The sequence below is a fragment of the Mirounga angustirostris genome, unplaced genomic scaffold, assembly GCF_029215605.1.
Source record: "Mirounga angustirostris isolate CCGP_5_RB_7025 unplaced genomic scaffold, mMirAng1.0.hap1 SCAF_17, whole genome shotgun sequence".
NCBI classification, from domain to species: domain Eukaryota; kingdom Metazoa; phylum Chordata; class Mammalia; order Carnivora; family Phocidae; genus Mirounga; species Mirounga angustirostris.
This window is the reverse complement of record NW_026991725.1, coordinates 33,248,394-33,492,186: the sequence shown is the minus strand read 5'-3', so window position 1 is coordinate 33,492,186 and position 243,793 is coordinate 33,248,394. Positions and strand designations below refer to the sequence as shown.

General features: G+C 47.3%; 5 protein-coding genes and 1 long non-coding RNA gene across 22 annotated transcripts; 3 read left to right on the top strand and 3 right to left on the bottom strand.

The window, feature by feature from the left end:
* The first annotated feature begins 7,663 nt into the window (after window positions 1–7,663).
* Window positions 7,664–40,610, top strand: WIPI1 (WD repeat domain, phosphoinositide interacting 1). The gene is made up of 13 exons (XM_045888583.3): window positions 7,664–7,843; window positions 13,372–13,454; window positions 14,804–14,973; window positions 20,166–20,262; window positions 28,426–28,523; window positions 28,871–28,963; window positions 29,860–29,930; window positions 30,500–30,607; window positions 34,760–34,924; window positions 35,696–35,803; window positions 36,474–36,592; window positions 37,099–37,199; window positions 40,086–40,610. The coding sequence occupies exons 1-13, from the start codon at window positions 7,764–7,766 to the stop codon at window positions 40,131–40,133; spliced, it is 1,341 nt and encodes a 446-aa protein (XP_045744539.1). The 5' UTR covers window positions 7,664–7,763; the 3' UTR covers window positions 40,134–40,610.
* Window positions 40,611–40,739: 129 nt separating this feature from the next.
* On the bottom strand, window positions 40,740–142,393 carry ARSG (arylsulfatase G). Its single transcript, XM_045888580.3, has 12 exons — window positions 142,276–142,393; window positions 103,426–104,129; window positions 84,242–84,429; window positions 81,401–81,448; window positions 79,402–79,513; window positions 76,464–76,601; window positions 68,793–68,989; window positions 67,787–67,867; window positions 56,399–56,507; window positions 49,069–49,189; window positions 44,524–44,614; window positions 40,740–41,586 (listed from the first exon to the last, which is right to left on the bottom strand). Exons 2-12 carry the CDS (start codon window positions 103,641–103,643, stop codon window positions 41,312–41,314), a joined length of 1,578 nt encoding a protein of 525 aa, XP_045744536.1. The 5' UTR covers window positions 103,644–104,129; window positions 142,276–142,393; the 3' UTR covers window positions 40,740–41,311.
* SLC16A6 (solute carrier family 16 member 6) lies at window positions 119,629–137,992 on the top strand. The gene is made up of 6 exons (XM_045888581.2): window positions 119,629–119,814; window positions 126,583–126,821; window positions 129,431–129,574; window positions 131,143–131,271; window positions 133,831–134,646; window positions 135,762–137,992. The coding sequence occupies exons 2-6, from the start codon at window positions 126,590–126,592 to the stop codon at window positions 136,010–136,012; spliced, it is 1,572 nt and encodes a 523-aa protein (XP_045744537.1). The 5' UTR covers window positions 119,629–119,814; window positions 126,583–126,589; the 3' UTR covers window positions 136,013–137,992.
* Window positions 142,394–144,702: 2,309 nt separating the features above from the next.
* Window positions 144,703–154,313, bottom strand: AMZ2 (archaelysin family metallopeptidase 2). 16 transcript variants are annotated; one of them, XM_064583596.1, is made up of 10 exons: window positions 153,979–154,308; window positions 153,071–153,162; window positions 152,667–152,756; window positions 152,271–152,321; window positions 151,847–152,129; window positions 151,147–151,320; window positions 150,899–151,027; window positions 147,649–147,812; window positions 145,841–146,017; window positions 144,703–144,902 (listed from the first exon to the last, which is right to left on the bottom strand). In XM_064583596.1, exons 4-10 carry the CDS (start codon window positions 152,292–152,294, stop codon window positions 144,747–144,749), a joined length of 1,107 nt encoding a protein of 368 aa, XP_064439666.1. In that variant the 5' UTR covers window positions 152,295–152,321; window positions 152,667–152,756; window positions 153,071–153,162; window positions 153,979–154,308; the 3' UTR covers window positions 144,703–144,746. The 16 variants fall into 16 exon arrangements, with proteins under 16 accessions (XP_064439666.1, XP_064439665.1, XP_064439667.1 ...); XM_064583595.1 differs by lacking the exon at window positions 153,979–154,308 and adding an exon at window positions 153,637–153,747; XM_064583597.1 differs by lacking the exon at window positions 153,979–154,308 and adding an exon at window positions 153,350–153,495.
* A 24,250-nt stretch (window positions 154,314–178,563) lies between these two features.
* Window positions 178,564–220,606, bottom strand: GNA13 (G protein subunit alpha 13). Of its 2 annotated transcripts, none has more exons than XM_045888584.3 (4): window positions 220,136–220,606; window positions 216,776–217,002; window positions 189,367–189,417; window positions 178,564–184,161 (listed from the first exon to the last, which is right to left on the bottom strand). In XM_045888584.3, the coding sequence occupies exons 1-4, from the start codon at window positions 220,416–220,418 to the stop codon at window positions 183,589–183,591; spliced, it is 1,134 nt and encodes a 377-aa protein (XP_045744540.1). In that variant the 5' UTR covers window positions 220,419–220,606; the 3' UTR covers window positions 178,564–183,588. The 2 variants fall into 2 exon arrangements, with proteins under 2 accessions (XP_045744540.1, XP_064439175.1); XM_064583105.1 differs by lacking the exon at window positions 220,136–220,606 and adding an exon at window positions 219,587–219,731.
* LOC135363003 (uncharacterized) lies at window positions 220,444–221,856 on the top strand. The gene is made up of 2 exons (XR_010408663.1): window positions 220,444–220,569; window positions 220,893–221,856. It is a non-coding gene; the product is annotated as an uncharacterized LOC135363003 (long non-coding RNA).
* The last annotated feature ends 21,937 nt before the right edge of the window (window positions 221,857–243,793 follow it).

Here is a 243,793-nt window from a genome sequence, read left to right as displayed (position 1 = left end):
ATCGGGCTCCCTGCTCCGCGGGAAGCCTGCTTCTCCCTCTCTCACTTCCCCTGCTTGTGTTCCCTCTCTCACTGTGTCTCTCTCTGTCAAATAAATAAAATCTTTAAAAAAAAAAAAAAATCTCAAAAAAAAAAAGTTAAACATGGAATTACCATGTAATCCAGGAATTCCACTCTGAGATATATACATACCCAAGACAACTGGCAACAGATACTCAAATAATCACCTGTACATGCAGGTGATTCGGTAGCACTCTTCACAATAGCCAAGAGGTAGAAACAACTCAAATGTCCATCAACTGACAAATGGACAAATAAGGTGTGGTATATACATTTAATGGAATATGATTCAGCCATAAAAAGAAATGAAATCCTGACTGACACAGGCTATAACATCCGTGTAGGATGAGCCTTGAAAGCGTTATGCTGCAGAAAAGAAGCCAGACACAAAAGTTCACATATTGTATTGCCTCATGCATAGGAACTATCCAGAACATTTTTTAAAAATATTTGACAAGATAGTCCTCAGTGCTTTTGTTGATCATACACAAGCCATGTCAGGCAGGGTGCAACATCTCAGCTTTAGATTCACAGAATGCTAGAGTGGGAAGTAATTATTTTGTCCAACTTTTCTTAAACTTTGGGTTCTCCAAAATACTGGGGGTGGATAAAGTTGTAGGTAGAGACCACCAAGTTCACCCAGTTGATGCTGATTTTCTTAACTTGTTGCAGCAAGGGAAAGCGTACACACCAGTGAACCATAGGGTATCTCAGTAAGAGGCTCCAGAAAGGGGCTTTTTGTAGGGTTTGGGTTTGCACTAAATGATTCTAAGGTGAGAAGGCTGGGGAAGAGACATCAGGCCAGAGTTGGAGGTGGTCATGAAGTGGGGTGGTTTAATAATTGGGCTCACAAATCTCTGTTCAGCAGGTGGGAGGGATGGAGCAAGTCAGCGGAAGGCATTGGTAAGAAAGACTTAATCACTCAATGTTAGTCCCTTTTTTTTTTTAAGATTTTATTTATTTATTTGAGAGAGAGAGAATGAGAGAGAACACATGAGAGGGGGGAGGGTCAGAGGGAGAAGCAGGCTCCCCGCCGAGCAGGGAGCCCGATGCGGGACTCGATCCCAGGACCCTGGGATCATGACCTGAGCCGAAGGCAGTCACTTAACCAACTGAGCCACCCAGGCGCCCAATGTTAGTCCCTTTGCGGCCTTGGGAAAGACACTGTTTTCTGTTGGCTTTTTACTGGCCTCATTTATGACTGTTGGGAACATCACAGTCTGCTTATCAGGGCTGACTTTCACTTTCTCGGGTCCCACAAGAAGTTACTGGCTGTTCCTAGAAGAATGAGATCTATATAAGCCTAAAAAGAACTTGTTAAACAATGTTAAATGATACACTGGGCTTCCTGGAGTTTTTAAACGTCGTAAAGGGAATGGTGAATCTACCAAGACACCTCTTGTTTATCTTCAGCACGGCTCCCTGAGCGATTCTGTTCAAATATAAGTCAAAATGTCCAGTGGTTTTTCGTCCCACATGCCCAAGCATTATCGTTCTGACCTCTTTTCCTCTTTATCCACCCCTCCTCTCTCTCCCCCTCTTGTCATCCTCACCTCCTCCATCCTCCTCCTGGCCAGAATGCTTTTCCCCACACGTTCCCTTCTCTCCTTCAGGTCTTTGTTCAAACGGAACCTTCCAGTGACACCTTCCCTGCCCACTCTTCATCAAACCCTCCCCCCCACACACACACCACCAAATGCTTTATTTTTCTTCTTCGTACTCATGGCCATCTGAGATACTCTCCACTCTATTTTTCTTGCCTGTGGTCTCTCTGCCCATTTAAGCAGGGATTTTTATTTATTTTTTACCCATGTTGCATCCCCAGGACCTAGAACCCTGGCAGGCACATAACAGGCACTGAATAAAAATGTGTCAAATGAATGAATGGGCCAACCTCTTCCAAACTCCTTCTGCAAGAGAGTGGTGAGTGAGGCCTCTGTATTTTCCGTGTACAGAAGATAAAGAAGTTTTGGAAGAACACATGGGAAGTCTGAGACTCTTCAGGGTTTCACGATTAGCTCCCCATATCTTCTCACTCAAGCCAGTCAGTCTCTCCTTCAAGGTCCACCCACCAGGCTGGAACTGAACACCACGGGTCACTAGATGGCACTGTTCACCAAGAATCATGGGATTCTCGGCCCTCTCTCTGGCTCCCCTGAGGCCTTTGAAATCACTTTCCCCCCAGAGATGAAAAATTCTAAGGAATGGTTACCGTTCTTCACACCAGCTCTCTAGACCAGGAAGAAACCCAGAGTCCTAGAGCACCACTTATTAGCTAGCCACCCTCGCCCATGAGCACAAGTTAACCCTTTACCTGGGAGCAAAAGATGTTTCTAGGTATGTCTAGTATAGTACCCGTGGCAAATCTAAGCAAAGCTTTGGCCCCCTTTGAAAAGCTCCAGGCTTCATGCCCTGCCGCTTGCACTTGGCCTGTGGCCCTCTTGGCGTAATCCTGCCTCCGTGTCTCCACCCTTGCCTCTCTGTCCCTTTAGTGAATGGAGTACAGGTTAAGATGCCAATTCTGTCGCGGGCTTTGAGGCACCGCATTCTGAGAGGAAGCATGGAATGAGAGGGGACCTGGAAATGTGGTGGAAAGGTGATTGCAAACCGTATCTCCATCACAGACTGCCCCAGGACCTTGAGCAACTTAATGCCACATCTCTCAACCTTGGTTTACGCAACTGGGTGATGGGGATAAAAATCTCCGGGACACGACATGTAGTAAGCATTAAATGAGAAGATGTATGAGGCTTCAGGCCAAGCTTTCTATAAAGCTTTGCTTTCCATTTCCAGATGTCACCTACATTCATACTCTCAAACTTAAGTCGGGGGGGAATGGGTTGACCTGACGAACACTTCTCTAGAATCCTGGCTGGTCTTAAGATGGCCCAGGGAACAAAAGTTCCGTGATCCAACCTCTCTACGTTGCCTTGACTAATAGACCGTTAGCTCAAGGTATGTCTGCAAATGCACGCATAGAAAGCTACTGTCTTCGTGAATGTTAGCCGATGAGCAAGTATTTATGGAGAACCTGCGATTGCCTCAGCATTTTAAGATTCTTCTGGGGGGCGCCTGGGGGGCTCAGTCATTAAGCGTCTGCCTTCGGCTCAGGTCATGATCCCAGGGTCCTGGGATCGAGCCCCGCATCGGGCTCCCTGCTCAGTGGGAAGCCTGCTTCTCCCTCTCCCATTCTCCCTGCTTGTGTTCCCTCTCTCACTATCTCTCTCTCTCTGTCAAATAAATAAAATCTTAAAAAAAAAAAAAAAGATTCTTCTGGAAGCAAAAATAAGACAGATGGCGGAGAGAATGTAGACAAGGACACCAGTCCGCTCTTTAATGAAATACCATTGTTTCTTGCTCTTGAGAGGAAATATATAAGTCAAGAATACTAGAATGGTTGTTGGTTTTTGCCCCCCATCCACCCTTTTTTGACTGATAAAGCCAGATATAGTGCTTCCATTTGGGGAGCAAAGGCACATGTTAGGGACTGTTTATCCATTGCAGCCTGCTGTTTAGCCATACCTCTGGCTGGGTACTTCCTGTTTGCCAATCTGATGGATCACCTCCTTTCCCAGAAATCACCCTACGTTCCAAGCCCTTACCTCCTACCCTAGAATAGTAAGGTAGGGCTGACTCCTTGAGTCTGTGACACATCACCCTTCCCTCTCCCCTCCCCCAAGTCTTACCTATTTTGCATTGTCCCCAGGCCCTTCCTCCTTCATCCTTTTCTCAAAGTACTACCATTCACTCGTCCATTCCGGTTCTACTCTTTCTCAGCTCACGTTCTGAGTGCTGAAATGTATCAGAAAAGGAAAAGGAGCTTATTTCCTATGACTTGATTTTATAAAAATAGAACGGGTTTTATACAAAGAAGGGGACAGGAGTGGTATTTGCTCACCTCGTAGTTACTCTAATTATAGACAGTTGGGTGTTGTGGGCAACCATACTGGGTGACATGAGGGTTGCATCAGACAGGATGTGTCATTTCCAACTTCCCCTGTCATTGCCCTGTGCACTCCCTAATCAGCATTTTAAAATTACAACCTGATTGTTGCACAAATAGGAAGGCTTCCCATTAGCTGAATTGTGGCCTGCAATTTTGTATTACCAAGGATACTTAATTCCCAAGCTCAGCTTTACGCTTCCAGATTTTGCTGATTTACCATTTCCCTAGAAATAATAGACATTTTGTCTGAGAAAAGATAGACACTTAAGCATTTCAATTGGAAGAAGGACAAAAAGCTGAAATCTTGTTTTCCTTGTGGTAAAGTGTTGTATTCCCCTCCTCCAGAGAGTTTCTGCTTCTGTTATTTGGTGTTGAAATTTCTGTTCCAAGAATGTGGAAGGATTAGGATGCCATCAACCCAACATTTAAATCAGGAGTTTCCGGGCGCCTGGGTGGCTCAGTTGGTTAAGTGACTGCCTTCGGCTCAGGTCATGATCCTGGAGTCCCGGGAACGAGTCCCATATCGGGCTCCCTGCTCAGCAGGGAGTCTGCTTCTCCCTCTGACCCTCCCCCCTCTCATGTGCTCTCTCTCATTCTCTCTCTCTCAAATAAATAAATAAAATCTTTAAAAAAAAAAAATCAGGAGTTTCCTCTCCCACAGAACCTAGAACTAGAACTTAGAAAAAGAAAAATCAGCCTGACATTACATGAATCCAACACCTCTGAATTTATTTGTAGCATTTTCTTTGGATTTTTTTTTTTTTTTGAGGGTGGAGCCTCTCAAAGAGACTGCTTCTGCCTTGAACAGAGGTCACACACTGGACCTCCACAAACCAGATCCAGCCAGCTGGTATATTTAATTTGGCCCACACAGTGTTTTTTAAAAATAAGAATTGGTCATCAACATTTTAAATTTTTATGTAAAAATATAGGTTTATGTAAAATAAATATTTATTTAAAATTTATTTATATAAAAATACAGATTTCTGTATTATCTTAGGAAAAATAAAACCAGATGAGGCAGCTCTGGGATGTTATTTCCACATGCGTGGTGGTGGATGGTGAACCACTAACTCAGTGGGAAACATCCAAGGGGAATCATTCATAGGAAAGATGGGGCTGGGAAGATGATCAGTTTTTACCTATATCTCTAGGCCTGAACCGTAATCCCAATCAGCATTCAGTTCTGCTATGTCAACATGTAACTAATTGCATCTTCCTGAATACCTGCCCAAGCATCTAGTTTCTGAAAGCAGTGCCATGAGCTTCCACCTTCCTAACCACGGAATCCAATTTGACTCTTCCCTGCCACACCACCCCTCCTCCATCAGCCACCGAGTTCTGTGGTTTATTCTCCCCAAACTTCACTGAGCAATGCGATAGCTACCAGCCACATTGGTACTTAAAATGTGGCTAGCGTAAATTGAGATATGTTCTAAGTGAAAGGGATACATTGGATTTTAAATAATTATGCTAAAAAATAATCTAAACCAGCCGATGAATACTTTTGCATTGATTACCAATTAAAATGAGACTTTTGACATATTGTGTTCAATATATTATTAAAGTTCATTTACTCATTTCTTTTTACCTTTTTTAAGGTGGCTTCTAGAAAATTTAAAATTACAAATGGGGTTCACATCTGTGGCTGACATTTTCTTTCTTTGGCTCATTATCTTTCTTTTGGAAAGCATTGCTGCAAAATATCTCTTCATGTGACATGTTAGTGGTGCTAATTATAGCTACAGTGGCAATCATATTACAATATATAAGTATGAAATCAACATGCTATACACCTTAAATTTATGCAATGTTATATATCAAATGTATGTCAAATATATTTCAGTAGAAAAAAATTTCTCTTGGGTTTGTCCTAACCTTTCTAGCCTGTATCTCACGTCCCTTCACTCCTAGAATTTCACATTAGTCTAGACTTTTCCCCCTTCTAATCTATTCTGCACACCCTGGCCAAGTTTATCTGCCTAAAACACTGCTTTTATCATGAAACACTCCTGCTCAAAAACTAACACCAGCTCCCAACTCTAGCCCATGAAGTCTAAACTACTGAGAATAACAGCTTCCACTATAAAAACCTTATTCCACACTTTATTTAATTCTCCAAACAGCCCAGCACCTAGCCTACCAGACTCCTGGTTTTCTAAATGGCTGAGCTGGGAGTGGTAAGGAGAAGCACCTTTGATCCAAGAGGTAACAAAAATGATGCAGTTAAAGCATCCAAACAGAAGCTGTTTTCACTTAGGATGGTTTATACAACACCTCACAATCAACTAAAGAGCAACCAACATCTGTGGATCTATGAGCTGAACTATTTTTACATCAGTTGAGAGAAAGGATAATAGCACTGAGTGAAGAAACTGTTATATTTGCACTTCAGAAAACCCAAACCAGAAATACAACCAGAAAAGTTCATATGAAATAGTGCTCTTCACTCATCCATTATAGGTTTGTTTCCAAAGTATGTGTGTATACACACATATGTATACATAGCTTTGTCACAAAATAGATAAATTTTAATTATGCCAATTTGAAATACTGTGGCATAACAATTAAAATGTCATCTCATCTCAACTTGAAAAGTATGAGTTAAAAATTCATCAGGAATTATATAAATCCAAAGCCAGCAGAGCTACTGATTTATAAGCTGTGTTGGGTATTCTACATGGCAACATGAATTTAACCTGGGAAGAGAGACTCTTGTCAGGATTCATGTCAAATTTGTGAATTTTGAATTGTGCCATCTTCGAGATCTCATCCCTTTCATCAAATACACCAGCTAACACACATTTTCTTTCTTTTTTTTTTTCAACTACAGATCAAATGGATTTTGCCAAATTTTCCAACAGAGTGGTTGGGTGCACCGGTCTTGATACCAGACAAATCCACCTTCTACCATTCGCTGTCTTACTTTAGACAGGTTATTTAGCTGTTCAGTTGACTCTTTATAAAAAAATTGGGTATAAAACATATTTTCCTGTTTTATAGGAATTCAACGAGATCATCTACACAGTTAAGACAGTTCTTGGCATGTAGGAAGAGCTCTCCACGGCAGGGAAATCGGTAAGATAACTTCAGATCTGTCCGGCTTTAGCGTCTCATTTTAGAAACTTTTCTCTAAGCAGCTTGAAGACTCTACAGAAGGGCGGGGCTTTGGCGTCTCACGCTCTCTACTAACCTCTGTAAGTTTAATAGAGAGCTACTCGTGACCGGGGTTTGGGCGGGGTGGGACCGAGCGCGTCCGCCCGCCGCCCCCGCCGCCCCCGCCGCCCCCGCCGCAGCCCCACCGCAGATGCCCGGAGGCCAACAGGTCGCGCCTGAGCTGCACTCCTTCTCGCCATCTCCCGCTTCGCAGCGTCTGGCAATGACAACACCACCACGTGGCCTGCAGCCTTGCGTCACGCGCCTTCGCCCAATGGCGAGCCGTCTCGCCGAACTGGGGGCGGGGCGCCACCGGGGCAGTTCCTCCCGCAGCTGTCGTCAATTGGCCCAGGGGGCGCCGTGGGCGTGGACTCGTAGCCAATGGCGGCCGGGGGTGGGGCCCCCGCCCCCTCAGGGGCTTAGGTTTGGCTAGGACCCGCAGGAGGGGCCCGGCCGGGCCTGGGCGGGCGGAGCGAAGCAGGGACGGGGCGGGGCCAGGAGCGAAAGGGGGCCGGCGACCCGGCCCGCCGAGCCGGCGCCAGCGGGCTGCTGAGGTGGCTGTCGCCGGCTCGGAGCTGCGGCTTCCCCGGGTCGAGTCCCCGATGGAGGCCGAGGCGGCGGATGGCCCCCCGGGCGGGGTCGAGGCGGCGCTCAGCTGCTTCTCTTTCAACCAGGACTGCACGTAAGCAGCTGGGTTGGGGGGGGAGGGAAGTCGCGACCAGGGGTCTTGTCGGGTCGGCAACCTGTAGCCGGACAGGCATGGGCCTACGCCCCAAGAGGGCGTCGGCGGCCCGGCCCGGGCGGCCCCGGACAGGCTCGGTCTGGGGGGCGGGGGGCTCCCCCTCCCCCGGTGGGTGTTCGAGCGCCCCCACCCCCGCCGCGGGCCGAGGGCCAGGAGCGGCCGGCCGAGCAAGAAGGGCGGGAGTTCGCGGGCGCAGCGGGGCGGGAGAAGGCGACGGAATCCAGTGGGGGCAGAGGTTAGCGACCGGAGTGGGGGTCTGGGGAGGGAGGAGGAGAAGCCAAAACAAAGGAGAGGGGAGGGGAGGGGGGAAGTTGCGAGTTGACCCAAGGCGCGGTTGTTGGGGCCCAGGAAGATGGGAATCCAGGAAAAACTTTCCCATTTGTCCTTGAGCATCTCAACGTGGCATCTGGGCAGGGCCTGGGACAAAGAGGCAGCCTATCCCTGTGGCCAGGCCAGGCCCTGTCCGAGCCCAGCCCAGGGCATCTCGCCTGCCGGCTCGGGGTGTCAGAAACCTTTCCACCCCTCTCAGTTTTCCCGTAGCCCCCCTCGGCCAGGCAGCATCTCCTTCTCCGAGTCCGAGAGCCCTTTCCCGGGCCCAGGCTGCCTTCTCTGAGAAGCACGAGCTCCAGTTGCTTTTTGAGCGGATTTTTAATGTTTCACTTCGATGTGCACATTTGGACTTTGGCCAGAGAGTGAGTTGCAGAACTGTATTGCAGACATCTCAAGGATTCAGTCCCTTCGAAGCAAACGCCTGTTTCCTTCCCTCTTTTCATAGAGTTGTTAGACGCCAGTCCTGGGGACCATATGGAATAATCTCTTTGGAATGTGCACCCAGAGCATCAAGCAGCGATGACCGCTTTCCAGTTTCCCACTTCCTGCTGTACCAGTTTCTGTTGTGTTCCTTGTTTGGAGCCTGCTTCAGGCTTGTGCTTTGGCTGCCTGTGACGAGGCTGTGCTAATATTGAACATTCAGTGGTGTAATTAAGGCCATGCTGTACCATAAGTAACTCTGGCTTTCATTCCCTTTGTATTTCTGTTTAAAAACACCCTATGCCGAACAATATGCCTTTGTTCGAAAAAACTGTGTAATCGGGTAATCGGATAGCTGGACAGCTTGGTTAGATGAGTGACTTTGAAGCTTTTTTTTTTTTTTTTTAACCACAATCGACAATAAGAAATACATATTACAACATCCCGTAATACCCACATACATAGAATATCCCTGGAAAGTGATTCATTAAATAGTGTTTACCCCTGCTATGTGTGATCCCTTCTTTTAAAGGTGTTTGTAACTCACTGAACTGTTTTTAAGATCAGCTGATTGGTTGAGACCTGCAGTTTATAGAAATGATGGTGTAAATAAAATTCTGACGTTTTGTAAGTAGCATTTTGCAAGAGAGAATGGCTGTTGAAATAAATGCCAGAAGGTTTTCTTTCCCAACTGAACACAGGACAAGGAGGGGAGTCAGTTTGCTTACTGGAAGTAAATGTTCTAAATTCTGCTTTGTAACATTGTTTATTAGATTTTTTTTAAAGAGTTGGTGATTTTTTACTCTAGCTGAGTCCCAGCTTTCTATAGCACTTGGGTAAGAATGTTATTTTCAAAGCTGTTGGGTGCCTGGAAAGTTAATTTCCTTGTCTCTACTGTCAGTTCTGTTTTCTTGGATGAAGGTTCTGCTGGACAGCTCTGTCTCACCTATAAATAAAAGTTTTTGTCACAGTCAGTTGCTTTGAGCCAGAGAGGGTATGACATTGGATTTTAAAATAAGTCAAGACCCTTACGAATGCATTTAGGGGTATCAGTGTGTCTTTTTCTCTAAGTGCAGGCTGAGTTTGGAATCCAGTATTACAACTAAACTTCTTCGATCAGACTTCCCGTTCGGCACTGTGCTAGACACTTTGGGTACATGTTTTCATTTGATTGGCAGTATGTATTTGTCCCAAGCCCTATTCCTGTGAGAGGTGATGAGAGGTTTTTTTTTCCTGCAGGAAGGCCCTATGAATAAAATAAGGTTGTAGTTTGAATTCCTTGATTCGGCATCTTTTGTGGCCATTGATCAATCATTTAAAACATGATAGTAATCACACTGCCATTTTCTCATGTACAAAATTCTTCCATTCTAGGAGCAGGGCTTATGTTTGAAAATTATTTTAAATTGCCAAAAATCTTTTGGTTCATATCACAAGACCCTAGTTACCTTTTTTCCCCTTACTTGCAAGCTTTAGAAACCTCAGTTTGCTACTAAATGCATCTGTATTTATGTGAAAAAGTCCATGTGAAGAACGTTTAAAACCAGCAATCTCTATGGAGTGTATTTTAAAACACTTTTTTTGAATCATAGGAATAAAAAGGAGGTTTTTAAAGTTGAGGTATAACTGACATACAGTATTATATTAGTTTCACGTGTATGACCTATTGTGATTCAACATTTGTATACACTGGGAAATGGTCACCACAATCAGTCTACTAAACATCTGTTAACTTACAAAATTAATGCAGTATTAGCTACTGTATTTCCCATGCTATACATTAGCCCCCATGATATATTTATTTTATAACTGGAAGTTTGTACTTCCTGATCTCCTTCACCAATTTTGTCCCCCCCCCCCCCCCCCCCCCGCCAATACCCTTCCCATCTGGCAACCACCAATCTATTCTCTGTAACTATGAGTCTGGGTTTTGTTTTCTTCTGTCCATTTTGTTTTTCTTAGATTCCACATATAAGTGAAATCATGTGGTATTTGTCTTTCTCTGTCTGACTTATTTAGCATAATGCTCTCATCCATGTTGCTGCAAATGGCATGATTTCATTCTTTTTATGGCTGAGAAGTATGTGTGTGTGGGCGCACGTGCGCGTGTCTTTATCCAATCATCCATTGATGGACACTTAGGTTGTTTCCATATCTCGGCTATGTAAATAATGCGGCAATGAACATAGGGGTGCATATATCTCTTTGAATTAGTATTTTGATTTTTCCTTCAGAAAGATACCCAGAAGTGGAATTGCTGGATCATAGGGTAGTTATATTTTTAAGTTTGAGGAACCTCCATACTGTTTTCCAGAGTGGCTGCACCAGCTTGCATTCCCACCAACAGTGTAAGAGGGTTCCCCTTTCTCCACATCCTCGCCAACACTTGTTATTTCTTATCTTTTTGGTAATAGCCATTCTTACAGGTATAAGGTAATATCTCATTGTGGTTTTGGTCTCCATTTCCCTGATGATTAGTGATGTTGAGCGTCTTTTCATGCGCCTGTTGGTTATCTGTATGTCTTCTTTGGAAAAATGTCAATTCAGATACTCTTCCATTTTTTAATCAGGTTGGGGCTTTTTTTGTTGTTAAATGAACTTATATATTTTGGATATTAACCCTTTGTTGCGGATATTTTCTCCCATTCAGTGGGTTGTTTTTTCATTTTCCTGATGGTTTCCTTTGCTGTGCAGAAGCTTTTTAGTTTGATGTAATCCTATTTGTTTATTTTTGCTTTTGTTTCCCTTGCCTTTGGAGTCACATCCAAAAAACATCTCTGAGACCCATGTCAAGGAGCTTATGGCCTGTGTTTTCTTCTAGGAGTTTTATGGCTTCGGGTCTTACACTGAAGTCTTTAATCCATTTTGAGTTTACACTTGTATTTGAGTATCAGATAGTAGTCCAGTTTCATTCTTTTGCCTGTAGCTGTTTTTTGAAGTTTTAAGATGCTGCTGGCTTGCCTCTCCAGTTGCTGTTTGTCACCATTAATGCTGAGGTTCTGGGTGCCAGACCCCAGTTCTGGGCACGCTGCTGCTCTCGTGCAAATGTCTAGCACACCACTTTGCCCCCCGCCCCCCGCAGGTTGGAGGGCTGGGAAACAAAAGCATCTCCCTCCTGGTTAAAAGTTGACCAAAGTCTCCTATCCCTATGTCCCAGGGAAGAACAAATGTTTGGGTAGGAAAAAAACAATTCCAGGGAAAATCATGTGACATCCTCTTTTTTATTTTTAGGCTAATGAAACAAGAGCCTTGGCCATCCAGGCTTGCCCCAGTAAACTGCTAATATTCGTATATGCTTACCTGTGAAGAACAAATATCATCTTTGCCAATATTTGCTTTAAATGAGGAAGCTGGGCTAATTTTTAGGTCCACTTAGGACTTTTTTTTTTTTTTTTAGATTTTATTTATTTATCTGACAGAGAGAGACAAACAAGAGAAGGAACACAAGCAGGGGGAGTGGGAGAGGGAGAAGCAGGCTTCCTGCCGAGCAGGGAGCCCGATGCAGGGCTCGATCCCAGGACCCTGGGATCATGACCTGAGCCTAAGGCAGACGCTTAAGGACTGAGCCACCCAGGCGCCCCCACTTAGGACTATTTTAAGGTCCACTTCAGTTCTGACATCCCAATTTCCTAGGGTGGAAGTGCTCAAGGTCAGACTGCTTATTCTGAGTGTGCTCTGGGTGAGATTTTGCTCATCACTGAAGTATTGAGGGCAAAGCAGGAGAGAGCTGGATGGGGATCCCAGCTGCTGAACAAAATTGACTCCTTTGCTTTCATCCTAAAGCCAAGGAAGCCTGGGTTTACACTCTGTCTTTATCTATTGGTTGAAAGTGAAAAAATAAGAAAACAAGTTTTTTTGTTTTGTTTTGTTTTTTAGCCCATATTGTTCCAGATGAGTGTTTAGTTTTTGTTTTGTTGGTTGGTTGTGATACTAGCTTTGTGGAACATGGTATAAAGCAGAGTTCTCAACCCTGACTGCACATGGGAGTACTTGAACTAAAAAAAGAAAAAGAAAAATAGAGGAAGAGAAAGAGAGAGAGATGGGGGTGGGAGAGAAAGAAAAAGAAAGAAAGAAAGAAGGAAAGAAAGCATCTGATTAAAAAGCTCAGGGTTGGAGGAGGAGGAGTAAATAATCATCAGTATTTTTTAAAAGCTTCCCAAGTAAATTTAATGTACATCTGGGGATGAGAGCTACTGGTATAAAGTATCTGGGATGTTTTCATGGAAAGCGATAAAAGGATGCATCCATAAATTGTACTTACTAATGACTATGCCTACTATGATAGTGTATTTATTTTTTAAGCGAAACAAAACAAAACCAGGAAATAGAAAATTTACCTCTTGGTAAAGTACCTCTCAAACAACCAGAAGACCCCTCATTGTGTTGGGAGTAGCTCCAGGATGAATACTCTTAAGCATTCCATTTTTCCTATTTCTGCCCAGTTGGGAAAGCAGAGTCGCTGGTAGGTTTGACACTTCTTTTGATGAGTTTCAGATCTCTTACCCATCTGAGTCTGTGGTTGTCTTTGCCCTTTTCCCTTTTAATGTACCTGCTCACCTGACAACTATTTAGATAGTTATCAAATACCGAAATACCTGAGGATGGATGTTTGTCTGTCCCCTATGAGCCTGGGAGGAAAGGGAATGTCTGTCTTGGGCCGCTCTGTGGCTGGAGTACAGTATCTCTTGTCATTCCCATGCTGTCATTATCTTCCACAGATCCCTAGCAATTGGAACCAAAGCCGGTTATAAGCTGTTTTCTTTGAGTTCTGTGGAGCAACTGGACCAAGTCCATGGAAGCAGTAAGTGTGTGTGTGAGATCTCAGGGACACCAAATCCTCCCTCTAGACTTTAATCTGTGGTGCTCCTGAGCTGTCTGCATTTTTCTCCCTTAACTGTCAAACTGAAGGAGTCAGTATTTTTCAGGTTTAAATATAAATCATTGCCTCCACTTGGTTTAAAAAAAAACAACCCACAAGTAAGCCCTTAGATTTGGCAATATCTTAGGTAACATTTTCTTTTTATATTAAGAAATCCTTGGTTTGAAACTGTATTGTTGGCACTTGTTCATATACTTTTATGCCCAGCGATCAGTTTTTATAATTGTCAAAGAAGGTCACTTATGACTTTTTTTTTCGCCATTATATTGGCACTGTAGAATATTGCTAACATTCATTCAGTCATGGAAGTATTTTCCTTGTTTTAATAAAGCAATATGATCCCATTTGCATGGTTCATACTGAAGATGTTGAACTACTTCTGGTGAATATCACAAAAAAAAATGCAGCTTAGAAATGTGACTCTCTTATTTTCTCAGGGTAAGTAATAATTTATGCCATCGTAATAGTGAGGAATACACAATCTTTAGATTTCCTGGGAAGAACGTGGTTTGGTAAATAAATACCTTGGGTCCCTAATATATTTGTAAGATATTATTTTTATTACACCATTTTCGTGAATACTTCGCTCTGTATCTGTCCTATGTCACTCCCTATGGGACCTGCCTACACACAAGGAAGGCACGCATACAAAAAGAATGTTCTCAGAAAAACACTGAGGTGTCTACCTATGGGCGCTCGGGAGGCTTACTTATTTACCTTCTTCCTGAGTACGGAAGTACTTCCCTGGTCATGACACAGATGTCCAGATTGTCTTCCACAAGAAAGGGATTGCAGAGAGGGCGAGGGAGCACAAAATGAGGAGGGGTTACAATTTAATTAGGTTGCTGCCCCCCCCCCCCCATGGCCATACCCATAGTACCTCTCGGCAACAGGGACCAGAATTCTGAAAGCAGAGGTTCTCCAGAGTAGACACACCTTTGAAACCTCTCATGGAAAAAGGGTAGATTGAGATTGTCTAAACCTCCCAAAAATGTTTCCCCGAGCAAACAGTGGTGCCCAAGGGCTGATCTACTTCACAGAGGGCATCCGGGGAAGCTCTGGGAAGACCTGACTTTGGGTTCTGGTCTCTGACATTTTCTTTAGGTGTTGGAAAGGGCTTTGGAATTGTTACCTTGGGAGGCATATAAAGCTTCATGGTGGGAGGAAGGAAATCGTTGTAACGGAGGGTGTCCAGTAGCTAGACCCCGAGGCCGTTGGCTAACTGCAGGGGGGCTGAAATCTGTGTGGCCTCGGGCTGCTTCCCTTCCCAGCCGAGATCCCAGATGTCTACATCGTGGAGCGCCTTTTCTCCAGCAGCCTGGTAGTGGTGGTCAGTCACACGAAGCCACGGCAGATGAACGTCTATCACTTCAAGAAAGGCACGGAGATCTGTAATTACAGCTATTCCAGCAACATCTTGTCCATAAGGCTGAACCGGCAGGTACGTGGGGGAGATCTCTCGGGTTGCAAGGCTTCTGCTCTATGGGCAAGATAAAGAAGATGAGTATCTTTAGAGATGAATGTTTCTAAACCACACATCCGATTCTAAAAGGGATTTTAAGACTCGGTTGGGCCTACTATCACAGGGACATGGTGAGCTTACTCCGGCCACCAGTTTCAGTGATGTGTCCTCCCTGGTCCTTCTGCCTCGCGTCCCTTCTTGAGCATTGGCCCCTGGTGCAGTGAACCCTCTTCCACTGGACACAGGCTGCGTGGAAATCTGGCTCTGACACCGTCCCGTGAGCTACTTCGTGGGCACTGAACGCAGAAGAACATCTCTCTCTGGTTTGGGCCCTGGATGGTGGCATCCACTGCAGACAGGCAGTAACGCTTCTCAGAATGAAGCCCCTGAGGATGAGTGTGCCCCCCCCCCGCCCCAGGCTAGCTCTGAAGGCAGTTGTAAAACTGCCCTTCTCTTGCTCTGTCTTTGAGCTTTCCCAGTGATCCAGGTGCCCAGGATCTTGCTCCCACCTTTCTTTCCCCCAGCTCACTGTTATAGATCTTACTTGTAGTGGTTGGTTGGTTGGTTTGAAGATCTATCTTTCTTTCTTTCTTTCTTTCTTTCTTTCTTTCTTTCTTTCTTTCTTTCTTTCTTTCTTTCTTTCATTCTTTCTTTCTTTCTTTCTTTCTTTCGTTCTTTCTTTCGTTCTTTCTTTCGTTCTTTCTTTTCCTTCCGTCCTTCCACAGAGAGAGAGCCCAAGCAAGGGGAGCGGCAGGGAGAGGGAGCCCAATGCAGGGCTCAATCCCAGGGTCCTGGGATCATGACCTGGGCCAAAGGCAGACACTTAACCAACCGAGCCACCCAGGCGCCCCAGGAAGGATTACTCTTATCTCAAATACACAATATATTCTCTTTAAAAATAGAAATTCTCCTTAAATAGGGGCGCCTGGGTGGCTCAGTCCTTAAGCGTCTGCCTTCGGCTCAGGTCATGGTCCCAGGGTCCTGGGATCGAGCCCTGCATCGGGCTCCCTGCTCGGTGGGAAGCCTGCTTCTCCCTCTCCCACTCCCCCTGCTTGTGTTCCCTCTCTCGCTGTGTCTCTCTCCATCAAATAAATAAATTCTTTAAAAAAAAAATTCTCCTTAAATAAATATTTGGGGATATTAGCAGAGTTCCCCTTAAATCATTAGATTTTAAATCCTATAAGGGCAGGCACCGTATCTGTTGTGTTCACTACTGTGGCCTGGTAGGAAAGGCAGTGCCTGGGGGAAAAAGTGCTCAGTGAATATCTGTTTCCCGAGTGCCTGTTAAATAAGTAAACAAACAGATAGATTCTTTATATGACCGTGCAGGTCTTTCTTTTTTTTTTTTTTTAAGATTTTATTTATTTATTTGAGAGAGAGCACATGAGAGTGAGGAGGGTCAGAGGGAGAAGCAGACTCCACCGAGCAGGGAGCCCGATGCGGGACTCGATCCCGGGACCCCAGGATCATGACCTGAGCCGAAGGCAGTGGCTTAACCAACTGAGCCACCCAGGCGCCCCCGTGCAGGTCTTTCTATTCAATTAAAATTCCCAGGATGGTGGAGGTCATTGCATTCATCAAGGACAATGTTTTCTATCTTCTTACCTAAACTATTAAATGCGAATAATTTTTTTAACAAATGAGACAAAGTGCTCCTTCAGTTTATGAGAAGGAAGAGATTGTTTCTTTGAGCTGGTCGACTACTTTGATTGGATACCCACTTACGTCTATATAAAGCAGTGTGGTAGAAAAGAGCCTGAGAAGTAGGATGTAGGGATATTTAAGTAAGGAGCAGGAGTAAAGAAGGAAATAAATCCAGGCTCTTAGCCAGGGAGGGAAAGGCATTTGAGAGTTTTTGACTTGAAGGTTTTTAAGCCCAATTCTTGGCTCAAGGGCTCTCTCTGAAATCTGTTGGTAGCACGTTAAATTTCATTGCAAAACTTTTTATTTTTGCGTCCAGTGATAGCCGATATATGAAAATTGAATCTCTGTTTTTGGCACGTGATTATCTTTTTAAGATTGTTCTAGCCAGGGGCGCCTGGATGGCTCAGTTGGTTAAGTGTCTGACTTCTGCTCAGGTCATGATCTCAGGATCCTGGGATCCAGCCCCACGACAGGCTCCCTGCTCAGTGAGGAGTCTGCTTCTCCCTCTCTCCTCCCTCTGCCCTTCCCCCTGCTCATGTGCTCTCTCTCTCTATCTCTCTCTCTCTCAAATAAATAAAATTTAAAAAATCTTTTGAGGAAAAAGATTGTTTAGGCCAAAGTCCTATAAAAATCAGAACCCTCAAATAGTGTCTAAAGAATTTATTTCTCTCATTTCTCTCTTTCTTGCTCTCTGACATTTTCATTACCAAAGGGGACAAAGGATTACTCAAGGGTCTGAGTCTGCTAGCCTTTCCATGCCACCCTGTCCTCAGTATAACATCCATGACTTTTGCAGTTCTCCTCCCCCAGCTCCTTAGAACATCAGTGCTCCTAGCGCTACTCAGCTGCCAATGGCCAAGTTCATTGGAACCTGTTCAGACACCTCTCTCCTCCTTAGCGTTTCTTCTCCTAAGAAGATGATTTGAAACAGGTCTGGAACGTGTTTGGGGTTTGCTTTTCTTAGAACGTCCAAGGCTCGGGCCTTGGCAGCTTTGGGGTTGGGCACCTGCTGCAGCCCCCCTGCCGCGCCGGGGTCCCTGATGCCCGGGCTCTGCCGCCCCCTGCAGGAAATGAATGGGAGTGAGAGCCGCGCGTCCTGCCCGCTGTGGGGTTCCTTTTTTAAAAACAACAGGAAACCATCAAAGACTTGTGTAGGGCGTTTTGAGGAGAGAGCATCCCTATTTTCTTCTAAATATATAGAAAGGAAGACATTTAGTAATTATGGTATTTTTCACTCTCAGTTAATGTTATGCCCCTTGTCCTTAATTGAGGAAATGTATTGAGGAATGAAGACGACACACCAGATATATTTCCATATGTAAACTTTGACAGTGCTCCGACCATCTGATCTGAGGGGTCCTGGTTATCCAGATGAACATTCACTGGATTGAAGCCTCTGGAGCTACAGCTAAATCTGGGGTGCTCGAGGGCAGATGCTATCCGTATTTTTATAATCACTAAAAGGAGTTATTACTTCTAAATCCTAGCGGAGTTGATGAGGACCAAGGTGACCAGGACCGAGCGGAGTTGAAGGCCCACCCAGGGTTCTGCTAGGATTGAAAACTGGTTGCTAAAGAGCAGTTTCCAGGGTCATGCTGGCCCTAGAAGCGTGCTTGCACGTGAACTTGAGACATGGTGTCTCCTCGCTCCCCCTCTCTGTATTCTCTGTTTCCCTCCTAGTTAAGTCTTGTCCATGGCCAGCAGGGGTGACCTGAAATTCACCGACCGGGCCGTACGGCAGCTGGTGCTGTAACAGCTGGTGGGACAGAGGCAGACAGATGGGGTGAGCTGGTGTAGAGGCTGTTCCTACAGGAGGCATACGCTGAGGACCCAGTGTCCTGGGGATTGGGTGTGGGGACATAGGAGGATATCAGAAACCTAAGAACGTAAGCATAGAGTACTAGAGTCCAAACCATAAAAAGTGCTAGCAAAAGACAAAGTGATCAGATAAAACGGGGAATATGTTTCACAGAAAAACGCTAATGTTTGCCATCAATCTTGAGACCCTATTAGAATTTTTTTTTTTACCCCTCGGCAGCCAGACCTGTGACCACAGAGCCTTAATTAACATTGAGGAAGGCATTTACATTTTCTTTTTCTGCTCGGTAAAAGTGATGGTCTCCATTTTTCTGAGCTATGAGAAGTCATCCTGGGAAAACAGTAGGGCAGGCTTTTCCCTGGAGGAGAGCCTACCAGGGTTTTTGTAGCATTTTTAGGTGCCTTCCTTTCCGAGTGTTGTCTTTTGGGATAAAAGGTTCTGGCCTGAGAACAGAGGCCCTCAAACTCAGGTGTATAATGACCTGGGGTACTTGTTTCAAACCTCCCAAACCAGAATTTCCAGGGAGAGGCTAGGCCTTGCCCCTCAGGTGCTCGGCTGGCTCATCAAAGCCTGAGAACCACTAACTTAGAGGAAGCCGAGTCAGGCTTGTGCAGGGGCTGTGGGCAGCTGCTCGGGGTGAGGAAAGAGCCGCCCAACCAAAAAGTCCTTCCTGACAGCCCCTCCCCGGCACCCAGCATCCGCACTTGTACTGAGCTATGCGTTCCGTTCATTTGCACACCCAACATCCACTCCGTGGGCTGTTTCCACTTGGTAGAGAGCATGGCCATTGGGAAGCAGCTCTGCACCTGGCAAGCCTCATTTGAAAAGGAAGAGAAGGGCCTCCCTGCACTGGAGAGGGAAAGAAGCTGGGCCTGGTGTGGGGTGGGGGTGGGGGGGTCACTGGGAAGATCACAGGGGAGGGGGGAGGGTGCCCTGGGGCTGGGGGTGCACATGAGGGCAGAAGGGCTTTCCAATTCCCTTTACCAGGGCTGGAGAGAGTATGCGGAAGTGGGTCTGGAGAGTTGAGTGGAAGGAAGGTAAAGTTGGCAATTCTTGGGAGGGAGTAGAACCTAAGATTGGTGGTACGGAGGGAGTAAAGAAACCCATGTCTGTGTAAGACAGAGACATCATTATGAACATTGAAAGGGAGCCTGTCTGATGGAAATAGGAACCAAAGAGGTTACCCAAAATTGTCCTAAATGGCAAAGGGAGTCTGATCAGGAAGTGTTCAGGAGTCCCTGTTCTAAAGAGGGGAAAGTACCACACACACACAAAATCTCAATTTCTTTTTTTTTTTTAAGGTCTCATTTATCCATTTGAGAGAAAGCGCAGGGGCATGCGTGCGCACGAGTGGGGACGGGGAGGGGCAGAGGAAGAGGGAGGAGGAGACTCCCCACTGAGCAGGGAGTCCAACACCAGGCTCGATCCCAGGAACCCCGGATCATGACCTGAGCCGAAGGCAGATGCTTAACCAACTGAGCCACCCAGGAGCGCCCCCCCCCCCCCGCCCCGCCAAAAATCTCAATTTCTAAATGAAAATTTTTAAGATCTTGTATTTTATGCTTCTACTCAGGTGGCTGACGTGTGTGTACGTGCGCACTTGTGCATACCTGAACGTAATCTTCAACTCAAATCACCAGAATTCTTCCACCTTTAGGCTTGGAAGCAAGTTAGGGCTCACGGGACAGATGAGTGATTTCTATTACAGAGGCTGCTGGTGTGCCTGGAGGAGGCCATTTACATTCACAACATCAAAGACATGAAGCTGCTGAAGACCATCCTGGATACTCCTGCAAACCCAACAGGTGAGCTTCAAAGTCAGGGGACATGCCCCCCACCCCCAAATCTCATACCCAGCTGCTCCTTTCGCAGGCTGGGCTCCCCCCTCGACCGAAAACCCGAAGCAGTATTTGTATGGGTTTTGCGTCTCAGTGGTGCTTACCTTGGAGGTTTGTCCTTATGGCGTCAGATGCCACTTCTGTTGGGCTGTGCATCCTTCAGGACTGCAGCCTTCGAGAAACCCCTTTCTTCGGGGACCCATTGTCTGCAGATGTGTCGAGGTGCTGAAGGTAGGCGTAGGCAACTTCGTGCATCTGATATCAAAAGGTGTTTACCCCTAATTATTTTTGGTGGTGGTTCAGTACAGAGTAGGTGTAATAATTAGAAGCAGGTTTTGACTTGGTGTGTCGGCAGAGTAGGAGAAAGGCTCCGAAGAATGTGTTTTTTGAAGTTACAAAGAAACCTCTCTCCTTGGGTGATGTGCCAGGATACTGGTCTTCACTAAATCCCTCGGATGCAACACTATTGAACCAGTCCCGCGTGTGAGAATGGGAACAGATCGGATTTGGTAGATTGAAAGAGCAGATGATGGGTATGAGCTCACTAAGCGAGCAGTAAATGAGGAAGAAGCTTGGTTGTGTGGGAGGGTGGGGGGTCATCACAGTATAGAGCGATTGCTGTGTCCAGGGATTCGGGTTAATAGCTGTGAATCGAATTCCAGTTCAGTATCGGTAAGTGACTGCTTCCATTTATGGCAGTTTCCTAATTCTTTGACTTTCATTGAATTTCAAGGTCTGTATGGCCCAACCCAAGTCACCGAGGCTCTTTGGGCCTCAGATTTTTTTACCTGTAAAATGGGGTGGGAATACCCGTCTCGCAGGATCAGCTGCGAATTACAAGAGCTTGTGTTTGTGAAAGTGGCCAGCCCGCCATGCAGTAAAATCTCCTATTCCTGCTTTCCTCCCCTCTTCTCTCTTATGTCTGTATAATAAATCGCAATTATATAGAGACCCTCTTTGGTGTCGACCTCAGTGCTTTACAATTTCAGCCACGAAATAATATATTTTCAAAGATCAAAGCCATTGAGGCCATTAGAAAATTCTCTGAGATGACTTTAAAGCGTATTTCATGAAATGGAGGATGGTAAGTGAAGGAGCTGCGGATGGTCAGGTTTTTGTTCTAGGAATGAGGTTGAACTGGTTTGCAAAGGTGCGGTTCTGAAGATGCACTATGTGCCCCGGCCGACAGAGGGCGCTGTCGGGTGCAGCTAGGGAGTGCAGCCCGCAGGGACCCAGGATCTGGCCACACCAGTCCCCGGAGACAGGCACTTTGCAGGGCCAGGACCCAGGGTGGGACTGTGGGGTGCAGACAGCTGAAAGGAAGATGTGGTCTTCTGCTAGGGCAGGCAGGAGAGGTGCTGCCCACTCGAAGCGGAACTCACAGCAGGTGTGGACCTGAGCTGGGCCTTGATGGATTTGGGCAAGGGACCATCCAGGTGGCCAGGAAGCTGGAAGCTCTCTCGGTTCTCCAGTTCTCTGGGAAGATAGGAGTCGGCATAGTCAGGACCCTGTCCAGTGGAGGGGCCTGTGTGTTAGCGCTGCGGTCGTCTTCCCTTGCTTCTGCCGCCACATGATCACCCCACGAGACAGCTCTGCCTACCTGCGGGACTGGGCCCCTTCCTCCCGTGAAAAGCCGTTTCTCCCCATCTACTCTTAATTTCTAGCAAATGGAGCTGTTTTCCTTAGCTCAGAAGAGTCACTGGTTGCCTCTTTCTTTGCAGTTTAAACAGGGAGAAAAAAAGGTTTGAAAGGGTGGGCCTTTGTATTTTAGAGAGAACGGGTATTATTTGTAAAGGAATAATTTTATCTCGAGAAAAATTAGAAACGGTGGGAGGTGTTTTCTCCGTCTCAGATAAACGTTTGAATGGATTCAAGGACAGAGCTAGCATTTCCTTCTGAAAGACCACAGGTGGGCTGAAAGACCAAAATATGTCTCTGACACCTTTGATGTTGTTTGGAGAGATAGCCGAGACTTTTTCGAATCCTGAAATTTATAATTATCATCTCAACGTCCACTGAGCTCCCTTTGTTCTCCAGTAAAAGAGAGATGATAATGGTCATCCCACAGAGTTACTTTGGGGAGGATTAACTGAAGGCAGGCAGCGAGCAGCCCCGGGAGAGCAAAGGTTAGGCTCACTCCCTAGCCCAGCCCCTGCCTGGAGGGCAGCCTGACCGTGGTTAAAGTTACACTTGCCGGGACATGACCAGTTCCTCGCTCAGCGGACTCGGAGCTGTCAAACCCAGGAATGTAAAATTTTCAGAGACCAAGAGTCTCCTTTATTTGTTCCCATCCTCTCATTTTCTTTCTAAACAAAAACATAAGACAGAAACTTGGGCTCTTGATTTGATCAGGGCTTCATGGGTACACAAGGGGAACAGAGTCCCCTTGTCCAACTGGCTGGAGCACATTGATGCTGAGCGGATTGTAACCTAGTGAATTATAAATAAATGATACACACAGAGCTCTACCACGACTTCGCACCCGGTATCTACTGCGGTTGTACATTTCCTTCCTTGTGTCTGGGTCGCGGCCATTCCCGCTGTTTCCTTTAAAGGGTTTGGCCGGACGGGCCTCGAAGTTAATTTCCTGCGAGCACAGCAGTCTGCGTGCTGAGCAGTGAGGGTGAGATCTCCACACAAGTTCAGCCAACTGCAGACCTCGGCTGTGCCATAATCTCGCGACCTTCTGCAGAATACCGAGGGAGCCGTCTATACCACCCAGCAGTGCGTGTAACAGAACGAAGTAGCAGTTCATTCCCCAGCCAGGGCTCTCTCTGAAAAGGGCAGTACAGGTGGGCTAAATGGCTCTCGTTTGCAGTCGCCTAGAACACTTGCAAATACAGAGATTTCTTTCTGTTTTTGAAAATTGGAAAGCATCTTCCGAGACGTTAATCAACCCAGGGGGAACTGCAATGTATAAATCACTGTTAACTCGCTTTAAGTTTGTCAAGTCACACTATAAATACCAACGTGGGGATGATTTAAAATCATAGGACTTCCTTCTGATTCCAGCCGGTGCTCCCGTTGGTTCTTGCACTGATAACAGGCACTTCTGTTCCAACTGCAGAAGAATTACAGCCAAACAATTTCAGGGAAGTTACAGCTGGCAGTGATTTATGAGAATGTGTGTCAACTCTAAAATCCAAAAGCCATTTCAAAAACCTGATTCCTCTATAGAAAAAAGACTGGAAGAAAATATGCTCAAATATTGAGAACAGTGAAGAGCCTCTGGATTTTAGAATAACGAGTGCTTTTTTTTTCCTCTTACTTTATATTTTTTGGACTCTGCAAATCTTTTACACTATGACTTTTCTGTTATAAAATGATATCAGAGACAAAGGCTTATTTCCTTCCTGAGGAAGGCTTTGTGTGACACCTGTCATGGAAACAGAAGACGGGTAGAATCGTAATATCCAAGCCTGAAGCAAGCTCTTGATGCTTTTCTCGGGGGCTTCCAGAAGGAACAAAAATGCATTCTTGTAGCTGGTTGGATTTGTCTGAGAATTGGACCATAGGAAATCGAAGGAACTCATTATGTCATTTCTGGGGACCTTCATTAAGTCCGAGAAGGTTGGTGTGCAGGATCCCTTGGCTAAATTCAGGTGGATTGGCCGAAGTGCAAGCCTGGAGGTGAAGCTCTCAGGTAAGTGGTTACGTGCCAGAGTCCGCCTGCGCTGCATCATCCTTTCCCTGTTAGAGTCTAGTATCATCCCCCTCTCTGTTAGACACTGCAGAAGGTTCGAAAAGTTTAAGCTTTTCTTCCCTTCTGGGATATCTACACTCTAACAAAAAAAACTTGGAAGATCACCTCACACGTGTCAGATTGGCTATTATCAAGAAGACAGAGATCCATGGAAAACAGTATGGAGGTTCCTCAAAAAGTTGAAAATAGAGCTACCCTATGACCCAGCAATTGCACTACTGGGTATTTACCCCAAAGATACAAATATAGGGATCCAAAGGGGTACGTGCACCCCAACGTTTATAGCAGCAATGTCCACAATAGCCAAACTGTGGAAAGAGCCAAGATGTCCATCGACAGATGAATGGATAAAGAAGATGTGGTATATATATACAATGGAATATTATGCAGCCATCAAAAGGAATGAGATCTTGCCATTTGCAACGACGTGGATGGAACTGGAGGGTGTTATGCTGAGCAAAATAAGTCAATCAGAGAAAGACATGTATCATATGTATCATATGACCTCACTGATATGAGGAATTCTTAATCTCAGGAAACAAACTGAGGGTTGCTGGAGTGGTGGGGGGTGGGCGGGATGGGGTGGCTGGGTGATAGACACTGGGGAGAGTATGTGCTATGGTGAGCGCTGTGAATTGTGCAAGACTGTTGAATCTCAGATCTGTACCTCTGAAACAAATAATGCAATACATGTTAAGAAAAAAAAAAAGATAGCAGGAGGGGAAGAATGAAGGAGGGGAATCGGAGGGGGAGACGAACCATGAGAGACGATGGACTCTGAAAAACAAACTGAGGGTTCTAGAGGGGAAGGGGGTGGGAGGATGGGTTAGCCTGGTGATGGGTATTAAAGAGGACATGTTCTGCACGGAGCACTGGGTGTTATGCACAAACAATGAATCATTGAACACTACATCAAAAACTAATGATGTAATGTCTGGTGATTAACATAACAATAAAAAACTTAAAAAAAAGAAGACAGAGATCCAAAGTGCCGGCGAGGACGTGGAGGAAAGAGAACGCTCGTGCGCTGTGGGTGAGAATGCAAACTGGTGCAGCCACTGCAGAAAACAGGACGGAGGTTCCTCAAAAAATTAAGAACAGAACTACCGCGTGACCCAGCAATTCCACTTCTGGATGTTTATCCAAAGGAAATGAAAACAGTACCCCGGAAAGATAACCTGTGCCCCCATGTTCGTGGCAGCACTATTTAGAACAGCCAAGACATGGAAGGACCCTGTCCACTGGATGAATGGGTAAAGAAAATGTGGCATATACGTATGTACAGTGGAATGTTATGCAGGCATTTAAAAAAAAAAAAAGGAAATCTTGCCATTTGGGACCTTGAGGGCATTATGCTAAGTGGGGTAAGTCAGACAAAGAAAGACAAATGCCGCAAATACTGGATAATTTCACTTAAATGTGGAATCTTTAAAAAAAAAGGGTACAAAGAACAGACTGGTGGTTGCCAGGGGTGGGGAGTTGGGTGGGGGGGATGTGAAATGGATGAAGAGGGTCCAAAGTTACAAACTTCCAGTTATAAAATAAATAAGTCATGTGGATGTAATGCCCAGCATGGTGGCTATAGTTAATAATACTGTATTGCATATTTGAAAGTTGATAAGGGAATAAGTCTTGAAGAGCTTTCATCACGAGAACAAAAATTTCATGACTGTGTATGGTGATGGATGTTACTTAGACTCACTAGACTGTCACTCCCTCGAGATACAGTATAGACAAATACCCGATCATTATGTCATGCATCGGAAACTAATATCGTGTTGTCTGTGTCAGTTAAATTAAAACAAACAAACTACAGGGCAACTGGAAGTTAGTAAAGATCTCCTAGTTCTCCCTGCCCCAAAGATGGGCCTTGATATTTTCAGAAGGAGGATGTAAGTAAATGAAGATTTGGCATCTTAGAATGTTAAAGCTGGAAAGATCACTGTAGGTAGCCCCCTCATGTCATGGATAATAAACAGGTGAGCCTCAAAAGGCCACAAATAACCCAGCCAGAGTCCTACAGTGGATGGCAGACCTGGATCTTGACTCTGTGTCCTCAGCCCAACTCTGCCAAGGAGATATTCTTAAAACCCTTTTTTTTTTTTTTCTTAACAGCTTTGTTGAGCTATAATTCACATGCCATATGATCTGTCCACCATTCAATAGCTTTTAGTATATTCATAGAGTTGTGTAACCATTACCACAATCAATTTAGAACCTTTTCATCACCCCAAAAAGAAACCCCATAGCTCTTAACCACCCCCCACCCCGTGTCCCCAGCCCCAGGTAACTCTAATCTACTTTACATCTCTCTAGATTGACCTATTCTGGATATTACATATAAGGGAATCATATAATATGTAGTCTTTTGTATCAGGCTTCTTTCACTTCCATGTTAGAGCATGTATTCTATGTCTAATAGTATTCCATCATAAGGACATTATTTACCCATATTCATCAGCTGATAGATGTTTAGGTTGTTTCTACTTTTTGACTCTTATGAATGATACTGCTTTTTATGTGGCTGGTGTTTTAATTTCTCCTGGGTATATATAGAAGTAGAATTTGGGGCTTATATGATACCTCTGTGTTTAACCTTTTCAGGAACTGCCAGACTGCTTTCCAAAGCACTGCCCCGTGTTACATTCCCAGCAGCAGCGTAGGAGGGTTCCAATTATCTGTCTTTTTGATTATCGCCATCCTAGTGGGTGTGAAGTGGTACCTCATTGTGGTTTTGATTAACACTGCTTTTTTTAAACCTACCTGCTCAGAAACCTCCAGCGCGTACCCACTGCATTTGTAAGGTCTTAACTCTTTGGTGTGGTCCTCAAGTCCTTCCCCAGTTGCCACGTCCAGTCTCGCCATCTCTTCTGCTATGCAGCCCTATGGGAACCCACCAGGCAAGCCAACCCAACCTCCCCTGCTCTTCCCTTCTGTTTCACAAGACCAGAATGCCTTCCGCCTGCTAGCTGCTCTTGAAATTGCACTTGGATTGCAAGGAGCCCAGATGAGATGGGGAATTGAGGTTCCCAGAGCAAAACTGGGAAGATGTGAGATTCTTGACTCTCTCCCTAAGGCTGGGGCTGAGAGGGATCCTGTGCAGGCAGGGGTTACAGGATGCCAGAGCATGCAGGTGAGGGCTCTGTGCTTAGTCACTTTCCTCCCATAGTTCCGTGTGGCAGGTTGTAAGAGCACAGCCCTGGCTTTGTCCTCATCAAAGCCAGGGAGTGGGAAGGAGGACCTTGGTTTCAGTTCTCAATGTTGGATTTTCTTCTCTGCTCCTCCCGCTGGCAGATTAGGTTGGGTACATTTTAGCCTGATGTCAAGTTTTTCTTATACTTGCATAAGAAACCCGTTTAATAGACTAACTTGTGGGGCGCCTGGGTGGCTCAGTCAGCTAAGTGTCCGACTCTTGGTTTCCGCTCAGATCTTGATCTCAGGGTCGTGAGTTCAAGCCCCGAATTAGGCTGTACACTGGGCACGGAGCCTACTTTAAAAACGGGTGTGTGTGTGTGTGTGTGTGTACATATACACTAACTTGTAACAAAGATGTCAATTGCTTTTTTCATTTAAGAAGATGTCTCTCTTGCCTAATCTCAAAGTTCTTATTCTGATAATGCTTTTCGTTCTAACAATTCCTTGAATGCACTTCTGTCTCTCACACACACATCTCTACTATTAATCCAGACCATTGCTGTGAAAATCCTTTACTTAAATACTTTTAGAACTCCTCCCCCCCCCACTTGAGTCTCCTTATAAACAAAAATGATTTATGTCGGTTCAGTGGTGTGATTGGCTGTTTACTCTTCCAGAATATTGTCAAAGCACCTTAAATCCAAAATGTCCTCTTTCTTTAGTTTGTTTCAATGGCAGACCTTATCCATCTTAACTGAAGATCCAGCCCTCAAATGAACTTCTGTCTCTAGAGCTGCCCATTTCCCTTATCAAGGCAGACATTTGGCTTAGAAATGGACAGTTTCTAAATACGTCTTTCCCCCCACCCTCCACCTCCTGGGTTCTCAACTTGGTATTACTGGCCAGCCGCGGGTAGTCACCTGCAGGAAGGCTAAGTTCACAGTAGGAAGATTTATTAACAAGAAGAGTAAATTCTCTCATAGCCTTAGAGAGTAATGAAAGAGAAATAGATGTTGTTTCAGAGTCCTGTGGTAAAACGTGAGGAAGAGCATGTCCGTATTCCGAGTTCTGACTGCTTTGCTGCGGAGAAGACCCGGCCAGTGTCAAGTGTGAATTTACTTTATGGGATTCCCTTGATCACGAGAATAATCCACCGAAAGATGGGCTAAGCCGTTCCTCCCCTCGCCAGTAGGTGGCGCTGGAGCCGCGCTGTTTTCTGATGCCCTTTCCAGGAACAGTGTCCCGATCTCTCCAGGGACACTGCTTTTCATCTGCCGTCCATTCTTTGCCAGGTCTGTGTGCCCTCTCAATCAACCATTCCAATTCGTACGTGGCCTATCCTGGAAGCCTGACTACAGGCGAGATCGTGCTTTACGATGGACACTCCCTGGTGAGTTGGCAGCTCACCCGGCCGGCTTCACAGAGCAGGGCGGGATTGCTGCGGGAAGTCCCGCGAGCCGTGTGCAAGGGGAGCCGAGGCAGCATCACTCGGCATTGGGCGTGCAGCTGGCTGTCACCTTCCCGAGGGCAGGAAGAGGGATAGAAACGGAGGCAGAATCTAGATAGACCAGAAAAGGACATACAGCTTATATGGCCTGGTGGAGAGAGAGAGAGAGAGACATGGGGAGCCCAGCAGATGAAGGAGGGCATCTCGGAAGAAAAGAGGAAGGGGAGGGAGAGGAAATGTATCTTCCCGCTTCCCCAGCATCAGTATCCATCTTCCCTTGTCACCAACAGAAAACAGTCTGCACGATTGCTGCCCACGAGGGGACGCTGGCCGCCATCACCTTCAATGCCTCAGGCTCCAAACTCGCGAGCGCCTCTGAAAAAGTGAGTGCACTCACCTTGCCTTCACCAGGCTCTGTGTCGGGGCTCTGCTGTCGGGGCTCCCCTGTTGGGGCTCCGCTGTCGGGGCTCCGCTGTCGGGGCTCTCCTGTCGGGGCTCCCCTGTCGGGGCTCCGCTGTCGGGGCTCCGCTGTCGGGGCTCTCCTGTCGGGGCTCCGCTGTCGGGACTCCGCTGTCGGGGCTCCGCTGTCGGGGCTCTCCTGTCAGGGCTCCACTGGGTGGCTCCCTTGGGGCCCAAGATCTGATGAGCTGGGACTGGGGACAAGGACTGGCTAGTCCCTGACCTACTTGGAATCCATTTCCGAGGGGAACCTCTGCCCTGTGCATGCTGTGTATATGGATATGTATTAACTCAACGGACAAAAAGGCCTAGGCTATGCGAGATACAAGATATGTGACAGGGAAACTTGCGGTGTTATTGAGAAGAGTGCTCGTGCTCGCACAGCCTCCCGAGATACACCCTGAGGCTGCATTTCATAAACCGTGTAAACAAAATGTTGTGCTATTTATTTAGCAGGAGAGATTGATCTCTTCCGACTGGAATGGCCAGGGAAGGTGATCGAGTTGAATTTCAAATGCCGTGAAAAATGTGTATTTTGAGAGGCTGAGACTGAATATTCTAGGAAGCACAAGCATTGTGAGCATCCACACACACAGAGCCTTGGGCTGGGGCGGGGAGGGAAAAGGGAAACCGTGTTTCACACACGGTCCAAGAATTACTTCTGTGGCAATGTACACACAAAAAAGCCTCTGTGCCCAACACTCGGTGTTTCCCCATCAGAGACAGATGTTCTGAACCAATAAAACAAGCGCCTTTCGGAAGGGACATCTGTGTCTGAAGCCATTAATGGTATGAAATGTCCCCCTGCTCTCTTTTCCAGGGCACCGTCATCCGGGTGTTCTCTGTACCTGACGGGCAAAAGCTCTACGAGTTTCGGAGAGGCATGAAAAGGTCTGCGTTCACCGTGAAACCCGTTTACGGTAGCCGCCCAAGTCCCGCAGGGGACGGCTGGTGGCCGTCGGGGGGGGGGCAGGGAGGAGCTTAACTCCCTGAGACGCCGTGCGGGGTGCTTAGTAGACCTGAGAACACGGCCGCTCTCCTAGCACAGGACCTCAGCACGGGAGCCCCCTGCTGATGTGCGAGGGCAGCAGCTAGCAAAGGAGAAGAGAGAGAGAGAGAGCGAGCAAGTCACCATCCAAAAGCAATTCGGCAGGCGTGACGGGCCGGGACCCTAGCAGCTGTAGCGTTGGCCGCAGGACGGGTGCACAGAGCTGCTGGAGAGCGTCCAAGATGACAGGAAGGGGCCGTGCCTTGTTTCTTCCCCGCCCGAGACTGTGACCCTTTACGCATCTTCCCAGCGTGAATTTCTAAATATGAATGACACAGTGTCGGGGGGATTTGAGAAGACCTAGACTCTCCAGGACACACTGAGTTTTCTTACACAGCTGGTTTTGAACCGGAGAGCAGTCACCCTCACCTTCCTGGCTCACGAGTCTGTCTCTGCGTCGCTGCGCTCCTAGGTACGTGACGATCAGCTCGCTCGTGTTCAGCATGGACTCGCAGTTCCTCTGTGCCTCCAGCAACACCGAGACCGTGCACATCTTCAAGCTGGAGCACCTCACTAACAGGTCAGACGTCAAATCCGCGCGGGCCGGACTGGCCGGCCTAAGTGATTTCTGCTCTCGGAAATGCCATGCACTCGGCCTTCCTGGCTAGGTCTTCCCCGAAGGGGTGGTGTCATGCCCGGAAGCACATAACCCGGCGCCACCCCCCCCCCGAGTTCACACCCTGCCTCTGCCCCCGGCTGCCCCGCGCTAGGAGACCCAGGCAGGTAACTCAGTGTTTCTGCACCTCAGCACGAAATGATCAGCGATGCATCTTGGGCTGGGCGTGAGGACTGAGTGAGTTCCTTGAGCTAAAGTGCTCAGCGGGGTGCCGGGCACCCAGGGGACAGTAAGAATCGGGCAGCGAAGCGCTGGGACAGTGATCTGCGAATCCCCGCCGCCCCGCCCACCACCGAGTGCGGTGCCTGGGGCCGGAGCGCGGCGTGCCTTCCGCTGTGGGTATTCCTTTCCTCTTGCTGCCACACCGAGTGGCCACGGGCTTCATGGCTGAAGGCAGCACACGTTCATTATGTCACAGTTGGCTAGTCCAGGACGGCTCGGCCGAGTTCTCTGCCCAGGGTGGCACGGGGCTGAAATCCAGGTGCCAGGCAGCCCCGCCTGATCTGGAGCTTAGAGCCCTCTTCCCAACTCAGTCCTGTCCCTGGTGGGAATTCTGGTCCTCGCCCCGGTGAGGACCCCGCATCCGGGGTGGCCCTCAGCTCGAGAGGCCACCCGCTTCCCTGCTCACGAAGCCTGCAGTCCAGCAATGCTGCACTGATCCCTTCCTGTGCTTTGGATCGCTCCAGCTTTGCCTTCTGCCTTCCTGGTCTGCGGCCAGTTGGAGAGACCGCTCTGCTTTCCCTGGCCCCTGTGATTAGGTCAAGCCCCGCTGGATAATCTCGCTGCCTCCGGTGATCGGAGCCATAGAACATGATGCAGACCCCAGATGGCTCCTTCGTCACCGTCACGTTTTAGGGACCAGGGCATGGAGTCCTGGGGCCATTCCTAGGAAATCCACGGTAGCGTGTGAGCACTCGAACCCAGTGGTAACTACCTGCTGTGCGCATGCCCACGCCTACCCTTGGAGAGATCTCACACTGGAAAGGATCCCCCTTCCCCCCCCCACCGTCATTGTCTGTGGAAGTGTCACCTTGGCCAGCCCTCTTCCCAAGGTCAAGGTCCTGCTTCTGGTAGCATAGCAAATGCTTCGGACGCCCCATGTCTCCTGACTCTTTAGTGCCATGATGGGAAATTGAAACATGAGGGGTTAGCGATGAGCTCAGGGATACACGGAAGGCAGGTGGTGGAGTTGGCGATGACAGTGACTCTCGTACATTGATAGAGCATTGTGTAGTTTAGAGTCTTTTCACACACTGCTTCCTTCCGCTCCCCACAAGAGCCCTGGAAGGCAGGAGTAGAAGTTTCATCCCTGAGGCAGCTGGGCTTCAGAGCAGTTCCACCTGTTGCTCAAAGCCCGTCCCCATCTGCAAGTCCCAGGGTCCACATGGAAGTGCCACGTTTTTACACCCTGCCAAGCTTCTAGAGCTGCTCCAGAGCAGAAACTCCAGGGGCATCTAGGAAATGTCCCAAGGACTTAACTTCCACACTGGGTTTCACAATTGTGCCAAGAGAGGCCCCTCTTCTGTGACTGAAAGAATTCTCCTCCTAACGTGGTAGAATATCTATGAGAAAGAAACTTTTTCCACCTCATTTCAAGATATGGTGCCCAGCCTCTGTTCTGTGTTCGGTACAGCAGGTCGGTCCGACATGTACCCCACTACTGTTATGTATGTATTAGTGTGTGTCTGTCTGACACCCACACCTGGCTTCTGTCCCCCTTCCTCGGAAACTCCATCCAAGGGCACCAGCAACCAAGTCAGTAAGTGCCAAGGATTTTTCAGGCCTGGTTCCGTCTTCCCTCCACAGGCCAGTGCAATGCTCTTTCTTGGGAAACCTCATCCCCCCACTGGTGTCCAAAACCCCAGGGGCTGCTTCCTCCCTCAGTCTTCCTGGAACCCCGTGAATGTCCACCCTTGTTCATGGGCATCCCAGAGCTCAGTGTTTGTCCTGTAGTTCTTCTAACCCTGCATGGTTTCCCTAGAGCTTTGATCTGTTTTCTGGACTTTTCTTTCACTTTTCAGACAGCTTGTAAAACGTAAGCCCAGATCTCTTCGGGAGCTGTTGTGATAGTTGGGAGCACAGGAGGGCAGCTGGGCTGCTAGGACGCCCTTCAATCCCAAGGCGCCGTGACAGAGGGACCCCAAGCCACTGCTTTAGCCCTGTCTTCATCTGAGTTCATTATTAGGGCTTCAGACCGGAAGTTGACATTTGAACTCGTTTCCCTGCCCAGGCTCTCCGGTTTCCGTCAGTGATCTCAGAGAGCTGGGAACAACCCCTTCCTCCCCCGAGTGGCTCTTGACCTTCCCCTCGGCCGTCCATGAGGTATAAGCCACCACGATGGCTCACACTGGCCTCTGCAGCCCCATTCCTCTGGCCGCTGCCCCGAACCAAGTCTTGAACGTCTCCTGTCTGCTCGGTCATGTCTCACTCCTTCTGGGCTCTTCTTACCAGTCCGTCCTGTATCTTCTCAGTGGGCTAGTTTTCTGGAAGTGTTCCTTTAAACCTGACCCTCCCTCCTCCGAAACTGTTACCCGCTGCCCCTCAGCTCTGGGAATAAAGTCCCAGCTCCACCAGCCTGGCATTCAAGGCCCCTTCTTGGTGCACCTTACCCGCTGTGCGGCCTTCCCGCCTTGGGCACCTGAGCCAGACTGGCTTGGCCGTGGCTCCCAGAGGCCTTGCTCACCTGCCTCTGCCTCCGCGGGGCCCTCCTGCCATCCTATCCCACCACACCCCACAGCTGAGCTGGACCTGCCTCCAGAGCCCAGCCCCGCGGCCACCACCCCCAGAACACCCCCAATCAGCGCAGACACCGTCATATCAAATAGCGTCTGCCATGGGCCAGGCACGATGTGAGCCCTTCGGCTGGGGGTCACCTGTTTGGTGCTCATGGCAGCCCTGCCAGGTGATGTGTTCGCTGACTGAGGTTATCCCAGTTTCCCAGAGAGGAAGATGGGAACTGGGAGGTGAAGGAACTCCATCCACCTCTCCCTCCTCCGTGGCCCTGGAGTAGCTCCTACCTTCACCCTCCACATGGCACCTTACATTTTATATCCCTGTGCCGTGTCTGCCCCAGGAACGCAGACCTAGGCAGTATGCATCTTTGTAAGTGCCACCCCCTGGCACAGAGCTCCAGGGCAAGCAGGACAGGTATGCTTCGTGATGCTCAGGATCACAGATAATGGCGGAACCCCTAAAAGGGGCCCTGGGTTTCAGATGGGAACATCAAGGCCCAGAGGGGTTTGTCCAGAGACCACCTAGCCGGTTGGTAAACAGAGTGAGAAATAAACCCGTGCTTCTGAGCTGCAGCGTGCGTTCCCCACCAGCCTTGGGCCCTGTAGACAAGTGGCCTGTCAGCAGGTGCTCCCAGGAGCGCGTGTGGCCACCCTGGTCCCTGATGCGCCCCCGGTGTGCCCAGCATGAAGGCGGGGGTGTGCTCCCACCCGTTCCCACCTCTCAATGACAGAGCAGCCAGCCCCCTGCGTCCGGCAGACACCCTGCGATGGAGTCTGATGGCTGCAGGGGCGCACCAGGTCCCTCTGAATTATCTCCACCACTGGGAATCACTGGGGACCCGGATGGCTTCAGGGCTGTAATCAAACACCGCCCAAAGCACTTTGCCCGGAGGTTTGCTTCCCACTCAGTCTGGCTAGGGAGGCCTTGACCCTGAGATCGCTCTGTTCTTCCGCGCGCCCGGCGCAGGCTTGAGCTTCGTTCTCAGAGTCCAGATAGCCATCCCATCTCCCTGGCCCCCTTCTTAGAAATCGGGAAATCAGACTAATCATCGCATGCAACTTCTTTAATGTGGGGAAGCGGTAGCATGGGGAGCCTCTTAACAGCTGTGCAATGGCCCTTCCGAAGGACAAACAAGCCCTCGATGCCCTTCTGGCTCTGCCAGCACAGTACGTCCCGAGCTGTTGCAGGTGGGCGGAACGTGACCCCGAGGCCCAGTTCCTTCCTGTTGCAGGGAGCGCAGCTCCGAGCTTGGGCCTGCGGAGAGTTGGCCCGATGCCCAGGCCTGCGGGGCGTCTCACCTCCACCTGTGCCTTGCTCCCCCAGCCGACCAGAAGAGCCTTCGACCTGGACTGGCTACATGGGAAAAATGTTCATGGCTGCTTCCAACTACCTCCCCACCCAGGTGTCAGACATGATGAACCAGGACAGGGCCTTCGCCACCGGACGTTTGAATTTCTCTGGGCAGAGGAACATCTGCGCCCTCTCCACGTACGTACAGCCCCGCCCACCCCCCCTACCGGCAAAAACCTTTTCCGGTCTGTTTGCCCCCAGCGCAAAATCCCCAAACACGTGCGGGGAGCCAAAGGACAGATGGCCAAGAGGAAGGGCGAGCAGACTCGATGCCTGCCGTGTAAAGTCAGTTGCTTTTCCTCCCCGGTGGTCATGCGTGTTCTGGGGGCGGGGGGGGCACGGCAGGAAGTTGGCATGGGAACCCCAACTTTCCGGTGATAATGACACTGTCTTGAAAGCAATTCCCATTCTTAGATAATTCTGTAACAAGGCTCTAGTTCCACGGTCCGGCTTCAGACACCTCTGGGCTTGGCAGATACTTTATCTAAGTGGTTTAAAGGAGTTTGTTAAAGAAGCTAATAAATGTTTTTTTTTAATTTGATAAAACTAGCCAGCAACGCGGTGAGCCAATTTTGTCCTTTGTCCTGTCACTGTTAAAGGCGGGAACCCACGTAAGCCAGGGGCTGTGTCCCGCTCAGGTCAGCGGATGCTTTTGTTGGCAGTGGCTTTTCACGGAGGAATAGCATGCATGCACCTCCTTTTGTCTCACTCCCACAAGTATTTTCAAAGACAAGAAATAATCCTCGAGGTAAATCACCAGGGTCAGAATGCCGAGAAATAGCCAGACACCCAGAACCGGGGGCCCGCGGGCTGGGTACGGGTCTCTGATGGCAGGAGAAGCGGCAGGGGGAAGCTGCTCCGTTCCCCGGCTCTGTTGTCATCACGGCGCATGTTTCCCTTGGCTCTTAGGATCCAGAAACTGCCGAGGCTGCTGGTCGCATCGTCCGATGGACACCTTTACATCTACAATTTGGACCCTCAGGACGGAGGAGAATGTGTCTTAATCAAGACCCACAGGTGAAGAGACTGGTTTTCACAAAAGCCTTTGAAGAGCGGGTTGCAGTGGGTTGTCGCGGGGCCAGGAACGACGAGCTTCAGGGCGCTCGCTTATCTTCCTCACTGGCCTTCTCAGGGGGCAAACCTCGAGCGGGCACCCGCTTTGTGCTGGGCTCCATGTCAGGCGCCCTCACCACCCAGGACGCTTCTGGAAAAGCGCTCGAAGAAAGGGAATGTCTCCCTGCAGCCTTTTCTCCTCATACGTAATGGGTGCTCAAAAATGGTGCCCAAACTGAATTGAGAAGTTCTCTTGACGTCTGTGACCGAGAGCAAGGTGACCTCTACCTGCTGTGACAGGACAGAACCAGCTGCCCCTGCCCCCTCGGCCTCGGAGCCCCCCCTCGCGAGCCTGGCTTAGCGTCCTTGCAGGTGCATCAGGAAGAGCCGAGGGCCGATCTTCGCTCAGTAAATATTAGAGAAAGGGGTCATTGTGAAGTTGCATGATTGACCCCCGGCCGTTGAAGGTCACTGGCAGGTCACGTGACCCAGCAGTGTCCGGCTAGCTCTATAAGCTCGAGTGGGCAAGCCTGAGCTTCCTAGTGCTTTTCCTTCTGGCCATAGCCTGGATATGTGATGATCTCTCTTCTCTCCTCCCTCCCCTCGCACCCCCCCCCCAAACTGCTGCAATTAGCTTGCTCAGCTCAGGAACAACAGAAGAAAATAAAGAAAATGACCTCAGACCTTCATTACCTCAGTCCTACGCAGCAACTGTAGCCAGACCGAGCACCTCGGCCGCCTCCACGATGCCAGGTGAGTGGCTGTGGGGGCCTGGCCGGGGGTGCCGCGGGGGCGCGTTTCTCACAGCGCTGTCTTCTCCGTCACCTGCGGACGACACTCTCCCTAAGCCACTTACCTCCTCCCAGGGGCGGCCACGAGAGCAGCCTTTTAAAGTCAGGTCCCTAAACCTGGCAGGCAGAGCCCAAAGTTGTTGCCTGCCCCACAAGCAGTGTCAACCATTGCTCTCTCTGAGAACTGGCAACAGGTGGAGAGTTGGAGGTGCCTGGGGTAGAGGGTGGGTCAGGACAGCCCCTCCGGGGGCTCAGAGGCCACACCCGGTAGGGATTTTGACTCATCTGAAGCTGTCTCTCCGTTCAAAAAGGCAAAGGCCTCCCATCCAAGTACTAACCAGGCCCGACCCCGCTTAGCTTCCGAGCAAAGGCAGCTTCCCGTGGGTTCCCTGGAGGTCCCGCCCCGGGGTCATGGCATAAGAAGGGCAGACCGTGGGGCTTCTCTCATGTCTCATTCTTGGTTTCCAGGTTATTCTGAGGACGGCGGAGCCCTCCGAGGAGAGGTTATTCCTGAACATGAGTTTGCGACGGGACCAGTGTGTCTTGATGATGAGAATGAATTCCCCCCTGTGAGCAATAGGAATCCCTAAAAGAGTGGCTCAGTCTGTGTGCTTAGAAGGAAACGTTCACCTCGGGCAGGAGGCGAAGTCACTTTCCCTGTTCTCTGGCGCTGCAAGAGCTAACCTCCCCTCTAACAGTCAGAAAGCCATAGCGGGTGCTCTATGCTGCAGGCCCCACGCACGAGCCGGCAGGTGTCAGGCTAAAGCTGGCAGCATTCGAATAACCGAATACTAATCCAGAGAGTCGCAGCGGCCTCACGGCATTCGGGGGCCTGGAATCCCGAATTAACTTGGCTTCCCTGGCAGTCTCTGTGCGGCTCACAGGAGGAATTCGTGCCTGCGTAAACTCCCGTTTTCCTGAGGCTCCTTTAAGGATGTCCTTGCAGAATACTGCCGCCTTGTTGCTAAAGACGATGATCTAACAGGGCTGGGTCCGCTGTGCTCAGCAAGGGAGCTAGACCCCCACCCTCCTCCGGCTCTCACGGCCCCCTGGGCTGACCCCAGGCTCCCTGCGGCCGTGTGGAGGGTGGGAGGCTCAGTGGAGCGCTCCCCTGCCTTTCCCTGCATCCTGCTTCAGCCGTTCTGGCAGCGAGCGCCCTCCGGCTTGGCCGGGTGCAAGGTTTGGCTTCTTCCAGCATCCCCGGCCAAAGAGGATTCTCGCCCTGGGGGGCTGCCAGGGCCTCCTTAGCTTCTGACTCTTCAAGCTTCCATTTTGAGCAACACGCAGACGGCTCTCGGGAGCTGAGGTTAGAGAGTGGCACAGATAAACCAAAAATCGTTTAAACTTGGAAGCCGTGTCGGGGCCCAGACTTAGCCAGAGTCACCCTCCTGGAGCCAGACTGGGCACTGCCTCAGGGCCCGTTAGGTCCTGGTCTGTGGTGTTTTCTCCTGAGCGTTATTTCACGTCAGTTGAAATTCCATTTGCAAAAGGATGGGGTGCAGGCGTAGTTTCTTTCTTGTATAAGTCCTGGAACAATCTGGTAAGCCCAGTCAGCTTTAAAAAAAAAAAGGCTGTTTTGGGGCCCTCCGTGCATGACGAGAGGGCTGGGTTTGGGATTGCCCGTAAAGGCTCTGTGGATTGCAGCTTGAGATTTACATATCTGGCTTTTAACAGATTGCCAAACCCAGTGCCAACAAGTCCAGTTTATATTTTAGGGGTGGAGAACAGTGGTTCTTTAAAATACTCATTATAAATATAAAAACAGCTGTTGGCTTGCTGCCTCCTGATAAACCAGTTGTTTGGCCTTTGGGTTCTCATGCCCCGACTAGCCATAAGGGGAGTTCTTCCGTCCCCCCCAAAAGTTGGCGGTCATTTACCTGATGTTGTGTCTTCTAGGAACCAGAGCAGAGCAGATGCAGTGGGGATAAATGTGTCCCACTCTGTCCGGATTTAGAGTCTTCACCCACTAGGTTCCGTTTCAGTAATTTTGGTGAAAGTCTGTGACTGCTACAAAAGACTATTAGGTTATTAATTAGATCCTTAAGGGTCATCAAAGTAAACCCTACAGCCTCTGTACTCACACAATTGGAGTACTTCAGATACCGGCTTTCAGGAGGTGGTCCCCTGCCAAAGAACACCTGTATAAAATAATAGGTACACTGTGTAGATCATTTGTTTGGAGATAAAAAAAAAAAAAATGGAGATGCTTAAAATCTAGTGGTAGAACTTGTCGAGAGGCCTGTTCACCTAAACACTGCCAGGAAGCTGGGTCTGAGCCACTTGTCCTGTCTCTCTCTTAAGGACCAAATGTGTGAAAGTTGGTTTAACTTGCATCCGGGATTTTTATTTAGACACAAGGAAGGCTTCCTGCCAGTGAGAGCAGTGATCACTGAATGAGATCCCTGTTAGACCCTAGAGCCGGTGGTTGGGGTCATGGGGGGCCGTCAGGCCCCAGCCCTGCCCTCTAGCCTGCAGGCAGACGGGGAGGACAGGACCGAGCTTCTGCACGCTCCCGATGTCGTGGCAGACAGCCTTCTCCATCTCACTACATGGGGGTCAGAGGCGTGAGGGCCACGGGGATGTCCCCTCGACATGGACCATCTCACGCCCTTGTTGGCAACAATGTCCAACGGGAGAGGAGGTGCTGTACAGCTCCTCTCCCTGCCTTATTCTGCATCGGTATGCCTATTATGGGTACCCGGCCAGAATTCACACCTCTACCCACATCCCTTCAAAACTTCCGGGATTGTGAAAGGGTCTTGGAGTCTCAGCTTGGTTTAAATCCCTTCTCTTTCGGTTCAGATCATGGCCTTGCCCAGCTAATCTCGAGGGGCTTCCCGGGCCTTTGCCTTCAGAACACAGGCATTGCGAGTGGGTCTTTTTTTTTTTTTTTTTTTAATATACTCACACTTCCCTGGATATGATCACTCTTATCTCCTCGAGATTTACTTTGCTCCATAAACAATGAGAGAAGAGAACTGATCATTTCTGGTACCTTAGAAAGGTGCCATATTCAGGAAGCAGTTTTTGTTGCAAGAACACGCCAACCTTTACAAGTCTGCGTATCCTCTGACACTAGTCTTATTCTCTTGAGCAAGAGTAAGGGAATTGGGACCAAGGGTATTTACTGACTTTTTAATAGTGATTTAGCAGTCTGTGTTTACAAGTAAGATGAGCCTTTAAAAAAAAAAAAAGCATATGCATATAAATACACATACACACGTATTTTATACAGAGTATTTTTTGAAACTGTGCCATACCTGTTTACACCTAAGTAAGATGGGTGGATTTTCTGTGGCCATTGAGTGAGGGTCAGTCTGTGGACATATGGAAAACCTCTGCAGTGCCCGGCCTCCCCCTGCTGACCCCGCATGGGCACAGATCTGTTGATAATGCAGCCTGCCTAACCGCCTCTTCCTGGAAAGAGTAAGGCCATTCTGTTTTGATTTTGGTAGATAATCTTGTGCCGTGGAAGTCAGAAGGGCAAAACGAAGCAGTCATGATGAGAAGCGCACCTCAGAAATCAGGACACCCCCTATCAGGTGGTTTTGGAGAAAACAAGGAAGGTGGAAGAATGGAGTACAATTGTGTGTGCGCAAAGGGGGGCAGGTGCCACCGCTTAAGCCACGGGACGTGGTTCACGGCTCTCCAAGCTCTCCTCTGCCCTGGTTGCCAGTGGGTACGGGAGACACCATGTACACATCCTGCTATTCGAAATACGTTACAGCCACAGTGTCAATGCTAACTAACCATATTGGTCTATAACCGGAACTTCATATGTTAAAGGGCATCCTTTTTAAATGTATGCCATGTAAAAATGTACTTATAGGAAAATCTCTTTGAATTGTATTTCTTGTATATTACATACATATAGAGAGACTGTTTTCAGCCAGGCAAAGTATTTTTGCAGTGATTGCAATAAATCATTTATTACCTTTGAGTCCCATTTAGGATGCTAATAATAAAATCATGGCGATGCATTTTTGAGGTTTTAAATTTTTATTTCTTACTGGTTTTAGGAAGCAGGAAGGATGCCTAAAATCTTTAGAATACAGTCGTTTGATCTTTAACAGGGGAGGAAGGAGGCGGGCAGGGCCGTGGATTTATCTGTGGGCTCTTCTGCGCTGAGACCCGGAAACATCTAACTCTGTCCTAAGTCTGCATCCATGCTGCTCAGGGCACCCCCCAGCAGCCGCCCAGAAATGGAGCATCTCAGGCCCCACCCCAGACCTACTGAGTCAGAGCCTGCCCTTCCACGAGCTCTCAGCTGAGAGGTATGCATATTAAAGATGGAGAAGCAGTGCCCTAGATCCCAGCTGGGATGAACCTATCCTAAAGCAACCAGCCAAACTGGGTACAGAAAAAGGAAACTAAAATGCATTCAGTGCCTGTGCCGTGGCAGGTCATGTGGCAGGCATTTTCGTAAATCGCCTTCTTTCGTCCCCAAAATCAGCTCGCGAGCTAGGTTAAATAATCACCCATGTTCAAAAGCCAGGGTCTTGAACCAGGGCTAACCCCAAAGCCTGGGTGCTCTCCGCCCGAGCTCCGCACGCAGGAGGGACTGCAGGGGGCGCAACGCGGGGGCTGCGGGACAAAATTCTGAGACTTGGCTTTTACAGCATCTGGAGCTGGAACTTGCCCGCTCTTCCTGACATCTTCTGCCTGGGGGAAAATCGGTCCGTCAGATGCTCTGGCAACGGCAAGCGACGTGGTGGGGATTGCAGCAGGGGGTCACGGAAGGATTGCGAGTATAATCCGCTCTGGAGGTGGTGTCACGAGCAACGTCTAGGAGAACATCTGCAAGAACCTCTCTGACCTTGGGCACTAGGCCCTGGTATTCGGCACTACCTCTGTCTAGAGGCACAGCTTCTGCAACATCGTCTTCTAGGTTAAAAATCAGGGGAGGCTCATGATGCTGCTCAGGCCCCACGTCCCCATCACAGGCTCTGGCTCCGCCTAGAGAGAGCGTGACAACAAATACCCCGTCAGACCCAGCTTTGGCCTTATACTGGAAAGAGGAGCGCTGTGATTGATTATACACTAACCCAACCATCCCAGGACTTGAATATTCAAATGATTGTTCTGCCTGTCAAAGAAACCACCTTGAGATTTTAGGTGCTCATTCCAGTGATGCTCCCACCGGCCAGAATGACTTCGAACTTCTCCCGGACTTGCCTTCAGAGCCCTTTTGACAGCCAGTCAGGGATTTCTCGTCTCCACCCTTTGCGAGGAAGTAAGATTTTTTTTTTCTTCCGAACATTGATTTCTTGAACACCAAAATCCTCAATTTGGTGGACTGGGCAGGAAGGCAAGGTGAGTCATTTCACTTTGGGTTGCAGTTGAGATTCGTGTATGAATTCGAATCTGGCTGTGAAGGCAGCCTCGGAAGAGGAGTAACAAAAAGGAGTCATGGCTGCATCCTTAGCTGTTGATGATTCAGGTGACTTTTTTTTTTTTTTTTTTTTTTGCCTTTTCCATACAAAAAGCAGTTAAGGTATCTGGCAGAAGTTAATATAATACAATCGAATAAACAAAAGGAATCCAGGCAAAGGACAGCCATCAGAAAGACAGCAGTTCCTGAAGCCTACTTTGCCTCTGAGCTTCCTAGCAGCCCAACAATAGGGTAGAAACTTATCAGTTACTCAGGGGAAGCCAAGGTTTTGCAGGACCTGAGGTGTGAGAGAAACTTCTCCAGGAGCTCCTCCTCCAGGGAGAGAAGAATGGGGAAATCACACAGCCTTTAGGCAGCCCTCCTTAGTGGTCTTCCTCCTACGGTTGACATTCATTCAGGTCGTTCAGCAGAACGTAAGAGTCCCTGTCTTTGCCTAGAATTTGGAGTCCAATTTGGCTCCTCTTCACTGCCAGGAAAGGGCAGCGAATGAGGTTTGCAATCAGTCGAGCAAGGGCTAGGACAGACGCCTCTTATGAAAATGTAAGACTTCCACTTAGAGGATCATGGAAGAGCTTGCATGGAACCAGCCCTCCTATGGATAACACTTCTAAATTCTAGGCAACATATTGAGGGAAAAAAAAAAATTGAAGGCACCAGCAAATGACCAAGGGAGGCAGAAACCGAAAAGAAGTTGATCATTGAAAGACAGAGGCCGCAGGGAGTTGGGTCTGCATTTTAAGAGTTTCCCACCCCGCCTAGAGACACCCCTCAGCCTGTGCAGCAGGGAGCAGCTAGAGCCCAGGGAGAAAGGTGTCGTCTCTTTGGCTTGAGGTGTCCAGGGACAGAGCTCAGGGCTGCCAGAACGGGAGAAAATGGATGAGTAGAAATCTCAGGAAGGAGGAGGGAAACAGAGAGGAAAAGCCTCAAAATCCGTGGATAAACCCCCTCCACATCATTCTCTAATCTAAGGCAATAGATGTCAAGACATGTCATTTATCTGAAATAGTTTTAAGTAATAAGGATGTGGATTTTCAAAGAGAAGGGGAAGGGAGAGATCAGAACATGTCCCACTCTTCCTCCCCAACACACATCCAGCTGTTGAGAGGTCCGTCCTCCCCATCCTCGTGCTCACGCTCCTGGGACTTCGGTGACTCCTCAGAAGAAGAGACCTCCCCTCCCCTGGGTATCATAATTCCTGTCCGATTGAGATCGTTTTAAACAGTCCAGTTACTTCATAGTAACATTCAGGATTCCGATCCTGTGGTGCCAAGGGCTTTCTGGCAGGGCTGTGACTTCTGAAATTAACTCAGCCTGGAGAAGCCATACCTCTGAGATAATGTAATGTAAGGACTGTAATCTAGAAACTTTCCATCTGAAAGCATAACAAATATCTGACAAACCAGTATTTTAGGTTTTGGAGAATCAATAATTCTTGTGGCATTTTTTAATATCCCTCAAGTTATGAACTCAAAGAACTTGTTTTGTTTTAATGCCACATTTTCTTCGGGATCACGTATTTATACTCAGGGAAAATCATTTCTTTATTATATAATTCTTTGGAACGCTCTAACACGAAACAACTGAATCAAATTGGAATCTGCACCAGGTCCCGGATTTTGTTTTGTTGTTTTGTTTTGTTTTTCATTCACTAAAAGAAAAATGTTAGGGTCCCTACGAGGTATGAGATGCTGTGCTCAGCACTTAAAGACAACAAAAACAAAGTATCTTACAAAGCTCAAAACTAGTAAGGGAAATACAACATGGACCCCCTCCAAACCCCTCCAAAAAACCCAAACAAACATGTACCCAAATGACTGGCATATATGGCAGAACGTGATCATTATCAGAGTTTTTCCAAATTGTACGCAGCCGGGAGGATGAGAGAGAGTTTTATGACCGGGGTACTAGAATTTGATGTGAGGCCCTTGCAGCTGAGAGAGGTTTTGATATGAGGCCAAGGAAGAAGGTCGTTGCTCTTGGAGAACTGACCCTGGAAAAGTGTGGAGACCCAGGCTGGAAGGACCCTGAACTCAGTGGGCAGCAAGAAGCCACTGGAAGATTCTGAGAACCATCCTGACCCAGTATCACACTTCTACAATATACATTTAAGATGGTCAGCGAGGGAACCAAGATGCAGAGAGACTTCTGTCAGTTTGCTAACTCGACCTCTCAAGTCTATTTTCTGAAACAGTCTATTGTCCAGTAAATTACACTTTCAAATATCTCTGAGCTCCCATTTCATGTTCAGCCAAACTGGCATTTAAAGCGTAACAATGGAATGAAACATTCTTCGGGTGGAAAGGAACTGTGTTAAGTGTGCTGACCAGCTCCGAGCTTGCTGGAAATGTCAGCCAACGGTAGAAAGCCCTTGTTTCCCTATTTGTGGGGGCAGATGACCTGTGCTGGGGGTCCCTAGGTGCTGAGAGCTCCCTGAAGGAGGGCAGCCCACACTCACTCCTGGAGGCCTCAGGGGGGGTCCGGGCAGGGGACACCAGACTCACCGCTGATGTAGAAGGCCTTGTAGTGCCCCAGGCGGACTGTCTGAAGGGCTCCGTACTCTCCAGCCGCCCCACTGTTGGGGTGGAACAGCACCTGGGAAAGAGGAACAGAGCTTCCTAACCAGACAGCCATGCTGGATACTCCCTGGAAAGCATTCCTTTCTCTGTCATGGTGTCTGGCCCACCAGCCCCACCCCACCCTGGCCCGAAACACTGACCAACACGGGCCTGTGGGCCACACCGGCCAACCCCCTGGGGGGCCTCCACGAAGTAGCTATTTGGCCAGTTAATCAGAGTGGGCTGCCGCTGTGGTCAGATTCCTAGGCCTGGTACCAGCTACAGAATGCACAGGGTCCAGGGCAAAATCAAAGTGAGAGAAAGCTTGTTCAACCTTGAAGAATTTCAAGATGGCACAGCACCTGCTCTTGAAACCAGCTGCAGGGCTGTCCTAAGTGCGGGGGGCGGGGGGGATGTGACCGCGCCGGGTCACACACCTGCTGGGGCCCCAGCCCTCAGGTTCAAGATAGGGCCTGGGGACCTGCCTGTCTTACAGATCTTCCCAGGGATTCTGACGCAGGTGTTCCTCAGATCTCCTTGGAAAAACGGCTTCTTCAGCATCCAGTTGATTTTCTCGCTCTCCCTGGAGCAAGGGGGGCATAAGAAGGCATCCTCGAGAGGACAGCTCCGCATGATTTCTCCAGAACTGGGCACAGCCAAACATGGATGTCCTCACCTTTGACTCAATCCCACCCCACTCAGACTGAGGAAATCCTCCCTCATCAGGCCACTGATGAAAGAATCACCCTACAGAGTGGAAACACCTAATTCGGGCTTTGCCAAGGGTGGGATCTGGTAGAAAATAAATGACCGGTGTCCTTGGTCAGTTGGTGGGTTTGGGCTGCAAGCGGGAGACCGCCCTGGTATGAATCATGACCAATATATATCACTGGAAAGGCGCTTACGTGATTCAAAGTTTCCATGGGGCTTAAAAAAAAAATGAGAAACATCTGTTGGAGCAGTAAATAGCCGTCCCCCCAAGTTTCCCGGCTGCGAGAGGATGCCGAGGGCGGGGCTCCTCCCACACCTGCAGCTTCCGTGCTCTGCTCTCGTGACAGTCCCCGCAAGGCCCCCAGCCAGCGTGATGACAGCAGGCTCCTTCCAAACAGGAAAAGAAGTCATAACTCAAAACCCACTCTTCTGCCAGGCCTGCAGGAAGCCAAGCCCGTCACTGCAGGAGGCCATTCGGTTTCCTTCTGGAGAAGGCAGGAAGTGGGGGACTTGGAAAATCATCTTGTCCACCGACCTAAGACGCACTCAGACATCCAGGAAGTGGGAGTCGCGCTCCGCTGGTTCAAGTCATGGACACGATTTGAGTCTCAGTCACAGACACTCCATCAGGGTGGGCTGCCACGTCCAGGATATTTATGCAGCGTTACCAGAGGCAACTTGCAAAATCCAAGAGGAAAAGGAAGCAAAACTTCAGGTTGGCTCCGGCTCGGAAACCAGGATGGGTTTTGTTTTCCTTCGTGCAGACTGGCCAGGGCGGTCTTGTTTCTATCAACAGAGGAAGAAGGCTGGCAAATTTACACATGAATCACCGCTGAAGATGGGTCCTCTCCCAGGGAGGGGGGGGGACACCCCGCCCGAATTTCAAAGATGACTTTATCTTCTGCAACCACGGTGCACCTTCTTCCTTGCCTTTCCTACCTGTTTGCTTTGTTTCATTTTTGTTTTGTTGTTTTAAGCAGGAGAGCATGTCCTCGGGCCCTGGAGGCTGGTGTATATCACACACACACACACAGACACACACACACACACACACGTGCGCACACAGGTGGAGCTGCAGAGCTCTGTCTCCAAACGTGGCCAGCCACTCCGCATGGCGGCTTTCACCGCTAGGGGCCTCCCTAAGAGAAGTGATGGAACTTCCAGAGCCTGCAACCCAGCTCCCATCTCCTCAATGTATGGCCTCCAGGGAGGTGCCACGTCTTTCAGGACCCCCAGCTGTCCCAGACCGGTTTGGACCGGCAGATGCAGAGCCATTAAAGAAGCCTTCCCTTTGTTGACAATCTGTGGATTTGGTTGCCACCTGGAGCTGCAGTAGGACTCGACCCGTGGGGATGTGACAACATCCAGCTTCCATCCGGGACTCAGGCAAAAGTGCGATACCTGAGGCAGCCTCCTTTCCCCCTGCTCGTGGTTACCCTCAGTGCCCAGATGCAGACCCAGGAGCAAGACCACGGCAGGCTGGGGGTGGATGCTACCGGTTTTAAACACCACCCGACGTCCCAGGGGACCTCAAAGGAGATAATGAGAAGATCGTTCTGTAGGAAAACCCAGTAGCCCATGATCTGCCTTTAAGTAAACCCTCCACATCGGGCCTGAGTAGGTTGCCAGTGGGCCTGTGGCTCTAGGTGGCTTGAGCTCTTCATCTTGTGGTTACTTCATTTGCAAAACAGGGAAGAACCCCATTGCTGAGCCGTATTTGCATACTGTTTTTGAGATATCATCTAGGAGTTACTTTGAGCTTCTTGAAACTGGAGTGGTTTTCTAAACCACGCCCTGTGAGAGCCCTTGGAAGCCCAGGACCCATCTGAGTGTGAACACAATTAAAGCGTGCTGCTTAAAACTTCCCTGGGGAGCTGCGAAGGCGTGCAAACCCATACGCATATGAATGCATAGCTGTATGATCACTCACTCTACCTCCTGGCCTCTCTTCAGCAAATTCAAGGCGATTTACTCTAGCCTTTTCAGCAGGTGACCAGAAAAGACCGGACTGGGGGCCAACAATTACCTGTGCTGCCCTCAAACTCCAAATAAACTTATCTCAAGCGTCTTCACAAACACTGTGGGAATCTAGTGCTCTGGGAGGCTGGGTGGGCCAGAAGGTGCCAGCAGCCGAGCGCTTTTGCTCTAGAAGGTACCATCAGCGGCTTCCGGTAAGCAGTGCGGGCGGCTGTTTCCTCCTGGGCCCCGGGGTGCGGTCAGGGAGCCGACCAGCAGCCGCACTCTAGCTGCGTCCCCACACATCATGGGTCCCCCCGAAAACCCCCAACAGTGCTGTGGCTGTGTCTCGCCTTCCTGCCGGGCGTCCCGGGCCCACGCCCGTCGGGCACTAGGCCAGTAACTGTGGCCCCGAGCCTGGGCCTCGGTGACTCTGCACAAGGCAGCCACCCGCGAGGGAGTGAGCGTTCGCGCGGCTGAGAACGGAAGTGAGCGCCAAGGAGCTGGCTTCCACAGGCACACCGGCCACGTCAGGGAGCTCGGAGTCCTTGAAGCGCTTCCTGGTGACCCCAAGTATTCTATTAGTAGCTGTGGTAATAAACACTCGGGAGCACCTCTCCACTGACGTCTCCCATAACCCCCCAGGGTCACATACTGCAAGCCTCCAGCCCAAAGGCGGAAGCCATCTTCCTGCTGCTTTGCTGCCGCCAGCCGTAGAGCCCAGCCTGGAAGGGTCTGCAGCTCTAGAAGGTTCCGTATTGCAGGAGAAGCCGTGCTTCTGCAGAGGGCATTTCAGGCACGTCTGACAAGCCCCAGAAACGGCATGAACGCTCACAGAAGCATGGGGGGCCCTCTCGGGGCCAGAGTGCTGGCCTGCCCCCAGCCGGCTGAGGGCCGGGGGCAGCTTCGGTGACGGCCACCGTACATCTGAGCAGCATTTGAGTCACTTCCATGTGACCCTCGGTAAAGACACAAATAGACCCTTTGATGTGTGGGTCCCAAACTGAGAAGCCATGTGCTCGCTAGGCCCTACAAAGGGGTTTGGGGTTCCCTCCGCCCACTTCCTCTTCCTTTGGGTGAAAGGAAAACACATGGAAATGACATGGAAAGGCCATCAGGCCCGACACATCCTGGCTGTCACTGCCCCCGAGCGCCTCAGCACACACGAGGAGGGGACCCTGCGGTGCAGGCGCTGCAAAGTCACAGGCCGGGCCCTCCGGGAGCCGGGGCGGGGGGGTGGGGAAGGTCAGGGGCATAAAGCCCTTGTTGGCCCTGCCATTCAAGAGCTGTTTCGTTTATGTGTCTGTTCATTCATTTGTTCATCAGATCCACGTTGACTGCATGCTGGCTGGGTGCCAGGGACTGTGAAGTGCACTGAGAATTCTTGGTGAGATCCTTGCCTTCTGGAAAGTTCCATTCTAGTCGGGGAGCCCCACGATACACAAGTCACTCACACTACTCAGCCATCTCATCCAACAAAAACATGCCAGGTGCCTACGATGTGTCAGAAAACTCAATAATTATGAAAAAAAAATCCTGTGTTATGGGAAATCAGCACGCCTGTATACCCGCTCTAAGCCAAATTGTAAAACGTAAGTCTGGATTGGCAAACTGGATTGATCGTAGGGGAAGAGGGGGAGAGGAGTGGAAAGAGAGGTTTGTCTCAAAGAGGTCGTCCATCAGGCCTTCTCAAACTAGGCCTGGAGCAGCCACCTCTATGCATCGTCCAAGGATGGTTCTCTTTGCACAAAGGTGGCCCTGGATGAGAGGCAGCAGGCCAATCTCCTGAAGAGCCTGAGCAGAGCACACACCTCCTCCACTTACCCTGTGCCCAGTCTGCGACCAGCCAAAGAGCACCTCAGACGCATCCAAACCGTCAAAGTGCCGGTCCTGGGGCAGGCTGGCCCCGGCCAGAGCCACCACAGTGGGGAAGATGTCCAGCACACTGCGGGAAGAACAAGACAGCGTCAGCCCCAACTATTCCCAGACTCTCCCTGGCCACGCTGTGGTCCAGGCCCACCCAAACCAGCCCAGACTGAGCACCTACATCCTCCTTCGTGGCCCGTCCCCCTCTGCTTGCCTCTCCTTTCTTCGGGTTCCACCTGGGTTTCTGCTCCCGGAAGAGGCAGAATGGCACAGTGGTTGTGCCCCCAGACCCTGTGGCTGAGAGTTACCTGGCCTCCAATCCCAGGGTTGCATCTCTCTGGCTTCTCAATGCCTCAGTATTCTATTCTCTAAAATGGGCATGATGATAATAGTGCCCACCTCATGGGGTACTGTGTGGATGAGACACACAGAGAAGGCATGTAGAAGACCTCTGAACGGACTCACTGAGTGTTTGTGTTATAATTATTCACAAGAAGGGCACCTGAGTGGCTCGGTCAGTTACACATCTGCCTTCGGCTCAGGTCATGACCCTAGGGTCCTGGGATCAAGCCCCTCGTCAGGCTCCCTGCTCAGCGGGGAGTCAGCTTCTCCCTCTCCCTCTGCCCCTCCTCCCTCTTGTGCTCTCTCTCTCTCTCAACTAAATAAATAAAATCTTTTTAAAAATCAAAATAAAAAATAATCATTCACAAGAGCCTCCCTATGGACCTAAGAATGAAGGGGTTCTACCTGTCACCAGTTAAGCCACAGCCACTAGCTGAGAGGGGACAGAGTGTGACAGGTACCTGCTGGAGAATGCCCACTTCATTATTCCTTCCCTGGGTCTCCATGTCACAAATATTTAGTCTTTGTTTAAAATGCCACGGTACGTGAAACATTGCACCCCTTTATCTCAGTTGCTTTTCCCCCATTACAAAATAGTAAATGTTTACAGTAGGGGAAAAAAAAATAGAACATCCAGAAACATAAAAGAGGGAACAACGCACGAATAGTGCATTATCCAAAGCTACCATTTTGTTATCATTTTGGTGGATTTTGTTCATGCGATTTTTTTTTAAGTCATGTGGTACAATTTTACTCTATTCTAGGGCACATCTCCTGCCAGCCTGCTGTGCTTTCTCAGAAAAAAGCTCTCTAGCATAAACCAATGGACTGTCCTTTCAACAAAGCTGTTTAGATCCAAGGGCCAGGCCAACTGAGGCAGTGGGCTGCGATGCAGTCAGGAAGGCAGGGCCAAGGCGAGGGGTACTCCCCGGGAGAGAGGCCCTGGTTTGCCTGAGGCTGGGCACAGCACTGAGCTTCAGGCACACTTTTAGGGAGGCCTCAGAGGCCACACCTCCCACTGTCACCACCCAGAGGTTCCGGGAGGGGTTCTCTGCCCAGCAAGAGGGGCTGTGGGGAGGGACTAAGCTTCTGCCCACCGTGTGGCCCTGCCTACAACCCCGGGGCAGAATCTCTCCCTGGACGATGGCACAGAGTGTTTCTGGTTCGCCTTCAGCTTTCACGGGCCACACAGCTGGTGGCTTATCTCTGGAGATACGCGTTCCAGGAGGTGGCATCCCACATGGGCCAAGTCAGGAGTGCTGAGTAAGCACTAACAGAGTCCAGCACAGTCCAGAAACCTGTCCAGAGTCCAAGGATCCTGGGACAAACTGGGCAGCACAGAGCACTGCAGTGCAGTCTGAGAAGGCCATGGTGGCCAGGGGCTGTTGGTTCGAGCTTTCTCTAAATTGCACCCCGAAGAGAGACCAGCATCACAAATGGGTCACATCAATGAGCGAGAAAAACAGGATCTGTGTTCGAATGGAACCTATGGCATACTTTCTCTTTCCATCTTACGTTTTCTCCCTGGTATCAGGAGGCTTCACATCCTCTAATGGAAGAAAGCATGAAGTCTAATGTGCTTGGGACCCTAGCATCTCAGAATTGGTCAGGATGCTCAGAGGTACCTTGCCCACCCAGAGCATAAAGAAAACCTTGGCCCACGAGAAAATCTTCAACATCTCCAATGACTTGCCAATCCAGCACTGATTGTCAAGCCCAGGCTGTCACCCAGTCTTTCCTTCTGTGCTGGGGGAAGCCAAGCCCCTGAAGTTAGCCCTGGAAGAGGGCGAGGTTCCTGGGCACTCACGGTCCCAGTGCCATCCCAGGACTGGGCCCCCAGCTGAGGCGTGAGCTTAGAGAAAATGTTGGTCTTACAGAGGCCACCAAAGGAAGCCCAGCTGCTCCCAACCTCAAAACCCATCCAAGATATTTACCCCAAAGATACAAATGTAGGGATCCGAAGGGGTACGTGCACCCCGATGTTTATAGCAGCAATGTCCACAATAGCCAAACTGTGGAAAGAGCCAAGATGTCCATCGACAGATGAATGGATAAAGAAGATGTGGTATATATATACAATGGAATATTATGCAGCCATCAAAAGGAATGAGATCTTGCCATTTGCAACAACGTGGATGGAACTGGAGGGTATTATGCTGAGTGAAATAAGTCAATCAGAGAAAGACATGTATCATATGACCTCACTGATATGAGGAATTCTTAATCTCAGGAAACAAACTGAGGGTTGCTGGGTGGGGGGTGGGGTGGGAGGGATGGGGTGACTGGGTGATAGACATTGGGGAGGGTATGTGCTATGGTGAGTGCTGTGAATTGTGCAAGACTGTTGAATCACAGATCTGTACCTCTGAAACAAATAATGCAATATATGTTAAGAAAAAAAAAAAAGAAGAAGATAGCAGGAGGGGAAGAATGAAGGGGGGGAAATCAGAGGGGGAGACGAACCATGAGAGACGATGGACTCTGAAAAACAAACAGGGTTCTCGGGGGGAGAGGGGTGGGAGGATGGGTTAGCCTGGTGATGGGTATCAAAGAGGGCACGTTCTGCATGGAGCACGGGGTGTTATGCACAAACAATGAATCATGGAACACTACATCAAAAACTAATGATGTAATGTATGGTGATTAACATAACAATAAAAAATTAAAGAAAAAAAAACCCCACCCAAGAAACCGGTCCTGAGAGTCTTTAAAGAGACGCAAAAAAAACCCAGAACCTACATTTTCAAGTTTCTGCGGCTGATGCTACTTGGGATGGAGGCTTTGGGCAGGGCCACATTCTGACTTTCGATGGCTCTTTGTGGGCCCTGTCTTCCATACAAAATATTAAAAATTCGAGTTCACAACTGTGTTGACAGAAAGATGCATAGGGAAACAGTATATATTAAACCATTTTCTTCAACCTAAAAGTTCTTTTTTCTCCTTCTGATTTTAGAAGAAATTAAAAATCTCCTGCATCCCTAAAAATCTCGTGGGCCTGGCCCTGCCCCCCACCCCTGCCCCGGCCTAAGGGACAAGTCGGCCCTGGCTTCCGGAGGGAGGAAACCCCACTTCCCTGGGCCTGTGCTTTCTCTGCACAGTGACCCAAAATGCTGCCATCAGAGTGGGCAGGGGGCCACCTTTGCAGGTTCTGCTGCCCGTATGAAAATAGCTTCTTTCTTTCTTAATATGGCCTCAGCCAGCCCGCGCACTGAAAGTTGTCCAGAGGGAGTGCGCGTGCTTGTGTTCCTCTCCGAGGTGTTGCCACAGGAATCTGGGCGCGGAGAGCCGGCGATGGGGACGACGCCGCGGGGTCCGGCCAGCCGAGCACAAGGGCTGCCAGGAGCTCGCCCAGGTGGCCCAGCAGCAGCAAAGGACAGGTGTGGATGGGAACTAGGGCTGGGCCATGCTGGGCCATGCCGGGGAGGGAGCATCCCAGGGCAGACGGAAGAGCTGGGAAGGGAAGAGTTTCCTAGAAGCTGGGGACATTGTATCTGGGGTAAGGCGGTGTGATCTGAAGACAGGAAGTGCGAAGGGCAAGGGGGCTGCCAAGGGAAGGATTGGGGGTGCATGGGCCTGAACGCAGAGGGAGGGAACCGCAGAACTTCCTCCAGGTGGCAGGAGAGTGGGAACCGTCCCTAGGACGTGGGGGCAGCTCCTTGAAGCATTTAGTTGCAAGTTTCTTCCTGTTGTAATTCCCTCTTGTGAGCCCTGGGAAAAGTAGGAACACACCCCTTCCTGGCCTGAGTCACTTGGCGAATGGTGGAGAGGCTGCAGCTTCCCCCAGGGCCCTGTCCCAGGTCCCTCTTAGAGGCAAGCAGACCCCACAGCACTGTTTCCAGACAACACGGGGGTCCCAGAGTGTCAGGAGCCCCCACCACAGAGCATGCACATCCATTACCTAGCAGAGCACAGCTAGGAGCAGGGGTGGGTGTGAGACCCCTCCCCATCTCCCGCTCCACCACCCACTGCCCACGGGAAAGAGTGGGGGACTTTGAAAGGAGGTGTGTGGCCAGACCTTGCCCTCGTGGTGACACCTAAACCACAGGACGCTGATGTAAGCATGATGTTCTTGTAGCTTTGACTTCCGGGACTGGGCCTCAGGACAGGACAGAAGCAGGCGAATCACCCTCCCACACAACTGACAGCACTTCGGGTATCCCAAGAGAGCCACCAGGCACCCCAGGGGACTATCTGCTCTCCCCACTAAATGGAACCTCTAACTGTTTTTCCAAATGAGATCTGGTCACCTTGTACTTGGCCTAGGAATCTCTGAGGCTCTGTTCTGAACAGAGATGGCAGGCTCCCAGCTCAGAGATGCAGAACACAAGCTTCACCTCTTTTCACCAGAAATCACATTAAAACTGTGGTTCTCAACCAGCACGAGTCTGTCCTTCCCGGGCATACCTGGTGCTGCCTGGAGGCCCTTTGGTTGTCACGACTGGTGGTGGAGGGGCCGTTGGCATCTAGTGGGTAGAGGCCAGGGACATGACTCGACATCCTACAATGCCCAGGATAGTCCCCCACAGCAGAGAATGATCAACATTGCCAGGGTTGAGCTGTCCTGCCTTAAGAGCCTGAGGTTCAAACCACCAGGCCCTTTGACGGACGCTGCCAAAGCCCTGCCCTCCTGAGGGTGGGTTAGCTCCTAACCGTCAGGATCTTTCTGTCTGGTTTGCTCACTACTCCATCCCCAGTCCCTAGAGCAATGCTTGACCCACAGCTGGACACAACCATAAATATTTGTTGAATAAAGGAATTCCCCTCACTCTGTTATTGTGTCCCTGGGCTTTAGGGTTCGGGACACGTGTGAGACCTTTCTTTGACCTCGTTTCGTCACATGGGTGTGCAATGGAACATTCACAGTGTCTCTGAAAGGGAACCAATGGAATTAGTCTGCACCCCTCATCCCTCGTGCCCCGCCCCCAACGCACGCTTTACTCTTCTGTATTCATGTGAGTATTTAGATCAACCTGTCTCTTCTCATCATGGCTCAGGGCCACCAGAACTGAGGTGTAAGGAACTCTGGCCTTAGCTCTGAATGGCTCAGGGGAGTTATCTCTGTTCTGGAAGAAGATCTATATCCCCCCCGAGGAATCAAGTACTAGCCGAGGTGCTAAGCACTCTGGGTGCTAGTTCCTGGCTGGGCACCCGAGGACATGAAGTATTCTCATCAGTTTCTTGAAAACGGATCATAAGTCTCTTCTCCTTAGAACGGACCCTGAAGGAGTCATGGAAGAGGCACATGATGGCCCTGTGTCTCTGGCAGGAAGGACACTCCATCCAAGTTAGCTTTACGTGGATGGACTCATGGAGGAAAAGAGCAAGGGGGTGAATCCTATGGAGACAAACTTTCCTGCTACAACTAGGTCAACTTTAACACCCAAGAAAATATCCTATGGGGAGCTGATGGGGTGTTATCAGTCTTGTCCTGGTAAAACTCCAGGGGCCCCCAAACAAATGTTATCTTGTACCAAGACTTGCTTTTTTCAGTCTCCAAACTATTACCTAAGTCAGTTGTCCCCTCTGAGGCCCTGAATCGTTAACGCGATGGTGCACTGTTTTTGCGGCGCTGTGGCTGACTGTAGGTGCAAAAACCCTTCTCAGAGGAGAAGCACGTGCTTGGTTTTCGGTGATGGAACTTGAGAGACTGCCCAGTAATTCGTGCATGTGCAGCCCAGCCTGTGAACACTTGGCCCGACTGCACCAAGTCAGCCCCATAAAAAGCAGCCCGTCTGGCCCTCTTCCCGGCCAGCCTGACATCAGACTCCAGCCCACGCTGTTGTCACACCTGCTGGCATCCCCCCACCCCTGACAGCAGGGTGCCCCCTCCTGATTGTATTGTACAGGGCTGAGCTGGAGTCTTGGGGGCCCCCAGGCTGCCAGGGATGGCGCCTACCCCCCTCTCCCCCACCCCGGCCATCAGAGCTGTTTACCCTTGCTTTCCCCTGGGCTTCGGTCTTTCTCACTGCTCCCCACCAGGTCCGGGGATGCTGGAAGGAGCCCAGGAAACTTGTTTTCCTCTGTGAGGCTGTGTTCCTTAGGCCAGAACCCATTCGGCTATTGGAAGAGCCTAGCAATTCCGTCTCTAACCAGACCAAAAGCTCTGAGCACATGAGCAGCACCCAGGCCCCCTTGTCAGTGAACACAGAGCAGAACCACGGAGAGGGAGTCCCCATCCGAAGGAGTGGCAAGTTCCCGTTGTAAGCCTCGGTTACAGACAGCTGCAAGCAACTCCTCTCAGAATGGCACAGCACGGCCACGGGCCATGCCAAGGAGACTCAGGCTCTGGGATCTGCCTTCATAAGGAGATAAGGGCGAGGGAGGGAGACGATCTTATTTACAGTCATCCTTCTATTTAAGGGAGCAGCCCGTGAACTCACCTCACTGGAGAAGCTTCCCTGCCAGAGGTAGGAATGGCCTCACCTACAGTTCATTCTTTCCTTGCCAGCCTGGTGGGGCCACCTCCTTCTCCCTCCCCCTCCAGGGCAGGTGGACACCTAGATTCCGTGATGGCTGGTGACACGCTGGCTTCACACGGGCGCCCTGCGGCCACCTGCCCTACCCCCGAGGATGGAATGGCTTCAGTGGTCTATTCCCTCCCTTCAGCTGAGCCCAGACCCAAAGGGGAGATGCGGCTGTGACCCTCTCTGCCCCCGCAGTGTCGGCACACACCGCCCTGGCTCGGCATCAAGACCACGAAACCCACCGAGTCCCCTCTTCACTCCAACATGATCCCCAGAGGACGGCCTGAAAAGAGCCACTGCAGCTTTAACTAGCACCGGGAGATCGGAGCTGTGGCACTCAGAGCTCTGGGGGTACCTGGGAGCACCCGGCCAAGGCAGGTGGCCGGGGAGGCCGCTCTTCTCGAGGTATCTACCACTGAGGCGTCTGTCCATGATTTTCTTGCTCTGCATCCCAACGTGTCAAGAGAGTTTGGGTCTCCTACCTTAACAGGGCGGTGCTGGTGACATTGACAGGAACTCTGCCGGGCCAGTAAGCCAGAGCGGGGACCCGGTGCCCTGCTTCCCACGTGGTCTGCTTGGCCGGACTTCCCCCTGTGACGGGACACATACAGTCGGTTCTCCGGAACCACGGTCCTTTCCTAAAGGCATCCTGAGAGTCTCGGATCACTCCCACAAAGGAAGGACTTCTTTTATAACCAGCTCTTTTTACCGCTCTAGCTCACATCTCGCATTCCATGCTCTTATTTTCCTGGATTCAACATAGGTAAACAGTTGCTCCTGTCACTCTCTATTGAACCATGTCACTTTATTTTCTTCATGACAATTCTAATACTTTGAATTGTCTGGTTTGTTCATTGACTTGCTGATGGTATAGCTCCACACCATGAGACTCCATCAGTCTCATACACCCAGGACATAGTACATATTTAACAAACAGGTTGAATAAAAATGACTTTTCTTCCTACTGATCATAATGTGACTGTTTAGAATTAAAAAAAAAAAAAAAAAAAAAGACAATTATTTGAAAAGAGAGAAAGGCTGAAACTCCCCCAGCTATTTGATCTGCTCAACGCCCAACAACTGATCTGGCACGGACTTTATTGTTGTATTTTGGTTTTTGCTTCACTTCGTTTTGTTTTTCTTTTGAGTTAATGAGTCATTCTTGTGTTGTGGAGACAGCATTAGTAATAGCTCGGACCTCTTGCCTCTTGGCGGGGGGGGGCTCCTGGGTCGGGTAAGAACAATCTATGTGCAATCTATGAATTTCCACTTTGGTAATTAAAGGAATTATTTTCGTAACCACGAAGTCAAAAGTGACCACCAATAAAACGATGACCAGCGGGCTGGAGGAGATGAGGTCATGTTTTATGGAAACATCCTGAATTCATGCAGCACTGAATTAACCATGACCATCCCCACCACTCCCACACACACCCCACCCTCATCCTAGATGAGCCAAGGATTCCACAAAGTTAGCGTGTAGAAAGCCCTTCCAAGGCAAACGCTGTATGTGGCTCACACATATCGCGGTCATGCAACTTCCCCATGTTTGGCTGGCGCGAATAGGAAAGCAGTGATGACGGGCGGGAGGGGGGCTACAAGACCCGGGCGTCTGTCGCTCTGTACTCACACAGCTGCAAACAGAACCTTTGATGTCCCTGGCCCAGCACACCCCACCGGAAATGCTCGGCATTCTTAGGATTTTCTCATAACCAGTTTGGAGTCCCCCAAGTGTTGAAGTAAGAAACAAAACATAAAACAACTCACGTCTATGGACTGTTTATGCTCTGGGGTGTGGGACTCTCAAAACCAAGTGGAGTTGGGCAGGCTGAATGGGAAGCGCTTGGCTCTCTGTCGAGAGCCGCCCTTCCCATAAAGACGTACAGAGCCCACTTTCAATTTTTCACGCACATGGAACAGGGAATCCAGAGCTGCAGCAAGCCTGAACCGCACTCCCACGTGGCTTTGGAATGCATAACTCACGCTGCAGCTCAAGGCCAAAGAGCAGAGAGGAAGCATCCCCGATTGCACGTGCTAGAGCCCTGCAGATAATTCTACCACCCCCACACCCAGAGATGGGCATCTGTATGGAAGCTGGGCGGGGGGATAGATGGGTGAAAATAGGGAGCCTGTTTTTTACATATCTACGCTGCACAAAATTCAAACAGACTCTCTTCATCTCTGAGGCCAGATGCGAAGGACAAGTGAAGCCTCCAGTTGGAAGAAGCAAGCCCAGAGTTCCAAGGACAGTCATGTGGGAGGCAGGATCGAGGGAAGGCACAGTGGGGGGGGGAGGGGGGGGGGGCTGGGGCACCAGGGCTGGGTCTCTGCCTCCAGCATGTTTCCAGAAGAACACACTAGCGCCTCCTTAATACTTTTGCTAATTGACCTTCACCACTAGGGGTTCTGTTGTGTGCCATGACCTCTTGTGTTGCTCTTTTTCAGGCAACTGATTTTCCTAATTCGGTTTTCAGAGAAAAAAAATTGTTCGATACGTTTGCCTTATTTCAGCAGCGGGTTGAAAGCTGGAGGGATTAGAAGGAATCCAGCCAGCTATAAAAAGTGTGTGTGTCAACAGAGTGGACAGTCCACATGGAAAGATTCTGGAGTTAAGAGAAAGAGGATGGCTGTGTATGGCCACTTGAGGAGCGAGTCCCCTCTGGGTCATCAGGACTGGCCAGCCAGTGATGTCTGCACTGTGACTTCTGGCTTTAACAGGAAGACGCAACTACATATTCCAGCTGGGCCCACAGACCTCCTCCTATAGCAGAATTTTATCTTAAAGGAGTCCAGAGTGTGAGTAAGCAATTATAAAAAAGATCCACCTTGTTGAATCATGACATTGTACACCTGAGACTAATAGAACACGGTATGTGAATTACACTTCAATTAAAACCATTTTTTTCTTAAATCCCCCTCATTGTGGAATTGTCTTGCTCTAAATCCAAGTATCTCACTGGCCCTGCCAGGTGGACAAACTTTAAAAAGATTCCACTAGCATCCTCGGTGGGTCCCCAGAGTTGTGGCATCTGATTATCAGAAACATCTAACAGTGTTTGTTTCGGTTTATCTGCACTATCTAAGGCTGAGTCCCAGGATAGCTGCCCCTGGTCCCCCAGTACTCTGCAGTGATACCTGCTCCCACTAATGGAAACTCATTCTGAGTGAAACAGAGTAATTACAGTAACAATAATATCTCCCATTTATTGAGCCCTCCCTAAGTACCAAGTTAAAGTACCTCTAAGCGTAATGCTAAGTGCGTCCCTGCATTATCTCATTTAATCCTAATGACAACCTTGCAAGCTAGGCACGATTATCCCCATTTTTTAGATGTAGAAACCGAAGCTCAGAGAGGTTAAGTCATTTGCCAAAGGTCACACAGCTAGCAAATGCCAGAGCCAGGATTTGAATCCAGGTCTAACGACAGAGCCAGCCCCTGACCCATTATGCTAGGACAGTGGCTCCCACCCATCCCTGAATGCATATTAGGACCCCTAGGGGGGCTTCTAAAAAATACCCAGGCCAAGTTTCCTTTGCCAGAAATTATGACTTAATTTGCCTGGGATGGTACCTAGACATTAATATCTTCTAAAGCTCTCCTGGTGACTTAATGTGGAGAGAGCCCATCTAGGACAAGGGCAAGGAGGGTAAGGGGCAAAATCAGGAAGTGGACAGAGTGCGTTTCAAAATTAGATGTGGCTTATCTCCTTTCAAGCATAAGTTTTTGGGTTTTTTAAAAAAGATTTTATTTATCTATTTGAGATAGAGCACGAGCAGGGGGAGGGGCAGAGGGAGAGGGAGAAGTAGACTCCCCACAGAGCGGGGAGCCTGATGTGGAGCTCCATCCCAGGACTCTGGGATCATGACCTGAGCCAAAAGCAGACACTTAACCGCTTAACCGACTGAGCCAGCCAGGCGCCCCTAAGTGTAAGTTTTATATTGCCCACACCTTTATACCTTTATGCTGTAGGATCATAAATGTAAGCCTATTAGTTACAGAAGTAAGAATAATAGCTAAGTCCATAAATTGAACTTCTATGCACGTTTTGATTTCAAATTAAACTTCTGCGCACTTTTTGATTTCAAAAGCGATTCGTCACTTCAGATAAACCTTAATACTTTGATCAGTGGCAGGGGCACATTACAAGTGTTCGTGACATTTGGCTTTCTACGGAGAAATGCATGTCTTATGGGCGTGAGAACACATTCTAGTGCACTTGTGGTTAGTTATGACTCTAATTAAGGCAGAACCTCTTACTTAAAGCAATAAATATTTAGCCTCAGCAACCAAAACATAAACAGAACCATGATTCATGAATTTGCTTTCTTCTTCTTCCCTGGCTGCGGAAGTGAGGTGGCATTCCATGATGCACTGAGGACAGGGAAGGCCGAGGAAGACTCACCCCCACTCCCACCCCCCCACCCCCGCCCCGTGCACTGCAGAGTAGAGGTCTTTCCCAGGAAGGACACCCTGCCATGCTTCACTGAGTCACGAAGGCAGCCTGGCAAATAAGGAGGTTCACAAAGTTCTCAGTACAAAAGAAGCACCGGAAGGGCCCCCAGAGATTCTAACTTAATAAGTCTAGGGTGGGGCTCTGATTCTAGGTGATTCTGATGCCAGTGGTCTGAGGACCGGAGTTTGCGAAATATTAGCGAGGGAAGTAGGAAGATGAGGATGCCTTTGGAGTCAGGCAGGTCTGGGTGCCCTTCCCTTCTCAACGTGTGGCCTTGGGCAGAATTCTTAACCTCCCTCAGACTCGATCTCCTCAGCTGTGAAGGGGAAAAATGACTGCATCTATCTCATGGGGTGGTGGGTTACATAAGATAATGCATATAGGGCGCCTGGGTGGCTCAGGCGGTTAAGCGGCTGCCTTCGGCTCAGGTCATGATTCCAGGGCCCCAGGATCCAGTTCCCCATGGAGCTCCCTGCTCAGCGGGGAGCCTGCTTCTCCCTCTGCCCTCCCCCCTGCTCATGCACTCTCTCTCTCTCTCTCACGTGCTCTCTCTCTCAAATAAATAAAATCTTAAAAAAAAGATAATGTATATAAAGTCCTGAGCCAGCTCCATTGGCATAGTGCCTGCCAGAAGTGCCCAACAAATGCCATCCAAAAAAGCTCAAAAAACCAAAAACAAGCAAACAAACAAAACTACCTAGAGAGAGAAAAACAGCAGAAGTTGCAAGTTGGCAGATCACACACTAAATCCGGCCCTCTGACAGTTGGGTTTGGCACGAACAGTGTTTTCTGAACTAATTTTGAATAGACAGGGCCCTCTCTCCAGTTTACTGAATCCCTAACACTGCCCACAGCTTAGGAAAACAAACATGCATTCGTTTATATTACCTGCCTGGCATTTGTATTTGTGACTTGGGTAGAAGGACAGGCCTGTCCTGAGCAGAGTGCATTCTATAACCTTCTAAAGAAGCAGGCTCCGTTTCTAAATATAAATACATGTCCTTGCCAAGGATACTCACAGCATACTAGTTTTCTAGAAACACAGGGCAGACCAGCCCCTGTTTGGAGCGAGGACTCTGGCTGGCCTGGGGTGGCCTTGAGCGCAGTGATGGGGACATTCCAAGCCGGGTGGCCAATGTCCCAGAAGGAGACACAATTTGACTTCTACTGGGTCCCCACCAGCTGGCCCTGCCCACCCCCTTCCCCTCCGCCAGGGCCAAGAGCCAACTTCCCGTGTCTCTCTCTCCCTCACCCAGCCCCGCCTCTGACCTCTCTCCACCCACCCCCTGCCCCAAGCAGAACAGAAGGCCCAGGACGCGGAGCCTGCTTCCCAGTGGGAAAGCTCAAGCAACAAGCTGATAGCATCAAGTTACAAACAACCAAGGTCTCCCAGAAGCCGAGGATGCCAAATTCAACAGAACGTTTCCTCATCACCAAGGGGGAGGAAGGAACAGTTCTGCTCTTCAAATAAAACAAGAAAAGATTTTCCAGACAGAGGAGCAGTCAGTTAGGGGACAAACAAGGTGCTGGTTCTGTCCCGGGTAGGAAATAGGTCTGGAGTGGGAGAGGGAGGGACGGCTGCTTTGAGCCAGGGCTGCCCTGGGGCCCCAGGCAGCTCCACGTCGGCTGTGCGCGTGCCCCTCACGGCCCTCTTGGTTTGGGAGGAAGTAGGGGCACTCTGTTCTGTCCCCAGCCCCCTGGTTAAGTTTCTCCTCAACCCTGCAGGGCGCAGGCCAAGCCCAGAGGAGCATCCTCACTCCTGCACAGGGTGAAGGGATGGCTCCAGGAGACACTGCCTCATCCCATCAGCTGAGCAAGGCGGCTCGGCCAGGAAAGGAAAGGGAAGACGAGGAGGGGGGCCTGGGGCCCCGGGAACAGGGGAAGGCAGCGCGTGGCCTGACGTAGCAGGCTGGCTACGGGGAGAAAGAAGCAGGGCTCTGGGTACTGTTTGTCCTACTCCGTTGCGAAAACATTGACTGCCTTCTCCCTTTCATCTGCTCTCAAGACCGGCCCCTTACAGCAGGATATGCAGGCATCCCACTGAAGAGGAACCTGGATGAGGAGGAGCAGGTGGTCCAGAGGGACCCCCAGCCTCCCTCCTGTGACCTGAGCACCCTTGCCTCGCCCCTTCCACCACAGGGCTCTCTACCCCAAGCTGGGAGGAGGAGGAGGGCTGTGGAGGAGCCGGAGGGGAAGCTGGTTTGGAGAATGAGGAAGGGGAAGTGTTTACCCCCAGGCAAAGTTCACCTTCAGGCTTTCCTGAGAAAAGAAGAGAATGGCATCCGGCCCCCTCCCCACTGAGAATTCAGTGCTGTGCCCCACCCCCCTACACATTAAGCTGCACGTGTTCATGCCTCGCCCCCCAAAAGAGTGGTCTGTCTTTTTTTAAATTTATTAATATTATAATGTTATTTGCTACAAATAGGTTAGCTCTGTTGGATCAGAGGAAACACACACACGATTTAGCTGTGAAAATTTCCATTTTCTGGTCCTATGTAAAAGCAACATCTAGAGCAGCAGAGAGAGGAGGAAAAGTTATATTTTCAAAAATAGTTAAGCCAGACTGTTTCCTGGAGATATTTCATTCATTTTTCATCCTCAGATGCTACTGGCTATTTCTGGTAGGGTCAGACATTAATACTGACCAGTTTAGCTTTCCTGACTGTTAACCAACTATCCCACAAGGAACCGGACTTGGGCTGAAGACACTGTGATGACCCTTGGCACACACATATTCCAAAACATATGCTCCATGTAAAAAGATCCACATTCACCAGAGCACGAAATGAGAAGACTGCAATCCAGCTTCAGAGCAAAGCTTCCCAAGACGGAGGCTCAGAACACTTGGAAAGGCATCCATATGTTATTTAAGTTGCCCACGGCCTTCTGTGGGGCTAGACATTAACACTGACTGGTTTAGCTTAATGAACACTGACCGGTCTGGGAATGAAGCTGGGAATGAAGACATGGAGAATCATGGGGGTTAGGAGAGGACATACACAGGGCCGGGTGCCTCGTGGGCAGTATCCCAGTTGATTCTCCCAGCCGTCCTGCGAGCGGGGTCTACAGCCCCACCTTACAGGGGAGGAAACTGGGCTGTCCAGGGGAGGGGCCCGGTGGGCACGGATTCTTAAGCTGAGTCAAGATTCTAGCCCCATCAGGGCTTCCAAAGCCCTTAGCTCCCTCCACCTCTCCATTCTGCCTCCTGCAGATTCAGAAAGATTCACATTGTTCCATGGGCCAAAGACATTTTCTTTGATGACCATGGGGTCCAAAGAAGCAACACAGGATTTTCCAGATGGCTGAGCAGTTAGCCGGGTAAAACACAGCGTGAGTAACAACCATCATGCAGGCTGAGTAATGAGCTGGTGGAGGTCAAATGACATGGCCCCCTTGACCAATGGCTGGCCTCGGAAAGCCCTCCGCCCTGCTCCACCTAGGTTTCCTTGTGTGGCCGACAGGGTGGTTGGAATAAAGATTGCTGAGGAATCCCCTATATTGCTGGGGATTCTGTCACCTGCTGTTCTCATTTATCATCCAGGGCTTGGTGGAAATGAGTCTAGTCTTGCCCCTCTCCCTGCCCTCAGCCCTGCTGACGTAAGAGGGGTCTTTAAAACCTGAACAAGAGGCCGGGAAGAGTTGGAGATGGGGGGGATGGGCAAGCGTTGAAGGTGCATACAGTTTTCACTGGGGGGGAGGTGGGGGGAGGGGGGAATGTCTGGGGACTCAGCAGAGGTGATGGCTGCACCACGCAGTGAACGTGCTCAGTGCCACTGAATTGTACACATCAACAGGGTTAATCTCATGTTATAGAATCTCACTTCAAATAAAATGGAATCATGTCACCTTTACTCATAAAACCTTTCCAAGATTCCACATTTCTTTAGAATTAAGGCCAAAATGGTCCGAACGAAAACAGAAGACCCCTGACCCCCAGCCCCGGCTCTCCCTTTGGCCTTGCCTCCCCCTACTTTATCCATTCCCACGAGCTCCAGACAGCCCAGCCCAGGCTGCTCACGGCCCCCTCCCCTGCAAATCCCTGGCTGTGGCCTACTCATTCTTCAAAACTCAAACCACTCGGGAAAGCCTTCCTGTCTCCCTCCCGTGTGGGTGAGATGCCCTTGTGCCTTCCTTTATCTCGGAGTCCTTACCCCGGATTATACCCTCAGTGGAGGCTCCCAGCACTGTCCAATAGAACCGCCTGCCGTGACGGAAATGTTTTCTATTCGCGCTGTCCAATATGGCAGCCACCAGCCACATGTGGCTTCTGGGCCCTTGAAGTGTGGCCCGTGTGCCTGGCGTACGAGACAGGGTAGCTCTTGACAGGTGGCGCTCAGATTTTAACCTGCATCAAAAATCAGCTGGAAGGAGACAGTAAAACACAGATTGCCAGGATCCCTCAGAAACTGACTCAGCAGGTTCGGAGTGAGGTCCTGGAATTCACACTTCTAACAAGTTCTCAGGTGGTGCCACCGCTGCGGGTCTGGGACCATAGCCTGATGACTACTGGTCTCGATCTGAAAGTTGCAGATTCATACGGTTTCCACGTGGATATGCCGGCTTGGTGGCTCCAGGGGCCGACCCCTGGACCAGCCACCTCAGTGTTGCCTAGGAGCGTGTTAGAAATGCAACATGTCCCTGGCCATCCCAGATTTACTGAGTCCAAACGGCAGGATCCCCAGGGGACTGTCTGCACATTAAAATCTGGGAAACACTGCTCCAGACCGTCACTCCTTAAAGCCAGGGGCATTATTTATCTTTGCATCCCCAGCACAGAGCCCAATGCAGGGCTCGATCCCCCCACCCTGAGATCACGACCTGAGCTGAAACCAAGAGATGGACACTTAACGGACTGCACCATCCAGCCGCCCCTCATAATTGTGTTTCTCACAGGGCAAAGTACTTCCCTCAAAGACCAGAGCCCCACTCCCCATCGCTACACCTAATTCACTATTTCAGAACTGTCTCAGAAAGGGGAGAGAGACAAGATAAGGCCTAGATAGGAGATCAGAGGTCATCTTAGGGAACAGAGAGCTATCTACAGAGGAGCCTCTTACTGACGCAGGCTTATCCGCCCCATCCAAGGTCTCCATAGCCTTCTGGAATTTTACCCTGGAGAGTCCTGACTCCAGGCTCTTTCCAATTGAGCACTGAAGCCAGGAGCCTGGGGCTGAGGGTATTCCAGGTATTCCAGGTACGGAGAGGAGCAATTATAATCAGCTAACGCAAAAAAAACGCTCCCAGCTCCCATCTATCTCTCTAGCCTATTGTTGCAAGGACAAGGCACATTTATACCCTCCTCTAGTCCTGGCACCTTTTTCTGCCCGTTTCTCCGGAGAGTGTTTCTGAATGGGACCGGTCAAAGAGGTCAATACGTATGAACAGAAACAACAGATGAAGATGAAGATGAAGACGGCTGGTCACGGGGCAGGTTAGGGGGAGGTGGCACCCAGTTCTCCTGACCCCCAACTCGGAATCTCCAGGCACAAGACCTGGCCACAGACGCTCTCACCTGTGAAGTTCTCGAGGCATCTGACTGGACCGACACCGGGTTATAGATGACAAATAAAAATGAATGATCAGCACTTCCTTCTCACCACCGGCCATGAGATGCACGAACGTTCTAGTTTCTAGGTAACTACAAATACTCTGCCAGACTTACAGGAAAAGCAGTTTGTGTCCTCTGACCTGGAGACTGTGGAAGCCATAGCTCAGGAGCTGGGAAAATCTGGCCCGGGGAGGGGAGGATCCCCCCAAGCCCACCTCTGAACCCCTTGGACACAAGCACCTTCCAAAAGATTTAATCTTTTAGGACACAAATAAGACCAGTTTGTTGTGAGAAAAAAAATCACAGGTAAACCTTCCTTCCCCTACCCAAAGGTAATCACTGCGAATCTTTCGTTAACTTTTGATACCTCTCTTAAGACTTCGTCTGAGAATTGGTATGCTTATTTTCATATAATAAAATCAAACTTTATATATTGCTTTGTAACCTACTTTCCTCACTGAAAAGTATTTAAGGTAAATGCTTCCAGGTCAGAAATATGCATCATTTCAGCAGTTCCTTAGAATTTCCTTAAATGTGCGTATCACCATTTCCGTAAACACTCCTCTCTTGCTGGACACTTGGATAATGCCCAACTGTTTTTGTTTTTGTTTTTTTAAGATTTTATTTATTTATTTGAGAGAGAGAGAATAAGAGAGAGCACATGAGAGGGGTTAGGGTCAGAGGGAGAAGCAGACTCCCCGTCAAGCAGGGAGCCCGATGCGGGACTTGATCCCGGGACTCCAGGATCATGACCTGAGCTGAAGGCAGTTGCTCAACCAACTGAGCCACCCAGGCGCCCCCCCAACTGTTTTTTTTTAAAACCGATGCGATGACCATACTTTCATATGTATCATTGTTTACTTGCCTTATCAGGAAGAACTGAGGCATCAACAGGTATATTTTCCAAGCCGTTGGTCCTTATTGCCAAATTGTCCCCAGCCCAGTAGCTGTCTTAGAAAGTGAGGTCCTGGGGTGCCTGAGTGGCTCAGTCATTAAGCGTCTGCCTTCAGCTCAGGTCATGATCCCAGGGTCCTGGCATCAAGTCCTGCATTGGGCTCCCTGCTCAGTGGGAAGCCAGCTTCTCCCTCTCCCACTCCCCCTGCTTGTGTTCCCTCTCTCATTGTATCTCGCTCTGTCAAATAAATAAATAAAATCTTAAAAAAAAAAGAAAGGGTGGTCCTTGGGGGGCAGCTTTCCCAGAGCACATGGGCAATGAGCTGGGGGCTCAGGGAGGTTTAACTGGAAAGGAAAGAATGTCGTGTGGTGGGGAGATCACTGACTTTAACTTGGGGGAGCAAGCCTGGCTCCCTCCTCACAAGCTGTGTGCACTTGGGCAAGTTCTTAGCCTCTCTGAGGCTCTCCTTCTTCAACTGTAAATAGAGGTGTTACTACCTACCTTCCCACATTGTAAGGTTTAGGGATAATGTGTATAAAAACCCTGCGTATTTATGCCCTGGATGTTTCCTGAATGAACGAAATGAATTCATGGTTGGATGGATGGAGAGATGACTGAAAAAAATAAAAAAGGAAAGCAAAGAAAGCAAGGGCAGTGGGATTAAAGTCAAGGTGAAGTGTATTAGTTGGAAGGTCCATGGACTGAGGGCCAGTCCCCTGAGGGAGTCCGGGGGCGGGGGCGGTGGGAGGTGGGAGGAGGGAGGAAAGAAAGGGGTGGCCCAGGCTCAATAGAAACTCTCATCTCTCAGTTTATTTCTTCCCCACGAGCTGGCAGCTGGTGATCAACTTGTCTGTGTTTCGTAATGATGGCCAGAAGGCCTGCATAGGATTTGGTCATCCCAGAGACAGACCCCACAGCCCGACCTGGGCTCAGCAACCCCTACAGGATGTACCAACCCCAGCTGAGTCCCTACCTTGATGAATTTGCCACGATCCAGTGAAGGGACCCACGCTACCTGCCAGCTCACACTTCTGAGCCCACGGGCCATTGTCTCCTGGAAACAAAAAGAAGCAACATGTAGTGATCGATAGGCTCGTGGATGTTTTTGCCGATTCTCCCTCCCTGATCCCATATCCCTGTCTCAGCAGGAGAAGAAACTGTAAAAAAATATGATCCCTGCCCCTGAAGAATGACCTGTTATACGAGGCCTGCCTCTGGAGGGCTCTTAGAGAGGTGGGCTTTCCCTGCTCCAAGCTAGCCCCAGGGTGAGGTTCTTATCTTAGATACTATTACCTTCTCATCTAGTTTTACAACCGTCCTTAGCCCTGCAGCTCTTTCTTGAGCACCTAGGATGCACCCCGGGCCTCCCTGACATTACCTCATGATTGTCCAACACGCTATGCAGTGGATGCTATTGTGAGCTCAGTCTTGCACAGGAGGAAACAGGCTCTGAGAAGGTAAAGAGCCTTTTCCAATAGCAATGGACAGATTCAAGCCCGGGTCTCTGCCTCCCCCGAGAGCAGTGCTTTCATCCCGGGTCCAGATGGGCACCCGGGACCCACAATGCCTCAGTAGGCCCTTTAAACAGCTCACTAGCTCTGCCCACTCAGCCAAAAGGTGACCGGTGACAACTGGAGTCTTTGGGACCAGGAAGATGGTGAGGAGGAAACCTGAGAAGCACCCGAGGACTATACAGGTTTGCAGTGTCAAAGTCACTGCCCAGATGGCCCTAAATCAATACAGAGGAGGCCAGCAGGGTACCTGCTCTCTGTGCAAACTTTTCCAGCGGCTCAGCCTTGGAGGCCCCAGTGGGCAGGTGCTCAGCACTCAGGCCAACAAACACTAGCAGGACGCCAAGTTCAAAGCAAGCCCCCTACCCCGTGAAAGAGGATCGCTTAGCCGGATTCTGCTCTTCAGAAGGGGTGTGAGCAGGGTTATCCATCAGATCTCAGTGAGGTGGCTGGATTTGACTACTTCACCTGTAAACCAGAGGAATGTGTTTTCTTTTGCTGTGCGGTCGACTTTGTCCTTGATCTGGCCCACCAGGCTGTCCATCTCCCGGAGACCTGCGCCATATGGCCTTTGGCCCCGTGGGTCTGCTGAGAGCTGCATTCTGGATAAGGGCACGTGCATGTGGGCCAGGCCCACGTACAGCAGGAAGGGCCTTCCACTGGCGCTGAAACGGGAGAGCCAAGAGGTAATTCTCCAGAAGGCTCTGCTGGTTTGTCCAGGCTCTCCGTGTCTCTCCTTTGCCTCACAGAAAAGCCGCAGAATGCCTTCTGCCCCGGGGAACTCAGGAAGCACACATGGGTCTACAGCCCTACAAGGGCATGTGGAGGTCATCTGGTTAGCCAGTTAAAAACCGGGAGTCACTGCAATAGTTTAAAACTGTCTCTGCTCTTTCGCAGCATCCAGGCCATCACATCCATTCCCAGCCTCAGCCCTTTCCAGAAGATGGATGGATGACTCGCGTTGATCACAGGCCATTCCAAGGACGCACGTGACCACCGGGAATATCTAGATCAAGGCCTTGTTAGAGGCCCAGGCTGCTGGCTGCCCCTGTTCTAACCCTGCTGATTCCCCTCTGGGGTGTGGAGAGAGCCCGGGTGGTCTCTGCTTCCTGTTTGTCTCCCCTCCCCCACCCCTAGGCAAGGAACAGGATCCAGCCAGCTGCGGAACTCCAGCCTTGACCCTCCGACCCTCCAGCCTTGACCCTATGACCCTCCGACCCTCGGGAAGCAGCAGAGACCTTCATGGAGCCCCCTCCCACAGGCCACACCTTTGGGGGAAGGTGTCTTTGGGGGGACCAATTAAGTTGGTATAGAGAGGTGATAGAAGCGTGGGTCTTTTTTACACCAGCTCCCCCAGAGATAAGATTTTCAAGTTGGCCCTCGATTATTTAGCTTACCCCAATTTATATCACCCTGCATCAAGTCCTCTGAGTGCTCCCCGGCTCTGCCTCAAACTGCGTCCTGCGGAGCCCCCTGCGTCCCGACTCCCGGGATCCCCTGATCGGGACTGTGCCTGTACTCAGCTCTCGTCGTCGACAGGCATAAAACTCAGGACAGAAGTCCCACGACAGGGGCCTCGCCTCCATCTTAACCAACGGTTTCTCTGCGACATTTCTAGGGTTGCGTTGCCCAATGCAGCGGCCACGACTCACGTGTGGCTGTTTAGGTTTCAAGGAATGAAAATTAAATAAAATTAAGAATTCAGTGTCTCACCGGCTAATTCACAGATGAGCCTTGAAGACGCTAGGCTAAGTGAAAAAAGCCAGGCGCCAAGGGACAAGCACTATAGGATTCCACCGAGAGAAGGTCCCGAGAGTGGTCAACTTCGTGGAGACAGGAAGTAGAACACTGGGTACTGAGACTGGAGGGAAGGGCAAACTGGCATCCAACGAGTACAGTTTCAGTTTAGGATGATGAAAAAAAGTTGTGCGGACGGATAGCAGTGATGGTTGTATAACAACAGGAATGTACTTCATGCCGCTGAAATGTACACTTAAGAAGGTAAATTTTATGTCATGTATATTTATCACTATATATACATATATAAGAATTCTATATATTATATGATCTATATCATCTATTTAATTCAGTGTTTCAGTTGCCCAAGGTGACTACTTCAGATGCTCAGTAGCCACAGATGGCCGGCGGCTACCATCTTGGACAGCACAGATAGAGAACATTCTCATCCTTGTGGAGAGTAAAATTGGATAGTGCTGACTTGGTGTCTGTTGCCTGCTCTCCCGGGGACAACAATGTACAGTCGTATAAGCTGTGTCCTGCACCAGGACATCCTGCTGACAGAACGACTAGATGCCTAATTCCAGCCCACAGTCCACTGGCCAACCTAGGCACCCCGGCAGAGCTGAGCCGCCACCCAGAGGGGGCGCCTGTTTCCACCAGGCAGATACCACCCCGCAGTGGCATGCGGGCTGGAGCCGACTCCAAATCCAGGAATTTTGCAAGCCAGTTGTTACACATGGCCATCATTAAAAATTAAACGATATCAACTTACAATGAAATAAATCATGCGAAAAGCAGAAGTCCTAAATTCTTATGATTTAGCGCATCCTGATTACTCCACTACATTTTACTATTAGGCATGCATGCTCTTGAGATTATCTATTGTATCTGTGTGGTGCAAATGCCATCTGACCGTGTCCTCTAGCGCATCTAACAACTCCACATTCAGTGACATCGTGTTGGTAGCCTGAAATTAGCCAACGTGAGACTATTCACACCACAGAAATGGGCAAATGTTCCAAATCAGGGCTTTTTTTCCCCCCAGAGTGCTGGTTGTTACTTATTTACCAGGTTGGGGGGCGGGAGAGGTCCCACTGCCCACACTTTGTCCCATCCCCATCATTATGCTCTAAACTCCCACCCGTTATCAAAGTCCCGTCAGCACCCCAGGCCAGAGGCTGAGAGGCATGTGCAAGGCTGAGCAAAAGCAGCACAGCACAGACAGAAAGCACAGGCTCTGGAGACCTGCATCCAAATCCCTGGGATTTTTATTTCATGGCTGTGCGACCCTGGGCAATTAACTTCACCTCGGTCGTCTCTACAACGGGGACGATTATACCTCCCCGATAAAGCTGTGATTATTAACAGTCTACAGGGAGCACTTAATAAATGGCAGCCTTTTCATGGACAGTTCTGAATAATACATGATGCGTGGTGCTCAGGGATGTACCTCTTTACCTGCATCCTGATGCCATGCCGGAATTCAGAAAGATAGCATTGTGCGAAAACCACACACACTGGTTCCCTGGGCGCAACTATCCCCCAAGCCAGCCCTTCAGTATGCTCCTGTGCTGTACATAAAAGTAGTAATACAATAATGAAGAGCAGAGGAAGTCTGCTTTCTAGAAAAGAAAATGCTGATTATAAGACAGTACGATTCCATTTTTGTTAAATATATATACACATATATATATATATATGTTTATGCACCAGCACAGAATGAGGCTAGAAGAACTTGCTCAAATCTACCAAAAGGGGTTGTCTCTGGGGTGTGGTATTCAGGGTGATTTTTTAGATTTCTAAAGGGGATACATATGAATTGTGTGGCAAAATAAGTGGAGTAGTGAGCAGAGAAGGAAAAAAAAAAAAAGTTAGATGTCAGAGAGGACATTCCAGGAGAGAGAGGATGGGGCAGGGCATGGTGGTGTACTGAAGATTAAAACCCAGGACAGCCAAATCTGGACAAAATCATCTGATCTGAGATAGAAAGACCTCTCATGAAAGGTCCCCAGTGTGCGTCTGGCCAGAGAGCCAGACCTGCAGGTGGAACCAGGAGGGGTAGGCATCTGCCTGGTTGGCTTCCGGCTCGGACAAGGGGTCTCTCTGGAATGGACTTGCCTACACATTTCTCCATCTTTCTCTGGGCTTCCGTGTTACAGACACCGTTCTCAAACCCGGACATGAACCCAGTTCCCCGTTTAGAAGCACACGGGGGGCTCCACTGCAGCCAAACCAAGCAGCCCAGCACTCGAGGCCCCAACCTGGGTCCCTTCCAGTGTTACCCTCCTTCCTGCTCAGACTCTTTCTCTATATGCCAGCTTCCCAAACACCTCACCTTCTGCCTTCCTATGCCTTGGTCATGCTATTCCTCTCCTGGCAGTAACTTCCTGGTATCTTGCCTAAAAACACTTACTCAATTCTTAAGATCCAGCTCAAAAGCCACCACCGACACGCCTCCTTCGCTCCCAGGTCTCCCACAGATGGTCTCCTGCTCCCTGCCCCTGTCTCCCCTTCCCTCACCATCCTCGTCGGCACTGATAATACAAATCTGTCTCCCTACTAGCCTGCGAGCCACTCAAAAGCAAGGACAGCTCTCACACACGTCTGTATACTTAGCACATCACCGGGACATCTATAGGGCAAGATAAAGTCACTCACTCATTATTCCCTCCTTCAGGGAATATTTATTAAGCTCTAACTAGGCCCCAGGCACCAGGGATAGAGCCATGAACATGATCGATAGGATTTCCACCTTCTTGGAGCTTCACATCGAATTGGAAACAGGAGAGGAAAGTGCTACTAAAAAATGAATCAGATATTTATTTACAAATTAGTAGGAGTGATGGAGAAGAACTACACACGGGGTGCTGTGGGATGGTGTAATGGAGGAACCAAGCCGGGCTTGGGGTGAGGCAAGAGATCCCTAAGACGGTGAGGTCTACAGGATGGTGGGGGGGGGGCGGGGGGCTACAGGTGGGCTGTGCTGGTGGCCACTGGGGGCAGGTGGAACAGCGCTGGGGAGAAGCTGCAGGAGAGGAAGAGCCCAGGTCCCACTGCCCAGCTGTTTCTTAGCTCCTTCTCTGCCTCACTCTGTATTCATCAGAGCATTGGCACAGAAGAGAGGGGAAAGCGGGGGGGGGGGGGGGGGAGTGGGCACAAGCTTATAGCTGAACCCGGAGCCCTGATGCAGGTGGCAGGCTGGTGGGTACAGGTGGGCGCTGGGGGCATGGAGGGCGAGGGGCAGACCAGCAGGGGGAGGGCAATGCGGGGGCGGGATCGAGGAGTCAAGTACGGGAGGGAATCAAGACCTTGATGCGGGTCCTCAGCTCCAGCCCAGACCGGCAGGGGGGGCTTGTCTGTCACCTGTGTATCTCTGGGACCTAGTTCTGAATGATGAATGCTCTGCCACATTGACCACGCACTCTGATTTCAGACATCCTAAGCTATTGCTCAAGCCTGGGCCCAGCACATTCATTCTTGTCAGGCCCCATATTCCCTCTTCAGGCTCAGTGTGCTGTCCCAGACCCTGGGGGGCAAGAGGGCTGGCAGCTCCATGACCCAGGGGCCCATGACATCTACTCTCTCCTTTTTTTGTCAGCTAAGAGCTTGGCCTGCTGTTTAAAACACCCAGATCAGGGCGCCTGGGTGGCTCAGTAGTTAAGCGTCTGCCTTCAGCTCAGGTCATGGTCCCAGGGTCCTGGGATCGAGCCCCGCATCGGGCTCCCTGCTCTGCGGGGAGCCTGCTTCTCCCTCTCCCACTCCCCCTGCTTGTGTTCCCCCTCTCGCTGTGTCTCTCTCTGTCAAATAAATAAATAAAATCTTTGAAAAAAACAAAACAAAACACCCAGATCAAGGGTTAGCTTTGGGCATGCTGCCAGGTCAAAGGTCTAAATACAACCAAAGATCTAAGTAGAAACTTTCAAAGAAGTCTAGGGACGGCTTCTTGCCAAGGAGAAGCAGGAAACCCCACTCTTGGGACTCCTGATAGTTTTGACACACAGGCCCAGGTGTGGGGAGGGCCTGGTCCTGGGGGCAAGGGTCACAGAGGAGGAGTGCAGATCTAGGGGCCCTTTCTTGCTGATGCCCCAAAAAACACGGATGAATTGGCAAGTCAAATCCTAAAGAAATCAGCGTGCCTAAGGATTCTTTTCTGTAAGGTTAAAAGGCAATGGGATTCATGTGACTTTTCACTTAATAACTAATTATAAATTAGCAAACTCTTCACCTTTTTCATACAGTAAGGAGGCTGTTCATGGATTTGTGTGTCTTGGAAGTGATTAGTTAACTGGTGGGTGACCAGCCATGTGCCCACGTGAGAGCATGAAGCAGTCCCTCGTCCCCAGTGGGCTGCCACTCCTCCTCTGAGGCTCTGTGCTGTCCCAAGCACTGAGGACTGAGCTCTCCCCACCAGTCACGAAGCAACCACCTGTCACGGGGTATAGGGACCTGAATCATCTCGAAGCTCCAAGGAGCACAGACGTGTTCAACTCTCCAAATGGGAGAAGGGGCTTGCCTGTTTCATATCAGCCACCTGACAAAAAAGCCAGTGTTTCTCAGAAAGCCCTGAAAAACTTTTAAGCTGGGACCCCTGAAGCCCCAGCAGGCTGCTCTCCAGATTTAGGCCGTAAGTAGGTTTTATTATCGAGAATAAACTGCTACCTCTGCTCTGCCTGTTGCCCTCTCTCTAGAAACATCTGTGGCTGAGCAAGGGGCTGGGGGGATTCTTTTACATTCAAGGACCGATATGCTCAGTGAGCCACAGGTGGAGTCCATTTTTAATTCTGCACAAGCAGACAGGCATGCGACACGTTTTTTCTCGCCCTCTTAGGCTAAGGCTGCAGGGAATACCAAAGAACCTGCTGGAAGATGTCCCACCACCCTGGAGGAGTCTGCAGTCATAGGAGAAAGAGGAGCTGAGCACACCCAGGTTCGTTAGAGGCCAGAGCAAAGGCAGCTGTGAAGGGTCAGGGCGAGGCCCAGGTGGGCGAGGCGGGGCGACCGTGGGTAGGCGCAGGCCTGCACCCCACCATCTATGCATGCGCACCCAGGGGTGCGGCCGGGTTCTGCTTTTCGTGTTTTGTTATTTTTTTTAAGTTTTATTTATTTATTTTGACAGAGAGAGAGACAGCGAGAGAGAGGGAACACAAGCAGGGGGAGCAGCAGAGGGAGAGGGAGAAGCAGGCTTCCCACCGAGCAGGGAGCCCGATGTGGGGCTCGATCCCAGGACTCTGAGATCATGACCTGAGCCGAAGGCAGACGCTTAACGACTGAGCCATCCAGGTGCCCCTATGTTTTGTTATTTTTAATGAGTCATTTCTAACATTTAAAGATGAGGAGAGTTCACATATGGACCAGGTATCATGTGTGTCTTGTGAAAGAGAAGGATCTGACAGTCTTGGCTCCCATCCCCTAAAGAAGCCACAGACAGCCGGAGCTAGGTAGCAGCTGCTCCCTTAGAGGGGGCCTGTGTTTCAAGTTCGCCACAGGCCCCACCACTCCCTAACGCCTTACACGCAGCCTGCTTCCCTCTGGAAGCTACCAGGGCCCTGTAGATGCTGGAATTTGTAACCCCCGTGCATTATATTGAATAATGGCCCCCAAAGGTATCTGGGGTCTCATCCCTGGAATCTGCGAGTGTTACCTTTTATGGCGAAAGAGACGTTGCGGATGCAATTGAATTAAGGATCTGGAGATAGGGAGATTACCTCGGATTCACCTGGAAGACCCTAAATATAACCACAAGTGTCCTTAAAAGGGGGAGCAGAAGGAGATTTGGCTACAGTAGACAAGAAGGCAAAGGGACGATAGAAACGGAGATTAGAATGATGGGGCCCTTAGCCAAGGGATACAAGCAGCCACAGAAGACAGAAGAGGCAAGAAACATTCCTCCCCTGGGACCTCCAGAAGGAGACAGCCCTGCTGATACCTTGATTTTTGCCCCATCAGACTCATTTTGGCGTCCAGCCTCCAGATCTGGAGGAGAATAAGCTGCTATTGTTTTAGCCAGTAAGCTGGTGGTGAGTTTGGTACCGCAGCAGGACGAAGCTAAGCCACCCGGCCCACGAGTGAATCAACAAATGCTCCGAGTGCCTGGAACTCAGCAGCAGGCCCTACCATCCGGGAGCTTAGAGGAGAGGACAGAATGACAATGACAATAGAGCATGATCTGAGCCGGGTCAGGGAAAGCTCCTGCGAACTCAGAGAACATACCTGCGGAGCTTCTAACCCAGGCCTGGAGATTCCAGGGGAGACTGTTCTCCAGTTTCATTTACCGGGAACATGCATGCGTCCATCTTTGTTGGGCAGAGGAACTCCAGCATGGCTTGGAGGGGCGCTGAGGCCAGGGGACATGGGGGGTGGGGGCCGGGGGGCAGCCCCAGGGGGCCAAGGGACTCTTACCTTGCATGCTGGATGAACTGGGTCGCTTTCTCGGCATATTTCTGCGCCAGGCTGCTCAGGTTCACGGGCTGCTCCACGATGTTGAGGTTTTCATAGAGAGGAAGGGCCACATCAGTGTAACAGTCCCTCTCAAGGTTCCTGTGTGGAAACCACAGACGGTATCCTTTTCCACGACCTATGTAGCCGCACTGTCTAACAAAATGCTTTTATGCAGCAATGCACATGAATACAAAACACTTAATAACCTGGCCCCAGATGATTTTTCCTGTCTGCCATTTCCTCTAGTGGAAAACCAATAAAACACCTTCTTCCCTTTCCTTCTAACAGACATTTATGCTCCTCGGACAAGCCTGGCCACTCTGCAAAGCTCACAAAGACTTCCATGAGCTACAGACATTATTACTCCCATGTTGCTACGAGAGAAACTGAGGTCCAAACAAACTTACTCAAGCAGAGTCCCATAGCCAACCAATAGCCGCCGTCCCTGGCTTTTTCCGCCGACCTCCCTAAATGATGACTTCTGTCTACGCAGCACAATGCTTGGTGCTTTCCTAGGTCAACCACCTAGACTTCACGTGACCTGACGTCTGACCATAACCCAGGTGGCTGGGGACAGTTCAAACATTTCAAACCATGTTCGGGGAATTTGGATAAGCTTTAGCCACTGGAAAAAGTGGGAGTCAGACCAGTTATATCTCCTGGAAAAAAACAAACTCAGTCCACGGTCTTAGAGCTGGAGATGAACCTGACCCGTGAAGGCCCCCACATGAGTGGCTGAGTAATGACTCTGGCCGTGACCCATGGGTGAGTTACCTAAGTTCTCAGAGCCCCAACTCTCCTTATCTGAAGCATGCCCCTGCCCTCTGATGAGGTCCTGGAAGGACAAAAGAAGACAGTGAGCATTAGCGCTCTGCACGCTGCCCAGCATACGAGCACTCCATCAACACTTAGCCCTCCACCCTGGCCGCCACAGAGCAGAAGCTGAGAACCATGGTGGGTGGGGGCGGGGGGGAATGGGGGGATGGGGGGATGGGAGGTATCTCAGGGCGGGAAACTGTCCTCGTGGGGCAGGGAAGGACTGGAAAGAGAAGAAAATCCCCCATCACACCTAGATGCATACACTCCCCTTCCAAAAGCTTAGGAGACAAGGTCAGACCAGGGTAAATAATCAAGGGCCACAATTTTTGGAAAAGGGAAAAAGGATTATCACTGTACTAGGCATCACAATGCTAACCTCACCGTCCGTGTCAAGTTTTTCAGGTTGTTATGACTTTGGGGCAACTCCACCATCACCTACAATCTCTCCCCTTCCCCCACCCCTACTAAACCGACCCTTTTTTTTTCTCTTTGATTTAGCATGGATTTAAAGGGGCCTGGCTGACATATGGCAGGCCACGATATGGCCAGGCGTGCCCACAGCCGTGGCCCACGGGCTGTAGCTGGTAGGGAGGGCAGCGAGACGAGCTATAGCTTCACTTCTCCCGCTGCCACGTGTATGCGAATCCCCTGCGCAGCCGGTGAAAACGCAGACCCAGACCTGGGGCCTGGGGTAGCGGGGGTCTGAAATTCTGCTTTTCTTTTTTTTTTTTTTAAGATTTTATTTATTTATTTGACAGAGAGAGACACAGTGAGAGAGGGAACACAAGCAGGGGGAGTGGGAGAAGGAGAAGCAGGCTTCCCGCCGAGCAGGGAGCCCAATGTGGGGCTCGATCCCAGGAACCTGGGATCATGACCTGAGCTGAAGGCAGATGCTGAATGACTGAGCCACCCAGGCACCCCGAAATTCTGCTTTTCTAACAAGCACGCAGGTGATAACCACGATACTGGGCCAGCGACCACAGTCTGAGTAGCACGTGGGCTCTGGACTCAGAGGGACCCCGACTGGGATCACCACCGCTACCTCTTACAGCTGCAGGGTGACCTGGGCAAGCGGGTCCCTTCCTGTACCTTTACAGGTTCCTCACTTCTAAAATCAGGATAAATACCTGCCTCACACAATGGTCATGTGGATTGCAAATAAGCACGGAGAGTGCCTAGACTGTAACAATTCTCAATACGTGGCCATTATTATATTGACTATTGTGTTATTAATGAGCCAGCGGAGACTTGCCTTCCCCCGTGGCTCCGACACCTGTAACCTTACAAATAACCACAGTGCTCGGGCTGAGCAACCAGAGCACCTGGTCTGCGTTGCTTTATTGCCTGAATAAAGTTTAGCACCTTTTTCTGATAATAAAGGCACTGCATGCTCACTGCAGAATATTTGGAAAATACAAGGAGAAAGAAAGAAGAAATGAAAACCCCTTAGTCCCGCAACCTGAGGGAATGCACCACCGTTAGCACTTGGGCTTATTTCCTTTGAGTCCCGCTCAGTAGGGCTGTGAAGATGTGGATACAGAGGTAGCTAAGAGCACATTGCTGATGACTTGTTTCCTGCCTTTTTCACATATTAGTATGTCCTGAGCATCTCCCCATTTCAGGGAACAGGATTTTAAAGCACCCTGTGGAGTGACGGCATGGCATTTCGAAGCCGGAATGCTGGCTTCTTTGCCAGGGGAGGAGGGTGACGAAGCTTGTAAGGAGCCCTTTGTGTTTTCTCCCTCTCTCTACCCCGCTTATGTCCAGTGTCTAGGCCAGGCGAGTGGCCCAGCAGCGAAGGCAGCAGGCAGAGGTGGCGCGAGGCCCCACCTGGGTAAGTCCAAGGCAGCACAAGGCTCTTCCCAGGTGAGCTAAACAATAAAATAATTTTGTTGACCTCACCTTTGCTAAAAGTTTTCTTATACTGCATGCAAATAATGCATTCAAATTTGCACTAAACATACTCTTTTTTACGGGCTTAGCTGTCTCCTGTGGCCTTCCTCATTTACTCCTAAAGGACTACACCCTTGGGACCTCACTTTGCTCTGGAGCCCACTGCCAGTTGCTTGGATGGGATTACCTTGCCGGTCTATCGGCCCGTGGACACGCTGGACAAGGAGGGTGGTTGTAGCCCGGGGTATCCGTGCAGCCCATATCATGGCTGTATGGGATTCCAAAGTAGTAATCAAAACCTGGAAGGGAAGCAACCGGTGAGCACCCCCCACTTGGCTTCTCTTCTATGAGCCTGCATTCTTACACCCAGGACAAAAATTTAATTTTCCATGATTTAATACTGCAGTGCTATGGAGTATGTAATTAAAAGAGGATTTGATTAATATCCCTTTGTAGTATGCAAAGAAAACACTTTGCTGGGTTCTGGCTGTAAGACTAGATTTGCAAAACATCTTGGGATTAGAGTTAACCCAGAGTGGGAGGAAATGGAGAGAAGTATCACACACGTACCATCCCCAGGGCACTTATGAACACATTCAGTAAGTAGGTGGTGAAAATCAAGTACATGCATGGCACTGGAAGGAATAAAATAGACTGCCCTCAAGGGCCTGAAGGGGAAGTAAGATATATAGATTAAACTATAAGAGGTCTAGATGAGGGTAATGGAGTACCAGGACAGTGCACCACAGAAAGGGTACAAGAAGCAGGAGGGGATACGAATGAACTCGGAGATAGGAATCAAGAAACCTCAGAATGCCCAAGCCAGCAGGCTTTTTGAGACCATCTGGTCCAGGGACACAAATGTATGGCAGGTGCTCTCTCTTCTCAGGCCCAATGGCAGACACCACAAATCAAAAATGGCACCACTTCCTGCTGAGCAGGATCCAGTGTCAGGATCCATCCCCCACACCAGCACAGGACTCCAGAAATACGCACTCAAGGTGTCAACACCCCCAATCTAGTTCAACCTCCTCATTTGTCAAGAGAAAACAACACCCGGTGGGAAAAGTATGTTCTGTGGTCATTTTTAGTGGAATAGCCAGGTCTTCACTTCCTTCACCTGCCACTCTTCACAAAGCACATGTGCAAGATGCCAGGGAAGCCCAACTGAGAAACAGGGCACAAGGGAAGAGAGGGGGAGGAAGGAGCACCAGAGAGGAGGAAGGAGTAGGACAGGGTGTTGGCCGATAGGAGCCCGAGGCTGAAGGCTGGTTGCAGGCTGATTCTCTAGAAACCGTTCCCCAAATGCAAATATCTTCAGCCGCTTACGTTCCCCCATGTCTAGGAGACAGCACTGCGGCCTCTTTCCATGGAGCTAGAGGGAGATAATGGGGCAGAGTGGGGAGGCAGAGAAGTCTACAGAATAGTCAGAGAACCACCTTTAAGGAAAAGGCCACCCGTTTGCTTGTAAGATAGCAGAAGCAGCTGGGATGCAAGCGCCAGGGAGGGACTGGGGAGAAGCCTGAGCAGCTGAGATAATGATAAATCACTTTCAAGAGAAAGTCTGTGGGTTCCCATCTGAAATGGAAGAGGCAGGTCGGTGAATAGCGGAAGCAAAAACCACAACTTTGGAAAGCCATCAATAATTCGGTGAATTGGACATTCAGAGAATGTACCAATCAGCAAACTGATTTTCAGATAATTGGCTCAGGCAGCTTGATCTTGGCCTATTCCCCAAGGTCAGAGAGTCAAAAGTCTGAGGCAGTGAACAGCTGCAGGAAGAAGGCAAGAGGGAGCATCTCCTGTTTGGGTTTATGGCCTCCTTCCATGAACCCATTGGACAATTTTTACTTCTTACCACACTGGACATGTCTGGACCCCCCAGGGGCCGAATGTTTCCTGAGATGTGGACACCGATGGGCTCATGATGAGAAAGCCAAAAGGGCTAGCAGGCACCAAGGCGGGCGGGGGGGTGGGGGCAGGAAAGACGCCAGGAGAGAAGAATGTGAGACCCACGGGAGCCCTAGGTCCCCCAAATACACCTAAGTGACCCTGTGAATGAAGATGTCCTAATTCAGGAGGGGTGTCCCCCAGAAGCAGGATGGCTTGAGCACTAGTGGAATCCTTTTACACCAAGATCTTTACTTTCTGTTTCCCAGGTAATAAGTTCCCCAAAGAATTCTTACCACGGAAGTTGGGGTGATAAGAGCCATGGTGTCCGAGATGCCATTTGCCTGTAGGAAAGCAAGAGAGAGACTTTCAGAGGAATCCCCGTGGGGTCTCCCAGTGCCTCTGGGGAGCTGAGCACATACGCAGTCCTCCACCCTTGTTGCCCTCTACAGAGGACAAGCAAAGAGAGGCTGCAAATGCTGTGTGAAAGTCAAGCCTCGCTCTCTGGGACTGAGAGGGAGTTCACGGGGACACAGAAAGCAAGCAAAGATGACTCAGGACCTACGCAGGAAAGCACACAGAGAAAAGGAAGGCAAGCCTTTACTGGGGGCCCAGAGACGCCAGCAGGCTGAGCTTCTGCCCCTCAAAGAGGGTTCAGTGCCCACAGCAACCCTGCGCTGCCCACTGCACCTGCGCCACCCTCCCGTGCCCTGCAGGGGCCCGGACGACCAGCAAGGGCCCCAGATAGCCTTGGTTCCCTCCTGGTTTCATCATCTTCCTCCCTGGCCATGCTCAGCAGCCCACGGAGGCTGGATGCAAGACCACCTCCCCCTTCCCGGGGCTGTTCCGGTGCAGAGATGCTCGCCTGGACGTGCACGGCTGCTTCTCGCTCTGCACATATGTTTGGTGGGGGAGAATGACTGGGTGATGTGTGGCGGAAGCTCTGACCATGTTTGAACTCTCAGACCTGCTAATTCCGCTCTGAGGAGTAAAGACCCCAGGGAAACCACCCACGAGGCAAGGGGCAGAGAAAAGAATGTGGTCCAAAGATCTAAACAGTGCCAGCACTGAAGAGCACGTAAGGGAAAGAAATAAACGGGCAACTGTGGGAGGATGGCTAAGTAAATTATTTACATGGCCCTGACAAAATACTACCAAACTATCTTTTAGAGACAAACGCATGTAGGAAAAGGTAATAATCAGGGAATCCAGGGAAAGGGCAGATGAGCGTCTATTATTCCCCTTCTGCAACTGCTCTGTAGCTTTGCGAAAAAATGTAATATAAAGCAGAGGGAAATGGATTAGGCACTATGTGGAATGCTTGGATTAAGCATTACATGGAAATCCAAAATTATATTAAAGTGTTTAAGTTATTTCTAAAATTATTAAAAGTATTGCAAATATGTAAAATGTATTACATAGAAATATAAAATAATAGGAAAGGGGTTCAAAGGAGGACCAGGTGGTACGTATGACGGTGAAAAAACCCATGACGGTAGACCAATGTTAGAAGCGAAGTGTGGGTGGGGGCAAAGGGGCTTGATATTCCTTGGTGGGGTTTTTATTTTTCCCGTAAGCATGCTTATAGGAAGTTCGTGATGTCAACACATGGATGTGGTTAGACATCCTCTAACATGCAATGCACAGTGAGGGGAAAGGGGGGCAGCTGAACAGTTAATATATAATCAGTGGCTCACTTGGAGTTCAAAGGCATGAAGAGGGAAGGGCAAGGGAGATCCAGCTCAGCTCAGGAAGAACCCAGCCCCCTGCTGCCTCATGAAACTTGAGAGTCAGAGAGCCCTAGGGGCCAAACCCTTCCCAGCTGTGAGCATGACTCGGATGCAAGTGATGGGGCCACTAAGCGTACGCAGCCCACCGTGGGGGGCTTCACAGTGAATATACCTTGGGGTACGGGCAGAAAGGGAATGAAAAGACAGGATCCTAACCTGGACCTCCTCCCACTGGGGCTTGCCCTCCTGGGACAATGAATGCCACGCTCCAGATTGACCGGCTGTAAAAGCATGTGGGGCTCCTTGACCCAGAGGGGGAGGCGCGGCCAACACCCGAAGCTGGAGCCTCCAGGCACCAATAACACCCTCCCTCGCCACTTCACGGACCGCGGTGGAGGGAGGCAGGAGTCCCACTGGACCCAGCTCTTGGGAAGTCAGAGTAACAAGCACCGGCAGCCCGAGGGCCCTGTTGGCACTGCGCGTTGCCTTGGCCTCTGCGGGGAGGACCAGCAGTGGAGCAAAGCGTCGGAGCGAGGCTGGGCAGTCACACCGGTCTGGACGCACCCGCTCCGGGGTGGGCAGCACTGAACCTGTCCCCTCCCCTGGCGGGAACTCGGCTTCCCCACACACATAATGGGGGAGATCATCCCCTCAGAAGGCACCTCCGGACCCCGATGCAAATAAACACTTAGCCCAGGGCCAGGCAGGTAGGAAATACTGAGTAAGAGGTGCCTACGGAAATAAAAGGAAAAGAAGCTGCGTGCCTACCCTGCGCCCCTGCCCGCACTTACCCGGCCAACAGAAGCCTGGTTTTGTTCCGGGATCGGAGACCAGGGCCCCAACCCGAGTCCGGAGCCCAGTCTCCCAGCCTCCCTTGCGGCGGGGCGGGGCCACGCAAACCCACCAATAAGAGGTAAGTGCATTTCCGCGCCGAGGGGTGGGCGTGTCCGAGAGACGATTTGTTTTCCCGGTCGATGCGAACAGATGAGGCCCGCACCCCGTCTCCTGTTTTTCCTCCCTCGAAGCCGAATTATGGTGAATGGGACTGAAGCCGCTCTCTTGCAACCAAGAAGCAACGAGCATGAGGACAAAAGCTAAGGTACTACGGCCAGCGGAGCAGAAAAATAGAAACGGTTTCCGGGAGCCGCCGAGCCAATGCAAGCAATCACTCACCTCTCAGCTTATTACAACGGGAGGAAAATAGCTCCATATATGGTTTAGTTCCCTGTTAGGTCTTTTCAGGGACTTAGAGCTCAAAGCTCTGCGACCTTATACAGCAAGAAATAAACAAAGAGCAGACGGGAGCAGAAGAGGTGGCAGCATGCTGGGGCTACGCAAACACAAGGCAGGCACCGCCGGAAGTGCTGTGGGAGGTGGGGGTCCCCGGCTGCGGGGCTCCAGTGTTACCTATCATGCCAGTGACGTAGCCAGCTTGCTGCAGCACCTCCGCCAAGGTGGTCTCGTTGAGCGGCAGACCCCCCACAGAGGTGACCGCAAAGTTGTGCGTGACTCCGTTGCGAAGGCCAAGCCGGCCCGTGAGCAGGGAGGCCCGAGAGGGCGAGCAGGTGGAGGAAGCTGCGTGGAAATCCACAAACCTGCACAGAAAGAAAAGGGATTGGGCTCCTTCCATCCACAGACAGCCAAACCAAGAGAAAAGTTCAATTCCTACCCAGTTCCCAGGATGCCGGTGCTGGAAAAAGCTCAAAGACCACCCCTTGAAGGGACAGGTTAGGAAAATGAAGCTCAGAGAGGTAATGCAACTAATTCAGGGTCACACAGCTCATTCAGATTGGTTTGATCTGGTGTATTTAGTGGATCCTCTTCATCCAAAGATTCCATATCTCGAATTCATCGACTCACTGAAACCCAACTGTATCTCCAAAATCAACACTCGTGGCTTTGAAGCGGTCACTCATGGACATTCCAAGATGTTCTAAAACTTTGTGTTTCCCCATATGCACAACCCTAGCTGAGGTTGACAAAGGTGACCTTCTTGTTTTGGCTCTCATACAGCAAGCAAATGTCTTCCTTTCTGCAGTCTACTGAATGCTATAGTTTTTTACATTTTTGTGCTTTCTGTTGGTGATTTTGATGTTTAAAATGGCCTGCACACATAGGGCTGAGGGCTGGCTACTTCAGCCTAGTAGAGATGTGATGTGCCTTATGGAGAAAATACAAGTGCTAGATAAGCTTCATTCAGGAATGAGTTACAGGGCTGTTGGCCATGAGCTCAATGTTAATAAATCAAAAACTATATTAAATAAGATGTTTTTAAACAGAAACACACATAAAACAAGGTTCTGTGCTGATCTGTTGACAAAAACATAACCAGAGGCTTGCAGGAACTGAACTCTGTCGATCCCCTAGGAACAAGGTTCAGTATTCTGTAATTCAGTGTTCTCCATGACTTTACAGAGTAACTACTGCCAGTAACAAGAACCGGCTATAACTATTACACATGACGGGATGCTCAATCTTTTTTTGGACACTGGAGAACTATAAAAGAAGTCTAGCCATTTTCCTACCATCAGGAATGTGATTAAACTTCATGTGACTAATATAAATGGGGCAACTGACCTTGTGTGTCTCCTGATAGGATGATACGAAGTTGATCTCATCGAGGATTCTTGTCAAGAACATTTAACCTGAATCTAATCAGACCTCTGGACCTAATTTCCAGATTATAGGAAATGTAGCTAATAGAAGAACAAATTAAATGACACCACAAGGAAATAATCTAACAAACCATTCTACACATCCTGCGACAACTGGTGTAGTTCTTCAAAAAGTCAATATCCGAGGGAAAAATGGGATAGAGGGGGGATATTCTATACTAAAGGACATTAAAGAGACAAACCAAATGTAATACATGATCCTTGGCTGAATCCCAGTTCAAACATGCTAACAGCACAATTGGGGGCTAATTAGGGAAATTTAATATGGACTGGATATAAGATGACATTGGGTGATCATTGTCCATTTTCTTGATTATGGCCATGTAGAAGAATGTTTTTGTTCTTTTCTTTTTCTTCCACTTGTATTGGCATATACATTGTATTCACTGAAGGTTATACAACATAATGATTTGATACATGTATATATTGGGAAATGATCACCACAATAAGTTTGATGAATTACTATCACTTCCCATAACTATGATTTTTCTTTCTTGTGATGAGGATTTTAAGATCTCCTCTCTTAGCAACTTCCAAACATACAATACAGTATGGTTAACTAGTCACCATGCTGTGTATCACATGCATAGAGCCCACTTATCTCATGACAAGGAGTTTGTACCTTTTGACCCCCTTCACTCATTTCCCCACCACACCCCAGCCCCACTCCTGGCAACTGCCAATCCATTCTCTGCATCTGTGAGTTTGGTTTTTTTAGATTCCACATTTACATGAGATCATATAATATTTGCCTTTCTCTGTCTGATTCCCTTTACCTAGCATACTGTCCACACCCATGTTGTCACAAATGGCAGGATTTCCTTCTTTTTTACAGATGAATCATCTTCTGTTGTCTATGTATACCACATTTTTATTACATTAGGAATATATTTTTATTACATTAAGGAAGTTATTACATTAAGAATGGTTTTATTCTCAAGAGCTACATGCTATGGTGTTTATAATAAAAGAGCATGTCTGCACTCTTCAAATGACTCAGGAAAAACACCACCTTATTTACAGATAGTACAAATACAAACAAAAATGGCAAAATGTTAACAATGGTGGAGTATACTGATGTTTGACTCTTCACTTTCTTTTATGTTTGAGATTTTTTAATATTAAAGGTTAATAATTAATGTTTAATAGTATAAGTTTCAAAAGGATGACAACCCGGAGTCTAGAATGAGCAGGGCAGTGGCAGGGTGGGTGGCCAGCCTGAGCGGGAGGGTAGGGAAGGTAGGGAGGGGCAGCTTAACATACAGCTTGGCGTGTCAGAACCACACGTGTCCAGGGTGCCTGGAGCCGGGTCCCCCTGCTGAGCCGCCACCCTGGGCAGAGCGAAGCCCAAGGTCCGATGGGGTAAGGGACTGGCCTACAGACACCAGGTCAGCAGAGCCAAGAAGGGCTCGGTGCCTCTCCCCTCCTCTCCCCACCTCTCCCCTCCTCTCCAAATCTGACCCATCCTCACCCAGCAACCGAAGGTGGGCCTTAAAGTGCCCCCTCTGACCACTGCTTAATGAATGAAATGATTGCCTGCTCCACTCCCCCATGGCCCATCTTTTGGGCCTCTCCTTCCCTCCCCACCGCGGGCACCAGCACACAGTCTTCGTCCGGGTCTGCAAAATGCCCGCTCCTTCCCAAGGTCAGCTTCCCCCTGGCACACTCTCCCAGATCTTCGCATGGCCTTTCCTCCCCCTTTGGTTTTCCTGCAAGGGGGCCTCTGCTGTCCTCTAATCAGGCACCCTGGGGTGTACTTGATAGCACTGACCCCAACCCCAATTATCTGGTATGTTTTTGTGTCCTTTCATTCTGGGCCATCCTCCCTCCATGCAAGCTCCCTGTGAGGAGGAGGAAGGCTTGGCCTACGTTGCTCATTGCTTGTTGCTCGCTGCTCGTTGCTTATCTCCAGCTCCTAAAACAGGACTCTATAAATACAGGGGGAAGGGAGGGGAGAGGATGGGGAGAGGATGGGGAGAGGATGGGGAGAGGATGGGGAGAGGAGGAGAGGTCTGTCCTTCCCAGCAACTTCATTGAAAATGTAACCAAACCTCAAAATAAGTATTATTGGGAAGTGTGATGAGGGGGCAGGGGGCTCACTGAGCACATTCACCAAAAGTTCTAAGATTACGTGCAGGCACGGAGGTTGCAAGCATAAGCGTCACAATGTGAAGCGTCACAATGTGAAGCGTCACGATGTGAAGAGATAGGACATCAGGGGACCCATGGGAAAGCAAGGGGATGAGGTCACAGAGAGCAGGGCCTGTTTAAACACTCCCTTCCCACACACTGTAGAGCCTGGCTCACCACCTGCCCCCTGCATTAGGGCCTCAGATCTCCGCCATAACCCCACACCTGGATGGTGGTGGCCCCCAAACTGACTGAAAGTAGCTCTAGACCGAGACTGGCCACTTGCCCAGGCGAGCCTGCCCAGGGCCGTGCTTGCTCGGGAAACTTAGGGCAGCCTGGGGACATTTCCTTGTTTTCTGTGCTCTCACAGAGGCCAGCCTGGGGCAAGAAAAGGGGGAAATGCATACAAATCCCTGCTTCTCTGAGCACATATTTCTTGCAGAAGACGTGTTTAAAAGGGACTCCACCTGCAGCCTCTCTCCTGCTGGCTGCCAGGTCCAACTGGACTAAAGAAAGCCCCAGGAGTCTGTAATGTTTCCACACCCCTCCGAGACGCCCTGGGGAGCTCCCCTCAGTCTGCTCACAGTGGACAGGGAGGGCCCTGAACACCCTGCCCTTCACACTGACCTTGGCATTTGCAGGGGTGACGGCCCTGGAGGGCAGTCAGGACTGCAATGCGTGTCAGCAACACAGTGGTTTCCTCCTCTCTTGTTCCTTTCCCTTTCTCTCTCTTTTTTAAAAGATTTTATTTTTTTGCTTGTCAGAGAGAGAAAGCACACAAGCAGGGGGAGTGGGAGAGGGAGAAGCAGACTCCCTGCTGAGCAGGGAGCCCGATTCGGGGCTCGATCCCAGGACCCCGGGATCATGATCTGAGCCGAAGACAGATGTTTAACCAACTGAGCCACCCAGGTGCCCCTTTCTCTCTCAAGCCTAGGGATTATAACGAAAACCTTTTAACATCTTACAAACGAATGACCATGTGACCCAGCAATTCCACCACCAGGACTGGGATCCCCCACAAGAAGTGGAATCAGGTACTCAGACACGTACTGCCACGTTCATAGTCATGGCTGCACTCTGCCCCGTGGCTGAAAGGTGGAGGGGGCACAGTTGGCTATCCGCGGGCCAGTGGACAGACAAAATGTGGCCCATCCACGCATTGGGATACTATTCATCCGTGCGCTGGAATGTAATTTATCCATGAAAGGGAACCAAGCAATGACAGTTGCTACAACATGGATGAACCCTGAAAATATGACATGAGTGGAAGAAGCCCATCACAAAAGGCCATCTATTGTACAGTTCCCTTTATATGAAATGCCCCAAGTCAGTAAATCCACAGGGATGGAAAACAGAGGCTGGAGGGAGGAGGGGCACAGAGAGAATATGCTTTGTGGGTAGGGGGTTTCCTTTTAGGATGATGAAAATATTTTGAAACTGGATAAGGATAGTAGTTGTAAATATCACTGAGTTGTTCACTTTAAAATGGTTAATCGGGGGGCACCTGGGTGGCTCAGTCGGTTGAGCGTTCGCCTTCGGCTCAGGTCATGATCTCAGCGTCCTGGGGTCAAGCCCTGCATCAAAGGATCAGGCTCCCTGCTCAGCAGGGAGTCTGCTGCCTCTCTCTCCCCCTCCCCCCGCTCATGCGCTCTCACTCTCTCTCTCTCCCCCTCTCTCTGTCTCTCAAATAAATAAATAAAATCTTAAAAAAAAATAAAATGGTTAATTTTATGTCATGAGAATTTCACTTCAATTAAAATAACAATCCAAATCTTACAGACTAAGAGGAAAATGCCAGATTCTGGCTGAAGAGACCCACGAAGCTAGGTGTCAGGTTTGCAGTTCTTCAGATGGGAAAATACTCATTTATAACTCGGGTGGTGATCTGTCATTTCATTCAGTTTAGTCCCAAACTAATGATAAAGCAGCAAGCAGGGGCAGATCTGTGACAGATGCTGAGGAAGGACAGAAACAGCCCCCGTCCTCAGTGACCTTACAGTCTAGTTTCTGAACAAAAGCCTTACGGTCATTTCTACTTTCCTAGGAACGGTTACACCCACTTACTTAGCACGAACTTTGGGCACGGCCCTTTACGAGGGTTAATGCATTTAACACAGCAGCCCCAGGATGCGCTGTTGTAAGCACCGCTGGTATAGATGGGGAGACTGAGGCAGCGGCACCCACGGCCGGACACGGTCCAATGCCTTGTTCCGCAGGCATTCTGCTCCGTGCCGGCCCCCAGCCTTACACAGCACAGCTAGGTTTCCACGGGCAGCCTTTTAAATTCAGGCCCATCCAATTCCAAATCCCCTGTGCATGCCATGTAACCACGCATCAGAAAAGCTCCTTGAAATAACATGACAAAACACTGATACGATCAATCCAGGTTTGGCCCCAGAGCCTCCAGTCCTGAAAACCTTCAAGAGAAAAACCAGACACCTGAACATCTGGGCTCTGTGGAGTCCTGCCTGAAAACAAGAGGCCACACTCACCGGCTTTGGCATCTCTTGAGCAAGCCATGCTTCTGGGAATTCATGTTTCCCGAAAGACGAGTTCTGCACTGGGCTTCCTCGGCTCCAGACATCCTCAGCCCACACCAGCGGGTTCCCCACAGCCTCCCCTCCACAGAACTTACCCCGAAGATGGCTACAAAGGTACTGAGGGAGGCCCCTCTGCAGGCCTCAGGGAGCCCAGGGACTCTGGCTTCCCACTTGCCCCCAACATTCCTTCCTGACCCTCAGTCCTGTGGGGCTGATGACGCATTGCGGCTTTCCCTCCCCCAATCCCTATGTGCCCATTTCCCAGGCACGGGCTTCTCCAAAGCATCCCTACCTGCCAGACATCCTGGGGCCCCAAGGGTCCTGGACGGTGTAGGCAGCCAGCAACTCCCACTCTTCAAATTCCAAGCCAAGGTCCACCTTGCAGATCACACTGTTGCTCCCAAGACAAACACTCATCTCCGCCAGGCCTTTTCTGTTCTCTTCCTCCCGAGATTGAAGCTCATGACCCTCCCAGCTCCCACTCCTAAATATCTGTCCCTTGTAATAGTTCTTATCACTCACAGCTCCTGCTTATCAAGCACTTACTACAACCCAGGCACTTTACATCCATAGCAGGTGTGAGCATCTGTTAACCCTGGATTCATCCGTTCTGTAAGCTCTGTGTGGGCCGGCCCAGGCTTGTTGGTGTCCTCTATTTACTATAACAGAACCAGCTGCACAATTTGCAGGGCCCTGTGCAAAAGAAAACAAGGGAGCCCTTGCTCAGAATTTACTAAGCACTTCAAGATGGCAATGACGGAGCTTTAAACCAAGAGCAGGGCCCTCCTAAAGCACGGGGCCTTGTGTGCCAGCACAGGGCACACGCCCATAGAGCCGGCCCTGCCCAGCCACATCAGTTCAGTCTAGGACCCCAGTCGTCCCTCAGCCCACCGGGCTTCCCAGAGCAAGAAGGTAGAGGCCCACCGGTCTTGGGCCCCAGACATCGCTCCCATGTGGTATGTGTTGTTTCCTCTGCCAGTCTCTGCAAGTTTAGCTGGTTCTGCACACCCGCTCCTCCCCTTCCAGTCTTCCCTATCTCAGGAAATAGTACCGCCTCTCACTCGGTTACTCAGTCCAAAGGAGTCATCTTGATTCCTCTCTTTCCCTCCCCCTCCACAGCCAAACTATTAGCACACTCCTGAAAGACTCCACTTTCAAATATATGCAGAATCTCTCCATTCCTCTCCATCCACCTGCTAACATCCTAGTCCAAGCTACTACCATCTTGCACCCAGACTACTACCATAGTCCATATTATAGTCTCCCCAGGGCCACCATGTTGTATAACCCCACGGGATGACATTCACGCTGTTGTCCGGAGTTGAGCAGTGCACCATCTGCCCATCTGTATGTGACCACCCTGCTCCCCACTTCCATTCCTGCTCCCAATTCCCCCCCCCCACCCCCATTTGCATGGGGCAGGCAAAGTAATCTCAAAAACTGCTTTTCAGCTAACATTCATTTCTGGCTGGAAGCCCTCTCACGGGTTCTCACCACAATCTAAGTAATGCCCAAGTCATTATGGTGGCCACGAGGCCCTCCATCATTGCTGCCCAGCCCGGGCACTGGAGCCCACAGAAAGGGCCAAATGGGCCACAGGCTTTCCAAGATCGGGTTCCTCTCAGCCCCAGGGACAGCCAGATGGGGCCCCGGGCAACTGGAGGCCCCAGGGCAGTCTTACCCCAGCTGGGTGTCTTCTCTGCCGAATTCCAGGGAAAAGCAGTCCTCTGAGAGCACAACACAGAGATAGCCCTTGGGGTAGGGCACCCAGCTGGTCACCTCCAACCCCTGGGAGCCTCAGTGGAAATCAGCCAGCCACAGCAGAGTTTGCTGGGGGAGCTACGGGGAGGAACCCACAGCCCTTTCCAGCGGGCAGCTCACACTTTAGTAGAAGTGTTAGGACATGTGGATTAGAAGAGAAAGCCCCATAAGAGAAATATCAAGCAAGCGCTGTGGGAGGCAGAGTGATAGGAAGGGTAAACATGTGGACAAACGAGGGTGTGTTAAATCCCAGCCTCCACTCCCTCCAGTGTGAGACTAGACAGGTAACTTCATGTTGGCCTCAGTATCTTCCTCTGCAAAATGGGCATAACACACCCGCTTCACCAGCTTATTTGAGGAATTCAGTGGGATGATGTGCACAAAGCACCTAGCAGAGCTCCAGGTAGAGAGCAGGCTTTTAAAAACTCATGGTAGTCAAGGTAATTGGTGTCATGACTCGCTAAATGGGGGAAGACAGAACATTCCAGGTATGCAGGAGAGCATTGTGCTGGGCACCAACTGTTGGGACTCGGGGGAGGCACGGCCCCTGGCTCCTGCTCACACTCTCCAGGCATCACAGACCCTGCCACACACGTCACAAGTCACCCTGGCCTCAGTGCACACAGCACCAAGCTCAGCATCCTCCCTCCAAGACCCCTGTGTCTGCCTCCCTCCCAGTAAACCTGGCTGGGGGCTGAGACATCATCTTCAAGTCCTTCTTTGCCAATTCCCACCTCCTTCAGCTCCTCCTACTCCCAACAATGCCACCCGGGACATATATAGCCATTGTCCCTCACCCAGATCACTTCAGTGACCCTCCAAGATGCCAGGTTCACTCGCCTCAGCCCATGCTAGCATGCAGACCAGTAGTGGGTCATGCCAACCACTGACCCCAAGTCTTCAGTGACTTCCTCCTGCATGGCCACCATAACCCACCAGGCTCTGGCTCAACCTAACTCTTCAACCTTCTGAGTCCCTGCTACCTGATGTGGGCTGAACTGTGTCCCCCCAAAAGAGAGGTTGAAGTTCTAACCCCTGTCCCTCAGAATGTGACCTTATTGGGAAATAGGGTCACTGGGGATGTGACCGGTTAAGGTGAGGTCATGCTGGGTTAGGGCGAGTCCTTCACCTCCTAGGACCAGTATCCCAATAAGAAGAGGAGAGAGACAGCGAGGAGAATGCCACGAGAAGACACAGAGACGCACAGAGGGAAGGTGGTCACACGATGACGAAGGCAAGGGATGGACACTGCCATGAGCTAAGGAATGCCTGGGGCTACCAGAAACTGGAAGAGGCAAGGAAGGAAAATATCCTAGAGGAAAAACAGCTCTGCCAACATCTTCATTTCTCGCTTCTGCGGCTGTTACAGGATAGGAGCCCAGAATGTCACAGTGAACAACATCAAACCCTGCCCTCAAGTTGCCCAAAGTTCAGTAAGGGAGGTGGACAATCCCAGCGTGTGAAAGAGCTCCAAGAACAGTAAGCACAGGGTGTTCTGGAAGCATGCAAGGTGTGCATACATGCGTGTTGAGGAAGCAAGCACTTCTCAAAAGAAGCCACATGTAAGCTGAGACCTAAAGTATAAATAGGCATTAACTTTATGTTTGTCTTATCATAATAAAAATAGCTGCCATTTATCAAGGGACTACCACCCCGATCGTACTGCATGTATGATTTCAAATGCCTAGGATTCCCATTTTACAGATAAAGGAGGTGAGGCAGAGAGAGTTTAAGCAGCTTTCCCAAGACCATGCAGCTGGTATGGGTGCAGATGCACCTTACTCTGTCCAGTCATTGTGCCGTAGGCAAGACCGTAGATCCCTATATTTGGGGAACGACAGAATTAGAACTTGAGCCCAGGCCCGCCCAACCAAAATCCCATGCCCTTTCTACTCCCTTCACACCTGAGAGAAGGCTGGCTGGAACTGGGCCAATCCAGAGGTTGGTAAGGTAAATCCAGAGGAAACTACCTAAGGTAGGTGACTAGTCTTGGGCTAGGGAGGTCCCGAGACTCACCTCTGGTGGTGCCAGCCCCCAGAGCCTGACTCACACCCACACAAACCACGTGAGCTTAAGAGAGACACCGGAATGCCTGTCTCCCAGCTAGCTCCAGGGATGAGGACAGGAACCACAGTGTCAGAGGGATCAACAAGTTTTCTTCCTGGGCATGAATTACAGGGGAAATCAGAATCCAAAGTTTGCCTTGGTGAGCATGGAGTTAATTAATGCTAAGAGAATTCTAATGGATCACAGAAAAATCCTTCAGTTTGCTAAACTTAGGGAAATCCTGTCCTCTGTGGACCGAGCATTGTCAGTGGGTCTGGGCTGCACAAAGGGCTGTTGACCACAGTTTTCTTCCCTGGCACTCGGGACTGAAAGCCCTAACCTCTATATGATGGTATTTGCAGGTGGGGGCTTTGGGAGGTAATTGGTTTTAGATGAGTTCACAAGGGTAGAGTCCCTATGATAGGATTAGTGTTTTTATAAGAGGAAGAGACCAAAGATCTCTCTCTCTCCCCCCTCCATGTGACACACAGGGAGAAGGGGGCCATCTACAGCCAGGAAGAGGGTCCTCAGCAGAACCCGACCACCCTAGCAAACTGATCTTGGACTTCCTAGCCTCCAGAATGGTGAAAAATAATTCCTATTGTTTAAGCCACCCCTTCTATTGTATAGTAGCCCCAGTGGACCAGTACACATGGGCAGAGCCCGAAACGCATTGCCTAGATGTTGTCCCTGCTTGCCTGTCTTTCACGACCATCCTGGGGACAGGCTCTCCTTGAACACACACCACCTCCCTCGTGGGAACAGCTTTCGTGCATTCCTCCCCAGACTGTGGGTTCTGTGAGGACAGGGTTGGAGTTGCAACAGCAGCTTGGTGACATGGGGCCATTCCAGCAAAATCTGGTGGCGAGCAAACAAAACTTGAAGAGCCCATTTGGTTGGAAAACATACATTCATCTGTTTGCCCCAAATCGCTCAAGCTGATGCTCTTGAGGGTTCAATTCTTTCCCCACCTGTGTGAAAGTTCACATAGCTTAACGCTCAGAAACAATCTTCTCTCCCTTATTTCCAAGTCTCTGGGGAGCCCTGACCGTACCCTCACCACACCACCCCCCCAAAAAAAACCCTCACAACACCCCATGCAGCCCAGTGAACTGACCTGCCCGTCACCTTTCCTCTCTCCCAGCCTCTGTCTCTGTTCGGCTGAGACTAATTAATAAGTGATAAAATGGTCTTGCTATTTGGAAAGCTCCTTTTGTTTTCTCCCAAATCTATCTGGGCAGGCTCAGGCCAGTTCACCAACAGGGGTCCTAATTAAAGTCTGCAAATACATTGTAAAGGCAAGCTAGAAGTAGAGAGCCAGACATTACAGCAGCCTGTTAAGAGGAAAATCAACGCAAATTAAGCCACAGCCAGACAGAAACTAAAGCAACTTGCCATCACATAAATTATGTGTATTAGAATCAGAAAACATTGGTGCTGGAAACACTGCCCCGAAAGGCCCTGGAGAGACATAACATTGTGAAGTTGAGCATGTCCAGCCTTCATTTATGAGGAATTTAAAATAGATGATAGGCTTTTCTGTGGTCACTCTCTCAATTGCTGTGTGCCTGGAATAAGGGCTATCTTCGCTCCATTCATAATATAAAGTCTTGGAGGCGGAAATAGGTTTCAAAAATTATCTGCTGTGGCTTTTGTGTGTAGAGGGATGGGAGCGGGAGGTGAGGACTGGAGAAACACATTAGTGGGACTCACCAACGCAACTTGGCCTCCATGTTGCCTTCTGTTAAATGGGAAGACCGCCAAGTCGGCACTCAGAAAGTTGTCAGGTGGGGTCACTGAGGTAACCGACACGCAGGCCCTTTGCAAGCTACACACAAATGTGGCAGTGAAGAGTAAACCTGGCGTGTTTTACTCATCATCCGTCCATCCATCCATCCATCCTTCCATCCTTCCATCCATCCACTCATACTCTCGTTCTATTCAAAAAAAAGATTCCTGGCAGCTGAGCTGGCTATGATCCTTGGCAATTTCCCCCTTTCCAACATTCTCGTTGTGGATATGAGTACATTCACGCTCAAGGAAGCACACACACAAGGCACATGACAAGACGTGTGCCCCCCCACCACACACACACCGGCATCTCGGCGCCTCTTACATTGGACAGCTCCCCACTGACACAACCCTGAGCCATGCCATCCTGGAGGTTCCTGCAATCTGCCCACTGCCCTCCCAGCCGCCAGTGTGGGCCACCGCTTATAAGCCTGAGTGATCCATCTCAAATGCAGGCCGACGCCTTCAGTCCTCAGAGCCCCCACTGCCTCCAGGACCAAGTCCAAACACTTGAGCGTGCACACAGACCCTTCACCAGGGGCCTCGTCCATTAGTCTAGCCTCACATTCCCTGTCCCAGCCACACTCAACCCCTGGAATGGCTGCCCTGGGAGAGCGAGGGCTTCTTGTTGTTTGGATCAGGGATGTATTCCCAGCACCTAGGACGGTGCCAGTGGGAGCCTCCAGGAATATGTGTCCAGTGAAAGGGCACTTTTCATTTCTGGGTCTTTGCTCCTGTTTTTCCCTCTGCCTACAACACGCTTTCCTCCCCCTTCATCTGGCTAATTCCTACTCATCGTTCAGGTCTCAACAGTGAGGTCCTTTATCCAGTACCTCTTGGCTTCCCTCTGGAGAAATGGCCTCTCTCTTCCTGCAGCCCCATGTCTTTAGCATGCTTCTGCTCTGGGTGGGTTCTATCATCCGAAAGACAAGAAGCCCAGCATGGACCTTTTTCATTCTTGACTGTGACCAATGGGTAAATAACATGCTCATTCTATCCCAGAGGATTCAAATTCAGTTCCATCCAATCCAGGTTAGTAAAGCCCTGGGGCAGGGGGCAAGACGTACGGGGGGTTTCCTGTTCATACAACACATTTCCATTCTGCACACCAAAAGCTGCTTTTCTTGGGGTGTCTGGGTGGTGCAGTCGGTTGGGTGACTGATCTCAGTTTCAGCTTAGCTCATGATCTCAGGGTTGTGATCTTGGGGTCATGGGATCAAGCCCCACATCAGGCTCCGCACTCAGCTCAGAGTCTGCTTGAGATTCTCTCTCTCTCTCTTCTTCTGTCCCTCTCCCTGTACTCTTTCAAATGAATAAATTGATCTTTAAAATAAATACATAAAAATAAAAGCTGCTTTTCTTGGCTTCTTCACCACCTGGCTGGAAGCCTCTTAGGGCACAGCTGGCTGGGGTCTTCCAGCATTTGTCCTATGACGGGCTCTTCACAGAGATTCCTTGCCAAATGACTATAGTCGGGAGACTTGAAAGGAGAATGAATGATAGCCGCTGGACAGGAATTTTGAACTTGCAGTTGTGAAGTAGGCTGGTACCAAGGCCTCACCGGTTAATATTTCAGTTCCTTTTCTTGAAGATTGGCTATTATCTGGACGATTGTGTTCCTGTAAGTCCCCATCTATTAAACAGAACCACGAGGCTAAACCCTGCAAAACCTTTTGTGTAGGCTTCACCTTGGCCCGGCTGGTAGGTGGGCAATGCATGATTTTTTTTTTTTTTTTTTTTTTTGGCATTGCATGATTTTATGTCCATTGGACCTACTACCCGAGGGCAAAGATGTAAAATCACCTGTCCCGTGACGCTGAGCAAATTTCTCGAAGTTAGCGGTAAAGATCACAGGACAAGAGGCTTTTTCCCGCAACCCTGAGTCTGAATCACTGTAGGGGGAGGGACGGAGATAAAGCTGGAAGGGGATTATGTGGTGGGGACGGAATCTTTCTCTTATGAATGTAAGTCTCACTTGGAATGTTCTTTCTACCCTAGCTCTCAGGAGGACCTCATTACAATCCCCTGCCATTGTGAGTGCCAGCCTGGCTCCCAGCTTCCTTGGGATCGCTGCAAAATCCTTCGGAAGACAGCAGGACAGCCGACAAAACTCTGAGAGCTAACGGGATGGATGCGTGTTTGCAGAAAGCCAATGCTGAGAACAGAAATCACACAAGGTGTTTGACTGAACTGACAGATCAATTCATTCCTTCCCCCAGGCCCTCTTTCTAGAAACAGACTCAAGCCCCTGGAAGCCTCTGACCTTCCAGTGGTGAATACTGATCTTTGGTTCCTGGCTAAGTCACAGCCTGTACTCAGCAGTGGCATCGACGTGACTCAGATTAGACTGGGGGCCCAGAAGGGCTGAAGTCGGATGGAAGGAAATCAAGGTGCAAAGGTAACCTACTTCCAAGTCGATCCGCACAAGTGAATGTGCTTACGGTGTTCGGTCAACCTCACTTCTGAGCCAGCCCAGGAGACCCTCTAAGTGATCAGCCAGGATCTGGGCTTGGCTGGCTGGGCTCACTTCCCCCAAGAGACCTACAGGTCATGACCACTCAGGCGCTCAAAACCCAGTCTGGAGGGTGCCTGGGTGGCTCAGTTGGTTAAGCGACTGCCTTCGGCTCAGGTCATGATCCTGGAGTCCCGGGATCGAGTCCCGCATCGGGCTCCCTGCTCGACGGGGGGTCTGCTTCTCCCTCTCCCGCTCCCCCCTCTTGTGCTCTTTCTCTCTCTCAAATAAATAAATAAAATCTTAAAAAAAAAAAAAAAAACCAGTTTGGACACCCTAAGCCGCTGCTAGAATCCAGTCACCAGCCGGGAGTCACCGCTCACTCCCAGAGTTGCCAAGAAGCAGTTGTTGGTTCATCACAAGGTGAACGCAACGCTGGCCGTCTCTGGTGTGCAGCTGACAAGCCAGTGTGGTATCATCAGGGTTATTCCCTGGGTTCTCGTAATGATTTAAATGATGCAACTATTTTCAGAGTTAACTCTCTTCCAGAAGAGATGCCAATGAAATACTATTTTTCCCGTCTCTTTTTTAAAGTTTGAGTGATTCCCTCCTCTAGCCCACATGGTGATGCAAGTTGCCTTGGGTTCCCTTTTTCCAGCTGCTTACAACGTTTTGAGTTTTAGCTCATTACTAAGTCCCTGGCCTTTTTACCTGAATGCCCAACATTTTGATTTTCCTTGGGTTATCTGATCGTTTTTAAACTTTCAATTGTTCAACAGCACTGCTCGGCTCAGATTTGCACCGGACAGTGACAAACGCCCAGCTCACCAGGTCAAGGGCAAAAAGCGCGTGGTCTGCTGAACCTACTGACAGGTGCAAGGGGCCCAGCTGCCTCGAAGTGCACAGGTGGGCTGTCGCTAAACGCTCGGGAGCCCTGAACAGCAATGCCTTCCGTTGAAGAGACTTTCGCTGCTTTCTGGCGACTTCCGTTTTTTTCACAAATAAATTGTTTATCATTATTTTTAATGGAGTCGATTTGCAAACTAGATAATCTGCCCCCACATGCTGGAAAGCGACTAGAGTAGTAAAAACACTTCACTCCTCTCTGGGCTTCAGTTTCCCTCTATGTGATAACATGATGAGGACGCTCTTCGACCTGAGCTACCATTAAGTGACATAGCTCTACCATAACCCTCAAGACCGTGGGGTTTCAGGCCATATCCCTCCTTTACTGCTATGTAAATGCAAGTTAGGAAATCTGTAAAGGAACCAAAATTAGGGCACTGCCAGCTCAGCCTTTCTTCCCCCAAGGAATCCTTTCGTTCTACAACTATGATGACATCACGGTTATGTTGTGAATGGTGCCTGTTCCGTTGACAAATTTGGCAAATTGCATCTACCATAACCAAGTGGGGAAGAAAGAAAAACCCCACCCTACTGCTGTGTGCTGGCAGGGAAATGTTACGGAGACATTTAAGTATTGCCTTGGGGACTTGGTCTAGGAAGGAACAGACTCAAGCATATCCCAAGAGGACAGCCAAGTTGGGGCAGGTGGTTTGACCTTGTGAAAGAAGAGAAACATGGGGTGGTGGCCGGAATTAACCGGGGTGATGCCCAGAGCCTGGCACCTCCCATGTGTTCAGCTTGGGTTAGCTATTACCACAACTGTCACGTTTGATTCAAATACAGATGTTGGCTCAGTGTGGACCGTCCACATGGAGATTAACAGGGATTTGTCTCTGGAACCCACTCCTCCTTCCACAATGTGTCATTTAGACCTTTCGTTATGCAGAGTAGCCGATTCACTCCTCACAATTCAAATGGATATTATTTCTAATATCAATACCAAAAATACCCATAGCTCACATATATCCGCGTCCGTTGAGAGCCAGGCTCTGTGCTAACTGCCTGCATGGATTACTTAATTTAATCCCCACAATATCCTACGAGGTGGGTGCTACATAAGACCCCATTTACAGACAAGGAAAGCAAAGCTCCAAGGGATATGTAATTTGTCCAGAGTCATACAGATGGAAAGTAGTAGAGCCGGGATTTGAACCCGAGCCACCTGACTCCAGAGCACGACTTCTTAAGCAGGATATTTAGTCTTCAAAGCAACAATCGTTCATCAAGCCCCTGCTACACTACAGATTATGTGAGGAGCGGGGGTAAAGATATATGCGGTATAGCTCATTGTTCTGGGTTGACTAGCATCCCCCCCAAATTTCACGTCAACCCAGAACCTGGGAATATGACCTTATTTGGAAACAGGGCCTTTGCAGATGTAATCAAGTAGAGATGAGGTCATACTGGATTAGGATGGGCCCGAAAGCCAGTGATGGCAGCCTTATAAGAAGAAGGGGATTTAGACATGTGCATGCAGGGCAAATCCCACGGAAGAGTGGAGGCAGAGAACGGAGTGATGCCTCCACAAGCCCAGGAGGCCAAGGACTGCCTGTAGCCACCAGAAGCCAGGAGAGGGGCATGGAACCGATTCTTCTTCGGAGCTTCCAGAAACAACCAACCCTGCCAACACCTCGATTCAGGATTTCTAGCCTCCTGACCTGTGAGAGGATACAGAGGAGCTGCTTTAAGCCACACAGTTTATAGTAATTTGTCATGGGAGTCCGAGGAAACAATACCCTAATAAAAAAGAGACAATAAAAAAGACACTTTCTCAAGTCACCTGGGGACCCTGTTTGGCAACAGAAGTTCTTGTCTGAAAGTCATGGTTCCCCACCGGCCGTGAGTAGGCAGGGGCCAAGCCAGTGATGAATCAATCCGTGGCCTCACAGGAAGCCTGCTTTCCTGTCAACAAAGCACAGAGAGAAAAACCACCGCGGACACAGACATCGGGCCAGAGGGCCGGCCGCCTGGCCCCCGTCACAAGGCTCAGATGGAGACAATATTTTCACAAAGGGAGGAAAAAATAGGAGAGCCCACCAAATGGTGCTTGCGTCTGGATCCCGAGGTGCCATTTCTGCTCCGGATGAGCCGGGACTGGTGGGGAGAGCTCAGAAGGGGAGGGTCCAGGCCTCCAAAATCTTGGTTTCGATAATGGGCCAGATACTTCCCCACAAACCCACTCGACACTAAAAGCAGAAGTTGTTAAGTATTTGGCAATCCAGTTCCCTTTGAGGATCTAGTCAATGCTGTGGATTAAATCTCTTCTCGGAAAGAGAAAAAAATTCCAACACGCAAAATTTGGGGTGAGTGACATGTCAAGGGATCTTGACCTAAAGCCCATTCACCGAAAAACAATGATGTATAAATTTCCTCCTGGGCAATAGGCGCTGTGCTCTGTGCTAGGAATACAAGAGGGGCAGAATAGATGAGGCATTTCCCTCCCGAAGGCCAGAGCTAGAAGAGAGGTGTGTGATTTTCCTTGGCTGCCACAACAAAGGAGCACAAATGGGAGGCTGGAAATGACAGAAATGTAATTCTCTCATAGGGCAGGAGGGCTGGAAGTCTGAAATCAAGATGTCAGGAGGATTGGTTCCTTCTGGAGGCTCAGAAAGAGAACCTGTCCCATGCCTCTTTCCTGGCTTCTCGCAGTTGTCAGCGATCCCTGGCATTCCCAGCTCGCGGACACATCACAGCATTCCCTGCCTCTGCCTTCCCATCACCTCCCCTGGGTGCCTCTCTGTGTCCTCGCCTCTTCTTAGAAGGACACTAGTCATTGGATTTATGACCCACCACCAATGGAGGTCAGATCCATAACTAAGGGGCACCTGGGTGGCTCAGTCAGTTAAGCGTCTGCCTTCGGCTCAGGTCATGATCCCAGGGTCCTGGGATCGAGCCCCTGGTCCGGGTCCCTGTTCAGCAGGGAGTCTGTTTCTCCCTCTCCCCTTGCTTGTGCTCTGTCTCTCTTTTTCAAATAAATAAATAAGATCTTAAAAAAAAAAAAGATCCATAACTAAATACATTTGCAAAGTCCCTGTTTCCAAATGAGGTTCTGAGGTTCCAGGTGGGCATGAATTGAGGGGGAGCCCTCTATTCCACCCAATACGGGTGGTCATACGGTTACACAGTCCCCACAAGGAGCCGGCAGAGAAGCCAGCAGCATCTGAGAAAGCTTTCCAGAGGATCTCGGGAGGCACGGGGGCCCCAGATGGTGAGTAGAAACTAACTAAGCAGAAGAAGTAGAAAGCGCATCAGGAAGACGGAGTCACCTAGCTGAGGCCTAGACACAGGGAGGCACCGGGTGAACAGAGGGATCGCGCAGAGAGCCAGGCTGGTGGAGGAGCTGGTCTTGTAAGCCGCTCTCCAGAGTTCTGATTGGATCCCTAGGGCCACAAAATGCCTTTGAAGGATTGAAAGCAGAGGAGTGTTCCTAGAAAGTTCACTTCAGCTGAGGTGGGGCGGATGGACTGGAGTGGGGGAGGCCAGATGCAGGGACCCCCGAGGGTCTGCATCTCCGGGGAAGCTCCGGGCTCCTGGATACAAGTGGCTGAGATATTGTGGTGAGGCCTCCCGTGGGGTCCTAACCCGCTAGCTGGAACGGTTCCCACCGAGCCGGACGGAGGAGTTGAACGCAGCACAAGTTGGGAGCTGAACTAGCCGGTCAGATCGCCGTCAGCCCAAGATGCGTACCCAGAAGTCTGAACGCTCTGATACGTGTTCTCTTTCTGAGCGGAAAGGGGCTTATGAACATCCAGACCAGTTCGAATGCATAAGCCCTTCCCTTTACGGTCCCCTGGAGGTACGTGTGCCCGTCCACGGACCAGTAAGTCCCGTCTGCCCACAGATAAGTCCTCTTACCTTTTTGTGTCTTGCTGACTCAGTTGCTCTTCAAAGGTCACCTTCTCCCCTGCACCCCCAGGCTGGGTTCCGCAGCCTCCCTTGCAGACTCCAAAAGTCCCGGATGCAGGCTCATGTACTTGGTTGTGATGCCTACTTTCCTCTTAACCTGTCCCCTCCCCCAGACGATAAGTACCAGAGGTAACCTGTTCACCTCCATATTCCTGGCTCCTAATACACACACACACACACGCACACACACGCACCCCGAATGTTATCAGATGGACGAATGGATGGATTTCTTCAAGATGCTATACTGGTTTCAAACCAAATAGGTCAATCAATTAACTAAGTCGACATGGACCCATCAATTGTTCTCTAAGTGCCTTACGCTGTCCCCTCCCGTGGAGAGTCAGGCGTATAAAGAGATGCTGGCTCGGCATCCTCAAGACTCACCTCATCCCTTCTGCAGCCATCTTATCAAGGTTGACAGTGTCCTTCGTTTCTGCCCAGTTCGCCCCCAGGTCCCCCCACCCCATGTCATCTGCCAAAATGATCACGAAATTCGGCTTCCGGCCTCTTGTTTCCCCACTGAAGGAAAAATCCACAAGGGGATACAGGCCTCCCAAGAAAGTCACCCCCACAAGCAGAACCTTTAGAAAAAGCCAGCCCATGATGGGGAGGGGAGGGTAATCACTGTCCGGAGTGACGGTGGGCCGCAGCTAAAGATTTTTCCGAGGGCTCCCTCCTGCTCTGTTTCAGGGCAGGGAGTTTGCAAGAAGATACTGGTGGTGGCGGTCTTGTTGGGGGTGGTCCCTAGAAGGATGGTGGGGCTACAGAAACGAGGCCCCCACCTGGAATCCTCATTCGAGAGAGTCAGGAAACTTGCCCGAATGTGGTTTGCCCCTCTGTAGCTCCGGGGGAGGACCGGCTGTGTGCGACAATCAGCCCTCAGCATCAACAGCTCTTTGGCCACTTAGCGAAGGAGCCCTCTGTGCTCAGGGATGTTAGTGCCGTGCATCTGTTCAGGACTCCAGCTGGTGAGTGCAGGATAAATTCTCGCATCTGCAGAACACCTGGACGTTCTAGAAGCCGCAGTCAGCCTCGAGTGAGTTTCTCAGTTCCAGATGGTTGAGGGCTTCATGTGTCTGTAAGGTTTCCTGAAAGAACAAAAATTGACAAGAAAACAGAGTTAAAACTGCCAGTGCAGCTGTGTTTTACTCAGTAGCTTAGGAAATAATCTCTTTCCCACGCCAACAGATGTTTTCCTTCTCACTCGAATATGTAGCTGGTTCATCAGTTTCTCCACCTGAGGAATCGTGATGATGACAATGTTTGCAATGGACCTATAATCATGGGGTTGGGAGCGCCATTAGGGATGAGGTCTCTCAACTTACTCACTACAGGGATGAGGACACTGAGGCCCAGTGTCCTGGAAGGGGCGAGGGCCAGCACCCAGCTCTGTGAAATCCCAGTTCTCCCCCACTCCCACCCCACCACGCTTCCCTGATTCACAAGAAATCCCCAAACTAATCATGACCTTATCAAACCCATTGAAAATTCTAGAAGAAAGAGTGAGACCTTTGTGACCAAGACATGATTCTTTCTAACAGTCATGCCGTCAACTAATATTTCTATATAAAATTCCTGATGGAAAATGATTTGAGAAAAAAAGAAACGTAAAGAAAATTAATGCTATAATCTAGGTGGAGAATATACGGGTACTTAAGGTAGAATGTTCGATTTTGCTGTTTGAAATGTTTCACAATAAAATGTCAGAAACACCTTTCCAAAAATTGTTAATGGAAATTGTCCCTTTACATCTCGACAATGTAATTTAAATCTAAAGACATGCTCAACCAAGGCTTCTCACACTTGGATGTACCTACAAATTAGCTACAGGTTTTATCAAATGCAGATTCATAGGAAAGGCTGGGGTATTTCTAACAAATTCCTAGGTGAAGACTATATCTCTAGCCCTTAAATCACACTTGGAGTACCAAGAGGCTTAGAAATAAAAACATCATGATTCTTGTCCAAGAAGAAAATGAACCTAAACTGGAGGTGCTTAACCTACTGGAGATAATGCAACTTCAGTGGACAAGCACGAAAGCCATAAATCAGGTCGAATTTTGAAAAACAGGAATCAAAGGTTACGTTTTCAACTGCAGGTTGCAAATGGGAACCATAGAATAAAACCATATCATCCCTACTTCATTTGAAAGCCCTAAATTTATAAGGGTAGTAAGGAGGCACAGACTTGAAATTCTGGACCAAGTGAAAAAACTGTTGGGACACCCAAACCATTGAGAGGATTAGGGGAGAACCAATTTGTAATATATAAAGATGCTACTGGGGCTGGGATTATGATAGACGTGATGTGCAGTTGTGTATCTCTTCCCTTAAGGAAGGAATGCACAACTGAGAGAGCCAGCCAGCCAACCCAACTGCCAACGCAAGCGGATGGGGGTGGTTGGAGGTATGTAAATTCTGCAAGACCCAGATAAACTCAAAAGGTTGGGCAGATACATACTTAATCAAAGTAAAAGGGAGTTCAAGTAAACAGTCATGGTCTTCTGGAGGCCAGTGAATCAATTGTTCAAAAATGCAAATTCTTCTGTTTTCCAAGAGGAGACTTATTTTTTCAAACTCAATTAAGATTCAACCAGTATTTGTTGATCTTGAGGCCCCAAAGACTTCTCCCTTTCTAGAAGAAGAAAGAGACCTTGCACAAGGAGGGCACCCAACAAACACCTGTTGACCTGCTGGTTGATTCCCAGCCTCATTCTACTGGCTTCTGACCATGAGCAACAATCATAGGAGGCTTTTCTTCTTAAAGCTACTTAGCTTGGAACTCTAGAGTGGCCTCATTCTTCGTCAATAATCCATTTTGGAATGACCCAACACGAAGGACTCCAGGGGAAAAAAAAATTCGCTTAAGAAAAAAGCTAAAATTAAGGTGGGAACATAAATAAACAGATTGTTTTTCTTAACAGTTCCATGATAAAACATTCCTTTGAGGATTTTCAAAGGGAATCATTAATACTTAAAAATTTCACTGAATGGAAATAAGCTAATTTAGTCAGTACGCCATTGCATTATCCTTCATGCCCATACCTCTAGGGAGATATTTAATCTTTTCCCATTTATTTTTTTTAACTACAGTGAAAATGAAAATCAGATATTCAAAGAGTGGACCCAAAGCAATGGACTTTGATTAAGATCCAGGCTGACATTATGGAAAACAGGATGGCAGTTCCTCAAAAAATTAAAAATAGAATGACCATATGATCCAGCAATCGCACTTCTGGGTATCTATCCAGAGAAATGAGATCAGTATCATGAAGAGATATCGGCACCCTGTGTTGACTGCAGCATTATTCACAATCACCCAGATATGGGAACAACCTTAGTGTCAAAGAGTGAATGAAGAAAGAAAATGTGCTGCATATAGAATACACACACAATGGAATAGTATTCAGCCTTTAAAAAGAAGGATCGTGGAAAAGAAAGTTGTTGCCATTTGCGAGAACCTCGATAAACCTGGAAGACATTATGCCGAGTGAAATAAGCCAGGCACAGAAAGACAAATACTGCATGATCTCACTTATATGTGAAATCTAAAAAAAGAAGTCAAACACATAGAAGCAAAGGGGAGAATGGTAGGTGTTAAATGTCCTCACCACAAAAAATTTAAAACATATGTAACTGCGTGAGGTGATGCGCATGCCAATGAGATTGTGGACATCATTTCATACCGTTTATGTACATCAAAACATCACATCATACGCAGTAAACACATACGCATTTTTTTTTTAAGATTTATTTATTTATTTATTAGAGAGAGAGCATGAGAGGGGGGAAGGGCAGAGGGAGCAGCAGACTCCCCGCCGAGCAAGGAGCCCGATGCGGGACTCAATCCCGGGACTCCAGGATCATGACCTGAGCCGAAGGCAGTCGCTTAACCAACTGAGCCACCCAGGCGCCCCACATACGCATTTTTATTTGCCGATCAGACCTCAGTGAAGCTGGGGGAAAGTTTTTAAAAGACGCAGGCTGAGAACTTTGTGCTCAGTGCCTCATCTGAGGTCCTCTTCCCTACTTTCTTTATGCATCACCCTGCCCCTCTCAGAAGCGAGAGTGGACACAGACAGGGATCATGTCTGTGGGCTAAGGAAGAAAAGGGGAGTCTGGCAAATAGAGCGTCCCCTCCTCCCTCCACTGGGCTGGAAGGAACTTGACCACCGTACTCAACCAACCCCCCAAGGAAGACCCATCTGCTCCATAAGCAGAACAAACTGGAATAGATCCCTGCTGAGCACAAGTATGAACCCCTGGCCATGCCTCGATGCTCCTCGGGCAGCCCGAGAGTGAACTTGAGTTGCCCCTCCACTCAGCAATGACCTGTCTTCTTCTCTACGACCCCTGCTGGAAAACAAGTCTTCTGGGTCTGCTCAGTGTTGGCCTTTCTTTCGGTTCCCGGCTCGCTTCTGGGGAAAGGTGCTCATGAGCCACAGAATGACTGGCAGGCAGCGGTCGGTCAGAAGGGCTGAGGATGGAATGGCATGAGTCAACCTGAAGACGGGGCTTGCGGTGTCTGAACCCCAGGCCTGGCTCCCCGAGGACCTCCCTGCGGCCAAGCAGCCTGCTAGAGGGCCTTGAGAACAGCTGAAATAACAAGAAGGTTGGGCAGAATTTCTGGCAGAGGGCTCTGTTGGTTTTCCAGAGACAACGCTTCTGATGAGCCGAGGCCAAAAAAGACAGAGGCGCAGGGAGAGTGTGATGCGCGGGCGGCGGGGGGCGGGGGGGTGGCCAGGAGGCACCTGGGGTCCCAGCTGCCCCCACGTAGTCTGCACCAATCCCCACCCACCCCTCCCCATGCCTTGACATCCCTCCAGCAAACGTGCACTGAGCGACCAGTCTCAGTCTAGGCGCTGTGCGTACAGCAGCGAAAGAAACACAAAACCCCTGCCCTCGTGCGGCTTCCTTTCTCAAGGGGGGTGGAGGTGGGGGCGGGGGGGGGAGAAATGAAATGAGTAAAACGTCCGTGCGGGGAGAAAAACTCAAGGCAGGAAGCAGCTCACGAGGTGCACAGTGAAGGAGGTCAGGGGACAGCCTCATGGAGAAGGATCCTTCCAGAAGGCTCTGCAGGGGATAAAGGAGGAAGCAGTGCAGCATTCGGAGAGGAATGCCAGGCAGGGAGACCAGCAAGCCAAAGGGCTGGTGCATGTGAGGAGCAGCAAACAGTGGAGGAGGGAGAGGGAGTTCTGACCTACATATCCCAGAATTCAGCCCCTGCTCTGCCGGGAATAAACAACGGGGTGGCAGGGAAGGGAAGATGAGAATCAGGAGTCAGCTGCACCAGTCCAGGTGAGCCCAGGTGAGAGGCAATGCTGGGGGCGGCGGGGCCAAGCCCAGTGCCCGGGGTGCCAAATTTAAGGAGGCAGCACTCCATCTCGGTACCCACCTGTGCTCACGTGACTCCAACAGTGAGCACCTCCTGGAATTTTGCCTCACCCAAATCCAGGTCCAAGTGGTGAGGAAAAATCCAGTTACCTTGGGAATCAAGACAGCTATTCAGGTTTTTTAATGTCTATGTGTAATAAAGATCCTCGTGGGGAAAAAACAAACAAACAAACAAACATCCTCGTGGTCCCTTCCTTTGCCCTGAGATCCTACCTAACGTGTCAGTTCGGGGCTGCCCCAACTCAGAAAGATTGCTTTCTTAGAGGGTAACTGGGGGTCTCAGTCTTAGCTCAACAGAAGAGGCAAAGGCAATTTCTTTTCCTGTTTCTTTTTCTTTCAGTTTTGTTGACATGTAATTGACATACAGCACTGTATAATTTTAAGGTATTATAACAAAATGACGTGACTTATATATATTGTGAAATGATCACCGAAATAAGTTTAGTTAACATCCACCATTTCCTGCAGCACTGGGTGGCTCAGTCGATGAAGTGTCTGCCTTTGGCTCAGGTCATAATCCCAGGGTCCTGGGATCGAGCCCCGTGTCGGGCTCCCTGCTCAGTGGGGAGCCTGCTTCTCCCTCTCCCCATCCTCCACTCATGTTCTCTCTTGCTATCTCTCTCAAGTAAATAAATAAAATCTTTTTTAAAAAATCCATCATTTCCTATAGATACAAGAAAAAAGAGAGAGAGAAATGGTTTTTCCTCATGGTGAGAACTTTTAGGATCTACTGTCTTAGCAACTTTCAAATAGACCATACAGGGCGCCTGGGTGGCTCAGTTGGTTAAGCAACTGCCTTCAGCTCAGGTCATGATCCTGGAGTCCCGGGATCGAGTCCCGCATCGGGCTCCCTGCTCGACGGGGGGTCTGCTTCTCCCTCTGATCCTCTCCCCTCTCGTGCTCTCTGTCTCTCACCCTCTCTCTCTCAAATAATAAATAAATAAATAAAATCTTTAAAAAAAAATAGACCATACAGCAGTGTTAAGTATAGTCATCATGTTGTGGTACGTTATGACCCCAACACTTACTTATCTTATAATGGGAGCAAGCCAGACCTATTATAGGGAATATTCCTTCTGTGAACCCAACAATTCCAGGAAGCTCATCCACATGGGGCATATGACATCCTGCATAGAGTTAGCTAGAACCACCTGTTGGAACTGTCACAGAAGGAAGCTATGTGGCAGGAGCCAATTTGGGACAGCAGAGGTGGCATCATGCCATGCTCTGAAAGCTCAGCAGCCCTGCAGAAATTATATCTGGGTCCTGAACACATGTCAGAAGACAAGAGAAAGTAGACGGCCCTCCGAATGACATTCTTTCTCTAAAATTCTATCCTCCACTTGAGAAGAAATGTCACAAGAAATGTGGTAAGACAGAAAGGACTCAAGGTCAATTACCTGAAATCCACTCCCTGTTTGCTAACTTTTTAAGGAATTTGTACAAAGCATATTTATTTATCGCTTATAATAAGTAAATTTTACAGAAGCTGTCAAACATACAAAAGTTGAGAAACTCATGCATCCCGACCCAGCACCTCGATTCAACAGCTATCAGCACATGGCGAACCCATTTTCATCTGTCCCCCCTTCCACGTGTCTTTCTCTCGTCCTCCACTTACCCTGGATTATTTTGAAACAAACCTCAGGTATCATGTAATTTCATCTGACATTATTTCTATATGTTTCCCTGAAAGATAAGAATTCCTTTAAAATATGACTGCAACCCTATTCATAGCCACTTTTCAAAATAAACAATAATGTGTTAGTATCGTCAACACTCCAAGCAGTGTTTAAACCAGTGTTTATACTCTGCTGTCTCACCAATGTTTTATTTTATTTTATTTTATTTTTATTTTTTTAAAGATTTTATTTATTTATTTGACAGAGAGAGACACAGCGAGAGAGGGAACACAAGCAGGGAGAGTGGGAGAAGGAGAAGCAGGCTTCCTGCTGAGCAGGGAGCCCGATTCGGGGCTCGATTCCAGGACCCTGGGATCATGACCTGAGCCAAAGGCAGACGCTTAGTGACTGAGCCACCCAGGCGCCCCTATTTTATTTATTTTTTTATTGTAAAGATTTTTACAATTTTTTTTTTAACTCTAATCCAGGATCTACACAAAGCCCACCACACATTGCATTTGGTTCATGCGTCTCTTCTCTTTTCATTGATAAGTTCCTCCTCTCTTTTCCCTGCAATATATTTGTAAATAAATTCAGTTGTTTGTCCTGTGAAATTTCTCAATTTTGGACGGATTGTACCCCATGGTGTGATTTAAAATGTCCCTGGAGCTCCCATTTCTCTGTTCACTGACTTGTAGATCTACTGGTGAGATCGGATTCAGGTTTGACCTTTTTTTAGCAGGCCCACGTCCTACCTCTTATCCTTCTCCCTGTCATGTTAAGATTAATCAGTGGTTTGTGTGTCAAACTTTCATTTTTTCCTGTGTCGGTTTTGTATAAGAATTGGAAACTTCGGGGCGCCTGGGTGGCTCAGTTGGTTAAGCGACTGCCTTCAGCTCAGGTCATGATCCTGGAGTCCCGGGATCGAGTCCCGCATCGGGCTCCCTGCTCAGCGGGGAGTCTGCCTCTCCCTCTGACTCTCTCCCTCTCATGCTCTCTATCACTATCTCTCTCAATAAATAAATAAAAATCTTAAAAAAAAAAAAAAAAAAAAAAAAAAAGAATTGGAAACTTCTACTAAATGTCGTGTGCTATCTTTTCTATTTTTGCAGAGGTCTCCTTTCCCAGGATTTGTCCCACCTTTACAATGAAATACGTGAGATTCTGTGATGAGTGGAATATTCATGTCTTCCCAAAATTTGTATGTTGAAGCCCCCCCCCCCCCTGTGTGATGGTACTGAGATGGGGTCTTTGGGAGGGGATTGGGGATGGATGAGGTCGTGAGGGTAGGACCCTCCTGATGGGACTGATGCCCTTATAAGAAGAGACAGGAGAGCGGTGCCTTGGTGGCTCAGTCAATTAAGCATCTGCCTTCAGCTCAGGTCATGATCCCCATGTCCTGGGATCAAGCCCCACATCAGGCTCCCTGCTCAGCAGAGAGCCTGCTTCTCCCTCTCCTTCTGCTGCTCCCCCTGCCTGTGCTTTCTTGCTCTCTCTGTCAAATAAATAAAGTCTTAAAAAGAAGAAGAAGAAGAAGAAGAAGAAGAAGAAGAAGAAGAAGAAGAAGAAGAAGAAGAAGAAGGAGAAAAAGAAGAAGGAGGAGGAGGAAGAGGAGGAGGACGAGGAGGAGGAAGAGGAGGAGGACGAGGAGAAGGAGGAGGGAGAGACCAGACAGCTGGGTCTTTTTCTCTGGCAGGTGAAGACACAGCAAGAAGGTGGCCTTCTGCAACTCAGGAAGAGAGCCCTCACCAGGCACCAAATCGGCCGGCACCTTGATCTAAGATTTCCCAGCCTCTGGAACTGTGACAAATACAGTTCTGTTGTGTGAGCATCCCAGTCTGTGGTGTTTTGTGATGGCAGTCCAAGCCAACTAACACAGATTCTAGCTCAGCTCTAACCGAGAACCTCTGAGGCTGAGGTCGGGGCATAGGAAGTAGGGGGAAAGACCAAAATCTGGGGTGGGGGTGCAGGGGGGGATAATGCTCAATCCTGTGAAGCGGTTACTTGGCAAATATGCCTTTTAGGAAATTGATTTGGGGAGTGTGGTGACCTGTTTCCAGAAGAATGTGCGCCCGGGATTCAGCACAGTTGTTTCCTAGCTGTGTGATCTTGGATAAGTACAAAAAAAAAACCAAACAAACAAAAACCAACAATAACTCTGTGCCTCAGTTTACCCACTTATCTGAAAAATAGAGCCTCAGTAAACTTCCTCCCCCCCAAACACAATGTGAGGATGAAGAATCCAACACCAGTGTCTGCTCTCAGTAAGTGCTCAGAAACATTGGCTATTGATATTCTATCCCCCTGTTGTGTTGAGGATAAAGAGATAGCAAATATGAGAACGTGTTGAAAAAAGTACTATACTAGTCCAAAGCGTTACTAAAATTAATATGAAGCAAAACTAAGCTGAGTGTCGATGGTGAAATCGGCCTCCCTGTAGCTATTGGCTGTCTTGGTCATCACTGTTTGCCAGCATGCTCTGCTGGTAGATCCGGAAGCCATAAACACCATGGTCACAAACAAGGCCAAAGGGAAAGCGAAGAGTCCTTCTGGTTTGTGTATTCGAAGCTTCGAACCATAGTTCCTTGTCACACGGTCCCATGGTTGTCTGTGCCATTTTGGCTAACCCTGAGCTAGGTCCCTGTGTCTGGGCAGACGCTGATGACCATTGACATGGTCTCTGGAATACACTGCCTACCAGCAGATCTGGTTTTAGACAATTTAACAGCACGAGGTCAAGCCAAGATGCAGAGCAGTTGTGAAGGAAATCTCCCCTTGGACGCCAATTGAACGTGGGAGTTACATGTTTATATCGGAAACATCCAAAAAAATGATTTGCCGGTGACCCTGGGCTAGGTGCTCCAGCCAGAAAAGTCACAAGTCTAGGCTGTAATGTGCATCAGGATAAGAATGTCTGTGTTTTAGGCACTGCATAATCCTGGTACCTAGCCCAGAGGGAGTCCAATCAATATTTGCTGAATGAATGCCTCTAACATGAACAGCTATGGCCAAGCCTGCTCCGTCCTGCCCAGAAACTCAGTTCTGTCTCATCACTTCCCTAACCTCAGATGGCCTTTGTGAGCCCCCCTTCTTCTGAGGTCCTCCCTCGTAAAAGTGCACTTGCGGAGAAGCTGCTTTAGGTAATAATCACACGTGTGTCCCGTCTTCTGAACTAGACAGTAAACACTCAGAGAGGAGGGACCACACTCTCTGGGATGTGGTTCTGGGACCTAGGAAACAACCACATTCATCAGGGCTCATGAGTGGGCTGCGATGAAAGAGCGATGGCTGTGGGAAGGAAGGACAGACACTCCCTGTCCCCAGTCCTACCGTGGAGCCCTACCAAGCATCTGGGCTCCCCTAAGGAGGCCAGAGCCCTCCATGGACCACATCCACAGCAGGCAGAGTCCCTCCTGGCCTCCTGTCCAGAGCGCGGCCGGGAGCAGCCTCCTAGCTTCCATGAACCATCCGCTATCCCCTTAGGCGTCTGGAAATGAGTGGACATGCGGCTCCTGAAAGGTTAAAATTGAAGCTTAACACTGTGTATTGTTCCAAAGGAGCAGGAGGACAGGCTGTGCGTGTTCAGACAAGAAGGGTGGGTGGGTGGGGGGAGCATCTCCCTTTAGGCAAGAAACGTAGCAAGAAAGCAGGTTTTTATTCCTTGCCCTTGAGCAACACGATGGGTGGGGCAACTTTAACAATTCTCCAAAGAAAGCCTGATATACTCGGGGCAAAATCCAGCGGTCCCACACACTTTCCACCCTGGCCAATTAGATGTCGTGACCGGCAACTGCGGCTTAAACCTTTAATACGGCAGGTATTTATTCCTAAAAGCAATGTGATGAAAATCACTTTGTTCCGACAATCCTGGTTTTTGTGTTGTGGTTAGTACTTTTACAACAGGCTTGAGATGGTGTATTAGAGTCCTCCCCGAGGCAACATTCTCTCTTTTTCTTCTCTCTTTAAGTAGTAAGAGGATGACAAAACTGTATGTGCAGTTAACTACCAAGACTGAGAAGTCTAGGGAAACCTGGGAGGCTCAGTCGATGAAGCGTCTGCCTTCGACTCAGGTCATGATCCCGGGGTCCTGCTCAGCGGGGAGTCTGCTTCTCCCTCCCCCTGCTCTTGTTCTCTGTCTCCCTCTCAAATAAATAAATAAAATCTTAAAAAAAAAAAGATTAATAAGTCTAAGAACAAATAACTGTTAAAATCAAGTAAAACTCACTCCAGAGTTAATGAGACGTACCCAGTGATCCATCATCAACTGCACTGAATGGTAATCAGGCATGATAGAGGTCAGATCACCAGAGGCCATGGGTGGGGAGGTGACCTTCCTGTCCCCAAACCCAGCACCTCCTGCTCTTCACCGCTCCCCCTCCCCCTTGCCAGTCCTCATAAGGTCTTTCCTGGTTCTAGGCCTCTCTAGTCCCCATCCTCCTCAACCCCCCAGCCAAGAGTTAGGGAACCTCATCGTGAGCCAGGCACATCACTAAGCAGCTAAGCCCCTTATACACGTTAACTCAGTTAACCTAGCAAGACAGCACTAAGCCCCCCACATGACAACCCTATGCAGTATTAGGGGGCTGTGAAAGGGGGCTTTCACGGATGAGCAGACTGAGGTAGACAGAAGTTCAGTAATTTGCCCAGCTAAGTGACACAGTTAGTTGAGAGCAGGGCTGGGATTCAAGGTCAGGCTCCAGGGTCCACACCCAGGTGCGTCTTACACCGTAGCTCTCAATTATACAGACCCCACCTGGCCTCACGCGGACCACTGTGGTGACTCCCAGGTTTGTTTTCTCGCCCCAGGGAGAACTTATCCAAGAGGGTGGGGACCACGGCTTTCTTGTCCTCATATTAATATAGACCATACTCAGTGGCCTACACATTTTTGTGCTTGGGTATCCTCTAAAAGAATCTGGAAAAACAATAAACCCTCTCCACGTCAGTTAGCGAAGGCTGCCATAACAAAACACCATAGACTGGGTGACTTAAACTATAGAAATTCATTTTCTGACAGTCCTGGTGGCTGGAAGTCTGGGATCGGGAGCCCAGCACAGTTCAGTGAGGGCTCTGTGCCTGGCTTGCCGACGGCTGCCTTCTCATTGTGTCCCCCAAGGCTCTCTTTCTCTTCTTTTAAGGGCACTAATCCCATCATGGGGGCCCCACCCTCACGACCTCATCTAAAGTACTTAATGATACTATTTCTCTGGACACAGACTTTGTGTATAAATTGAAATTTACACCTTTGTGTATAAATTGAAATTTACACCTTTGTGTATAAATTGAAATTGTCATTTACAACTCAAAGTTAAAAAAAATCCCTTCTGGGTTGAATTATTATCACAATTATTATTATAAGTGATCATTTATCATCAAACAACATATTGGTATATTTGGACAAGTTATTACTATTGCAAAAGCATCTTTACAAGATGGACTGGGGGCTGGGACACAGTGACTTGAAGAGAGAGGCTTCCCTGGCACAGTATTTCAATATTCACCCCAGAGACGTTTTCAGTTGGAACAGAGCACCCTAGTGAGATCCTGGCTCTGGTTATGTGGGAGAAGCCAAGCGTGCGAGACTAATCCAGCACCAGGCCCGCCCCACAGTGGGTTCTTGGGCAAATTGGCTTTAGGACAGAGCTCATGTTCTGGAAAATGATCGCCCTAAAATTACCTGTGTCTCAGGCCCCTTGGCAAATCTGCAAATCTCCCCAGGAGCACGGGTGCCCATCTGAAGGGTCCTGCCTTCCTTCAAACTGTTAAATGTGGGGGTTGGGGGAGGCTCCACCACCCACAAGATAAACCCAACATATCTACCTGGAATTCTTACAAGGAAGTCTGTGGGCTTCTCTGCTATCTGCTATCTTGAGTTTTATTGAAGTTTTAAAGCAAGAATTTGCTTCAGTCAAATACACATGGGTCCCGTTTCCAACCCCCCCCACCCCCCCCACCCCCCTACCTGGCACAGGCCCTCAGGTGAGATGGTGGGTGGTGGTGCAGAATCAGGGAGAGGAAGAGCGGATGGGTGGGAGACCAACACCTCCCAAAGGAGTGCCCCCTCAAATGCTCCCCCTCTTCATGGCTGCTCTGAAGACCCAGCCCTAAAAACGGGTTGCTCCTCTCGGAGCTCCAGGCAAGATTCCTTTCAATCTACTTACCCAAGTTTAAGTTCTCACGGGCTGGTAAATGCAGTGAGCTTATTTGCAAGCCAGGGTCATATCTGCCTAGCAACCCAACATGAAGACTAGAAGAGCTATAAACGTAGACAGAGAACAGGCCGGCCAACTTTGCACAAAGGAATCTGTTCTCATGCAAATGACCCGAAGCCAGAGGGCTAGAAAGAGAGAGCAGAGGGGATAGCCTCAGGAGCCAATTTATTTCCCCAGAAGATGTTGACGGACTTTTTAAGGGGCATCCTCACAGCCTTGCCCACTGTACATGAAGGACCCCAGGGTATCTGCTGTACTGAACTTACAGCACACACAACAGAAGAGGCTAAGGGGGGAGCTGAACCCTGAACCTAATATCCTGATTTTTCTGGTTCTGTACTCCAGACTCCAAGGGTTCTTTTGTTCGGATTTAGAACTAAACAGAGTTAGTTTTGTTTGGGGGGGTTTTGATTAGCATGGTAATGCAGTGCTTTCCTTCTCTTTGCTTTCCCGGGAGGAGTGAAAAAAGCAGGGGTTTTCACGCTTGGTCTCACTAGGAAAGGGACCAAGGTGAAGCCAGCTTCTAACCAGGGCGAGCAAAAGTCACTGGCTTGTGCCTGGCAAGACTGGGCAGAGATTGGGTTTCCAACACCCCCTTCCCCAAATGCAGGTGGCAAATGTCATCTCTGGATGAGCTTTAGTTACAAAAAGGGCCAGGGTGTGTCTATAAATGTTGTGAGACCTTGGGTGAAGCCCTCCAGGGCTCTGTGCATCAACTTTTCTCATCTGTAAAATGGGAGTAGTGTAACTGCAGAATGTTACCGATGGGGTGAGAGTTAGATCACATGTAGGGATGGCATTTAATAGTGTTGGGAACAAAGCAAACATGCAAAAAATTAATAGTTCTAATTAATATTAATAAAATAATAGCGATTTAGTATTAGTATCATCATTACAGTTATGCCTCCCCAACAGCCAGGGCTTTCACTCCGGCCAAATACTCAGATGTGACTTTCTCAATCATTCATTCACACCTAGAGCTTTGGGCATGATTTGCCTAATGTTTTAAATCAAGAAGCCCAAGCACCAGGAACTTCCAGGACTTGATTAGAATCACTCAGTTATAGGGGCGCCTGGGTGGCTCAGTTGTTAAGTGTCTGCCTTCGGCTCAGGTCATGATCCCAGAGTCCTGGGATCGGGCCCCACATCGGGCTCCCTGCTCAGTGGGAAGCCTGCTTCTCTCTCTCCCACTCCCCTGCTTGTGTTCCCTCTCTTGCTGTGTCTCTCTCTGTCAAATAAATACAATCCTAAAAAAAAAGAATCACTCAGTTATAAATGATGGGCTACACCCATAGGTTCCCAAGACCCAATACAGTAGATACTGTGCCATATTAAAGATGACAATTCCATAGTGAGCGCAATGGCAGGTCCTAATGCACTGTGAGATCCTAAATCTCAAAGATTACACTTACAGTCAGTCCTGTTTTACCACTGTTTTCATTTCAGTGATTAAAATCATTTTTTGAAAATCATCACGTGTGGATCCTTCCAAGAACAACTCGAAAAAAAGGATCGCTTGTGGGGTGGGGGGATGCTGGAGTCAGCGATCGGTATGGTAAGCCATAAATAACAATAAGAGCTAATGGGCACCGAGGGCTCATCACAGGCAGTCATTTTGATCCGCACTTTTCAGGCATCATAAATGAGAGCCTCCAGTTCTGGGAATACAGATACTGACCCCATTTTACGGATTTGGAAATTGACGCTCCAAGAGGTTAAGTTACTTCCACAAGGTTGCACAGCTCATCAGTTGCCCCCTGGCCGTACAGAACCGGCCCGTAACAGAGCACTTCACGCGAGCACACCCGCTCCCCACCTAACCCACACCAGAGCCTGTAACAGCACACGACATTTAACGCAGTAGACCCTACCGCCAAGTCGAGAGAGAAATCAGGCAGCGACTGCAAAGGGGTTTTTATTAAAACTCAAACCGCCGACTCCTCCCGGTGGCGACCCCGCGTGCGCGCGCTCCCCAAGTAGGCTCTCATGAGTTTCTGACATCAGAACCACTTCCTCGAACCCAGTGAAGGGAGCAACCCGTACCCAGGCCGACGGGGAAATGCAGAGAATAAGGTCTTTGCTTCCGCGCAGGTCTCAGATTGGCCCTGGGTAGGTGAGGTGGAGACCAGGAAGCCAAGTCTGCGCCCCCGCGGGCTCCGAAATGCCGGGGATACGACACACGGCTTTGTCCCCACGGCAAGCTCCTAACCGGTTTCCCGGGCATCATCCGCCGAGTTCGCAGTGACCTTGGGGTCGGGGACTTCGGGAGGAGGGGCACGGACTCCCCAGCCGTCCGGGTCCCTCCCGTCCTGGGGGCTCTCGGCGGATTAGGCAGCCACGCACCTGTGTGCACGTCGCCAACCGCCAGGAGGGAGATGCGCGCGCGCCCCGACCGGGGACGCTGACTCAGCCCGGCTGCTCACATGCCCTTCGTGCAACGCGGATGCTGTGGCTGCCGCCGCCGCCGCTGCTGCAAAAGGGGGAAAGCAAGGCACTCGTAGCAGCCGGGCCACTCGCTGTCTAGGGCTCACTGCGGCAGTCCCTCCCCCGCGGCCCCACAAGGGGAACCAGGCGCGAGTTGACGAAATGGGGGGAAGTGGACGCTGGAGGAGGAACTCGGGGTTCGCGGCGCCGCGCGCGCAGCTCACACCCAAACTGGAAGGAACCTGTTCCGCCCGGGGCGGACGCGGAGCCGCCGCAGCCGCGAGCGCCGCGCGGGTTTAGCCCCGGCGCCCCCCTCCCCGCCCGCCCCCAGCCAGTCCCCAAATCCTCCAGGCGCGGGTGGACCGGGCGCTGCGGGAAGGGAAGCGGCCCCGGGCCCCCGCGCGCGCGCCCGGCCAGGGGTGCTGGGGGAGAGGTGCAGGCTCCCCGAGCACGCCCGCGCTCCCCGCCGGCGGTGCAGCAAAGCGCCGGGGTCCGGTCGGGCCGGCGCGCAAGGCCGCGCCCGGGGCGGGGGGGCTGGGGGAGCGGGGCGGCGTGCCAGGGACCCCGGCCGCAGGGGCGGGGGTGGCCCCGCGGGATCCTGTGGTTGGCTCCAGACGGCGTTACCTTCCGTGACCCCCAGCCCGGGCCCCGGGCGGGCGCGCGCCAGGCGCGGCCCCGGTCCACGTGGGCCGGCGCGCGCGCGCCAGGCCGGCCCCCTCCTTGGCGGCGCTCGGCGCTCGCGGCACATGGTCGGCGGCGGCGCGCCCCCGAGGCCGGCGGAGACCGGCTGCAGCCGGTATAGGATAAGGGATAGGCAGCGACGCGGGGCCGGGGCGCGGGCAGCAGCACGCAGGGTCCGGGCGCAGGCAGCCGGGGTGGGGGGCGGGGGGAGGGTGTGGCCGGGGTGCCCGAGGCGCGGCCGTGGGTGGGGGGCCGGGGCCGGGGCGCTGCGGGCCGGGTGCCCGGTGCTCACCCGCCGGAGCCAATTTGCGGTAGGCTCGGGCCCACGCCCTAAGGGGTTAAACCTTTCTCATGTTACCGAGCGGCTTATAAGGAGGGGGAGGCCAAGCCTCCGCCTTATTGGGAGCCTTTTGGGGTTTATTCTCTTCCCTTCTAACTTGGTGAGTTGGTTTTATTATTTTACATGTTTAAAAGTTTGATTGTGGGGTGTGGGTTTGGTTTTTTTTTTTTTTTAATCTGTGTCGGGAGTCTTATTTATTTATTTATTTATCTTTTTGGTGGGGGAGGCGGGAGGAGACCACTTCACATCTTAACATTTTGGAGAGGTTATTCCGAAAAATATTCTGACAGTTGGGAATGCCCAGGGCCACCGGGATGACGCGCTCTCGCCAGTGTGGGCAGCTGAGAGTTGAATGCCCGTAGCCCTGGCAGTTGGGGTCCGGAAAATAGCTAGAGGCAGGCTTGGTTTGGAGTGCCCCCCGCCCCGGGTTAGGGGCTTCAGGCCATCGGGCGAGCGGGGGGAGCCCGGCTCACCCCGGCGTGGATTTTCCGCATGAAGTTGCCTGCGCGTCACAAGAGCGAAATGTCAGAGGTACCTTCCCCAGGCTCGCGCGCGCGCGCTCTCAGGCTGGCCACTGAGGCAGCGCGAGGGCAAGTGGGAATCCCTGTGCACCCCCCCCCTTGGCACAGGCACCCGGGGCAGCCAGCGTGACCCCGCAGAGGGAAGGCAGGGATTGCCCTGCAGAGCGCGCGGGTCCTACACCTTGACCGTGCGAGCTGTCAGCGCCTGACGGCTGGTCCCGCTCAACTTCCAAGGTTCCCGTTTGGGGCTGCCAACCGCAGGAAAGCGCCCGAGTGGCTGAGCAGTTCCGTAGTGGCGGACGGAGGATGATTTTGCAGAGGAAATGGGTCCTTTCCTTCAGGTTTTTTTTTTTTTTTTCCTTTGCTTTGCTTTTTTTCTATGCTTTTAAAATGAAACCCCTCCACTCTCCCACGGCAGACAGGTGACAGAAGTTTGTTAGGTGGCACGGAAAATGTCACCCAACGCGGGGGGCGTTAGTCTTAGACAAAGCTCCCCAGAGCCAACTGGGGAAGAGCATTACAACTTGACAACCTGGAAGCTGGTTTTGTTTGCACCGTTAGACACGCCGTGCCATTTCCTTCTTGCGGGAGAGGGTTTCCACCCTGGGAATGAGATTTCTCAGTCATCTTACTGTTGTGCAAATCATAAGACGAGTGTCTCGTCTGCAGAAAAATACCAAGTGCTTATGCTGAAATTTCTAAGCGATGCATCCTCCCATGTCCCAAGCACCATTATGCGGCATTTTTGGGGTCAACAATACATCCTGCCCCAGGGATAAAGAAATATCTCTTCTCATAGTTAAGGGAAGGGTGGCCAAGATAGAGAGTTCCAGTTTGTAAATAAACAATGCAGCCAAGTGGAAAAGCTCCTTCTGTCTTAATGAGTACCACTAACTGTGAGTTTTCCTTCTGTGGTTTCCAAAAATGGACCTTCCTCAGTGGAACTCCTGAGGAGGACACTTAAAGTAAGGGTTCAGGTTTCAACATCATGGTCTTGTAAAATGGGGGAATCGGTGGTAGCCGATGACTCAGAGCGGCTGAGGCAGACCTCCAGGTTAGGCTGGGGACTTTTTTTTTAATAGAGAATTCAAACGAACTTCACCTAAATGCAGACTGGTTTTGACAACTGGGGCTGGAAACAACTTGTCGAAAGCTGTTCTCTCTGGGCTACGCCTTTCAGAAGAACAGAGATTGGCAGGGCGTTTGCCGAGAGGCTTGGCTTATCCCAGCAGTCACCACCATTTCGATCCAAAGGCTGCATTTTGGACTTTGCTCTGAACAGACCCTGGACTGACACTCTGATGGTCTATAATAATCCAATATTTTGCATTTTGGATGCCCCCAAATCCAATCTTTACTCAACAAATGGAGTCACAGTGAAATCCCCAGGTAGAGCCGATTTCCGTGCCTTGGCAGAAGCCTCATTTATTTAGGGTTAAGACAACCGAGTACTCACTGGAAATACTCCAAACTGCCCCCGTGTATTTGGTCATTGTATTTCCTTTGGGGAAACATGAGGGTGCAGGTGGGTTGGCTGCCAGGAACCCCCGTTGTAGAATTTTACAGTTGGGAGAGCCCCTCAAGTCCGCGGTGTCTAATCCCTACTCTACAGATGATGAAATTTAGGGATTAAGTGATTTCCCCAAGATTGTGCAGCCAGTTAATGGTAAACAGACGTTCAACAAATAATGCCCAAGGGCTTCAAGACGACAAACCCATGGGCTTTGCCCCAAAGGGCTCGAGAGTTAAGAAGGATGAAAGTGTAACTCAGAGCAAGTCAGGCTCAAAAGCTGTGCTAAAACCGCAGATTCTTAGGACAAGGCGAGATCAGAGACGAGGAGCAAAACTCTCCTACTTACCCGCTGACCACACAAAATCAAGGAGCAAAGTGATTCGGCCCCTCAGGATGCCTCACCAGTTAGACCCCCACGTAGTAAACCAATTTCCCTTTCTGTAAGCTAAGTTCACATCACCAAAAAAACCGAACCAGACGGTATTTTGTATTCTGGAACTCATAGAAGCTTCTAAGTAACTGAGTTCAAAATTCAGGCCTTTGTTTCTAGCTTTGTGGAGGTGGACACTTTTCAGCCAGTTGGCCTATGGAATGAATGGACGTATGAAAAAGGAGAGGAGACCAGGAAAGGATTTATTCTGCAAGCAGGGACTTCCTCACTTGGCGTTTTATAAGGCTAGAGCAGGGCCCTGCTTCAGCAGCACGCCCAGACTCCTGCTTTGTCTAGGGAACTTTTATTGAGCACCTACTACGTCTGAACACACTGCCAGGCTGTGGGTCTGGAAAGAGCTGCCGATCACCCTTGTAGGCGCTTGGACATGCAAAACACAAGAGTTTCTCATCCAGTATGTTTCAGAAACCAGGTTATTCTACGATTATTCTAGATTGTGGTCTTATACCCTCAAAGCTAAATACAATAGGACATGCGATGTTTTAGGATGATAGAGGCATAACGTTTGGAGGAAGAGTGGGTTTGGGGGTGTCATCTTCCCTTTATGATGTTCCCAGTAATGACAAGAAAGCTTCTGTTGTCCAGAAACCTAACAGTGCAGGTGAAAGTTCTGTTAGGATCTTGCTTCAGGAGAGTAGCACGGATGTAAAGCAAAGTTTACAAAAACAAAGGCATCGAACACCCAGAGGGAGCTCAGAAAGTCCACAGGTGAGAGCAGTCAAGTCTTCCATCTAACCAGCCACCGCAGATCAGGTCTAAGCAGGGTCCAACTACTTTTCACCTCCATTTGCAAGAACCATCTAGCATTTGCACTTTCCTGCTTGCTCCCAGGTTCCCTGGGCCACCAGGTTTGGCCTGAGGAATCAGGAGATTCCACGTATTCAGATTGCGTGCTGAATACAAGAGTATGAATTGCCAAAGCAGAATGGAACCTTAAAGAGCGTCCAGGCCAACCTCCCTTAACTAATGGAGGTCAAAGGAGTTTTTGTCTCTGAAAAGCATTCCTCACAATCTCTACCTAAGACACCCCCTTCTGGGCCTTTTCAAATGATGTCCCTTAGACTGATAAGGCAGGAGCCCGGGAGGCAGGAGACCTGATTCTGGACCCTTTAGGTCAAGTGCCTTCTCTTGGGTTCAGTTCCTCCCCCTTTGCAAAATGAGTACGATTTTACAATGCGATGGACAAATGAGCTCCGAATCCCCTTTCCGAGTTAACATTCCATAATTGTAACACCACCCGGCTCCCGGTTGATGGGAACCCCACCCCGTGTTGCACGTCCAAACCACAAATCATAAAGGGCAAAGAAAGAGTGAGGTAGGCACCCATCACCAGAAACTTCTGACGATCGATAGGTAAGTTCCCTCTTCACACAAAAACGGCAATCTTGTCCTACATGCAGTCCCAATGTAAAGATTCTGTCTCTTGATCCCGTAGTGGTTTTAGGCTAGAGAGAAATTTCTGTCTCTTTGGGGCCTTGATCAGTTTTATCCCAATATGTCTTTATTTCAGGTTGGTCCTGAGCCCTAAGGTCATCTGGGCACCCTTCTGGGTTAGAACAATCGCGCCAATAGGTCCTTGGGCTTGGTTACCACTTAGCCTAACTGCCTGTTAGAAACGTGCTGAGCTCTGGAAGGACATGGCAAATGGTTTTACTACGCATTTCAGGCTTAGGATTCCTGTCATTACCATCAACAGAGATTTAAGTCCATAGAGACAGAGACCATCCCTCTTGTCTTTCACTGGAGTATCTATCCCTGGTGCCTAGCATAGGGCCTGGCCCCTCATAGGCACTTTGTTGAAAAACTAAATACCAACTGTGTGCAGGGTCTGGAGGTGGGAAGGGAGAAGAAGGTACAAAGAGTTCAAGTCCCCAGGATTTGTTTTCCTTGAGCTTATAATTTAATTGATCAAATAAGATAAACACATATAAGTAAACAATACCCCATTACTAAGGGATACGTATCACACGAAGAGAACCCCCTAGGTGAAGTGGGTCAGAGGAAGTATTGTCGAGGAAGGAAGATTTGATGGCCTGGGGCCTGACAGGTACCTGCTGTAAGGGGGGCACCTAGCCCCCCGGCGGCAGTGGGGGAGGTTAGCGGGAAGGGTGTGGCAATAGACAAGGTGGTTAGGGACGGGAGGGCAAGGAGGAATCCATTTGGACCAGAGCCTGAGTCAAGTCTTAGAACTGGAAGCGAGAAGGCTACAAAGAGAGGGTGGGGTCCAACGATGAAGGCATTGAAAGCCAGGCTAATCCCTGGGTTTTATTTATCCTTCAGAAAGAGGAACGCCACTGAAAAAGACTAAGCAGAAAAATGTCATAACAGTGCAGCATTTCAAAGAGATTAATCGTACTGGACGCACAGAGCCAGTTAGGCTAGTAAAGGAGTCTGGGGCTCCACAAGGAAAAGTCCAAACGAACAGCCTGGTGGGGGGATGAACCAGAAGGGTTAGCTAAGGACCTAAGCTGTGGGCTCATACCACTTTCCCCCCACTCTCCCCTCCACCTCTCCTTAGGGATAAACACTCAATACTAGATAGACCCTATTGCTGGGAAGTACTTTTATTTTATTTTTGGTCTTCTAGATCTTAAGCCCAGCAATGTCTCACTCCTCTGCCCCCACTGGCTTCATCTTGGGAGTGCATTTTGAAAGTGTAATGAAGGAAGGGCGTTGCGAAAACCTCATTTGGGGGAGGGCTCCCCACTTCCATCTTAAATCAGCTGTTTTCCATGTTAGGGAACACTAATGGCAAAACTGTTCTGTTGGTGCTCAGCCTACATCTTGAGGCATTTAACCGGCCTCCCCCGCTTTGCAAGTGCTCTCAGGAAGGACACACTGACGCACATCAAAATGCAGAGGTCTCTGCTGCAGAGAGCATAAGCTTTTTTAAGCATCTTATGCCCTATTTCATTCAATCAAATATTTAACAGTAAAGGACAGAAAGTGAGTACACTGTCCTTTCAGAGACCCAGGCTACGGTGGGAATGGCACCCTCGATAGGATGAACGCTACTGAGTTAGGTCAGATTTGCTGCTTTTTTAAGATTTACAGAGTAAACTCAATATTAGATCCTAATCCCCAAACTTGGCAAGTCGACTGGATAGATGGGGTTGTGTCCTCTTATTTTTCAGTTGCCCTGCATTATCAATAAAACCTGCCTTAGTACTTGAACACAAGTTATGGCCAGGAAAAGGACACTCACACATCCTGAAAATTCACCTGTATACAACTGTATGATTGCAGAGAATTCTTCAATTCAAGTGTTCTAAGACCATGGACTCATGTATTATTATAGGTATTAATTTGGGGTTGGGCTAAAAACACATCACTGTTTCTTTTATTTTTATTTTTTTACTTTAAAAAAATTATTTATTTTTTATTATGTTCAATTAGCCGACATATCACTGTTTCAAAGTGCATGTAATTGCAGGGGCTCTGCAAATGAGTGTTAGAACCCAGTGGGGAAGACTCAAGTTCACCCATCCTCCCTCCAGTGTTAAATACAGTGTTTCCCCTTACTAGTGGTGTTTCGGGCACAGGTCTGTTTTGCTCTGATATTTGTTGCAGTTCAAATGGAAAAGCATACTAAGGTCAGGGGTAACTTGGTTAGGTTAACTGGCTGCCCAGAGCCCTGCAAATTTGTAGTGCTTTCTTTGGTCACTGTATTCTAGAGTATTTGTCAATTGCTGATACGTCAAGTAGTGATCAACTTTGAGGAATTTACTCATGCTAAACAAACTCCCAGAAGACAGAGTTCTCACATGTAGGTACATCCACGGGGGACACCAGATCATAATCAGACTGACTGAGCGAGAAACGGGATCGATGATCTGAATGGCTGGTAGCATAGAGTATCTATAGGATGTCACAAACACTTATCCCATAGAAGGTGCTAGATGGAATGTCAATGTCGGCCTCTTAGCCTCCCAGTTTCTAGGCTTCATTTCTGATCAACATGCTTTATGATCAGTTCAAGCTTCCTTTACCTAACTGGTCTTCAAGTTCAAGGTCAGCATCAGTACTTGGGTCTGGTGGCCATTCTGTGTCCTTTGGGCTGCCCCTACGTATGCCGTTCTGATTCCTTTTGTTTGTTTTTCCCATTTATTGTCACAGATGGGAAGTCTTACTTCCCAATTCTTCGGGGCTTCCATCTACAATACAAATACAAAAGAATTTGGAAGTAACACTCCCCAGCTGTGACCATTAAATAAATATGTAACTGTTATCCAAAGACTTTATAGTAACTGCACATTATTTAAATATTCATCACCCTAAGAAATATGGTACTTAGTTTTTGTCTCTTAACGTTGGCTAAAGAGTAGCAGAAGCATCAACCCTATTGCTGGTCTGAATTTTTTTTTTTTTAATTTTTTATTTCAGATTAAGAATGACCCAAAAGACATCACAGCTTTGTTCCAGAGCCAATGTTTATACTCAAGTGCCTGACGGAGGATGGGGCTGGGTGGTAGCTGTCTCTTTTTTCTTCGTTGAAGTCTTTACCTACGGCATCATCAAGTCATTTGGTGTCTTCTTTAATGACTTAATGGACAGTTTTGATGAATCTAATAGCAGGATCTCGTGGGTCATATCAATATGTGTATTTGTCTTAACATTTACAGGTTAGTACCTCTTTCTGTTTAAACAACATGTAACCATGTACCCCTTTTCATTGGCTTAACTACATAATGGTACCCATCCTGTTTGTGATGAGTTTCCTTCTATGACCTGTGGGCCCTTTCAAGCCTCAAATAAGTAATATGGTTTTCAGGGGTTTGGATAGGCAAGAAACAAGAGGTGCCGAAGGAAAAGGCCTTATTTGCCACCCCGATGGCCTTCAGTGTATACACACATGCATTAAACACCTACTGTACGCACACTCTTAGGATATGGTAGATGACTTTGAGGCCAGCAGTAAACCTCCATCCTGTATAGTCATTTTCTAAAGATGCAACAGCAAAAGCACTTGGCATCCTAGGCTCTGGTCTCATAAAAACATGTTTGGCAAACAGGCTCAGCACATGAAATGTGGGTACATGACGAAGAACGAGGGGGTGTGAAATAGGATATAGTGTAAAGTGACAAGCCTCATTCAGAAGGGATGAATTCCAGACACCTGCTTCCCTAAAGGATTTCACTGGCTAGCCACCGTGCAGAACTCCCACGTCCAACAGCTTCAGAGAAAACGGAGTTTGAGTATAACTTGTAACATGCTCATTCTCACTGGGTCCCCTACGGGCCTGATTCTCACGACGGTCCATCCGTCTGCCAAGGGCCACACCGAGGGCTTCTGAGAAAACACAGCTACTGAACTCACCTCAGAAAGCTAACGGGGCTGACCTTACACTTCCCTGACTTTACCCTAATATCCTGCCAATGGAACTTTTACCTCTGAAGTTTTCTTTCTTTAATTCTAGATAGTTTTCAGCCATAAAATGTCTTAAAAGAGGCAGCTCCCCTGTCCTTTCCTATCGAGTAACAAACTTCTCTTACTACTCCTAATACTCTGTCTTGCAAGCTTCACGGAAGAGTTCCTAGTTCGGGTTTAACTGAGTATTAAGATACTCAATTTTTTAATTGTGGAAAGTTGACTTTCTTGGAGAGATAACTGTTTTTATTTTTTTTATTCTTATGTTAATCCCCATACATTACATCATTAGTTTTAGATGTAGTGTTCCATGATTCATTGTTTGTGCTTAACACCCAGTGCTCCATGAAGAATGTGCCCTCCTCAATACCCATCACCAGGCTAACCCATCCTCCCACCCCCCTCCCCTCTAGAACCCTCAGTTTGTTTTTCAGAGTCCATCGTCTCTCATGGTTCATCTACACCTTGGAGAGATAACTGAAGTGAATTAGAACTAAAATTTTACCTTTGGTAATCTAAATAAAAAGAAAATGCCAAAGCTTTGCTTTGAGCTCTTTTATACCAAAAATAATACAGTCAATAAGAAATGTCCAGTTAATACTATTATACCAGAAAATAAGTCTCTTAAATGCTATTATTATAGTAGTTAATGCTTTGAGCCAACATACTACCTAAAGCTGATGAGAGTGGTTTCATTATGAGCTATATTCAATATTGGTTTATATTCTACTAACACAGAATTATATATGCACCAACCCCAGCAAAATTTAGTCCTTTTTCCCCCTCTATCCAGCATGTTTTGTGTTGTGCTTTTATCCAGTTCTCAAAGGTTCCCTCATCTCTGTATATTCAAGTCAGTATCAGGGTCAGCCTAACTAACATACCACCAGGAAACGAATTTATCAGACTTAAATGTTCTTCAGGATATGGAGTATAGAAGCTAAATGAATGATAATCCCTCAGCCACTCGGAATTATCTATCCTATGGCTATCCTCCTTTTGGGGTGTTCAACAGAGAATTCACTATACTTTCATATCATTTTCAGAAAAGTCAAATGAAACTGAGCTAGAAACTGACCCAAAATGGAGCTTTTTAAAAAAAGAATCCAAAGCAGTGACTGTAGAAAAAGGAAACGATTCAAGCCATCATGGGAAAGCCCATTTTTATGACAGAATAACATACATTAAATGCATATCTAACTTTATAGGTGCTCATGGTGAGTTTACATCACTTTCATCTAAAAATATTGCTATAAGTTTTACACTGTTATTCTGGCTTTCTCTTTAAGAAGCCTAAAAAATACACTGTCCTGTTGAGCAAATATAACCATTGTGTAAAATGCATTATATATCACACATCATCTTTTCATGTTCAAGACTTAAAAGAAGGAATCTTGTTTTTTAAAGATTTTATTTATTTGAGAGAGAGAGCGCACATGAGAGAGCATGGGGCGGCGGGCAGGGGGGCAGGCAGAGGGAGAAGCAGACTCTCCCCTGAGCAGGGAGCCCCACACGAGGCTCGATCCCGGGACCCTGAGATCATGACCTGAGCCCAGGCATCCCAAGAAAAGGAATCTTAAGAAAGCTAACACTTATGCCTTTGGAGTTAAAATATCACATTATGGAGGCCCCTGGGTGGCTCAGTCGGTTGAGCTTCTGATTCTTGCTCTCAGCTCAGGTGCTGATCTCAGGGTCATGGGATCGAGTCCTGCGTCCGGCTCGGTACTCAGTGCGGGGTCTGCTTGAGATTTTCTCTCCTTCTCCCTCTGTCCCTCCCCCTGCTCTCTCTTTCTAAAAAATAAATAGAATAAATAAAATCTTAACATAAGAAATAAAATATCACATTATGGTCCTTATCTGCAGCTCCCCTTTCTGCTGTCCTGAGCACCCGTTTCGGACACCGTCTGGTGGTGGTGGCAGGGGGCCTGCTTGTCAGCACGGGAATGGTGATGGCCTCCTTCTCCCAGGAGCTCTACCACATGTACATCTCAATCGGCATCATATCCGGTAAGTGTTGCTCCCGGGCTCGAAAGAAATACCCAATCTGAAGACCAAGGAAGGGGAAGGAGGGTGTGCAGCCCAAAGAGTACTTCTGTCTCCCTTTCTCTGTTGTTTTTTTTTTTTCTTTGAAATTAATAGTGTCCCAGATCAGGGGTTCTGAACCAGGCTGGATGGACTCCAGGGGATATGGGAACCTCCTCTCAGTGCCCCAGAGTTTCTTTTTTTTTTTTAAAGATTTTATTTATTTGACAGAGAGAGATACAGTGGGAGAGGGAACACAAGCAGGGGGAGTGGCAGAGGGAAAAACAGGCCTCCCGCCGAACGGGGAGCCCGATGCGGGGCTCGATCCCAGGACCCTGAGATCATGGCCTGAGCCGAAGGCAGCCGCTTAACAACTGAGCCACCCAGGCACCCCTGCCCCAGAGTTTCTGACGGGCTTTAAAAATATATATATTTACCCATGAGAAAGATAACTTCTCTTTTGCATGAGTTTGCAGCCAAAAGGCATCATTTTCATAAAGTAAGATGTGAATTTCTTTAGCGGGTATTTCCAAGTGGAAATGCGAGGCTTCCAGGACATAGGGGAGGGTGCAGCAGGAGAACTCTTTTCCCTTTAAAAGGAGTCCACACGTTACTTACAGATGATATACGTGTTTAGTGAAGATTCGCACTTTTCATATATTTCTGCACTTAACAAAGCTCATTGATTTCCAAATACAAGTCTTCTTTAAAAACTATAGTCAATAGGGCGCCTGGGTGGCTCAGTTGGTTAAGCGACTGCCTTCGGCTCAGGTCGTGATCCTGGAGTCCCTGGATCGAGTCCCTGGATCAAGTCCCGCATCGGGCTCCCTGCTCGGCAGGGAGCCTGCTTCTGCCTCTGACCCTCCCCCCTCTCATGTGCTCTCTCTTTCTCATTCTCTCTGTCTCAAATAAATAAATAAAATCTTAAAAAAAAAAAAAAAACTATATTCAATAATAGTCTGTCCATTGTGAATTATAGAAATTGTTTTAATGCAGAAAAATAGGGGGAAAAAAACAGAAAACAGTTTTATACTCCTAGCATCCCATAAACAATGGTTATAGCTTCTCTAGACCTCTAATGAAACCTATTTTATTTTATTTCATTTTTTGTTACAGCACCTTTTTTTCCAGAATGAAATTCTTGGCTCCCAGAACTTATGATTTAAAAAAATAAACGCCCCTCCCCCACCAAACAGTTTATAATGGCAGCTTCTATTTCCCCTTTTGCTCAGGAATTATTTCGGAAATGGACTGTTTGGATTTCCAAGAGATTAGATTGTCTGGTTGTTAACTTTTTTGGTATTATTTTCAAATTGTTATGCACTGTGACCAAAGTCCATGTTGGCACCTAATCTTTTGCAAAAGCAAAAATGTCTTTTTGACATGGCACAGAATATAAAAAAACTAAGTCATCCCTAAAAGTACATACATACATACGTAGGTTAAATTAAATACTAAAACAAAAATAAACACAAAAATCCCAGATCTTTGAATGCACCCTTCTGGGATCAGTCGGTACGTGGTTCTGACTGCTCTTTCCCGCTTTCTTTCAGGTTTGGGATACTGCTTTAGCTTCCTACCAACTGTCACCATTTTATCTCAGTACTTTGACAAAAAGCGCTCTGTGGTCACTGCACTTGCTTCCACGGGAGAATGCTTCGCGATGTTTGCTTTCGCCCCAGGTAGGCGGACTGCGGTAGTCCACAGGGGCCGATGGGCTGGGGGAGGCCGCTCAGCTGCTCCTGCCAACAGTCGGCTGAGGGCTGACTTTAACTGTATTCACAGGGAAAGATTATTTGCCTTCTCTCCTCCAGCGCATTTGTAGGATCTGTCCTCCCTAATCCCATTTTAGGATTTCAGACACTGTAACACTAATCCAAGTTGACATAAATAGGAAGATGCAAGACACATATTCAGTGAGAAGCCCTGAAACATCCGTTCCAAACAAAATAAATAATGATTTGAGATTATTCATATTATTTCTCTCCTTCGTTAAACGTGGATTTAAAATATGCTAATGAAGTTAGTTCAACGTGGATTTAAAATATGCTAATGAAGTTAGTTTTATTATCTGTGTGTGGGTAATCTCACAGAGATTTTTTTTTGAGAAAGAAAGAGAGAGAGCACACGCGTGCATGCTCATGCACAAGGGGCAGAGGGAGAGGGAGAATTTCAAGCAGGCTCCACGCCCAACCAGACGTGGGGCTCAATCTCACGACCCTGAGATCTTGACGTGAGCCAAAATCAAGAGTCGGACGCTTAACCGAATGAGCCACCCAGGCATCCTCACAGCAAAATTTTATCCCTGGTTTTTTTGCTACCTCAACATCAGTAGGTGAATTACACTCTAACAGGTAGTGGACGGTTAACCTTGGAGACCCAGATTCATTTCTTTGCCATTTCTTGAAGAATGTGTCAGTGGATTACACTGTTCAAAGGAGATAATGTAGAATTATTTAGGGGTGACATGTCCTAATGTCTGAAGCTTTTCACATGGTTCAGAAAAATGAATGTGTGTGTGCATATAAATATATAGGAAGACGGGCAGAGAGAGAGAGAGGAAATGTTAAATTAGTGAACTTAGGCAAAGGGCAGACGAAGCACATAGGTATCATTCTTTCTGTTTTGCTGTCCACTTGAAATTTTTCAAAATAACATGTTGAGGGGAGCGTCCGTGCTCTGTGAATGTCCTGAGGGTGGAAACTGTATCTTGGTCGACTGTTCCTGAGCACAGGGCATCTGGTACCCGGTAGGCGCTCAAGAAGTGTGAAATGGAGAAAGGAAGATTGCACCCAGTTTTGCTGGATGAGTGTAAAGCTTTTCCAAATCCCCAAGCCTAGGGCGCCTGGCTGGCTCAGTGAGTAGAGCTTGCAACTCTTGATCTCTGAGTTGTGAGTTCAAGCCCCACGTTGGCCGTGGAGCCTACTTAAAATAGATAAATAAATAAATACCAAAAAAAAAAGTGCAAAACAACCCTAAGCCTAAAATATTTTGCAATTGGAAGTTTGCCACATGAATGGGAAGAATGGGAGGCATAAAAACATGCTATAAGAGTAAATGCCCCCTCCCCGCTACTTCTGGATACCCAGCTTAGCATGTCTTCGTAGACATGCTCTCAAAGAATTAGACTATAATAAAATCCTACTGAATATTATTTAACCTTTCTGGGTTGATTACGAAGATTACTTTCAGGGTCTTGCGAGGCCTGCATTATTCAGTTGTCACTGTGGGGCTTTATGCTTCCTCTGGCCGTCACCCCAGCCTCACCTTCCCGTATCCAGCAGCCGAGGACCCTGGTCAGCAGCTGAGGACCCAGCTTCCTGGCAGGAAGGAGCAGGACTCGGGTAGTTAAGGACAGTCTGCCGAGCAGAAACCGTAGAACCCTGGCATCACCTAATTCTGGGATAATTATGAGCTTTTGGGGTCTTCGTTTATCTTTTTACTTAACCCATCACTACTAAGGATCATGAGTGCAGGGACAGTGATCGAGCTCAGAGGTGGGAAATTCTGTTTTTAAAAGGCCAGACAGGGCGCCTGGGTGGCTCAGTTGGTTAAGCAACTGCCTTCGGCTCAGGTCATGATCGCGGAGTCCTGGGATCGAGTCCCACATCGGGCTCCCGGCTCGGCGGAGAGCCTGTTTCTCCCTCTGACCCTATCCCCTCTCATGCTGTTTCTCTCTCTCTCTCTCTCAAATAAATAAATAAAACCTTAAAAAAAAAAAAGGCCAGACAGTAAATACCGTAGACTTTTAGGGGACTATGAGGATCTGTCAGAACAGCTCAGATTTGCGGTCACGGCCAGAAGCCGCCGCTTGGCCCATTAGCCGAATGAGCGTGACTGCATTCCAGGGGAGCTTTATTATCAAAGACAGGCGGTGGATTGGGTTTGGCCTGCAGGCTGCTATTTGCCAAACCTGCAAGTAGGTCACCAGCCGATTTCATGTCTTAGGCCTCCACCTGGCAAAACGCACCCTCCAAAGCTCTTTTGGAGACCTCGGGCCACCAAGTGTGGCTTTATCGCTAACCATCACTGCGCCCATTTTCTCTTTCCCTGAATCCTAAGAGCATCAACACCTAGGATAGAGGATATAGGGCAGGTGGGCTGCATTCGCACTGCTGAGTAAATTTTTACAGCAGTCATGACAAGTCTGAATCCCTGTTTGGGCTCGGTATTCTCCCCTGGGTCTTGAGTCTGTTTCTGACCTTCGATTTTATTTCCTCTCCGCTCCCACCTTATTCAAGCAATCACGGCTCTGAAGGACAGCATCGGCTGGAGATACAGTCTCCTCTTCGTGGGCCTGCTGCAGCTGAACATCGTTGTCTGCGGGGCGCTCCTAAGACCAATTATTATCAGGGGACCAGGGTCCCCGAAAGCAACCGCCCACGAGAATCGGAAAGAAGTGCAATATATGCTCGAAAATGAGAAAACACGCACCTCAATAGACTCCATTGACTCAGGAGTAGAACTAACTACCTCACCGAAAAATGTGCCTAGTCACGCCAACACAGAACTGGGGCCGAAGGCCGACATGCAGCAGATCCTGGTGAAGACCAGCTCCAAGCCCAGCGATAAGAAAGCCCCTTTATTGGACTTCTCAATCTTGAAAGACAGAAGTTTTATCTGTTATGCATTATTTGGTCTTTTTGCAACACTGGGGTTCTTTGCACCTTCCCTGTACATCATTCCCTTGGGCATCAGTCTAGGCATTGAGCAGGAGCGAGCTGCTTTTCTGTTATCCACAATGGCCATTGCCGAAGTTTTTGGAAGGATTGGAGCTGGTTGTGTCCTCAACAGAGAGCCCATTCGCAAGATCTACATCGAGCTCATCTGCGTCATTTTACTGATGGTGTCTCTGTTTGCCTTCACTTTCGCGACCGAATTCTGGGGTCTCATGTCATGTAGCATCTTTTTTGGTTTCATGGTTGGAACAGTAGGGGGTACCCACATTCCGCTGCTCGCCGAAGACGATGTCGTGGGAATCGAGAAGATGTCTTCTGCTGCTGGTGTGTATGTCTTCATTCAGAGTATAGCAGGACTGGCCGGACCACCCCTTGCAGGTAATTTAAATACACAAAAAATACGTACCCTTGTCTACTCTTGCCTTATGAATTGTGCTTCTTGTTAGAGTTTAAAAAAAAAAAAAAAGACTGCTTTTTATAGTCCCATAGAATTTCAGAGCTGGCAGGATTAGAGATTACCTGAGCCAACTCTCTTGACTTACATATGAGGAAATTGAAGGTCAAAGCAGGGCAGCTAACAATCATATGGTAAATGAGTGACCAAGTCGGGATTAGAACGCGCGTCTGCGGTCCAGGCTACCCTGGGCTTTTTGCTGACATCTTGCCTTGGCTGTGCTAGAGGGGACCCCATCCATGTATCACCCCATTACCCTCTGACTTTGGTACAGCAGCCCCGAGGGACTTTTGTAAGTCACCTGCCCTTCTAAGTAAGGAAGGGTATGAGGGAACTGGGCACAGAGCACACTCTGCAAATACTTACTTGATTACTACCCAATATTTCTTGTAGGAAGGACTTGGGTGTGCTTCATACCTTGGCCCTGAATAGGTCCTCAAAAGTCATATTACGAGGGAAACCCTACAACATTTTAAAAGATCCCTGAAGTGAACCCAAGTGAAAATAATAAGGCTCTTCCTTCTGTTCAAAATATTTCCTTCTCAAAGAAGCATGCAGGGGCGCCTGGGTGGCTCAGTCATTAAGCGTCTGCCTTCGGCTCAGGTCATGATCCCGGGGTCCCGGGATCGAGCCCCGCGTCGGGCTCCCTGCTCGGCGGGGAGTCTGCTTCTCCCTCTCCCTCTGCCCCCCCCCCCCACTGTTCGTGCTCGTTCTCTCTCTCTAATAAATAAATAAAGTCTTAAAAAAAAAAAAAAAGGCAGCATGCCTCTAACTGTCCCAAGTTTTGTTCTCCACGAGGACAGATTAGCCCATGAAGAACATGCTAGCAACACAGTGGCCTCCGCCGTATTTGTCCTGACTTATTTCTTCTCCCCAGTCCGGAAAAGATGCCCACCTTCCACGCTCCTGGCTCTTTAGCGAAAGCCGAGAAGGCGACGAAGCCACGGAGAAGCGTCTGCCCTCGAGGGGAGCCTGGGTGAGCGCGGGGCTGTGCCCATGTTGTGCCCGGGTCGCTAACAACTGCCGTGCTCTCCCCCAGGTCTGCTGGTGGATCAGAGCAAGGTTTACAGCCGCGCCTTCTATTCCTGCGCGGCCGGCATGTCCGTGGCCGCCGTGTGCCTCGCGCTCGTGAGACCGTGTAAACAGGGACTGAGCCAGTGTCATCCTGCGGGCCAAGGACAGGCGGAGAGTCCTCGCGGGAAAGCTCCACGGGACATCCCCGAAGACTTTCTCGAAATGGACCTTGGCAAAAATGAGCATAAAGTCCACGTGAAAATGGAGCCAGTATGACAGGCTCCCCAGGAAGGGCCACCACCCCGTCGGCTGGGGGGGGGGGGGGGACACAGGGAGGTACAGGGGGCTCGCCACTCTCCCCAGTTTTATATCTGCATTTTAAAGGGAATGTACATGAGAATACCACCAACGTCCTTTTTTTTTTTTTTTTTAACTTTTTAAGTTTTCCTTTTTTGCTTGTTTCTTAAGCCAAAACAAAAACAACCCAGCACTCTTCTGTACGTAAGTCTGGTTGCATTCGGTAGCAACACAGAGATACAAAGAAGGACCCTGTGGCTCACATTCCAGTTTTAAAATGGTGACGCGAATGGGTAAAGTGGTTTTCAAGAGCTCTCGCATGTGATCAAAGGCCGTCTTACGAAAGGACAGCGAGCCCAGGTCACTGAAGTGAAGTTGGCCACTCCAAACAAACAAACAAAACTTCAATCATTTTTAAAATTTCTCGTTTTCAGAAATATGAGCAAATTGCTTAACACCCCTTGGAAAACCTGAGGTCTCCGTTCACAAACAGTGGCCTCTCCGTTTTTCAAATATTCCGTGGGAATGAAGTACAGTTTAAGACCAAACATTTGGCGAATAAACAGAAATTAAAAAAAAAAAAAAAATCTGTAACTTGAACTTCATCAATGTGAAGATTACCATTTCTTTTTATGGCCAGTCATTACCAGAAGTATTTCAACACAGAAGATAGAGAATGGCATTCAAAAATGCGTTTCCTGTTGCTTTTAATTATTCAGAAATATGTGACGGTAGTGTCCTTAATTTAAACCTCTATTTATTATTAAGTTATTCTAGGATGATTAATCAAAAGAAATAAAATCTGAGACCTAAGCATCATTTTTACCTCCTTTTTGCAGTCCTTTCAATGCCTCAAACAATACGTCTTATCTTGTAAAGTCACTCTCATAAGAGGGCCAAGCTGTAATGATTCTTCAATTTGATTCAAGGCCACCTCTGCTATTTGAAGGGGAAAAAATAATCGCCTTAGCTTTTTAAAATAATTTGTTCTATCACCTAAGAATACTTGAGGATCTCCTTTGATCGGAATTATATTTCACTGAATCGTTGAAGCATTTCTGATTTTTTTTTAACAGCTAACTGTTGAAGCATTTCTGTATTTCACATGGGGTAGCCGAGACATGTATTTTTGCCATCATAAGTTACAAGTTGCGATTTGCATCGTACATAAACCTTGATTGCTCTTAAGTTGCCAGAGTTATCGGGTAACTGGTTGCTGTTGGTTTGTTTTTTGTTTGTTTGTCTGTCTGTCTGTCTGTTTTTGGAATTACACTACATGTATAAGTATTTCTCCTTTTCTCATTTTTCTGTAAAGAGGGCAAGTGTGACTACTTACTTATATGTACTGAATCTCACTCTCCAGGCGATGGTCGCTCGCTGCTCCATCTTTTATTCATCTTTACTGTTAATTTATGACAACTCAGGGGGAAAAATATAACAAGCCTAGTTTGGTTACAGGTACACACAAGCTTGAATATTTCTCTGCACTGAAATGCAAGTGGCAATAGCTCATCACCACCTGCTACATTTTGTATAGCATTTTATCAGCCATAGAAATAGGACAATCTGGAAAACTCTGGGGGGTGGGGGAGAAAACGACAAAGTGTCTGTCGCAAACAGACACACCTAAATCAAGGTGGATGTAGCAAATCTCTGTCACGGCTTGAGAAGGACTTTGAGCGTGTGGCGGTTTTGCAAACTTCCATAACTTCAGCACTTTACAACATTTTTTACTATGAATGTTCAATACAATTGAATATTTATAACTGATCTCTGAGCAACCAGCTCTAAGTCCATTCTGTTAACTGCATGAGAAAAAAAAATGTATGCCAACTTAAGTATGTCAATAATCCGGTTTTAAATGTTTGGAAGAAAATCAAAACAGGATTGCTGATTTGTTCTGTATTCGTGACATTCTGGTACTTCTAGATTTGCAATAAATGTATGGCTTTTTTTATGTAGAGACTGATTAGTTTTTTTATAGGCTCCTCGGCATTCGTTGTTTGATCCAACTCAAGTTATAAAAGCTCAAGGAAGATTCACTTCAAATAAATTTTTTTCACTTTTCTGCAAAATCTTTTACCTCTACTGGAGACACATACCCATTTCCAAGAAGGGTTTGTTGAACTTGGTTGTTTCTTAATGAAAAGTATATGAATGAAATGAGATCGTGGTCACCACACAGTAATAGCTAAGCCTATCAAAAGTAATAAATAGTGAAGACTATCTATATCCAGTTATGGACTAGTCCTAAGAGCTACTCTAACCTCTAAGTGAACAGCATACTCTCCATGCCAGGGGTCAGCAGACTTGTTCTGGAAAGGTCCAGATGGTAAATACTTAAGGCCTTGTGGGCCATGTGGGTTCTGTCACAACTACTCAGCCCCACGGCTGCAGTGTGAAAGCAGCCAAAGACAAAATGTAAAGTCACGAGCATGCCTGCTCCAATAAAAATTTAGTGATGGATACTGAAATTTGAATTTCATCACGAAATACTATTTTGATTTTTTTTCAACCGCATAAAAGTGTTTAAAAAAAAAAACAAAACAAAAACCCTATTAGCTTGTGGTCCGGAAAGAAAAACAGGCAGTGGGCTGGATTTGGCCTGCGGTCTGCAGTTTCTGACCCCCTGCTCCATGCATCTGCGACCCTGGAAGGCGCAGGGCCACCAGCAGCACCTCTCTGAAAAGGAACGTCCTGACCCATAGGAAAGGATCATTGTGGTCAATGTGGCTTTTAGATCATAGGTGCCGGAGACAGGAAAGATCAAACAGCTGATGGCACGTTAATTACAAGTTTTCATTTCCTGGGATTAAAGAGATTCTGCTCCAACCTTGTTGACTTAATAATGTTTCAGTCTAAATGAAGACTACTTCCCTCCCTAAAAGTAAAATTATTCCAGTGGTAAAAATGAGTTAAGATCATGTGCTCTTTTAAGACAAATGCACCCTTTGTGGATACAATGTTTCCAAGCCTTTCTAACAAAGTTACCAGTTTTGTCCTCCTGTAATGTGTAATGTACCTTTTGTACATTTTTTTTTGTCTTTCCTGCAGCTTAATACCTGATGATAACATAGAAAATAGGACCCGTGTCAGGGTTCCCATGGCCCAGTTATCCATTCAAGTCACCTAGAGGTATTTATTACATTTAGGTTTTCGTACTCTTTCTCAAAAATATTCAAAATCAGAAACAATCATGAAATGCTTATTTTAAAAAGCTCCCAAGTATCAGGCTCGCTAACAGGGATTTAAAGTTCAGAGACCATTGCTTTTAAAATTTTAAACGGTTATAAGGTTTACTTGAAATGACCAAGTTATTTATTTGGGGGGAGGGGGCAGCAAAGAAAGGTTTATTGAGCGATAGGAAAGTGATCAAGTGATAGTACAAAGGAGGGAGGGGACGCGAGATGGTTGCCAGAAACGACAAATTTAAAGACAATTCAGACTTGTTATGTCCTAGAAGGTCAATCCTATAAGTACAGTAGCATGGAGAAAAGAGAAGCTGGACTTGTTTTCCGATTCGTCTTTGATAGAGATGTTAATCAAAGGAGGGCTGCAATCACCAACAGGTGGGCCAGCCGCTGTATAAGCAAGGAAACTAGCTCCCCCTGGTGTTCAGCTTCTGTAAGGACTCCCCGGGGTGCAAAGAAGAAAAGGGCCAAGTTTCAAGAACACACAACTCTGCTTTTCAAGGGAGAAAAACTCTCACATCCAAATCAAAATTACTTCAGTGACCATGCATTTCCTAGAGGGAAAAGTGGACAGCAAACGTGATATTCCAGAAATCTATAAACGCCTTTTAAATAGAGCTCAGCAAATATTATGGAGAGAAAATACACATTGTAGCCATGGATTTATATTATTTAGATACCTTTCCAGCAACTCAAGAAAAGCACGCCAACTGTCCTAGCAACCTACTCCCCTAGAATTCAGGCAAAACTGTAAGCACCTTCTCTACACTGACAGTTCCTGTTCTAGGATCCGACTGTGCAGCTGAGCTCCAGACTCACACAGGCCTGTGTGACAGCACCTGGTGCCAACTAGGCATTTCCAATTTCACATGTCCTCAGCAGAACTCTTGACCCTCCTCCCCAAACCTGCTCCTGCACAAATCCTATTGACTTTACTTTCTAAATATACCCAGAACCTGCTTTTGCCAATTCTACCAGTACCCCTGATCCAAGCCAGTATCGTCTTAGCTGGATTATTGCAATCATCTTCTAGCTGGTTTGCCCAATTCCGCTATTGCTTTGATTTTCCTGTTTTAATTTTCCATAGAGAAGCCTTACGATAATCCTTTGAAGGCACAAATCAGTCACGACCACATTTAAAACCTAAAATCCCTAACAATGGGTTCTTCGTGAACTTCCTGCTCTTTCTTTCTTCCTTGCTCCCTGATACTCTAACTGCACTGGCCTTCTTCTTGTTCCTTGAAAACACAAGCCTCATGCCTTAGCATTTTCCCCTAGTCCACCCTTCCCTTTGACGGGTGCATGATGTGACCCTGCAATTTGGTCTCCTCCAAACGTTCCTGAGGCGGCATTCCTGACTCTCCTATCCAAAACAGTCCTTGTTTCTACCCTTTACTCTGAAAACAAAAGAAAAAGTTATACAAGTATTTGTTTTCATTCATTAACCAGGTCTCCTCCATTTGCACCTTAAGATAGTGGGTTTTTGTTTGTTTGTTTACTGCTACTTCCCAGGCTTTGAGCAGGGCCCCGCACAGAGTAGGTGGTACTCCAAAAAATACTGTCGAATGAATGAATGAGTTCATTTCTCATTGGCTTTTTCAAGAGGAAAGAACATGGTATTGATTTACAATTACAGCCCAAGACAGTCTGGTGCTGCTAGAGAGCAGCTGGGTGGCCCCGAGACACTGAAAGCACTGTGATCCAAGCCTACTGTCCCAACAGCTGAGGATGGGTCTCTAAGTGCCGTCAAGAGTGCTGTATGAGCCAATCAGCTGTAAGGAAGAAAACATAGATCCATCGGAGACTAAACAGAGGGAAGAAATTATCCGAGGCTAGGTGTGCAGATGGAGGGCTCAGTTTTAACATATTGCTGGAGCAGATTTTGTTTTAACTTAACCTATTTTCTAGTAGTCTTTTTTTTTTTTAATGCCTCCATGGGTAGCAAGTGCTTTTCTGGATATTGAGTCTCTTTTTTGGTGCTAAGGCAGAGTACATGGACTGATTTCTCTGACTTTGAGCAACCCCAGATGGCCCCACTTGAATAGAAAAGAAGTTGAAAGAAAGTTTAATCTTGTAACTCTTCTATAAACAATCTGGGAGGGGGAAAAAAAAAACCGGTTAGGTTTCTGGCTCCTGGTATTTTACTTATGAGGTCATGCAGCAGAGGGAAAACAAAGCAGAATTCGTAATTAGGGAGACTTGGACCCGGTCCATCTTTGCCATTGGTGCTACTGAGAACAAGTTTACTTCGCTACTGCAGGCCTGTGCCTTCACATGTGAAATGAACTGAGCAAGATCCACATTATTAACACTCTACAGTTCTGCATTCCAAAAATGAAAACGCGTTTAGAGGACAGACCAGGCCCTTGGCAACCGGAGACGGTAAAAAAGAAAAAAAGAAAACAGGGCCGCGGGGAACAAACAGCAAGATCTAAAAGCCGGTCCCTCGATTCGGACTCCGTAGAGCGTTCACATCCTCTCGGCCTGAAGGCCAACTCTCACGGTACTGCCAGAAGACACGCAAAACCTTTTCCTCCAAAAAGCCTTTCCTGTGAATTCCTATTAATTCACCCTCAGAGGTGCATCTTGCCGTGAGCAGCAGGGATCGGTTCTAAGCTAGAGCGGCGCGGCCCGCCCCGTGGGCCCCGTGGGCCCCGTGAGCCCCGTGGGCCGCGCGGGGCCGTCGAGCCCTCGCCGGGCGGCGCTCCGAGCTGAGAGGCGCTCTCAGCGTCAAGTGCACACTGGAGTTCGGACACCTAGAACGAGAGCTGAACGTAAACTCTCCATTCGTGTCGACCACAGGTTGAAATGGTCGTATTTCGGACGTACTGGACTAAATTAGCACGTGTGACTAAGCCTAATCGCACGTGCCCCTCGCGGCACGCGCGCACGTGGCTCCCAGAAGCGTTAAGATGCCGTCCGCGGCCCGGCTCTCTTCGTGGCGACGGCGCTGCTCTAGCTCAGGGAGCAGAGCCGCGCAAGGGCTCAGCCGCGGCCTCCGGAAGCCAGCGCCGCGCCCACGCGCCCCCGAGCCCGCTCGCTCGCACTCACTGCGATCCTGCCGGGCTCCCCGCCGCTCCGGCGCCCCCTCGCCCGGGAGGCTGCGCTGCGGGCCGGGGGCGCGGGCCGGGGGCGCGCGGCGCGGGCTCGCGGCGGGCAGGGCGCCGCCGAGGGGCGGGGGCGGGGGCGGGGGCGGGGGCGGGGGCGGGGCGGGCGCCGCGGGGGACGGCGCCGCCGCTGGGGGGGGTGGCGCCGCCCGCCCGCCGCCGCCCGCGCTCGGCGCCCCGACCCTCGGCCGCGCGCGCTGCGGAGCGGACACGCGCTCGAGCCGGGGGGCCTCCGGGCTTGAGAGGGCGAGCCCGGCAAGGCCGCGGCCTTCCGAGCGGCCGTCGCCGTTACGAAAACGCTGACGCTTCGTCCTCGCCGGGCCGGAGACAGACGACTGATTCCGCAGGCGCCAGCGCCAACAGCTTTTCAGACTCGCTTATTTCTAGACCGTGGAAAATGCGAATTCTCTTCACTCTTACCTTGTTAAGCATTTGCAAAGCAAGCTCTGCGTGGATTGGTTACGGACTGAAAAGCATTTCTCAAGACAAGATTTACCTGTAGTACATAAAATTTCGTTGCAGTAAACAGATTATATTCTTAAATTCAACCCTAAGAAATTGTCCAGAAGTAAATACGATGCATTATACACAAACGATGATTGCTGAATAAATGCCGGTCACGTAAAACTCTTGTCCAACTTTTAACAGGACTGATTTGATTCTTTAAATAGAAGACTTTTCTCCTCGTCTCTCTGTGCAGAGTAGGTACAAATGGACTTTATGTCTTGTCCAGATAACCGCACCCCCTGATTCACACACCTAGCCAAATCTGTGTGTAGGTCTGTAACTCCTGCTGTCCTCTAGGGCAAAACTTGCGCTTACCTTGTGGGAAAACAGAAGAAACCTGAACACAGTGGGCAATGATAGTACAAGGAAATAAAACATAACAGAATCCGTACAAGTCCATGCTCCCTTGGGTTCTCTTCTCATAGGAGAACGACCAAGTGTTCGCCCTTCGATGAGTTTGAACACAAATCATTTTTCTAAATGACCTTAAGAGGTCTCATCAAGTAAGAAAGTGAATGTAGTAAGGGAAAGCATGGATCCAGTTAGAATATGTGCTTTAAATCACACTGCAAAAATAAAATAAATAAATCACTGCATAAATAACAGGGAATTTAGGTTCCAAACTTCAAAATTTAAAAATACCTGTAAGTTCTCACACTTCAGTGTCTTGTCAACGGCGTGTCCTGGGTTTTGCCTTTTGCTTTCGGTTGGTGAGAGGGTCTCGCCTAGGCTGTGTGACGTGTTGGGGTTTAGTGCCTTCCCTGTACGCGTCTGCCTTCCTCATCTGGTTGGCGTGTCCTCTCTCCCGCCACAGGCGGTCAGCTCTGAGCCTGGGCAGTCTGGGGCGACGGCACCCCTCCGCCACCGGCTTTGTTCTGTTTGGTTGGGGTTTTGTTTGTGATGTGGTTGCCAGGAGACGTGTTATGGGGAGAAAACAGAAATATTTCAGAAGTAAAAAAAAAAAAAAAAAAAAATACCTGTAAGTTTTACCCTCCAGGTGAAGATGGGAATGTGGGAAAACGCAATCTGCTCACCAGCATTCAATCATATGATCTGACCTAATTCCTAGATTTCTGAGATACACTGATCTCAAAAAGTCTGCGGTTTTCATCCTGTTCCCCACGGAGGAAACCCAACTGATGTTCACAGCCTGACAGGCCAACACGGGCATTCCTGACCCACCAAAGGGACGCCCCGTCAGACTCTCCCGCTCAAGTAAACACGTCACAATGCAAAGTGAGAATGATACTATTGTAGGAATAAACCTAACACCTGCTCCAAGCCTACAGGAAAAGTGCCACACTCACAAACATAAGGCCCATTGTACCGAATTATGAGCAAGACCCTTCACAAGTCCCGTTTCACTTGTAAATATTCTTGAGAGGAGGTCACATTTTATAAGCTGCCGAAACCCCATGTGAACCATTGCTTCTTTCAGGTTCAAGGGGACAACCAGCAAATACAAGGGAGATCAGGCAGCCCCCCTGGGAAGGAGAGTCCACAGATGAGGGATCTAGAGGAGGCAGCCCACCTCTTCTAAGAAATGAACCAAAAATCACCCCCTGGAAATTATGTTCCTTGGAAATCCTTTCTTGGGACACATACAGCGATTTTTGTATTTACTTATCTGCTAGTCCTAGCTCTCTTGTGAGACATAAACATATTTCAAGAATGGAAATGATGTGCTCGCTACCACGGACCAGGGTACTAAGACAGAAGAGAGAGGGTTTATAGTTCTTAGCATTCCAAATAAGCCTCATTTCAAAGTTCAGGTGCTTTAAAGAAGGTTCCATTCTGTTACTTGACACAGGGCAGAATCAGTAAACAGTCTGTTCTAATGAAGTACTGCATCCGAGTGAAAGCATAATGTGCAAGGTGTTTATTGTAATTACTCCTATGTGAAGGTCCTCATTTTTGGACAACAGCAAGGCATTTTATTATCCACTCTTTCCACTCCTTAAAGGCTTCCACGGGTTTTGGTAAATTCACATTATCTTCCTGACTGTGTTCCGTGCCGACTCCAGGGGTGTCAGCAGACTCATCTTCAATCCACTTCACCAGCGCCTTGAAAAACAAAATCCAGATTCACATGTTAACAAATCAGGGCAAAACAGTCTGAGGCAGGAGAAACACGTTGGCTTCTAAATCACGTTATCTCAGTGACTTTTATTACCCCGGGAAGATGTTCCATCTGATAAAGATGCTTGTGAATATGAAACAACACATACTGGGTGAAGGAGCAGTTACCAAAAATATACAACCTACGATTACAAATGATGGTCAGAAGTGTGTAGAGGAGGGAAGATGAAAGAGAAACGCACAAATCCTCACAGGTTTTCCTGGATGGGAAGATTATGCTTTTCTCAACGTGCCGAAGGTTCCACAGGGCCCTGGGCAAGTAAGTGCTTTGGAGCTGGTGTGGAAATGGGTCGCCATGTAAGCGTGCACATAGGTGTGGACAGACACATGTATGTAAAGATCCCTGCGTGAGCAGTCACACCCACGAGGAGGTAGGTGAGGACTACGGACATGTTTGTGGGCATGCGTGGACATGCACACACGCACCAAGATTACGTACTTTCCCTCTTCCTCCTTAAAGAAACTCCTCCTTTCCTCTGAGTGAAGAGCATACCCCTGTCCCGTATTTGGCAAGATAAAGCATCTCCACATATACTTGTGGTTTTAAAAAATAATGAACTCTGCCACACACATCAACATTCAGCCTGTTCGCTCAAGTCGAGCGAAGGGGGACTACAGGTGGATAACCTCCTCCACCGTCTCTCACTGAACTGCAAGTGTAAGGCACCCAGAGACAAGGCAGTTTTTAAGAGGAGATTTCTTTGCGTGTTTTTTGTTGTTTTTTTTTTAAACCACAGCTTCCTGCTTATCTCGGCACTAATTTCCTCTGATAAATTACAGCTCCCGAGAAGGGCCTAATAGAAAATGGCAGTTTGCTACTTATATAACCACTTCCCCCCCTTCTTTTGCTTCCCCTCGCTTACTTGGTATCTCTCTCTTATGTTGAAGCCCACAGCGCACCGCAGCTTGCGTAAACAGATAGGGCAGAGGTTGAGGGGGCGCCGGTCAGCCTCTTCCAAGTGGTTGGAGCCTTGCATGAGGCATGCAAGCCACTGGCAGTGTCGAAGTCCGAATATGTGTCCGATCTCATGGGTTAAAGTCTGCAAGACATTCGCAGCAAGGCTTTATAGCGCCACCATCATCGAAGAGTCACACCTGCCTTCTTTTTCTTGCTTTTCCAAGAAACAAATTTAGAGGAATCAACTCCCTTCCCAAAGACTTAATCCTCGGTTTCCCTAATTGTCTTACCGCCTTCCTTCCTATACTTAATTACTTCCCCCGGAGCAGGGTTTCTCAGCCTTGATACATGTGACATGTTGGGTGGGACCACTCTTTGCGTCAGCACGGTGGCGGTGGGGGGAGGACACAGCTGTCCTGCGCACTGTAGGATGCTTAGCACCATCCCCAGCCTCTACCCACTATACCAGGAACACCCCCCGCCCAACTGCAACAACCGGAAGGGTCTCTCGACATTGCCAGAAGTCCCCGGGTGGCCAAATCAGCCCCGGTGGACAGTTGTTGCTGTAGACCAGAGGGTGGGACGCCTGTTAGGCTTCAGATTCCGGCCCTTCCCCCACAGATGCCGAGTCAGCAGGTTTGGGAGGACGGGGCCTCAGCCTGCATGTTACCGGGCACGCCAGGTGACACTGATGCGGGGAATACACTCTGAAAACACTGTAGCTCTCAAACCCTAAGGAGGGGTACTTAGGAAAACAAAACTTCCCAGCTGCAGGTAAAGCCTCTGTCTCTGGCTACAGAGACTGAGGGGGGGGACACGACGATAACGGACTGGAAATCAGGAGATGGGCTTTCCGAAGAGCAGGGGTTGGGGAGGAATCAGGAGCTGTGAGCAGAACTAACCGCAGCAAAAGGCAGCTTTGGGCCAAGAGGAAGCCGTCCTCAAGACACCTGAGAGCAGAGGCCTCTAAGAGCCGCTTTACGTGATAACCACGACAGCTTCAACGAGTCAGTTAGCTTACTCATAACAGAATTCTGGAATTAAACTAGTGGCGAGGATGTGGGTACAGCCAAGGCTGCTTGTTGCTACTAATCGGACAAAAGCCAGCACGGATGCCGTGAATTTCAGGATTAAGGTATCCATTCTAATCCTGTTTCTGTTGATAACTTCAGTCAAACAATATCCACCAAAAGTACACAAGCAATACAAACTCATTTATAATAAGACCTTAAGGGCTATTGATAGACAATTCAGGGAATTAAGAGCTCTTTAAAAAACATTCCTGTTGGGGCGCCTGGGTGGCTCAGTTGGTTAAGCGACTGCCTTCGGCTCAGGTCATGATCCTGGAGTCCCTGGAGCGAGTCCCTGGAGCGAGTCCCTGGATCGAGTCCCTGGATCGAGTCCCACATCGGGCTCCCTGCTCGGCGGGGAGCCTGCTTCTCCCCTCTGACCCTCCCCCCTCTCATGTACTCTCTCTCTCTCATTCTCGCTCTCTCAAATAAATAAATAAATCTTAAAAAAAAAAAAATTCCTGTTGGATTTCTTTTTTTTTTTTTTTTTAAGATTTTATTTATTTGAGAGAGCAAGAATGAGAGAGAGAGAGAGTACATGAGAGCGGGGAGGGTTAGAGGGAGAAGCAGGCTCCTCCCCTAGCAGGGAGCCCGATGCGGGACCCGATCCCGGGACTCCAGGATCATGACCTGAGCCGAAGGCAGTCGCTTAACCAACTGAGCCACCCAGGCACCCTCTTTTTTTTTTTTTTAAATGACTCACCTTACAGGAACGAAGCAGCAAAACACTGGTCACTTCAGGAATATAATAGTTATCAAAAACGGAATAGTCGCTTGAAGATACTTTCTGCAGCTTGTTCACTTTGCCTTCATAGTGTGAACTGCAAAAATCACTACCATACCTGGCAAAGCTGAATATCCCCACACCTAGAAAAGGAGGACAAGCAACATCAGAACGGGAGTAAGGTTCCTGAATGGAAAACCAAAAAAGAGAGGCTGTTCGCGCGTCTAGTCATTGGGTGCAAATCTGTGGTACTACGTTCACGGTCTAATACGCTTAAGGTTTGCCAAGACAAAGGAGGGCCTTTGCTCCAGATTTCCCCACCAAAATCTTCTGCTATCCACACTGCCCCGCCCTGTAAGACTCAAGGGTCTTGAGATCAAATTCTTGAGAAATAGAAAGTTCTAGAATTTCCCCCCCACACACACAATTAGTCTTTTTTCTCAGAGTAACCCAAATCAAGGACTCCAAGAGGAGTGAGGAAAAATGGTGACACACATACCACGCATCCATGACTTTACTCTTTAAGAACACAATAAACAGACCTCTAGGTCCTACAGCTCAGTGAGGGTTCCTTCACTGCCCTGATGCGTGGAGACCATGTTGGACACCATGCCTTCCCACAGAACACCCACCCCCCTCCCCCTTCTCACTCAGAGCACGACTCTATGTGGCTGCCTTCGGGTGACCAGAAAAAACACCCTTGTAACTGACTTCCTGTTACACCAAAGCTTCTCTCAACCATCCCTGCACACATGAGAACAAGGTTTGCTGCACAATACATTCTAAAGGGCATGGCTTTATAATGTGACTTGTTTACGTTGTCATTTTTTTTATGCCTATTTCCGCTGTTATCTGAAAGTAATAAGGCATTTTTTTTTTGTTAAAGAAATGAGTTCACAGTAAGTCTGTCCGATCCAACTTGATCCAAAGAGAATGCTCCTCACCCCACCCTTCAAAGTGTCACCTTATATTTGATATTTATTTATTTAATTTTTTTTTTTTAAAGATTTTTTTATTTGAGAGAGAGAATGAGAGAGAGAGAGCACATGAGGGGGGAGGGTCAGAGGGAGAAGCAGACTCCCCGCCGAGCAGGGAGCCCGATGCGGGACTCGATCCCCGGACTCCAGGATCATGACCGGAGCCGAAGGCAGTCACTTAACCGACTGAGCCACCCAGGCGCCCCTTATATTTGATATTTAGAGAGAGAGCGCATTCTGAAAGTTAAGGAAAAACAAACTCATGTCACAGCTGACCTCCTCTATCCTCTGGCCAACCAAGTGTGGGCATGATTTCACTACAATACCGTGAGCAAGAACATTTTTTCCTTCTAATAACCCTACGGATGGGAGATTATTTTTAGTAATTATATATTTCTCCATTTTAAAATCCCCATCTTTATAAACTTGGGAAAGTACAGTCACTTATAGTAAGATCCTATCTCACTGCATGGCAGATCAATGCTGCTAGCTTACACCTTCTTTAGACCATGTAATATTTAAGAAACTTACTAAAAAGGGGGGGGGGCTTAAAGTAGAAACATTTTAGGAGAATGCCTCCTGGCCTCCTCAAACCTGCATAAGATAAATTAGCTAGCAATGTCTAGATAAACTGTTTTAACATTTTTTTTTAATGTTTCCATCGCTGTCAGATTAATTATAAAAGGGGAGATAAAAATTTAGCTCATAAAAGTTTATTTCTGATAGGGGCGCCTGGGTGGCTCAGTCGGTTAAGCGTCTGCCTTGGGCTCAGGTCATGATCTCAGGGTCCTAGGATCGAGCCCTGAGTCCTCCCAGTCCCCATGTGGGGCTCCCTGCTCAGCGGGGATGTCTGCTTCTCCTTCTCCCTCTGCCACTCCCCCCCAGCTTGTGCTCTCCCTCTCTAATAAATAAATAAAATCTTATTTTAAAAAAGCTTATTTCTGATAGAAAGATAGCTCTTTTTTTTTTTTTTTAAAGATTTATTTGACAGAGAGAGACACAGTGAGAGAGGGAACACAAGCAAGGGGAGTGGGAGAGGGAGAAGCAGGCTTCCCGCCGAGCGGGGAGCCCGACGCAGGGCTCGATCCCAGGACCCTGGGATCATGACCTGAGCCGAAGGCAGACGCTTAACGACTGAGCCACCCAGGCACCCCAGAAAGATAAGCTCTTACAAAAATCAGAAAGACAGCCATGGCCAGAGTGTCCAATAGAGTGTGTTGATGGGGGATGGGGGTGCTCTAGGAATGTAAATGGAGAAGTCACCAAAGAAGAGGTAGAGGGAAGAAGAGGCTCTATGGTGCCCTGGGCTCCCACCTCTAATGAATGTCTCAGAAAGAGAAATGTCTAATAGAAAGAAACATTTGTTAAAGACAGGGCCCACCCCCAACAAACCCTGAGGTTAATGTAACACCTGGACAGTCCACGAACCAGTACTCTGAAAGCAAGGTCCCGGATACCTACTCCCTATCCCCAGAGTGCTAAGGGACGACCACTCCCCTTAGTGCTTTGGACTTTCCCTTCCAAACCTGTCAGATCCTAGGGGATGAGGGTAGAGAAATTACAGCAAAAATGGAGGGGTGGGGGGAAAAGTGGAGAGAAGGCAAAAAGAAAAAAAAAAAAGGCAAAATTGGATTTGCTTCCAGATCCTTTCCTACCCTATTACCATGCAGAATTCCTAATGAATCAAGTTTTACTATATCTCAAATCGAAAACTGAAGGTGACTTTTTATAAAAGTAAAATAACAAAATGTCATGAGACACAGGATAAGAAGCTTACACACTTGTAAGTCAGCCTATGGTTACTCTATCTAGATAAGAGAACTAGGAGAAGAATTGAAAAGCAATTAGCAAGATTTTCACTTACCTTAATGATAGTACAAACATCCCTAAGGTCTTTAATTCACCTTGCCCCTGAATTACTGACATTTACCATCTGTTGTGCTGAACGTCTATATGATGTTGGCATATAGACACACTTTTTATGTATCAGCACTGTTAGGTAAACTATCTTAAAAGGACTCTCTGAAATAGGTATCATTGGCCTCAAAATCATGTAGGTAGTGAAGGGCTCATCAGATGGATCATCAGAATCCATCCACAGCATACTACTTCCCGAGCACAGCACGATGCACCAGAAATATTATGGTCCTAAGTATCAAAATGATAATTGGCTGGGATTTCTTCCCTTTATCAACAGTTTCAAATATTCTCAAGTTGAGGAAATTTCTACTAACAATGTCAAAAAGGAATACCATCTGTCAAAGAGGCCTGTCCAAAGACAAAATTCCAGGAGTCTCGTGGGTAAAGATCAATCATTGTTATTCCCACAATACAGAAGGCATCTCTAGGTTTCTTCCTTTTTAAGAACCTCAGGATGTGCCCTATTTGAAAAAAAAAAAGTACGTGTGAGATTATATATATATATATATATATATCTCCATACATGTATCTATCTAATATCTCCTTTACTCAATTTAAATTGTAAAGTTGTTTAATTCACCTGCATGAATTTGTAGGTTTTGTGTGTTATCATTGATTCTAAAGGAACACCTCGTTACAGAGACAGGAACCGGTTCTAGGAGTTTCACTGTCAAGCCATAGAAAAATGCTTCACAGTAGCCCTTGAGCCACTTAATATATTCTTCACTGATAATTCTGGTGTTTCCTAGAGATCCTAGAAGATGGAAAAAATGTAAGACAGACTTTAAGATGATTAAACATTCAGTCTATCTCATTCTATAATTAGAAATTTGGTATTAGAGGGGCGCCTGGGTGGTTCAGTTGGTTAAGCAACTGCCTTCGGCTCAGGTCATGATCCTGGAGTCCCAGGATCGAGTCCCGCATCGGGCTCCCTGCTCAGTGGGGAGTCTGCTTCTCCCTCTGACCCTCCCCCTTCTCATGTGCTCATTCTCTCTCTCAAATAAATAAATAAAATCTTAAAAAAAAAAAAAAGAAATTTGATATTAGAAGCAAACTAACTCCAGATTTTCAATAAACCTTTACCACTCATTGATGTGAATATGAATTACAAAGAAACAAAATGTCCCCTTTTAAGGCGATTTGGGTACAAAACTTCCACCACTGTAATGAATGTCAAAAAATGATCCTAAAACTGCCCACTTGAATGAGAACAAGTGGGCTCTCCCTGGCAACAGCCCCGTTGCAAACCAACCCAAAGCCAGCATGTTACCAATGTATACCAATGCACTGTATATAAATACTGCATTTGTCTGGAGACGGTGCCTTTCTAGAAGGATCGTTGAAAAACTGTTGGAAGTCCTGGGGAGGCTCGGGATGGGAGGTGATCCAGTCTGATTCCGAATGCAAGGTAATGGGTCCAAACAGATCATTGCCTGGCTTGAAGGCTTTGTTTAGCAAACGCCGTTCGCCAGCATCTAACTGCTCATACTGTGACACAAGCGTTGGGTTCTTTGAGATGAGAGCTGTTTTTAGAGTCTGTTCAGAGTGCTGTACTGTTTGCATCTACCAGGAAAACACAAGTAATCAAATATACAATGCATATCCACTCCGGTGACTTTAATCTGCCTATCTTCCACATACATCTCTAATTTCTCCCTAGAATAGAAAAACTGATTGCTTTTTTGTTGTTACTATTATTCGTACCAAATAACTGTTTTTCTTCCCCATTTCCAATCAATTTCTTGGGGAGGGTATCTGAAAAAGTGAAAAGAAAAATCATGACGTTCATTCCTCCTTCTCTTACGGAACCTGCTCCCGTTTTAAAAAACCATTAAGAGAATGACCTGATTTCCTGTTTCCTTCTGTCCTTGGGGCAACAATATTATGAACTGACTCATTAGGGCCACATGAAAAATATTCATCTTTTCCAAGGTGACTCAAAGATATTCCAGACCACACAAAAAGAGAACTGAGGTAAGTCCTGCCATTTCTGTAATTTAACTGCAGGCTGGTAACAGACCTCATACACTGAGGTTTATTGCCTCAAAGTCTTGTCACCCTGGGGAGGACATCAGGTGACTAATCAAAAGCCAGACTCACAATGACAGGTCTCTTCCATTCACATCATGTTCCTCTGTAGGGGTGTCATTCTTTCTTCTAAATGCGTCAAACAGCTGTTCCACCACGAGGCTTTTGGAGTTAGAAAAGGAAAAAAAAAAAAATGGACTTCACTCTGGAACCTATCATCTTTCCTAATTCTCTAGATTTTTTTCCAGTTTAATGATTGACAATTGATGGGAATATTGAAGCTGACGTCTGTTCTGGTTGGACATCAGAATCCTGGGTTTCCAGAGCGAGGACGAAATTCCCAAACGGAGGTCACTATTGTTAAAGCTCTGATATGTGCATAAGATCGTCCTCACTGCTCCCCAACTGGGCTGACAGTTCACTTCTCCTACAGGACAAAATATCAAGCAAAATGTGCCCTCCTGTATCCTACCTACCTTTAGGGAGGTAGGCTCCCATCGAAGTTTTTGCCTTACAAGGACCTGCATGCCTGGGCCTGGTCGGGAAAGTGCTGTGCGGGGCGCCTTCCCTAACATTAAAAAGGCAGTGTGAAAGGTCGGCCTTCGGCCAGCCTCCCAGGTCCCCTCTGGGTGGAACCGCGGGAGGCAGAAGAGGATCACTCCTGTGGGTTGCAGGCCCGCAGTGCCCAAACCAGCACATCCTGGGCAAACCTGGACAAGTTGGCCACCCCCGCTGGTTGCTATAGAAACCCGCACCTTGGGCTGGGGCCCGTGCAACCGCGACCCGGCCCCTGGCTGGGGCGGAGTGGGGGAATCCCCCGGGGAGTCTCGCTTCGTCTTTCCGCCCGGAGGAAGCCTCCTCAAAGGGCCTTGCTCCCCGGAGACGCCCCCGCCCCCGCCGTCCTCCCCGGCTTCCGCCGCAGCGGCCCCGCCCACATCCTCACCCCTCCCCACCGACGGCGACCGTCCCCATCCTCCACCACCAATCCCCCAACCCGGGGGGCCACGGCCCGTATCTGACGGCTCCACCGCACTGCCCTCACCCCGCCAGGCCCGGACACCGCCCGCCTCCAGCGGCGGCCTCCGCGCGCCCGCACGTCTCGCCCTACTCCGTACCGCGCCCCCCGCCCCCCGCCGGCGCAACGCCACGCCCCATCGCGCCACGCACCGCTCCGCCGCTCCGTCGCGCCCCGCCCTGCCCCGCCCCCGAGCCGCACGCCCCGCCCTGCCCCGCCCCCGAGCCGCACGCCCCGCCCCGTAGCTCGCGGCTGCCTGGCGGGTTGGCGCTCCAGTTGGGGCGGCAGTCACGGTCATGGTCTCCGCAAGCTGGGGAGGATGGCGAGGTCGCGAGGCGTCGAAGTCAGTCCCCACGGCCCCCTTCTTACCCCTGGTCTCCGCGGGGGCGCAGCCACTGGTCCCTCCGGGGCCGCGCTGGGTCCCGGGGCAGCTGGGGCGGGGTGCCCCCGCCGGAGGCCGTGTCTCGCGGCCTCGCAGGTTTGCCTGGTTGCGAAGGTGCTCAGGGCCCCGCGGGTTTGAGGAGCGCCCTCGGCGTGACTAATGTAACCAGCCGGGTCCAAAATAGGTCAGCCGTGGCCGCAGGTTGACGTAGGGCCTGGGCGCGCGCCCCGGTGCCGTCGCCCGCTGGACTTTCCCTTCTGCGGCTGCAGCGCCTGCAGCGGCCTCCATGCGGCCGCAACCGCCAAGCGCAGGTGGAGCGCGCGGAGGGGGGCGGCGCGGAGGCGGGGGCCGGGCCTGGCGACGCGCGCAGTGTTTGTCTCCACCCAGGGATGCGTCCCTCGGAGCCACGCTGGTGCTGGAAAGGCCGAATGCGTGTGCCGAGGGAAGGAGAAAGGGGCGCGCGAGCGTTAGCGCTGAGCCGGCTGTGTGGCCTTGGCTAAGTTAACCTGTCTGGGCCTCATGGTTCTTCTGGGGGAGATGAAAGGAGCCAGCTCTCACCCCTAAAGCCTCTTCAGCCCTGGGAGGTTGTATATGAAAGCAGAGGATCCCCTGGCCCACCCCTCTATAGCCCCTTCATGCATCCCGGTGCCCAGCAGACGTTAGGACACAGTATGTGGTCAGGCTGGCTAAAGCCCCTCGTACTGCCAAGGGCAAATCCCAACCTAATTAATCGCCATCCCCTCTCCCTTCAAGGGTATGCGCCTCCAGCAGGCCGCCAAACAAGCCCAACCCCCACCCCTCATACCCTCCTTCCTTTCCAGCTCAGTTCAGTCTTACCCAGGTTCACCACATGCTCTCCACTCCTTTTGACTCAGCAGCTTCCTACAAAAGAACCCCGGAAAAACCCTAGTCCATTATAAGCCTGTTTCTTCACACCTCCACCGTTTCCCACAAGTTCTCTTCCCAAGACCTCACCTTGAGGGACACTCGACTTTCTTCCCTGAACATCACTTCTCCCCTCCCAGCCTTCAATCAAAAATACTCCTGAGCCCCAGTTTTCATTTCCAAGCCATTGTCCTGCTAGGACAAAGCAACCTCTATTCTTTTGAAGTTCAGGACATGTTACCACACTCTGCTTTTTTCTTCATCCTAATTGTCCTTCTCACTCTCCAGGAAGGATGCACAGGTTTTCTTGAGAACTTCAGCCCTGTCTGATGGTTACCTTCTCCACCCTTAACCCCTTGTTGTCTCTCCTTAGAGGACCGTAACTTAATAAATGTTTCATCTTTTCAACTGCAGTGATCACCTCGGTCTCACATTTGTTTGCGCCCCCTTGGATCTTGAGATGTCCAAATTCATTCTTTGACCACAGTGCCCATTTCCACCCGTACTTGAACCCATTCTTCAGTAAAATGCATTCATATCATGCCTGGTCTCAAAGTTTAAACTGAGAACATCAATGCATCACTCCCACTGTGCCTGAGATCCTGCTTGGCTTTCTTGGATGTTGTGCCTTTTGACTGAATCCCTATCTCCAGAGATCCCAAAAGTCAGTCAGTGTAGCACAGAGGCTAAGATGATGGTCTGGGTTTGAACGCTGGAACCCTTGTTCATTAGCATGTGGCCAGCATCTATTTTTTAACCTTATGCATCTCTTCCCTGGTTTGTACAACAGATAAAAATAACACAGACCTTCTGTAGTTTTAGGGATCAAATGAGTTACATCGGACATTTTACCTTTTGATCCACTGGCCTTCTGACATCCTGAGAAGCTTCGTTGAGCTCAGTGTTCACCTCTCCCGTAGAGCTCTCCCTAACGCCACCTTCTGCAACCCAAAACTCCCTCCTTCTGCAATGTTCATTGCCTTGTGCATATTGCTATGATTGTCCTTATCGAAATAATCATAACTTAGTTCTTCAGTGTCTCCCTTTCTAAACTGTGAGATACTTAAAGGTAAAGACTTTGATTCGAGGTATCTGGAACATAAAAGTTATTCATTGGCTTTTCATTCAACTCATGTATTCATTAACAAGAATTTTTTGTTTTTTTCATTTAAACTGTTTAAATTCACTTTCTGGATTAAAAAAAAAAAGACTTTGTGGTTGCCCCCAAGTTTTAGAAGGATATGATATTGCTGTACAGTCTCTAAGTATTTAATACTTATTGTTTAAAAAATTTAGTACCCCATGTTCATTAAGTTTTATTTTTAGAATAAAAAGAATATATATCATATATATAATATGTAATGTATATTTATATAAAATTTTTCTCTGAACCATTTGAGAGTAAGTTGCAGGCATGATGTCTCTTTCCTCCTAAATACTTTAGCATATATTTTCTTTCTTTTTTTTTTAAAAGATTTTATTTATTTATTCTTCAGAGACAGAGAGAGAGAGAGAAAGAGAAGCAGAGGGAGAAGCAGGCTCCCAAGGAGCAGGGAGCCCGATGCGGGACTCGATCCCAGGATCCTGGGATCATGACCTGAGCCGAAGGCAGACACTTAACCATCTGAGCCATCCAGGTGCCCTGCATATATTTTCTAAAACCAAGGACACTTTCATAAATAATCACAGTACAATTAAAACACACCAGTATGAACTCATGTGATAATTGTACCTCCTCACCCTGCCCCCCAACCATTTCCCTACAATCTCTGAATTTTACTCACCAAGATTCCACTAGAGATCCATTTAGATTAGCAACCTATGTATTGTTCATTTTCCTAGTTCTCTGATTTTCTTTAAAAATTACTAAATATATGAAAATATTCCAAGTACATTTTTTTTTAAAGATTTTATTTATTTATTTGAGAGAGAGAGAATGAGAGAGAGAGAACACCTGAGAGGGGATAGGGTCAGAGGACGAAGCAGACTCCCTGCCGAGCAGGAAGCCCGATGCGGGACTCGATCCAGGGACTCCAGGATCATGACCTGAGCCGAAGGCAGTCGCTCAACCAACTGAGCCACCCAGGCGCCCCAAAGTACATTTTTAAAAGCCAAATCATACTGAAAGGGTTGTAATGAAAAGTAACAGCCCCACCCCATAGGCCAACTTCCAAGAGGCTCTCTGATGTGTTCCCTGGTATTTTTGTCTGTATTTCCGAACAGGATGCATATAATGAGATTTCTTGATCCATTGGTTTCAATCTATTGATTTGTTGCCATGATAGATGGGGGCTGACCGCTCTTACGCATCCTCACTCTGCACACCTCCCGCTCTCTGCCAATATAGTTATATCACAACTCTGGATTGACTCTGTAGTCAGCGCTTCCATTGTGATAATTATTCATTGTTTGCTGCAGAGCAAGCAATGTACTATGACCGTGCTTTCTTCCTTTTCTTTTAAAAATCTTTTATTTAGGGGCACCTGGGTGGCTCAGATGGTTAAGCATCTGTCTTTGGCTCAGGTCATGATCCCAGGGTCCTGGGATCGAGCTCTGCATCGGGCTCCCTGCTCCACGGGGGGCCTGCTTCTCCCTCTCCCTCTGCTTCTCCCCCTGCTCATGTTCTCTCTCTCTCTCTGTGTGTCTCGAATGAATAAATAAATCTTTAAAAAAATAAAAATAAATAATAAATAAAAATCTTTTATTTATTTATTTGGCTGGGAAGGGGGAGCAGAGGGAGAGGCACAAGCGAATCCAAGCTGAACGTGGAGCCTGATGTGGGGCTCGATCCTGCCACCCTGAGATCATGACCTGAGCCAAAATCAAGAGTCGGATGCTAAGCCACCCAGGTGCCCCCATGCTTGCTTTCTTGTAGAACTCTATTTTCACCTGGAGTTAATCATCATTTCCTTTCTGTTATTTGATTGATTTTCTTTTTTAAATTATGAAAGATCCATTTACCAAGTTTCTTGGGCCTCCTCTAATTCTTTATTGTTAAAAAAATGCTTCATCATCTCTGTTACACACTTGTCAATATTTTTCTACATAGCCTAAGCACATCAGTTGTTTGTTTCTGGGAGCCTTCCTTCTGCAGCTCTCCATCCCCTGTTCCCATCTGAACCGATCCTCTCTGGGCCTGCTGTGTAGCTATGACCCTGGGACTGCAACTGTACTCTTCTGTGTTGGATCGTTTCTCTTAAATTCTGTGTCTTCCTCCTTCTTGGTTTACTCCTTTGGTTGTAGTAGCACATGCCCTAGATCCTTTTGGAGTAAAGATACATAGAAATAAATATTTTGAAACCTTGCATATCTAAAAATGTTTCTAGTCTACCCTCATACTTGACTGAGAGTTTCCCTGGACTGGTGTGGAATTTCAGGTTGAAGATCATCTTGCCTCAGCGTTGGGAAGGGTTTGTTCCATTTTTTCTGACTTGCAGTGATTTTGATTCCTAATCCTTTGTATGTTACCTGCTTTTTTTTTTAGTTTTAGTTTTTTTAGGAAGATCTTGGAATCTTCCCTTTCTCTTTAGAGTCCTGAAGAACTCTATGGTTCTTAAGTATATACATTTTTAAAAATTATTTATTTTTTTTTCAAAGATTTTTATTTATTCACTCGATAGAGAGAGAGACAGCGAGAGAGGGAACACAAGCAGGGGGAGCAGGAGAGGGAGAAGCAGGCTTCCCGCTGAGCAGGGAGCCTGATTCAGGGCTCGATCCCAGGAGCCTGGGACCATGACCTGAGCTGAAGGCAGATGCTTAACGACTGAGCCACCCAGGCGCCCCTAAAAATATTTATTTATTTAAGTAATCTCTACACCCAACATGGGGCTTAAATTCACAACACTAAGATCAAGAGTCACATGCTCTTCTGTTGGAATCAGCCAGGTGCCCCTATAAGTTTTTTAAAGATGTGACCTGGTCTGAGCCCTTTTTTCCCCCATTCATTTTGTTGCTCACTCAGTAGGCTCTTCAATCTTGAGTCTCTTATCCTTCCATTCTGAGAAATTTCTTTCTCTCCATATTTGCTGGATGTGGGACTTTCAAGATGGATCCTCTCATTTTCTTATCTTTTCTTTAATATTTTTCCATCCATCATTTTGTACTATTTTCTGAAGCTTTCTGTCTTTTGAGTATTTTTTTTTCAAACATTCTATTCTTTAATAGCCAAATGCTCTTTCTTGTTCTGAACATTTATTTCACACCTTTTCTCATTTAGTGGGTAAAATGTCTTCTCTTGTCTCTCTGTGGATATGAACTATGCTACTTCTGAAGTTTAGTTCTGCCGTTTCCTCTGTTTGGGTCTTTTTCTTTCATGTTAGAACTTTCCACAAACATCTGATGATCCTTGACTATCTGTTAAGCTTTCATCATGAGGCACACAAAGCTGGTTGATGGTTTTGTGTATGTGAAAGCAGATTATCCACTGGGGGTTCTGGTGAGCTGGCAGACAACCAGCTGATTCACTGAGAGGAGATTCCCTAATATCTGAACCTGTGACCGGATCATTTTTTCAAAAAAAAAAAAAAAAAAGGAAACAAATAATGCAATATATATTAAGAAAAAAAAAAAAAGAAGAAGAAGAAGGTAGCGGGAGGGGAAGAATGAAGGGGGGGAATCGGAGGGGTAGACGAACCATGAGAGACGATAGACTCTGAAAAACAAACTGAGGGTTCTAGAGGGGAGGGGGGTGGGAGGATGGGTTGACCTGGTGGTGGGTATTGAGGAGGGCACATTCTGCATGGAGCACTGGGTGTTATGCACAAACAATGAATCATGGAACACTTCATCTAAAACTAATGATGTAATGTATGGGGATTAACATAAGAATAAAAAAAAAAAAAGGATTGTTTCCTAACTGACTGCTAATGTTCTGGAAACCGGGGGAGCATCCCACTAATGAGTGTGCAGTTTCTAAATCCTTAACCCCCTTGTTTTCATCCTTTATAGCTTACTGCCCACAATGATTCTCAAATGTCACAACCAATCCTTTTTAATGGGAATACATTAAAAGGGTTTCAGTCATTTACCTGCTAGTATGAATTCGTATGTGCTCAGTTTACTTTTCCTCTAGTCCTTAGCTGATATCAGCTGCTCTGAGGAAATGGAAGTCTGACTGGTCAGGAAGTGGAAACAAGTAAGTAATTGAGGGTCACAGAGTTCCTCAGCAGAAGAGCATCCTAGAGCTGATAGGGCAGATTGGGGAGGGTCCTGTGATCCGGAGGATTCGGGCACTGGGACCTGGATTTACTGGGAGGTGAGAAGATGGAAAAGAAAATTCACTTACATTTAAATTGTGCTGAGCCTGGGCTATCCCCCGAAAGCAAGAGTTGACTTGCTTTATCCCTCCAGCCCAGCAGACAACCTGCCCTCAAAGACCCAGCGCCCAGGTGCTATGGGAGAGAGAATACTCAGAGCAGCTGATACCGGCTAAGGGCTAGAGAGAGTACTGTGCAAGGGGACCCCGAGAACCCAGTCACCCTGGCAAAGACAGATTTTAAGGAAAACACATTCTGCATTCCAAACAACCAACTTATAAATAATCTTTTGGACCAAGTCCTGCTTGCAAACTGAGGCTCCATTTGCCCGCCATGGGTCAGCTCCGGGAGTGCCAAGTCGGCGAGGCCATTAGCAGAAATGAAAAGCAAGATATATTTGAGTCCATTAGGTGAAAAGAGGATTTGTCTATCTTTCATTATTTATGATTCGTGACTTCAGTTACTGTTTCCCGGAACAAATAAAATGTTACAGTTCTGCTTCAACTTACTGGAGCAAATAGATGCTTATCGTCAATCACATAGAAATTGTGAGGCGGTCTCTAAGGCTTTTGCTGCCTGTGGCCTCTTTGCAGTCCTTTGATGTCTTGTCAGACAAGTTGCTTTCTGTGCCTCAGACAGTTTCCAAAAGCTACCACAATCTGGGGGTGTGTGTATACATATACACATACTCGTGTTCCCTATCTGTCTTGCAAATGAATACAGTCCACTCTCAATGAAGTGAACAAAAGCTGACTTGAGTTTTTACTTTAGGAATGCCACTCCCCGAACAGGAGAATCCGGGGTTCCAAGGATCTCGGGGAACATTTAGGATTACTTGAGGGGGAGCTACAATTAGCATGAGGGGAGGGAGAAAGGCCAGGTCCAGGGGCCTCTGCAACCTCTGGAGGGTGCGGCCATCCTCCCCGCCCCAGGTACCTCCCGCAGCCCCCCACCCCCCAGGGACGGGCTCCAGCATTGCAACTACATCTGAAATTTTCAGTTTCCTTTCCCCTTCCCCTTTTTCAGTCTTCAAAAAGGCGGGGCGGGGGGGGGGGAGCCGGAATGAGACACAAATGAAAGAGGAAGTGTCTCAGCACTAACCAAACATAAAACAGCCCACTCAATCAGTGACCTCTGGAAATACTGAAGACATCCTCTGCGTCCTTGTAGATTTTTCTGGCGGAGGGGACAGCTGCTGCCCAGAAGCAGCCAGCTTCCCTCTGGTGGCCAGGTCACTGCGGGGAGCAGGCCAGGGAGACTGGGGAGTGGGGTGGGGGTGGGGGGATTGCACCAGTTGCCGGCCTGAAAGTGCAAGGAGCTCCTCCCATGTGCTCAGGCAGGAAAGGCCTCCTTGCCCTGGTGTGTCCTGCAAGGCCTTCTCCCTCCCTGGCACAACCCACTGAGCCTACACCTCGGAGAGGCCCAGGCCATGGTAACTGCAGGTGCCTCCTAAGGGGGCTCCCCGGGGACCCCCGAGCCCTGGCCTCCCTTCGCTCTCCAAGTCAGTCAGCATCACCCCTCGGCCAACAGTGGGGCCCAGCTGCTGCCAACGGAGGGCCAGGATGGAGGGACCGACGGCCCTCCGTCAGTGATGGCGAGTGCCCGTGGTAAGCGTGCGCGCAGGACACGGGGGGGGGGGGGGGGGGGGGGAGGGAGAAGGCCGCCAGGGCTGACGCTTGAGTGGGTAAAAAACTCTACTCGCATGCGACGTAAATCACACATTCCTACTCGAGTCAACCTGATGAAAGACGTGGAGAAAAACGTGAAAGGACAGAAAAGTAGACAAAAGGACAAATCCCTCCTGGTCCTTCTGCCCACTGGCCACACTTTTAGACTCTTTTGTGGTGCGCACTTTTTCAGAATCACTGGAGTCACAGGAGACCTCCGAAGTCCTACACTGAGTTTTCCATCTGTTCCTCTTATTCCAGGAAGAATACTTCACGTACAAGGATGTTCATCACAGTGTTGATTAAAATCCCGAGAACCTGAAAATGAACGGTCATCACTAGCATTTCAAGTCAAATACGTAAAATTATAATCGCACAAGAAAATACGATGCAGTCATGAAAAAGATTAATCTCGTGCTATATTTATGAACAGGGAAGGATGTCGCCAAGACCCTGCTGAATTTTTAAAAAGCTTTTCAAGGGACGCCTGGGTGGCTCAGTCAGTTAAGTGTCTGCCTTTGGCTCAGGTCATGATCCTGGAGTTCCTGGATCGAGTCCCGCATCGGGCTCCCTGCTCGGCAGGGAGCCTGCTTCTCCCTCTCCCTCTGCCCTCCCCACTGCTCATGCTCTCTCCATCTCTTGCTCGCTCTCTCTCAAATAAGTAAATAAAAATCTTTAAAAATGTTTAAAAAAATAAAAAAGGTTGACAAAACAATATATAGCTTGAGCCTATTTACGAAACCGCATGAGTGCATGTGTGCTGCAGGCAGGGTTTGCCAAAATGTTAACGATGGTTCTCTCTAGAAGGAGGGCTTTCTGTGCTGTTTACTTTCTTCTTTAGATCTTTTAGTACTATTTAAGTATTTGTGGCGATGAGCATTTGTGAGTTTGTTTTTTTAAGATTTTATTTATTTATTTGAGAGAGAGAGAATGAGAGACAGAGAGCATGAGAGGGAGGAAGGTCAGAGGGAGAAGCAGACTCCCTGCCGAGCAGGGAGCCCGATGCGGGACTCGATCCCGGGACTCCAGGATCATGACCTGAGCCGAAGGCAGTCGCTTAACCAACTGAGCCACCCAGGCGCCCCTCCAACTCTTTTTTTTTTTTTAAAGATTTTATTTATTTATTTGAGAGAGAGAACGAGAGAGAGCACATGAGAGGGGTTAGGGTCAGAGGGAGAAGCAGACTCCCCGCCGAGCAGGGAGCCCGATGCGGGACTCGATCCAGGGACTCCAGGATCATGACCTGAGCCGAAGGCAGTCGCTTAACCAACTGAGCCACCCAGGCACCCTCATTTGTGAGTTTTATATCTTTTAAAGTAGTCTAAAAAAAATCTTATGTAAATCAGTACTTATTGATATAAAATATACCCATTATATGGTGAGTGGAAATGAGAGTTATAAAATCCATACACAGTATGATACCATTTTGGTATTTTACAGCTTTATATACAAATGTACATATCCAGGGCACCTGGTGGCTCAGTCGTTAAGCGTCTGCCTTCGGCTCAGGTCATGATCCTAGGGTTCTGGGATCGAGCCCCACATCGGGCTCTGCTCAGCGGGAAGCCTGCTTCTCCCTCTCCCACTCCCCTGCTTGTGTTCCCTCTCACACTGTGTCTCTCTCTGTCAAGTAAATAAATAAAATCTTTAAAAAAACCACAAATGTACATATTTTATATGTAAAATTTACTGGAGGTACAAATACAAAAATATATAAATGACCTTAGGTATAAAATTGACATATCGGGCATAAAATTCACATATACATGTTAAATGTGTGTATTACAAGCAAGTTAAAAAAAAAAACTTGTTGCCTTGCGTATGCTTTTTAAAATAATGATGCTGTGTTAGGTTTTAAACATAATGATATTTCCACTGTGCAGAGGAAGCAGCAGTATTTGGGGCTGAATCTTGGAGGAGTAGGGACTGGCCAGGACAGGACGGTCCAGGCACAGGGAACAGCACGTACCAAAGGTACAAAGTCACAATGAAGTGTGGCACGTTATTGGCCGTATCACCCCTGGCATCTGACACCACGGAGCATTCCTGCCTGGAAACTCTCCTCCGTGCCTTTCTGGGTCACTGTTCTCTCCAGGCTGTCCAGTGGCACTGGTCAGACACGCAGGCACCAGGGGCCCTAAGGGAATGAGGTGCAGGCCTAACACTTTGGGAGTGGGAGAGGTTCTGCAGAGATCATGAGGATTGAACCAAACTACTTCATAGTATTCTGGAAGCTCAGGCCGGGGCACCGCAGGCAGGGAATCTAGAATCCACAATCAGTGGACCTGGGTTCAAGGCAAGACACCACCTCGTGGCCCCTCTCGGACAAAATACTTCACCTCCCTGAGTGAGCCTCAGTGTCTTTATCCACAAAATGGGACAGTAAGAACCTCTACCCCATAGCGTGGTTGAGAGGATGAAGCAAGCCTTGGGAAAGTCCCTTACAACTATTTATTATCAGAAGAAGCTGACCACATTACTAACAGCATGGCAAAACCCCAAAGGCAAAAAAATGCAAAGCCCTGACATTTTAGCAGGTCATTTTTTGCTAAGAAACCAGCACTCACGACAAGTCCTTGTGATATATCCTCGTGGTTGGACTTGTTGGTCACAAGTTCTAATTATGGAAATGCACTCTGACAAAACAGCCCGTTGGCATGAGTCACTGGGGTGGTTTAAGTCTGTAGGCCAGAAACTCTCCTGGGAAGGATTTGGAGATGTGTATATTCGAATGAAAAGGAAGCAGTGATTTATAATCCTTTTCAGCCAGGGGATTAATATACAGTCGTGACAGTGACCAGCTTCTGAAACAGCAGATGTAAAAATAAATTGGCCAGGTTCTCCCCCTTGTGCTTCCTTACAGACCCTTCTCTTGCCTCCTGTTTAGAGTCTCTGGTTTGAGGTACGCCCCTCCGTTGATTCAGGATCCAGCCCAGTGACCTGGGTAAGGCCTTTTAAATGGTAATTCAAATCGCTTCAGTCCTCTCATCAAACGCAGAACATGGAAAGGTTCTGCTTCATGTGGGTGGTTATCCAGTGGCTTTGAAACTGATTAGGCTTTTATTGATGTCCCTGGATGGGAGAGGGCGTGAGGATGTTTCTTTCCAGGTGAATATTCCTTACTCCTTCACATTTAGATTTCATATCTGGAGTCTTCTTGAGCTTGTTTTTCAATTTGTCAAAGTATTTGTTAACATTCAAAGCTCTACTATACATGATTCTATGGCATAGGCGTTAGGAGCACATACATGGAAGAATGTCCCCCAAACCTTGCTGAATTAAAAAAAAAAAAAGGGCAGGGACGCCTGAGTGGCTCCGTTGATTAAGCATCTGCCTTTGGCTCAGGTCATGATCCCGGGGTCCTGGGATGGAGCCGTGAGTCAGGGTCCCTGCTCAGTGGAGAGTCTGCTTCTCCCTCTCCCTCTGCCTCTCTCCCTGCTTGTGCTCTCTCTCTCTCAAATGAATAAATAAAATCTTTAAAAAAATAAATAAAAAAAATTTTAAAAATGAAAAAAAAAGTTTTTAAAAAAGTTTCCAAGTGTATAACTTGTGCTTATATCTATAAAAACCTGGGTGTATGTGTTTGTAAAGAAAGAGGCTTGCCAAAATGTCAATGATGGTTAATAAGCACGGGAAGAAGCCATGGGTCTGAGTCCCAGCCATGCCACTTTACTGAGTGTGTAACCTGGGACGAGATGTCACGACATCTCTCAAGGTCGATTTCTGTGTTTCTGAAACTGGGATGGAGTTGTTATAAGGATTACGTAAGTTGGAAGAAGCACTTAATAAATGCTGCTTGTTATGATCCTGCTCTTAGACCCTGAAGAAATGGATTCTGCCATTTGCCGAAGTAGACAGCCAGCGAAATGGAGTGCGGTAATTGAAATAAAACACAAGTTACTGACACTGGGTGTCACCTGGGGGTGATCCGGCACAAGAGAAAATGGTGCAGAAAAACCCCAAGGCCATTTAACGGTCACCAGGCGAAGGCTGAATACACAGGGGTCCCAGATCAGCACATTCAGTCCCAGGAGGCCCCGGGACACCCGATTCTAACCAGTTTCCCTGGTAAACGTGGGGACTTCAGGGTGACCCCAGTGGCCACTAAAAGGCCTGGTAAGTCTCTCTCCACAGTGAGATCAGAGCACCCTCCATTTCCCATCGTTGGCCAGCCCCCCACCTTCCTGACTGGCACATTCTTAAGATATGTCACAATAGAAGGTTTGAAGTGTTTCTGTAAATATGCTTTCCTTATATTCTCCAATTGCAATCAAGTCTTGCTGAAGGACCCATTCTGACTTCCAAAGGTGACTTTACCTTTCTTTCTTCCTCTCCAGATGTGTTAGCTTTATGGTTTAACTCTCAAAGTAGGGTTTCCAGATATTGTGCAGGATTCCCAGTTATTTGAATTTCAGAGAAACAATGAATGATTGTTTGGTATGAGCATGTCCCAAGTGTTGCATCGGACATACTTATTCTAAAAAGTTATTCGTTGTTTCTCCGACATTCTAATTAACTGGGCACCCTGTGTTTCCATTTGCTAACTCTGGCAACCCTATCTCCAAGGGAAACCTTATTTTCCTATCTCTAAACTCTTGGAGGTAGGGGTGACCTCCTGCTGACTCACCTCACCTACACACAGTTCTGGGAAGATAAGAAAGGTAATTCTATATGCACAAAGCCAAATGCCACACAAATAGGAAATACCTCCCCATGCAATGCACACTGCTGGTGACTCAGGGAGAGTACAGTCTGGTCAATCACAAGCCCTGCCCTCGGGTGCTCACAGCGTGGAAAGCAAGTGACCCCATACAGGGCCCACGCAGGAGGCACATGGAAGGTGCTCTGGGTGTTCCAAGCTCAGAGGAGAAGGAGATCACATTTGCTAGGAGGGAACTGGATGAAGAAAGGCTTTTTGCAGGGGTGGCATTTGTAGGCATCTTTAAAAATATCAGCAGGTGGAGACAGTGTGGTCTGGCATGTTCGGTGGAGGGAATGACTTGAACACATGTAAGGGAGAGGGAGAGGATGAGGCAGGCGTATTTGGTGACTTCCCTCCCTCCCTCCCTCCCTCCTTTCCTCCCTCCCTCTCTCCCTCCCTCCTTTCTTCCTTCCTTCCTTTCTTTTTTGAAGTAAGCTCTTCACCCAATGGGGGTTTGAACTCACCACCCCAAGATCAAGAGTCACATGCTTCATCAACTGAGCCAGCCATGCACCCCTATTTCCCTGCATTTCAGTAAAAAGGTGAGTCCTGGCCTCTCAAGCCTCATCTGCTACTTTTTTTTTTTAATGTGGCCTTTAGAAGTGTATAAGCTAAAACCTCAAATGAGCTAAAGCCTCAGCTTTCTCATCTGTAAAAGGAGAAGGTGGCCCAAATGCTATACTTCCCTCCAACTGATCCAAAGGAAAGCTCTTGGGGACAACGGGGTGCGGTATGACAGGACCACTCAGATGGCGCCATGGCACGTTGGCACCCCTACTCCTCTGTCTCTCGAGAATGAACGTAGGTAAAGCAGCTTCTGGAAGCCAGCCCTTAGGAAGGGCGCTGAAGGGTCGAGCGGCCCCTCCGTACCTCCAAGTTAGACTCCACCTGCAAAGATAAGACATGGAGAGTAGGTTGTTCCCATGGTGGCCGCCATGATCCACACCCCTGGTATTCACACCTCCTGACGTGGATGGCATTCATCCTTGAGTCTGGGCCGCTTCACACAATGCAGTGTGACAGAGGGGACACCGTACCAGCTCCAGGCTCATGCCTCAGGAAAGCTCGGTGGACTCTGCTCTTGGAGAGCAGAGTTCTTGCAGCCCTGAGTTACCAGCTAACAAGTCTGACTCTCGGGTTGGGGAGGCCCCGGTGGGGAGGAAGAGGCCCCGAGCCTCTGTGAAGGAGAACCGAGGGACTCAGCCTGATGGGCACCCCTGCTCCCGCCGACCCCGCCACCCCCAGACTCGGGGGCCAAACTAGCTGAGACACCCAGTGTGGTGGTGGAGACTCGGATGTTTCCCCAGATGGAGACCAGCCACCCCCCGAGCCTTGTTTACATTCTCAGCCCACAGATGCAAATAGTGTGGCTGTTGTGTCACTGAGTTTTGGGGGTAGTCTGTTACACAGCAATAGGTCAGGAAACCCCACACTCCCAGGAACGAGGTAGAATGCCCAGAAAAATGTCAGGAATCTGCGCCATCAGGCTGGTCAGGTTTCTCGGGGTCAAAAGAAAGGACGGGCTGTTGAACCACGGGCAGGAGCGCTTCGACTGAGGACCTCACAGGAATTCCCCGAGGACCCCAGTTTTGTGGCCTCTGGGGTGGGAATGGGTGACAGGCACCCACGGGGGTTTCTCGGCTCTGGCACAGAGCACCCCCGGCCAAGGGACCCAGCCTGACTTTGTTCAGCTGCAGCTGTGCCACCCCCTCCCCCAAGAGGCAGTGACACCAAGCGGGGCATTCAGAATGGGGAGCTTTGGGGCCCCCAAGTCAGGGGTGCCTCTGGGGACAGACCACTGTGGTGCCCCCATCCTCCCCGCCACCCGCCAGGCAAAACCCGCAAGAGACAGGTGGAGTGGAGCGGGCATGGAGGCAGGAAACTACCCTATGAGGCAGCTGCCAGGGGTTCCTTCTGTCACCCCAGGATGGGAAGCAGGACCGAGGGTCCCAGAAGGGTCCATACCGGCAAGGGGAGCTAAATTCAGGGCTCTGGACTGGAGTGCGGGGCAGGCTTTGTGGGCAGGGCCAGGCACAGGATTGCGGGGTCAGGAAGGGACAGGGCATTCTGCACACAGGGGACGAGCCCCTGACCCACTGCAGCTGTGGAGGTGGGCTGCTTGGGGCACTGGGGGCCTGGGGAGGCGGGGAGGCGGAGAGGCAGGTGAGACACGTGAATGCTGGGCCATGACAGCCCGCTGCCCAGACTGCGATCGAAGGCCAGGCCTGGGTCTGGTTCATCATGGACCCCCCGCACCCCCCAGCAGCTAGCACATCATAGATGCTCCATACATGTGTGCTGACTCGTTGGACTTGGCCTCTGCATCACAGGGAGACACTGGAACTATTTCCATGGGGGTGACCCACATCAGGTAAAAGCAGTGAACAGACGCTGGGGAGACTGGCCAAAGGGGAGACTGGAGGAGGGGGTCCCAGGTGGCTTCCGCAGTCCCCGGCAGAGAGGAGGCGAGAGCAGGGCTGGAGGTGAAGGATCGGGGGGCACCGTCCTCAGGAGGACTCTTACCAGGATGGGCAGCTGAGCTCGGTGGGCCCTGGGGGCCTGGGGCTCTCATCCAGCCTTGCCACTAGATCAGCGTGTGACATGGGCAAGTCACCACCTCTGTCGGGCTCTGAGTCAAAAGCATTCGATGGGAAGTTTCCCTTCTGCTCGGAGACGTCGTGATTCTGAGATCTGTGACTCATATAAAGTGTGGGTGAGGTGGTCAGGGTAGGGAAGGTGCTGGAAGGGTCAAAGATAGCTCCAAGGAGGATCATGGAGAAAATGATGCAGGTGCCACAGAGACAGGGAGTCAGAAGGGAGCCGGGCTGGGCGAGAAAGCGGACATGTTTGCTGCTACCGAAGGTTGGAGAATAGGAGGGCCCATCTCCAGTGCAAATGGGAGGTGGAGGCGTGAAATCACAGCCCACTGGAGCACTCTCCCCATACCTGCCCCCCACCCCCTCCAGAAGATGTCCAAGTCCTGAGCCCTGGAACCTATGAATGTCACCCCATATGGTGACAAAAGGTCTTTGCAGGTGTGATTACTTAATCATTACTTACGATCTTGGAATGGGGAGAACATTCTGGATACTCGAGTTGATTTGCTACTGTGACAGCAAAATACATTCAGGAAGGCACTTATAAATATATTACCTCAAAAAGGAATAAAAAAATGTAGACATCTGAATGCAAAGATGCAAAGCGAAAGGGTTGGGGAGAAAACCTGCTGTGTCCATTTGCCTCTGCCTTGTGCCCCGGGAGCTATGAGGAAGCCCGGGGCCATGGTGAAGAGTGGGGAACCATCAAGGCTTCCGTCGGGATGGGAGTGAGGATATTCCAGCTGCTTGTGGGAGGGCTACCAGGATACAGTGTAGCTCTGGGGACAGGTTCCTCTGTCTCGTCTCTGTCTGTCTGTCTGTCTGTCTCTATCCATTCTCCAATTCACCACAGGGACCTAGTCTGATCAAGTAATAGCTTATTCTGGGCCACCCCGTCAGCTGATGGATGGGCCCATTTTGGTCAGGTGACCTCCCCTGATCCACTGATGTCTCCATTTGCCCAAGGTGGGTTTGCAAGAGAGTCCTATCTACTGAGACAGGTCCCAAGAGGGACCCTAACTGAACCAGCTTCAGGCAGAGCCCACATCATGTTCCCCCTTTTCACTCTCTAAGGGCCAAAATGAGATGGGGCAAACCGGGACCCCATTTGCTCTGTATCAACTTTGCCTGAATTAAAAATGTTTGAAAAATGAGCCTTAAGCCTTTACTTCACCCACTGAGGAATGTTTAGTATCTGCCTGAACATAATGCTAACTTAAAAAAATACCTATTTTTGTTTTCCCATAGTAAAAATTGAGTAGAGCTGAACTCTCTTGTCATTGGTCATTGGTTGAAGTTTTTGTTTTGTTTAGATTTTTTTAATTAATTAATTAATTAATTTATTTATTTATTTATTTGTCAGAGAGAGAGAGAGCACAAGCAGGGGGAATGGCAGGCAGAGGGAGAGGGAGAAGAAAAGGGAGAAGCAGGCTTCCCACTGAGCAAGGCGCTAGATGTGGGACTAGATCCCAGGACCCTGGGATCATGACCTGAGCCAAAGGCAGACGCATCACCAACTGAGTCACCCAGGCATCCCATCATTGGCCATTGATTTAGTAACATCTTCTACCTGAAGCACTCAGCCAGGCAAAAGATGGAGGTGCACATGTATTCTGCTTACAGATCCTTTTAATACAAGGTTTAATTAATAGAAGATGGACTTTGCCATCCATACCCTCCCACCAAATAACAACACAACTCCTTTCTCAGGGACTTCCAGCTCAAGTGTCACCTCTGGGTGGCAAAGGTAGTATGACAGCTGAGGATTTCACGCATTGGTTTCCGGTTTCTTCAAGGGGGAAACTGTTAAGGTGAAAAAGGAGAAAAAGAGGGTGGTGGGAGGGCAGGAAGACAGAAATCAAAGTGAATAGAAGAGAGAAATGAAGATAAAAATCAAGCATTCTTTTTTTTTTTTTTAAAGATTTTATTTATTTATTCATGAGAGACAGAGAAAGAGAGAGAGAAGCAGAGGGAGAGGCAGGCTCCCAAGGAGCAGAGAGCCCGATGCGGGACTCGATCCCAGGACCCTGGGATCATGACCTGAGCCGAAGGCAGACGCTTAACCATCTGAGCCACCCAGGCACCCTTGATTTCTTTTTTTCTTTTTTTTTTTAAAGATTTTATTTATTTATTCATGAGAGACAGAGAGATTGAGAGAGAGGCAGAGGGAGAAGCAGGCTCCCTGCCGAGCAGGGAGCCCGACGCGGGACTCAATCCCAGGACCCTGGGATCATGACCTGAGCCGAAGGCAGACGCTTAACCATCTGAGCCACCCAGGCGCCCAAAAAATCAAGCATTCTTAGAGACAAAAATAATAGACACCCCCAAGTCCTCTTCCCTGCCTGCCACTGTAGTGTTTCTGCATTTCATGTTTAATACCCAACTTATGGCAGTGGGTGAGACAGAGGAGGTAGTCGATGCCCCGAAAGGCCAACTCATTGGCCTGAAGTCACACAGCTTAGTAAGAGAAGCCAAGCACGTCTTGCCTCCAAGATCACAGAAGCATCCCACGGTCATTCCTTAAATAAAAGGAAAATTAAAAGGAAAAAGCAGCCCAGCAATTCTCTAGAGAAGTCATAATTTAGATTAGAAAGCTTGAGTGAAAAGAATGTAACGAGGTGTCCTGAGCTGGAATGGGCGGTTTGGACCTCTTGTATTAGTGAGCACAGAGATGGATCACACGCAGGCTGGCGAGAGCGGGCAAACCCGTGGGGCTTTGTGGTAACCAGGCCACTCGAGGATTGTGGCTGAGAGAAGAAAGCATCTTGATGTCACGGATTTGGCATAACTCAGCCCTTCGTGCCTACTGGTAGGGACCCCACTCAAGTCTAGGCTTTGAAGCTGTTTTTAATATTTACCACACCACCCCCAACAAGGCCATGATGTCTTTCTTTTTTCTAGCTTTTTATTCTTTTTTTTTTTTTTTTTAAGATTTTATTTACTTATTTGAGAGAGAGAGAGAGAGAGCACAAGCAGGGGGAGTGGCAGAGGGAGAAGCAGACTCCTCCCTGAGCCAGGCTAGGGGAGACTGGCCAAAGGGGAGACTGGAGGAGGGGGTCCCAGGCGCCTGATGCGGGACTCAATCCTGGGACCCTGAGATCATGACCTGAGCTGAAGGCAGATGCTTAACCGACTGAGCAACACAGGTGCCCCTTTAGCTTTTTATTCTGAAAAATTTCAACTTACACAAAATTTGCAGGAATAGCATAATGAGCAATGAGTATTTTGCCACGGGCTTTGCCTGTCTGGCCCTCTCCACCTGTCTCTCAGGGAGAGTTCTTGTGCTCCCTCCACTTGTAAGCTCCACCGGGCCCCCTGGCCTTTGCACATGCTGCGTCCTCTGCCTAGAATTCCCTATGACTTACTCATCTTTTATCACAGCCTTTCTTATTTTTTGTCTCCCCTACTGGACGCTGAACTTCTTGGGGTGGGGATAGGGGGGATGCATTCTCCTCTCTTATTTCTAGTGCCTTACAGAAGGCTGCTCAGTGGAAAGTGCTTTCTCATTGCTCTGGCATTCCATCTAGCCAGCATGCAGCCTATACCACTCCTTATGTCCAGGTATGTGTAAGTCATCTTGGAAGGCCTTCTCTTCTGCAAAAGTGTCCCCGATGCCATCTTGATGGAAGTAACTGCCTTTCTCTGAAGGCACTTGGCAATTTATCTAGTCCCCTTGAGTGGTATTTATTACTGTATATGTTTCTTTAATTATTTATGCACATTTATTTTCTGTCCCACTAGACTGTGTAGGCATCTTTTTTTTTTTTTTAATTAATTTATTTATTTGAGAAAGAGAGAGTGTGAGCACGAGCAGGAGGAGCGGCAGAGGGAGAGAATCTCAAGCTGACTCCCGCTGAGTGCGGAGCCTGACGTGGGGCTGGATCCCACGACCCACAAGATCATGATCTGAGCTGAAATCAAGCTTAATGGACTGAGCCACCCAGGAGCCCCTAGACTCTAAGCATCTTAAATTCAATTCCGTACGTGGCTCTCAACATATTCACCGTGTTATGAGAGCATTATCGCGCTCTAACTTGAGAACAATATCATCATCCCCCAAGGAAGCCTGTAGTCCTTAGCAGCACTGCCTGTTTCCCCCAGACAACCGTCAATACATGTTCTGTATCTATAGATTTGCCTATTCTGGACATTTCTTATAAATGGAATTAGATAACATGATTGCAAAGATGCAGCCCTTTGTGTCTGGCTTCTTTAATGTAACATAATGTTTTCAAGGTTCATCTATCTTGTAGCATGGATCGGTACTTTATTCATTATATTAAATATTTCATTGTATGGATATGCCACGTTTTATGGATTCATCATTTGCTGGGCATTTGGGCTGTTCCCACTTTTTGTCTATTATAAATGATGCTGGTATAAACACTCAGGTACAAATTTTTGTATAGATCTATGTTTTCATTTCTCTGCAGCTTATACCAAGGACTGAAATTGCTGGATCATATGGTAATTCCACATTTAACAGTCTGAGGAACTGACAGACTATTTTCCAAAGGGGTTATATACCATTTTACAATCCCACCAGCGATGTCTGAGGGTTCCATTTCCTATACATCCTCACCAACGCTTATGCCCATTTTTAAAAAACTCTAGTCACCCATTAATAGGTATGAAGTGGTACCTCATTCTGGTTTTGATTTGTATTTGCCTGATGGCTAATCATGTTGAGCATCTTTCCAGGTCCTTATTGATCATTATTTGGATGTTGTTACAAAAACCTTGGTTACTTGAGGACTGGGATAAAGACAAGTATCAAGTCACAGGCAGATAAAAAACCTGAGGCTTGGTGGCCGAATGCCCTTTGGCGCCACTCATGGAGAGTTTTTGAGCTGGCTTTTATAAACAATCATGAGGACATCTTTGGACAGAAGCCCTGTACTGCTAGAGAATGTCCCTGGACACACAAAACTCATTTTAAAAAAGCCCTTTAAATCTAGGAACAGAAGTAAAACTAAAAGCCTAATTTTACAATGCAGACATAAAATCACTTTTATTGTTTTTTTATTACTAAATGGATAAAATTATCTACCATCATATTTTGAGATATCTTCCCCAAATGGAGAATTATTCATGCAATATCAGTGATCTGCACAATATAGGATCAGTTTGAGACCTTTCTGTTCTGTCCTATGGTGCCTCAAATAAAGCGTGGTTCAACTCTCACGACAATCTGGAAGGTCTTCGAGATGTTGGATTTAGGAGGAGGACATAGGAGGACTGCAGAACCAAGCACTGGTGTCTGGGAGAAAAAGTCAGGTTCTGAAATAATCCGAGTGGCAAGCATTTGAAAACGAAGTGGGCGTCATCATTGCTGCCGTTGTCAGAACCGATCACGTCTCAGTTTGGGGGAGAAGCTCAAGGAGAAAGATCTAGGCAGGCACTAAGTGAAATATGCAACTATTTAAAACAATTATCCTTGGGACTCATGCTAATGACATGTTACTGAATCATATACCGGGAAAACTGACTAGACAGAAACATCACAATTATTTATAGGGGTTGTGATCGAGTGGTAAGATTAGGGGTGGTTTTTCACCAAACATTTTTCATAGTATACGAAAAAAAAAACTTATACCAAAAAAGGTGTTGAAACAGAAGATGCTCAGAAGCTGCTGGGTCCTTATCTCTGCACTGATCACTGAAAAAAGTGGTTCTTCTTGGAGGGGAAAAAAAAAAAAGCAGAAGATCAAGCTGGGTTCAAGCCAATCCTGATGACATTTTGGTGACTGTTATGAGCTGAATGTTTGTTCCTCCCCTCCCCCCCCAATCACACGTTGGGACCCTAATCCCGGTGTGACGGTATTTGGAGATGGGGACTTTGGTCATGACGGCGGAGCCCTGATGGATGGATTAGTACCTTTAGAAAAAGGGGCCAACTAGCTCTTTGTGCCAGTGATAAGTCAGCAGTCTGCAAAGCCCAGGAGGGGCCTCCCCAGAACCCCATCGCGCTCGCATCCTGATCTCGGGCTTCCAGTCTGCAGACTGTGAGAAGCACATTGTTGTCGTTCCTGAGCCACCCAGTCTGTGGCGGTCACAACGCAAATGAATCTGAAAGTGCCCATGACTTTCGGAGGCTGCAAGATCCTAACTTTCAGTACCTCAGGAAGACTAACATGCTCTTGGTACAGGGAAATTCCCTTTGAGGGCAGAGCGCAGGAAAAAAAGTAGCAAACCACTGGGGGTCCGTTTTGTCAAAACCTGTTGTGTTACCCTTAACATCTTCAAAGAATTTTCCCCTTGCAGTCCTCCTCTTTATTTATTTACTTATTTATTTTTTAGGAAAAAATAAAGACCTTATGATAGGCACTTTGTACTATAGACTATAATATTATTATAGTCTTCTATTAACAATTGCTGTTACATGTTGGAATATTCTAGGCTTTCAAGAATCTGAATGTAGGAAAGAACACGGAAGCCATTAGCTCAACCTCCTGGTGTCTCAGATCAGCAGTCGAATCGGGTCCCCCCCTGAAGCTGGTGACAGTCAACTCGGAGGCCACTTCTTCACAGTCTGGCTTCACTCATGCTCCTGTCAGGACTTGACTGTGAGTCTCCTGAGAAGTGGACGCTGTGTTGGTTACTCTTAGGAACAGTCGGGTATGTCCAAAGGGCACTCAGGGAGCTTAGCGAAGGCATCTGAACAACAATGATGAGTTCATATCACCATCAGGAGAGGAGCTGAGATGGGGACAGAAGTAGCTTGAAAATAGGGTGGAAGGCTTGAGGTGCCCTGAGAGAGGAAGATGGGACAGGTATGCAAAGGAAGGAGACTGCTCCTGGTCTTGGGGTGGATGGGAAGCCAGCGGTCTTCTTCAAGGCTGGGCTTGAAGATGAGTAGGATCTGGCCCCTCCGAGGGGGCGGGGGGGGGGGGGTAGGGAGGGAACCAGAGAGAAGGGGGATGGGGGAAGGAGCCGCGCTAGTTTAGGTGGGTGAAGGGAGCTGGAAGGGAAGGAAGGTTGGTTGGCAGGGGAGGTTGATGCTAGATGCCTTGAATGTTGGGCAGGGGGGTTGAGTGTAATTTGTCCGGTGTACTTTAGAGAGGGTTATGCTGTTCAGTATGCCTGGGTGGAATTGGTGCTCTTGATTTCCATCCAGCTCTTAGCCTGGCATGTAATCCTCTTTACACGGATTCATAGCGTATTTCCCCAAACTATAAACCCGCTACATACATGCAAGGATTGCATGTACAGAATTAACTTTAATATGTGATGTCACCAATATCGCTGAGCCATAGGCCCTGTGATGCTCTTTTTATTCAGGATGAAGTTTTGACGAACTCATTCTGGCGTTAAAATAAAATTTTAAAAAAGCTAGTTAAATTCCACAAGGCTTACAAGAATTGGGATTTTCCATAGAAAAATCAAACAGACCAAGTATACTTTTTCACTCCCAAGGTCAGCAGTTTGACCTTCAGTTTCATCTTATAAGCATGTTCTCCCTCTTCTGTGATGTTTGACCCAGACCGAAATTCAAACCAAAGCCTAAAGCTGGAGTGTAGTTAATTGTCAAAGAATGATCAACTTTTACAAAGACTTTGTTGCTTACATTTTCCTATCATGTACCTCCACGGATAAAGAAAAACCAACACCCTCCTCCACTCAGTATAAATGTTAATTCTGGACACAACCTCCCTCCCTATGCTTCTGGCCAACAGAGAAGCTTCACACAGCTGCCTTGAATGGTTAGTTTGTATCGAATCCTTGTTTGAGCCTTTTGTTGTCTCGCTGCACTGGAAAAGGGACCCTTGTGAAATCTAGCTGCACAGTGTTTTCGTAGATACTCCTTACTGCAAACACAGTACTGTATTTTGGTTGCCCCACTAATTTCTGAGGAAAAATTACAGCATATATTTTAAAACACTGTCCTCGGTCATTTGTTTTTTGAGGATTTGCCAAATTTCCCGTCACCAAAACAAACCTCTGGTTTAACCTATAAACTCTGAGTTTCCGGCCTTCTTGAAACCAAAGTCTCTGTGGGCAAGGGAACAGGTCATTTTGAGAGCATTTAACCATGCCAATTAACCATGATGGTACCAAAACATTTTACTGGACAATACTGGAGTCTTCGCTACTTCTTTTGACAAAGGAATGTTCTTTTTTTCCCAACAAGAGCAGGAGAAAAAAAAATTTTTTAAAGACTTCTTCTTTTGGGGATTCAAATGCTTGTGAGTTTAATTTTGATTTTAGAAGATCTTAAATCTCCCAAAGAAAGCCTTTAACGACCTGTTTTCAAGGTACAGATTTGTAGATATTTGTAGATTTGTAGATATTTCTCAGTCCAAATTTTTCTCTCCGTTTTCCTTGGGACCAACAGTGAAATTCATGTTCAAGGTGAGACCTTGGAACAGAACGTTTCTTTGCCGCTAAGGCCTGGAGCCAATCGGTTTGGGGCACAGCCATGGCCACTCAACTTTTATTCACACCTGCTGCACGACCCCGATTGTGGGGAAAGGTCTTTCATTCTGCTTCGGGCAAGTACATGCTGTTTTCGAGATATGCCACTTAAGCAAAGGTAGGAACATGCCCAAAGTCATTTAACAACTTCTAATTTAGCTTAAGTTGTGAAGGGAAAAGATGGGTGGTATGCCAGATAGGATTTGATGAGGATGGTGCTTCGCCTCTGCCATCCCCCAAACACATAACCCGAGTCTAATCATGAGAAACACAGCAGACAGATCCCAACAGAGGGGCCATCTACAAAATACCCAGCCAGTATTCCTTCTCAAACCTGCCACGGTCATCAAAAACAAGCAACATCTGAGAACCTGTAATAGCCAAGAGGAGACGAAGAAGACAGGACAATTGTACATAACCTAGTATCCCGGATGCATTCTGGAACAGAAAGGGACATGAGAGAAATGGGAATGAAGAGTGGGCTTTAGTTAATAATGAAGTCTCAGTGTTGGTTCATTATGACAAATGTACCCGACTAAGGCAAGATGTAATAACTGGGGCAACTATTTAAAGGGTGTGGTGTATTGGGGAACTCAGGACCTTTGCAATTTTTTCTATAAATCACGATCTAAAATAAAGCTTATTGAAACAAGAAAAATGAGTGTTAATATGTGGGTTTGTTTTTAAAACACCATTTCGATCACAACGGACCTAACAGCATTACTCCCGCAGGTGGACAAACCACGACTCCAAACACCCTAGTGTGGTTTAAGCAATTTAAGAGGAAGGGAGAGAAAAAGGAGTGGCTGCCCTTCCCCCATTCCCATGTCCAAACACATTAAGCGTCTGGGAGCTTCCTTGGATGAAGTCCACATCCCCATCTTCAGTGAGGACAAGTTTATAGATTAATAGGAAGGCAAAATACTGTTGGAGATCTGTTGAGAGATTTCAGGGCTTTAAATCACTATGCCTTTGCTTTTTCAAATTTAACTATCTGCTTTACACTTCACAATTATCAAACTGTTGGTTTAAATAACATCGTGGTATAGAATAGTTTATAAATGTTTATTAAATGTCAGTAATTCTTACAAAGCAAATATTAAGAGCAAGAGGCAAAATTTTTGCAAAATATGTACAAAAGTAAAAAGCCTTCATGACTAGCAACTCATGGTGTAATATCAAACCATTCTTTCCACTTTCAGACCTCCTTTAGAAATAATTTATTGCCAATCCTGAACTAAAGCACTGACAGAAAAAAAAAATGTACAACAACATCAGATAACGTGCTTCTTAGTTCCTGGAAAGTTATAAAAAGATATAATACGTATAAAAAAATCCTAAGCCACAAATACTTTTATACAAAGCTAATACAAATCACGTTTTGTTGGGTACAGTAGCTGTGAGGTTGTTACAAAATACACTTTTTGATAAGGCGTCTTGTGGTAAATGAGCTCTCAGGTAGAGTGGTACAGAAAAGCCATTTAATACATGTTGCCATTCTGCTTTCAAGTAAGAGGCAAAGAGAGAGTAAATGGTATAGTTTGTTGCACTGTTACATGTACTTTCCAAGAGTTAATCTTTACCCGCCCCCTCTTTGTTCCCCTTTGGTACCATCATATGGGAATAAATGAGGACAGATGCATCACTTATTATGGCAAGAAATACCATAAACAAGCTTTCTAAATACAAACCCAAATCAGATACCCAGTAAGTAGCATATTTCTACCACGACATCCACAGATTGAAAATGTATGCACAGTGGGTCCTACCATACTTTGACCTGGAAAATTTTTTTATCAACAGCAGATCTGGATAGGTCCCCAAACCTCCCATCAACCCAAAAAATACTGCCCCGTCATTCACTCTTTTTGTTCCCTAGGAGCTCTGGCATTTGAAATCAGATGGTTAGACCTGGATGCCACAAGAATGAACATATTCACTTACATGCTAACTATACATTCAAGTACAGACACAAGAATGCTAGTGCTAAAAACACTGTACTTCAAATGCTGTTAATAATCACTCACCAGCCTAAGGCTAACATGGCCTTGATGGGACTTGAAAAAGCCATAAAGTCCAACCTGTTTAAAATGTCCAGGTGTCAACTTATACTTCAATATCTAGTATAAAGTTATTAAGCCCTAACCTCGTACCATAAGGTAATGGCTATGTATCATACCATTTGCCTTACCTGGAATGTGGAGACTCATACACACCCGCTCTCGTACAATCCCCACCCCCGCCTGCCCCGGTTCCTCATGCTTTGCTAGGCTGAAAGGCCAGCCTGCATCCCAACAATAAGAGAAAATCAGTCCTTACAGGCAAGCGGCACACCCCGTGCATAAGCGACGGATGGAACCGAACGTGCGGAAACGATGGGAAAGCGACATAAAGTAACCCAGAAAGAGAAGTCACACTTCCGACTGAAAAAGACACATGCAGACTTTCTGTGCCTGATTCCTTCAATTAAACTAAAAGCAATAAAAAGGTAACAGAGTGACTTTCTCTAGATTTATTGGGGAGTTTGTTACAAATGTTTGAGCTTTACAGGCATGATTTCATGGATTCAAATAAGAAATTAAGAGTTAACACTGATTTTTTAGCCTTCTTATTACACAGACAGAAATAACATTGCTACAAATTGCAATGGAGAGAGACCTGTTTCAAATGGCTTGGTTTGGGGTTTTGTCTAAATGGATCATTACATAATGAAAGCACCAATTTGAGGCTTTCTCGAATGGTGATCTGAATTTCAGAACGTAACAGAACATGACTTGGTAACTTCATTCTTCACATAAATAAGGCATAACCGGATATGTGTACTAAGGCAGAAAATACATTTTTATCAAAAGCATAAATACAAGTACTTGGGTACACACTGGAAGTTCAGATTTACTCGTTCTCTCTTACAAAAAAATGACAGGGCGCATGATTTCTGTTGCATCTAAATCAATACTTCTAATCATTTCTGGTATTGACATACACTTACTTCCTTCTACTTTAAACCAACCACTGCCACCAGCCGAAAAAGGATTTCCCTAAACCACCTCAACTTAAGAGATTAACCAGAGGATCTTCACCAGGTAAGATGCGTCGGTGCAACTTCAAAGAAAACAAAACACGCAATGGGTGAGCTTTGTCATCCTCCTCACCTTCTCCAGCGGCGGCCGCTCTCCGGCTACCAAGTGCCCGCGCCAGACCGTAACACTGAAGTGAAGACGGCCACGTCATACGGCGTTTGGCAGAAAGCAACGGTTCGGGTTATTAAAAAAAACAGTATTTAAGTGGCAGAGGTAGGCCTTACATGATGTGGAGCCTCAGAAAACACTTGGCAAAACCTTTTCCCTATGAAAATCAAGGCCCAAATTTGTGGTGTTCTTTGTTTTATAAGGCAACTCTGTATATTATATATTTCTTCAAGGCCACTGAGGGCACTTTTGTGACATTTCTTAAGAATTCAATGAGAAGACATTTGGATTCAGGAATACAATGTACTAGAGAATGAGGCACATTTTGTTCCAAATCATAATCATTAAGACTTAAAAAAGCAAACAGACCAAAGAACTTTAAACCACTTTTTTAGAGATGAGGGGAAACTGGCATAGTGAAAGCAATGAGCACCTTTTTAATTTGGTTCACTAAATTTCATCTCCTTCTTCATATACTGGTATTTCAAAAGGATCTAGTTTTCATAATACAGGTATTAAGACTCCTTCAAATGGTTTTAAAGTACAGTCTATAAAAAATGTGAGCTAAAGTCTTCAGACTGAGACTCACACTTCCACTGTCTCAACAAGTCGGCCGTTAAGTAGAAGTACTCTGCTGCCTCAAAATATAGTCTAGATTTTATTTTAAAAGAACATTGAGACATCTGAGACATCACAAACATCAGGAAAGAAAATCACAAATACCCAAAATAATACCGTGTCTATTTGGTGTTTTAACATCTCTTGGTGGTAGTCAAAACGGGATAACTTGGTGATTGCTGCTTTGTCAGGCAGTATTTATGGTTTCTATCACAAATCTTAAATATAACTTAAATAAGACTAAGTTTCCCCTTTGTACAGGGAACTTACTTTAGCCTTCACTGGAGTTCAATGGTTTGGGCCATTCAATTAAACTATTTGCACAATTCACGTGTAGACTCTCCAGCAAAAAGTTTGAATGTTACTGTGCGCCTATTCAGATATTCAATAGCACTGAAGTTATTCTAATTCTGTGAATTTAAACACTATATTCTTTTTGGCAAGAAGCACTGGATGTAGAACTATTCAAACATGCATGAGCTATATACTATGAAGACTTGCATTATGATGCTGGGCTAACGTGTCTGTAGCTCGAGGATGACCAAGGCATGGACACACTGGAAGTTACTACGGATAAAATGATGGTGGAACTTCAAATGCAAGAAAAGTCAGGAATGGTTAAGAACAATCCCTGGTTAGCTCCTTGAAAAGCCCTACTCTCACACTAGACAGCAAACAGACCAAGAGCCACGGTCTTGGAAAGGCTGCGTGATCCATAATGTTGACCAATCTTTCAAGGACTTTCTAGCCAACAGAATACCTGAGAACACAGCTCTACAGTAAAGTGACAGATATCACAGTCTTAATCACAATTTTCAGGAAAAGGAGAAAAGCTGTCCGATTTTCCCAACTGTCACCAGCCTTGGGCATTTGCTTCTCCAGTCCCGGTCTCACACCACACCCAACCCAGAAGGCAGTATCCTCAGTACTGCAAACCAGCCCCTCTGAGGAGGTCACTATTACCATACTTGTCTTCAAGGGTACGCTCTCGTCTCGTCTAAGTGGTGAGGAGAGGTCAAATGTAATCATCTTTCGGTGTGAGCTAAAAAAAATTACTACTTATTCTTAGAAGTATCCTCAAGACATTCAAAATGTACCTCAATAAAGCCAGAATTTCGTAAGCAATAATGATATAAACATGTACATGTATCTTTTAGGGAGACACCAAGAACAAACAGGAATCTCAAATAATGCCTTCCTGGGTCGTTTGACAGGAAAACACTGCTCTTGGCAAACTCCAACTAAACAAAAGCTCCCAGAAATGCCACAGCTGGAGTTGATGGGAACAGATGGGAACGAAAGAAAGATGTCTGTGATGTACAACAGTGCTTCTCCGCAGCCAGGACCCGAGTCCCCCGAGGCAGGGCACGCAAGTGTGAGCGTAAAGCACGTCACAGCCTGGAAAGGGTATGTTTATTCAGAAAGCTCTGTTATCAAGTGACCTGCGATCTTTACAGTTGCTGCTATGGCCAGAATGTTTCACATATGGCACATTTATTACATGAGACTTAAATATGAAAGGGCCCATTATATTCCACTGATTATTTTGCATCCAACACTCTTGTAGGGCCTTGGCTTGTCTCTTGCCCCCGTCCCCCTGCCCCGTACCATTTGTGAACCTCCATTAGCGTCAGACCAGGAATCCTTATGTAAACTGTAAAACACTAAGAACATTACCTTCAGAAACCACAGAAATTTTAAAACTAAACAACTGGCGCGATGTAAGCAATTAAAAAAACACGAAGGCTAAATCTGTGTCAAGCTACAGAATGCCAGTCCTCAGATCAAACTTTTTCCCAATAGCCCTTTCAAACAAGGTCACCATAAAGCTAGGACAAGTGTCGCCGCCATGCACAAGGCAGACAAAAGGGATCTTGCTTGTTTTAGAACTGAGTATCCTTAACCTCATACCAATAAAGACTCGAGGACACCTTCCATACCTGGCACTACAGAATTCAGTTTGAGAAGTGGGAGAAGCTGAAGCCTGAACTCTACCTAGTCAGAGGCTTGGCAGGAAACTACAACCCCCTCAAAGGGAAGCCACAGTGAAGCAGATCAAAGGCTGAACGTCAACAGGTATCGGCGATGTGTTATTCAGCAGCTTTCGGCCACAAACCAAAGTCGGCAGGAGGAGGACTAAGATTTCCAAGAAGTTAAACTTAGAATCAAGATTTTTCTACTTCCTGTTGTAAACTGCTATTTTAAAAAACAAAACAAACAGAAAACAATCAAAAGGACAAAAGGTATTAAAACGGCCAGTCTTTTGTACATCACTGTAGCATGAGCTGCTTGAGGTTGTCGTGAAGAATGGTATCCTTCACGTCGCGGAAAACGAGGCGGATGTTCTCCGTGTTGATGGCAGTGGTGAAGTGGTGGTACAAAGGCTTCTGCTGCTGGTCCCGGCGTTTGTTCCGGAAACATTCCACCAGGAATTTTTGGACGTCTCTTAAGCAGTGGGGATCCCCTTCAAATTCTAAGAAATAGTCTTTGATGCTCACAATTTGCACTTTCTCCTCAAGCAAATCTGTCTTGTTCAAGAAGAGAATAATGGAGACATTGCTGAAAACCCGGTTATTGACAATTGTTTCAAAAATGTTCAGAGATTCTGTGAGGCGATTGGTCAGTCGGTCTTCCATGAGCACCTGGTCAAACTCACTTGACGAAACAAGGAAAAGTATTGACGTCACGCTGTCGAAGCATTCAAACCATCGTTTTCTCTCTGATCTTTGACCACCCACATCAACCATTTTGAAAGGAACATTTTTAATTTCAAAGTCGTACTCATGAATGCCTTTGGTGGGTCTCCTGGCAAGCAGAATATCTTGTTGTGATGGAATGTAATCCTGGAAAAGAAAAAAAACTGCTTTACACTTGGTAACCCAGAAGTAAGTAAAGTTGCTAATGAACTAGCTGGTTGAGTGAATGGATATGCAAACAAACTTATCTTTTTATATATTTTTTTTTAAAAGATTTTATTTATTTATTTGAGAGAGAGCGTGCCAGCATGAGCAAGGGGAAGGGGAGAGGGACAAGCAGACCCCCCGCTGAGCAGAGAGCCCGGAAGAAGCAGACACAGACGTGAACAGGGCTTGATCCCAGGAACCAGAGATCAGAGATCATGACCTGAGCAGAGGTCAGACGCTTAACCGACGGTGCCACCCAAGCATCCCACAAACTTATCTTTTTGATGACTCCTCCTTGCTACATTAAAGCATCAGTACTATTATTCTCATTACAAAACGCCAAGACAGATTAAAATGTTAGGGCAGGAAGACTGGCTCAACAGGCTATGTTTTTCACTCCTGCAGGATCTGCAGATTGAAGTCTTCCCTACCAGGTGTCCCCTCATCCCGCCCACCGCCATGTATCTACCTTTACTGTCACTCCTCCCGGACCCACCCTCCGCTCCGGCCAGAGACCCTACTCCTCGCTCGACCACCTGCTCCCTGCCTCGCTGTGAAAAGCAAGGAGGGCTGAAATGCCGATTCCTGAGGGTCAGCTCCCAGTGCAAGGTTCTGCCTACCTCTCTCTAGCTCATTCTAGACGCTCCTTTCCTGTGCCCCACCTTCGCGACTAGGAACTCGCCCAAGGGTCCCTCCACGTCATCGCCGCGGCCATACCACCTGCGTGGGCAATGCTGCTTGGACTCCAGCCAATGCACTGACTTTACTTCGGGGCGCCTCCCCGGTCTGCTTGCGGCGTCCAGCCCAAGCAGCCGTGCTCCCGCCTTCTCACCTGTGACACAAGTAGTCACGCTGTCAGCGCCTCGGCCCGTGAAGCGAGGGTGACCACAGCGGGCTGACCTGCTGCAGAGGGAGAGCTTATGCGAAGGCCCCCTCTCTGGGAACGGGACCAGTCAGCTCCGAGACCCCGGACAGACAGAAGCTGCTAGTCTCACGAGTCACTGGCTACCCCGGACAGCGGACTTCCGGATGCAGTGTAACTGGTCCTTTCTTCTCAGGCTAGTGCTTTTCTAGAACGTTCTGACTTAGCTCTTTGGCAATACTGAACATGAGAACTTCTGAATGCTCATCGCCAAGGTCAAAATATATTTTTTTTAAATCAAGGCAAGATTTTAAAAACAATGCTGATGGTTATAATGCTGTATTTTATTCTTTTCCAAATAGTGTGATATAATTTTGAAATTTCACTACAACATGATTATTTATCTCCTCAAAATGGTATAATGGAGTTAATAAAAAAAAAAAAAAGTAGGCAGTCTCAGTTACCTGAAATCCACAGCCACTTATTAAATAACGCTAGGGCTTCACAAAACATGTTGGTGTTTCCAGGCTTCCTTTTAGCCTTTGTTCACATACTTAACTACTTGACCTATCATCAGCACATCCACACAATTTTTAGCCTGCCCCTACTTTTTTGCTTACCATTTCATCATGAACTGTTACACGTGCTGATATAGTTGTATTTCACTTCAAAGAAGCATAAATATGCCAAATGAATGAACATACTGTAATTTACATAAACATTCCCTGACTAGTGTTCACTAAGGTTGTTTCCAATTTTTTACTTAAAAAAAAATTCTGCAATTAAAATTCTCACACACATACTCTCCCCCCGCCCCCCTTTTTGGACTACTTCCTGAGACGAAATAACCAGGACTAAGATTGTGAGGTAAGAGATTATGAACCTTTTGACAACCCTGGACACTTAGAGCCCAAGTGCTTTCCAGAAACGCCACGCACACATGTACCAGCTGCCGCAGGAAGAAGCCAGCCCTGAGTTGTTGTTTTTTAATTTTCTAATTCCATAAAAATTACAAGTTCCAACTGCCTCACTTAGAGGCTCACAGTCTGGTTAGGAAGCTGAAGGCTAATTCCTATGAAGCCCCCAATCCAGGACAATGTAATCAAGTGCTAACTGGTCTGGCGGAACAACAGTGATTCGAGAACTGTGAAGTCCAGAGCCAGCGCTTCACAGACTAGCTGTGTGACCCTGGCCAAGTCACTTAAATCTCCTGTGTCTCCACTTCCTCATCTGTGAGATACAGACAATAACATTCACAAGGGCGACATGAGGGCCAAATGAGTTCAACGGGGGAAGTGCTCGGGAACCGGGCTGGGCATAGTGCGCCCACACGGTCTAGCTGTGAGGCCGACTCTCCCGCCGGCCGCTCCCCACTCGCCCCACTCCTACATCATAACCTCAGAACCTACGAGGAGCTTCCTCACTGCATCCGATCCGAACTTTGCTGACTGGCTTTCATGACCCGCTTTACTCCTCGTTTTCTGGAACCGGCAGACTCTGCTCTATGCTGCCCAGCTTGCCACAGAGCCTAGCGTCAAGACCTGCCCAAAGCTGCACATCTTGGTACCATTACATGACCATTCACTTGCACAATTGTGCAACTACAATGAACAATGCGTCCAGACCCAAGCAACTGCCTTCTAGAAATCTGTTTATGTAAGTTAGAGCCAAGAACGTCACAGGTCCTTTGTCAGATGGATGTGCCTCCTGATATTAAACACATCCAGCTGTCCCCCATCTCGGTGGGCCGCATCTCCTCTTTACACGTATCTAACTCCATCTCCCCCTTCAGACAGTTCAGATTTCCTTATTCTTCTGGGCTAGCTCCCACTTCCCCGGCCAGAACATTTCTCTCCATTCTATGGACTAATACTGTCTTCACGATGAGTATCATTTATGTCCTCTGCTTGTTTTATGTATGTTATAATTTTGTCTCTGACTAGAATGAGTTCCTTAAAAACAGGGTTCAAAGAACAAAACAGCTAACGAGCCTTTACTACTACATGCAAGGCACTATTCTGAATACCTTACTGAGTGCTACGGACTGAACTATGTCCCCCCAAAATCCATATGCTGGAGCCCTAACCCTAAAGTGACTGTATTTTGGGTCAGGGCTTTTTTATAGAACATAATAACTAAGGTGAAATGAGGGCACAGGGTAGGGTCCTAATCAGACAACCTTGGTGGTCTTCTAAGAAGGTACGAGAGGTCTGTCTCTCCATGCGTATGCGCTGAGCAAGAGCCGTGGGAAGAAGCCCCAGAGAGAAGGCCACAGTCTGCAAGCCAGGAGGAAAGTCCTCCCCAGAAAATGACCACGCTAGCACCTTCATCTGAGACTTCCAGCCACCGGAACCGTGAGAAGTAAATGTCTACTATCGAAGCCACCCAGTCTGTGGTGTTTTGTCACGGCAGCCTGAGCAGACTAAGACATGGGGTTTATTTCATGTAATCATCCCATAACCCTATGAGCTCTCCTACTATGCCCATGATGTGAAGAAATTAAGGTGCAGAGATGCCCGTGGTCACACACAGCCGGTCTGTGAGGGAACGGGGCTCGGGACCCAGGTGGTCTGGCTGCAGAGCGCATGTCGTTCACCCCTGTGCTGTTCCACATGGGGCTGGGCACACAGCAGGGCTTCAGTGGCCCCGCGACTTCAGTCAGAGACGGAGAAGCAAATGCAATCCCGGGACTTGTCTGACATGCACAGAAGGAACAGCCCACCTGTGGCACAGCCAGATTTATTCTTCCCTCCTTTACACCCACCTACTGATCACAGCACTCTTCATTCTATTCCAGATGTGGCCTCAGAACTGTTCTCAACCTAAGACTCTAAGCAGCTAGTACAGATTGCCTAGAGTTGGCCTGGAGTCATTCATTCAAGAGTCATTCATTCCCCCTTTGCTGAGCGCCTACTGTATGCCAGGCATTGTCACTAGGCCTCAAGAACTCAATTCTTCACAGTCAAGAGATGAGGTCCTTGCTCTGATGTCAAGAGGGAGGTAAAAGACGAGTAAACGTATAAATAAATAAGCCAACTGCAGAAAGAGCAGCGATCTTTGAAAAAAAGCAAGGGCTGATGCTGAACACAAGAGGAGGGTCCTACTTTGCATGGTGTGCTCAAGGAAAGCTTATCTGAAAAGGCAAATTGAGAAGAGCAGGTCAAAGCAGCCCTGTTTGGATGGGAAAACATGAAATAACTCTTACTAGGGCTCTCTCCATTTGGCCTATATGTAACTTTTTTTTTAAGGCTCACAGTCTAACCAGATGGAAAAGAGACAATGAAATAAAGTCTTAATACAAAGTTTCACTGATGTGGACTGAGTGAGTAAAAATCCATTAATATGGAGATCCCAACTTCTGGAATACACATGTCTAGGAAAGAGGCAAGCGAAAAAACACACTGGTTTAAGGACTTAGAGATAAGCACAATTTAGCAAAATCCAAAATAAGAGAATGTAAAAATTATCTTGCAAAAAGAAGGTACATTTTCACATGTCCTGGATATATCAGTATGCCACTTTCCTACTTGCAATGGGTTTTTCATTTTGTGCTTTCTTTCGGTTTTATTTTTAAAGTGACTTTCAAAGAACCCGTATGATTATATCAACATGTATTACAGAAATCTGCTTTAAGAGGAGGCATATAATGTTTCGGTAAGTCCAGAAGGTAACACGTGACTCTAGGGCAGTGACATTCAAACATTTTCTGAGCACAGCAAGCCTTCTTCCAGTCTTTGGCCTGCGTCCACCCCACGGAACACAGAGCAGTTGCCGTGCCTGCAGGAGGCCCAGGCAGCCTGAGCCAGCCACAGCGCCGGCCGAGAGGAAAACCGTCCACTCTCCTTCCAAGGGTGACTCCTTCTCCTACTTCGTGGAGTCTCTTCAGCAGGCCTTTTCTGAACTGAAAAATACCATTTGCTAAAAGGTTTTGAAATCAATCAACCCACTGTGTTCTGTTTCTGCTGACCAAAAAAAAAAAAAAACAACCCCCCCACCACAGAAGACCCTGAACTAAAATAGATAATGTGCAATCTGATTTTCAAACATAAACTTCTTTCTCTGAACAGTTTCACGTTCATGAACTAGTGGGCAGGGCACTCCTCAGGGAAATGGCAGAGATCTGGATGACAGAGGGAGAAAAAATGAAGCAGCAAGAGTCGGAATACTGCCCCTCGGAAAAAGGAAGAAGCCAACAGCTATTTCAATACATAATTTTTCTAAACCTCCCCACTAATATCCTGACTACTGCTTTCAAATGGCGATAAACATAAACAACAACTTACTGCTTCTCCAAGTTTATCCAAGTTATCCAGGAAATATTTTACAGATTCACCCTAAAATAAGAAGAAAATAAATAGTTATTAGGGCTTAGAAATTAAGACTGTTACAGCAGTTTACATTAAACTGTCTGGCTGTACACTTAATCTAAACACAGTTCGCTTAGTCACAAATTTCAGACCGGACAACCGACCCCACTAAGAACGTACACAGTATCTGCTGCTGCCCCTACAGGCTGGGTAATTCCACCAGTGCCTTCCAGAGGCGGTGCCCCAGCGACCGTCTGTGTGGACAGGATTACATGGACGCCTAGTGACAAAACGATCTAGGTATCCAAAGGGAAGATGTAATTAAAAGGTGAAAATTGCTTTTGAGATAAACATACAATTTAAGGGGGCTTCTTTTTGTCTACATTTCTCTACCTTAAGTGTATACCAATGGTGGTTATCATTAGTGACAAGAGCAAACCAGAGATGAGGTGAGGACACTGTAAAATCAGTAAGTAACAGGCACTTGCCTGGACAGACACGCCTTGCTCCAGAAGATTCTGGATAACGCAAGCTTCATGTCTCCCTTAGGTCTTTTCCTGAGTGACCAGCCTACTCTCTCTGAGCCCAGATTTCTATTAAACCTCCAGTCAGTTTCGAATATCTAGAATATACTCCTAAGAGGAAATACTTAAACAGAGGACAGACAGAGAAGAGGGGAGCCATTTGGGGCAACAAGGGCTCTGTCTTTCTCCCAGGATGCTGTCCCTGTGTTTTCTGTTCCTGCTGGATTTCTATTACCATAGCACAGTGCCCACCGCCCCCCGCCCCACCCGTGGCTGCTTCCATAATTTCCTGGAGGCAGTGCTTCTTTAATGTGTAGGAGAAATCACCTGAAGATCTTGGTTGACTACAGGTTCTGATCTGAGGCTGGGGGGCTAGGGGGCGGGGGCGCAACTGACCAGTACTTTCTGCAGTTCAGGTGACTTCCGGGACCACACTGGGTCACAGACCTTACAGAAGTTTCTCAATTTATTTTGGTCTCAGAATCCCTTCACACATCTTAAGATTCTTGAGGATCCCAAACAGACCTTGTTTATGTGGGTTATAGCTATTAATATTTACCATATTAGAAAGTAAAACTAAGAAATTTAAAAAATATTTTATTTAAAAATTCATTTAAAAATATCAGTAATAAACCCATTACATGTTAACACATTTTAGTATAGCTCGATAAAAGACAATGAGATACTCGTTTGCTTCTGCATTTGAATTGCTACTATACGCTGTCCTGGCTGAGTATATACAGAAAATCTGGCCTTTCACAAAAATGTAGTTGCAAAGGGAGCATTTTAATAAAATATTTTCAGACAACTATAGATATTTTTGCTACTATACCAAAACTTGACAAGTGGTAGTTTTAAAAAAGTTAGCTCGCTGGTTTACCCTGTACTTAGAATGGATCTTTTACCCGACCACTGTTTTGTAACACCAGGCCCCGGTCATAGGAACATGGTGGGTGACTGAGTAATGCAGAGCTTCCAAGTGCTGGCACGTTTCATTACACCATAGTAAGAAAATCGTAGTCATGAGTGTCTCTTTCACCTCTCACGGAAGTCTTAAGTATTGGGAAGCTGACAAGCTCACAGTGGTGGGCCAAAACAAGTTTTCCTAAAATTTTGATTTTCACTTCAAAGCTCAAGCTTTACCAATGGCAACAAATACTCTCCCGTATTTTCCTTGAAGTGATAGGCTAACTTCACTTTTTTTCGTAAAAAATGTCTGTCCAATGCCCAAGTCTGAGTAAGTTGGCTGGTTTCTCGAGTAAAAACGGTGTTCCATGATTCAGCTCACAATCCGACCAGTTGCAAAAGCGCTTTTCACCCTGCGTCCGAACGCTGCAGGGGTGTTTCCATGTGCCTCCCAGCCCATCACACAGAACAGGAAAGCCACGTGGACTCAAGGGTCGGGATTTAAAACAATTTTTAATGCTTAATTAGGGATAATCTTAAGTGACAGTGGGGGCTGTATGAGAAATGACAACCACAAGTGCACGACAGTGAGGACACAACAACCTTGCGGGGGGGGGGGGGCAATGCCTGGACCTGTGCTAAGGTGGGGGGGGCAATGCCTGGCCCCGTGCTAAGGTGGGGGGGGCAATGCCTGGCCCCGTGCTAAGGTGGGGGGAGCAATGCCTGGACCTGTGCTAAGGTGGGTGGGGGGCAATGCCTGGCCCCGTGCTAAGGTGGGGGGGGCAATGCCTGGCCCCGTGCTAAGGTGGGGGGGGGGCAATGCCTGGCCCCGTGCTAAGGTGGAGAGGGGCAATGCCTGGCCCCGTGCTAAGGTGGGGGAGGGCAATGCCTGGACCTGTGCTAAGGTGGGGGGAGCAATGCCTGGACCCGTGCTAAGGTGGGGGGGGCAATGCCTGGCCCCGTGCTAAGGTGGGGAGGGCAATGCCTGGACCTGTGCTAAGGTTGGGGGGAGCAATGCCTGGACCTGTGCTAAGGTGGGGGGAGCAATGCCTGGACCTGTGCTAAGGTGGGGGGGGGGCAATGCCTGGCCCCGTGCTAAGGTGGAGAGGGGCAATGCCTGGACCCGTGCTAAGGTGGGGGGGGGGGGCAATGCCTGGACCTGTGCTAAGGTGGGGGGGGCAATGCCTGGACCCGTGCTAAGGTGGGGGGGGCAATGCCTGGCCCCGTGCTAAGGTGGAGAGGGGCAATGCCTGGCCCCGTGCTAAGGTGGGGGGGGCAATGCCTGGCCCCGTGCTAAGGTGGGGAGGGCAATGCGTGGCCCCGTGCTAAGGTGCTGGCTGTTCACAGCCACTGCTGTTCTCTCTGTGCCCTCGGGGCCACTGTGAACACAGGGAAGACGCGAAGAACAGCTTAGTACCATTATGAAAAGTGCTGACTTGAAGACTCCCTTTATAGGGTGTCTGGGAGCCCCCCGAGATCTGTGGGACACACTTTGAGCACGGCTGCCTTCAGGTGTCTTCATGGAGAAGTACACAGGTGTACTGAGGTGCCTGAGGGGAGTGCCTGGCTGATTTCCTCATGATTGTAAGCAGTGATAGATGGTTCTGCTTTTTTCTGCACGTTATAGAGTATTTACAGCACCTAAAGATGATTTTTACAAGATGGGAAAAAACCTTCAAGGAATTCATTTTGGATTAATGAAGAGATTATCTGGGCAAACTTGTATGGATATTTTTTGCATTACAGCATGAATTTTGCTGAAAAAATTAATGTTTCTGTGTTTTGACCGAGATCTACAGGCTAAAGGGAATCTGGGCTTAATCGATAAATCCCAATTATTTACTTATAGAACTGTTTGTACAACCCAAAAGTATTTAAAAAGTAAAATTTGAACAAATAATGATTCCGTTATACTGAAGTAGAGTCTCTTGGACAAATATGATAAGAGATAGTCACTCTGTTTGAGTCTGACTCACAAAACTGTTTTCCTTTCAGTAACGTGTATATTAAATACTTAATGTAACGTCAGATACCTTAAATGAAATTTAGCAAATTTCTAAAAAAGGTGTTTTTTGACTGGTAGTGTTGTATATTGCATTTATTGGCTTTTTCCTTGATTTTTAGATTTAATATAAATTCACTGTGGAAACTAATAACTAGTAAAAGGAACAAAGGAGGAAAGAGGCAATAGCCATCACCTCCACCACTCAGGGAGGCTCACAGTTAACATCTGAGGACATCTTCCTCCAATCCCTTTTTGTATATTTAACACTGTTGAAATAATACAGACAAGTCTGTGTCCTGATTTTTCCACTTAAATAACTGTTAAGTAAATTTAATGGTCAAAATAATTCCTAGTATTTATTATGTAATAAGTTAAATAAAACTGCTGATCTAATGTTGAATATTTGAAATTTTTAGTAAACATTTTTAGTATTTTAAAAATAAAGTTGTGATAAACAGCTTTGAGTACAGCTGTATGTGCTCTTAAATTATGCCCTGAGTGATCTCAGAAGAATTGGTAAGGCAAAGAGGTTAAACATTTTTAAGACGCTTACTACTTACTGCCACAAAGGTTCTACTGACTCTCTCCTACCCAACAGTGTGAAATGATGATGAAAATAATTGAAGCCGAGAGCAGAGATGTGTTTTGTAGATGTGTCTGTAATAAACTGAGGTGCAAACTCTGATTGGCTCCACATTGTGATCCCCGATGCTTCTCATTTCAGACACCCCAGAGCAAGGGGGCTCTGTGCAGCACAGAAAATGACAGGTTCCATATCCAAATTGACAATAAAAGTTCAACTACACAAAAACCTATTTCAATTAGTACTGCTGTTTATCTTAATTCATGGCCAAATAAATGAAAGTTAAAGTCACCTTAACATGAGCACACTGTCTAAAGCAGCAAGCTCCCCCTTTCCACTTTCAAAAAGTACATGTTTATAACCAACCCACTGTTTCTGAGGGTACAGAGAGGCTGGTATACTCATTCTAGTGACCTTGTAAGTTCAAACTTTTTAGAAAGTTATGAGTAGTGTGGGTGAAAACTTTTAATGAACTTTTACCCATTTTAAGGAATTTATTCAACATAAACAAAACATTACAAACAAAAAGATATTTTACTCAGCACTACCTATGATTGCAAGATTTGGAAGTCCATTTTTCCATTTATCATTAGGGGAATGATTTAATAAATTTTGGTATACTAATATAACAACATTATATGTCATCGAATAATAATTATTTTGATATAACTGCCACATATGAAATATTTACACCATTAGATGCTAAATTAAAGTAGTAGATCACAAAGTGAAGGTTACAAAGAAATTACAACCCCTTATCTACAAGTTTTTTGGTAAGCTTGGCTCCAACACTTAACTGGGAGCAAAACTTGACCTGAATTGACGTTAGGTTCTTTACAGTCTTTATTTCTCCCACTTAGTAAAACTATTCACACGTTGTGCTGCAAAACAATGGATTTTACATAATAAACAGTACATGCACTGTATTATCTTTCTGAAATCCAAAAAATTCGTAATTCCATCAACAAATCTGGACTCAAGGATTTGTAAGAATGGGTCTGTATTATGTATGCTTTAACTATTCTATTTAAATATGGAAAAGGTAACTTTGTAGCTCAAGGAGCGATTAAATTCTCTTTTCAAAAAAAGAAAGAAGGAAAAGAAAATTGTTCCTATTTGTTCTTCTCTTGGTACTATAAATATTAAAAAAGCGGAAGTTCTTTTCCCTGATGTGTCCTGATTTAAGTGCATTCCCTAAGAGTGGATCTGAGATCTTTTAGGTTCAAATTACTACAGGCCTCTCTGTTTACTGGGAATTCATAATCTCACCCAAATCAAATAATAATAATTAGAGAAATATGCATGTGCTCCGTTGTTAAATTTCAACTTCTACTGAAGGAAGTTTCATCAGTGTAACTTACACAGTCCTTTGTGCACTTGAGACTGTACAAAATATTTATAATTCACTTTCACACATTTGAACATGTGGGTTATCTCTAGTATTTAAAGTCCCTACCACCAACTGATTATACCGTGACTACGCTTTGCCTTCTCCACTACCACTCAGTGATTATCTATTCAAGGAGTGTAAATAACATATTATTCCTATGAAAAATACATTATGGTGAAAATAACTCCCCAAACATAAAAAAACGATGTTAATTCACCATTTTAGACCATAGGTGATACTACTGATCCTTCCATTACGTAGAAAACCGAGAGTGGGACACAAGAATGGCTTTAGTACCTTTTAATGTGCATGGCTGTAAACTAAAGCCTCCTTCTGTTGAGAGGTCAGGCCCCCCCCAGATTAAGCTACTGTGAAACAAGCCATTTTAAACCCATGCACAGACATGAGCACGTGCGCACTTGTGCGCGCGCGGACACACACGAGCACGTGCAAACACGTGTGTGCTATAAAAAGATGAATACTATCATAGGAGAAATTTCCCACAGTAGCATTAGAGGGTGTTACTGGGAAACAAAAAAATAAAAGAGAGAGAGAGAGAGAGAAAACCTGTCTTTTTACAATCTCAAAAAAAATCCCAAATTAAAAAATATAAAACGTGTGTTGTTTGCAATCTAATCATGAAGGACATGGAAAATGAATACTGGAGTCTCTGTTCTCAGTAAGCCCAAGAGCTTCTGAAGGTCACCTTCTGTTCGTGCTTTATTGGTTCTAGGCAAATTTTATACCTAGTTCAGTGCCCAGCACCTGGTGGCCTCCTCTCTCTCCTCCCCCAAAGTGGTGAATGAAGTATGAATTACCAGGGGGAAATTTCCCTCAAATATTTTTTCCTAACAGTTCCAGAAATGATCAAAAAGTCTTCTAGTTGTCTACTATTAACGTTAAGGAAAATATGTGAATTTCAGTCCTTTTCTAACACTAATCTGGCAAGTTTCTAAACTTCTCCAGGCCTCAGTTTAACCGTCAATAAAATGAGGAAGTTTCGTGGTTTCATGGATAATTACTGAAGTTCTGCTCTACGCAACAATTTCAGTTTGTACAATTGATTTAAATTTAAGTTCTTCTTTCCCTATCTCTCTGCGTCTATTACTCTTAAGTCCGCTTTTGTTGTGACTCATTATTCAAGTTACGTTGTTGCTTAGTCTCCTGGCTAATACAGAAGTAAATAATTCCACATATCAGGCAAGAAATATCATGAGTCTAACACTCACTTTTTGCTGGTTATAACTAGAGTTGAGACGCTATTAGAACCTTCCTCAGGCTGTCTTATGTTACTAAAGAGAAATTTTCATAAAACTGCAAAGAAAAGCAGTAAGTCACACTTACGACTTTTAAAATGTGAGATGTTTCATGTCATCCCTTAGTCCTTTTTTCCTCTGTTCGCAACACTGACAGAACTGTCTAGGTATGGCATAGCAGCCAGTGGGCCTGGGTTCTAGACACAAGATAGTACCACTCAGCTTAAGTTACCTCAAGAACAAAATGATAAGAGAGGTCATTAAGCTCCAGTGTCCCAGTGAATTAAAAAATCCTATTAGTTCTACAAACTGCATTTTGTTAAGTTGCGTCTAAACTCCGAATGGCCTCAATGCTATCCAGCCCCCATCCACAAGAATGATGTGTTACAAAGATTCTTTCTTTGCTTGGGATAAAAGAAGTCAGAGGCCCTGAGTTTAAAGGTAACAGAGAAGCTGAGAACACAAATGAGAATGTAATTTTTATTAAACAAATGTGCAGTCATAGTATGGAAAGCTTGGCAGTTTATTTGTCCAGTTACTGAACAAGTGACAGATGTATTCAGTATTCTCTTTTGCAAAGCTAAAATATATAAAAGACAGCATTTAGAATCTACAACTTTAAAAGGATGTGGAATTTAAGCTGGACTTAAATACGATTTTTAAAAAGCAAGGCATGCATATTCTAGATAAGGCAGCTTGGCAATGTGTAACAGGAACTTTCAAAAAATGATCCTCATTGCAGGACTCTAGGAAAAATCTATGCAAGTACAGCAGTGGTAGTGCTCTTATGGCAGAAGGAAAGGCTGGTTGAGAGCTACTCGAGTATTCCTCTTACATAACTATATTCTAGAGCAGGGATCCTCCAACTATGACCAGCAGGCCAAATCCAGCCCACTGCTTGTTTCTGTGTGGTCCACTTCTAAATGGTTGGGGGAAAAAAAAATCAAAAGCATACTTCATGACATCTGAAAATGACATGAAATTCAAATTTCAGTGTCCATAAATACCCTGTATCGGCTCAGGACCTCGCTCATTTGCCTACGCACTGGCCAGGGTGCTCTACACCGCAGTGGCCACGAGCGGTCACGACACAGGCTGCATGTGCAGCTCTCCTCACCTTGCACGACATGCTGCCCTGACGCAATTACAGCCTGAAAATGTCTCACATGTCGCCGGGGGGGCCATAGCATGACTGTTTTTTTTTTTTTTTACTAGTGCATATCCATCAGAACAAAAAGCAAAAGAGGACTTCAAATGTCCCACTTTTGAGGCATAATGGAATGTGGGTAATTCTGATACACCAAATTTGATGGAAAAGCACTGTGTTTATTATGCAGTGACACCGTGGCTATGCTAAGAGAATACAATGTACGTCCATATTACCAGACTAAACACTCTTCAAAATAATCCCAACTCACAGGAAAGCGACAGGAAAAAAAAAAAAAAAATCACAAACTTTAAAAGGGGAATAGTTCATCACAGCAGGATTGCTTTGCAAAAGTAAAAGATGGAAATAGAACTAAAGTCAGTTTCCAAGTGGTTCATGCTTGCTGGCCAAGCAAGGACTACCATTTACTGCTGAGTGGTTGTTTACTCCAGGAATCAACGCCAAGTCTGAAGGGACTGAAGAATTAGCCTGTCCGAACAGTCTGTGTGGGAGAACTACAGATGAGACTACTTTCAAAGAAGCTGAGAAAACTCTAAAGCAATATAACCTAAACTGTAATATGCCAGGGTGTGTTACAACTGACAGTAGTAAAAGTACGTGCACAGCAGAAAAAAGATAAATTTAGAAAGACTAAAAATGATTGCGCATTGCGTGATTCGGTACTTTGTGGGAAGCAGATGGGTCTATCATGTGTTTCTGAACCAGAGAAGTGTCAATAATAAATTTAATTCACTTCCCATGGACTTATCTGTCATCAGTTCCATGAATTTTTGTAAAAAATAGAAGCTGAATATGCTGTTTTGTCCTATTACACAGTTCAAGAGCTTAGCAGAGGTAAATTTTTACTGAGATTTTTGGAACTAATGGATGAAACTGAATTTTTCCAAATAATGACTTTCAATCACTAATGCAGACCATGAATGGCTTTGGAAATTAACTTTAGGGAAGACCTGATTATATATCTTAAGGAATTCAGCCCCACATTAAAAAGCAAAACAGTTTTTGCAAAACTTATACTGTGGTAATTCATTTCAACAACTGGCATTATTTTAATCATAAGCGATGTCAAACTGTTTTATATAATTTCTTTGCTGTCAAAAGTTAAAACAAGAAGTGAGACCTCCATCCTCACACAAATTTGCAGCACGTATTTTTCCAAAATCAAACTATAGTTCCTGCAGCATCCTTCAGACCCCAATGTAAGTAACAAAGGATATTTTCGTATTTTAAAATCCACTTAATTACAGTGAGGAGCTTCCACCTAACCACCAACTGGAAATGGATAATTTGCAATGTAAATGACATGCCAAGAGGCAAACATCGAGAAGAATCTAACAGAATTCTATAAATGCCTTCCAAGCAATAACTATGCTCAATTAAAATCATATGCTCAGGGGCGCCTGGGTGGCTCAGTCAGTTAAGTGTCTGCCTTCAGCTCAGGTCATGATCCCAGTGTCCTGGGATCCAGCCCGGGGTGGGGCTCCCTGCTCAGCGGGGAGTCTGCTTCTCCCTCTGCCCCTCCCCCACAGCTTGTGCTCTCAACTTGCTCTCTCTCAAATAAATGAAATCTTTAAAAAAAATTTTAAAACATCATATGTTCATTTGGCAGTACCTATCTGTATGAAAAGACATTTTTTTCAAGGATGAAATGTATAAAATCTCACTACAGATCAGCATAAACGAACATTTGCAACTTATTTTGATGATAGGGAACATTAAAATTTGAACCCCAATTAAGCAAAGTGTTATTCATCTCCAAAAGAATCCCACTCTTCTCATTAGTAAGCCTATATACTACAAAATACTGTATACAATTTTTATTATTCTATTTTGAATTTCATCCATAAAAAACTTGTGGAAATTTGTTTCCTCTTTGTATACAAATACCTACATAATGCCCTTGATTTTGTCTGCTGGCATGCAAAGTCTAAAATATCATACTCCTACTACCGGCCCTTTTCAGAAACAGTGTTTTTTGACTCCATTCTAGACCCACGATGGTCTTAAACCTGGCACTGCGTTAGCACTTCTAATGGACTTGTTAAAGATACTGAATCCCTGGGTGCCGGAAGGGGACTGTGGGGTGGGTGGTTCAGTTGGTTAAGCGTCTGACTCTTGATGTCAGCTCAGGTCTTGATCTTGGGGTCGGGGGATCAAGCCCCGAGCCCCGTGTCTTTCTCTAAATAAATCTTCTTAAAAAACTGCAGATTCCCAGGTCCACCACAAATCTACCAAAACAAAAACATAAGCTCTAAAAGAAGGGACTCTAATGTAGTCAGTCCAGCGTCAGTTCAGATCTGGACACCCATTTTACTCAAAATTGGATTCTACATCAACATTTTCATGACTTTTGGTATTGATTACACCAAATCGGTTGTGTTTTTTAAGCCTTGCAAAAATGCCAAGAATATTAAGAAACTAGATTAGAGGACGTGAGAGCGATCTGGCTGTGACATCTGTCACCCCACTGATGGCCACGGTTGATTCAGCAGATCTGGCCGGCTAGGCAGGGGTCCCCTTCCTCCCTCACCACTCCATGTGTGTCCCTCCCGAAGCTGCAAGCTCCAGGAGGACGACCTTCCCCGATAGAGGAGGACTGTTCTTTGGTCAAGGGTGTACAAGTAGCTGCACTCCCCTGCTAGAACCTCCAAAAACAGGCTCTCGAGAAACTAGTTTAGAAACTTACTTTGCTTTCTTATTGTAAAAGTAGGTTTCAAGTATCACTTTTGTTCAACTATGTCTTACAAGTAGAACATCAGACCTTCCTTTGACAGATCTAAATTGTGACATAAACAGTGGACTTAAGCGTACAGTAGAGCTTTCCCTTTCTCTTTTTACATCTGATTTGGCACTCAGATGTACCTTACTACCATTCTAGCTGCCTTCCTTCCCACATCCCTAGAGCCTATTTTCATAGGTCCGCCAGAGTCTGCAGCCTTCAGAGCTAACTCCCTGAGATTTTTATGGTCAAAAATTGATGAACCTGGTAATCCAAGTATTACAATGTTAAAATGCTATAAAAGCACAAATGAGAAAAATGAGTAGAACCACTACTTATATTTTAGTATAGGATCCTAAAGAACTTGGAACCTCAATTAAACCTACAAAACTAATTTGCTCCTACAACAGACATTTAAACTTTGCATGATAAGATAAAGCAAATCAAGGTGCTTAATAAGGAAGAAGCACTCTCTTATCTTTTTACCTGTTAAACAGGTACATTGTGGGATGAAAAGGTCAAATAAAATTCAATCATACGGTGCGCCTCGGTGGCTCAGACGGTTAAGCGTCTGCCTTCGGCTCCGGTCATGTTCCCAGGGTCCTAGGATCGAGCCCCACATCAGGCTCCTGGCTCAGCAGGAAGCCTGCTTCTCCCTCTCCCTCTGCCTCTCCCCCTGCTCATGCTCTTTCTTTCTCTGTATCTCAAATGAATAACTAAAATCTTTAGAAAAAATAAAACAAAATTCAATCACATGCAAAAAAAATTTAATCACATGTGAAGTATAAGTAATGTATCAGATTTTAGTTTACGACTAAATAAACGGCCATTGTTTAATCCTGTAAAATGTCTAGAATTTAACTACAGGCTAATTAAGTGTGCCTATAAGTGGCAGAAAACACCCTGAAAAAAGAAGTCAATTAGAAAAAAATAAGTGAATTAAGAAGTATCCCATTTTTACGTGTGGAGGCCCTTTTAGTTATGAGACCAGCATTACCTAAAACAGTTTTATTTTTTTAAAAGATCTATTTATTTGAGAGAGAGAGACAGTGCGAGAGAGGGGGAACGCAGAGGAGAGGGACAAGCAAGACTCCCGGCTGAGTGGGGAGCCCGACGCAGGGTCGATCATGACCTGAGCCAAAATCAACAGAGGCTCAACCGACTAAGCCACCCCTAGTTTTCTGTTTAAAAATAAACATGATAGCACAAGAAACAGTAGAGAAAATCTATACTACCAAGGTAATTAAGCAGTGAGAAATCTTCTTCTGAAATCTAAGTATACATGTGATTCTGAAAATGAGAACTCAAAGTTAATATCCAGTTTCTCTTTATACAGAGAACCAACCACTACTCAAATGCTATAAACAGCAAAACATTTCCTGAAGAAGTACTAGTAAACTACAAAATAGATGTCTGTGTTCTAAAATGGCTAAGTCCAATGGTTTAAAGCTTTTTACACACTTTCCATGCATGTTAAGTCTTTCATTTGCAAGTTTGGAATACTTCAAAGAGGAAAAAGGATCAAGAGATAAGAGAAAAAACTAGAAATCTGTTTACTCCTCAAACTGATTATACCTGTGAGTTGTCCTGCCTCGATTGCCACAGTAAGGTTTTGGTGTGCCTGTAATGTGCAATTAATTTTCATCAGTCTTATAATCCCCCAAACTAAGCCAGATCAAAGTTTCCTGAATATTCATTAGGTAGGCTTCTTTAAGCATATGTTTGGAAAAATCTATTCGAAAGGAAACATCCACTCACCTTTAAAAGTGGCCTTTATGTTTTTTTATTTTATTTTAAATTTTTTTAAAAAGATTTTATTTATTTGACAGAGAGGCACAGCGAGAGAGGGAACACAAGCAGAGGGAGTGGGAGAGGGAGAAGCAGGCTTTCCATGGAGCAGGGAGCCTGATGCAGGGCTCGATCCCAGGACCCCGGGATCATGACCTGAGCCGAAGGCAGACGCTTAACAACTGAGCCACCTAGGTGCCCCTATTTTTTAATTTTTTAAAAAAGATTTTATTTGAGAGAGAGTACATGTGCATGCGCATGGGGTGGGGTAGGGGGGCTTCATCCCAGAACCCTGAGATCAAGACCTGAACCAAAGGCAGACACTTAACCAACTGAGCCACCCAGGCAACTCGACATATATGTTTTTTTTAAATCAATAATTTATATTTGTATATACTAGTAATTTAAACCCTGCAAATATCATGGTGAAGCCATATCTAAATAAGGAGACTTTAGGGCAATATTCTATGAATAGACTTTGAGCAATATAAGCCTTTCCACCTAGCATTTACTTATGTAAGTTTACAGTAAGAATCAAATGCCAAATATAAATAAGGTACAAAACGGAAAAATTGGGGGTTAAAGCTCGTTAATGAATCAAGACTCTTCATTTCAATCTAAGGATGTGGCTAATAGCAAAGGCGGAAGATAATATTTTTTTTATTATTTAAAGACTCAATTTCCCATCCTATTTGTCCTTTCTCTATTCTCTTCACATATTCACATGAAAATATGAAAGTTGCCATGATACTACTCTGCTCATGCTATTTATCTGAAATCTAAGATTCTAACATTATACTTAATTTCTTAAAGGCAGTAAACATAAAACCTGGCCTAATCATATTTTAAGAGTTTGTTCACAGCTTTGAAGATGACAATGAAGTAAGAAGAGCTTGAAACCATCGTATTTCAAATAGCTGAAATACACTCTCTCTCTAAAGGGTTCCGTGTCTTTCCCTCCATTAATCTTTTTCTTCAAACTAAAACACGATAAAGAGGCTGCTAGCTTTACACGCAGTGGAGGCACACACACAAAACCCTTCCCCTGGTTCTCAGAGCTGGCCATGGGCAGGCTCACCTCTTCTCTCCTTCAGCGTCCTTCCAATATTCTCCTTTCGCCTGTTCTTCACAAAGGAACTATTATTCCTGTCTTTGAAATGACCTACTCTTTTTCAAAAAAAATGGCTTTCCCTATTCATTTTTCTCTGGAAAAAAGCATTATAAAGTACTGATGTGATACACAGCACGCTTGGAATGAGGGTCATAATGACACCATTCTTTATTACGAAAGCATACCTGAAGTACTATCACTCGTGCATGTTTGGTTCAGGAGGAACAAGACAGCATTTACTTATATTAGAAATATATAAGCTATTGTTCTTTGTCAAAGGAAAACAGGTCAATATTCAGTGGACTCCAACTGAATGCATTTTCAAATTCTGGCCAGCGTTTTCCATGTGTACCACTTAAAACTTCCAAAAGAGCCAAAAATTAGTCAGTTACATTAAAAACCACCCCAGTACTCGAAAACATTTTTTCAAAGTAAATACTTTTCCAGACTAATCTAAAATAGTTTATAATAGCCTTAATAGAATTTCTCCAAAAAAGTTTTGTCTCATTTAGGCAATTAATTTCCATGTTGCCTGCATATAAGCTGTAAAAACAAACTAGTGCACAAGATTAAAAATAAGAAATTTTTGGACCGAACTAAGCTATCACTTTATTTTGTAAACTGCCCCTTCCTTGCCATTGCTCACAAATTAGTAAGTTCCTTTTTACAACCAGTTTTTCAATGAGACTTATCACCAAAATAAATTTAAGGCTAATGATCATAGTTTTCTAAGAGTATTCCTGTAGTCTAACCAAATTCCAATTCACACGTAACACACGTATAATGCAGTTTAGTAATTCTCCTACTACAGAAATCACAAAAAAGAACCTTACTTTTATTAGAACATTTCATCCTGAAGAAAGACAAAAGTTTAGCCATACATTTACTAAGTACTTATAGATACATATGTATCTTCTACTTATGTGCACGTACCTAACACATACAAGCTGTTCAATTTTGTTATCTTCAGGATCAATTATTCTCTAAACCCTACATAAGAACTACAGCCCCTTCTTTAAAATAATACAGGTTTCAGAGTGGAGGTCAGCATTCCTTTTTAAAATCATCCCTCAAAAATTAAACACAGATTTTAATTTTTTTAAAGATTTTATTTATGTATTTGAGAGAGAGAGCGCGAGCACAAGCAGGGGGAGGGGCAGAAGGAGAGGGAGAAGCAGGCTCCCTGCTGAGCAGGGAGCTGGACCAGGGGCTCGATCCCAGGAAGCTGGGATCACGACCTGAGCCGAAGGCAGACGCTTAACCGACTCAGCCACCCAGGTGCCCCTAAATACAGATTTTAAATGTGAAGAGGCAGTTTAGTATGGCAGAGACGGAGGGCTAGATCCGACATTGTATATAATGCTGTTCAACTGCGTAGCAACATGGTAAAATTTAGCCCATATTCCATGTTACCATTTAGCACCACCACCTTTTGTTCATAAAAAAAATATATACAGGAAAAAATTTTACATTTAAGTTAAAAATTCACATCCATTTCTAGAAGAATGCCTTACCAGTTTTCTGAGAAAATCACCTCCTCCAGGAAATGTTAACATTGCAACATTAAATGAACAGGATATAAAACTGTACAGAAAGTACAGAAAAGTTTATCTCCACCTCCAATACTATATTCAAATTCTGCAGGGAGCACTGGGTGTTATGCACAAACAATGAATCATGGAACACTACATCAAAAACTAATGATGTAATGTATGGTGATTAACATAACAATAAAAATTAAAAACAAAAAAACAAAAAAAATATCAGAAGGAAATATACCAAAATCAACAAAGATGTCTTAAAATAGTGGTTAGGGCTAGCTGGATGATTTTCTACAATGGACATATATGTTTTAAAATCTAAACTTTAAAAAAAGCTAGTTTGGATTCTGGAGCCTGTAAATAATTTCCTCAAAAAACAAAAACAAAATGACTTTCCTATTTTTCAGTTTCCACCTAATGATTACACTAAAGAGCTTAGAGTTTTGAGCTCTGAAAAAATTCTTTGAAGTTAAAATACTTTTTTGAAAAGGATCAATCATGTACAATCCCGGTAACATATAAAGAAACATCAAGTTTTGCCAGAACTAGAATCTTCAGAACTTTTTTTTTTTATCAAAAAGAGATGACCTCAATTGTTAAAAAAAAAAAAAAAAGGAAAAAAGAATAGTCTTCCAACACAGGACATACTTCCCAAATACAGTTTCAATTCCCCTGCTATCTAAATAGAGGGGCCTGTAAGAGTCCTTGTGAATGCACACCAGATGGAAAGTTCTGTTCTATGATGATGTGCTACAATGCATCTTGAAATCCCCACAACTCAAAAATTATGCAATAATTGCAACATTAATTAACAATCAACATTAATAAAGTAATTCTATGCCTAAAATCACACAGCTGATGAGAGGAAAATCCTGATCACTTTATTCCATTTTAGTGTTCAATCCATCATCCCAAATTCTCTTGTCAACAGAGAAGCTCCACACAGCCTACAAGAGCATTAACTACCTTTCCTTTCCCCAGATCCAATCAGTCATGTCAGACAGCAAAGCAATGCAACCTGTGAATGTTTCTAAATACCGATGAATGTGAGAAATAGTTCAAAATTTATACTGGCGTATCAGTTCCTGTTTCCAAATCACTGTTCAGTTAATTATATTATTAAGGGATGCAGGAAAGCATGGTAGTGAGTATCAGACATGGGCAATGGAGTCATACAGCCCTGACTTTGAATAGTGGCTCTAATCAAAACTAGCTGTGACCGTAACCTCTATGGACCTATGTTTTATGTACAAAATAAAGTGGACTGGACCCACTAAGGTCTTTTCTAGGTTAGTAAACACTTAGTGATTCTGCCTACGCTTGGCAGGAAAGCAGCACATGCAGTACACTACAGCATTTCCCATCTCACTGACAACCACCGTGGGTTGACTCTGGCTCCCACCAGATTGAGAGCCCCCATTAAGGCAGCCAGACATGCAGTTCTTGAGTCCCCAGGGCCTACTCAGTCCAGAACATAGGTGTGGGCAGGTATTCAATACATGTCTGCTGAAGGAACAAAGGAATGAACGTGTTTAACTGATCAAGTTATTGCCCTCACTAAACAGAAAATGGTCATAAGTAAAACAATCAAGTACAAAATGAAAAACTCTTCTGTGTTTGCCTGGCCTAACGTTAACAGCATCACTACCTGGTATGAACTCTGCTTCTGAGACAGTGAGATTCAAAGAAATTGGTTAATATAAACACAATGTCCTCTTGAACTCTGAAAAGGCTTGAAAAAAACCCAACCTACCAAGCCAGGTGGTTGAAAGTACTGCAAAAGGAAAATGACAACAGTCAGATTAATCTCAACTGAATCTTCTCTACTTCCTCACCTCTCTTCCCTCTTCGAGCCCTGCCAGCCAGGCTTCCCCCTTACCAGGTCACCTGCTGCAGTCAGCAACAACCTTCCTGTTGCCAAAATCAAGGAACACGTCAGTCTTCGCCTTTCTACACCTCAGTGTTGTACGGCACCACTGTCCACTTGTTTCTTCTCCAAAACGCTTCTCTGGCCCCCATGGTACTACACGTTCCTGAAATTCTCTTACCCTCTGGCCATGTCTGCCAGCATCCCCTTCTCTGAATGTTCTCAAGCACTCTGAAGGTCCCTAAAGACTCCATCCTGAGCCCTATTCGGTCTGAAGTTTCCTAAAGACTCCACCCTGAGTCCTATTCTCTTTTACACCCTCCCGAGTAAATGTACACATTCTATAGACTTTAAATATCACCTGAATACAAGTTACTCCTGAATTTCTACCTACAGCCCAAAGCTCCATTCTGGATTCCGGACTCATGTATCAAACTGTCTACTTGATTCCATCTTTGTGTCTCACAGAGATCTCTACCTAGTATGTCCAAACTAAAGTCTTCATCTTCCCCCTCAAATCTCTCTCACACAATCTTTCCATTTCAGCAAAAAGCACCACCATCCACCTAGTCATTAAAATCAGAAGCCGAGTCTCTCTTAACGTCTGCTTCCCCCTCACTCCTCTCATCTCCAATCTGTCAGATCCCCATGATTCTCCCTACAAAGTGCATCCTGAAGCCACCAGTCTCGTCTCCATCTTCACAGCGACCACCTGACAAGCTGTTCCTTCTGCAAGAGTCTCCTCACCCCGGAACCGCTTAGCATCCAGGGGTTCTCGACAACTATTTGCTGACTGACCACCGCTCTTCTCATTTGCCCCAATTTCCACACTCCAGCAAGCTTCTCCCCACCTACGTCCTGCACACATGGTGCTCCTTCTGCTGAACCTTACTTCTCTTCACCTGGCTGACCCTTTCTCACCCACAGGGTCCTAACTTACAGGTCACCTCCTCAGACCATCCTCTTGTTCCCTCACGGCTTCCTTTTCTTGTCCTTCAGAACATTTACCACGTGTAATTAGTTATCTGTTTGCCTATTAATGTAGGTTCCTCCAACTAGCAAGATCAATGAGAACAGAGATTGTTCTCATTTGCTTCACTAGCAAATATCCAGCCTGCTCATGAGTAGGTGTTCAATAACACGTTACTGAATGGCTGCTGAGAGCTGCCAGTTAACTGTGATCAGACTTGTTAAAGAACAGATCTCCTGAAATCTGCTACTCAAGGCCTTCTTGCCCACATTGTCTTTTATGTTTGCTCTTTACTTTTCCTATTTGAGAAAAGAATTCAGATTATCATAATGAAAATGGATACTAAGAATAATGCTCTAAACCTTAATACTTGCACTTAGTACAAAACATAATTACATATAAAAATATAAGATGAAGGGCGCCTGGCTGGCTCATCAGAAGAGCACATGACTCTTGACCTCGGGGACGTGAGTTCAAGCCCCACACTGGCTGTAGAGATCACTTAAAAAAAAAAAAAAAAAAAAGAACATATATATTCCCTTCAAAAGAATGCATTTCTGTAGAATTAAAGTTTAAAACAAAACAAAACAAAGAGCCTTCTTTTTCAAAACAAAGGTATCTTACATTATGGCCCAATGTGCGAAATGCTATTTAACAGGTAAAAATCTTGGTTTCTTACTAAGTTGTAACACCAGCCTTAAAACTGGTTGCAACATTTGATCATAAGATAATTTTAAAAAGTCAAGGAAAAAATTAAGCAAGTACGGATAATTCTCCTTGCCCAATTAAAGAACTGAAATGTGTGACATCTATATGGTATAAAGTCCCTACAATTTTTGAAGCTGTAGTTAACAAACAAGAATACTTTTACTGCAAACGTAGCAGGTAACAGTTAAAAAGAGCAAATCATTAGGATGGCAATATTTTAACTCAATAGGCTAAATCACGTTACTCTCTTTTAAGTATTTAAACTAGGATGAATAGTATTTGCAGCTTTGTGAATATATAGCATTCACTTATTTAGGCTTTTAAAAATCAATAAATAGGAATTTAGGGACCATCTTACATGGGAACAGCAATTTATCTAAAGCATGATCTTCTCATTTGTGAGGCCTCCTGTAACTCAAAGTGGGCCTGGCAATAACTTGTGACTCTCTAGCAACTAGGAAAACCTAGCAGCTTACATTTTTCTTTTACTTAGTATCAATAAGCAGATATAACCGCACTGCACATCATGAGGTCTAAATGAAAATCACACAATGATGTACGATGACAAACCCTCCTATTAGGCAGTTTGTCTTGTTTAACGGAAAATAATTCTTAAAAAGATTATCCAGGGAGTAAGAGTAATCAGGATACTGAAAAGGAAAGTCAAAGTCTCTCACACCAATAATTCATTAGTCCAGCTCTTTTAACCCTTCTAGAAGGGTGAGAAGAAAAAATGTCCTACTAACAGGCTAAATGCGGCTGCTCCAGCTCAAGAAACCCAAAGACACCGTTATATTTTAGCCATAGAAGAGTTTTGTTTGTTGGCTAACATGGTTTTTAAATGCCAAAATCAGTAAAATGTTTTTTTTTTCTTTAGGGGAGCAAATTTGAAATGTGTTTATTTTGCTCCATGAGAAAACAGAGGCATTTCTCTGTTAGACTAGTGCTTTTATTTGGTTTTTATGCAAAATGATCAGAAGTTATAAAATCTCACAAAAAGTAACATGAAATCTTAAAAAAAAATCATTCTGTATTTTGTAAGGAATTTTTTTACCTTGGAAAAGCAGCCCAAATACCCTCTTCGACCTGCATACCTGCAAAGCCTCGAGACGGAGCGAGCATGCGTGTGGGGGTGAAGGGTCACCACAGAGATGGAGCAGGGAGGCACGCGCCGTGGGAGGGGCAGAGCACCTGCACCTCTGCCGAAGGCTATCCTACCGTACAGCCAGCAGGAAGATAAGGATTTGGTTAATTCAGCCTACACATCAGATTAAAGACCAAGCGAAGTGGTATGAGAAGGCAACAAGAACCAATACCGCAACACAGAGGAGCTCAATTCTCTCCTGGATGTTCTACCTTCAGTAGAGACAACATATGGTGTAATGAGAATATGAGTCATATTCTGCATTTTTTAGAATTCAGGATTTTTATATCGGTAATCAAGTTCAGAAAGTGAATCAAATCAATGCTTACAGGGCTTTATTCTGTTAAAAAGCTACTTATGGTTGATGCGCGTATGGCTTATTAGGGATATTAACGGCTAATGTTAATAATACGGTTAATATGGGTCAGGCACTGTGCCACAGGCTTATTTTATATGGATGACCTCATGCAATTGCTACAACTAATAATAGATCTTCAGACAGTTCCCCTTTTACAATTTCAGAACAGAAAGGCTGAGGGACTGGCTCAAGCTCACACAGTGAAGGGCAGAGCAAGGACACAAGTTCTAGCTAGTTATCTAGTCCCACGTCATCCCACTGCACAGCAGATAACCACATCGAAGCTGAACGTCATCACATTAAAACCAAATAAATCAATGACTTTGAATATGGTTATTTTCTAGTTTGCTTGGAAGGCACAACATTTCATGTAGCAAAACCAAGTCTTATGACTTAGACCTAAAGCCAAAATAAATCAATGAAGAGTGATTCTACTACTAGTTTTCTGCATCTCTTGTATAATAGTTGGGGGTGAAACAGTTCACCCACTGCACTGATTTAAAAATCTTTTTTATTCATTTTGCCAAGAGAAGAGAGAGGTTAAACTAGAAAGATTAAGATAAACAACTACTATCACTGCAACAGATTGGTAACTTTAGCCAAGGCCACTAAAGTCCTTGATCCCTATCAGTCCATTCTAATAATGCTCTGCTAATGTGGATGTAACAAATTCTCTCGAAAAAAAGCATCTTGTAAAAAAATATGTTCACAATAATGACGAAAGTGAACTCTATCATACAGCTGGAAAATAACAAAGTACTTTCAAACAAGGAAATAAAAATAATTGTCAACTTCCAGAAATATGCACTTTAAAAAAAAATAGGCAGTTTCTAACTGGAACAAAAACTTACAACAAACTGCAATCTGGAATGCTCACAAGCAATATAAAAACTGTGACAGCTACATGAGAAACACTGCAAAGAGCTCATAAAATAACAGAATACAAAGGTTCTGATAGCCGCTTCTTCACACCAAGTGCAAAGCTGGGCAACTATATGCCAGACGGGCCAATTTCCAAATGACACATGCTAGAAAAATATATAGCTGCCTGTCAGATAATAGGCAGCTGTCATTAAACTTTTATTTTTCAGGGCACACATTACAAACCATGTTCACTGATGGGACACCAGGTGAGAATCACTAGTACAGTTTTCAAGGAGGTGAAGATTCAAACCACCTTTATCATGATGAATGGTGGTTAGGATGAACTGTGCCACTAAGTAAGTAAGTCTACCATCAAATGTCATTTAAGATTTATATCATAACTATAATCTAAATTAATAAAGAAGGAACGGCACAAGGACATTATGAAAGTTCAGAACAGAAGAACTGTGTAACCACCAGTGCAATGCCATGTATTCTTAATAAAACCTTACACATATTTAAAATAATGTGCTAGAACTTTCCAGGGGAGTGTTAATTATTTGTGTGCATGGGTGTTGGTCAGAAGAGGCTGGGCATGAAAGGAAAAGAACACTCCACGGCTGTAATGCTCGAGTGCTCCACAATGGTTCACTGACCAGCGCTGTGGACCAGGAGTCAGCAGACCAGGGTTCCAGTGTCTAGTCTATCCTTTCGCTAGCTGTGATCTGAGGCATCAAGACACCTCTCTGCCTCTGAATTTTTTCATCTGTGAAATGGAGACAATAGCATGTATTTCATTCCTCTCACAGTGTTTTTAAAGGATTATACGGTAATATATGTGGACAGGGCTCTGAAAAGTACAAAGTGATTTTTATAAAACATAAGGTATTTAAAAGTGACGTAATCATGAGCCCCTGAATCAGTTTTCTGGAGAAAGAAACAGGCACCTGTTCTGGGCTAATATGACTCGGTGTCCCAGTTTGGTTGGGCTGCTGCCATCTGTGAACGATGAACAGGGAACATTCAATCCAGGGAGGCCTTCGGCAATTACGGTTTTCTTAAACTAGAGGCCACAAGCATCTCTCCCAGGCTAGGTCCACTCTAGTAAGGAATTCTGAAACTAAAAATCTAGTTTTCATAACAAAACCGTTTCCTTGCTTCATCCCTTAGTTGTTTAATGAACATTTTCAGAGCAGCATAAATTACTATACCAGTAGCTTTATTTAGCAGTAAAAATAAAGCAGCACAGTTTACAACACCCCTGCAGCACCTAGAGCCCAGACATCCCATAGCTAGTTAAGCTTTCACCAAAAAAATAAAATAAAAAAGATATAAACACGAACACACCGACATAATACATCAAGAAATACATACCCATGTAAATGCACACACACACACACATACACACAATCTCACAAAGTTGTATTAAAACCATAAGCACATGCCAAAGCATCCTCTCTGTTTTTAATGTACAGTGCTATAGCTCTGGGTTTCTAAGATCTGGATAAAACGGAACCACTTTCATCTGATCAAATTCACCAAAAGGCAATTCGATCTGTAGAGACCTAAATTTTAGAATCTCTGCAGTTAGGGCGCCTGGGTGGCTCAGTCGGTTGAGCGACTGCCTTCGGCTCAGGTCATGATCCTGGAGTCCCGGGATCGAGTCCCGCATCGGGCTCCCTGCTCGGCGGAGAGTCTGCTTCTCCCTCTGCCCTTCACCCTGCTCGTGCTCTCTCTCTCAAATAAATAAATAAAATCTTTTAAAAAAATAAAAAAATAAAAAAATAAAATAAAATCTCTGCAGTTATATGTAATCTTTTTGTTATATATGCTCCAATGTTTTACCATAACCCTAGAGTCAAGAGACAATAGGTTTTTTGCAACTTGAAGTCAAAGTCCTATTCTGATTTTATTCAAAGAGAAAATAGACCAATTCCTTCTCCAACAGAAACATCATATTTTGCCACTGAAAGTAGAAACTGATTCACTTTTTAAAGCCAATCCAAATTAGAATTAAAGAATAAACCAATGTCTCTAATTCTATGGCATTTCAGATCTTTTTTTTTTTTTTTTTAAGATTTTATTTATTTATTTGGCAGAGAGAGACACAGCGAGAGAGGGAACGCAAGCAGGGGGAGTGGGAGAGGGAGAAGCAGGCTTCCCGCGGAGTAGGGAGCCCGACGCGGGGCTCGATCCCAGGACCCTGGGTTCATAACCTGAGCCGAAGGCAGACGCTTAACGCCTGAGCCACCCAGGCGCCCCATTTCAAATCTATTTTGCAGGACAAATAAAGAAATAAATGTTTCAGTCCACATTGAAGTTCCTATTTTACTTAGTGCTCAGCTCTTTATAGGTCAATGAATGAGGCTAAATAGTTACTCTGTTGCCCAGGCTGAGAGCAGCTCTGTCTTAATGGATAAACTACCTCAACAGCTTGGAGAAGTGTAGCGATCATCCAGCACAAACTGTACTACTTGAATAAGAAAAATTAAATCTAACTAAAGGGACCACGATAACAATGAAAATAACTTTGGTTTCAGGCACTGCAAAAAAAGACTGGTCATTACAGGAAGTTGTATTAACGCTGACAAGTTAAAGTGTTTATAGAAACTAGGAAGCTCTGGAGTGTCCCTCCCAGTCACAAACTTTCCTATCCTATTTAACCAGTCCTGTTAACGTTGCTTCTATTTCTGAAAAACTAACTGTATATTAAACATCCCAAAAAATTAACTGACAGTGATTCCTGGCCATTTTGTTAGTTCTGCTCTGTATCTGCAGTTGTATCACTTTCCAGCCAAGCCCTGACTCCCAACTCTAGTCATCGAAGTCACCAAATTCCCCAACTACAGTTACACAAGGTTTTCCAGAGCGGGTGTCTCCTTTGTGGAGTGGCAGGCCACAGTGAACGTACACACAGCTAAAGCTCAGCATCACAAATATTTAATCCAGTACGAAAAGAGACCGCTTCTGAGTATGTATTATCCTATGAGCTCGTTTACAAGAATTAGAAAGGTACCTTAAAAGCTAGAAGAGCAGTGTAAATCTTAGATTTTTCTTTTTCCACAGTAAACTATTTAGCTTACCCATAATGAAACTAACCAGAAAAGGAAATGTTTGCCTTTGGGAACTTGGAAAAGAAAACATTCATGTTTGTACGCGAAGTTATTACTAACAAATGAATGGCTCACAAATGAAACCTACGCTGTGATACTACTACCCTATCCCTTTTGCCCCGAGGACTGATTGTAAGGCAGTTGTTCATCTTAAGCAAAAAAAGCCATAAGAAGGCTTAAAAACTGTTCCCACCTGTTTTTTGCATTTCAATCTGCATTAATAAAGTTAATAATCAATCATTAGTTGAAACAAAAAACGATGAACTTTATTTATCTGCTAACTCTTCCCTTTTCCCCCTGATGGTTTTACTTTTTCTATCCAAGATTCAAGAATGTACACTGTTAAACATAAAAAGAATTATGACTGTAATACAAGGACTTCCCATCTCCTAGAAAATTAACAAACTAGCATACAGAAATGATTCCTATTTCCCAGAAGACACTTAATGTGGAATGTTTCTTTTTTTCTAGAAGAACCTTATAATTCAGAGTGTCTAAAAAATGAGGAAATAAAGTGTCAGGCTTATGCTAGTGAGCGAGAAAAAGACAAACAAGGCATACCAACGGAGCTTCTACTTTAGTGGGAGAACCAAACACAAGTGCAAACAAGTGGAGTACAGGTGACCAAAGGAGGGCCAGAAGCAAGCCCAGCAAGGAGCACAGGCAGGGAGCCACATTCCAGCCAGGAGAGCTGGAGAAAGCTCCAACCCTAAGGCACTGTCCCTCAGGGAGGCTGAGGAGCAAATTCATCCAAATCATCGATGACTATCTGTTACAAGTACACAGCACTGGGTCCCATCCCAGATTCCTGAATCAGATCCTCTTGTGATGAGAGTCTGGAACTCCGCTTGTTTTTGTATTAAACAAGCATTCCAGTGAATCTGATGCAAGGGATCCATGGACCACGTTTAGTCACATTGAAATGTGATTACCATTCTTCTAAGGTAAGGATAGGACCTACTGAATAGAGTAATGAAAAACCCTGACAGAAAGACCCTCTAAAGACAGCCACAGAAGCAGAGAATCAGGGTATGTGGAAACTGAGAGGCTATCGGGTGTGTGAAGTAGTCTAACGAATACATTATTGGAATTGTAGGTAAGTGAGGTAGTCTTGACTCAAATAAAGAGGTTGAACTCTGTTCTGGAGGTAATGGAGAATAAGCATAGCTTTTTGAACAAACCCATGTGGTGTTTGAACAAGATTACCTGGGAGTCCAAGCAAGAGCTACTAACACATTAATGGAAAGGGGGGAAGGAGGCAGTGGATGCAAGAGATTTGTCAAGGGTGGGAAAGACAGGACTTGGGAATTTGCTGTGTGTAGAGAAGAAAAGGAATTGAAGAGGACCATGAGGAAAATTTTAAATGAGCCAGGTGCCTTCTCAGTGTCTAACACTGTGCCAAGCCCACATAGCATCCAAAAGCACAGAGTCATTAATTCATTGTAACACCTGAATTCCTTCTGTATGTGACAGGCACCATTAACAATGCCAAGGATACACACAGGAAAAAAATTCCTGTCCTCCAGGAGTTTAAAATTACATCTCTCCCTGTTCCTCTTTTCTTCTGCCCCTACTTTTTATGAGGAAAAGTATTTCTGGAACTTGTCTCTCCTTGCGCTCAAAACCTTCTTTGCTCCTAAAGCATCAGCTGGGTCAAGTCAAGAACATGCCGGTCCTCACTCTGGTTTTGGCTATTTGTTCTTAATGGCAAATACTCAGGAATGCTTTCTTCACTACGATGACATGACAGTCTTGATACAAAACTGTTAGGATGTAAATGTCCAAATTCAAGTGTCAGTGAGGCCCAACTTCAATTAAATGGACTTACAGGACTTTCCTACAGAAACCTTTAGAGTACAGCTGTTTATTTATTCATCCAATCAATACGAACCGTATGCTTTTGCAGATGGATGTTTCTCCCCTGACCTGGAAGGATGAATAACGTCCTGAGAAACCTTAGAGTGGAAAGTGTGGTTTGTCAAGAAAATGAATTAAGAAGAAGGGAGAATAAGCAGCACTTTAAAACAAGAGGGAGGGTGACGAGAGACAAGAAGCGGTGTGTGGAGGAACTATCAGCTGTAAAATAAGAAATACTGACCAAAGGACAAAAATCAACCAGAAGTCTGAGAATTGGACAGAGGTCACTTGTCAAGTTAAATTCCTAATTATCAATATGTAATGCTGCCAGCAACTCAATTTTAATAACATGAGATAGTCTTTGCCTTTCATTAATGGACAAATTACTTGACAAGATACACCAAAGAGGAGAACTATACAAGACAGTACGCAATCAAGTGCTACATTTGTATGGTGCCCGTCAGAGCCATAATTCAAAGTAAAGATTCAAAATCGGTTTTATAAAAAGCTGTCATGAACACGTTTCTAGAACTTTTAATAGCCAAGACTGTTTCTGAGTACAAACTGCAACAGCAAAGACTGCTGGCTGTGTACCATTTTGTAGCCACACCCATAAATGTGGATCACTTTAATGCCAGTGACATCATCAAACAACTTTCTAAGCAGTTTTACTTTCAACTGTCACTTTTTTGGGGATCATATTACAGTAAAACACTTCAAAACTGAACTACCTCCAAATTGCATACAGTGTAGATTGTTATCATTCCTGGGATCTTTCCGGTCTTCAGCAAAAAGAAACCCAAAATACAATCAAAGCATTCATGCAAAACATTTGATTTAAAAAAACCGATTTCAATCATTATTCGTGTATCTTTAACCTAGATCAGATCTTTTTTCCCCACCTTCTCTACAGTGCTGTGTAATGGCTACAAATTACGGTAGTCTAAGATTATTTTGTTTTTAAAGAAGAAACGTTTTATAAAATGTGCTTAGAAACCTTAGAAAAACACACACACAGAAGGCAAGAATGACTTAAATGTTATCAAGGACTTTAATCTCTTTATAAATTAATCTCTATCATAAAATGAGTACCTCAAAAGACTATATAAATGACACATCTGAACAACTAGGTGCAGTTACTGAGCTCTCAGCCTGAGAGTAAAGGATCAATTTTTTAGAAGGATGAATATCGTTGCTGCAACTGAGGGGAAATTATTTTCAAAAGTAGAATAAAATTAGGAGAAAGTACCTAAGAAAATCACTAACATCTTACTTACAAAAAGGAAAAATGACCAATTAAACATAACTGTTTCACCAAATCTAAGGGGTTTACCTTATTTTTATCTTGCTTCAGTAAGAAGCTCATCTATATAGCAATCCAAATTTCTGAGGCTAAAATTCTGGATAGATACATTTTAATGTGGAAGTCAGTGAAAAAAGGTATGTTAGAATCAGCTACTGGAAAATGTCCTTAAAATAAAATGACAACAATGTAAAAGAACAAATCTCTTACCAGTTGAAATTCTCGACGCCGGTCATAGGCATTCTGTATACCACTGTCTGCCCATAATGCTCTTATAACAGGGAGATATTGCAAAAAAACTCGAGTTTCCACCATTCCTTGGGACGCCATGGGGGACCGGGTGTCAAACGCCATCATCTTGTCTCCGTTGGCTTGGTTTGAGTTATCTCCCCACGGAATATGAAGCTTCTCTCGAGCATCTACCAGCACCCTCATACCTTTGTTTAAAAAGAAAGAGAAAGGTGTGCTAGGAGCCATTAGATATTCTCATTGATTCTATTCCCGAATTATTTTCTGAAGCTTCTGAACTACTCCAGGCCCACCTCCTCCAAAACTGGAGACCAACATAGAAATAAACACCCCATAACTTCTCAGAGCTTAAAAAAACTAACACTTGTTCACAGTCATAAAATTAGAGCCTTGAAAGGCAAATATTAACACAATTGCTCTTTCTGAAGGATTTTAACGTGTTCTAATTTATAAAATAACTTTCTATAAACTTTTAATAGAAGGTAGTCACAAGAGAACCAAAACCAGTGAAGGAAAAAAAAAATCACGCTGCACAGGCCAATGTCCAGGCTCTGGAAAAACAGCTATAGCTAAGATTTTCTGAGCCCCTCAAAAAGACATTTATGAAATGCCAAGAGTCAAACATTATCACTCTGAGTTCGTTTGTTCCCTGAGCACCCAGCTTTACCCCAACACCGAGTGGTGTTTTTTTTTTTTTTAAAGATTTTATTTATGGGGCGCCTGGGTGGCTCAGTCGTTGAGCGTCTGCCTTCGGCTCAGGTCCTGGGATCGAGCTCCGCGTCGGGCTCCCTGCTCCGCGGGAAGCCTGCTTCTCCCTCTCCCACTGCCCCTGCTTGTGTTCCCTCTCTCGCTGTGTCTCTCTCTGTCAAATAAATAAAATCTTTAAAAATAAATAAATAAATAAATAAAGATTTTATTTATTTGAGAGAGATCGCACAAGGGAGTAGAGGGGCAAGGGCGGGGGGAGAATCCCAAGCAGACTCCAAGCTGAATGTGGAGCCTGACTCAGGGCTGGATCTCACAACCTTGAGATCATGACCTGAGCCGAGAAAATCACGAGTCAGAGACTTAACCAACTAAACCACCCTGGCGCCCCAAAACCAAGTCTTCTAAGAACACATTCAAAACTCAAAAACTCCCAAACCAAGCTTCAAATCAGTGTAGTCACAGGAAAGCCTTAGACTTCCCTAACAGGGAGGAAGAGCAACTGCAAAAAGTGTATAGAAACAGAGAATTCAACTCACAGAGATGAATTCAAACCCAGGATCTCTAATCACTAAACTGTTACCTTTGGTCCATCTTAATTAACAGTCACATGACTATTCAGGCAATTGTCTGGATGTTTTGCTGTCAATCTTCTGATCATGCCAACTCAAAAAGATAGATGTCTAGTGACTTATTTCATCTCATAACCAGTGTTCAAAGTAGGTCTCACTTTGGACACAGTGCACAATAAGGACCAGGTGTTTACCTGGCTCACAATCAGTTAACATGCTGACTCTATTCATTGACATAATTCCTTAAGTTCAGCTGCATCACGATACAAAGGTACCTTCAATTAAGGACGGGCAAGGCGGAGCCCTAAGCCTTGAAAGAGACCTTAATTAGTTTTGTGCTAAACAGTAAGATGGGATAAAGACACTGTTTTATACAGCTTAACTGTAGCAGTGCCAGGGCTCAGAGCCGGCTGGCTGTGATCTGTGAGCTAGCTCCTGGCCTAGTGCTCTTCTCCCCTCATTACCCCAGGAGCCCCACCCCTGGTGGCGGGGATGGGGTGGGGTGGGGGTACTTTTCCTCAACTCAATCCTGGGAGCAAAAAAAAGTGATGAGAAGGAGTTGCTTAAGAACTTCCTGAACAAAAAAACCCCGTTAAAGAAACCCTGCTTGCAAATCTGCTGGAATCTGTAGCAAACCCCTGGACAACTGCTACCCAGATGGTGGTTTCCTGATGCACCTGAAGTACCAGGCACTGTATCTCCAATTTGCCAAAATGCCTTTTATAAATTAGAAAATGTTTGATACTAAGAAAAATGAACGTAACCGTCACTGAAATAAGACCCATCTTCTCCAATTCTCTGAAAGCCCAGAAATAAAATTATTTTTTGTATTTTTTTACTTACAAACAGTTTAATTTTAAAAAAACACCGTCAAGGGTGCCTGGGTGGCTCAGTTGGTTAAGCGACTGCCTTCGGCTCGGGTCATGATCCCAGGGTCCTGGGATCGAGCCCCACATTGGGCTCCCTGCTCGGCGGGAAGCCTGCTTCTCCCTCTCCCACTCCCTCTGCTTGTGTTCCCTCTCTCGCTGTCTCTCTCTTTGTCAAATAAATAAATAAAATCTTTAAATAAATAAATAAATAAAAATAAAAAAACACCGTCAAGTAGAAGCAGAGCCTACGATCCAAGCCAACAGCGATTCACCGACTCAACCTGTATAGGATCCGCATCACTTTTTAGGCCAAAGATTCTTCACACCAACACACGATTTCATTTAAATAGTAGAGCAAGTGGTGGTACGCCACCCCACCCCAGTTATTAAGCCAAACGGAGAGAGGAACGTGTTGCATAGTGATTATAGGCAAAACATCCTGCCCAACCGTGACAATGGGGCGAAAAACCACTGATGCTAATTTTTTCAGACCAACTGTATGGGTCTACTCTTTCCTGATGCCAGCACAGAACACAGGACTCCCTGAAGTTGCATATCCTTGCCCAAAAGGGCCCAGGAACTGTCACCCTTCGCCCTTGACAAGCCTCAGGCAAAAGTTTCCTTACTGAGACGGTTCCATAACTCCCTTGCTTAGGAGGCGGCCAAAGAAGCAAGGAGTTGGGAGCAGCCCCGACCCCATGTGACTCGGGTCACCCAGCCGGGGCGGCGAGGTTGGGCAGGCAGCGCCGGGGCGGCGGAGGGGGGTGTGGGTGCGGGATCAGCTCTCAGGTCTTCTGGCCTCGTCTGGAGGAAGGCAGGCGCGGTCACGTAGCACCCCGAGAAGCCCGGCTCGCCTCACTTCCCTCTCGGAGGGGACGAGGCCAGTGGCGACGGGGGGTATGAGGGGCCAGCCCTGAGCCCCACTCAAACGGCAGGGGGGAAAGTGGGGCGCCCCCGGGCATCCTTTCCCCTCCGGGGAGAGGGCACCCCGCGCAAGCAGGACCGCCGCCCGGGGCGCGCCCCCTTCCCGCCCTCCCGCCCGCCGGGCCGGGTCCTCTTGGCAGGGACAGGAGCGAACGAGGGCGGTGCCCGGCCCCGCGCCGGCCGCCTCCGCCCCCCCCGCCCCCACGCCCCGGCTCGGGCCCGCGGTCTCCGCGGCGACCCCCGCCCGGCACCTTTAATCACGTTGCTGTAGATGGTGGGGCGGAACTCCTCGCGCGCGCGCTGGTCGAAGTCCTGCCCGTGGATGATCCGCATCTGCTTCAGGAAGGTGGACTTGCCGCTCTCGCCCGCACCCAGCAGCAGGATCTTCACGAGCCGCTTCACGTAGGTCTTCTCCCGGGACAGGCATTTGTCGATCTCCTTGGACTTGCGCTGCTGCTCGGCCTCGCCGCTCGTCAGCACGCAGCCGGGGAAACACACGGACAGCACGGACCGCGACGGCAGGAAGTCCGCCATCTTGCCGCCGCCGCCGCCGCCGCCGCCTCGGCGGGCCCCTCCGGCTCCCTCCACCGCCTCCTCGGGCGGCGGGCGGCTCCTGCAACGAGGCTCGAGGGCGGGGAGCGCTGCGGCGGCCCGAGCGCGCCCGCGGAGGGAGGGAACCAGAGAGGTGACTCGCAGGGCGGGCCGGGCAGGGCGGGCCGGGCGAGCCAGGGAGGGAGGGAAGGAGGGCGGGCCCAGGAGGGGCGGTGGCCCCCGGGCGTGCGCGCGCCCGCCGCCTCCCGGGAACGCGCACGCACGCCGGGCCGCTTTCCAGCCTCCCGGGTTTCCACGAGTCACGCTCTAGTCCGGGCGCCGGCGGCCGCCGCCCGGCGCGCGCGCGCGCGCGGGGCTGGGGGGGCGGGGGGCGGTCCAGCTGGGAATGGTCACGTGGTCTCCGGGCGGTCCGGGCGCGCGCTGGCGGAGCCCGACTTTCTGTTTCCCTTTAATTAGCTGCTCCCACTGACGGGCAGATGACTACTTCCCGGAACCCTGGAGGCCCGAGCCCAGGTCCAAGGCACTGCTCTTTGGGCTTTCCTACCGCTCTCAACGCTCTTACTCCTGGGTGACGTGCCCGCCGCCTGCTGTCACCGTTCGCGCGCCTAATTTCGAGGCCCTTGGCTCAAGCGTTATTCAGACCGCGGGCGCGAGTCTGGAAGGTTTTGGTGCATTTTCTTAGGTGGTTTCTTTGACATCCTGCTCTCCCAAGCCCGGAGTGGTACCCAGACATCATCAGCCCTCCGCCCCCAACTCTTTCTGGCATTCCCAGACCCTGCAAAAGACTCTCCTTTCAGGGGAGGAAATGGAGTTGATGTTAATCTGAGACGTGCGAGGAGGGGTTGTTAATGTCTCACTAATGTGGATTCCCACCCGAGTTGTCACATTGAAGTCAGTGGATGGATGGTGGCTGTGGAGGGTGAGGTCATGGTGAAAATCCCCCTAAACCGGACACTGTGAAGCTGACTCTTCCCTACAAGGAAGCAGATAAGCAAACAGACTGAGAACCGGAGCAGGCAAATTTTCGGCTTCCTGCCAGATTACAGAGGATATGAACAGCCAAGGGACTTTTTTCTGTCCTAAGAGCAGATTCAGGCTGGGATACCTGAAAGGGCTGGTAGGGGACAAGCGACAAGTGACAGGTGCGTTGGTAACCTACGTAGCAAGGACCCCAGAAGCCAACTTATTTATTCTCAGTATTTAGTTGTAAGTGGAAACGGCCGGTTTGGTTTGTCTCTCTTCTGGGAAGTGCAGCGGTAGTGCTGCTTGATTTGGGGCTCTGTGGCTCGAAGCTACCTATGTGTTGGGGAGTTGAGGTAAGAGGTCAGCACTCTGAGTTGGCCCATGACAGGTTTAAATTAAAAAAATCAGTGCCAGTCTACTGTCAGGTTGGCTTAATGGCTGAGAAGCCTCATGACTCAGTAACTAGGCTGCAATAAACAATGGCTATGGTAGGATTATCTCCTGTTGTCCTGGCCAAACCCAGAGGGTGGACAATCTACAATACACAAAGTAGGGTAGGTAAAACTCTAGTATCTATGGATTGATAGGGTCAGAATCACGGGGTGGTGCCTTCACGCAAAATGGATGGTAAAAGCCTGACCCTGGATGGAAAATCTCTCTAGCGTCTCAGCTGTGTTCAGGAGGCCCTGTTCTCCAACCTGTGCTCTCAACAGGGGAGCGGGTTTGGCCCCCACCCATGCGCCAGTTCTACATGGACTCCAGATGCTGATCTGAACTCTTCTGCACAATCGGGGGGAAGCCTTTAAGTTAGGTAGTGAACATTTTTTTTTTTTCCCAAAAGTGTAGCATAATGGAGAACCAAGGGTGCCTAGGAGGCAGGAAGGTATTCCTGCCCAGCCGGTTCATGTTGTGACACGCAGAGCAGCAGAGAAAGCTCTTCAGAGCCCTGCCTGTAACCCTGTGTTGGAACAAGGTTGGCTCAGATCAAGCCTAGCTGCTCTAGTCGGTGTTTCTGAAAAATAGACACCGTTGGGCCCAGCCTGAGGTTTGGCTAGAGCAGTCCAACTGCTTCTGTTAATCAAGCCACCTTGAAGTTATAAGCATAAAAGTGAGTTAGAGGTTTGGGGGTTCCTCAGAAAGTTAAACATAGAACTGCCATACGAGCCAGCAATTCTACTCCTAGGTATATATCAAAAATAATTGAAAACAGGTATTCAGACCAAAAATTGTATACCCATGTTCATGGCAGCACCATTCAGAATAGCGAAAAGATGAAAACACCCCATATATCCATCAATGGATGAATGGATAAACAAAATGTAGTATATCCACACAATGGAATTATTCAGCCATAAAAAGAAATGGAATACTGATGGACAGATGCTATAATATGGACGAACCCTGAAGACATTATGCTAAGTGGAAGAAACCAGTCACAAAAGGCCACATATAGTAAGATTCCATTTATAGGAAATGTCCAGAACAGACAAACCCATAGTAACAGCTCCTGTGCTTATGCGCACAGGGTTTCCTTGTGGGGTGATGAAAATGTTTAGGAACTAGACATTGTGATGGTTGCAGAACATTGTGAATGTACTAAATGCCCTGAACTGTACACTTTAACGTGGTCAAATGATGAATTTGATGTTATGTGAATTTTACCACAATAAAAAAAAAATGAGGTGGGGAAAATAGTATTTTCTATAAAAGAAAAGACATCATTTAACAGTGAAGCACCCACAGTGTCCAATAACCAATGAATGAACATGTGGTTGTGTTTATTTTATTTTATATTTTTAGATTTTATTTATTTATTTGACAGAGAGACAGAGAGAGAGCACAAGTAGGCAGAGAGGCAGGCAGAGGGAGAGGGAGAAGCAGGCTTCCCGCTGAGCAGGAAGCCCAATGCGGGACTCGATCCCAGGACCCTGGGATCGTGACCTGAGCTGAAGGCAGCGGCTTAGACTGAGCCACCCAGGCACCCCGATTGTGTTTATTTTAAAATGACAACATAAGTTATCTGCACCAAAAGCAAATCTACTCTAGCAGCTGCTTCACATTACAGTGTAATGAAATTAATGATATTTTAATTTCCAGGTAGATTGTTTCATAACTGAAAAAGAAAATCCAAACTTTTTAAGGGAGTACAGAGTCTACTGGTTAGAACTGAATCTGCTGGAGGCTCTATTTCCAGTAGAGCCAGATGTTAATTTTTTGGAAACATCTGTCTTGTTGCTAGCCAGTTGATCCATATGCAAATGAGGGATTCAAATGCCCTGAGGAGCTGTGATAAAATGATCGAATGGTTGATTAGGTGCTATGCTCTATTCTTTCTGGAAACCCAACGTGTGGTGGCAAACAGTCTTGCAAGATAAATAGTGAAGGTGTAACTAAAAATGTACAACACATTTCCCAGTGGCTTTTCTTCTCTGACTTGGTCACTTCGGGAAGGATACAAGCCCTTTCCAGCAATACTGGCAATTCTTGAAACGAACCACTTGCCACTCTTCTGTTGAAACTGAAAGATAGGCTTCCTATCTTATAGTCACAGCTTTTTTACAATAAAAAAAAAAGGGTATTATTTAGCTCATTTACCAAACTTCATGCCAAATAACTTTAGGCTATTTACAAAATGCTATTATCCAAAAAGGACAAGAATTTGTCACCCTCAGACATATTCAAAAGAATATGCCAGAGGCTCTAGGAACAATTCCAAAAGAGGAGTTTAAAAAAAATTTTTTTTTGAATGATGGAAAATACAATTTAAGTAAGTGATTCCCCTGTCCAGGTGACTATTCACCACTCAGGATAGGACACCATCCATTTAAGTATGTTATTTAAAAAGCAGTCACATTACCCGATGGTTAAACCTTGTGCTAATTTTCTAAGAATGACAACACATCCAACATTCTTGCCATAAGACTCCATTTTGCCTCCTCAGTAATATAAAATAGGTGGATTCTAATCCTTTCTTACACATAAAACAGGCATGGATTTTCCATATCTTCCCTTCCCATCCTAGAAAACGAAGGGGATTCCCTAGCCCTCCCATGACACAAATCCCTCACATGTGCAATGTTTTAAACGCCCAAAAGCACTTTGACCCACTTTATCTCATTCTCTGCTCACAATAGCCTGACTAAGAACACCCAGTATCACCCTCACTCACCTCCTGTCTCACACTGGGAGGCTGACGGGAAGAAAAGTCAAGTGACACACTCTAAGCCTCATTCAGCCTGGCCAGTTGCAGAGCCAGAACCAAGAGCCCCCCTCTTTTGACTCTGAACCCAGTGCTCCTTCTGATGGGCCACAATTGCCCTAGTACCCCGAATGTCCAGCTGGATTAAGTTCAGACTTAAGAAACAAGTAGCTAACTAACTGTACTTAACCATGAGGCACCACAGAGTCCAATATTCTGGTTGGTCGGTCGGTCGATTTCTCCAGCCCCTTCGCAGCTGATTGTCATCTTGAAGTTCACTAGCTCTTAGGCTGATTTTGCTAAGATGTTCCATACTTTGAGCTCAGCCTCTGGTTTGTCAAATGTTCCAAGTGGCCTATGTAGAAATTCGAAAAGAGGAGCCAAGCTTATGGCAATATTTACATGATCCATAAACCCCAGACTTTCCCTTAGCGTGAGTTAGATATGAAGAGGCATCTTTTTTGTGTGATGAAATTTGCCTCTCATGTGGAAAGTTTTGTATGAAACGAGGCATGTGGAATTGCATTGTTGGTGGGGTTTTTTGTTGTTGTTGTTATTAATGGAAAACATGACTTTAATTACTGGTTGTATTTTTCTCAGCCTCCGAGAAAGATCCATGAGCTGCTGTTAGCCAGCTTTGACCTCACTGGGCTTAACTGAAGTCAGAAGCCTGCGCTGTCTTCAAGACACATGCCAGCACCCATACAAACCCTTACACCTTGCTGACTGCCTTGGACTCATTTATGGGCAGTCTATTTATACGACACTAACAAAAAGCTTTGCCTGTAAATCTGAGATTCTTTCTGAGAAACTCAAAACATCCTGCTCAGTCCCTCTCCTTTAGTTCCCCTCAGAGCTTTTAAAGATGAGGAATACTTTTTAGTTTTATTGCCTATAAATGGACTGCCCCTTGCCAGAAACAGGTATCTTGAACGCTAATTCTGTTTCTCCAGAGAGACTGAAGGCTGCGAAGTCTTTTAATTTCTTCCTGCATCTTAACATCCTCTGCTCCCAACCGGGTGGAAGCAGTTTTCTTTCACTCAGGACACTGGAGTGCAGGGAGCCTGGCTCCTGAAGCAAATAATGTCACCTGGCACCTCCGTCTCCAAACTCCTGTGTCAGCCGCTAAGGAAAAGCAGGGCTAGCTCATGGCAGGATTCAGGGAAAGGCAGCTGCTGAGTCAGAATCACAGAATCAAAGGTCTAGAAGCTGAAGCACTGTCACCGAGGTCCCTGTCTCTTGCTTTCATAATTAGCTTTCTCCTGGCTGTGGGAGGGTGATGCCAGGCCTGCCCTGCCTGGGGGGGGGGGGCGGGGGGAGAAATAAAAGCAAGCAGAAGCTGCTCCCCTTGCCAAGCAATTTTGTGTCAAGCAATTTTGCACTTAGTGCAAGCATATCAGACTGTTTGCTGATCATTTTGCTAGTTTCCCGGAGAGGGAATGTAGTGTGGGTGCAGGAACTTGGTGAGAACTCAACATAGTTGAGCCTTGCCCTTCATGTCTGTAAAATGGCGGCATTTATACATAAAGATCTGTCCCGAGGATTTAAATTATAGAACAAATGCCCTCAGTCTCGGTCCATACATGAGAGTTTCAGTTTTAGACTGTTGGAGGAAGGAGCATCGAAACTTCTTTAAGAATGCTTTGAAGGTTTAGGAATAGTTTCCTGGTCAGAAGGGTCTCCTGATCTTTCCTGAGCTCTTCCTTCTGAGTTTAAAGGTATCTCTTCTACTTAGGTTCATCCATAGCATCTGATGTGTCCCCCCAGCAGGATCTCTTTCTGGTCAAAAGAATCCAATACAACAAAGAGAAAATACGTATATGAGGGGTTGTCCCCCACATTTGGTCTCTGAAGAGGGGCAGGATTTATTAGTTCTCATCAGTACTGGGAGTGTAAGGAATCAGGTCAGAGAGCAGAGGTTCAAGTGGAAATGTTGACATAGTGCATTAAGAACATGGGCTTTTTTTCCCAATCTGTAAAATGGATATAATCATCTTAGAGGTTTTGGGAGGAGTTATATAAAATGAGAGAGCAGGCTTTTGGTCAATGTCACCGTATTTCCTTCTGCCAAAGTGTTTAGATGTCCAATTGATGAACTGCTGTCTATGTCATGAAAGTTATGGATAATGAGGGATGCCTCGTGGACATACATGTGCGTACCTCTGCCCACAAGCCCATGCACTGATCACACCTCCACCAACAGACACCCCTGGACAGCCCGTGGGCCTAAGGATGGGCACACCCGTGGTGCGGGGGGACATATAATGAGATCTGGGGGGATATAATGAGATCATATCTAAATTGCCCCCATCTTACAGCCACGGGACCTAAATTAAACCTCAGAAATGGTCAATTTCATGGGCTCTTGAAGTGGATCCCAGTGGGGATAATGGCTGAAACACTGCATTTAAGTCATTCCTGAGCCAGTCCTTGGCTGGGGACTTTTATGCCCCTCTGGTAGAAGCCTGCTCAATTTCAGGGTCATTACTGCCCTTCCCAAGGCCGCTCTGGACAAGAAATCAACGAGTGCTTTACAGACTAGGAGATACATAATGAATGCGTTTGGGACCGTTCCTCAGTTGTTCCTTCACCCTGGATTTCTGCTAAGGTCCTCAGGGAAAGCAAAGGGAGTTACTGCCTAGAACTTAAACCCAGCTCCAAGAGGAGAGGGAGCTGTGCAGGACTGCCCCAGGCGGGATGCAGAGGGTGATGCCCTAAAGGCAAAGCTCATCCTCTGTAATTTAGGAACTCTGTATTTTGGAGGGCAGAAAGGGCTAGGTGCTCAGATTTAGAAAGATTAACACCTATTGCCTTGGGCAGTTTTCTCTCTAAGAATCACACAGAGTCTCTGCTAATTTGTTACAACAGTTAAGGAATTGGGATTGGGGGCTATTTAACTTCTCCTGGAACAAACATATTTGACCCAACAGACTCACAGGGGGAAGGCGCAATGAGTTCTGATGGAAAATCTGAAGGAACTATATAGACCTCCATTTCTGTCTTGGGTCTCCAAAAGATTTGCTCCTCCATGTCCGTATTCTTAGTTATTTAACCTTCTCCATAAATTAGGGAGCAAATAGTAATGGTGGGCACTTCATTGACAGCCAGCTAGGAAATGTTTCTGAAAAGCCTTCTGTCCAACCCCCCGTATAACCCTGTCATGGAATAATAGCATTTTCTTAGGGAGATGTGTTTTTTTTGACAAATTACTCTCTTGGTAAATTTCATGCCCTTCCTAACAGTACCAGCCACGTTTCTAGTTTGGCCAGCAGTGGTGAAAAACACCGGAAGTTCTCCCCATTTGGGTTTCCAGACTGACTATCTTCCCGTATCTCCCATCCTTCTTTCCCCAGCTCCTTTTCTTCGGGCTTCCCCTCCTTTTGTGCCCGCACTCCATCTGCCCTACCCTTTCTTCCTCACTCCTCCCACCCCTTCCTTCCCCTCTTTCCCTCCCCAGTTTTGTTCAAAGGAAGTATCTGGCCCCTTTGGTCCTACAGCATCTTTGCTTCCTCCCATCACAGCCCAGGTGACACTAAGCTGTAATTGTCCCTCCCTCACCTACTGCTCAAGACTGCGAGCCCTTTGAGGCAAGGGACACAGCTAACTTTTTTTTTTTGTTTAAGATTTTATTTATTTATTTGACAGAGAGAGACACAGCGAGAGAGGGAACACAAGCAGGGGGAGTGGGAGAGGGAGAAGCAGGCTTCCCGCTGAGCAGGGAGCCCGATGCGGGGCTCGATCCCAGGACTCTGGGATCATGACCTGAGCTGAAGGCAGACGCTTAACGACTGAGCCACCCAGGCGCCCCAGGATCCCTTTATTTAAATAGGAAAATCCCTGCTTAGATGCTCAATGCACACATCTAAAGGAAGTAGTTGCTAATAAGTGTTCAGTCTTTAGTTTTTTGTTTTTTAAGATTTTATATTTTTATTTGACAGAGAGAGACAGCGAGAGAGGGAACACAAGCAGGGGGAGTGGGAGAGGGAGAAGCAGGCTTCCCGCTGAGCAGGGAGCCCGATGTGGGGCTCGATCCCAGGACTCTGGGATCATGACCTGAGCCGAAGGCAGACGCTTAACGACTGAGCCACCCAGGCGCCCCACAGCTAACTTATTTTGTATCTTCAACATCTAGCATGTCATATCCTAATGGCTTGCTAAATGTATGTAATTCAAATGAGTATGCAACCATCTGCCTACTTCCAAGTTGCTTTCCTGCATTTCCGAGGGTGGCCCGCTGGATTTGCAGCCCTCTAGGACTGGAGGCATCTATACAGGGAGTAGGGAGGATAACTTCTGGCTCAGACCGACTTGTCGGAACCAAGGACCTGGACCTTGCTACCCACTGCGCTAACTTGGAATGGCTAGATAATATCACAATATGGGTTACTGAGTGACTTGAGCGAGCTGGAGGGCGTGTGTGGGGTGGGGTGATTGGGACACATCATCACATGTTGGATGTCAGTCAAGTAGCCTGCTCATAGTGGGGGCAAGCAGGACAGTGGAGTTTGTCTGTGTGTCATGAGAAACTTGAACTTGAACAACAGCATATACTTAGTGGGTGCCCATTCTCATCAGGCATGAGCTGGGGTCACCAAGAACATCAGTGAGAATTGGGCAGGGGTGGGTCCAAATCCCAGCTCTGCTATCTCTTGTATCTATCATCAGGATCCTGGCATGAACCACCTAAACTCTCTGAGCTTCATTTTCCTTATCTGAAAAATGGAGCCAATTATGCCCACACCTCCCTGGGTTGCTGGGAGGATTAAGTGTCATAACATATGTAAAGCACGTAGCAAAGTACCTGGCCCCAAAGTGCTGTCAGATAATAGTAGCGTTTGCTGTGAGGCATTGGGGGTTAAAAGCTGTTAAAAGGATTTTTTTATATAAAGATTTTTTTTTTAACGCAAAGTTGCATAGGCTGTTTTTTTTAACACTTTTTAAAAAGATCTTTCTTTCTTTCTTTCTTTCTTTTCTTCCTTTCTTTCTTTCTTTCTTCCTTCCTTCCTTTCTTTCTTTTCTTTTCTTTTCTTTTCTTTTCTTTTCTTTCTCTTTCTTTCTTTCTTTTCTTTTCTTTCTTTCTTTCTTTCTTTCTTTTCTTTCTTTCTTTCTTTCTTTCTTTCTTTCTTTCTTTCTTTTCTTTTCTTCCTTTCTTCCTTCCTTCCTTCCTTCCTTCCTTCCTTCCTTCCTTCCTTCCTTCCTTCCTTCCTTTCTTTCTTTCTTTCTTCCTTTCTTTCTTTCTTTCTTTCTTTCTTTCTTTCTTTCTTTCTTTCTTTCTTTCTTTCTTTCTTTCTTTCTTTCTTTCTTTCTTTCTTTCCAGCAACCAGGGGGAGGGGCAGAGGGAGAGAGAATCTCAAACAGACTCCCTGCTGAGCACAGAGCCCAAAGTCCTGGGGTGAGGGTGGGGGGTGGGGGTGGGGAGGTGGGGTGGGGCTCAATCTCATGACCCTGACTGAGATCATGACCTGAGCCAAAATCAAGAGTTAAACACTTAACCAACTGAGCCACCCGGGGCGGCGCACATATGCTAAGTTTTAAATGAACTATACTGATCATTGCTTCAGGGATCTAGAGTCTAGAGCATGGCTGCCTAAGAGAAATAAAATGCAATCCACATATGTAATTTTAAATTTTCTAGTAGCCACTTTAGAAAAGTAAAAAAAAAAATGTAATTGATTTTAACAATCTAGTTTATTAAGCCCAATATACCCCAGATATCATTTCAACATATAATTGATACAACGATTATTAAAGAGATATCTTATATTCTTTTTTGGTACAAAGTCTTAAAAACCCAGTGTGCACTTTACATTCGTGGCAATTTCAATTCAGAGGCTGAACTGGCATCAGAGAGACCTGGTCTGTGTTTAGATGTTATAAAATTTAGAGTTGAAAAAGTAGGTTCACAAAAGCAGATTCCAAACACACTTAAATATTTTCCACTAACTGAGTCGAGTATCAGTCTTTAAATTAATTAAAATTAAATAAAATTTAAAAATGAAGTTCCTTAGTGTCACTCGCCACATTTCAAGTGCTCAATAGCTACACAGAGCTAGTGGCTATTTCCTGGGGAGTAGACAGAAGCCTTGAATGGCTGGTTACAAGGAAAGGAGGAAGGAATAGCATTCCAGGCAGGTGGAACAGCCTCAAGGTGGGCATGTACCTGGTGTGTGCCCCGGACAACAGGGGAGCCCGTTTGATCAGAACCAACCAGTTGAGGTTGAAGAGGCATGGTGGAATCAGGTTGGGAAGGGTTTGGATCCTGAGTTATGATGTTATGATTTTATTCTGCTGCTAAAGGGGAACCACTGCAGTATTTAAGATTTTATTTATTTATTTGTTTGTTTATTTATTTAGCGAACACACTAGGGGCAGGAGGGGCGGAGGGAGAGAATCTCAAGCAGACTCCCCACTGAGCGTGGAGCCCAAAGTGGGGCTCGATCTCACGACCCTGAGATCATGACCTAAGCTGAAATGAAAACTCAGGTGCTCAGCCTACTGAGCCACCCAGGCACCCGGTACTGGAGTATTTTTAAGCAGGGGGTGGGTGACCTGTGTACTGTTTTAGGAAGATCCATCTGGTGCCCATGAGGGGATGGAGAAGAGAGAGACAGCAACCTGGGAAAGCAGCTTGGAGGTGGCTGTGGTAATTCAGGTGCACAGAGATAGCAGCTGGCTAGTGTGAAAGTGAAGAGAACCATCCAGAGACATTTCAAAGCCTGGCTCGTGGACTTAGAAAGTGATGAGGCTCTTCAGGGCAAGGGTGAGGAAAGGGGCAAGATGGCGGGAGGCTTGGGGGCTACACGCTTGGGGGACCGGGTTAACGTGGAAAGGCTTAAGGGACCAGGGTGCTGGTGCTGCTTATCAGAAAGCAGTGTCCCTAAGACAAATAAATGGCTGAATTCAGGCCCAGGAGACTGTGTTTTTTATGGATTTTTTTTTTTTAAGCAAATGTATAATTTATACCACCACCTCCACCCTCCGAATCACACGGTGACCCTGGACTTTGCCCAGAGTTTCTGAGATTGTGGAAGACACTCCTTAGTTCTCGGGAACTCCTTGGGGTGCGGGGTCTAGGCCAGAGCAGAGTTTAGGACTTCTCAGAAGTCAGAGGAAAGGTCTGACTTCCACTCCCTGGCTCGTTTTTCATACCCCTGACGCCCTCTCTGGGAAAAAAAGCATTACTTCTGCCGTGAATTCGGGTTTTGTTAGATGCAAGGGGGAAGGCTCTGCTGGAAAGGAAGCTGCTCCCTGGGACCCCCTAATCCTCCGAGTGGCCTAAGTTACTGTCATCTCCTATCTCCGCGCGGGCCAATGGTCCAGATCAAAAGCAAGCCTGCTGGGCCTGCTGGCACACAGTCGGATCTGGCGGCTCTAGGAAACACATACGACGCTGCATGGTCCTGACATGTGGGGAGTGCCTGCTTGGACCAGGCTCTGCGCTGCATATAGGGGAACACAAAGACAATGAGTTTATGATGAGCTCACAGTGGGCACAGCCAACTGGTCAACCAGCCATTACTGTGCTAAGGGATGACCCCAGGGACAACTGCCTAAGGCCATGAGAGTTAGAGCATCTCCACCAGTCAGGGAGCTCCATGTGGGGCCTCTCTGGAAGAACAGCTTTGTTTTTAAGATTATTTATTTATTTATTTGAGAGAGGCAGTGAGAGTGCATGAACGGGGGGAGGGGCAGAGGGAGAGTTTCTCGAGAAGCAGACTCCCCACTGAGCGTGGAGCCCAATGCGGCGCTCGATCCCAGGACCCTGATATTATGACCTGAGCTGAAATCAGAGACTTGACAGACTAAGCCTTCCCGGCACCCAGGAAGCACAGTTTTGAAAGATGAAGAGGGGATTGGGAAGGGGGGCCCTATAACATCCAGATGAAGCCCAGGAGGCGTGGAAGAATAATGGACTAATAATAAGATCATGGTGGTGGTCATTGTCTACCAGCTCTTGCTAGAGGCTAGGCACTGTCCAAGAGCGCCTTATCTGTTAGCCTGCTCCCCATTTCTCAGATGGGGAAACTGAAGTTTGCCAAGGTCAGGCTCAAGGGCTGGTGCTGATTCGAATCCAGAAATGCCCAGCTCGTGCCTCGCCTCTCAGCCCACAGTACACTCCAGGGCCGGCAAATCCCTCAGCCTCGCCCTGGGAGCCCTTGGGGTCCCCACACTGATCTAGGAACATTAGGTTTTATTCTTGTCTTGATAAGTGGACCGAAGTCATGTCTTAGGATGATCATGAAGGCCTCCCTATTGCTGACGGGAATAACTGGAAGGGTTGAACAGGTGGTTCCATTTAGGACATGCAGGGGATACTTAAGTGACGGTCGGGGCCCTGCCCAGCACTGCAGTGACCAGTGTGGAGGCAAGAGTGTGGAAGGTAGCTCCAGCCCCCAACGTGTCCAGCAGCTCTGAGCCTCCTGTCAGGGTGGGTCCCTGCAGGCACTTCCTCGAGGTGCTGGCAGGGCAGCAGATGTGGGTTTTTCTAGGTCAGGCGGGTCTATCTTCTGAAGGCCCGAGGATGCAGTTTGTATAAACTGCAGACATCGCGGGCGTGCTGTGTAAACACTGACTATCTCCCCCTCCAGCGCTTCCTTTGGGGAGACTCCTCCTCCAAGTGGAATACTCGATTCCGACTTTCTTATCAACTTGAAGCTTCCTACCCTGATAGAAGGAAGCTATTAAAGTCCGTTTCCTGGTATTGCCTTGACCTCGCCAGGGTACGCTTGCATTGAGGTGAACGTCCCTTAGAGGAGAGTATTTTTCACCTTCAAAAACCCATCACCCAGCCTCAACTCCCCCACATCAAACAAGCCTGCAGGCATTTTGAAAATGTGTTTAGCCAAAGCCTTATGCCCTTAACGTTGACTTCCTACCGCAGCTAGTTTCAGCCTATTTGCTTGGCTTGGGGGCCCAGCTGCCTCTTTGTTTCACGCCCAATGTCAGTCTCTCCCTTACTGTCCCTCCAACGGGTCCTGCTCACCCCTTTTAAACTGTTCTCTGTACTTCCTGCCTCCCTCTCTCCCTTCTGGTTATAAGAGTCCTACGGTCCTCTCTTCCCAAGTGCTAACAGAAGTAAGGAATATGAGAAAAAAGAAATGGCCAAGATCTAGCTAAAAAAAATCCAAACATTCCCGAGCACTCCATTTTTCTCCCTCTCATCTGAACTCCTATGGAAATCACGTCTCTGCCACACGATTGGGGACTTGTGTCGCCAGCCGCCTCCAGGATGGCCCTCAGTGAGTCTCTACTGATATTCACACCCTTGGGTAACCCCTCCTCCCCCAAATGAACAGGGCAGGCCTGTGTAACCGATGGGTTATGGTGGCACGGAGTTTCACAATACAGTGACCATGTCTCTGCCTCGCTCCCTTGGACCACTCACCAGAGGGGAAGCCAGCCACCATATCGTGAGGACACCCAGGCAGCGCCCTGCAGGGGTCCATGTAACTGAAGCCTCCTGTCAAGAGCCAGCGCCAACCTGCCGGGATGGGAGCGAGCCACCTTGGTAGCAGATCCAGGCAACAGCTCGTCTGCCAATTCTTGACAGGCTCCGAGCTAGAACCATGCAGCGATACACTGCTGCCCAGTTCCCGGCACCTGCAAACTCTGAGAGATCCGTGTGTATTGTTGCCCGAGGCTGTGAAATCTGGGGGTGATTTTTCATGCAGCACTAGATAACTAACCCAGAACTTCGAAATGAAAATTGTACTAATAATGGCAGTTAGCATTACTGAGTGCTTGAGAAGTACCAGGCACTGCTTAGCACTTTATATACGATATCTCATTTAACAGGAGAGCCAATAGTAATAATCAGTTAACACTGATCAGGTACCAGAAATTGCACTCAGGGCTTCACACAAATTCCGTTCAGGGCTCAGCAGTGGCCCTGTGAAGTAGGTAGGATGATGAGTATCATTCCCATTTTCCACTTCAAGAGAGTGAGACAGGACGAAGTTGAGTAACGGGTCCAGGGCACACAGAGCTGATCCTGGAAGCCAGCCTGGCTCTAAAGCCCGTGTCTCCCATCGTTTTCTCCAATGCTGTTTACGCTCTTCTCTGTGGCTCTCGGCTCCCGCATACGAGCAGAATCTTTCCCTGGTGACTGTGTCTTTTGCCTCTGATTCTCCACCACAATGCGCACATAATAAGTGCCCGACAAATGCTTGCTCATGTACCGCATCCCTTAGCTCAGCACTCATCCCTTCAGCCGGGTTGATTGTGGCACTTATCACACAGAAATACGGTCAAGCTTTTCCAGAGCAAACCTACTACTGCACGAGACAACGTCGCGGCAGGAAGAAATGCGTTTTTGTAGGCAGACTCCTGCAGGAGTTGGACCTGTGGCCATCCACGTTCCTTGTTCCTCCCAGGCTTCTCTCCTGCCCATTCTAGGGTACTTACCTCCCACCAGGGGCCTGGGGGACGCTAAAAGTACTTTCATCAGCGAGACGAAGCTTTGCCATCGATTTCATTTGAAAGCACAATCACTCAGGTTCCATGTAAACATCAGCCCACGTCAGCTTCTGACTTTTGGTCTGGGGGTCCAGGCTGGGAGAGCCTGGGAGAAAAGAGGGTGTGATATCTGTCCAACTGAGTCCTTGTTCAAGACCCTCACCATGAGGAGCGCAAGAAGGAGCCTGATCAAATGGGTGTCCCACAAACCTCCTCTGAGTGGTTCCTTTGTGTCACTTTGCTCCAACATTGACCTGCCGACTCAATGATTGCTTTAAAAATTCAATTTATGGGGAGCACCTGAGGGGCTAAGTCCGTTAAGTGTCCGACTCTTGATTTCAGCTTAGGTCTTGATCTCAGGGTTATGAGATCGAGGCCTGCCTCGGGCTCCAGGCTCAGTGGGGGGTAGTCTGCTTGGGATTCTCTCCCTCTCCCTCTGCCTCTCCCCCCCCCCAAATAAATAAATCTCTAAAAAATGCGTTTACCACACATTTGTTGAGGTCCTGCTAGGAGCAGAACCCCAACCCATAAAGATTAATATGACAGGTTCCCTGCTTTTGAGGTGCTAACATCCAGCGAGGAAGACTAATAAAAAGCGGAATGTATCATCAGATCACTTTAAAGGCCTGGACACGGGAGGAGGAGGACAGTGGCTGTGCTCCTGTTTTCAAATAGGAACATCGTGGTCATGGTCACTCGAATGTCATCCCTGTGGCCTGCTCGGCCTCTTGCCTCTGGAAGCAGGATGCCCGGCTCGATGAGAATTGCTTCTACATCCTGTTCCAAGGGCTTCCTGTCTTTGCTGGAAAGACAGAAGAAGGGAAAGAAAGCCCAGGCTCTTGTCCCGGCCTGCTACTCTCCACGGAGCTGTGAGTCACCCTTGGGAAACAGTCTGCTGAACGCCCCAGCGCATCACTCCGTTTTGCATGGTTATCTTGACTGCGGCAGGAGGCTGAATGTGTCCCACGGGCTGCCCTGTGTGGATGTGTGCAAAAGCCGTACCAGGCTTGTGGACGTCCCTCGCAACCCCGAACTCTCCACATACTCCTGCTCCCTGCTCCCTCGGCTGGCCAGAATTTACTGACTCTATGCATAGCCTTGGAAGCCTGCGGGTGTTAGGTCTGGGCTAGGAGCTGGCGATTCGAATGTACTTAGGCTATGTCCTGGGGGGACCTCAGGCTTATAAATCACCCCATGGTGCAGAGCTCTGGGGTCACTAGAGCCAGCTGAGAGCACAATTTTAACTCCATAGGGAGGCACTCAGTATTCTAGCAGGCTCTCAGGGAGCCTCCACGTTCAGCTGTATGTCCATCCCCGGCTTCACAGCAAGGAGATGCTGAAGCCCTTCTTAGGGTCAGTACCCCCACCTGCAAGGGTTTCCCAGGGGCAGCCCTAACAAAGTACCCAAACTGGGTGACTTGAAGCAACGGAAACGCATTGTCTCAGATGAGGAGGCTGCAAGTTCTGTATCAAGGTGTGGGCAGGGCTACACCCTCTCCCACGGCTCTAGGGGAGAATCCCCCGCTGCTCCTTCTGCCTCTGGTGTTTGCCCACACTTCTTGGCACCTGTTGGCTTGTGGATGCATCACTCCACCTCCATGGCTCTCTTCTCCCTGTGCGTCTTCCCATTGCCTTCCCTCTGTCCAAATTTCCCCCTTGGATAAAGACGCCAATCACAGTGGATTAACCTGACCTCATTTTAACTGGATTTCCCCTGTAGAGACCCTATTTCCAAATAAGGTCATGTTCCGAAGTACCAGGTGTCAGGACTTAGATATATCTTTTGGGGGGGGGACACAATTCAATCCATACCAGACCAGACCACTCTTGGCAAGGCCCTTAGCCCTTGGCCCTTAGCCAAGACAGAGAGTACTAGAATGGAACAAGGTCACAGAGGAGATAGTAAGAAAAAGACTCAAGAGCACACATGGCTGGACAAGGTGGCCTTGAACAGGAGAAATGACACCCTCTTGAAGATGCGTTTGTGGTGGTGGGAGGGGGGTGGGGAGGGCTCAAGGCTGCCAGGTGGTGGGAGAGGGGAGGGGTGGGGGGGGCAGGTGGGGGGGGGAGGGGAGGGGTTAGGGTTGCAAGCTGCGTAGCCAAACTCATGCCCTGTGGCCTGTGGAGAATGAGAGGGATGGGGGTTTGGTCAGGCCTGAGAAGAGGGCTGGTGTGTGGGAGACCTGCAGAGGAGGTGCCAAGTTCAAGGAGGGGCTGACCTAAATCTGATGGTAGCCTGGGATTGTACAGACCAGGTTTTGCAGCTGGGGTTTTCCTCAGTTTCTCTTCATCAGCGGCAGGTGGAATTGCCCCGCCTGGGTGCTGTGAGGGTGCACCTGCTGGGCGGGAGGGCTCAAAGAGGCTGTGGAGAAGTTGATTCATTCCACCGACCTGGAGTCCAGGCCCGGTGGGGTGGGACGTGTGGCCCAGGAGGGCCTGGAGTGAGGGGCGCTTGAGAGAGCATGAGGGAAAGAGTGGGAAGGTCTGGAAGCAGCTCGCACGGCCAGGAGCTGAAAGCCATGTTTCAAAGGAGGCGTATTTCTGGGTGACGACAAGGTCCAGGGTGTGGCTTTGAGCGTGGGTGGCTGAAGTGAAGGGGCAGCTGAGGTCCTTGGGAATTTATGAGACTGGGACATCGGATGGGTCACCTGGGGAGCGGGGAGGACTCTGAAGTCACACAACATGAAGACGAGAGGCTGAATACAGGGGAGAAACCTGGAGGCTGGTATCCGGTGGAATGAGCCCCGGAGGAGGAGGGCTTTTAGCAGGGGGGGGGGGGCAGGGGGGGAGGAAGCAGGAAGCCACTGCTCTGGGCTGAAGGAGGGGGTAGGGGAGAAGCTAGGGAGGTGGTGTCCTCGGGGCTGCGGAGCTCCCCAGGCAGGCAGAGGTCTGCAGGGAGAGGCACTGAGGGGGGATGGAGGGGAGTTTGTTTAGGAAGGGGGCTTCTGGAGTGTGGCAGAGATGGGGAGGGAGGTGGGTCGTGGACAAGTGCACAATGCAGGGGCAGGGTGAGGGCTGCGAGGAAGTTGTTGGAGCCCCTGGCTATGCCCCTGGGGATGCTTGCCATCCAGAGGGGATGTGGCGCTCAGCTCCCTCTGGGCACCAGGGGCCAAAGAAGAGGAAGGAAATGCGACTCTGATGGGGGTGCAGGGAGACGTTCCCGAAGGGGGGCCTTGGGGCTGCAGCGACTGCAAAGGATGTGGAGGAGGAGATTCAGGCAGAGGGAGAGACCAGAGCCCAAAGCAGGTTCAACACGTGCCCAGGAAAAAAAGCAAGTCACCTGAACTGACTATAGAACAGGGTCTTAGGGAGTGTTGATGTGGGTCAGCCTTGGAATGCCAGGAGGACGGCTGTGGTCCTTCTGTGGGAGGCAACTGGGAGTCACAGAAGAGTTTGGAAGAAGGGATGCTAGCATGCTAACAATCCTTGAGGAAGATAAATTCTCAGAGTTTGAATCAAAACAAGCCCTTGGAAGGGAGACAGAGGAGGCAAAAGGACAGCTTCTGTTTCCAAGGCAGAGGTGCTGGCTAGTGTTACTGGGGCAAGAGAAAGCGAGCAGGGAGGCAGGGCGGGGAGGGCGGGGAAGGGAGGCAGAGAAGCTGAGTTTCCACCCACGTGGGAGCAGAGACAAATAAGAGGGGAATGGGATTGGGAACGAGCCTGTCCACCTAAGGAAAAGGGAAACCTGTGGATGTCAAAATCCTCACAGGTGCTCCCGCTTTCATTTCCTTTGCTTATCCAAGATCAGTCATCTTCCTGCGCCCTTCCAGAAGGAGGCTTCCCTGGGAAAGTCAGAGGCAGAAAGCAGCTAGGCGGAACTCTGGAAAGCCCCTCGCTTTGGACCGTCACAGTAGGACAGACACACTGGCTCGAGCTCCCCCATCGGTTCCTCAGGAAAGAGGCTGTCTTCTTCTAGAAGCAGAAGGAAGGGCTGAAGATGCGGAAGACTGAGTCTGTGCCTGTCACAGGAACACTGGGGACACCGAAACCCGAGAGGCAGGGAGACGTTGGTAGCCAGTGTCCCCTGGGGTCATCAGGCTGGTGTCCATCTGGGCTGAAGCAGCTGGGTGCAGAGTGTGGAGTGTTCACTCTGGAACCAGCCTGCTTGGGGGTGGGGGTGGGGGGGAATCTCAGCTCTGCTACTCACTGTTCAAGGCTTCCTGACCTGACCTAGTTATTTAAAGCCTTTTTGACTCAGTTTCCTCATCTGGAAAATGGGGATCATACTCGTAGCTTTCTCATAGGGCCACAATGGAGGAAGAAAACTTCGGGCAGGGAGAACAAACTTTCCCCACCATTGGGCTACTCCACATCTCTCGTGTCTTCACTCCACAGACGTTGATACCAAGCTTACAGGGGGGATTTGTAATGCAGTATAAGAGTTATGTATTGGGGCGCCTGGGTGGCTCAGTCGGTGAAGCATCTGCCTTGGGCTCAGGTCATGATCCCAGGGTCCTGGGATCGAGTCCCGCATCAGGCTCCCTGCTCGGCAGGGAGTCTGCTTCTCCCTCTCCCTCCGCCCCTCCCCCGCTCTCTCTCTTTCTCTCTCTCTCTCTCAAATAAAAATCTTAAAAAAAAAAAAAAGAATTATGTATTAACTTCGGGACTTTGGGGCTGGACTCTCAGGTTCGAATCCCACCTCTGCTACTTCCTAGTTCTGTGCCTGTCCCACCAGTTCTGGATGCTCACCCGAGCAATGGGGACTGGGTCACAGGACCTCACTCTGGAGGTTGTCAGGAAGATGAAGTGAGGGGTCTTGAAAACACTGTTGATAGTGCCTGGCTCATAACAGGTTGATGTTACGGGCATCTGTTCTTGGGGTCACTAGTATTCGAAAGGCCTTGAGCGGGTTTTGAAGGAGAAGCTATAGTTTCAGCACTCCAGGGACAGAAAGACCCTCTTGTTGCCTTAGGTAAAGTGATTGCAATGACATTTCTGTGCATCCAAGGACGGGCGACAAAGTCAAGGGACAGCAGGGCCTCTCCAGGGCTGGAGCTGAACAGATAGAAATTGAGGTTCCTTGGGCCACTTTGTCCCTCATTTCTGTTCTCTGCATGTCTTTCTGAATCTCCTTCTTCTCTCATGGGTTGATTGAAAGCCTGCTCTAGGCCAGGCGTGGTGCCAAGTGCTGGCTCTAGCTTGTGAATAGAAGAAGCAAGCTCTTGCCCTCAGGGGGCTGACAGTCCTGTTAGGAAGACAGATAGCATGGAGAGAAGCACATAATTATCGACCATGCTGTAGGGTGTGTCAGAATTTTCTTCCCTCTAAAGGCTGAATAATATGCTGCTGTATGCGTAGACCCCATTTTATTTACCTGTTCATCCATCGATGGACACGTGGGTTGCTTCCACCTTTGGACTATTGTGACCGAAGCTGCTATGAATGTGGGTGTACAAATCCAACCCTTTCCTTTAACAAGTTTAAAAAAAAAGTATATTTAAGGAAAGTGGACCAAGAAGAGACATAATGGAAGGCCCTAAACCAGTCTTGGGGGGAGGAGTCAGGGAAGATTTTCACTGGAGGAAGTCACATATTGGCTGGAACCCAAAGGATGAGAAGCTAACCGGGTAAAAGGTAAGTGAGGAAGAATTTTGGCCACACGTGACAGTCCTGTGGCAGAAAGAGGCTTGGGTTTTCCAGAAGTGGAAAAGGGGCCAGTGTGGCAGGGGCATAAAGATGAGGAGCGGGACATGGGATGGGTCTCGGGGTCATGTAGCACTCATTACAAATAGGCTTCTTCCTAAGAGCTATGGTGAACAATTGATGCCCTCAAAGCAGAAGGGTGAAATGTCTAACATTAAAAATAATCACTCTGGTCACCACAAGTGAAAAAAATTGGAAGCTAGAAGTAGGTGTGGGAGCAGGAATGAATGTGACCCAATTAGGCACCATGGTAGTTGCCCAAGCAAGAGGAGCTGGTAGCTTGGATTTAGCTGGTGGCAGGGGAGATGATAGAAGTAAGTTTTGAAAGGAACACTAAGGAGACAGTCAACATAACTTGATTGATCAGATCTCAGGAGTAAGGGACAAAGAGGTATCTGTTCGGCTCCCAGGCTTAGGGGATGAGCAAGTGGGTGGGTGTTGGTCTTATTTGCTGAGATAGGGAGCAGTCAAGGAGGCACAGGTTTAAGATGCATGGAGATTATTCACTTACTTTTGGACATCACAAAGTTGAGACTCCCAAATGACATGTGGGGTCAAGGTGAAGCTGTGTAGACACCATAGGGCATGGGGTTCTCAGAAGAGAGGTCTTGTGTGATGTTAGATATGTCTGGACGGGCAGACTGGACCATGTTGAAGATAACAATAGTAGCCATCGATACATAATAGCTATTACTGTGATCTTCATTTATAGCTGGTGACAATGAAACATGGAGAGGCTATGAAATCTACCTCGGCTCAAACAACTCATATATGATGATGCCGGGAGTGTAAGCCCAGGCACTCAGGCATTAGCATCTGCCTGTTTGTTCTGTGATCCCGGCTGCTAGAACAGTGGCTGTGCCTGGCCCAAACTTTTCCTTTTATAAATGAAAAAAAATCAAGAATAAGTCACTTGTCCCGGGCCACTCCAGCTAGCTATAACAGCCTTGGGACCAGAATCCACGTCTCCTGCCTCCCAGTTATGTCCCTTTTCATTTCAAGACATTCAAACCCCTTTTCCCAGATTAGGTATTATTAAATTTTTTTTAAAAATTGCTTTTCTCTCTTTCTAAACTTTTGGTAGTGAGCATGTCTATTGACAGTGGAAAAAAAGAAACTTGTTAAAGCAAAGACGTCAATATTGTTTAGCAGAACCCTGCTAAACCTGGCTCTGGTTTAAGGGAGGCACATTTGTGGTGTTTTATGGGGAAGAGGTTCAGAAGATGGCACAGTATTGTCATATTTGCCTTTGACGATTTCGAGCAAGTGTTTATGGGAAATTTTCTCCCTGGACCCATTGTGGGAACTCCACTCCTTAAGATGGAAAGAATGGAAGGGAGACTTTCCTAATTATAGGATGGCATACTGGGGATGATCAGGAGGTCTTATTTAGGTCAGGTTATTCTGAAATCCCTGAAGTCCTAGCACCCATCCCCATCCCTGCCTCTCTCCCTCCCTCCCCCTCCCTCCTTGCCTCCCTTCCTCACCCACCTCATCCAGAGATGATGGAGGTGCAGGGAGGAGAGAGGAGATCCAAGCTTGCAGAATGAGACATCCTTCTACTTTCAAGCTAAGCCGATCGATTCAGATGGACAGAAGTACTCTGATCAATTGTCTTGTAAGGAGAGCGAGATGTTTATCAAAGTCAAATACATTTCCCCCCGCACTGTTCTCCCTTTAGCAGGTATCATGGACTAAAATAAAACAATGTGGGTTTGATTTCGATAGACTTACTTATCTTGAAGAGTGTTCAGATTGCTCATTTTTTCCTTTCTCCCCCCCTTGTGCTGTTCATCAAGCCACCTCCCACTCATCATTTCATAGATTATTTATTTATATCTCAAGTCACTTCAAAAAAGCTGTGGCTTACCAAAAGAAAAAAGTCCAGACAATAAAACCAATAGTATATGAACTCAAATAGGAAAACAGAGTGGAGAAAAATTTAAATGTTAATTCCTGTTGCTCCAAGGGAGGGTAATGCCAGATTGGGAGTGTTCTGCTGGTCAGGATGTGAAAGGAAACATGATACACATCTCTCTCTTGATCAGGGAAAAGGAAACACTGTGGGATTTTTTTGTTTTCTGTTTTTTTGTTTTTTAGAGAAGACTAAACTTTTGTTGGTACTACACTTTGAAATTTATCCTAGGATACATAGTAGGGGAACAGGATGGACAATATCTGGACAACAGTTTTTGGATCAAATCATAATTTTTTCAAAAAGAAATTCACGTGGCTAGTTGTTATGATGACTTCTGATAGGAGTTAGAAATCCTGATAGTGGAGTTTAGCCCAGAGATGCTGATTGAGCGTGGGCATTTGATCAACTCTTGAAAGCACCTTGTAGAGCAAACTTTGGAAGCACTGAAGACTCTGACCAGGAATTGAGGCTCAAGAGGTGATGTGTCTTGCCTGAAATCCCCCCATGGGTCAGGAATAGATCTGTGATCAGAATCCAGGTCCTGAGCCTTGGTCATATTCTCTCTCTGATGCCCCATGACATCTCCCACAGCTAGGAAATGAGGTGGCTTGATTAGATTATTGTTAGAAGAGTAAATCAACATGTGATTAGGGTGATCATGTAATTTATCATCCAAACCTGGTCATGTTGAGACCACAGGAGGAACTATTTCAGGAGAAGAGATGCCAAGTGACATAAGTGGTCATTCTACAGACCTCAAGGTTTTTCTAGTTTACAGTTCATATCTGCTAACTAACCTAAACAACATAAATATCCATAAACTAGATGATCTTAAAGTTCTAACTTTTAAATAAAACCCAGTTCTCAAGTAAACGCACACACACACATACAATCTCACCATAATAGATAAATCATGACCTAACATAATCAAGAAAAAAGGGAGCCCAAATCAACAAAAGAGAGTGGAGAAACATTTAAAAGGATTCTGTAATTATTTCACTAAAACCCATTCCAATAAAGTTGAGAACCTGGGTGATATGGGTGCTTTCCCTGCTGTCTGTCATATAGCAATGCAGTGGCCTCGCTGGGGCTGGGAGCTATAGACCTCATGGCTTTTTGTCAAGTCATTTCCCTGCGAGTCAACCAGACTTCAGAATTTGGTTTCTGAAACTGTTTTCC

What these genes read in the sequence shown, in the direction of transcription:
- WIPI1 (XM_045888583.3), top strand. Translation starts at nt 7,764, where the DNA reads ATGGAGGCCGAGGCGGCGGATGGCCCCCCGGGCGGGGTCGAGGCGGCG. An exon ending in TCTTTCAACCAGGACTGCAC is followed by an intron (nt 7,844 to 13,371) that starts GTAAGCAGCTGG and finishes TATCTTCCACAG; the next exon opens with ATCCCTAGCAATTGGAACCA. An exon ending in GGCCGCCTCCACGATGCCAG is followed by an intron (nt 36,593 to 37,098) that starts GTGAGTGGCTGT and finishes CTTGGTTTCCAG; the next exon opens with GTTATTCTGAGGACGGCGGA.
- ARSG (XM_045888580.3), bottom strand. Translation starts at nt 103,643, where the DNA reads ATGGGCTGGCTTTTTCTAAAGGTTCTGCTTGTGGGGGTGACTTTCTTG. An exon ending in TTATCACCCCAACTTCCGTG is followed by an intron (nt 79,514 to 81,400) that starts GTAAGAATTCTT and finishes CTTCCCTTCCAG; the next exon opens with GTTTTGATTACTACTTTGGA. An exon ending in CAGTTCATCCAGCATGCAAG is followed by an intron (nt 68,990 to 76,463) that starts GTAAGAGTCCCT and finishes CTCCCGTTTCAG; the next exon opens with CGCCAGTGGAAGGCCCTTCC.
- SLC16A6 (XM_045888581.2), top strand. Translation starts at nt 126,590, where the DNA reads ATGACCCAAAAGACATCACAGCTTTGTTCCAGAGCCAATGTTTATACT. An exon ending in CTCAATCGGCATCATATCCG is followed by an intron (nt 129,575 to 131,142) that starts GTAAGTGTTGCT and finishes GCTTTCTTTCAG; the next exon opens with GTTTGGGATACTGCTTTAGC. An exon ending in GATGTTTGCTTTCGCCCCAG is followed by an intron (nt 131,272 to 133,830) that starts GTAGGCGGACTG and finishes ACCTTATTCAAG; the next exon opens with CAATCACGGCTCTGAAGGAC.
- AMZ2 (XM_064583596.1), bottom strand. Translation starts at nt 152,294, where the DNA reads ATGGGGAAGAAAAACAGTTATTTG. An exon ending in TATTTATATACAGTGCATTG is followed by an intron (nt 151,321 to 151,846) that starts GTATACATTGGT and finishes TCCATCTTCTAG; the next exon opens with GATCTCTAGGAAACACCAGA. An exon ending in TGCTGCTTCGTTCCTGTAAG is followed by an intron (nt 146,018 to 147,648) that starts GTGAGTCATTTA and finishes AATGTCTTGCAG; the next exon opens with ACTTTAACCCATGAGATCGG.
- GNA13 (XM_045888584.3), bottom strand. Translation starts at nt 220,418, where the DNA reads ATGGCGGACTTCCTGCCGTCGCGGTCCGTGCTGTCCGTGTGTTTCCCC. An exon ending in GGCGTCGAGAATTTCAACTG is followed by an intron (nt 189,418 to 216,775) that starts GTAAGAGATTTG and finishes TTCTTATTTTAG; the next exon opens with GGTGAATCTGTAAAATATTT. An exon ending in TGGATAAACTTGGAGAAGCA is followed by an intron (nt 184,162 to 189,366) that starts GTAAGTTGTTGT and finishes TTTCTTTTCCAG; the next exon opens with GATTACATTCCATCACAACA.